The sequence below is a fragment of the Buteo buteo genome, chromosome 9 (assembly GCF_964188355.1).
Source record: "Buteo buteo chromosome 9, bButBut1.hap1.1, whole genome shotgun sequence".
Taxonomy (NCBI): Eukaryota; Metazoa; Chordata; class Aves; order Accipitriformes; family Accipitridae; genus Buteo; species Buteo buteo.
Genome location: NC_134179.1, coordinates 12,771,293 through 13,015,219, shown reverse-complemented (window position 1 = coordinate 13,015,219; position 243,927 = coordinate 12,771,293). Strand labels below are relative to the sequence as shown.

The 243,927-nt window shown below is 42.9% G+C and overlaps 5 protein-coding genes and 2 long non-coding RNA genes across 17 annotated transcripts in view; 3 read left to right on the top strand and 4 right to left on the bottom strand.

Annotated features, from left to right (window-relative positions):
* Nucleotides 1-978: 978 nt before the first annotated feature.
* Nucleotides 979-9,005, bottom strand: PEX13 (peroxisomal biogenesis factor 13). Its single transcript, XM_075035408.1, has 4 exons — nucleotides 8,866-9,005; nucleotides 6,009-6,706; nucleotides 5,480-5,605; nucleotides 979-4,937 (listed from the first exon to the last, which is right to left on the bottom strand). Exons 1-4 carry the CDS (start codon nucleotides 8,937-8,939, stop codon nucleotides 4,642-4,644), a joined length of 1,194 nt encoding a protein of 397 aa, XP_074891509.1. The 5' UTR covers nucleotides 8,940-9,005; the 3' UTR covers nucleotides 979-4,641.
* An 86-nt stretch (nucleotides 9,006-9,091) lies between these two features.
* Nucleotides 9,092-48,372, top strand: PUS10 (pseudouridine synthase 10). Of its 6 annotated transcripts, XR_012651587.1 has the most exons (19): nucleotides 9,092-9,212; nucleotides 10,836-10,972; nucleotides 13,102-13,368; nucleotides 15,024-15,110; nucleotides 21,557-21,591; nucleotides 23,440-23,551; nucleotides 25,251-25,312; nucleotides 27,917-27,962; nucleotides 30,023-30,087; nucleotides 31,164-31,249; nucleotides 34,137-34,262; nucleotides 36,008-36,064; nucleotides 37,001-37,077; nucleotides 37,170-37,225; nucleotides 37,351-37,468; nucleotides 38,643-38,785; nucleotides 39,436-39,535; nucleotides 41,230-41,436; nucleotides 48,253-48,372. XR_012651587.1 is itself a non-coding variant. In XM_075035403.1 (18 exons), exons 1-18 carry the CDS (start codon nucleotides 9,113-9,115, stop codon nucleotides 41,266-41,268), a joined length of 1,713 nt encoding a protein of 570 aa, XP_074891504.1. In that variant the 5' UTR covers nucleotides 9,092-9,112; the 3' UTR covers nucleotides 41,269-44,440. The 6 variants fall into 6 exon arrangements, 5 of the variants coding, with proteins under 5 accessions (XP_074891504.1, XP_074891507.1, XP_074891505.1 ...); XM_075035403.1 differs by lacking the exon at nucleotides 48,253-48,372 and having other exon boundaries at nucleotides 41,230-44,440; XM_075035404.1 differs by lacking the exons at nucleotides 9,092-9,212; nucleotides 48,253-48,372 and adding an exon at nucleotides 9,458-9,786 and having other exon boundaries at nucleotides 41,230-44,440.
* LOC142034341 (uncharacterized) lies at nucleotides 32,204-36,401 on the bottom strand. 2 transcript variants are annotated; one of them, XR_012651589.1, is made up of 4 exons: nucleotides 35,984-36,401; nucleotides 34,656-34,753; nucleotides 34,167-34,237; nucleotides 32,204-32,574 (listed from the first exon to the last, which is right to left on the bottom strand). It is a non-coding gene; the product is annotated as an uncharacterized LOC142034341 (long non-coding RNA). The 2 variants fall into 2 exon arrangements; XR_012651588.1 differs by lacking the exon at nucleotides 35,984-36,401 and having other exon boundaries at nucleotides 34,656-35,087.
* REL (REL proto-oncogene, NF-kB subunit) lies at nucleotides 45,353-89,017 on the bottom strand. 2 transcript variants are annotated; one of them, XM_075035400.1, is made up of 10 exons: nucleotides 88,850-89,017; nucleotides 72,378-72,520; nucleotides 68,867-69,015; nucleotides 64,423-64,514; nucleotides 52,812-52,952; nucleotides 48,785-48,889; nucleotides 48,237-48,449; nucleotides 47,819-47,887; nucleotides 47,636-47,710; nucleotides 45,353-46,994 (listed from the first exon to the last, which is right to left on the bottom strand). In XM_075035400.1, the coding sequence occupies exons 2-10, from the start codon at nucleotides 72,468-72,470 to the stop codon at nucleotides 46,204-46,206; spliced, it is 1,728 nt and encodes a 575-aa protein (XP_074891501.1). In that variant the 5' UTR covers nucleotides 72,471-72,520; nucleotides 88,850-89,017; the 3' UTR covers nucleotides 45,353-46,203. The 2 variants fall into 2 exon arrangements, with proteins under 2 accessions (XP_074891501.1, XP_074891500.1); XM_075035399.1 differs by lacking the exon at nucleotides 88,850-89,017 and adding an exon at nucleotides 77,920-78,157.
* Nucleotides 89,018-93,588: 4,571 nt separating this feature from the next.
* PAPOLG (poly(A) polymerase gamma) lies at nucleotides 93,589-116,695 on the bottom strand. Its single transcript, XM_075035397.1, has 23 exons — nucleotides 116,583-116,695; nucleotides 112,710-112,868; nucleotides 112,569-112,635; nucleotides 111,842-111,923; nucleotides 111,650-111,759; nucleotides 110,364-110,417; nucleotides 109,180-109,291; nucleotides 108,448-108,537; nucleotides 107,700-107,838; nucleotides 107,471-107,543; nucleotides 107,268-107,388; nucleotides 106,866-106,950; nucleotides 106,411-106,464; nucleotides 103,912-104,031; nucleotides 103,464-103,573; nucleotides 101,033-101,154; nucleotides 100,777-100,946; nucleotides 99,762-99,868; nucleotides 99,447-99,685; nucleotides 98,484-98,555; nucleotides 97,845-97,898; nucleotides 96,901-97,014; nucleotides 93,589-94,712 (listed from the first exon to the last, which is right to left on the bottom strand). Exons 1-22 carry the CDS (start codon nucleotides 116,597-116,599, stop codon nucleotides 96,916-96,918), a joined length of 2,256 nt encoding a protein of 751 aa, XP_074891498.1. The 5' UTR covers nucleotides 116,600-116,695; the 3' UTR covers nucleotides 93,589-94,712; nucleotides 96,901-96,915.
* Nucleotides 116,696-116,792: 97 nt separating this feature from the next.
* Nucleotides 116,793-176,226, top strand: LOC142034342 (uncharacterized). Of its 2 annotated transcripts, none has more exons than XR_012651590.1 (4): nucleotides 116,793-117,006; nucleotides 131,099-131,139; nucleotides 136,359-136,433; nucleotides 176,190-176,226. It is a non-coding gene; the product is annotated as an uncharacterized LOC142034342 (long non-coding RNA). The 2 variants fall into 2 exon arrangements; XR_012651591.1 differs by lacking the exon at nucleotides 176,190-176,226 and adding an exon at nucleotides 138,134-139,076.
* Nucleotides 176,227-198,432: 22,206 nt separating this feature from the next.
* The window catches only part of BCL11A (BCL11 transcription factor A), a 74,892-nt gene continuing 29,397 nt past the window's right edge, over nucleotides 198,433-243,927 (top strand). Inside the window, exons 1-2 of one of the 3 annotated variants that reach the window (XM_075035396.1) lie at nucleotides 198,433-198,881; nucleotides 204,660-204,989. In XM_075035396.1, the coding sequence (XP_074891497.1) occupies nucleotides 198,827-198,881; nucleotides 204,660-204,989 (385 nt within the window). In that variant the 5' untranslated portion in view covers nucleotides 198,433-198,826. The remainder of the gene's footprint in view (nucleotides 198,882-204,659; nucleotides 204,990-243,927) is intronic. The other 2 variants (XM_075035395.1, XM_075035394.1) reach the window with 2 other exon arrangements.

Genomic DNA, 243,927 nt, shown 5'->3' with positions numbered 1-243,927 from the left:
CTCTCAGTCCTGCTATTTCATCTGTTGTTGGTTTGTTCCCTACTGCATGTCTGCTACTGCATGAAATCTTCCCAAACATTTTAAAATTACTTCCCTTTCGAAGCCACCCATGCCGACTGTGAATCAGCCCAGATCCCCTTTTCCTACATGCAACATATAATAATCCCCCCCCCCCCCATCACATTCTTCTTTCTGACTGTATCATGCTGTGTAGCTTCTGTTCCTCCTTGGTATTTTGGCAAGAATCACCGAGATAATCATGGCCAGGCGGATATTAAATGTTTTCTTCCCAGAAACCCACCCCTAAACACTGGAGTAAAATAATGAGAACAGAGAATGCAAAAAAAGCACAGAAAAGTTGAGAAAAAGGATTACACCAATCTAGAAAAGTATATGAAATTTGAATTCTTTAAGTCAGTATGAAAGCTTCTTTTGGGTTTCACTTAAAGTAGAAAACACTCGTGATTTCATACTGTCCCACAGCAATCCATGGAACAAGCTAATGCTGCAGTATTACCATATTATTATGACATTAACTTATTACACTATGAATGGAAGATGATGGTATGTCAGAGAACTGGCAATATAGTGTTTTAATTAACCTCTGCTGTTAGGCAGAAGTTCAGTCCCTTCCTTTTTATTTTCTTAAGTAATAAAAAAATACCAATATCAGTATTTCAGAAAAAAAAAATCAGTATCTCAAATTTTACTCATTTGAGAGTCTACAGACTATGCTTGTTCAGTTACCAATAATTCAAAGGTAGTGGAACTAGCTTTTTGCATTTAAAGTATCTTCATTTCTAAAACCAAAAAACTGTAAAGATACCCTTTCACAGCATAAATGATCTATGTTGCTTGCTTGAGTCTTATAGTTTTATGACTATTGTGAAATTGGGAACTTTAGTATCTCAGAGTAGCATTAAAAACTGTAGATAAGAAAGACACAGGGGTGCCTCGCATTGACATCATGCCTATGGTACTAGTTAAAGCAGTTATACGAACACATTTATTTCAAGGAGACATTATCCAGCTGCTTGAAGGCTGTGTTTGGTAAAGCCCGCAGAATCCAAGAGACAGACATATCATCCCAAACCCACTTCAAATTGGTCTGCAGAAGAACTGGTCCCAAGACACAAGGCGTGTGGGGGGGGAGCATATCACCACCTGCAGACACACCCAATTACTACCTCCCACTACAGGCCAAAAATGTTTGCCAATCCCAACACATGGCCACAGCTGCAGGGATAAAACAAACTGGAAGGAGCTACTTAAAAACATGCGCTTTTGTGTTATCTATGTTTTGTAAAATAAGTACCGTTCCACTACTATTGCTGACAAAAGTTATTTCTACAATCGTGCATCAAGAGAATCACTGTTTTGGTTTCCGAGTTTGCACCTCTTCTGGAAAATTTTCACTGCAAACAGGCCAGGTTTATAAGAAACTGTATTTTCTTTGTAATTACCTCACTAGCAAATTTCACCAAGATCACCAAATAAGCTAAAACAATCTCGCTAGCTCAGACGCAGTCTAGTTCCACAGAAGGAAGAGTTTTTGAACCTGTGCAAAAGAAGCAGACAATTTTATTACGTTCTACTACACCAAGAGTATTTTAAATTTATTATTCAGAAACCTGAACAAAGCTTTCAATGTGTGCATGTTCACATACTGCTAGCACCCAGAGAACCAGCCAAAACTGGCATCTTTCATTAGTTCAGATAGTATTCAAGCATAAAATGGTTGGTATACTAAACAATATCAATAAGATTGAAGATTGAACTAAAGCCTTATATAAACAAATGTCATAAGTCTGTTACAGACTTGTAAGTCTGCTACAGGTATATAAGTCATTCCAAAGAGTAACATAAAGGTAACTTAGTACATACAGAACTTAAGAGTCAATTGCCTAATGCATAAGTTTAGCAATATTTCAACAGCATTTCTTTTCTGATCTCTTCTACATACTCCTGTTGTAGCCACACCTGCTCCTTTTAGCTTTCTCACCTTTCTAAAGTTATGCAAGTCTTGAGCAGCCTGTCAACCAGCCTCCCTTTTTCAATCAGCATTCATCTAGATGTTTTTTTCTGTAGCCTGACATATGGGCAGAAACATAGACAAGGAAATTGTAGGACTCACATTTTTTCCTGATGCTAGTTTGTGCCTTTAAAAAAAAAAAATCAAAATCTTAAAGCACAGTATATATTTTACTTCAATTAATTTTAATATCCTTCTGCAATCCATACAATTAATTGTGAGTTAAATAACTTCATTTCCTCAGAGCCTTCTTTTCCCATTAATCACAAGATTAAAAGGATCAAAATTCTTGTCAAGATTTAGCAGATACAGATATGACAGTTAGCGATTGGTAGACTAAGTCAAACTACTATAATGACAAGTCAGTTAAGTTATTAATAACCTAGCTTCCCACTAAAAGAATTGTTTTCAAAACAGTATGACCTGAAAGTGAAATTAAACTCATCTTTCCAAAAATTAGTAAGATCTAAAGATTTCAACAAACATCATGGTACTGTCTTCCCAACTTGTTCTGAGTAGGAAGACAGAAACCTACTTGAATGGATACTCTACAAAAACTTTGGGGTTTATTTCTTCATTTATTTAAAAGACCCTTCCTCTGGTTGAAATCTGTCACTGACACAAGAGAGGCTGACAGTCCATTAATTAGATCTCACAACAGTAAATTAATTCCCTCCAGGAATACACACTGTAAGCAGAACTGTACACTTGATACCCCCCTCTTTTTCCTCTCTATATTTTCTATTTCGGAATTTTTTGCTATTTTTATTTCAATAACAGATGTCATTTCCAAATATAGATAATTTTCTTCAATGCCCTGGTACACAGGGAAATGTCTCAGGAACGTGTTCCGTTTTAAACTTAGTAAACCTAGTTTCAAGTTTCTCATTTGCCCTTTAACTACAATCTCGTAAAAATAATGGTTCTTCGCACCATCTCCCAATACCTGACCGCAACCACTTAAATTCTTGCTCTAATTATCAACAACAGGCATTCAGAGATTACTTCAAAATCCAAGGTTCCAGCATAATATCCACCTTTTCAGCCACTCTACCTCAATAAAACTGTGCTCACATCAATTTTTCTTGTCAGAGTTCTGTTGTGGTGAACAGAATTCTAAGATCTCAAGGCCAGCAAATGCAACTGAAGTATAAATACTGAAAGCTCTGCTAACACATTACGGGTGTTGAAGATTTCTGTAGAAACAGTCAAACTGAAAACACTGGATCAATTAAGCAAAGGCACGTGGCCTACTTTTAGTAATACTTTTGAGTACCTTTAAAATAAAAAAGAAAAGCTATTTCAATGATTAGGACAAGCTTTAGTTATTTTATCCATTGCTCTAACCTTCAGAAGCTCAACATGTTATACATATGTACTACAAGGAAAAAAGTTTTAATTATCTTTGCTTCATTAAAAAAAAAAAAACCCAAACCAAACCAGCATTTCAATACAGAATTCTCAAACACCAACATGAAGAAAATACTAAATACTTTGAACAGTCTTAATGTTTTTATGGCTTTTTAGAAACCAGAGCCCTCTAATTTCATGGACAGATGCAAAATTTACCACCTGAAAGGCAGCATAAAGAGTTAACTCCAAGACCTTAGCTGAGACAATTAAGCAAGAAATGTTATTTTTTCTTTGCCACTGGATTAAACTTCCCCCAACCCAATGCTTTCCTACTGCACTAAAAGGCAGGATAGATATTTTGACATTCATATAAAACCAATAAAGAACAGAAATAAGTTGAGATGCAGATGGTAGTTGATAGACTATTGATAGGCAGTTAACAGGCTACAACACAAAATGGCTAGGAGTGATGCAAAGTTAGTTTACCACAGAAGGGAATAACAATAAGTGCGCTGGAAAGTGCCTGACTGCAGGACACCCTTTATTCTAATGGTCTTTCATTAAACAAAAAGAGAACCGGTTAGAACTACTGCTGAAGCCTCACTGCTCTTCCTTTGTAAACTGTATTTCTCCTCCCTTTCTCACAAGTCCCTTTTTCACAAGAGCTAAGGTCTTTATGACAGAAGCCCTACTTCTTACAAAAAGCAAACAACTTAGAACTTCTAATGATTCAATTGTGTTACCTAAACCCCTTGCAATTCCCTCTCTTTTCGGGGGGAAAAAATGGAGTATTACTATTTTATGGTCCTCAGCATCCAGTTTTGGAGGACATCTTACAGAAATCTGTCTTCCCTTTGCACATGTATTGAAGAGGCCTCTTGTCAAGCCAACATTCCAATGAAGGCTGGATGTTAACCTCCAGATTTCACCATCAGTTTGTCACCTTAAGAAGAATGGGCCATCAGTCCCCGTTTTTTTTTGTTTGTTTGTTTGCTTTGTTATAAATGTCTCAATTCTCCTTGTCTCAAGATATTAGAGTTGCTGCCAGGTTGTTGGGTAGAATCACTAATGTACAGCCTTAGGTGAGTCAAAAATAAATACTACAAATTTGAGCAATCATTTCTCCATCCCCTCACCAGTTGGTAGCAGCAATAACTGGTACAGACCCATCAGTGTTCCACTACAATACAGATTTTCAACAAATCCTAAGTTTTATCAATAAAGCACAGTTCAGTTGCTTTGTTGATGAAAGTGCATTAGAGTTCCTGTTTCTCTCCACTAACCACAGTGGAGTCAGATGCAACAGGAACTTTATTACTTCCAGCAAAAACAGAATCAAAAGCAGCTTCCTGGTCCTCTGAAGTCACAGTAGCAGTGGATCCTTTAACAGATGTGCTGGTAAAGGCTGGCCGTTGCTGTGTAATCCTTTCCAGGTCCGCTCTTTTCCTACCTCTTCTTTTGCCCAGGATTTTGATGTAATTAGCTGGCACAAGTCCTGTGGTTTGGCCATCATAACTAGCCAAAAGCCAACCACGGATTTTGGGTTGTTGTTCTGAAGAAGAAAAGGCAAACGCATCAAGTTACAAAACAATTTGAAATATATTGCAGTTGAGGCACAAATACACCAGAAGGTAGATGACACAACAGCTAATCACACAGAGATGATAACTCTGTGATGAAAGCCAAATACAAACTACTTCACAAGAGAAATGACTAGGATCTGCATTGGTGAGGTGAGCTGAAGAGTACTGTGAAGTGCAGATTGTTCTGAAATCGATGACACCACCGTACTGCAAATGCCTTACATATTTTCACAGTTGTGCAGCACATGTGAGGAAAAGGTAACCACAAGGGTAACCACAAAGCACTCCTCGAGTAAGTTTAGGTTGTGTCATATCTTAGGGAAATTGAACAAAACTACTCAATAAGTTTTATTACAATGCAAGTAATAACTTATGGGGGAAAAAAAAAAAAGAGCGTGGATGAGGAGTTTGGTTAAATAAGTGGTTTCTTTGTTTGTTTTCATTTTCAGACTCTAACAACATGACTTACTTCACATGCAATTAGAAAATAAAATACAAAACTAAAGTTTACCTTTGGGTGCTAACTTTAGCATGTCACCAGCACGGAAAGAAAGTTCTTCTTCTGAGAGAGCACTGAAATCATATTCTGCTCTTCCAACCACATGATCATCTTCTCCACTTGCCCATTTACTAGATACTGTTTCCAAAAAGACATTAGAAGTTTATCTGCTTTGAATGATAAAGTTTGGTGGGTTTTTTTAAAGAAAAATTAAGAAAACACGTTAACTTCCTTGCTAAAACTTTTCCAATAGAGAACTGACAGGAGTAACAAACAAAGCATAATTTGTTGAGTCAATCCAACCAATACCTTTCCCCCCGCCCAGCTGCCACATCTAATAGAAAAGAACCATGAAACTGCATCATAGCTCAACAACAGGCTACTTAAACAGACCGTTACTTATGTCATGTGCCTAAAATTCAGCATTGTACCCCAGTATCTATTAACTTCTATTACTTTAGTATAAGATTAATTGCTATACACGTGATAACAAAAGGAATAGCATATGCTGCACTTCTCTTGTGCTACAGATCATCTTTACCTGTTTCTTCGTCACTGTACGTAGAAAGCAGTTTCCAAATCAGATAGGGACCTCCCATTATAACAGCAAAGAACAAGAAAATGGGCCAGGATTTTGCGGAGTTAGCCACCTTGTCTTCAAGGCCAGCGCGAGCCACTGTCCCCTCACTTTCAGCCCACAAATCCTCATTCTCGGAGCTCTTCCGCAGACCCAGCAATCGTTGTAGACGTTGGTAGAGATATCTTATAGTTCTCACTAAGGCAAAAGCTGAAAACACCTTTGTGAAGTGCACTTTGAGGCGGGAGAAGTGATTGGCTACATCCAACACAGCTCTGAAACTGTTGTACACGGCTGAAAAGGTAGCATCCATCATCATGCTGACTGAGGCAAAGGCATGCACAATACTTTCAATGGACTGAAATGCACCTCTGCTGCTCTCTTCAGCCTGCTGAACAAACCTGCTGGGAGGAATATCATCTGCACGAAAGCGGTTATAACCCAAGCCACCATATCCGTAACTGTAAGGACTATAGTTTCCATAAAAAGATGTTCCATATGAACCATAGCCTGGTGAAAAAGAACTACTATATGCTGGCCTGAAAGTGCTCAGACTACTGCTTCCCGTTTGCTGTGATGGTCTTGGCAAAATAGGTGGAGGTATCCGTGCAACTATGGGCTGTCCAGGCCTGGTCAGCAGGCTGTCAACCAAATCAGCAGACCTAAACAAATTCAGACAAGAAAGATCAGTACTCAAAATAAGTTCATATATTTTCATTTCTTGGCTAACTATCTAAATACAACAGTGTGTAGCCAAACACTTGGTACATTGCACAACATTTGTGGGAGGTAAAAATTCTAGTTAGGAAATACAGGTCTTTCGGGGGGGGGGGGGGGGGGGAGAATCATGATGAAATATTCAATGTAAATGTGGAACCGCAGCATGTCTGAAATAGGCTGAAAGTTCTTCCCTATGTACATGTATTTTATTGACTAAGAAAGCATGAAATGCTACATCTAGATCCAAACCTGATGCTATAACACCAAGGTCATTTTTCTGCACACAAAAGCTTCTCATATGCACTACCAAGAATATTTATGAACTTTTCAACCTAAAAGCTTTATTTCCAATACTTGTTCTCAGATCTTCAATACAATGAGCCAATGATACAGCAGGAAGGAAGTTTGAGAGCTCTTTTGAACCCACCCCTAGAGAAAAGGGTGGCGTGACCTAATTGAGAATCCAAGTAATTATACAACAACATATGCAAGGGCTTTAGGTCCCCCAATTTCCCCCTCTACCCAAACTATCTCATTACCTTTATGTAGCCTGTCAAGGGATTGAATCTATTACTGTTAACTGTTGGCAGAAAAAGGTATTATGAGTCAATTATTTGTTTTTAAATTAGTAAACTTTTATCCCTTTGTATGACCATAAGTTTAAGTAATTTTATCTATGCCCCCTTTGTAATAAGACTCTGCAAGTACTACGCTGGTGTTTGAATTCTGTCAAGCAGCTGTCCAACTTTTGCTGTTTCATTAAAAAGCTAATCACATATTATCATCCTAAAAGTAAAACATTTTTGTCATTTCCATGTTTACTGCCTCATCCCATGACTTGCCACTTATTTAGTCCATTAAATTCACAGAAAAAAAAACCCAGATGAAAAGTCAAGTTTGAATTGCTATGGAGCTGCTTCCTTCTACAATGCTTTCTGTGTGAAGCATGCTTGCTGTACTTTTTCTGTAGAAGGTAGGGTACAAACTTCCTCTCAGCAAACCTTAGAGGCTTCCACAGCAAGGAATAAGATTTATATCTTTACACTGTTTATTTTTTCCTTTATAGACTTTAACTCTCTTAGCAGTTAAAAACAGAAGCAAAAATCAATTATTACAGAAAACAGAGGTACTGTAACTTACTAAGTCACACTACAGTCCCCTCCCCAACAGTCAACTTAAGCCACCTCACTTTAAAGCTGCTTGAAGCAATTTAAAATGAGCTAGATAACCCCACCAAGAAAAATTAACATCAAATTTCTTGCTCAGCAAGCTTCAGCTTCCAGTGAAAGCAGCGAAGTTTCTGTTTAGTCTTGGGCTAACCTTTTGCCCAGTTCCAGCTCCCTCTAATTGCAGTCGCTAGCACCAAATAAAAAACAAGACTGATCTTCAACCACTAAGCTCTCCTTGATTTCTGATAAAAAGGAAGGCGTTTACAAACACATTCTGTACAACATCCTTCTCCCTGAGCAGGTTGGCTTTTCTGGAAAAGCTTAGACTCCCGGCTTAACACACTTGAGACAGACGTACACATGCATCTTTTCCAGTTCCTGGGGACGACCCACAGCTTCTCTATGCCCACAGAGGCGCGCACACTTAGAGAGCTATATAACCCCCAGGAACGGACACCCGCGCTCTGTCCACTCGTGGCAACACGTACAGCTTTACCTTCACCGAGTTAAACGCGCAGCTTTCTACAGACACAAGTAGGGTTTGAGACCAGTACCCTTCAGGAGCCTCTCACTCCCTCTCCCCACCGAGAAGGGGGAATCCACCAGAGACCCCTCGCTCGCTCGCTCGCGCGCCCGCCGGCCCACCCGCCCGGCACACAACCCCTCCACAAAGCAGGGCAAGCGACCCCAAACCACCCCAGCAGGGAACCCCACCCCTGGGCCACCCAAACCGACAAACCCCCTCAAGCTCTGCTCAGCCGCCAGCTCGCGGAGGCACAGCCCGGCTGGGCCCGACCTTTGAGCTCGCCTCAGGGGAGAAGGCCAAGGCGGGAGAGGCGCAGCCGCCCTGAGGGGGCGAACGCCCAAGCCCGCCACAGGCAGGAGAAACCCGGGGTCGGGGTGGGCGCGGGCGCGCGCACGCACGCACTCACTGGAAGGCCGGCGCCACGGTGCCCGCCAGCCGCCGGTTCTCCCAGGGCTTGGGAGGCGGCGGCTGCGACGCCATCTCCGCCTCGCTGCGGGCCCCGCTCTGCCCCCGGCCCAGCGCGGCCCGGCCCGGCCCGGCCCGCCGCGTTCCTCCGCCTGCCCGCCCGCCCGCCCCGGCAGACATGATACGGGAGCGCCGAGCTATTCACCAGCCGCCGTTCGGCCAGGGCTTCCCGCCGCGCCGGCCCATCGATGCGCTCTGCCTCGCCGCTGCGCGAGTCTGTGCCTGCTCCGCTGGCCGCCCGGGAAGGGGGGAGGGCGAGGCCCCGCGTGGACCGAGGGGCGCAGCGAGGTGATCGTTTCTCCCCGGGGAGCGGGGCGGAGCGGGGCGGGGGGCGGGCGGGAGCGAGCGAGCGAGCGAGCCCGGAGCTTATCTGCGGCGCCTCCGGCCTCCTGGGGGAGGGCGGCCCTGTGCTCAGCGGTCCCCGTTCCCCCGCCCCGTTCAGCCCGCGCGAGGCGCCTCAGGGGCGGGGGGAGGGGAGCTGTAACGGCTCTAGCGGCCGGGGGGCGCGCGCTGGCGTGTGGGGGTGGGTTACGGGGCTCCCTCCTCTCCCCGAGACCTGAGGTGTCGGGCCGGGAGCGGGGGTGCTTGAGCTTCCCGTTGCGCGGCCGTGGCGCCGGTCAGGGCTGGCCTCGTCGCCATCGCGGGCGGGCGGGGGCTGCGGTGTGGCGTGTGCCTTACGTCCCGCGTGTCGGCGGGGGAAGCGGCTCCGTGGGGACCGGTGCGCAGATCGTGGCTGGCGTGGAGAACGCCGATATATCCTGCCTCTACACCGCTTCTCGCAATATAAAAAGTCGCGGGACATCAAATGCTGCCCTGCAGGAGCTAAGCCCAAAACAGGATCAGGTGGTCTGTCTGTCAGTAGGTATTGCGGAGTTCCTTGCCAGAGGATGTAGAGGCGAAAGAATTTCAAAGAGACGCTGGAGAAAGATTGGAGGAAAGATCTGTTAAGGTTTACCAACAGGCAAACTGCAGTAGGTCAAAGGAACCCCCCAAACCAGAAATAACGGGGCAGAGAGCACTTGGCAGAGGTACAGAGGCCCTGCACACACATATGTTTTCCTGGGGCATCTGTTTATCCCCGGTTTGGGTGACAGTAGACTGACTGAACCTTTGATCTGAACAACTGTGGTTATTCTTATGTGCCTCCTAAACTTTTCTAGACAGCCAGTAAGGGTGAGCACCTCACTGGTAATCTCTCTTTTGCAATATTTTTCTAAAAAATGCTGAGAGTTCTATCCTGTTATTAAATTTCAGCCAAAGAAATTAGTCTTTTCTAAAGTTCTGGGCAGAGAGAATGATGGGAAACCAAATTAGCCATAATCTTTTAGGAAAAAAAGCATTTTGAGATCTCTCACAAAAATGGAAGTCCTATATTTGGGATGGGAAGTAAGAAATCTTAAAAAATTGAAGGGGCTGATGGAGAGAAAAGGCTTCCTTTGCCTTTAGGGCTTTTTATGACAAAAGGGAATGGCATCCGTTGTTTGGAGCTTTTTTTTTCCTGTGATTTTAACACATTGTTTCTTTAGTTGCTGCAATTTTACAAGGAATTTCCATTTTACATTTGGTTTAATATCTTAGCTCCACCCTCCTTCTCCATTCAGTAAAGAATAACGTGTCACGTAATACACTTTATTGAAGATAAAGCTGGGCAGAAGCTCAGCATACCTTTGTCAGAACTCTCAACTTCAGGTTTTTCTACGAAGTACAGAAGCTTTTCCCTGAGTCAGTGATCTTTTTGGGTTTGTCTTCCAGTTCTGTTGTGCCTTTGATTTAAGACAAACATGTATCCTCAACTTTTTCTAGAAGACAAAAAACCAACTAGTGATTCTAAATATGGTGCAGTTATGTGAGTCCTTTTATTGCTGAATTGTGTTTATTCTAAGCTTTTTTCTTTTCTTTTTTAAATTTTAGAATTATCCAGCATGTCTTCATTAACAGAAAAGGACAGACCAATTGTTCAGCTGTTACTGAACACTGGTACTTGCCCACGGTGTATTTTGAGGTTCTGCTGTGTGGGATCACAGACACTTTATAGGCATCCGTACAAGGTTTGTTCTTTGTATTCCTAATTAGAATGTGTGAACATATGAATGCAGTGTTCTTTGCACTACCCTGGAGGAGAAGGTTGCTGCATTCTTGGGCTCTTTGCCTGAGAGGAAAACTGTCGTGTTTTAACCCCAGCTGGCAACTAAGTACCACACAGCTGCTCGCTCACTCCCCATCCCGCAGTGGGACGGGGGTGAGAATTTTTAAAAAAAAAAAAAAGTAAAACTCGTGGGTTGAGATAAAGGCGGTTTAATAGGACAGAAAAGGAAGGGAAAATGATAGTAATAATAATAGAATATACAAAGCAAGTGATGCATAATACAATTGCTCACCACCTGCTGACCGATACCCAGCCGATCCCCAAGCCACAGTGTCCCCCGGCCAGCTCCCCCCAGTTTATATACTGAGCATGACGTCACATGGTATGGAATATCCCTTTGGCTTGTTTGGATCGGCTGCCCTGGCTGTGTCCCTTCCAGACTTCTTGTGCCCCTCCAGCCTGCTTGCTGGCTGGGCATGAGAAGCTGAAAAATCCTTGACTTAGTCTAAACACTACTGAGCAACAACTGAAAACATCAGTGTGTTATCAACATTCTTCTCATACTGAACCCAAAACATAGCACTATACCAGCTGCTAGGAAGAAAATTAACTCTATCCCAGCTGAAACCAGGACAAAAACGCTTTGCAAAATGAGTTATGAAAAATTACTGCTGCTACACTGCAATTTTGAGAAATTATAAGAATCATACAATAACAATTGTTGTGGGTTAAATGTTAAGTTTGACTGTGAAAGTTGCTATGTATTCCCTGAAAACACCAGAAAACAGGGCATGTTAGCTTCTGCACAGCATGGCTCTATCACTTTTGAAGCACAGCAGCTATGACTATTCCCTCTGTTGTTTTTCCTTTAATGTAATAAGTAGTAAAGGGGCTGTGGGCAGTGCAGCTGATGCAGAGGAGGAACCATCTATGCTCCAAACTTTTTTGCCTCATACTTCCTTCTTCATTCAGTAGAATTGGTAGGGGGACGTAACTGAAGAATTGCGGAGCACAGGTTAAAGATAAATCTTCCTTTTTCAATCAGTCAAACAGTGTTATTAGGCGTCCTTTTTAGCTGACCTTAGTGCTGAAATTGAGTCTTTCTCAAATTTTTCCTAGCTGTGCACAATCATTCTTGCCTTTGTTCTTCTGTTTGATACTCCTCAACTTGGTTTTGGCTATTTGCTCCTCCTCCATATTTGTTCTTTGAGACCTCTCTCATTGTGTAGGCCAAATAAACATCTCTGTTTACCTGGTCTCATCCCTTGTCTTTATGCTTGCATCTTCTGGTGTCTGCTTTGATTTTTTCACCTTCATTTAAGTTTAGGCTCTCCAGAATTCATTTTTAACATCTTTCTTTTTTATCCTTTTCCATTTTCCATCATTTGAGAAGTGTTCATTCTGTATGACATTTTTTATTCTTCTGCATCTCTACGTAGTTTTCCTCTGAGTTGCAACAACACAGTAACTGCTTAGTTACTGAAGACCTTTTAATAAATTTTTCTTTTGGAACTATGTCTTGCCTCTACCTCTCATCCTTCCTAAAATTCAGAGACATGCAGGTAATTCTCTCTCCTTACCAGCACATCCTTTAATTTTTTGTAGGCTTTGCTCTTTATATGAAGTTCTTCCTCTGTATATTTAATTTCACTCTCACCTGTATCTGCTTTCATTTTCTTCTCATACTATACTAGCCAACTCTCTTCCTAGTCATCTGGGCTAATGGAGTTGGAGGGATTAAATGCTAACATAATGACAAACAAAAAGGCAATAAACATCTGTTTTCATTGAATAGTGATAGGGCCAAAGATAAATGCATTTCTGCAAGTCAGATCTGTAAAATGTTTTCACTCTTCTTGGATGATAAACAAGTCTGTTCAGCAAAATTCAATTTCCCTGGATAATGTTTTGAGAGAAATACAGCTTGGAGCTTTTTAATTGTGTAGAAATTCCAAGTTATTAATTACATACGCTAAAGCTAAACTGGAATGGTTAGTACTACCTTTTAGAATTGTGTTTATAAGTGCTTGTTACGGCATTGGAGAAAAGAGAAAAAAACCAACAACAGTATAATTCCTCTGCTTGTGTTAGGATTTGATGAAGGATTTAAAAGAATTTTTGAAAAAAAGGCAAGAAAAAGAAGATACAGTTTGTTTTGACGTAGTTGATCCACCTTGTAAGAGAATCAGACTTGAACACACAGAAGAAGGGCCTGATGATGTGAACCACAATGGAGGACTCCAGCAGATTCCTTCTTTTAACAATGAAGATACTGCAGTGGAGAACTTGGCTGTGAAGGTTTGCAACGTGTGTTTGGGAGTTCTTCAGGAGTTCTGCGAGGTTGACTTTGTTAAAAAGGTAAATAAATACCTGTTCTTAGTCTTTCTGTGTACTTTTTCTGGAGCTTTTGTGTGTTGGGACCTACAGTATAGAGCTGGCAATTAAAAACACCATGCAGTTAAAGAATTGAGAGAAAGACACTGGAAAACAACCGGAAACATTTACCTATTTTGAATATTTGAAATGTAGGTGGCGCCATTCAGCTTCGTACTGCTCACGGACAGTGTCTGTGTACCTCCTGTGCAGCTAGGACAGAAAACTTGTCGGTGTGACCATATTTTACCCAGGCCTTGTCATAGTGTAGCTTTTTTTAAAAAATAGCAATGCAGGTGCAATGGAATGACTGCAGGAATGCAGGCACACATTTTCCTAAGAAAAGGACTTAACAGATGCATGGTTACATGAATTTAGGAGATAACTTGAGGTTCAGCTGCTTAGATTACAAGGAAAACCTCACTCTAAATGGTGACCTCTCTTCACTTTTTTTGTGTGAAAGGCAGATGAGGAGACATCAACTGCTGTGCTCTTCAGCTTAACTACATGTTCCTAATATAGCATGAGTCTGTCTTTACAATGTACTACTATTTAGAAAGCCACAGAGGAACAAAATGTTTTGGTGATACAACAGATTGTAGATAATGGAGAAAATATGAGTTAGGAGAGAATATGGGCATAATGACTGTTGCAAACATCATCTCTGAGGAGTAAAATTGCTTATGTGACAAACTGAAAAAGGCTAGAAAAATCCCACTTGCATTTGAGATGTTTAATAGAGTTTTAATAGAAAAAATTTTGTTTAATAGTATGAATATATCTAAAAATGGGACTAAACAGAAAGCGTAGTATATAGTTTCTGTTGTTGCAGTGCATGGTGTTTCTTTTTTGTTTCCATTGGCAGAGTATATATACTTTTACTGAATCCACTTCTAAGACTTGTTTCGGAGTTACTCTCTTGAGTCGCAATGGCAAATCTGACAGCATTTGTTAAGGCACAACAAAACCTGATTATTTTATAAGGAAATTTCCTTATCTGAGATGTCGATTTCACCTTGAAGGCTCAGAATTTGTCTTTAACGCTCACTAAAATCACTCCCCTTTTGGATGACTTCTCCGTGTGTGTTTAAGCTTACTTCCAGTAGGGACATCTGGCCATCAGCTCTCGCTAGGCTACTTCAAAATGTTTGATGTGTGTTTGGGTTTTTACTGTATTTCCAGTGATAAACATGATTTTTTACAATGAAGAGTGAGTATGAATTAATACTGTGGATACCTGTTTGTTCCTGTCTTATCCAGGGATCTTAAACATTTTTATTGGCATAGAATTGTATCACTGCCAGGAAGAAAGACATTCTGAGTCAGCTGTTCTAGCCTTTGGTCACTGTGGTGTAATTCATTGCACTAAGATATGCAATTGGTCTTAGCCTTAAAACAATGAGTTTGGTTGTTTCATAGCAATAAGTGTACAGTTTATTTGTAACTTTTTTTTTAACAGAACAAAAAAGCTTGTATTTCAATAAGATATTAGGGATTACTCTGGTTTGTATGTTTGGCATCTATCTGAATGTGTATTAACATGGATTTACAGTGATTATGCTAGAATAAAGAATATGGCAAAAGATTATCGACTCAGTTCCATTGCTGTGGTTTAACATTAAAAAATCTTTCTCTTACAGGTGTGCCAAAAGGTTAATTCCGCTGACTACCAGTTCACTAGTTTTGTATTTTCTATGTCGCTACCCCCACAGCTGTCTGTTAGGGAGGTAAGTGTTTACAGATATTTCTTCATAACTTAAATGCATATTAAAGAAAGTAACTGTGGAATGTACAAGCTGGAGGTGGTTTGATTTTTAATTGCTATTGTTTTAAAAAAACACAAACACATGCTAGAAGTGAAGTCTGCTCTCCCCTTCCTTTTTGGTGAGTATTATTTTAATTAATGAAGTGTCTGAGTCACTTCAGTTTTCAGTTAGCCCAGGAGTTACTTTACATCTGAAAATCTAAAAGGAGTTTCTTTAAACCCTCAGTGTATTGTTCCCTTTGGTACAGATGCCAGCTCTGCTTTGTGGATCTTCTCAGAGAAGGAACTGCACAGCTGGTGCCTTCCCTGAAATAAATGATAATTGGGAGTGCAGAATACAAATGAAGGAATTTGAAGATGAACTCTTTAACTGTTCAGAATTTTAAATGATGTGAAAATACGCATTTTAATAGTCACCTGTCTTGGGCATTGTTGAAAGTCTATAGATTTGTAAAACTATGGTTTATAGCAGTTGTAAAACTACTGATTTTTATGGCAATTTTAATCAAACTTAAATTGTTTACATTTCAGACATTTAATTACAGAGGATAGTGATAATATGGAGGAGTGTATAACCCTGGTAATATTTTTTTTTAATTGAGGGAGAATACTAAGTGTAGTATAACTTGATCAGTAAAGCAACAATTTTTGCTTACTTGTGAGGTGTTTTACTGTGTTCCCCTGCTTTCTGATATAAAGCGATGCAAAAATACTATTCTGAAGGGCAATGTGTAAATCTTTACAATAGCTGCCTGCTGTGGTAAGATGTAGTAGAAGCTTCAGTGAGCATGGCAGAAAGAAGTGGAGGTGGTCTTGGATTAATATATAAACCTGTGGTTAGGTCTATTCTCATCCCACGCAGTTTGATTGTTAAATAATCTACTACACTTTTAGTGTTGATTTTGTCCTGTTACTTCTGGCATCTCAGGCAAATGCCAGTGTAATAGCTGCATTGTGCTGACATATTCTACTTCTAAGACTTCTTGAACATAAGATTCTCTACTTCCCATCTGAAATTGAGCATAGTTGGTGTGTTTGCCTCAGCTGCCACTGTATCTGATAAAATAATACCAGAACAAATTGCTTTGTGCTTTCTGGCTGCATGAACTGCCCTTATTCCCATTTGATTTTATGGTCATCCAAAACATGAGATATGTCAAAAAAACACTTTCAGGCTAGGTGAGTATATGGATGCATGCTTGTGTGCCCATGATGCTCTGTAAAACTCCAAATGTAGGTCAGACTTACTCCAACTTTATGCCCGGTGTAAGCTTAGGTGTTTAAAAAAAGAAGAGCCTTTTTATTTTTAGGGTACTATTGATCAGGTCTTTTCCATTTTCAGTCTACCTTTGCTAGTCATTACTGAGACCTCCCTTACTCTATTCATTATAGCCTCAATGAGCGAAAAACAGTGATGCACAGAATCTTTCAGCTAGAGTCCCACCTGCACTTCCCAAGTTACCAGGTTCTTAATCAAGTTCTTAATACATTTCCATTATGCATCTTTAGCTTGACAGCTATAGTTTATCTAGCTTAAAAATAACCTCTTTTTTTTTTTTTTTTTTTTTTTTTTCCCCATAGCATAGCTATATAACGATGGAGGCGAGGAAAGAAGAATTTGATGCTGCTGTTCTTCCTCACCCTCCTTGTGGGTCTTTGCCAGAATGCCTCGGTAGAGGGTGTTGTTGCATTGCAGTTCTAGCTCACTGACATTCTTGCACTAATCTGAACAAGCAGGGCAAGTGTGTCTGCTTTTGAGGCAGCCTTGGCTGTAACTGGAAGCAAAAAATAATAGTTTGCTTTAGAGAGTTCCTCTTGCTGATTGAAATGTTGGTGGTACACTGAGACTGTGTGGACTGGGAAAACTGACTTGGCAAATGCAGTTGCTAGAAACCCAGATTTATTACTTTACAACAGCTTTGTCTTCTAAGTGCAATAAATTATTAGTGTGATAAAAAGGATGAGATGTAATTTTTAACCTGTCCATCTGCTTCATTCAAGGTATCTTGTTGCTATGTTCAAGCAAACAAACAATACTAAAGTGCTTGGTACAACCAAGGGAATACAAGTTGTGGTGTGGGTCCAGAAATGAATAGGTGGAGTGAGATGAGTGAGTAGGAAGCTCCAAAACCAGATTTGTTCTCCTTGGAAACAGTTTCAGTTTGTCTGGGAGCAGGTCTGCATTAGGAAGTTCCTGCTGTCCCTTCTATTCCATCCCTTCAGTCTTGCCAAATGCTAAACCAGCTGTTTGTGTAGCTGTGCTCTAACTGAAGTGGTGAAAATGGGTGATGGTGAAGAAAGAACCTCTTTAAAATCATGGGGGTTTATTTACCACCTATCCCTTTATCACTTCAGCAAATTGGTAAAAAACAGTTCCAGTTTTACAATTACAGAAAAGCAGAAAGTAATATAAAGTCAGAATATCTCAAATATCTCAAAATGCTTTGTGTTGAAAAGAGGTCTTTTGTTAAATTCTGCTTTTAAACCTTTGAACTGCACTGTACGAGAACATATGTAATTTTATCATAAAAGGACACCCCAAAGACAGCCTCCCTCCCATTGACCTTTTGTATGACACACAGATTTTCTGACTTCCTTTTAACAAAAAATCAGAAACTGCCTTTTAATATTACCTTCAACTAATTTAATTATGACAGTTGTCATCCTGCCAACTCTAAAACGTATGATAGGAGCTGAAGAAGAGTGGGACATAAAATTTACATTTGCATAGTATTTGTATCTGTAATGCAAAGAAGCTATCACCTCTTTGCACAAGAAGGATATTTGATTAAAATAAATCATAAATACAAGAGTCCCAAGTTTATGTCAGACAACTGTATTAGAATATGAAGTGAGTCATGCCCTTCAAAAGGGTGACTGTTAGCTATGTCTGTAGTCTCAGTTGTGATCCATCATCCTGGTACCTCCTACAAGGACATTGATGCAAATAGCATCTGTAGTCATTACTCCCTGTAGGACTGTGTATACCTCATCATGGAATTCCCCATCTTGAAGCCCTTTTCTAATGGTGTGGCTGGGATTGCACATGGTATTTCAACTGTTGCCACTGTGATCCCTCAGATAGCATTAGAATAATATCCTGCAGCTTGTAATCAATATAGTGCCTGAGCCAGTGTATTTCAGAAATATATTTGCTGTTAAGCATTGCCCTGCAGGCTTGAGATCTGTAATGAGCATTTTTCATTTTCAAACCACTTCAGAAACATAAAGTAATTATGAAGTAGAGGGATCTGATCCCCTGCTTCACATACAGCTGGGAGAGAGTGGAGCAGGGGAATGAAGGCATAGGAGTAGAGGAGTTTGGCTGGCTTGGTGGTTGAATGTGATTTGGAATTTGGGATCTTTTGGCTTCTGTGCTCACAGTACCCTACTCTATTGCTTCCTCTTAATTGAAGGGGAAAAGTAATTTCTTTAATTCTCTTTCAGTTTTGAAGTCAGGAGAGAGGAGATGAAATTTGACCCGGGGTCTCATTTTAGCATAGCTACTCACATGCGGTTTTCTCTATTTTGTAATCGTACCCCTATAAAACAGGGGAAAGGAGTGAGATTAGCCACCTGACTGAGTACCAAACCTACATGTGCTTTAAATCAAGGCATGTGAAATTTTTTAAATTGGCATTTGTCAAGTGCAGATTTCTAGACCCAGTTCTATGGTTGTCATATTCTCTAATTCAGAATTATGTTCAAGGAATTTCAGTTGGAAACTTTTTCTTTATGATTTTATCTGGGTTATTATGCAAACACGATTACAATATACTTCATGGTGTTTTGTGAAGCAGTCTTTTACTGTCTACTTATGCAGGATAATGAATCACAGTGAATTTGAGTAAACAGTATTCCATCAATACTATATTTATTTTGTTCAGTAGCATGCAGTTTTGTATATCATGTATCTAACAAAGTTTGTGTCCTCTCCCTTCAATATTTCTAGCATTGTTTTTAGGATTCCCTCATTCTTTTAGATGTACCAAAGGAAGGATAATAGACTTTTTTTTGATTGAGTTCCTCTATTAGCATGTAAAAGAGATCTATGGTGGGGTTCCTTTTGATATCAATGAAAAGATGATGTGATCTTGGGTCTGCTCCTTTTAAATTTGATACATGTTTTCAAACCTCCTTATTAGAATTATTTCCTTGACAATAGACAGTAATTCTTTCAACAGGGTTTGGGAGGGGGGGGATTCTTAAAGCACCATATATGAAGAGTGAAAGACAGGGAAGGGATTTAAAATTGTGAAGAATTTGAACCAGTGGAGTTCACTGATTTTGAGATACCAACTTTTCTGGACATTGTATATGTGTATATGGTTGTATGACAAGCGTATGGAGTCACCTTTCTCTGACAATTTCCTAGTAGTCTGTAGTCCACAGATTGAAAACGATTAATTCTGATATTTACATTGTAGTTGCTTCAAGCCAAACAACTTGATTTTTTGCAATTCATCTTCAGTGGGGATGGTGAGACTGGGTGTCCAGACTGTGTATTGACATTACAGGTTCTATTAAGGATACCAGTTAAGTGGTATCCTGCCAGTCTTAATGTTTGTTGTTGTTGTTGTAGAGGAAGAACTGAAAATGTTATTGTTGTTGCTTCGTTGTAGGAATTGGGGGGGTGGGGGTGGTGTTCTTATTAATTGCTTTTGTACTGATAGGCATTGGGTTGAAATGGAAACATTGTACGGTCGTCTGAATAACTGTGTCCAACATCACTTTTTTTTCCATTTAATTAAAGACCTAATAGAAAGGCCATTTGGGGTCACAGTTAAAATTCTGGTTAGTGGCAATGCACTTAATTTTAGTAAGGTATGTCTTCATTGTGGTGTGGAGAATGGCAGTCACTCTTGGCCCACGCAGAGGCAAAATTTAAAGACTAAAGTGCTGAACAATTACTACACTGAAGTAATAGATCATTTTGTAGAATCAATATGTCAGTACAAAGAAAAGTGAGTGAGACTGCAAAGAGACGCACCTCTAAAATATTTGGCTCTCTAGAGCAGAGTTTGGGAAAGAGATGCTTTTGGAAGCTTTGGGCATAAGCAATGTTGTTTGGAAGTCTTCAATTTCATGATAGTTTTAAAATTTGTTCAAGTCTGTTTGTGTTGCACTGATCCGATGGATGTTGCTCCTTTGTGCTTACTTTTGTATTTTTCTATTGTCCTTTCATACCACTGGTAATTTTAATTCTGCTTTTGACCTTTGTTATAAGCATTGTTAATTCTTCTACTGCTGATTTCCATTTGTTGGCTGGGACACCTAAGTGATAGGTCTTTCCTGGGCAGTGTCACATCTAAGGGGCCTGCTACATTATGTTTCTTTACTTATATAAGGGTGCTAGAGGAGAGGAGTACAGTTTGAGGAAGTATTTACAATGCACAGATTGAGGACAATCAAGCATTAGAGCAGGTTGTCCAAAGAGGTGGTGCAGTCTCCATTACTGGACATGTCAAGAACTCACTTGGATAGAGCCCTGAGCAACCTTGTCTGATTTCATAGCAGATCCTGCTATAAGGACAAGGTTGGATAGAGACCTCCTGAGGTCCCTGAATTATCCTGTGGTCACATATGGACAGAAGTGTATCAGGAGCTGCAGAAGGTGGTATTCACGGAGAATCTGCACAGAGCAACAGAGGGACAATTGGGAAATGAAAAAGGAGAATTCAAGGTTGAATCTGCCCATGGTTCTCAGATCACATCTTCCAGCCATTCCCATGTATGCTGTGTGATAACTGTTAGTGAACTCGAGCATTGGTACTAAAAGCTCCCTCTGATTTCTAGAATTATTCCTTCTGGTCCTCAGCTTTCTCACATTCAGTCCATGTCTCGTAAACTAAGTGGTGTGCTTTAAATAAGGGGGCAGTTCTCAGGGAAAAGGTTCGTGATTACCATAAGACCAAGTATGTCTTTTATGTCATGTTTTTTATAATGGATGGTAACTGAATTTGATTTTTTTTTTAATTTATGTGTTGAATCAGTTTTCATATACCATGCATTTAGACACTTTTTTTTTTATTTCTCTGTAGATAACTGCTAGTTGCACTTGACTTAGGCTGTCAGAGTCTTTTTCTAGTTATAGCATTAATAGCCAGTTTCAAAGTGTGTTTAATGCAGTCCAGTCTTTTTTTAAAGCCAGATAGGATTTGAGGTGAATTGCAAAGTGATGTCTTACAAATAAAAACAAACACCAATTCTATCTTTCTGCTTCTAAAGCAAAAGCTAAATTAAAATCCTAATGCTTCCTTTTTGTCCTGAGTTTTTAAAACATTTTTCCTTCTGCTAACAGTGTCTCAGATTGTTGGGAGTTTTGAGCCTTAATTTCACTTGCCCTTTTTTTTTTTTTTTTTTTTTTCTTTTTCTCTCTTCTTCCTGGGCATGGCTGGTGACCTATAGCGTGCTGCTTGGCTGCTGGTAAAACAGGAAATGGGGTGAGTAATTTCTTTTGGCAACCCTCATACCACCTCTATTAGAGAGTTCTCCAGATTTAGAGAAAGGAGAGATACTCTTACTATAACTTTTTTCCAGCATAGCAGAAATGAGAAACCACTTAATGCAGTGGACCTGCTGAGATGTTAAGAAAAAATTGTAACCAAGCAATTAAGGCTGTGTTTTTGAAGTCAAGACTGTTCCTTTCATATACTGCTAACAGTTGTGGAATATGTAGGCTCACTTCCTATGTCCTTGGCCAAGATTTTAACTTACTTTGTACCTTTAAAACTAAGCATAAGGAAATTCAGAATTGGGATGTGCTATAATTTTTTTTTTTATTATTATTATTTTTTATTGTCCATAGCTCTTGCTGTCTGTCTGACAAGAACTCTTTTATGTAGACCCCATTTGTCTCTAAATGTTGAGCAGGCCAGAAGTTGATTTTATAGTCCTGTCCAGTTGTCCACTTTACTTGATGCTTACAGAGGATAAGATGGCAGCTGTTTTTTGTGGGGGTTTGGTTTTTTTTTTTTTTGACCTGGTTTGACCTTTTTGGGGGTTTCTTATCTCTTTTGCCTCATGGTGTGATTATAGCTAGCACATGGTGTTTCAACTTGGAGGCTGTCTGTCCAACTGTACAGCTTTGAGTTAACTTAATGGTCCTGAGAGGTGCCATGATGCCATCTGTGAGCCAGAATCCTCTTGTACATGGCAGACATAATGAAATACAGACCTCTGCATTTTGCCACCATATCAGGTTTAGCTTACATTAATAGTAACTGAAAATTGTTAGTCAGATAATGGTGAAGATGGTGAAGAGTCAGTAGTGTAGCGAGAAAGATACTAGTGCTGTGGCTGCAAGTTAGTTTTGACTCTTCTTTTTTGTACCTCAGTGTTCTGAAATCAATTTAAATGCTTGATTCTTTGCTTTTTTAAACAAAGAATTTTTGTGCATCTGTCTTTCTCAGCTCTTCTCCAGGTAGGCTCTGGAAAGACTTTTGCAACTTTTGATCTACCATGAAGCTATGGCATGAGTTTCCTCAGTGCATGTTCTTTTACACAGGAAAAAAAAGAATCTATATTTAAATGTTAGTGAAAAAAAACCACTGGCAAATAGAAACAGGGCAAAACAAGATATTGCTTAGGGTGGAAGCTGTACAGGAGGCTCCTTAGCAAGTAGCACAGGTGCTGCCCTGCAGGATCCAGATACTCAGTTTACTTAAGCTGAACTATATGTTGATCTACTATCAGAAGGATCTTGCCTCCATCTGCTTGTACCTTCTGTCTTTCTTGCGTTAACGTAAGTGCTTATGCGACCACTGGGAGACCTGATCACCTCACTGAGGTGGCTGAAAAACAAAACTTATTTTTTGGTGGATTAGGGTTTGCTTTAAATGGGATCAATGGACTGGTATTACTTCCCATGCTGTATAGTGTCAGTGTGCAAGTGCTGGCAGGAATGCAAGGCCAGAGGCAGGGAGGGAGGAGGCAACATAGTCCTACCTGTGCTTGAGCTGACTGTAGCTCAAATACCTTTAGTTACTCCCTGCCAAACTCTTATGTGTTTATTGGGAAGCATCTTAATTGCAATCCTAGTCTAGCCTTAATGTTTCCTCAACACTTTGTTTGTTAATTCAATACAAAGATTCAGTGCTGTTATAGGAGGTCTTGGAACAGCCTTTCATTCTTTCATGCCATGGTCTGTATGCTTAGTACTTTTGTCCTTTTTTATTCATGCATTGCTTGTTTACCTGGCACTAGTTACTTAAGCTTGTCTTGAAATATTATATGTCATGTATCTATCTTTGACAGACCCCTGTACAAGTTATTATTTCTTTGTGATTCAGAAATCTGGGCCTTTCCTTGGCAAAGGATGACATTGTTCAGCTGAAAGAAGCTTATAAGTGGATTATTCATCCCCAGTTGTCAGAGGAATTGGGTGTTCCTGCTGATGGAAAGGTGTCGTATAAATAAGAAAAAGCTTTTTTTCTCTCTTTTTTTTTCCTTTTTTTATATGTATTTGTGTATACGTATATTTATACACTTATATGTATGAGGGGAAAAAAACATATATACTTTTTTTTCCCCTCATTAAGAGATAAACAAGTTGCACTGCTCTTATATTCGCTGTAGGGAGAAGCAGGGGGGAAGCTCTTTTAGCTGGAGATCTCCAAGTCTCAATACTGAGGGGTCCAATCTTCATTTTTGTACACATAGATCACTGCATCTCCTGAAACCATTGTAGTCTTTTGCTAAATCTCTTGCTCTTGGGCTGCCATCCTCCTTTTATCATTAAGACTTTTTTGGTTTTCTCATTTTCCAGGATCTCTGTTTTCCAGAGGGTAAGGAATGCTCACCCACACATTCCTTCTTTGCTCTCCTGTTACTGTCAACACTGTTACTGCTGCGTGAGATGAATTGTTCAGGTTGTTAGCATGTTAAATTCTATGGATAAAATATATTTCTGAAATATATAGAAAGAGGAAAGACTGGTCCTTGTTCACTTTAATGAATGCTAGAGATAGACATGTTTGAACCTGCAATACCTGTAAGTAGGCAATAGACATGTTTTTTCAAACCCTGTTTTCAACTTCCAGATTCTGACTAACATTCTTAAAATGTTTCTGAATTACATTGACTGAACATGAAATTCAGATGTTGCCAGACAAATTCAGAAACACCATCATCTTGAATGTAAAATTTCTGCAAACACAGCAAAAATTCCTGCTGAGGACAAGACAGTCTGCAGTTTTTACTTGTCATCAGCCGTAGGACTGACCCCAGGACTAGACTCACTTAGTCTTTACGTTGATTTGTCAGCTTCCATAATAATTACAGATTGTCTTTTCCCAGGAGTGCTAATCAAAAGCATGCCTTTTGTCTTAGTGAAGAAAGAAACACTCAGTTACCCTGAAGATGATCCAAGAAGAAACAAACTTCTTAGATACCAAGTTAGCAAAAGCTCTACAACACTTAGGCACTGAGCCACTCCAGACATCATTGTACCATAAAAGTTACTTGTCTAGTGCTTTTTATCTACAAGGCACTTGAATATTAGCCAATCTTTTCAATAGCCCTCTTGAGGTGTTCTGGTATCTGAATAACAGAAGTAATGAGTGTTGTTTGCCCAAGGCCAAAGAGGGAATTGGGGGTAGAACTGAGATTACACTAGAGTTTCTGGTCTAGCTGTCAATCCACTAGGACATGTTGCCTTTCTTTGCCCCAAGGCCATCCAGTCATTGCAAACGAAGCCCCTGACAAAATTTTACAGTGGTGACTACTACAGGGTTTTTATCTTTATTCCACGCTGTGTGCTGCTCTCCCAGAAGGTTTGTGAAGTTTAGTGACCGTAATAGGCTTTGAGCATACGCTGTCTCTGACTCAGTTCCCCCTGTGCAAAATGGGGCCGGTATCTATGATGTGTAGGTCACTCATGTTTTTGAAGTGCACTCAGATAATCTTTGGTTACTTCAGAAATGCAAATGCTATTATGGCACACATTTTAATGTCTTTAGATGATGTTGTAGAATAACTGGGTTACTTTCTCTTTTGTCTACTTCTTTACTGTTTTCCTAATACTACATTAAGGATGCTTGAGAATATCCTCCCTGTTTGTTTAAAGAACTATTACCTTCTTCTTCCTTTTTTTTTTAATTAGAGTTTGTTTGAAGTTAGCGTGGTCTTTGCTCACCCAGAAACAGACGAGGAGTGCCATTTCCTGTAAGTTTCTATATAAATAACAAAAGATCTTTATCTAAATATTGCGCAACATTGTTGGTTTGGATCTGCTACAGATGAGAATATGCAGTGTTTATAAACTAGAATGGGGCCTGCATCTAAACTTCCTTATATTCAGATATAGTTGCAGAGCTTAAAGTTACACCATCTCTGGTTAATTCTGTGCTTTAAACCCAATAAACAAAATTGTCCAGAATTTTTATTTGAACTGGATGGAGAACATTCAGATAAGTTGTTCAATTTCAGCCCTTTTCAAAGTCATTACCCTCTTCAATATAGCTGTATCATTTTAAAAAATGAATTCAAACCATATAGTTGCAGGTGGGGGAATCTTCTGAGGTCATGCCTCGGTTTTCCTGCTCATATAGGAGACATGGATGGGAGGGAAGACTTTTAAGTGAGTTAATCCAACTTTGCTGGTTGTTTAAACCAAAAAGAAGTTCCCTGGCCACTACACGTAGTTTTTGGCCTGGCCCAGTAGGGCATCTGCTATACATAAAGAAGCAAAATATTTCTGTGAATTTAGCTGCCATTTAATCTGATTTCTCAAAATCTAGCTGTAGTATATTCTGGATAATTAGGTTCACTCTTCCTGTTTGCTGATGCTTCCTGGAAAACTTCAGTTTCACTCAGTTTCATCACTTGTGCTCCTACTGCAAGTTAAATCTTAGCATAGAAAGAGGCTTGGCATAGACTTCGCTGTTGCATGGTGAATTAATCTCTTGAGACTAAAGATTTCCTTTGCAGTCTTTATATATTTCCCTGATTTTACCCCTTCTTGCAATTTGTGATCTTTGTTTGAATGCCGAATCTGCTACCTTCTTGGTTTTCAACAACTGCATCTTTCATTTGTCTTGGGGTGGGGGATGAGGGAACACATGCTAGGTGACAGACCAGGTATTAATAAGAACTGACTACCAGTGTTTGCTGAACATCTTTCCTTTCCAGCTTCTTCAAGACTGGGCAAAAGGGGGAGAAAGTAGTAGGGCCAAACTACAATTCTAAATAATGGTACCTGCAATCCTGTAAAAACGCAAGTGTTTCTGGATCCTGCACCCTTTTGTTCTTATTTATTTAATTTTACTTGATCAGTTCTTGTTTTCTGCAGTGCTCTTCCTTCCTCTGAAACCTCTCAGCTCTTATTTTAAGCTCATCCTTCCGTCTTTTTTGTGTCATTTCAAAAACTTTGATGTTGAGCATGTTATGGTACCAATGTCAGTGCTCCAAGTGGAATAGTTGTAGAAGTGAAAGCCGTAAAGAAGTTCCATTCCACATTCCAGCTACTCAGGTGTATTCCATGTGACCTGACAATATCCCTTTTTTTGCCTTCTCTTTGTAGCATAATTAAATAGCAATTAAGGTTTTAGACACTTTTCTGACAGCATATTACCTAGTTTAATTACATAGTAGTTTCTCAGGTGTCAAGGCATTCTGCATATGTGAATGGCTAGCTCTGGGCATATTCTGAGGCAATGGTTTGGTTTTGGTGTAAATACGGTAAATTTGGCAATTGGCCCAGCTTTAGTAATGACAGTCATGTTTTTTATGGAAGCCAGGTAGGACCTTGTCTCAACCTGGAGAAGTCCTCCAAGTATGCTTTTGGGTGGGATTTCCAAGTGTGGCATCTGCAATTTCTCATCTCTCAAGCTTATTCTTACACAATTATGTGTAGGTAGGTGTGCTAAAATGACCCTTGGTTTGGCGTGGAAGATTGAATTGGCTTTTGTTAGTTTATATATGGAGATTTATATTTAAAGGTAAGGTGATACTGAAATCTGGAAGAGGGAATTTATGATGCTTTGTGTCACAAACTGGCCAGGCAAGTTGCTTGTATAGAAACAGCAAGAGGTCAGACCTGCTTCCTTATAGTCTAAAGTAGTTAAAGAGGTGTTGAAAAGCACCAGCAAGAAATGATAAATTGTGTTGTAGGCTAGAAATCATTTCTAACTGCATACATAGAAATCCACTAATAGGAACAGCAACTTCCTCTGCAGTACTCAGAAAAAGTGTTTCACTGACTTGGCTTTCACTTTCGTGAAACGACCAATAGTTTCCTTTTGAAGAGGCAAAGCACAAATGGTATTGAACACCTGGGGTTACTTTTTCTGTAGTAAATTGAATTTTCCTATCCAGAAGCAGCGATTTGAATCTCTAGTTTGTAGTGTGCATTGTCTTAGAACAGCAAATATAGATTTCAAGATGTCAGCAAATCTTGCACAGAACTTAAACATTAATCATGACCTTTATTGAGAAGGATTAGAAAGGACTGAAAGCTAAACTTCCTGTGTGCTTTTCCATCCCATCTCAAAGCTGAGACACATTTGTGTTAATCAGAGCAAAAGAGGCTTACACACCTTAGTCCATAATTTCTCTCTAGCTCAAGCAATGCACACCTTCTGCCATTTGTGGTTCAGGGTAAACTTAATTTTAAAATCTGCTCTGTGCTAAGTTGTGGACGTGAGATACTGGACGTGTGAGATACCGGACATGCGAGATCCAAAGACCAAGTACATGCTATGTTTATAAGTCTTTCTGTTTATGTCTTTTTCTGTAAGAGTAGCAGCTAATTTTCATTTCTGTATTTAGAGCCACAGCCTGTCCAGACTGTTTCAAACCAGCGAAGAACAAACAGGTAGGATCTCATCATTGTTGTATTTCTTTTCTGACAATCAGAATTTCACAGCAGTAGGTACAATGAAGAACTTATCTGGGTATTCAGTCAGTGTTTAATGTCTGGTTTTCCTTCATCAAAATTCTCTTTAGTTTTGAATTGTCCAAAAATAAAGTTGTCTCCTTTATTCATTTAACATTTCTCTTCTTAGGAAGACTAAAAGCTTGGTGCTTTTCTTTAGGTCATTCGTTTTCCAGACTGTCTAAAGGATGTAATTTTAGGAATGTTCTTTGTAAATATCTCCCTTAAGATCTAGGAATTTGATTGTCATGCATTAAAAGTAGCATAAAAGATGATCCTCAAGCTCTCTGTGGGTGAAACAGTTCAGATAAGTCACATTGTGAAGATGAGACTCCGCAGCCAAAAGAGAAATGATCACACTGCAGTTCTCATGTCCTCTGATCTGAGTGAAAGACACGATACATGCAGGATGGTTTTATGCTGTCCATCTTGGAGGACGGGAGGAAAGAAAAGGGACCTTGCCACTTGTTGCAGACCCTGAGCAGGCACACGACTAAACTGGAAATTCAGCAGGTGACCAAGACAGTCAGGGGCCTGCAGCACATGCCCTAGGAGGAGAGGCTGAGGAACCTGGACTTCTTCAGCTTGGAGAAGAGAGGGCTTTTGGGAGGACCTAACTGAATCTCCCCCTCGTACCAACAGAGAGATTATTGAGAACAGGGAGCCAGGCTGTTCCTCACAGTGCATGGTGGAAGGATGAGAGACAGTGGAAATAAGTTGAAATGAGAGGTTTGGAATAGATAAGAGAAAAAACTTCTTAACATGAGGACAGTTGGACAGTGGAACAGGCTATGCAGGGAGGGTGTGCAGGCTCCATCCTTGGAGGATTTCAAGACCTGACTGGATAAAACTCTGGGCAATATTGTTTGATCTGATAGCTGACCATGCTTTGATTAGGAGGTTCATTTAGAGACCTTCTACTGTCCTCAGCCTTCCTAAAGTAGGACTCCACCTCACCTGTTGGAACACTTTGTTTCTCCTGTTCTAGGAACCTAAATTCTGTGTATTCTGCCTTAGCCTCACTTGAGTTATCAAAAGCAGCACCTGGCTATGCATGATAGCTGTGGCTCCTGCCTGTACTATTATTACTACTTTTACTATCAGTTCACCCTTGTGAACTGATGCAGCTTGGGAGTCTGAAGTTGCTTTCCTTCCACAGTTCAGGAACTGCCAAGCCCTACCATTCAGGGCCCGCCCTTCTGAGTAGGAATGAACTTTTGAACTTTATAAACAGATACCTACTCAACAGTCTTATTTTCAGAAGAACTAGCTGCCTGCTGTCACTGAGATAAAACCTGGGGCTTAGGTATACTTAACTCTTGAAAATGGGGAAGCTGGTTTAGGTTTCTCTTCATGGATTTAGGATTCAGTTTTTAATCTATTTTGCAAATTTGGACCTGAGCTCCCAAGCACTACTTTTTTTGTTCTTGCTTTTGCACACTTTTGTATATCATTTGAAATAAGATAGTTTCCAGAGATATGCTTAACATTTCTTTCAGCTAACCAAAGTACAGGCTTAGCAATTGGATATTCTAAGGAGTTGGAGTAGGTTTACTTGGAAGCATGACAGTAACTTTAGACCTGCTGAAAGTCAGTGGCACTTGTTATTTTTTTCTGTGTAAAAACAGAGTGAGGAAATGTATACTACTGTTTGTATGTGTCTTCTAGAAACAAAGGGGCAAATCTTGGTTCTACGACTAAATAACTGTTATGTTCCAATCTGTAAGTTGTATTAATTGTATTGCTTTCATGTTGTGAGTAAAGTTAAGTGAATAGATTTTGGCAAAATTACCTGTTGCTCTTTGTTGGCCTATTAAAGTTAGGGTTAAGATCACAGTGAGTTCTTGCTGATATAGAGTTGCTTTTAGCTATAAGAAAACACAAAACACAAGTAAAAAAACTATATTGTGGGAAGTGTACGATATGTATGTTTTAGGGTTTTTCTTCCTTAGGCATATCCTCTCTTAGTTCTTGACTCATTTTTCTATTTCACTGTGCAGTCTGTTTTCACTAGAATGGCAGTTATAAAAGCCCTAGAGAAGATAAAAGAAGAGGATTTTCTGAAGTAAGTATATACTGAAACTAGTTCTTAGTATTGTGCTTTTGTATAGAATTAGGATGGGGAGGAAAATATTAGGTGCATAAGTAGTGGTAAGGTGTCTATAAAAGAACTTTTAATTGTTTAAATTCTGCTAGTTTACTGGTTAAAATGTGTTCTGTTTTCTATTTTTCTGGTAATAGAAAGTCATTCCAAATCTTTTAATTAAGGGGTAATCTTAAAATGCTTGACTTAAGCCACAGAGCATAGAAAACTGGACATGACACAAATGATGCTCTTTTTTCCATTACTAAAAATGCTTCATTGGTTGATTATCTCAGGAGCAGCACAGAGGAGAAACTGTGGGTCACAGAGCTGCAGTTCTGCTCTGTGCTTTCAGCAGTACGTCACTGCAGATCTCAGGTCTGGCATGGGATTTAGAACAGTTAGAAGTGAAACCAGTTTGTTGTAGTTTTGCCAATCATTTACATTCAAAAATCTTTATGTACATCCCCAAAGCCACAGAAGAGATTTAGAAATCATGGAACTTCCTTCTGTATTTTGAACCTTAGACTTGTAAAAAGAAGCTTGCCTTTCAAAGAAAGACTTTTTCCCTTATTTCCAAAACGTTAGGAGTTGACTTTTAAGAAAACACCAAGTGCTGTAATATGGTAAAAATCACAGGCAGTGGGAAGACATCAACAGACACTTTCTCTGTAGTTCACTGTGCTTAATTGCACTAAGTCTTTGCAGCTCTTTTCTTTGATTCCTAGCAAAGATTTAGTGATCCTGGAGATAGTTTTCATGCAGTATTTAGTTTCATTATTGCTATAGCTGTAGTACAGTACATCTTATTAGCACACTTTGGAGTGTTATACCTCGATAATATTTGATGACAGATTGACAAAAGAATTTGCAATGTGGTGTTCTTGGTTTGCTTAATGTTTATCAATTTCTTGGTGTTCCAGCTTTTGTGAATACTGAGTTTATGCTGTAGCTGTGTTTTGTGTAACTGAAGTCGTCATCTTTCATGCCATTATTGCTATGGTAATGCTCCATCATGTTCCGGTATTACTAGCATTTTTTAATCTTTTTTTATACAGGCATTTTCCATGTCCCCCAAGTTCACCAAAGAACCTCTGTGTTGCTCTGGAAATTCAGTGCAATAATGGTGCAGTTTTTGTGGCTGGTAAAGTGATCCATTTATTTGCTGCTGTGTTGTCTTAAACATAACTTTATAATACTGCCACGAGACCAAGAAGATTCTTGCTATGTTGATTCCTGTAATTAAGTATATATAAAAGGAGCAAAGAAACAAATCTAGCTCTATCCAAGAGTGGACTTGTTTGAAAGGGGAAGAAATCATACTTGCCTTTGCTGAAGACATGATTTTGTCAAAACTTAGAAATTACAGATCAACATGCTAAAATCAAAACTGTTTGCCTGCTCTTACATTGTGAATTTAAACTTGGAGATAGTGTGTGGTGGAATATGGTTGAAAAGAAGTGGGAGCTGCAGACAGTGGTATCAGGGCCAAGGTAGGGTTCCCATGGTAGGAGCTGCAGGAGGGGAGCATGTCACTTTGGCTGCTCCCAGTGTGTGCCCACCTCCCTTCTGGATATTTAGGAAGATCCTGCTTTTCCTTGCCATTGTTTTTCTTTTGCTTTGAGAGATGGAAGAGTTTTGTCTTCTAAAGACAGCACAGGGTGATGTGAAGACTTAAAATAACTTTCTTTGTGCCTCTGCTCGTTAAGGGGGCTTATCCAGAAGCAGTTTATGAAACAAAGAATTTTGCGCTGTTGTCAAAGCTTGCTCCCTCCTTCAGAAAGCCTTTATCCCTGCAAATCTTGCAGTTGTAATATGTCCCCTCATAATAAGCACATGGTTTGGGAAAGGCACTTCCCCACTAAAGAAGCTCCTGGCAGTGCTGTTCGCTTGCTTGGATTTTGATTTGGATTCAGAGGTTTTCACTGTCTGGATTTATCTGCATATTATTCCACCCAAAACTGCCAATCTTAATGGGATTAATAAAGGTTAAATTTTGGAAAGCTTAGCTCTTTCCAGTTACCCCCCTCCAAACCAAGATAGCATCTGAAATAAGTGAGTGAGACAGGTAATGCAACAACACTTGGTGTCCCTGAGTTGAGACGATTCAACTTTTTTATCACCTGCCTGCAAGAGTATCTGCCCTTCTCACAGTCCTGTGTATAAACAACCGTTTATCTAAACGTATGCAAACAGATTATTAAAAAAACCCCAAACCTGCAATTTAAATCCAGCATACTGTGTTTAAAAGGATGGTACAAATCCTGAATAAAGGAAAATGTAAAATGAAAAGAAAAATGCAAAAGTGAATGTTGATGTTTTATACATACGTGTTTCTTATTTTTGATTACTGATTAGACAGTTAGATATACATTTTCATGAATCCAAGATATCCAGTGTCTTTTAGCCTTTTCCAAACATGCTGTTCTATTTTAGATTGTTTTGTTGGATGGTTTTATCAGAATTCATCTGTATGGAGAGAGAGAAAGAGACAGAGGGTTGGCTTTCTGCATGTGATTTAATACTGGTTTTGTGATTTATAGTTTATAGCTTTCTTCAACCAAAAAAAAAAAGAAAAAACCCAAAACAAAAAACCCCAGGCAGTATGTTGTCTTTCATTTTTTAAGAATTAAATCCAGAATAGAATTTATTGAATACAGTGCAGTTATTTTGCTACTATTAAATGAGACGGGATCTTAATTTGGAAGCACAGTTTCAGAGTTGGTATTGCCCTCCTGACCTTGTCTTTGGTGTTTAGTGATCAATTCCCCCCCAACTTTTTTTTAAGGGTTCAGGAGAAGCTGTCAAACTGAGAAACACCTTCTGTTTTTTTTAACCCACTCTTGTTCAGATCAAAAGCTAAAACTATTAGAATGGGGAGTTGAGAGAAAAAAATATTATTTTCCTTTTTCCATTTTGTGGAAAGAGAATTTAGCAGTGTGAAGCTGCCTTCTGAATGATTAGTCATAGAACTTTCATTATTTGCCCCAGTGAAACAGTATTAGTCAGTTTCCCCATTTGTTTGTGTCGGTTTTTCTGCAGATCAAAATGTAAGAAGGAAACATTGTTAGAAATAGGAAAATATGATACTGAAAACCAAAAACATTGAGATGACAGAGGCACAGTATAATATGCATAGCTACTTTGAACTCTTTTTATTTTCTATATGCAAGGTTTCAGATTTAAACTTGTTTGTGCAGGGGGTTACTCATTGTTCTTTATGAATAAGTTCCTTGTTTTATGCATATTTTCACTTCTTATAAAGCCTGTGAATAAGAAAGCTCTTTTTGGTCATCCATGTCAGACTTGTTCTTTGGTTGTAGCAGTCCTTGTGTCACGGGAGATGGCATGCTAGTGTGACATAACAGACTATGACTGGAATCAGTCAGCGGATGGCAATCTCTTTACATGGCAACTTTTGAGGGTTCTTGAAATTCATACTAGTTTATTGAGACGTTTTGCTTGCGTGGTTTTCCTTGTAATGAGCTAAAGCATTTTAGTTTGGGTTTCTTTTGTTAAACATTCAGACAATGGTAGAACTTGGATTGAAACCTGAACTACTTGATAGAGGAGAGTGTGGGAACTTCTTTACTTGGGACACATAAGCATTCGTGGACAGGCATATGTATTGCACTAGTTTGGTGTATGGGAGGCTGGTTCAAGAGTGTGCTCTGATTACAAAAAAAAATTTCCCATTCAGAATTAAGTTGTCTCAGGCTGGGCACTTGAACCTCTGGGTTTTATTCCCAGTTGCATCAGGCTATATACAGTTTTGTTTCTATGCTTATACCTGAAGGTATGACTGCAGCAATAGGCTCTCCAAGTCTACATTTAAGCTGGCTATCTTGGATACTGAAACTCTTGTAGATGCAGTAGCACGCGTTTCATACTGTTGCCGTAAAACAAGTTTAAGCCTGTAAATTTCTTTTCACAAGACTCCAATGAAGGTTAAATGTGTTGTGCTGTGCAATACTGGAGCTTTTTGTCCATTGCTTTAGAATGATTACAGGTAACATAGTTGTTTTTTACAGGAAGATACAACAAATATTCAAGGAATTTACCTCAGACTCCTTGGATTATTGATGGGGAGCGGAAGCTGGAATCTTCAGTGGAAGAACTGATTTCAGGGCATCTAATGGCAGAATTCAAAGCAGATAGTAAGTATCAAGGAGATCTTTTACCATATATATTTTTCATCGTTACTAGAATATTTTTTCTTAGTAGCTACCCACTTAATACAAGAGTGTAATGGAAGAAAAACTGTTTCTTTATCCCTGTCTTATCCTTCCAAGTCAAAGCTTGTAAACTTTTTTAGCTGTGATCTGTGAGTAATTAGATGACTGTTTTGTTTTATGCAGTGTCTTTTATCGTACTAAAATATCTTCTCAGTTGATCTGATTATGCAAATATTATGGTTTTATGTGGTAGTATTTTTGCCTAGCCATACTTCTTAACGGTTGGTAATGTATAAAATGACTTGTAACGAGAAGGTTTTTGCCATCAGCGTTCTATAATATCTGCCTAACCTCTGACGCCTTCATGTTTCTTACCTTGATTAACTTATTTTCTTCAGTGCATAAAGTTCCACAAGCTAAATGCTTATCCATGGATTATCCAGATGAAATAATCACTGCCCATCATTTGTCATCTACTAGACATGGAATTAGAGACAAAGCAAGGAAAAATTGCATTAAATATTAGTTTGGACAAAACAGCTACTTTCCCCTCCTCTCCTTCCTCCTCCCAGTGGATATGTTGGTCTGAACACTAGGAATATCCTCAAACCATGTCTTTAGGCCAGGTACGATGTAACAGCTGATTTCCGCTTGCAGAATTACCACAGGTGGCTACCAAAAGTGCATGTGCAGTAATGTTGAGAAGAGATATAAACAAATAGAAAGACCATTGCCAGTAGGTCAAGGGAGGTGATCCTTGCCTTTTACTCAGCACTGGGGAGACATATCTGGAGTACTGGGTCCAGCTCTGGGCTCCCTAGTACAAGAAAGATGTGGACATACCGAAGCAAGTCCAGGAAAGGGCTGTGAGGATGATTAAGGGTCTGGAGCATTCCCAAGTAAGAAAATTCTGGTAGTGTGACCAACATACACCTTCATGACCATGGAGGAATTTTCTCACACTTATGTGGTTGCCATAATATGACCAGAGAAATGAGAGATAATAAAAACTGAGGAAATCTTTATGCACTCTGTATGTTCCCTGTGGAGGAAAAAATTTTGAAACCATCAGTTTTTCTGAGACCCTTTGGAATAGAGCTGCAAAGTTACCTGTAGTGCAGGGTTTGGTCCCCCATTCTTCCTTCAGGCAAAGCTTAAAGGTGGGAGGGGTATGATGAAGGAAACTAAATACCCAACAGTATATTTTTGTAGCTTGAACAGTGAAAAAAACCAAATACACAGAGGTTACTTTTCAGTTTGGACATGAATTTTCTTCCTTTTTTGTCCAGATGTGTGTGACTAGCAGAAATTTCTCTGATTTCTTTGGAAACCATTGGGTGTGTTTAGGATAAAATGTTGTGTTTTGGAGGAAGACAGCTCACTTTGCTTTTATTCATAAACTTGAACTATCTGGATAAGAAATGAACAAAATTAATTAGTAAGTGGAATTCCTTCAGGATGGTACTGCTTTTTTTGGACGTTTTCAGGGTTATAGCAGTGTCAATCAGGCCAACAAGTGCTCTTCAAGAAACTTGTGAATCTGATGCAATAAACAATAACTATCCCAGATTTATTCAAATACAGTGCAGGCTTCATTTTATAAAGATAGCTCTTTGAAGTAGATTTGCAAGCAAGTTTAGAAAGAAAATATTTCACCTTTTAAAATCTGTAGAGAGTATTAAACATGTCAAATAAAATCTCACCTGCCTTGTTCAAATCTGTTGTAGGCTTTAATTTTTCTTCCTCTGGAAGAGAAGATGTGGATGTGAGAACACTAGGCAATGGTAAGGCTTGGAACATCCCTTGTGAAACACCGAAACAAAAAAAATGGTTAACCAAAGCTACCCTAATAGATCTTGCTGAATGTTAAGTGCACAAGTGTGTAACTAGGCACACTTCAAAATTTTATCTCAGAAACATTTTAGAATTTATGTATTTATTCCCAAAGACCGAACATTTTCATAAAACCAACTGAAAGAGGAGCCCTTTTTCAGTGTCCTTGGGTGCACAGGTGCATGGAAAAACATAATTTGTTAGGAGTATTTTATTTTATTCACTTCCTATTTTTAAGCCATTTATGTCAGACTGATTCCTATATTGTCTTCTGTTGGGTCCTTCTCCTTTGCCTCACTGTCACTGGGGAGCGGGGAAGCCTTGTTTTCTTTTTGAATTTGGGCCCTTCATAAAGGTCAGTTGCTTTCCAATATGCTGAAGCTACTATAGCCAAAGGAGAAGAGGAAAGAAAAAGTAAAAATTAACAATGATGTGTTTCAGTTGCCATCTGATTTGTAGCGTAGTTCTTGGCATTGCTTATACTGGGGATCATCGCTGGCCCTGAGCACAGAAAGTGCAGCTATTGCAACAGATGTTTAGCTGAGGGAGCGGGATTTAACATCATCTTGCACCTGGGCATTGCTGTAGGTGACAGAAAATAAGCTAATTAACTTTTTTCCTTATTTTATTTTTTAATTAGCACAGACTTGTACAAGATGTCTTCTGGGAAGTTGTAATTTGCACTTATTGCTGATACTGGGGTTTAGTAGCCAAAAAAAGTCCCTTGTTTCTTTCCTTCCATCTGATGCTACATCCCTAAACCCGCAAGTCCTATCCCTGTTTGCATAACAGCAGACAATCTTCACACCTTCCAACCTTACTGCATAAATTCAAATGTTAATTTAGAACAACATGTTTTTATGTTTTATGACTGTGCATGTTGCCAGGAAGGCCCTTTGCAATTGAGCTTGTGAATCCTCGTAGAATACATTTTACTGCTGAGGAAATGAAGGGACTTCAGCAGGTAAATCATTTGCACCTCATGGAACTCATAAAGCATGTGTTTCTTCTCTAACTGAGCAGTTTTACTAACTGATTCTTTCTTAAATATCACAGACAATTAATAACTCCTCAGACAAAATACAGGTTCGAGATTTACAGCTTGTCACCAGGTCAGTATTTATCATCGCTGGCAAGGGATTTCAAAGTGATGCTTTGGGAGTTTTGCAAGCATTCTTGCTCACAGCATTACATAATTATGCTTTTGTTATGTGAGTAATTAATTTCTTTTGTTTAGAGAGGCAATTGGTCGTATGAAGGAAGGTGAAGAGGAAAAGACAAAGACCTATAGTGCCTTAATATGGACAGATAAAGCAATACAGAAAGAAGATATTGCATTTCTAGATGATATCAAGGTATCTGTAGCTCTTTTTGCTAATTTGTATAGTACCTGTCCTGGTGCCGTAGGGGAGAGTTTATATACATGCAGCCATGGACATATCTCTTTCTCTGTGGTTGGTTTTTTTTTGATGAGGGTTCCTCTTGCTATAGGGACTTTCATACCTCCCTTCCCCCTTTTCACCCTTCCTTACTTCCTCATTGTCATGCTAGCAGTATAGCTGGCTGTTAGCCAAGACAACAAATTCTTGGTTGTAACGTCAACCTTCCAGTAGACCAAATAATAAAAAGTAGTGAATGGGAGAGGAGGAAATCTGGCACCTGCACCCCTTTATTTACTTTAGCTAGTGTTTTGTGTAAGTGAAAGGAATGGAGAAGGTCTTCTGTTCTGCAAGCTCTAAAGCCATTCTTCCACAGCTGCAGCAATTAGGATTTTGAAATGTCTGTGAAAAATAACGCAAAGGGCCTTACGAAGTGCTCAACGTAAGAAGCACGCTGTGTTAATGAGAACTTTCTCCAAATGTTGGTCAAGGAGATACTGCTGATGGAGAAGTGTGTTCAGTTTTTGTTGTGTTGTACTATTTCCTATGGGCCTCGGCCAGGAAAACATTCTCAGAGCGAGTGCTTGAGCTATTACAGTTCAGGGAGACAACTGTTGTGAAGCTTTTTTTTAGCATGCCCACTCCCTGAAAAGTTGCCTTCCAAACTGCTGCATCTCATTTGGGAAAGGGTGTGGGGAATGAACTTTTAAAAAGACTGTTGCGAGATCTAATCTCACTTTGGGGTTTTTTCCCTCACTTTTATTTCTAGGGGGTTGGCTGTAGTTTAGACAAAGCATTTTGTGGGTGGGATTATTTTTTTCTTGGTTTTGATTGCCCTGAGGCTTTTAGCGAGCCTCTCAATCCTGGAGTCATTCCAGCAAAGGACTATGGAGAATTCAAGGTTATTCCTCTGTATTTGTGATTCCATTAGTTTGTATTGATATGAGGCCTTTTCATTTAGCCTTTAAGGTGGTTGTCCTTTTTTCCTTTGATAAACATGGAAAAAATTAGTCTTGCCTCAAGAAGATTACTCAACTACCATAATACAATATAAAAAAGATGTGATTGTTAACAATACATATGACTCTTACAATATGTGCAGTATGTTGCACATTTCCTTCCTCATTTATTTTGTTATCTCTTGTAACAGGAATTAAAACTTGACCAGAAGACACCTCTCCGGGTTCTTCACAGAAGGCCTCTAGCTGTAAGATGTCGGATTATTCACACCATGAAATCTGAGTACCTAGACGAGCATCATTTTCGCCTGCATCTGAAGACCCAAGCAGGAACGTATCCTTAGATGCCATTACACAATGCATTTATGAAACAGCTTGCTGATTAGAGTAATTTGGGTAATGGGAAGTTCCCTGCTTTTATTGCTGGGGTGTTTCTAAATCCCTGCTCTTCAGCAGTCATATGTTGCTGCATAATGTTTGCTTTGATGTCAGAATTTTACATTCAGGCTTTCATTCAAAAATGCTACGTGTGTGTGTGTATTTTTGTGATGACCACTCTGATAGTTTTAAAGTATGTGATAGCTATAAAAATGTACTGGTTAAAGATACACTTAAGCCTTTTCTAATTTAACTGAAAACTTTTCACCTTGGAAAATAAGTTTTTCCATGATAATTAATGCACTGCAATGCATACTGTAGATTGCTGCTACTTACAAGTTAACAGTTTTGTCATAAAGTTACCACTCACTTTGGAATAAAACAGGAAATACAAGTCAATAGTACATTTTTTGGCATTGGAGTCAGAAGCCAAAAATTAAGAAGTCTTTTAAAGATGGATATAGGCTTAACACGATGTTCAGTGCAAAATGGCTTAAGAGTAGAAAAAGGACACTATTTTTGCTTTGAGATTTTTCACCATACTCTTTTCTTTTCCTTTTGATGACTTTGCAGTAAAATGCACATTTCCTTAGCCAGTATTTCTAGCTACATTAAAGAATTTGTGCATGGAGACTTTGGAAGAACAAAGCCCAATATTGGCTCTCTACTGAACAGAACTGCTGACATTCTGGAGTTGGATGTAGAAGTAAGTTGTTTGCTATTTATCTTGCCTGGAAATTAGTAATGTAGTTGTATTTGTGAGATCCTTTCAGTGGAATTGCTCTAACTGAATCAACATTCCTTAACACAGCTAATAGAAAAATTGATGTTAATGCAAAAATAGTGGTTTGTACCATGCTGGCACATGTGACAGGCTTCCTCTGCTGAATTCATGTTGGGGAGGGATGGGAGGACATGCCATGAATTGATGACACTTATTATTAGCACCCAGTGGAACAGAGCTTAGCAATGTTACATGTACCACATCACTTCTTTTCAAAACTGGGTTGGATGAAAAATCGGAGAGATTTGACTTCCTCTTTCAATGCTGGTTCAAACATAGCAAGAAATTGTATCTGTTCACTTGCTGGAGTCAGATGAAAAAACAAAATTTATTTTGGTTAAAAGAATGTATGTAGAGATATGGATTTAATATTTAACCTAGTGGTTTGGCAAGGTTTATTTAAAACATGGGTTTTCATTTCAAGTAGCCAATGATTAGCATGCTTGTTCTCGTGTATTTCTGGAAAGCTGCCCACGTGTTACATTTTGCAGAACAGCCTCACAGTTTTTTGCGTTATCTTTTGTAGGATAATACAGAAAGACAGCTGCAGAGGGCACTTCAGTTACTTCTGAAAACAGGAACACCTGACTTGGGGCTCAGGCTGATAAGCATCACTCTTACGGATAGGTGTCACTAGTTATTGGACATAACTATGAAAGATGCCATGGGACTTGAAAATGATTAGTCATCTTGCTAATAATGCATTTAAGCTCAGCCTAAGAGCCTAATCCTTTGACAAAGTTGTAGATTAGGCAAGGAGTAGGTATGATTAATGTAGGCAGTCTTGAAGCCAAGGTGTTTAACGTGCTGTGTGGCAATCCCTGTGTTGTGATTGCAAATGGTGATACTACGGTAGTGTAGGGTGTGCTGCTTTTGGAAGAGGGTGAGCAACAAGTTTACGCCCAAAGGGAATCGGAGATGGCCTCAGGGAGGCTGGGGAAGAAAGACGTAATCCAAGTTGTAGTAATTACAACGTTTGCTTCTGATAAAGTGCCAGGCACGTTCTGTCCCTTTTGACTAACAGTCAGGATTACTGTTAATGATGTTGCCTAGATAATTCATGTGCATAATGCTTGACAGCTTATTCTTTTAGTCTAGTTTTCCTTACTCAGGAGGCAGATATGGGTACAGGTGATGGTTTTCTACTTGATCCTTGCCTGCACTGCCCAATACCTGAATATTTCTGTGGCATCAAGCAACAGGTTATTTGTTTTCACATCGTAACAGCCCATCTGTAGGATGGGTAGAAGATGGAGATGGTTCACGTTTCTAATTAACAGTTCTGGACTCTATAAATACAACCCAACATCAAATGATGCTGGGAAGTAGTAGTACGAGGAGTTGTGATTCTGCTTATGAAGAAAGCCCAGCTCCCAGAAAGCTCTCTCCAGATACACATGGAGCCACTAGAACAAGGTGGCTGTTTCATGTCACTGTCTCCTGCTTGTCTTGTCCTTGTTCTTAGTGTCCTTTATTTACTGTTTCTTTTCACTGTTAGCCTATAGCTGACAAGCAGAGAGTTCTGATACCAAGTCTCTTTATATATGTAAAATACCCACTCTGCTGATTTTGCCTCCCCCCCCCCCACCTCCTCCTGCTCTTCTGGTCTCTTCTAGTCTGTTGATGTTGACTGGCCTCCAACCCTGGATAATTAACTTTTCAAGCTGGGACAAGGAAGAAGCAGCAACTCTGTCAGCAGCTGGTCACTGAACACTGTACAGTATTACAGCTTGGTTGCAAACTATTTCTGTTGAACATTTGGATCATGTTGATCTGCCAAAGGATGCTGTTACTTTAAATCAACTTTAAACACTCTGGAACAGGTAGTGTTCATTTAATCTCTAGCCTTATTTTAATTTCTTCTGTGCATGAAAAGATTTTGGTAAGCTAGTGTATTGATAAAAAGTCTTTTTTAAAAAAACAATTAAGAAAAAGATAAATGGTATAACATGTGCAAATGGTGTACTGAGCAAGTGCATCAAATATGCCTTCTGCAGTAGTTTTAAAATGTTTTAATTAAAAATAACCCTCCCTTAAGCTAGGTTTTTTTAACTCTCTTTATATTGAATGCTGCAGCTTTCATGTCTGGATGCAGGTAGCACTGAGTTACCTGAAAACCCAGTCCTAACTTTTTTTCTGAGCATTATTCATGCAGGAGTATTTCCCAAAAGTCAGGGAGACTCTGAAACCAGTAGGATAGTGCCTGGAACGACGCAGCACTCCACTCTCCGCTGACTGCTTTTTGGTCAGTGTCAGTTTTAGAGATGGACAAATTTATCTCCCAGACAAAGTACTTCTCAAAGGGAAAAACAGCTTTCAGAGAAAAACTTTGCACTTAAACCCAAGTTTTTCTCATTTAAAAACATCAGTGATGTTTCCTAGAAACAAGTTGAGGTACTTGAGGCCTCAACAGCTCTCTGGCCTGGTTACAGTCCTCTTCAGGCATAGGACTTCCCCAGTTGAGTCACCATGTACAAAAAGATTGGGAACTCCTGGCAGTGATGCATGATGGAACTCTAAAGAAAAATAGGAATACCAAGAACCTCAAAGTGCAGGCAAATATAAAAACGTACTGAAGAATCTTGGTATAGAGAGACCAAGACAGAGATAAAGAGCTTTGGTTTAGTAGCATAATACATTTTTTTCTAGTGCCTAGCCTTGGATGGATGCCTGGAAGAATTGAACATTGCCTAGACACTTGCCTAGAATAGGGAAGACTAGAGTTTTTCTCTGCTTATGTGATTTTTAAATCTTTCATACAAAGCACCACCTACATCTTCAGGAAAAGCCACTTCTATGCCTGTATCCTGTTAATCCATTAGGAAGATGCTTGTGCTTACCTGAAGTACAGAAGACTGTTAAACTATCAACAAGAAATTATGGTTTGGAATTGAAGGGCTCCTCATTAATTAACATTTGAGAAGTAAAGAGGGTAATATTTGCTGAGACAAACCACTGTCTGGGGACAGGCACGATTACTGGGATGTCTTACCTTCAATTCAGTGGTGCCAGAACCTCATAATAGGAGAGCTGTATGATAACTTCAGCTGAAGGTTCAAAAAGGCATTAATAAATACATTTTCAAGGAGGTCTTAGAAACTGATGTTGAAAAAATAGTCTAAATATTATACACTCTGCCTGTGCTGGGCTGTCAAAACTTGTGTCTCATCATTTGTTTTCCTAATCCACTGTAGCATAAGTATGGTAGTAGTTCAGAAGCTCCTGTTTTTCTAACAAACACAAAAATAATAGGAACATGAGTCAGACAGCACTGTTTTTTTGTTTTTCATTTAAAGCTGTTATGAGCAACAGGTTCCAGGAGTAGTTGTCTCAGATAGATAATAAGCTGTACCCAGAAAGGAAGTATTGTGAATGATGGAAAACTTAAGAAACTGAATTCAGAAAACAAACAAAAGAGAATATCAGTCTCATATCTATGTGATTTCTTGAAACTCAAAGTGAGCTAAAATATGATTTATAAATTCCATAAACTACAGGGGGAAAAAAATGTAAACAAGACTGCACTATGGGCACAACAGACATGAGAAGAGCTGTTCCAAGGGGGAAACAGAGCTCACAAGGCAGAAGCTGGAAGGGCTTCTGCTCCTGCTGTAGTGCAAGGACACTCGAGGCACTGCCAGCCGCAGCTCTTTCTGCACTGTGCTGTACGTTAGCATGGTGACAGTGGAGAACATGTTAAGAATCAAAGTGCAGATAAACAAGGCTATAAAGATTACACTAAATGTGTGGAGTCTAATCTCTTCTCCATGCAATGTAGAGAGGTCTGCCAAAAATTCCCAAACAGCTTACTTTTATGATAAATGTGAAGTACCCAAGTAAGGGGATAAAAAAGCTGATGATGCAAGTATCTCTACAGCTCTTTACACAGTTATTGTTCAGTGATCATGTGAAAATATGAAAATGAGAGATGTAATCTCGTTTTTTTGAACTTTGTTTAAAGTCTGCAATTTCTAATACAAAGTAAACACTTTGAACTATCATAATCTGTGATGAATATTGCAGCAATAATATTAACGTACTTTGGCCTTCATCTTATTTTTAAAAGTAAAACGCCTACTTGTGAGTACTCAGATAGGATATTTTGTGAGAATTAAGATTTAATCTTGTTCATTAGGCATGTGTGAAAGAGGGAGGCATTTTCTAGCACATTACGTGAAAAATACTAAAAAATGAGGCCCGGTGTTCTTAGCACCATCCTTCTCTGCACTGGAAGGACTCAAAACAAAGCCGTTGTGTTTCTCCAAACAACTGGTCACCTATAATGCGCCCCCCCCCCGCCACCGCATTTTTTGCATCAGCTTAGCTGACCCTGGAGAAAGCTGTACCAGTAGCACAGCTCTAGCTGAGCATGAAAGCATCTGTCCGCTCTGCCTAACAGGTCAACTGCTTTGCCACAAAAAATTGCTGCGTGCAGATGAACCCTTACTGCACACATTGCGTTAGGTTTAGTAGTAGCCAACAGTAACTGTGAACAGAAAATACTCAAAAAAGCCCCAAGATAAGCGACCCATAACCTACCTTCTCCCATTTCTCTGGCTTTCCTGTGGTGAGGGATGTCATGAATCTGAGAGGGTTGCAGAAGCTGAGTACTTAGTATAACCAGTTTTTTAATTACCAAACCAACTTGTTTACAAAGGAAAACAGAACTTTGAAAATATTTAATTATACAGTAAAAACAAATTGTACTATAAAGAGCTTTCTATGAAGTGAGTAAAATGTTTACATTTAATATACTTAAAATTGAGAACTTCAAAAAAAAACCCAAAACACATTTCAAGCTTTCTTTGTATTTCTTTGGTCTTTCTATTACTTAAGACTGCAGAGGAGCTATGCAAAAGTGAGGAGAAACTGCTTTAAATGTGGTGAGTCAATTCCTTGCATTGTATACCTGGAGCCAGGGGAAGCAGTTTTCCAAACTTCATATATTCTACACATTGTCTAAGGAGCGTATTCTGTCAAACCTGTGTAATTGGTGTAATGCATTACAGCAGCAGCACCTTATTGCTTTGAATGCAATGAATTACTGCAGTTAAGGAGTCATTCCTTTCCTATAAACCACGGTGGCTTTTTGGAGTTCCTTTTTGCTTCGTGTACAACTATACGTCTGAAGTGGCTTTTTTGATTTGGGGTTGTGTTTTTTGTTTTTTATGTATCAGCGTGCTTTTTTTATTGCTTCTTTCCATGGTGCAGTTTTATGTTACTGAACAGTAACAATTAGAATCCTAAGCCTTATCTGCCATACAAAACAGCTGTATAACTTAAGAAATACTCATATATTTCTTGCTGTGTTGCTTCTTAAAAAATAATAATAATAATAAAATAGCAAAGCCCTATAATGCAGAGTAGAGTGTCTTACTTAGCCAGTTACATCCACGCGAGTTGTCACTGAACATCTCGCAACCCAGGCTAAGAATGAAGACTGGGAATCAAGTGGAAGGGAGGAAGTTCTGGTTTCTGATACAGAGTATAGAGGAGTGTTTTTAATTAGTACTGACTGAAATGGCCTTAAGTTGTTAATAGAGTGCATCTAGATGAGGCTGCACTAAGACTGCCTCTGGCTTTGCCCCAGAGCTTTCTTGTGAGGGGGTGGTGGGGAGGCAGGATCTGAGCCGCCTTTTAAGCAGTCACTTGCATAGCAGGAAACTGCCAGGATACCTGAGGAAAGAATAGGTAGGTGCTTCGGCTCAACATATTTCTGCAGTTCAAAATAACGTACACATCACAGCTACACACACACACACACACACACAAAAACTTTCAGAGAAATAACAGTGTGCTCCATTCCTAAAGCAACAGGGGTTTGTCATTTAAAATAGTGCACTTTGGATGAAGTGCAGAGAAGTCCTTACTTTCTGTTCATTCTTTTGTGCAGTGATTCATTTACAACAGAGCTGGACTATTTAAAAACTCAAACCTTCCGGTCTTTTAAAATATATCTAACAATGACATAGTCATTAAAAAAATTTTAGAGTAAATTTGCCTTCAAAGCAAATGGAGTGTGGTGAAAATGTGAAAAATCAATGCATGATCTGCTTTAGGATAAGAGTTATTTTATGCGAAAGAGGGTAAGAAACCTAAACCTTTCAAGTAAGTTGAGTAAAACTTTAACATTGTTAGGTGAGTCTGAACTAGAGTGCCCACGTGCAGGTTTTTTTCCTAATTTCTGTCCTATCAAAATTTAAATTTAATTTCCATTGCAAAACCGGTTATTTTTCAAACGATTTTAACCCTGCGAAGTATTTGACATTTTAACTCTTCTGAAGATGCCAGCTTTTACAGTCCCCAAAGGTAAGAAAGATTTAAGTGTTAACAGTTCCCTTTTCCAACAGCGTAAAAATATGCATACAAGGTACTTTTAAGGTACAGAACCCCAAACCCTACTCCCACCTCTCTTCTTTATGGGCATCAGTCTTTGGGCTGTAATAGATAACCTCAAGTTATATCATGAAACCTGCATAGTAACATTCTGAAAGAAAAAGCAGGGATTCCAGAAGGGTAAGTTACTCTTCTTCACACAGCTAGCCATCTGAAAAGGTCTACGTACCTGCTTCCAGCCCGACACTGCTGGCTCAATGGTTATAGCTTTGTAATATGTTATCAAATTGGAAAGACTGATAAAGCTCATCAGTGTGGACACCATCGGTGTCATAGTACTGGTTATCTGCAATGCTATTCTGATGGTTTGGGATTGGGTTGGTGGATAGTCTCGATTCGCTTAAAACTTCTTGGTCTATAAAACTGTAAACTGCTGGATCAGCTAAGTTAGACTGCGAATTAAAAGGCGTACTGCCCGGGGCTGCTACAGGCGGGCAAGCTGGAGGCACCTGATGGAGCTGCTGCCTGTGATTGCTTGCATTTAACACTGGGTTATACTTTTCGAAGTTTATACTAGTGCAGTTCATGTCGTCGGTCTCCATGTTGACGATGCTGGCTGTGGAGACGCTGGCGGGGTGAGCCTGGTGCACGACGCTGTTACTAGAAACACTCTGCATGTCTGCAGTTGACACTGCCACTGCTCCCATCCCATTTGTGCTGCCGAAATTCCGGTAGAAGCCTGAATCCTTCTCGTCAGGCCAGTTCAGGGAGTTGTCGTGGAAAGCTGGGAGAGAGCTGCTGCCCTGAGCAGCAGGCTGAGGCACATCTGCCGCAAAGCTGTTCTGTGGGTGTGCATTGAGCAGGCTGCCGGCTGAAGAGGGGGTGCCGTACAGCTGCTGCCAGCACGAGGAGAGCGTGTCTTGCTTCCCTGGCCCCACCTGCGCAGGCGGATGGGGAATCTGGTTGCAGACAGGGTAGATCTGACTAGTGTTGGCCAGGGTTCCTAGCCCCGGCATCATCATTGCAGACGAAAACATGTTTGGTTCTATGGAAAGGAAAGACGTAACTGCATTTTAATGCCATTTTTTGTATTTTTTAAAATCACAAACGGTAAAAAGCAAAGCAAAACCAGTGCTGTCTTAGTGAGATTGTATGTGCATTTGCACTTTCACACTTAACTGCTCTCCAGGGTGGACCCCAGATTTCTGGACAGCAGCAAGACAGCTATCCACCTCACCCCTCTATGGCAAATGCTGAAGGTGACAGCTACATTTAAGTAAAGAACTGATAGTTTTAGTTTGTATAGTCAAAAGTACCAGTATCTTACAGGAAGAAACCTTCAAGGGAATATTAGAATTTCAAGCAAAGAGGAGGGAAGAGGGAAGGCCAGCAACTGAGTGGATGTTTGAAGGGCTGCGTATCTGAACACACAGAAGATCCGTAGTTATCTAACTTAAGGCTGAAAGCTAGCAATGCTTCAAGGTGAAGAAGGTGTAGCCCCCCTCTGTGCAAAGCGGAAGTTGCAGCAGGGCTGAGGCTTTGAGAAGAATCTGGAGGAGGGAAAGTAAGGGACAGGTACTACTGCTGCCTTGGGAACTTCAGTGCCCCCCTGAAAAAGCTCCAGCCCTTCCCCGCAGCAGTCGGACACCATTTCAAACCACTGTTGGATTGCAAGCAAAAACCAACCTTTCTTGATGAGCTTCCCTTCAGGAGTGACAGTGGGGAACGGAGCTACTTTGGGCCTCTCTGTCGCATTTGACCCTGCGATGGAAGAAAGCATGAGCCTACACTACATGTTTGCTTTTATATAAAATAGCTCCATCCAAATTAAGTTCACTCCAACAAGAGAAAGACAAATATTTTCCTTACCACAGTCCTGTATGAGCTTTTGCCAAGCCAACGTTGACCTTTGCCTTTTTGCTTTGTTGCCATATGGGTCTACAGAGAAAGGAGTGGAAGGGAAAAGCGTTACGTTTCTCTTTGATATAATTAGTAAAGGAACTTTCTAAAACGTACAGTAGTGGCACCTGATTGTAGTCAAGATATATTTAAAGAAAAATACTTAAGACATGATTGCACTAACAAACCAAGACAGTGTTATTAACCATGATTCTTGATATTTTCATTGAAAGAGGGACCAAATTGACCATTGTTACTTTTAAAAACCAAAGATCTACTTTGTAGAAGTAGTGTTTTAGAATTTTTACTAATTAAGCTACTGTTTATTATTAACATGAGTTCTGCACTGATAGTGGCTTTTCAGAAACTCGGGTAATTGGAAACATACCCTTTTCATCTGGTAGGTATCTGAAATCCATAGGTTCACTGACTTCCTGGTCTGAAGGTCTTCGCAGCTGCATCTTCACTGTGACGGGCTCGGTGATGTCTTTGAGAAACGGTGGCGTTCTGAACACAATTGCAACTTGACGATGAACGTCAGCTTGTGAGAAGGAACCTTTGGCCTCCCAGTTGTCCAAGACAAATCTGACTTCTATATCATCTAATCCATTAGAAACAGAAGATGCTTGTTAAGCTGAAGAAGAAAACTGCAAACTTGCAGCAGAAGGAAGGGAGAAGAGGAACAAAGAAAGGAGTCTGACTCAGAATTCAGATGAAAAGTAAATGGCTCAACTTTAAAGGCACTGAGTATCTTTCAGAGGTGCTGAGAGCCCTTGAACCTGAAAGCTGTTCTGCCCAGCTATAAAACCAGACCACTTACACGGCAGTCAGTGTGGTGAAGGGCTTCAGTTCCCCAGCTAGAAAGTGGTAGTGTCAGCCACTTAGAACAAAGGCAGGGGAAGGAGAAAAAAAAATAAAAACCCTAGTCAAGATTACCTTTCTGAACTTTGTCACACAGTAGAAATATTTCATCTCCTCCTTTTACACTTCCACAGTTCTTGTTCACACGACAAATTCTTAATTCTGCTGTGTTGGGAGCTCCTGGAAACAAACGGGCAAATTTGATGATAAAGAATTACTGTAACTTTGTTGCTATTGAAGGTGAGGTGCTGGGAGTTAAGGCATATGAAGGGAAGGCAACAGCTGGAGGAGTGTGACACCCCAAAATCCACACAAAACAACTTGCTCCATACAGGAAATTCAGAAGCAGGGCTTGATGTTCCATGATCCTACAGCTCTTGGCCGCTCATCTCCAGTGCAGCTGTGCCACTCACTCCCTAACTATTCTAGAGCAGTCTCAAAATACTTCCCCGAATGACGTGATTGTGCTCAGCCCTGCTGCCCTTCAAGCTGTAGAATTCAGAGCAGTTCTCTGAGTGACTGATTAGCTGTTACAGTCATACTTCTCTGGAAAAAGCTGGGCTAGCAAGTTAAGAAAATTCCCCTCTCTGAGTATCTGGTTGTAGTTTTATTCAGAGACATACTTGGCCATCAAGCCTCTCCTCTGGTACCCTCTCTAGGTGTTTGAGAACAGGTCTAGGAGCCTAACTTTTAAAGCAAGTTTCATCCAAAACCACTCAAATTTCAACTCCAGACTGTGGCTGTAACATGGACAAGTGCTCATGATAGTTGTGGATGGAGAGCTGCCCCATGCACAGTCTCTGGTAGCGTCGTATGTCACAATAAATTAACCACCACCCAACTTTGCACGCCACATCCAAACAGCCTGATGGCGAAGGGGGACTCATGCGGGATGGAGACAAGCAGTGCCTGACAGTGTCTGGCCCCGTTCAGTAGCAGCAGCTTTCCAGCAGGGTAAATATGGACAGAGGACTACTGCAAGAAAGAACAGCCTCCTCGGAGCTTCCTGGGCTATGTTACAGTTTCTTTAAAAGGGCACTAATGTCACAATATAGTAATTCAGAGGTAACAAAGAACTAACAAAAAAAAAAAGCCAGAATGGAAGAACTCTCTCTAGAATTTCAAGTTCCCCCCCTGTGCCTATATGTTGTGTTGATACTTTTAAGTGTGCCCATACCAATTTTATGACCCTGTCTTCACTTAACATACAAAGTAACTGATGATCATTTCTCTGCTACTGGCTGTGACCATATTCATAGTATACTGCCCTTTCTTCCACCCCTCCAGTCAACAGAACAAAACTAGGCCGTGCCATGATGTTTTCGTCTTGTTACATCAAGACATAAGACGCCAAGACATCAACTCCAAACGTATTCACCTGGGAGGATCCGGCTGGTGCTGCTTTGCGACCCAGAAACCGATCCTCCTACCACCACGGCAACATGAGGCACCACCATGGGCTCCCTGTTCCAGGCACAGCGATGAAATACAAAGTCAAAGCTCATGGCGTCATCCTCAAAAAAAAAAAATCTACTTCGGACTCTCAGTTTGAGTCAATTCTTGCCTGATCTTTCACGGTACTCTACAGGTATGCTGTAGCACAACACAGACTACACTTAAAACAGAGCTCTTGGTAACCTCAGACCAGATCCCAATTACGTAGTTACTATCTGCAGCTATTACTATTATTATTAGGAGAAGTGGGTGCTACAGCCTCATTTACTACATGACACATGCCACTTCATTTGCTGAATGAATCAGAAACTGTGAAAGGAGGGGAAACAAAACAAACCCAGAAATGGCACACAATCATATGATTGACAGCGTCATTGTGCGTTTTTCACAGTAAGGGTAAATTGAGAATTGCAAGAAGCAGCCTAATTTTACCTTTGTTTCACTTCTGTATGCTTGAATACCACTTGATGTCCTTTTAACAGGTTTTTGGGAAGGTCACCTAAGCTAGAGGTTGTTGTCTTTTATTTTAAGGGGAGTTTAGACAGGAGGATAAAGGAAAGAAACACAAATGCACGCAGATGTGGATGTACCACTCTCCGCTGTCAGCCCCGGTGCTGGGCAGGAACACAGAGTTCAGCGCCAGCCTCAGAGAGAGATATTCTGTGGCCTCTGTCACGCCATGCCACTTCCCATCTCTCTTCCCCTGTTCACGCCCTCGCCTTCCCATCGCCGTGACTCCTGCCCAATTCCTGTTCCTTGCTCCCCAAAAGCACGTCCCTGGTAACAAATCCCTAGAAAAACGAGTTTCTCCCCAAAACCCACATCATTTGAACAAGGGCAGAACAACATGTCCTCCCTAACCTCATTTCTCAGAATCGGTAAGCTGCTTTATCTGACTTTTCCCAAGAGTTTTCAGCGTGGTAAGATACGCAGCTTGGGAAATTTCTGTTCAAAACCAGTTAACATTAACGTTGTAAGCAACTGAAAATAGAAGCTGCCTGTAATACTGAATTTTATAAATTTGCAGTCTCTGCTAATGTGATTGCCTCCATATTATGTTCATATTATTATTATGTATCTCTACTATCCAAAGCAGGTGGAGACTACAAAGTATTAGAAAGTGAAGAAAATACTACATTTAAAGTATGCAAGCTGATTCTCAGAAAAGCTCTGGTCTGAACAGATCTGCGAAAGCTTGAACTCTAACTACCTAGGAATTCCAAGCCCATTGTACCATACAATTTTATATTTCATCTAAAGTTATAACCTGACCTTACCCAGTTCTGTATAACAGAGCAGGTTTAAAAAGGCTAACATTTTAAAAAGAAATTCAGATCTGAAACTGCTGTTCCAGACAAGAGCAGCATAATTTTTATGATTTGTGGTTGCAGTTATGCGCTTTTATTTACACCGCTGCTACGTTACACGGAGGATTTTAGATACCTATAGTGTATCAGCAGCTGCCCACATACACCCACACTAAAAAACCAAGCTTCCCCCACCACACAGCCATCTGTCATTTCAGCAGCTTAGCAAAGACTGACGTCAATCAACGTAGACGAGTAATCATGATTTGGCACATTTCTAAATGGCATCTGAGACATCGCTGCAAATCTTGTACATCAATTTTATCTCAACCCTAATTACTTTAGTACTACAAGGGTTCTCAATAACACAATGCACACAGTTCCAACTTCTAGATAATTCTAGAAGAGACTCTAAAAATACCAAAACCACCTGGGTTCATGTTAAACATTTTCATAATGGCAATGCCCGCATCAACACAATTTTAACATCGACTTGATAAAATGCAGACCTTATTTTATTCAGCAGTTTCTGCTAAACTAGTGTCCCTTGACCTTAAATAGTTAGCATGGAAGTACTTTCACTGCAGAAATAAAAGCCACTGCCAAAAAGTTTCCAGTTATTAGAAGCTCTTCTGCTAGTCTTCTCCAGGAGTAAAGTCCAACACATGTTGAGGGCTAAAATCCTCAACTGCAGTGACCTGCCAAAGCCACACAGAAGTCCAGGTTTGTGGAAAGAAGAAGGGGTGTTTCATGTACGTCTGCACCCTCCCAGAGCATGATCAAACATTCTCCCGCTACCTACCCATACACTGAAAATAACAACCAACCGGGATACAAAAGGGATATATAAAAGCATTAAGACAGTTTCCCACTGGGATAAGTCTCCCTCTCGAGACCTGTTCCAGAGCTCTCGCAAGGCAAAGGCAAGACTCCTCATGGGTACAAACAGGCTTTAGAGGACATCCCTGGAAAACAGATCAGTCTTACAGCAGCCATCCATCTCACTACTATTTAATCGCTTGGCACGTCAGGAGCAGGCCTTTCCTTGCAGTCATTACTGTGATATGTGAACAAGGGCTGAGAAAGCATCCATGCACGAGCCCGTGGGTGCAACAGACAATTCTTACTCTGGTGGGCCAACACTTCACCCTGGGATCATGTTCCGAGCATTTGCTCACTGACTTGCCATGTGTTAGACATGCATCATCTAGCAGTCCCAAGCCACAGAAGTGACCCAGAAGACTGGTGCAGACCTCAGAAACTCGCCTGGCATTTTTCTTCCCAAGCAAAAGAGAAAAGGAAAAAAAAAAATACACACATTTGACTGGGTTGGTACTTACTGTTGTCATAGATCGGGTTGGAAATCAAGGGAGGAAGAGCTAATGTGTAGTTGCCGTGTTCGTCGGGAAGGAAAGCTTGGAAGCAGAGGCGGACGACGTTGAGATCATACTCATCGATGTTGTGCAGCTGTTCTTCAGGCACTGAACAGCAGAAGGAAAGAGAAGACTAAGGATTAGTCATCAAAATCAGCAGTAATTCTTTAACAAACTGGGGATGAACGTCCACCGGTAGAAGAGATGGTGTTGCCAAGGCAGACGAAACGTGCCTGTAGTCCGTGCTAGCTTTACAGGGGCTGCATGAATAATTCCTTGTACACAACAAATGATACAGAAGCCTTGCAATGCTTTCCCTTCATCAAATAAGGCTAAACTGTCCTAATTCTCCAGTTGCTTCTTGTGTCTGGTTTCCTCACCTTGCCTTCCAGACCAGTTTCATGTATCTGTAGTTTAAAAGTCACTCCTTGGATGTGTATCTCTTTTTTGCACATGATAAAAATCTATAAAATGAATGCCGCTGCTGAAGAGAAATACTTCAGTACAGAGAAGTCCTAGGACCTAGCTGAAGATTTTTCTGCAACAGTGAGAGACTTCTCCTACACAGTATTATCATTGTTTTCCTCTAGAAACCGAGACAGAAAAATAATCAGAAGGCAGTTCTTTGGCAAGAATGAAGCCGAAACAACACAAACCATCAACATCTGTGTCACTTCTGTACCTTTAAGAATAGTGATTAGTGGTGTCATTATGATATAACTTTGTGATACAACAAGCAAACCCTTGCTGGAAAAGGTCTGATTCCTTACATACTCCTCCCAGTGTAAAACATGGTAATGCATAACTCAAGCTCAGCATTTCAGTGTTGTTCACTCTTTCAGTTGCTTTAATTTCAAGACATAGGACCTGGGATGTCATCACTGAACATTTCATGTACTCCTAGCTTAATGGGCAATGCTGGGAAAAGCAGCCCTCTCTGAATTCGACGCTTTCCTTTAAGGTCTGACACAAAACGATTAAGCTGACATTCAATGCTAGCAAAATAAGAAACTGATTTAATTTCACTTAAGTAGAAGTACTGATAATTAAAATCATTTAAAGTGGCCCTCTTTTCCAAAATCGTTCAAAGCAGCAGTTCAGCATAGCTAGATACTAGATACTCCTTGCAATTACTTAAAGTGAACATGTGCCAAGTCAACAGATCACCACCTCTCCAGTTCACTCCTTCCCCTGCCCTTTCAAAGGCCTCTTGCAAGAATAAAAGATTCACCGTGCCTGCGATAGGAAGTCTGGGGATCACACTGTACTGATTAGATTGCAATGCTCTGACCTTTAACATTTATCACTGGGTTGGTCTCCACCCTGCCATGAGTGGGATCTGACAATGCCCACTTGAATGATTTCTTCCTTTTACCTTTTGATAGTGTGAAATAATAATTGCACTGAGCTCAGAATACTTTCCACTGGCATTTTTAGTCTTTCTTGTGCTCTGAATTATCTCCGTTTTTCCTGGTCTCTACTATAAAATGAAATCAAGTCACCTTTCCCTTTTACAAGCCCATGATCTGCAATATTTCAAGACAAATACGCTAGTGAGTACAAAACTAAGCAGCAACTACATGTGTGACTTCAGAAATGGTGGAGCCCAGGGGAGTTCTGCCCGCGTACGCTTTGCAGGTTGGTGGCTGACTGTATTACCAGGTATGCAGAGCAGAGTTTTATGATTTAATGCACTTCATTAGTCGACCTGCTAACTTAATAAACCAGGATCTTTAGAAAACAGGTTTGGAACAGACAGCTGTTCAGCCTAACTCAGGTTTGGCAGACTCCGCAGCCCAACTGCCTCTTAATACAGCCTGATTTAGGGAATAAAAAAAAAAAAGTGCCTTCTCTAGATTGCAGAAGGGATAATCGGGAGTGCAATGCTACTTTGCTCCCAGCAGCTCAGGTGAGTCTAATCCATGCTCTGACATCACGGCCAGCAGGCAATTAGCTCCTGAGGATGCTCTGGCATCAAGGCTTATGTTCCTGTGTTGTATTAGGCACTGGTGACCACATGGATCCAGCCAGAGAGCCCAAGTGGCAGTCAAATTTCAAACTTAAAAATTAAATTGAGCATAGAGATGCAACACCTTTGTCTAAGTCAACTCCCTGTAGATAGAAGCCAAGCACAAAATCTGGATCTGGCTTTTGATTCTGAATCAAAAGCAAGGACTCTGTGGTTGTGCAGTCAAGTCTCTCACAGGTTAAAGCAGCACCAGTCCCGTGCCACGTTTTCCACAGGTGTGGCAGCCTCTTCCTCAGAAACAAATAACAGCAGACTTAAAGCTTAAAAGAACTCTGTCAAGTGCAAAAATATGCTAGATATGGAGAAAATCAGTAATGCTAATGTTCAAATTGCCTAATTTTCTATACTACAAACTTTCTCAAATTCCCAATAAATCTGTTTAACCACCTGATATAGGAAAGGTGTGGCGTGCCAATAACTGCAAGAAACAGAATTACTGTATACAGCTCATTGTATTACAGCAAAAAACACTGCTCCTAATTTGCATTTTCTTATAAATGATTTAATACAATTTAAAAAATCTGTAGTTTGAAAGAGGAAGTGCTCAGTCAAGACTGATTCCTCTTGGGCTATTTTTAACCAGATGAGAAGAACATAACAGCAAAAAAGGAGAACAAGGCAGCTGCAACTCCATCCTGTGATGACATGCTTAAAAAAAAATATATAGAAGCTAGATTCCATGTTCATATAAAGAAGTGCATAGCTTTCATCAATTTCAAAACGTATTTCATTCCCTCCTAAAAGACAATCATCCAAACAAAATAAAATGTTATTTTTAACAAACATCTAATTTTGCTCCCTCTGAAGTCGATTTGAGAGTAGCCACTAACTTGAACGGATGCTGGTTTACACCTTAAGAATATTAAAAACAAACAAAACCGAGGCAGACAAACACACTGACTAATGCCTGGAGTATGGCCATACAGAGGATGGTCGTGTCGTTCCGTGTTATTTCACTGACTTCTTTACAGAAGGAAAACAGACAGGGTTAAACCTGACAAACCTGAAGTTATTAAAGTTAAGAAATGCTGTAGAAGATTTTGGGAACAGAAAGGACTGGAGAAGAAGAGTAGCCACTCCATCAACCTCTGCAAGCTCCACACAAGCAGCTCTACTGAAACCAGTGACATTACACACATGAAGTAAAAAAAAGTCGCATGATGTAGCGTGTTGGGAGCAGATATGGTAAAAAAGGCTCAAACACAACACATGAATAAAAGGAAGAAGTACTCTGGTTTTGGCAAGAGTTCAACTTCCTCCTCTGACTCCTTGCTGTGTGGTACCACACCTTACTGTCTTCATATGAATCCGACCGAAAGAACTGGAATCCAACCAACAATCTAGGTATGTTCCTGCAACGGCCCAATCTAATAAAAAGCTAGCCTTAACCTGGCATAAATTTATTTTCCGTAGTTATCTATGCCAACAGGAGTATATGAAGGAATGTTTGTAAGCACAGCTCTTTTACAAGGGGAAGGAGGGCTTTCAGAAGTAACACTTAGCGACTTAAACACATAGAAATTAAAATAAAACTAAAGAAGAATTAAAATGTCAAGGTAAATATGGGGCATGATGCCAAAAAATCCATAAAAATACCACCAGCACCATGGTAAAAGAAAACTAACCCCACTCACCAAGATTCTGGCAATAGGATTTCAAAAGCAATATCTAGAGTTACCGTCAAACCTGGGGAGTACTAGCTGTCCAACCTGAACAGGGCTACAATAACTAGTAAATCCTTTCTTTATAAACCTGTTTACAACTCTACTGAAAGAAATGCTGATTCCCCATCTTAAAAAATAATTACCTTTGCAATAGTTCTCTAATCCATTATCCACTAACACGGGAAGAGACTGATACAGTTGCAGTGCGGGCAGAAAAACACCCCATGCAAGCTAAAATCATGAACCCCTTCCAACCTGAGCTGGCTAATCTGAGCAGCTCCCGCGACACAGGCATCAGGTTTGGGTTGTCCCTGTCTCCAACATTTAGGTCACTAAAGTCTAAAGATGCCCCGCTGGGTTTCTAATGAATGAGAGAACTTCTGGGATTTGCTTCTATAAGACAAAATTGGAGACTTTCTGGGTCCAACCCACCAACATGCAAGTCCAAGTTTGGGCACAAAATTAAAGATGCTGATTAATATCAGGCCTCCTGTTTGTTCCTGTTTATTAACTTATAATGTTTTTTACTATTTTAACAGTCTCCAACATCCAGAAAGGCCAATAAAATACCATTTATCTGATGAAATTACTGGGGGATTAAGGGCTCTGATGTCTACGCATAAGGTGATGCTACAGAGAAAGTGAAAGTTTATTCTGAACACTGAAGAGAAATGATGAAGTGTTTGGGTTTTTGACTGATAATGCAACACCTGATTAAATAGCAGATTCCTCACATACCACCCTCCACCCAACTTCTAGACTAATGATGTCAGAAACTTCTGGAGTGGGTGGAGTCGGAGGTAATATAGCATCTAAACTTAACCTGCATGGAAACTTCCAGGGCAAATGATGTGGTGTGACACATTCAGAGAAGGCTACGCTGAGAATACCCGTTTACCCCATAAAGGGACATCTTGTGACCTTCGTTTCTCCATGAGGGGCTGCAGGGCTACATGAGCCACGCTAGATCTCAAAGAAAATGACCTCCCGCAAACAAAAATGCTTCACCAAGGAGACCGCTCAGGAACACACATCGTTAATAATCACGATGAGCTGTATGCTGCCTTTTCTCTTACGCAGATGATGGTTTTTTAATTTAGGGATACACTGGGAGTTCAGTTTCATTTAAGTGATGACACAGAGGTGGTTTGCCTCAAGCATTTTGCTCCTGGAGTACAAAGATACCTGCCTTAGCCCTGATACCCACTGATCAGTTTAACTCGGTCTGTACCAGAGGTTTTGCTGTAAAAGGCTGGCTCTGCCCATCCTTCACTTCCAGCACTACTCTTAGGCTGGGCCTAGCTCTCACGTGCTGAATCAGATCAAGGAACTGGTCTGGGTGAAGCTAATTTGCCAGAAGAAGAGGAAAAGGCTTGTTTTTGGTCAGTCGGTTCCCAGGACCACTAGCCTTGGCACAAGGGAAAGGGTGGAAGCAGACAGATGCAGCGAAAGGACCGACTGCCTCTTCCAGTGCTGGTGCTGATTTGGTTCAACCAGTCAGAGAAACTGGGTGCAAGTCCCTGGTCCCTCTCAGTGCCCGGGAGGTACACTTCCAATTCTGTATACTCCCCTCAGCCTACGTCCGCACCGCAGCCCCAGCTGTGAGTGTGTAGCTATACGGCAGCTAGCCTTCGGAAAGGCTACAGCAGACAAGTAATGCAGCACACACTGAACGGCCCAAGTATCTGACCGGTGCCTCCTGTAGCTGAACTCTACGCAGCTAAAAAGGACCTCACCAGCTAGTTTAATGCTACATTTGCTGTTTCTAAGTGAACTACAATCACAAAGGAAAGAGCACATGTCCTGGTGTCCTATTTGTCCCTTGCTGTCAAAAGCAGGATATTGTGCTCTCTTTGTACCTGGGCTTCAGCAACTGAACGCACAGTACCGGATGACAGGCCAGGCTGTTCAGCTACACATCCAGAGGCATAAATACCATTTACTGCTGGGAGGGAGAAGCTGAGAATAAGGGGAGAGAAGGACCATGGCAGCACCATGTTTTGTCTCCCGATAGACCCATGCCTTCTTTATACCTCTGTGATCCATGAAAAGGTAAGTTTCAATCAATTCTGCAGAAAAAAAGAAACCTTTGCATGAACCTATAAACAGAACATGCATCAGCAACACTCAGTAATTTTAAAAAAGCAAAAACTCAAGGGGGTTGATTCATGCAAAAAGACTGTAAAATTCAGATGCTAACCTACAGTCAACAAATGCCCAAACTACTACGGTTACATTTCCCTGGTTTACGGAAGAAAGAAATGCAGGGAAGGTGAATGGCCTGGCCTCATACAAAAGCCAAGGGAAGAACTGGGAATACAAATTAAAACTTTCGAAACTCAGTCCTTGTTTTATCTAGACAATGTTTCTCTGAATGAGTTCTTTTCCTGTTTAGAGTTCAATCTGAGAAAGGTAAAATTGGAACTGATTTAAGCAAATACATCCATCAGACTCTGTACATTTCTAACACATTTTTTAGCAGTTTCTGTTTATAGCATAAAAAAAAAGAAGTCAGCTTTTTTTGTGTCTCTACTCAGTAATCTTCCTTTTCGTTTTTAAACAATTTGAAAAGGGGCTGTCCTTTAGGTTAATACACACATTTCAGCATAAACAGCAAGAATCATTTACACGAGGAACGAAAGAACAAAGAGCTTTCCAAAGGCAAAAGCTAAAGTCGTGTTAGGACGTTTAGCTTTCCTCAAGTGGATTTGCTCTGTGCCTATTAAAAAGATGCAAACTCTCACTTACCAAGACTTTCAGCCTGAGAATTTAGTTGGGGGGTTACACGTTTCTTTTAATTTAAGGACAGAAGTTGAAAGCTTCTTGTGACATCCAAGGCACTCACTACAGAGGACTCTGACGCTTTCCACTTTCAAACCATTCCCAACTCCTGAATTCTCGCCGAGAGCCTTCTTTTGGTTCCTAATACTTTGCTTATTTGCTCATGTAATCCATGGCCCTACAAGCCCCCCCCCCCCCCCCGAAAAGCAGGCACTCCCCTGCAGCAAGGGGGCTGGAATGGGGGGGGGGGGGGATCCCGAACTCGGCCGACAGGGGCAAGTGGCGTGGGAGAAGAGGGGGTCTTACGAGCACGGTCGTGCAGGGGCTGGCAAGGGAAGCTGCGGAGAGGGTGACGGCGCGCGTGGGCAGGAAGCGAGCGTGACTGGTGTGGGGACGAGCCCGGGCGCATGGCGGAGGCGTGCGGGGGGGGCCGGGGAGGTGTCGTGGAGACTGTGACGAGCGCGAAGCCAACGCGGGGTCAGCTGCTCGCGGGCAGAAAGGGGAAACGGCAAAGGAAAGACTGCGGAGGCAAACGGAGCCGAGCTAGTAGTGGGGTGCAGGGGAGAACCTAAAAATTAATTAAATGCTTATTAGCAAGAGCAATTACAAAGGAACAGGAACCTTAAGTGTATGTCAAGCTCCAGGGAAAGCCTATTTATACCCTATTGATCAACTGCCTGAAACGGGACGATGCTCTGGGTTTCTCACTCTAAGACAAGTCTAAGGTTTTCATGCTGTCATCCCTTTGGCTAGAAAAAGGTTAGTCCTCTGTAATACTGTGCCAAGTACAGTTTTCTCCTAAATTTAAAGAACGCACTGAGGGCTTTTTCTCATCGATAATTAACTTGAGCTGTTATTAACTCAATTGTTGTCTCTATGTCAAGTCACACCCACCCACAAAAGCTCTTAACTGAAGACTGGCTCTTCTTTTAATTTGAGTTGGCTGTACATCAGACAGTACATGGGAAGACAAGGATATGGCACAACTCAACAGCTACTAAAAGAAAATAAACACCCTAGAAAGCAGACGTGGACCAGCTCCACTGGAGGAGTAACTCTACTCCTTCGATGCTGTGCTATTTATATCATCATCATGCCAAGGAGTCCTACTTACACGTTAGGCTGCCACTGCGCACCATTCCCCTGACGAGCTCAGGGATAAGAGACGAGACAGATTTCTAGAACTGTTTAGCTTATTAAAGGACAAAAATATATGGGATGTACCTTGTGAACACAACAGATCATGAACACATCTGGTGACGGTGTGGAAACAGTGATTCTCTCTCTCGGCTAACGCAAGAGGAGCAACCTGAGTGCAAGTTGTCTGACTTGAATCCAAGTGAATGCACACAATTTGTACAGCCTGTACTGAACTTAACAAGGTGTCCTGGTTTCAGCTGGGATAGAGTTAATTTTCTTCCTAGTAGCTGGTACAGTGCTGTGTTTTGGATTTAGTAGAGGAATAATGTTGATAACACATGGATGTTTTAGTTGTTGCTAGGTAGTGCTTATCCTAAGTCAAGGACTTTTCAGTTTCCCATGCTCTGCCAGCGAGGACATACACAAGAAGCTGGGAGGTGACATAGCCAGGACAGCTGACACAAACTAGCAAAGGGATATTCCATAGCAGAGAAGGTCATGCTCAGTATATAAACTGGGAAGCGTTGGCCAGGTGGGGCCAATCACTACTCAGGGACTGGCTGGGCATCGGTCAGTGGGGGGTGAGCAATTGCAGCGTGCATCACTTATCTTTCTTGGGTTTTATTTCTCTCTCTTTTTGTGTTCTTCCTTTTCATTAAAATTATCATTATTATATTTTATTTCAGTTATTAAACTTATCTCAACCCATGAGTTTTACCATCCCACCCACTCCAATTCTCCTCCCTATCCCACCAAGAAGGGAGAGGAGTGAGTGAGCAGCTATGTGGCGCTTAGCTGCTGGCCGGGGTTAAACCACAACACAAGGGATAAATGCTGCCAGCTAATAGTAATAGTGGAGAACGTATAGTGAAACAGCCTTACAGGTACACTTGCAGAATGACTCAGATGCAGACAGCTCCAGCTAGGCACATGGCATGGTCTGCAAACACCAACTTCTAATCATTCAGGAGTTCAGAGGCAGACGGCAGTTGCTCCAACAGTACAGGCAAGAGTGCTGGAGAAAACGATCTTAAAACCCATACATCTTGACCAAGCAACTTCCTACTGTTGCCAATTATGACCCTTATTCAGCATGTGTCCATACCATATGCTGGAAGGCATGGAGGAGGGATGACACCACCACAGAATTTGTGTTAGTGCTCAACTCTCCCTTTGCCATCCCAGTTGTCTGTGGCACCTGGGCTTCACTGGACGATGATGCTCCCTTTACACAAGGAAGTCTAGAATGCAATTTTGTGGACCCACGCCTTGCTATTACTTCATTCCTTACTGACAAGACAAGTAATACACATGCTGGCAAGCTGGAGGCATTTTGCATCTGTTAATAGGGTCAATACTGAACCTCTGCCCTGAAAGGAGACGCAGGACAGGGACTGTTTCACTGTTCCCAAAGGTGGGAAAGAAAAAGAAAAACCAACCAACTCACAAACACCCTGAAGGCTAGTTTTCAGCTCCATTAAGTTTCTTTTATGACGTTCACACAAGAAATGAGTAACACTAACTTGCGACCTGCTTAGAGGATGCACCTCACCCCAAACCATCCTAAATAGAAAAGTCTGACACCTTTCTGAAGACACATAAAGCACAATGCAGGATGGATACAATACAGCCTGTGCAATCTTGGAGAATGTAGCGATACTCTTCTGACCTTGAAAAACAAACTAAATCCATACATAAAACTTTCAATCTTATCAAGCAGCGAACATTGCAGTGACTGCTTCTAACAAAACCCTGTTTTGATCAACTAAGTACACATATAAAAATATTTCTGTCACTAATCCCGTTTTATTAGGCCTTGGTCCTATGCCTTTCTGGGCTCTACTTAGCATGGGACTGCCCTGGAGCAGCTGGAGGCCATTCTCAAGCGGCTCTGCTTTGTGCTGACACGTTAACAAGTGCCGAAAGGCAATTACGCAGGCTGGGGATTGCCAGCGGCCCCTTCTCAGCACAAGCCCTGCCGAGAGCAGGGTGCTGCCCTGCGCGTCACCCACGCAAGGCTCTCCCGGGCTGCCAGGGCAGGGCGGTGGTCTCCTCTGCTGCTGGACTGGTGGAAAGCAGCCCAGGATCTGCCCTGATGCTACCAAGCGCAACCTGCTGTAATTGCCCAAAAATGATTAGTGAATTTGGAGTTACGTGCCAACCACTAAAAATCTGCTGTCAAATGATTTTTGTTAAAACGTTTCTTCACTACTATGCTCAGCAGCACTAGGAACAGAGCTATGTGGTTGCTAAAGTTTCTTTGTTGAAATAGACGTACAAAAAGGCATTTTATCACGTTCTTTTACTGCACGACATCAAAAGAAAACATCAACTCGTTTTTTATTTATGGAGTAAAAGAAAGCCAAGAGGGCTGAACAGAAGCATTCCCCTTTTTTGTTTGAAATCAAGGCAGAGCTGGCTGAGTCAAGGTAACATAATTAAAACACTTAAACTGTTTAAACTGTGCTGATGGACTAAAATGCAAAACCAGATGCTATTGCATGCATACATTATCAAAACCAGGATAATTGTTTAGATGGGCCATTAGGACCATCAGTCTGACTCCAAATGGCTGTTCTAAAATTAAGAAAGATATTACAGAATGAGAAATGTTTTAGATAAGTTCAACATGCTTCTTTTTTTTCCTAATTCAGGGACATGTACTTTAAAGCTAGCCAGAAATCTAGCTCTCGACTCTCTAAGAAGGGTCTTACCTGACTTTAGCAAGGCTTCTGTGGGTATTAAAAAAAAAAAAAAAAGTATTTGGAAAATATCCAAGCTCTTGCCACACTTAAGCAAATACATGACTACATTCATAATGCTTAGCTAACAGATTGGGCGTATTTATGCTTTTCATCTAATTCCCTCCCAGTTGTGCCTGCATGCTGCAAGTGTTGGTCCCTACAATTTGCTGTGTGTTCCCCACTCCCTCTGTGTGTTGAACTTTGCAATTATGTGGCTGTGAGATTAATTGCTTTAGCAAGTTGATCTGAGAGGAAAACACTTTTTTTTTTTTTTTTTTGAAAGTTAGTTTTCCGTTGGAGCAACTTGCTGAGTCCGTTCACCGTGTAGCCACGCGGCCTCTGTATCTGGTGTGAGGAAAGTAGTAGGAGTGTGTGACCAGGGATGGAGGGAAGAGCAGAATGACTCTTTCTGAGAGCAACCCACAGATCTGCTGTCATGTAAAACTGCAGCCTGTGTGTAGGCCCTTACAGGTGTGGTTCCGTAGCAGCACAACTTGCCTTGGACTTGACTAAGACCAATACTGCGGTGGACTTCTTGAGTGCCTGTACCAGCTCCCGTGCTGTAAAATCAAGCGAGGGGCAGCAGGAACAGGCTGCCCAGGGAAGGGGTTGAGTCCCCATCCCTGGAGGTCTTTAAAAGACACGTAGATGTGGCACTTAGGGAGATGGTTTAGTGGGAGACTTGGCAGCGTCAGGTTAACAGTTGGACTCGATGACCTTAAAGGTCTTTTCCAACCTAAATGATTCTATGATTCAAGGAGTCCATCAGCTCCCTGAACTGGCTGGCCGAGGGGTCACAAACACCAGTGTTGCAACAAGAGACGAGACGGGCTGGTGGCAAGCTAGACTTAAATTGGTTTAAGTTGTTGCAGAGTTACACTAATTCAGTCTTTCATCCTCATAGCTGCCAGAACTGGGGAATCCAATTCCCAAGGTACTTGTCAAAGTTTCCAGGGAAGGTTTCTGCTGCTATCCCATTGCTTCTGTCCAAGCAGCAACTCACATTGCTGCTGGTGATAAAAAAAAAAAAATAAAAAAAAATAAAAGGGGCAACTATCCAAGTAGATTCGTCATGTGATGAGAGTGAGGAAAGACTAGGAGGGACACAGAAGGGGAAGAGTGTTTCTCAAAAAAAGAAAATAAAGCTCCACCACAAAAGCAAAGGCAGGGCAAACAAAACCCTACCACCCTGCAAAATGAACCAGCTGAGTTCTACTCACCATTGAAAGGGTTAATCTTCTTCGAGATTCGTAAAGAAATTGATTCCTTCAGGTCTTTCTTCTTCACACACTGAATGCCCAAATTCTGGAAACTGAAGCACATGTGGCAGGATTTCAGCAATTAATAAAATCTTCAGTGTAGAATATTAAATAAATTATTTGATGTTGGTGTGATAACATACAGTTTAAGAAATGAAAAAAAAAGAGCTTATTTTGAGAAGGATGAAAAGAAGGGATGCATTTTTTTCTAAAATAAGAGCAGAAACAGAGATGAAAAATACTGAAATGAAACTCTAAAGAATTTCTATTCTTTATTAACAATAGCTATTTCTATATTAAAAATTGTTACTCCTCAGTAAACCTACAGTAATTAAATAGTTAAATACTCAATCTCAGGTAACTTAAAGTGACAATTATTTTTGTTATCAATAAACCTGCTGATTCGCATTAGTTAAGGGTTTGCTCTCCTGCTTTTATCAGGGAATGTAAATTTCAAACACTTTTTTAAAGTTTTTTTTTTGAAACAAGTCTAAACAGGTTTTTAAATCTCACACAGTTATGGAAAAGTTCTGAAGAGCTGCAGCTCTTCCTTATTTGCATAAAAGTGCAGGTCACCCTGATGCAGGAGGTGGGGGGAGTCCCAAGCGAGCTGACTCTTTCCCACATGGAAAAACCATGACATCATCAAAGCTGAGTGGATGTAAAGCAGGAAGTAAAAAAAATAAAAAAAAAAAAATCCGTGTTTCATGATGTTACACTAAGCTCAGAAGAGAGGTCATGCCAGCAGGCATCCTTCTCCAGAAGTACCAGCTATTTCCCCTTCCTTTGAAACTCCAAACGTTCTGTGCCTTAGCTATGCCTAAAAAACCACCTTAATGCACCTAAAGATACTCCTTGTTCCCGCCAACGCGCTTAAGAACAGTTCTACATTTCCCTGCTCCGAACAAGACTATCCTAGCAAAATGTTAAGTTTCATTTCCTTAAGCTCCCTTGCCCGTGCCCAATACGCTCTGTTCAGAGGTTCCCAAATCCTCTGCCATCTGGTCTACTTCCAGAACCTTTATTCACTGGAGAAATGCATACGCTTCCTTTTGAACCTGAACTTGATACAGTGACCTACAAGAAAATACAAGGTACTAGCATCTCATAATTCAATAAAGCACACTGGCTACATAACGTGGCTACTGACATTCAAGATTTGCGCCGCACCTTGATGAGCAATCCTATTTCTATCTTGTCTTGTAGGTAGTACTTTTTTTAGGGCTTGGTCACAGCACATATTAATTTCCGCCCCCCCCTGCCGAACACCCACTGTATTCTGCAGATTCAGTCTGAAGCACGCTTCAAGTCCACGAACATGCCTGGTTCCGTATTACAGCCACCTGGCAGTCCCAGGCGCTCCAGCCATCCACTGTAAGTTACCAAGCAAGTACCTGTGTAGAACTGGCCTTGAACAAAAGCTTTATCCAGCTGTGCAAGGACTGACAGCCATTACTCTGCACCTTTCAACCACTATGAACAAAGTCTCTCATGGACAGAAACTAGGCTTTTAAGTGCCCTGTAATTCTCAGATTATAAACATTTTCTTAAACATGTGCTGTCACAGTGAAAGTGTCGACTTAACTATCACTAAACAGAAGGCCAGATCAGAGGAGAAACTGTTGAGAACCCCAGCAAGGCTGTGGGGTTTCACATCAACGCTAGCTGACAGGAAGCAAGCAAGATAACGAGAAAAGAGAGGGAGAAGTAGGAAGAGAGAAGAAAAAAAAAAAAAAGAAAAACACTTTTAAAAACTATGATATCATCCATGTAGAGAGATAGCAAACTAGGAAGTAAAAATCTGAGTATAGAGGCAGTCACACAGGCTCCAACATTCATACTTTTGCCTTCATGTTTTGGCCAGGGAGGGCCCTGATCAAGTTTAGGCAGCAGTACAAAGATCATTATACCACAGGCAGAACAAAACACTTTGTTCAACTGGGACTACATGGGGAACTTTAAATAAGCAGAAAGCGAAGTAATTACTCAGACCAGCCCAAAATCTGGGATTAATAATTCCACTTCTGCAGAAAAAAAAAAAGTAAAATTGGATTTTTGCTCCATTTGGGATGCTTAGCAAGAGTAAACAGCCAGAACCACTACCAAGAGAGGACCTCTCCTGCTCACTAGTATTGCATGATGCTTTTCTCTAACATGGACTCGAAGAGAAGAATGTGAAGACTGAATCACTAGCCACAAAAAGGAAAATTACTTTAAACATCCAGATCCAATTATGGATCATACTGTTCTTTCATCTTAAACCACCCAATGATTGGGGGGAAAAAAAAAAAAAGAAAAAAAAAAAAGTGTACCGATGCTGGAAACATTTCAAAGAGAATGTTTCGAGCCTCCTCCCATCACGATCTCCCATGTCAAGCTCAACTGAAGCTTACAGTTTCGTATTATTGGTAAAGTGAAAGTAGCCCACTTACTATTTTGTTAAAAACTGAGAGGCTTATAACCTAACGATATTGAGAAGAATTGACAGATACAGCAAACAATCACAAGTGCCTTAAGTGAAATGCATTATGTCAAAGAACAGGATTTGATGCACACATATAATGGAGATGAAATCAAAATTTGCAAATAAATATTTGCAGAGCATCACAATGCTTTTTGGCATTGCATCCTGTAATGGCCTCTCCACAAGCCTGCCGTGTGCTTACACGCTTAACCTTGTACAGCAAAACGCCAAGAGGAAAAACAATCATCAGTGTCTTCCTGCAGCCAGTGAACGTAATACATAACCAGAAAAGGTGTTAAGCAATCAGGCTTTTTTTTGCTTCGGATCAGAAGGCAGAGAGCTGAGAGCAGGAAGTAGGACGGGCTGGAACAGCAGACATCCTTTGACCTTAGGTGCGGAAGCTTCATTTGAGAAGACAAAGGGGAAGCTGGTGAATGGATGGTCAGAGGAAGGTGCAAGGTCCCTTAACAGTTTAAGGTATTTGCAGCTGCCTTTTAGACAAGGTGAAGAGGAACTCCATTTGCAGGAAGGCCGACGAGGATGAGGTTACAACAATCAAGATGGAAGGCAAGTGCCTGAAGGGACAGCCCTACCTTTCCAGAGAGGTATAACAGTGGCGGAAAAGTTATACAAATTACATTTACTAATCCTTTTCTACCATTTGCCAATTAGGACAGCATTGTGAACAGAGCTAAAAAAAAAAAAATTTAATAAATTTGTTAGCATCTCTAACAGCAAAAGGCAGTACAGTCAACATGCTATGTGCCACCTGAATATGCTGCACCACATTCATGATCACTTGAGCCTGGGCTGTATGTTGAAGAAGCATCTTCACTATTACAACTGTGTATTTCACCATCAGGCAATCATCATCTTCAAACAGACTGCGTCTTCAGTTCTCTCCTTTAATAGTGTTCTACTGACTAAACCCACGTAAACGTGGAGTAATTTCACTAACATCAACAGAATCCCACCAGCCTGAAAGCAGTGTGTAAGAGCTACTTATACACTGAAATATTTACCTTATTTTCTTCCCAGCTCAGTTATGTTTACCCCAAAGCAATAGCCTACTTCCAAATTTACTACATTGCAAACTGTCAACCACAAACAGCTTACCAATTCGAAATTCCCCTCTCCGGCAATCATCACTCAACATTTGTTGCAGTTTACTCTGCTTTTACTTTATTATGTAAGACTTGGTGAACTTACAGGAAATGCCATCAAATACAACTGTATTTTAGATATTCTTAATATCTCTCTGAACAGCACTGAGAAACACATCACGCACACAGCCTGAACTTTCCTTACTGCATGCACAAGTAGATCCTTCCCCGGCATGCTTGCTCTACAGAGCTGGGCCTGAGCAGAATCTGTATTTTTACTCAACACCCCCCCCCAACCCAAACAAACAGCAACAACAGTGACAGCTACCAACACGTTTCTAGACATGTCACAACCATTATCTTCTAAATGACATGATACTCAGCCAGTACAAACTTTCTCCACCAGTTTCCAGAAAGTCCAAATAGAATTCCCATGGAAGACGTGAACTTCCCTAATCACCGTGAAGTACTAATTCTAATGATGTTGTTACGCATTCCATTACTCATCATTTTCACATCCAGGAGAGAGAGTCATGCTCAAGAGTAAGAAGTGTTACTGAACAAGTGGGAAAAAGGAAAAGGAGACAGACTTTGGGAGAACAAATGAAGGAGAGAAAAGGGTGATAGGAAAAGAATAAGACCAAAGATAAGTGTGTGCAGTATTGAAAAAGGAGGAAATACTTCAAAGAGAAGTTGTCCTCTCTCTGAGATGGATTGGTAAACTTCAGCAAACACAGCATACTAATTGCTCTTTTAATCACTAGCCAGAGTTTTAAAACATAAGATTAGAAAATCACTTGCATAATGAATCAAACACCCAAGCAACACCATTACTCACGACAGGACTCGCCGTTCTGGCCCAAACTCTGCTTCATAGTAGCCATCTCTGCAGTCTTTTCCCACCAGATCATGAGGATGTGGCTTGTAGGGTTCATTCTTTGTTACCAATGTAGTTCTTATTTTGACTTTTCCAAAATAGTTCAGAATCTACAAAAAATGTGAGATATTTTCTAGATGTTAGATATCAGGGCTAGTGAAGTCCCCACATGTAACAGAAAATACATTTTATCCTAAAATACTCTATGGGAGAAACACCACAGCTAAGAAAATGGCATTATTGCTTCGTAAAAGCCAGGACTATTCAGGAGTTTTGTTCGTTCCATTTCAGTTCCATTCATTTTACACCAAAACGCCAACTTTTTGGCAAAATATCTGAAAAGTGAAAATTTTTTGCAAAAGCATATCTCATCTATTTCACAAAGTAAACCAACATACTTCACCTGCTAGTTTTGCCAGAGCAGCTGGTTATTTGTAATGATAAAAGTTTGCTAGTGCCAGTATTTGACATTCAATCCATTCAGTTCTCTTAAACTACCCTACTGCAAGAATGGGAAGGAAGTCTGTAAGGCTCTAAAGAATCTTTGGGGTTTTTTTTCTTTCCCTCTTTTGTTTTGGTGGTTTTGTTTTTTGGGTGTTTTTGAGGGTGGAGATCTATTGCTTCACCATCTTACCAGGGCTTTTTATACGAGTTGAATTCATCCCTGTGCAAAAGACCAGAGGTAATACAGAAGCTTAGACCTAAACCAGCTTGTAATGCTTTAAGACTAAACGTAACAGGACATACTTCATTACCATACCTAGCCTTACAATGAAAGACGCAAAATTCTATGTAGGTGACCACATACAAATGCTTATTGAAGGACAGGTCCAGCTCCAAAGATCTGAGGAAAAAACTCCTAAAGCTTCAGGGATAAAGATACTACCTGTGCATGGAACACCAAGTAGTAAAAGAGGATCTTAACAGATACAGCACGACATAATCCCCTATGAAGTCTAATTATTTTTTTTTATTTTTTTTTAATTAATTCTCCGATGAATATTCAATCTTACATTCAGGAAGGGGGGCACCAAATTCTCAAGCTCCTACTAGAGCCTTCACAGCAGTCATCAGCCTAATTCAGCACACATTTCTCAGGTGCATAAAAGTCTTCCCTTATGCTGACAGCTACCAGTGAAGTCACCCAGGGTTGTGTGGGTGAGTGTACAAAAAAAAAAAAAAAAAAAAAAAGCGCCAACCCCCAAAAACCCAAACAAAAAACGGTTTGGCCTAAATTGTTTGAAGCATAACAACTTGAAAGCAAATACAAGGCTCGCTCAGGCACCCATTTGTGTGGAGGCGAGCTCTCCTCCTCCACTTCCCCTGCCCTATAACTAACTGTTCCTCTCCTCCTGCAGCCCTTTCTTTCCTCCTCCTGAGACCCCAAGGATCCATCATATATCCTTTTTGGCCAACACCTCAGACCTTTGACTTGACCTGTACTCTTCTAGCTTCCATCATCTGTTAGCTTCATCAGTCTCCAGTTTGGCTCCTTTCTTGGCCTTCATACAAGCAACTGTTACTTTTTACTCTTAAAATAAAAATGCCACCACTCCTTCACCTTCTTCAACTATTACATCATTTCTCCCTCATTTCACACCCAGTCCCTTGAACTTGAAGCCTGATGTAGCCTGTTCCGATTCTCCAGTTCCTCCTTGATGTTCTTCATCATAACCACACCACGAAATTTAATGTCTTCCTGGGCTCTCTGTTCTCATCCTCATTGATGTTTCCATCTCTAGAGGGGACTCCCCTAGCAGCTAATCAGCACTAAAGCCTCCTATGGGCTTCAGGGAGGCAGGAATTCACCTAGAAATCACCTGCTATCAGTAACAATCAGCTCTGTCATCAACAGTCACCTTTAAAAAAGAACAAACTTTGCCAGGATTGCACGGTCACCTACCCATGTCCCATCTTCCCTTTGGGTTCTGGCTGGCCTTCATGGGCAGCACAGTCCTGGCTAAGAGGAATCGAGGGCTTATACTGCCTGTTCAACTTGTGCCCTGACACAGCCTTAGGCTGAGAGGCTGTGAAAGTATTTACTTTTGCCAACTGCCTACGTAGTCCCTCGTTCAATTGGTAGAGCGCTGGGGGGGGGGGAGAAGAAAAAAAAAAGTCTGGCAAGATTTCCATTTCCTGCATTCCTTAACCAAATCTGACACTGTGATAGTCAAGGGCTGAACCTTCTTTGCTTTTTCCCTTAGTAATTCTGGCTTCATAGCTAGGCCAGCTTCCACAGTTGCTTTAGGTAGTAGAGGCTCACTCTGCTGCCCAACACGTGACTACCAATACTACCTTTCTCAGACTCTCCCTCTTCTTAAAGAGCTTTTATGCCTCAGCCTAACACATCTCATATTTTTCAGATTTCATGTCCTCTGTATCTGTTCTTTTTCTGCTGTGATTCCAGAGACTCCATCTTCAGCTGTACTTTTTTTTTTTTTAATACTTGCACACACTGCAAACACAGATACACAGCTTCTGTTCGTGGGCACTGTAGTGTACTTCAAGATAGCAAGTGCGCTTAACTTCCCATTTGTATTTGAGCTTTCTCTTCTAATCTCATCTCTGAAAGTTTTTTCCAAATTGAAAGAGTTCAAGGAAACATTAGCAACTAAACTTCAAATAGGAGACCAGAAATTCTTCTCCCTTACCCTACATGTCTAGGGTCTCTGACATATTCCTTTGTCCCACATATGAAAGCTACTGCCAAAGTGCTTCCATCCATTCCACCTCTACTGTCTGTATCTTTGTCCCTGCTTTGATCGTACCTGCTAAGGCTACTCTGAATCCTTTCATTCTGGATTTCCCAACCTATCCATAACGCAACCACCCAACTCGTCTTCATTGCAGGTGCTCTGACCACATAATTCCCCTTTCTCAGCTCATTTTTAAATTCTGTATCCCCTTCTGACTTCACATACTTCATGGTAGTTTCTTTTGCAGAGCCTAATCACCAAATCACTGGCTGCAAGTCACTTTCTTACTTTGCTCGGTTGTACAAAGTGCCTTCTTTCATGTTGCGCCCAGCAGCTTTTCAAAGCCTTTTCAAATTTTGTACATAAACTCCTTCAAAGCTCTCCCAAAATTGATACTGCAGTCCAAATAGTAAAAACAAACCCCAAGTCACATAGCTATGAAACCAGAACAAACGTGTGTACAGAAAAAGTTAATAACGAATGGTTCCCTGATAATGCGTAACTTCACCGAGTTCCCTCTCTACCAGTGCTTTGTTAACTACCTCTATGCCCTCGTCTCCTCCTCTTGTAAATTTGAAACAAAATCTTTTAATGGCTAGGAGCAAAGAACTCTTTTTCCACTCTGTTGCAACTACATCTGTATGCCAAAGACAGAATAACAGAACATGAAAAGAAAAGTATTTTATTTACTGCACCAAGTTCAACACATAGCTAATGTGCTAACACCGCAGTGTTAATCTGGGCAATGGTAATTCATGGATAAAAGCGGTATTTACCTGTATGGAAGGGAACGTCTTATTGTTTTCAGTACTGTGTTCTCCTGGAATGCTGCCTGCTGATCTTCCCTCACATTTGTATCTGAAACGCATGCCCCTTTGCCTGGGTTGTTCAAATATTTCAATGTAGGGCTCAGGGCCACCTTAAAAACAAAACATTTTCAACGTTAGTACACAGTAGAACTTAACAAGCAGCAGAAGATATAAGAATTAGAAAATTTAGACTCTTTGGATTGATATTACCATCTTCTTTTTATGTACATGCACACATTGAAGGTGGAGGGTGAAGGGAGAGAACAGATTTTAAATGAAGCCTCAGGTGTCAATGCCATCTAAGTAATTCGCAAACCACATCCTCCCCTCCTGTCTCACCTAGAACTTTGCTTCTTTCAGCTATTGGAGGGTATGTGTCTGATGAAAGAGGATTTTATACAGCAGAAAACAAATCATTATTTTGCAGGAATGGCTGATGTTTTTAATTTTAATATGCTTTTAGGAACGGTTGTCCTCTCAAAGCACAGGTACTGTCAGTACTATGTTCACTTAAATGTCCTCTGAAAGTGAAGATGTTTCCTCAGAATTGATTGATTTGGTTCCTCTTACAGTGAAGCAGAAACTATGCAAATTATGCAAAAAAACCCCACCAAAAACAACCCTACTGGGTTGAATACCATCACCATGGGCTCAGAAAATACCTGATTGCTGGTATTGAATTCCATATCTTGAGTTGCCCACCTCCCACAAGGCCAGCTTCTAGTTGCAGTATCTCCCCAGACAAAGAAACCTCAGTAAAAGCTATTGGGCAGTTGTCAAAAAGAGGTTTTCAGGAAACACAAGTGATAGACAAGAACAAGAGACTGCAGAATTCTTAAATGGGGGAGTTAGAAAGACATTAACTTAGCAAGAGTGTAAGTACTTTTCAAATTATGTTTTATTGCCAGACAGTAACAAGCTATTTAATATATCTCACTGAGAACATCAAACAGGATAGTCAATCAAACAGTGACAACAGTGGGATGGCATGTGAAAAACAAATAACAAGAGGGTAAGTAAATATTGTAGAAGTTGAATCATCATGGTGCTGCACGATCAGAAGAACGTAGCTTATGGAAATGTCTACTGAGCTCTCTGTCATCTTTATATAATAGCATCCTACTCAAGCAAGGTTGAGCATCACAAACAAACATGACAGGCAACATCCTGTGGCACAGCACTGAAAAAAAGTGCTTGGACTTCAACATAATAAGCAAAATAGTCATTAAATATATTGAAAGTGCTAAAAGAGTAAAAGATCCCCAACTTCCTTTTGCCCAAGGTCTATACAGCCTATGAGTCCATAGCGTATGAGTTTTGGCAAAGAGGTGGATTCCAGTTTTAACTCCATAATAAAAGCTTCTCTTTTGTTGCACCTACAACGATTTTGGTATACCTGCCAACACAAAGCTTGAACTTTATGCCTGGGATTTGTTGATTGCAAAACATTTCCAGTGCTGCAGCAGTTCATACTCAAAGTAGGAAAATATTATAACCTAAAAGATAAAGTCATTAAGAGAAGTAGAGAAGGGATGGAAAGAACTACATTTCCAAGATGTGCATTCAGGTCAGACCAAGGTGACATTTCAACTGTAACACACATACAGACAGCTGTGGAATGGCAGTACGCAAAAGCAGCTCTTATGCTGGAATTGTCTTCAACAACACCTGTGCCTTTTCAAAACCTGAATGCCTTTTAAAAGGCACAATGCATTTCAGCTCCAGGCTGTATTTGGTGCCAAACATTTGAGAACTACGGTTTAGGACTCTCTATATTCCCTTCTAACAATTTATCAAAATGCAATATCTAAACTGATCACCTCCCATCAAGTAGATTTTAAATAATTTTCTGAAAATAGACCGTAAGCTGTCACATTAAATACACATTAGCCACTACTCTAGGTCCAGTTACTTACAAGGATGGTCCCTTTTCTAGATACTTCCCAGGTGTCACCTAACCCTCCTTTAGGTAAGTTTTGCATATCTTCTCTTTCCAGAAAATAAGCAAGTCCAGCAAAGGGGAGTGGGGGCGGGGGGGCAGGCATTGATAACAAAAAAAGCCTAGCAATGATATAAAGCTGTTTTCAAAGAGAGCGCAGAAGTCTGAGCTTCTCACAAAACCAAGATCACAACACCAGTGTATGGCTATTTAACTTTCACACTTAAGTTTACTTATACTATTGTATTTATCAGCACAGTCCAGCAGACCAGACAACAGAGGATTTCTGCCAGCAGTGAGGAGCGACTGCTGCATGTCAGTCAGCCTCCCATTTCCATCATGCCACCGAGGAGAGAAAAGAATCTCACCTTCCCGTTCCTACGTAATACACTATGCCGCAAATACAGGCACATATCCATATAGTAAATTAAAAATCTATTTTAGAAGTTATAATGACAAAATTGCAGCAAAGTGCCTACTAATCATCTTACTTTGGAGATGCACATGCTTACATAGCTGCTAACCAGACGCACAGTACACCCACATACATTACGTATTTGTCAAAACTAGCTAGAGCCTTGCTCTTCGAAACTACTACACAACACAATCACTTCAAGTCTTTAACTCTCTCTGCTTTAACCAATAATTTCCCTTCATGCTCTACTAAAACTTGCTTAAAAGGGCTTTTTTCTCACCTATTAAGAGCACTTTATTTTAAAACTCTGGGCTCAGTGATCTTTACAGGGCTGTGGTTGAAACAAATGTCATTGAAGGCAAACCCACTGCTTAACAGCAGGTGTGTTTGTGGGAAAGTAAAGCTCAGTGACGCAGTAGCCTCCAGAGATTAAACATTAAACTTCATTTTATCTTGGTTCTTTCTCACTCTATTTAAGAATCATGTTATCATCTCTACAATGACTACGGGTGTCATCACATTTTGTGTAGAGAGAAAACACATAAAAGTGTTTGTGCAAACTAAAGGTATTATCAACACTCTGCAGCAAAGTGGAGGTCTGTTCAGTGTTCCCCGTTTCTGTAAATCAGCAATGTGCTTGTGAAGTAGCATGGCTTAACTATTTCACAATCTACTCTCGCACAGAGAGGCCTGTTAGTTCCCACACAGTTGCTAAAGACCTGCCCTCTTCGGGTCTTGCTGTGTTTGTCAAACAAACAAGAGCTATGTCAAAAAACAAACTCTCTTTTGCTAATTCTGGAAGAGAAACACACAGCTACTCATATTACCTACCTACCCACAACTACTTGGAAAACCATTTGAAATGGAAGAAAAGCAAAAATCTAGCTGATCCTTCATCTAAGTGGTTAAGAGTTTAACTTGCATTTGTAGTTAATTATAATTGCCTATACACAAGCTAGCAATAGAAACATTATGCTACATATTACAACCTGCCTCTTGTTCTTTTTGTTATAAAATTGTTTATTCCCCCCCATACCCTGAATACTGCACTCAATAATTTAAAAGAGAATATAGGAGAACAAGCATCCCAATTACATACGCAAGGAAAAAAAGATAAAAGCAGTAACAGCTCCAGGAGTTCAGCCAGCTTATACTCATTCAAGAACTGAAGGTTGGTTTATTCTCATCTGTTTTGCGCAATACAAAAAGGAACAAAAGGACAATCCCAAAAACTCAAAACAACATTTCCATCAGACCTCTCCACGAGGAGAAACCAGGGCTGGTTTAAAGTTTAACGTGGCCTGTGCCATGAGGGAGGAAGCATTGACATGCTGCCACCAAGCAAAGCAACAAGGGGATCAAGGGTTCATACGTTTCGTCGCCTCCCTTTGCTCAAAGGCTCTGGAAGGACTACACAATTTGTCATTTTCTCACAGAACTAGGAGCGCCCTGTGAACAGACTCTCCAGCAACATCTGCATGTGAAAGCAAAGCAGCTGCGGGTCTTTGTGGAAGATGTGAAAGTATCACCCGAAACCCTGTGATCCAAGGTGACTGCAGCAAGACGCCCAGGGGAGGAGTGTTGCCCTTCAACTTTGATGTCACTGCTCTGTACAGATCACTGCTGACCCTACGTCCTCCACAGCAATAGCCGTTTCTGAAAAGCAAGAGCAGACAATCTATACGCTTATAGCCTTCTCCAACACCTCAGGCAAAAAGAGACGATGGCAGAAGAGTTGTTATATAGCACATTCTAGCTCAGTCTAAAATAACTGAAAGTGTAAATTCTTGTTTTAGAAAGCTGTAGTCTACCTAGGACTCCATAAACTGTACAGATTCTAACAGAGAAACATAACTGCTCGCGAACTTCCTCTTCACTGTTGTGTTACATTATGTTACAGAACAGCAACCAAAAGAGAAGAAAAAAAACCAAAAAACACAACTACAAAAGCTAACTAGTACCAGGAAGTTATGAACTTCCCCTACTGAAAAATTCCTTATCTGGTTCCTAATTACACTGAAAATATATGAAGACATGAAGAAAGAAAGAAAGAAAGAAAGAAGTGCTATCTCCTGCTTCAGTTTTGCCACTCTAAAATATAAGGTAACATTTAAAAGATGCCTCCCTACAAATCCACTTGTTTTCTCTCTCTGTTGATAGTTAGCACACCTACATATTTAGCAGGAGTGAAAGTTCATACTTTGTTAAGTGGTAACAGAACACACACAGCTGCATTTTGAGGCTGGAAAACATCTTTCTCTAGAAATGCTATTCTAATTAATACTGCCAAGTATAAGTTTTTGGTGTTTTTTTAAGTCTTAAGAAAGATACCAAAGAGACACAAACTGAGAAGATGACAAGTTCAGTTTCATTTAGCCTAAAAAAACTTAATTGTGCTTTTCGTTGTAATTAGTCAATGCACGATCCCTTATCTACGTTACTTCGTGTTTATGCCATCTCTGTTTCTTATTCATTTCCATTCTCATAGGCAAGTTCCTATGTGAACAGATCCTGTGGACCGTCACAGAGTCTTTGGCCTATCGACGCCTCTAGCCCAGATAGGAGACCCACGTTCTTATTTAACACCTAAACGTTTTAGCAGCACAATTTTAAGATTGAGAAGATCCATTCAGAAACCAAACAGCCTTATAAAACCTCGTCGCAACTAATGCGAACAACCCCGTGATTTGTCTTCGCTAACTTTTTCCACGAGCCCACTTCACGAGCTACACGGCCGTGGATTTCACAGTGAAGGCAGACGCAGGGGTGACGGGGTGAGCCTGCTGTCCCCCCTTTTTGCGCTGTCCCCCACCTACCTCCGCCCGCCTGCGGGCTTCAGTCGGGGTGGGGGACAGCGGAAGGGGAGAAACACAGCACCCCTCACGGCATAAAAATAAGAACCAGCCGACGCTTCGCATTTCCCCTAAACCAGCCATCGCTTTTTTTGAGATAACGAAAGCGAACGAAGCGGGGAGGAAGGGCGCCGGGGGGGGGGGGGGTCGGTTCGGCTTGGGCAGCCCGCATCGCGCCGGGGCCGTGGGAACGGCCCCGCTTCTCCCGGTGCCCCGCGGGGCCGCTGCCCCCGGTACCGCACACACGCCACCACCGCTACCCCCCCCCCCGGCCGCCGCGTTAGGCCCCGTCCCGCCGCTCACCGGCCATGCTGACAGCTCCGCGCAGCCGCTCCGGCCCACCCACTGCCGCCGCGGTGGGGCTCCCCGCCCGGGCCCCGCACACCTCGGAGGGACGGACGGACGGACGCTGGCTCGGAGAGACGGGCCGGGCCCGAGTCCCTCCCGCCCTGGCTGGCTGCGCCGCCGCGCCCCGCAGGCCGCCCTTTTCAGGGGGAATTTCCCGGCGGGCGGGCGGACGTGCGCGTTGCTGCCGCCGCCCCCCGCCCCGGCTCCGGCTCCCGCCCCCGCCCGGCCCCGCCCGCCCGTCGGGCCGGCGAGGAGAGAAGCGGAGCGGAGCGCAGCGGCGGGGGGGGGGGGGGGCCGAGACCCCTCACCCCCGCCCCGGGGAGGAGGAGTGGAAGCGTCGGGGGCGGGCGGAGGACGCGGTCCCGCTGCGGGGAGAAGCCGCCCCCGCCTCAGCGAGAGGGAGCCGGTCCTCCGGCCCCTTCCCTTCCCTTCGCGGCAGGCAGAAGTAAAAGGAACAAAAAGCTAAATGCCCTTTGCTGGAGTCCCCCAACTCCAGGGCACAGCAGAGGTACTTAGAGCGGTTCGGCTAGCCCCTACCCCCCCACCCTCCGCTTTTTCGGCGCCTCGAGGGCACCTGCCTTCGCAGCATCCCTATATCACGGACACCCCGCTTTGCCTCGCCGTAAGCCTCCAGAGACCAAGCTCTCGTGTTACCCGTGTTTTTCCCAGCGGCATGGGGCCTGGCGGTCACACAAAACTGTGCGTACTAGGGCTAGACCCCTACTGAAGGCAAGGAAAAACGGAGCGGCAACGAGCTGACGGGGGCACAATGGTCAATTTAAAATCGACCTAACCTTCAGAGCTTTCCGGATCTAAACCTGAAATACGTCTCACAGCTCGGCCCTGACGCAGCTAGATCAAGTGAAGGAGATGAATGCTGGATCCCAAATTTGGATCAGGTCAGGGGGTCAGTAACAAACAAGCAAATCTAGGGGATTAAAGACACCTGTAAAGAGAGGAGCACAAAGGAACACCGAGCCCACGCCTCACTGTGGTACAAGACTGCATTTAGTTAGCAACAAGCTTTAATTCCCCCCCCCCCCCCCCTTAAATCTTTAGTCTGGGAATGCAGTACACCATCACACATGAAAATGCAGTTAAGTGAATTAGCATTCTTGAAAAGGAAACATTAATAAAATAACAAGAAAAGCCTCAAAGAGCACTCAAGCAAGGTATGTAACTGGTAGTTTTTTACTTTTCTTTTTCTCCCTATCCTTTTTTAAAGCAAAGGTTATTGGGAGGGATAGAAATGAACTACAGCAGAAAATGCTGTTCTGTAATCTGCAAATCCGTACACTAACCCAGGTAGTTAAGCAAAGAGACTGCCCTATGCTTGTTATTATTCCCACTCTGTAGACAATCTCAACAGGACTTTCTTTTATAACCTTCATTTTGCCCAACTATCAGCCTATTTCCTATAAACGGAAGTTATCTTTCTCCATCCCCCAAGCAAAACTTTCCTTGTTTAAGATTCACAGTTCGTTATACGGTAGGATTGTTACACCCCCCTGTCAAATTTATAACTGAAATTAGAATAGAAGAATCCTAGCGGGCACACAGGATAATCAAAATGTCTGCGACATTAGCTTTAGAAGATAAACGTGAAGAACAGCTACATTATTATATTTAGATATTATGCTGAAATAATTTTATGGTTGTGGGTCAGTTTCTTGCCAGAAGAACCTGATTTCTCATTTTCTTTCCCACAAAAAACCCAAGAAAGGTACAAACCAGCAGTGCCCTAAAACCATGAGAAATTAGGACTAGATCTTCATGTCTTTGGGGATGTCTTGGATTCCATATGACTGATGATGTAAAATAAAGCAGGAAAGTGGTTCTAATATTCTAAATCAAACTTAGACTTTACCTAGACAAACACACATAACCCCAGAGCACACACCAACAAAAAGACCTCAAACAAAACATTCTTCAAGGTGGTAGCTGGGGGTTGAGGTGAGGGTAGATGTTCTCCTCTTGCGTTTTTGGCAATGGGGTTAGAAGATGCCAGTGGGATGGCATGTTAACACGGAGGGTGCTCAGACCTCAGCATCTCACTGCTTGTGCTGCTCTATGGTAAAAGCAGCAGCAAATAGGAAAACACACAACCCAGATTTCTCTCTGGTAAGTACCTGCATCCAGACACATTTAGCTCATGAACATCTAACATTAGAAGCTACTTCATTTTTTTTTTTTTTTTTAATTGATCACCTGGCTGTGGCACAACAGTTTCAGGCAGCCTTCATTCACAAGGTTGAAGAGCCAGATAAATGCTCCCAATTTGAGGGCATCCACATCCCTGCAGGTCACAGGAGTGATCCAGACAGGATTTTAAAAGGGAAAAGGGTGCTACTCCTCTCATCTAGCTGAAGCCAGGAAAGCCCTGGGAGGTTATTACCCAGGAGCTGGAGCGTAGATGTGAGTTTTGGGTTTGGATGTAAAGCAAGCTATCAGTACAGGCACATGAAGCAACTAAACACTTTTCCTTTCTTATCTTCAGGCTGGTTTGCAAAATCTCAGGTAATAAACTGTGGCCTTTCAGGAAGAATAAATTTAGGTGCTTCCCTAAATACAGTTTGTATCTCTGGTTCCCACCTACTTCTTTAGCCCATGATGCTACTGAATAGACACAGACCAAAGCACCTGGGAAACTCTGTGGCTCAAAACAGAAGTGTCTACTCATTTCTTCAGAAAGAAAATGTTATTGTAGGGTATACAGTCTAAACTGATGTGAAAATAAGGGCAATATTCCAGGCAATACGAATACCATGTTATGAGTAAAACATCAATAAACATTCCCTATTTTTCCCCATCTCTTTTGAACTCTAACTCTTAGGACTTGCAGGAACAGGCTACTCGAAGATAATCCTTAAGACTGCATGTTAGAAATTGAGGTAGTATCTCACATACACTCCAGTCTCTACGGTACAAACTGCTTCTGGATATTATTTTTAAGAAAAAGATGATTAGATTGCACTTCTTATAGCATCCCCAAAACTTTATCCCCACCCATTCCCTAAAATGAAAACAACCTATAATAAAATTAGAGGAAAACCAACCATATGAGGTGTTTCACTGTATAAGATCTATACGCTCCTATCACCTGAATACGTAGAGACTAGATCTGGCTCAGGAAGTCCTTGAACAAAGTTACTGGAGGAAGGACAGTATGAGTGGAGACATTTTCTTGGCAGTTATTCTCTCTCCAGGAGTAGCCCTAAGCTGATGCCTAGGGAAAAGCACAACAGCGGGACAAAATGATCTTTTAGTCTAAGCCCAACGTGGCTGTTTCATAATACGTTCATGTTCATAAACTAGGGGAAAGTTCTACAGAAACCAAGAAGCCTTCCCAAATAAAAGGCAAAAACCTAAGCAAATTAAAGAGGCCTTACTCAAAATCATGCAAGTATATAGATAGATCCCTCTGTTCCTGTGACTACCCTGTATGCAATTTTGTTCTGCTGCGATCTGAATCTATGGCACAGGGATTATCCCGTGAGAGCAATGGGAACCAGAGAATTGTAGTATAGCACTGGTAATTACAGAAACCTGGTCAGCAACTGACATGAAGCATAAGAACATGTCATAACTTTGGGCATATGCAGATCTTTGCAAAAAGCAGGACGGAATTCCCCTCCTTTAGCATTGCATAACAAAAGCCAGGTGCATCACTATTATTTTTGTCAGCTGACTTTGGCTATAGCCTGAGGCGAGATACCAGAATTCTCAGATCAGTTTGATCCACTGCTTCACTTCCTGTCTTCCAGTTAAAGCAAGTGTTTTAAGATCCCATTTTTCTCCACTTACCAAGTCCAAAGACAAGTTCTCCCTCATGCTCTTCACTGGCTGCTGCACTAGCACGGTTAACACCTAGGTTGCTGTAAGGAATTAAGCTTCCTGTTGTGGCAGGGAATGTCATGGGGCAAGTAAGAGGAGAAAAGGGTAAGGGGCAGGTGGGAGGATGGCAGGGCAGGCGAACCACCACCAAAACTTCCTGCAGCAAAGGATTGAGTGTTTGACATGATATTTGTCAAGCCTAGGATGATGGCTCCTTAGTGGTGCTTAGCACAGGCATTGCCCAATAAAGTCTGCTGAAGCCTGCTGTGATACAAAAGCAGCATAGGCAAACTGTTAAGTCTTTATTACCTGTTCCCAGCTATCTGGCTTAGATCAAAGACAAACTGCTTGTCACTGGACTGCTTAAGCTGCCAAGCAGGCACTAAGGTACTTTTAGAATACGGCTCTCCTAATAAGGTACATCATACTAGCAATAAAAATAATAATAAAATCATTCACTTCTTTTGTTACAGAATAAAGTCAAGTCCTGTTTTCTCATCCACTGTATCTCAAGCCTCACATACGCCCATGATTAGTGATTTCCAATCCTCTATGCCTTAAGAAACCTTTTGTTGTTTGAAGTATGTTTTTTAATCTCAAAGGGCTCTTATTTAAACACTGTCAGGTCTTTTGATGGCTAAAGCTTTTGTGGTTATTAGTCCCGAGGAAGGTTCCAATGCAGAAGCCATTCCAAGAAAAGTCATGGCTTCCAGATTAACGATAAACTCAAAGGTTGTTCAAGCCACTCCGCTGGAAACGGTCCTATATCATGCTTTGAGTTTGACATAGAACAATGCTACTGTGCCTCCTCTCAAAACAGGGTGGAGAAAGGAAATGCTAATAGAGAAAGGTTGGTCTTGTGGATAAGGCACAAGGCAACGATTCAGGGGACTGGAATCTGGCTCTTGGCAAGTCAGCCTTTCTACTCTTAGGCAGGTCATTTAATTCTCTGACCCTGAATTTCCCCAACAGAAATCAAAGATACTTCCTTGCTCTGACACTTCTACCTTATTCCCTCATGATGCAACTTCTTCAGGGGGTGAGCTGCTCATTATGCGCACGTGCCAAGCACAATCAAATGATAGTAGCTCCATGAACACTTTAGACTGTGGTGCTGTCAGAAAAAGGCAGCCTCCCCTCTTTCTCTCCTTACCTTTGGGCAACGCACTCATGTGCATTCTCATGCTGTTGCAAGCACTCCTTTGGCCATACGGGAGCTTGCTTAAAAGTAACCTGGGGGAAACAAAAAGACTGTTTTTCTGCTGGTTCAGTTTTTACTGAGCCAGTTCCATGTACAATCACAGAAATGACTGTGCTAGCAGCAAGGAACGTGGTGGCACCAAGGCCAGAACTAGTTTCTGGAAGACAGATCTGGGCAGAGGTGCCAGCTTCCTGACAGTGCTATCTTCATGGAACTGTAGCATAACACTGTATTTTTAGCTTGAGAAATTGATAAATCTGAAAATTCTAATTCACAGTCCTTCCTTCCCAGAGATAGTTTTCAGAGCAGAACTTCTCAGGCACCTTCTCCCCCAGCCCTCTCAAGTGTTTCCTATTCCTTTCTCCTCACCCCAGTGCTACAACCACTTACCACAGTTTGGGATTTGCTATGTTATTTTAATAGAGAAAAATCTTTTGCATTTGTTGGCAGGCAAAGAAAAAAAATTGAGGAGTCTCTTCTTTTTCCACTGTGCTACGTAAAAGCCTCATATTACAATGAAGCTGATCTAGTGACCTGTGAAATGGACAAACTGCAAACTTTGTTATGCCAAATCAAAATTCATCTAATGCAGTAGTGCTCTAGTGAGAGGACTTAGGGAAGAGATGAGCACAGGCTGAGCATAAGGAGCTAAATCAGCAGAAAACAACCTTTTTCTGCCCAGAATTGTTTTTTTTTTTCAAATAGATTAGCTTTACAAGTCAGACCACTGTTGCTAGTACAAAGAAAAGCAATAGAATTGCTCTAGCTGCTAGTATAAGGAAAAACAATAGAATTGCTCTAGCTGCAGCAGCCACAAAAAAAACCATAGGGAGGCAGAAGGAAGGATGGGATCATCCCTTTGGCAACAGCAGGCTGTTAGAGTACCTTAGTTGTAACATGAAAACAACATACTGAAAAAAATAGGCAATGTATGCTCATATTACTTGTCCTGCTCCCCAAAACCCCAGCACATACCCGCCAGCCATTATGCACTAGATCTACCTACAAAGGATAACAATTGCTCATCCAGGTTTTTCTTACAAGACTTCCCTTTTTCCTCAGGGTTCGCAAGGAGTTTAGGCTACTTAACATCACCTTGAGCTTCAAGAGTCTCTGAAGACCTTATCTGCAGCCAATAATAAAGAGATAAAAAGGCACATTGTTTCAGTACAGCCCCACCAGATATATGTCCTTTTAATTTGAAGTCTTACATCTTATTTTTAAATCTCTAGCCCAATGGCTTATGTAGTTCTGACTTGTACAGTTAAAGGATTACACCCAAGAATTGCAGAAAGTGACACCACTCTTCAGGCTGAACATAAATACATAACAACTTCTCGGACCAGCTTATGCATAAAGTCCTCCTACGTATGCAAAGCATATCTACAATTTGTAAATTGGCCAGCTACTCATCTTATCTGGACCGGCATTAGCCCTTTTTACAAATTGCCTGGGGCTTTGTGTCATACTGCCACCTCACCATGCAAAGTTTTATTGTCAATAGCTGTGAGTAAGCCACAACCAACACTGCTGCTTGGCCCCACTTGAACAGTTAGTCTCCATGGTGTCTGTTTGGACTTCGGTTGTGCATATACATCCAATTTACAGGTATGCTGCAATAAAATAATTTAGATTTACTAACAGAGCCAACATTCTAGCAAGGCTACAGTTATTAGTCTGAGCTTTCTTAATTACAAGAAATTACATGCTTTCTCATACAGAACAGTGATGGGTTTTGCAATTTCATAGCCTTGTTCATTTGGCAGTCACTGCATGACTTGTGAATTTTGCTTTTAGGACATTTGGGGAAAGTTTGACATCCTTTTTGTAATCAATGTAGTGGTTAACCTCTCAGATAACAATACATTTGATAAATATTCATTCTTCTACACAGCAATTCCACTTATGAATTTTAATATTGCTGAAAATAGATAAAATCCAAACAACATCCTCCAGGTTTTCAGTCTGAAATACTGTGCCTTAGGTATAGTAAATGTGTCAACCACCATGAGACTCAGAACATTTTCAGATGCCTGCAAAAAGTACTTTCCTCTATGTGAGTAAAGAACATACATATCAATCTTCTGACTTCTATTTTTGATTAAAAGGAACAATAAGCCAGGATGAATAATAATTTTAAGACATCTGTGAAAAAATACTCATCGAGAGAAAGGAACTGAATGGATTCTTTGCCCTGTGCAGCAGAAAAAAAAAAGACCTTGACACATAGCCTGTTGAACAGAAACAAAACAGACATGAAGGGGGAATTGCCACCACAAGCTTCTTCTGGCAAGTAAATGCAGGAACCAGAGGAAGGAGAAGGCCTAACCCAAGAAAGATGACAGAAACAAGCCAGTGCCAAGAAGGATTAATTAGAACAAGGCCTAGAGTTGGCTAGAAGGGCAATGTCACATATGAAGTTGAGTATAAAGAAAAGTTTTTAATGGAAAGGTTCTTTAAGAGGCAGATGTAGAAAAGACGAATGATATATAGTAAAGCCGCCGATATCCTAGCTTCACTTCTGATTAGTCTCCAACAAGATCTGGGGTGCAAGCCAAGTCAGCAGTGCTGAAAGTCAACCTGTTGAATTATCTGTTTCACAAAGGCTGAGATAGGTAACTGCTAGCCAAAATTTTCCATTGCACTAGCCCCATCAATAGAAGATAAGCATTACAGGCTCTGATATCAAAAGAGTAGGAATTAAGGGGGGGACACACGACGATGGGACGGGAAGGCGGGATTTGGAATAAAGTGTCTGATTGCTGATCTACTGGCCTTCCTCCTGGCCATGACAATAGCTTGTCCTTTAAGGGCCTTGATGCTATGCCCCCAGTGATGATGAGTAATACAGTTGGGCTTACTGGCGTCTTCATAAAATGCCCCCTCGTGGTCACTACAATGATTTCCTGAAAGGGCATGCAAACTATTGCCTTCCCGGTAAGTCTCACTAGATCTGCCTCTAACTGTTTGTCATCTTGTGTGGCTTCATGCTTCTTCCAGTGCAAGAGGGTAAAGAATCTCATGCACAAAGCAGAGACCTTTAGTCTCTGTGGTATCTTGAGCTCTCATCTCCAAGAAAAGTAGCCAAAGATAGCTGACTGCCTTTTCCAGGAGTTTCCATTAAAAGGAAACCTGCATAAATAATGATCTGCATAACAGAAAATAAACTGAGACCAAAGTTCCCACTTGAATTTGCAAAGTACTTCTATGAATCCAAATAATCATTTGCTTAAAAAAAAAATCAGACAAAAAAGCCAAATCTATAGGTCTACTTAAAGAAGTTTGTTACTTTTAAAAAATTAACACAGCTGTTTCGGGTTTTGGTACCACCTTCTCTTACCCTGTAAGAGCAAAAACCAGTGAGTAAACCAATTCAGATTTATTACCATGTCAAAGCTTAGGAGATACTAGAGACTCATAGTTGTTCAGTGAGCTACCAAATCTGTTTCCAATGGCACAGATGCTGCATAGTCCAGTAAGAAGTGAATACTGTAGCTGGCTGATTCCAGGAGACTGAAACATGGTAATGGCAGAGAGACTTGCCTGAAGTACAACTAACTACTACACTTAATTAATACTCATTATGGTCCACACCCACCTATAAACAGTCTGAAGAGAGACTGTTGCAATTCAGAAATTGGTGCTGAGACCTGATTCTTTTCCGGATACCTTTACTGCTGCAAGTCTTTCAAACTTATCTGGCCTACCAAGTGAGACTGTAGGTCCCAGGATGAAGGTCTTGCTGCAAGAAAAGCTTTAATTCCAGCTTGCTTTACAGATAGTGATCAGCTTACTGACAGATGCTGTCTTGTAAATTGGTGGTGCTACCCTGTTTCACCGTCTTCACCTGTTCTCTTACTCTATTTTTAGACTGCTAGGGCTTTGGGGCAATTTGGGGGGATTTATCATCCTGCCTCCACAGCATAACAGGGTAGTCTAAGACTACAGTCCCATGGTCAATCTAATCTCTTACATGCTTAGGCAACTATATGTGAAACTATCTACATATTGTTACATAGTGTCTCTACTTCACAACAAGCATATATTGTGTTTACTCTATCTACACTTAGCAACCAGCACTACAGGCCAGGAACTGTTCTTTTGTTTCATATGATTCATCCAGTAGTACACTGATTTCTTTTCTGGGTCCCCAAGCTCTGTTATGCTACTGCTACTAATTCTTTTTCCCCAACAGTGGGCAACGTCAATGCTCTCAGGGTGAAAAAAGCCCATTAAGAAGTAAACCTGAAGTAATTACAAAGTTCCTTCAAAAGTCCATGTAATTTAGTTGCTGGATTTTTTTAAGACTAGAATTTATATTCCTTTTATATATCTTAGTTACACATGGTATTGTTTCTGCTTACTGAATATGCATCTTTAAGCTTCAGTGTCAACATAAATACTGTTACAGCTACACAGTTATAGGAATATTTGCAGAAGCAAAAGGGCTATGACCTACGTCGCAAAAAACTCTGTTGCGGCAGGTGACCCAGTTACTACAGACTTGGTCAGTTTAGAACTTCACACTTGCAACACAGTTAAAAACCTTATTTGCAAAATAGCACTACTGTAACTGGTCAAGTGGAAACCATGTGACCCGACATGTTTTTAATTGTAATGTAGACAGAACTTTTCATTTACATAGCCTAGGACTAACATATACTTCTGTTCTGATGCCAGAGGACACCAGAAACATAGGAAGTGAAAAAAGAAAGAAGGCCGCTTGGATAATTTACTCAGACAATTACTGTCTCATCATTACTATCCCTGCTTGGAAGAATGTTTACTAGTGCCCCTAGAAGAAGAATGGAAAAATAAAATTAAATATATAGCTGAATGGAACCACAGAATAAATTATATTTAGCATAGCAATTACAGTTTCTCCCAGACTATATGTATCATGAACAACCTATATTTGTGTGGTCAACAACCCTACCTCATAAACATCCCTGTAATTAATTTGAAAGAACAAAAACCAGGGGTAAATAAATGTAGTGTTATTTTTGCTTCCTTTAACAGAGTGTTTGGCTCCTTAGCTATAAACAGACAGTTGATTCACCACAACTGATGAAGCAGGAGTCTCCAGCCAGGGAAGGAGGACTCAAGTGTCCCAGGGATGAAGGTGGTGGCAAGAACCTCCTAAAGTGATTAAAAAAACCCCCAAAACCCAAACCCAAAGAAACTGATTATGGTTTATGAAAACAATAAGCAGCAAAGTAGCTACTGCTTAACAGACTAAAGTTTTTTTTTCCCCTCCCCTTAATAGCGACCATAGCCACTCTATTCTCTAGCAATCCTGTCCACTTCTCTTTCTTTTGCAACATCCTCCCCTTTATAAGCCTCTAACCCACAATTCTTTCAACTTTTGCAAAAGATACTGGCTGTCTTCCAACCCAGAACTTTCTAATGCAGTGTGCATAGCAGTGTTTTATGAACAGAAGTTTGGTATCTTCATAAATTCCTGTTCTGGCTCACTAAGATGGAGGGGAGCCAGAATTCTCTGTGGCTCCCTTTACAAGAGTGTCTCCATCTTTGCTCACAATACACTCAAGCAGAAGAGACTGATCAACAGCTTTTCAAGAAATCTAGGAAGATTCACACTCCTAAAGCTGGAGAGAAGGGGTATGTCAACTTCCCTCAACTGAGTGTTTCTTCCACTTTTGTTTGAGGAGCTGTAAGCAACTCATTAAGCAATAGCACATTCTTAGGCCCTGGAAGCATGCTCATTGTGCTTGTTCACTGCACTGAACAAGCTTTGATTACAGAAATAAGTTTATTAAATTTGGGGACCTGCAATAATACATTCATAGCAATACAGTACAGTTAAGAGTCAAAAACCCAATCACGCACCTCTCTTACAGGCAAAGCTTCCACTTGGGTTGACTGGAATTTTGTCTGAGTGATAAAAATACGCAGCCCTGTAAACAAAACGTTCATTTAAGTATTGTAAGGGAGATGGCTACCAGCAACTTGCTGTAAACTCTACCATTCATTCAAAAAGATACAATATACCAGTTCATATATATATATATATATATATATATATATATATATATATATATATATATATAACATTCATAATTCAACTCACCCGACTCAGTAGCTACAACCCTTTCTTAAATAAAAGGATTTGGCTTCTACCAAAGCCAAGGGTAATTTTTGACAGTGAATCGAAAGGGGGATAACTTTGGGCCTAAAATGCACGATAATAAAAAAAGTCTGATGTCATGGCTGTGAGTTGGAGGCAAACCCATGGCAACACCAAGGTCCTGTGCTGCTCAGTCTTGCAGTATTTAACACACATCTTAGAGATTCATGTTTCACTGAGCAACAGACCCTCTCCAATTCATGCAGTTCAACATTATTGTGTGATACCTAAGGCCTTTGTGGCTTTAATGCATGACCTTAAGCATGAAGCCTCCTATGCTGAAATGGTATCACAGGATATCCATTTTTTCATAACAGTTGACATGATACTTCTGCAAAGATTGACTCAGTCAAGAGCTACATTCATCTTTCACATAGAAACTCCAGTTAGATGCTGCAGCAACTGTTCAGCAGCAGAAAAAGGCACGTCTAGCAGAGTGTCTAAGCAAGAATCTCAGTGAAGACTATGTAAAAACCCACCTACAATTTTGGACAGTTAGAACTCCAGTATTTTTTCCTTTTCCTTTTTTTTTTTTTTTAAGGACGTACACTTCACATCCATTCATTTTCTGTAGAAACTAGTAGTAACTCCTTAGAAACTATGTCACTTTTTTTTTTTTTTAAACAATTCTACTGTCAGGAATTATTTGCATTCCTCCTTACCAACCTCACCCACCCCCACAACATTAAGATATAAGAACTTACCCATCAGCACTCAGTAAGATGTTAATCGGATCTGATAGTCCTATGGCACTGCATGTTGTGCTAAAATTCTTAGCATGACTTTTTTGTGGAGAACCAAAAATAAGCAAGAAACAAATTTGTGATTATTTTTTTCTGCTTAAGAAGGTAATCAAGGTCTGAAAGGAAAAGTTGTTTTTGCAAGCTTATAAAAAAGTAACAAGAACAGTGGGCTATCACATATATAACAGCTCAAAAATCAGCAGCTGGTTTCAGTTATAGTCTGGAGATAGGTACAACAGTCCTTAGCTGGATACAGTAACTGTTCTGTACTTGGAATCCCCACTGCAAGCATGGCTAGCATGACTCTAAAGAAAAAGGGTCGAACAACACAATCTCACACATTCAGGCAATTTGGCTTCGGTATCTGGTATTAGCCACAAAATTTCTGTCTGACCCTTCATAAGTCATCAATCTCTATGCCTTAGATTCCTCATCTGTTAAAGCAGATATTTTAAAAAACTTCTCGGAAATATTGTAAAGAATTATTAAGTGTTGAAAAAATTTGACACTGTGTCAGGGAAAGCCTTGAAAAAAGTGCACAGTAGTACCAAAACTTAATACAAATAAGGACCTTTTGGTGGACATCCTGATTCATCCTCTGTCCAGTTATTTCAGATAAGAAGTTATGTTAAACATTGGTGTTAGTGGCAACCATTACTTAACAAATACAAGATCATCCCATGTTTCTGAACAAAAGCTCTTCTTACTAAGTAGCTGAAAAACAAAACCATCTAAGCTAAAGGAATAGTGACAGAGACCCAAGTTCACATACAAGCAGGAGCTGATGAAATAACGCAGTCTCACTTAGGAGTCACTAAGAACCTGTGGTTAGTTTCTACAGCAAAGCCTTAAACTTTTCTAAGTAGTTGCTTGCTTTTATTTGACATTTTTAGACCTTCGCACAAGGACAAAAAAAAGTGCAGCAGGGTTTCCCCAGTGACATCACAGCCACTGAAATCAGGGATGACCTTTAAGGCTGAACACACATAAGATTTGAGTCTGAACATACGAACCTCTATTTGAGCTCCATAGTTGGGCTTCTGGCCAATCCATCTCAGCTTGCTTGTTACTGAAAGGTGAACTGGAAACAACTTTAAGTAAGCATGGTCTGGAGAAATTTGAGATATTACCTTTACTGAATTTTCCCCGCTTGAAGTCACAACATGTAAGAATAGGAGAGAAAACAAACACACTGTTGATTACTTATTTCTGTAAGAGGAATATAATTTGGTAAACGGATCTAGAATTTTACAAGCATGTGCCAAACATTTACCCTGAATTACAGAAGAACAAACATCTTTGTACTTACACAACTTAGCATTTGGTGTAACCCAGTGATTTATATAGTAGGGGAACAGAAACAGGGGATTCCCTTGCCTTCTCATTGCTTGTACTTAGGTGTTTGTAACATAGTCATTTTCCTCAAAATAGTGTATTTTTGTCCTGTTTGATTTTCTTAACTAAATCACTGCAAACAATCACTGTACAGAAAACACTGTATCCATGATCTTCCTGTTGTTCATGATTTAACAGATTGGAATTATTTTTTTTTTTGTAAATGCATTGAACAAAACCTGCACTGGGTTGCTTTATAGACTCTACCAACAGCTGTTCTCCTACATAGCAGAAAAGGTACAGCCTTGGTAAAGACCTGTAAAAACACTCAAAATGAGTGGGGAAAATTAACATATGCTATACCATCTAGACAAAAACAGAAGTAAATGTAATGACCAGCTACAAATCTTGCAAGAAATACTTAGACTTCTGGTTTCATATATACTGTTCAGAAGCAGGACCAAGTTTCAGTTTCCTGACAATCTAATGCCTGCCTCATTTGGAAGAGCAGAAAATATATAACTTAAATTAGCTATTACTTCTTCAGCTTAGTAATTAGAAATCTCTGTTGTATTGCTCACAATGACAGGTTTACGCCCTTCTGCTCAAGTAGTAGAAAAAGCTGTATGTAATAAGACGTAAATTCAATATCAAAGAAATGAGAGGAAAAACAGTCCAACAAAAATCGCAACAAACATGCTAAAGCAATGCTGAAGGCATACAGCCAAGCACTTCTACGTCAAATGATTCACAAAACCTCGGGTTTTCTTCTTTGTGTACATGCACTTAGAAATAGCGTTTATGATAACTTTCTGTTCTTGCCAAGTGAGCGCACAGGAAAAACGGAGCGGAATTAAAACTGCAGGGACAAAATAAATTATAGCATTTTCTAGCTTTAGTTAATGCTGTAGCAAGTAGGTACTATGTTTTATTTTTGTCATATTACCATCATCACACTTCATTGGTTATGGCTAGTCAACACTTCCTATTTTAAGGCCGCATTTTCAGTTACTCCAAGTTTGCCAAAAACTTTTCTTTGGCGTAAGATTACATATAGTGGGACTCCAGCTGATTTTTAGGAAAAACAGAACAGAAATGACTCAGTCATTTCTAAGAATGATCATGAGGAACATATGCAGCTTTAACTATATTCAAAGAATTTTTAAAACTTTTATTAAGAAAGTCTTAGCTTCTTCACATTTCAGAAACAGGGGCATTAAATTTAGCACAGAGGCTGTGCTGGTGTCTCTATTGGACTTCCTGCTCTTCCTTCAAAAACACACATATATCTGGGCATGTGTTGAACCTTTGAAAAGATTGAACTTACACATGCTTGCCAGACTTACTTATTAGCCAAAATTTTCAGCTTTCTCTCCATTGCATATACTGCAGAGAGTGACCTGGATGGTGCCCACAGCAGGCAGCTGATTGCCAGGCTGCCACACACTAAAACCGAAACAGGGTAGGTTATTTCTCCTCTGGTTTCAGGACTCATGGGATTTTCACTCCATCAGCACAGAATAAAGTACCACCCAGGTCAAATGCAGAGGAAGCAAAGATGGATTTGAGTGAGAAAGGAAGACAGGCAAGAGTCTGATATCAGATGAAATGACAAGAGATGAGGTATGAATAAGAAAAAGGTTGAGTGAAGAGAGCAGGATGATTCAGACAGGGTCTTCCCAGCAAAGAGGAACTGCCCAAGGACAAGCAGTCCCAGTTTGATTTTCTCGAATTCTGTCAATTTCTTGAACACCAGACAGCTGAGAGCTCAACAGGCTGTATCTTCTGAAACAAGACAAGAATCAGCCTCCAGGCTACTGTTTTTCTATGATGGCCCCAGAAAAATACACAAGGTCCAGCAGCCTGGAGCCCCGAGCCCTTGGGCCACGCTCAGAGCTTGGTAACCCCAGGGTCAGATGACGGCTGAAGGAACAGCCACAGGGCAGGGGAGTCCATGCTAACCAGCACGCTAGGATGCTGCAAGCAGTGTTCAACAGCCCACCCCTCTCCTCTGGGCTGGAAAATACCTCACTGTACTCTGCTTAATCCAACCTGGCCCAGCAGGACTCGAGGAAAGGCAGAGCAGCAGCGGAGCTAGCCAGGAAGCAGGGGGCTGCGGCCGGTCCCCCCAACCCCTCCAGGCCGGCGATCAGGGCTAGCAGGCAGCGCAGGGCTGCAGCCACGTTTCCCTGCCGCTCGCCCTCTGAGCCCTGCCGCGGTGCAGTCCCACGCCAGCAGTCACAGCACACGCAGCTCTCGGCCCCCAGCCCGCCCCCGCCACGGGCCCTACGGCAGGAAACCCTCCCCAGCATGGGAAGCCTGGGCCACAGCTCCCCTTCACCCCGCCGGCTCTCCCCGCTGGGGAAAGGGCACGCAGCCCCCACAGCCACGCTGCCGTGGGCGGGTGGAGGGACAAGGCTGCAGCCTGCTGGGGTGGTCCTGGGGGAGAGGAAGGTGCCCGTTGTCAGGGGAGCAGGTTACTGCTCAGACCGAGGTGCCTCCTGAAGCCATTTGATTTCCTTTGGGGACAGGGCACAGAGCGCTTCCAGCCCAGGGTAGTGATTAGTCCCTCAGCTGCACACAGATACACAGCATGCTGCAACCGCAGCTTTTCATTTACTGGAATAATGCACAGGACCAGACTCTTTGTAAGAAGTGTGATGAGGTAATTACAAAAATACAGCTAGGAGTTTTCACTTGTGTTTTTTGGCTAAACAGATTATGTCACTAAGTATTACATAAAGGCAGTATTAATAAGCCTCTTCCCTCCTGAAGTCAAAGTCAAGATTAACCATTTCAAGATACTTTTTTTTTTTGCCCTTCGCTTTTTACTCATTAAAACAAGAAGTATTCTATTACCTTCTCTCTTAGTTTCTACAGGGACATCCACTGGAACAGCAGAAGTGGAGGTGACTTCACATTAACCATTCCTTTGCTTATACCCAACAAGTAAAACTGCAGGAGACATTAATTCCTACAATGGAATTTCTTGCTCCAAGTGACTAACCATGCACAATTTCAATTCAGAGCTGCTCCTCTTTAAGGATATTGATCATGCATCCCTCACCCCTTCCATCTGGACCTCCAAGCCACACACACAGCAACCAGCTAAGAAAGCAGATAGAAAACAGCAAAGTTTGCAGGAAGTCTCCTATCAAAGAGCCTCCCTCACTGAGTCTTTATGCATGAGTAAGTTTCCTTTCAAATCACCTGAACAGAGGACTTGCTCCATAAACAAAGGAAAACATTTAAGTTGAATTGTTGCAGTTCGAACTTTATTCAAAACAGCTGTAATCTAATCTGCATAGTCCTGGGGCAGTATCGAACTTCTGCAATATCCAGGGAAATTCCAGAACATTGATGTCACTCTGCACTGGGCCAAGCGTTGAGTCAGGGTATGTTAAAATAAAGCATGTAATCTCACCTATGCTGGATCAAGTCTGAGAAACTAGTAACCTAACTTCTTCCTAAACTTCTTCTTTACACCCTAAAAGAAGGAGGGGGGGGGGGAAGTAAAAGCAATTAGAATATAACTGCAAAGCAAGAATAAAAAAAATAAATCCATGTAAAGGCATATACTTTGATATCAATTAGCTAGGTTAGTTTGAGACTAGTTGCATAAATGCACATGCTGACCTAGAGGTTAAGGGCAAAACAGCCTTTAACAGTCTTGGAATACTCAGGTGGAAGAATTTGTTTAAAAGCATGGTAATATTACAGGGTTGTAGACTATTACAAAGCACTTTTCACATTTGCTTTGCTGTTTATCTTATCACCTACTTCAGCTTTATTTCCTTCAAATTCATGATGGAATTTTATTTACACAGGTGCTGAAGCTGTATACATACTGTAACTAGTACACAGAATTGACAATATTTAAATACCATGGTTTTAATACAGGTCACAAAACCAAGGTAACCATTTTATAAACTCAAGGTGTAGCTCTGCTAAAAGCCACTTAAGTAACATGCATTCTGTTCCTTAATTTTAACCTGTGAGTAAACCTAAGCCTTGCAGCCTAAGTTTTGGGGTGTTTGGAGTGGAGAAGGAAGAATAAGACCTCTCAAGCCTACTAAGACAAATTTTCTAAGAGATAAATTGCACTTAAAGCAAACTGGAAACCAGAGGTAATAAGGAAAAAAAGTAAGTATATTGTCATAGTCACACTTTCTCCACAAATTTGGAATACTAGCAGTAGGGGGAACGCTAGAGAAAGACCTTACAAGATAGCTACATGCCTCTTCAGTGTTGTCACTAGGGTTTTTAGGTGGATGCTTAAGATGATCAGAGCTCAGAATTCCTGTTTAAGCCAAGAAACTATTTTTAAAAGAATTCAGGGGTATCTGTTGTCTGCATAGCAAACTGGGACTTAACTGTCAGCACAGTTTGCAAACTGCACTATTCAGAAGGTGTTAATTCACAACCTGGAAATACTAGAAGCAGGAAAGCAGTGTTCCTAGTCTCTTCAAATTTACTGTACCATGACATTATCATTTTGTAGAACACATTTTCTGTGGCACTGCCCCCCTGCCTTAGATTTGGTTTAGTTGTTTGGGGTTTTTTTAAGCAGATCCCATGTGCATTAAAAAAAAGACTGAAGATTTTAAATTTCTCTTTGGAAGACAGTATTTTACAGTACATACAAAAATACTCTGGAAAAACATACAACTTCATTTACAAAACCACCAAGTTATGAAGAAATTACAATAGAGATATAGCATAACGTTTGTTTCATATGACCAGTATTTCTCCCCACCCCTCAAAAAACCCTAATGCACTTAACTGGGTAAGCAGTGTTATCAGTTTACAGAACCAGACCTTCAGACTACTACAAGTTTTCATGTAACCATTTAGAACAGCTTTCAGGGTTTATCTGAAACCACTTTCTGCATGCCAGTTGCTTTCAAGACTGTACCTTGCAGGTGGGTAGCAGTGTCACAACAGCCTTGGCTATTGCAATGGTTAAGTACATCTTCAGCTGTGTGTTCTGAGTTTAGCTTTACTACCCAGTGACAACAAAAAAAAACCCCTCAAGTCTCATGCTGGAGCAGTCTTAAGACAAAAATCAGATACAATGGCATGGGACATGTCTATCATCTCCATACCTTGGTAGCATCCTCTGCTGCATTTTCTTCAATACTTAAATTATTTACGGGCCTCCATGGGAGACAATACTTGTGTAGTGTGTGGCTGTGTTAGGCAGTGGAAAGCTACTAGCTGAGGAAGCTGAGCACAATTGTGATAGATGCACAGGAGTGTATGTGCCAAATGGGAAAACAATTTAAGATAAGAACAGTATATGCACATGAACTAGGAAAACACAAATGAATACAAGCACATTCATACACACTTGAAACCACAATGTGGCTGTAGTGACTAATTAACCTGTTTACATGCATTCTGAATCCAAGTCACAGGGCAGGTTGTTTTTTGTGGCTTTTTCAAAAGCTGTTTCAGCTAGTGACAGTTAAGACTTTTAAAAAGACTAATAAAGATAACTGTTACAAGAATATGCAAAGAACAGTTCAAAAGGAAGCAAGCATCAAACAATATCATAAAATAAGGCCACGATTTTAACTGGCCAATTGCAGTATGCAAGAGTAACCTTCCATACTTTGTTAGTAACAATACATGTTGATAATATGGACCACTAAACAAGCGATTATCATCTTTACCTGAAGAGATACTGGTTACCCATTAAGGGTAAGTTTGATGGATCTTTTAATAATACGAATACTATTTGTTGGAACAGGAGATGAAGAATCTGGTAGTTCTTTGCTGGAAAGCCTCTACAACACACAAAAAGATGCCACAAAAAGAAAAAAGGAAAGTTTAAATTCATCAATTCAGAAGTAGCAGCAGATAAACCCTTTCCTAGCTGAATATAACAACATTCTTTAAGTACTAAAATAGCATAGCCCAAACCCAAATATTTGCAGAGAAGGACTTTTTTTCACCACACCCCTTGTTTAGTTACCACCAGTTTACAGAGGAAGAGTATTTTCCCCTCTGCACACTTCTTTCCTGGCATCAATTGAGATAATTATATTCCTGAGGGTGGGAAATAAGTTGCAAATTGCTTGACAGCATAATAGAGGAAGCTACCATTCTTCTCAGATCCATGGATCAGGAAAACAGTGTCTCTACTGTGCAGATTACTTCCAGTCTTATAACCCTCAATTTCACAACATTTTACATGAGACAGAAGAGTTAAAGCCACTTAATACACTTCAGAGCTTCCAAGTCTTATCACAGAAATCTGTATACAAGTATTTAAGACAGTAAGAGTTCAGATCACCTTATGGAAGATCTGCAAGGAGTACAGATCTTTTTGCTTAATAAGAAAAAAGCAGATCAGGAAACAAACTGTGTCAGCCTGAGTGCATGGAAACATGGTTTTTCCAGTTTAATAACTTGGAAACTTTGGCCTCGCTTTTGTGAATAAACCTGGAAGGTCATTGTTTAGCTATTCAATTTGGTGGAAGCATGATAGGCAAAAGCTTACCAACTACTTAGAATCACCAGGTTCACAGGGATTAACAGTACATAAGTCTTGGCACATAAAATAAAAATTCTAGTTTTGCTTTACCTATGAACACAAAGGCACAATAAGAAATACCTGTGATCTTGAGTTGATAACTGGAATCAGCATGGGTTTTCCTCCAAAGACACCCTAAAAAAGCCAGAAGGGATTTATTAGGCAGTATTGTCAAATTCATGACTGGAGAGACAGCAAGGTCTAGCAGCTAGATATTTTGAAAATACATACGTGCATTGACAACCTCCAACTCTTTTTTTTTAAGCCCTATAAGCACACATAACAGTGTTTCAGGTATTTCAACCTTCACTCTACCAACAAGACCACATCTTGTTTTAAGGGTGTGCCCTCAAGAGTTTATGCTTCAGTAGCAAGCTACACTAAATATAAAGCTCTTTATCCTCCCTTTGAGAGGCCAAATGCTTTAGTCTTTATAGTAGTTTCAGTTTATATCAGTGAATTGAGTGGTTAAAAAAAATAATAATTATTTCAAGCATGGAAAGAAACTAGATACTACCAAATCATCCAGTAGTAACATTTAAAAGACAGGTCATACAGATGTAACATTTGGGAAATGAAGATTGAAATAAGTTAAACTAAAGAGCATGTTTTTGTTTACATCAGTAAACATGTAGAATATTTATGTGAGGTAGTCTAGGCACTAGAACAGTCCATTCAACATTTCAGTTAGTTCACTGAGTAAAACCCCTTCAAAATTACATTGCCTGTAGATCTGCTGCTGACATCTTCTGGATTGCCATCATCTTTGAATGCTGAATCCTGGCCAGTTAACTAGAAGAACAGAAAACAGACTCAAAATAATTGCTATACTAAAATTACCTTCATATTTGAGTACAGCTTCCAGTCAACACATTAAATCTATTAGTGGCCATTCTTAAAACAACATATAGACAAGATTACCATTACCACACAGGAATCTCAAGCCTCACAAAAAGTCTTACTACCCAAACCTTGAAATCTGTACTTGAAATATTCAATCGTAGATAACAGTTCTGCAAGTTGATTCTTTACAAGTGTCAAAATTGAGGTTTTTTTCTAGTTGTTCTTTGCCTCTGCCTCAAATCAGAGGTCAAGCCACAAGAACAGCTATTTAAGGAGATTTATATATAGCAATAAAACAAATCAAGCATTAATCTAAAAATTCCACAAAAACAAGATTTAAGAAGCAACTCCACACTGTCATTTCAGCAGTGGACAACCTATTAAGTAGGCTGCTGATTTCTAAAGTAGCAAAACTATCAATAGGCATTCAAAAATCATCTGCCAGAACAAGGTTAGCTCATACTTTTACATGTGTAAGATTTATATCCTCTTCATTTTGAGATAATTTTTTTCTGAATTAAGAACTGCTTCCAAATAAGCCAATTCATTCACCAATTGGTCAGTGCCGTAATATACAAGTACAGTAGTATTTAGAGACCCTGCCACCAGACCAGAAACAGTCACTAGTGCCAGATCGTGGGGAAAAAAAAAGTTTAATAGCTATACAGTATATTCAAGAATTTCTCACATCTAAATCCTAGTAAAACTATCATTATGCTTAAATATAGATTCCTGAATCCATTGGGGATGTATATATGCATTTCTCAGTTATGTCATTCATTGTACATCAATAATTAATTCTACTTCAAACCCTCCATGGCCTAGCCCCTCCTTCCTTACCTTTTCTCTGTCTACTGGTTTTTTGGGGCATTCTTCTGATGTAAGTGAATGAGGTCCTTTAGTGGTCACTGAATAAGGTCGTTTAGGTGCAGCAGTCTTAGGATCTGTAATTGGAGTCCCACTTAATTCATGCTGTCCTTGGACAAAACATGCTCTGAGCTGAGAAATTGTGTTATGTCCTGGAATGTTGCAACCAGCTGGAGGTCCCAATGTTCTTATTGCAATTGTAGCCTCCATTTCTGCAGGAGACACCAAGCTTTTAGAGTTCAGCTATGAAATTAAAGACTGCATTCCACCCACTACTTCAATACATACTTGAATCGATAACAGGAATGGGGAGTCCCTTAGACACTGATGACACAGCTACACAAGGTATCTTCTCTCTATTGTTAACACCATTAGATTTCCGATACACAGCATTTCTGTAAAAGTCAGATGCTAGAGTTATAAAATGCTAGTTTGTAAAATACTATACATTTCATTTCCAGAAAGTCCATGCAAGACAAATGTCTATCTTCTTAGCTCATTGTCACAGCTCTACTAAACAACAAACTCACTGGCAATCTAGCACGAGATGTTAATTTTGCTGAACTTCAGATTGCAAATTCAAACTTAAGCATTGTCTTTAGTGAATCTCTATGTACTTGTACTGTTTTCCAGCTTAGAAAAAGCAGTACAGAGTGCTGGATACAATGAATGTATTTGCTCTACCCATACATGCATCCAGTTGTTTTTTTTTATGCTACTCCTACAGTACCAAACAGTCTGAACACAGCAAGCATTATGCATTTGGTAGTATTGGGCTATTAGTCTCAAGATTACATATTCCCTCTGTGCTGAAGTAGCTTATAAACAAACACACTTCCCAGCAAGTGACAGACACTTTTACTGCTGAAGTTCTCATACTGCTGCACTAAGTCAGCAGCAGCTCTAGTGTTTCTGTGATCAAGATCAGCACTTCATTAGAACATAATACTCTTTGGCATTAACCATACTTTTTGTTAGAAGTTACGTACATATAAAATACTCCTGATTCAAGTTACACACTAACCTAAGGGGATCTATATTTAAGACCAAATAATTTCTCTGGTATCAAGTTCTTATTTCTTCCTATCTGTTCATGTACATTAAATGAATTTTTTTTCAAGGATTTCTTTAACCTGTCTCCCCCCATGTACCCAAAGGAGATGCCAGCTTTGTTCCTAAAGCCATTAGAGCCCTCCACATACTTATGAACAATACAGATTCAAGCAAGAAATCCTAGACCTCATTCACATTGTGAGTCACTTAAAAAGCAGCTTCTTCACAGTTTTAAGGTTATGGTGCTAACCTTTCTATCTCTGCTGTACAAGTGTCCAATTTAGAAATCTTATTTAATGAAGAGGAATTATACGGTGTTCTGGAGTCCATGTCTCTGGAACTGTCCAAACAGCTTCCATCTGAAGAAGTCCTTTTGCACTGAAGCCCACTAGCATTTTGACTAATACCTGGCATGCTTTGCTGAAACATCAACAACAACAAAAATTAAGTCTTCAAGTAATTAAAGCAAAAAAAATATTGCCAGAAGAGCCAAATTTTTATTATACCTTCTTTCTTTTCTGTAAGGTTTCTGCAGGCAAAAAATAGTGGAGATGCTTTCTCTTCACATGAGCTGCCTCAATCTTCATACCTTCCTTCAGCACATTGAGATTGCTAGCCTGCCTGTAAACTAACATGAAATTTAGTGCTGTAGCTTATTGGGAATGTTTGCATTAGGTATTTGTCAAAGTTACATATGGTGTCTTTAAAAACAGCAAGCCTTTAAGTCCATCCAGCCCAAACAAAGAACAAGAAGTTGTCTCAAGATGAACATGACTTAAGATGCCCATTTCACATCCAGTACAGACCAGATACATAACAGCTCAAAGTTCAAATATGTATTTATGTGCTTAGTTACAGCTGTGGTTTACTAATCATGCAGCTCACATCTGAGCTGATTTTAACTTGAAGGAGATAATACTCCTTAACCATTAGTTTTCTGGTTGAAAATAGATCTAGAGAACTTTCTGAATCAACCCAATTGTGCACAGCTGATGACAGACCAGACACCTGACTCAAGATTCAGACTAATTTTTTTATTTGATATTTAAAGTGGTGATTGTGGGGGTTTTTTTCATAACAGTTCTGTAACATCATATAACTTTTCAGTAATTTAGGTGTTAAAACTATCTGTCCAAGACAGACTGGATTTTAGGGACAACTGACTTGTCAGAACCACTACAATTTAAACCAACTTTTCTAAACTGCCTGCAAACAACCTTTTACACAACTTAAAAGTGCTATACTAGCAGAGCAGTTGTTACAGAATTAAGTCACATTTAGATAAGTTTAACAAGCCTATAATGAGCATAACTGGAAAGTTGGCTTGCTAACATACAGAGTGGGAATCAAAATAAGGACATGCAACAAAACCAAAAGGTTTATAAGTCCTTCTACAGCAGACCTAGAAGTGAAATAAAAGCACAAATATGAACGTTCACACCAATATGAACAGTTGCTTCAAAGTAAATTCAATGATGTTTTTATGTAAAAGTGAGATAAAGCTCATTTAACAAAAGCCTTCCGAACAGTGAGCCTTATACTCTTGAGCCCATCAACTTGAAGTTAATCTTTGCCCTCTAAACATATTCTCTCAGAGTCAAGGCACGTGATAAAAGCTTTCTTGTGCATAACTACTGGTCACTCCTACGTTTGCCAAAGGATATCACACCTCTCAAGAAATACCTTTTCTGTTCAATCTCTCTGGATTCAAACCCTATATCTGAAACATACTATAGGCTGTGCTTCACTAAACTAAGAGCATAGTTATGCTAATAAAGTTTGTGCATAGAAATACAAGTTTTACTATTAGTTCGAGCCTCTTAGTAGTAGATAAACCTTGTTGAAGTAATTTATATTTGCCACAACATTGAAACACAGTGCCACTGGACGCAATATACAAGACAAGCATCAGTTCAGATAACAGTGCAAGCCTGCAGAAGTCACCCCACCTGACTTAAAACTCAGACAAGAGTTTTGATGCCTTTTTTCTGTGCTTTTCTCATATCCCAAAGCATGAGCTAAAAAGAAGGTCAAGTTTTACTGCATGTACTCATATTGTCTGAGCAACACAACACCCAGCTCAGACAGGTACCACAGATAAACTCTTCATCAGTGCAAACAAACATTTAAAGGAGTCCACTGTTTAGAACTTTTTGTCCAAACACACTTGTAACTTCAGAAGAGTAACCCAATTTCCCTTCTTCATTATGATAGCTAGGCATGAGCCTGACAGCACACATGCACTTCTGAAATGCACAAGAGCAGTCAGCTTGGGAAGAAGTAAACAGATTGTGGAAAAGACCTATACTTTCAAACAACTGCTCACCCCCAAGCCCCTTTATTCTAGCATTATCTAACGACACTTGCAATATTACTTTATTTCTACATCTATCAAAAATATTAATGGAAGATGAACACAAAGCTTTACATGCAAGACTGCATGTAATTACAATGTGACAACTCACTGACTTTCAAAGTTCTGGGATGATATTATACACAAACTGTTATTTTGGAAAAGTACTGTCAACAGGCATTAACAACTTACTTTAGAGCCTGATACAGTTAATTCTCACTTCCGAAGTTCAGCAACTGACAACTGTTTTTGACAAGTGTAGCTACACCCAGTAAATGGACATCTCCTGGCTTCACATCTGACTGTCCACTTCATGAACACACCTTTGCACGTGTTTACTATGATCTGCAGAACTGTTATTTCACGTATGGTATATGACTGTAGTGCACACTTTTGTTTCAAGATGGACTTAATTTGCCAAAGTGTCAAAATAGTATGTTTTTAAAGCTAATCTTCTATATGTCGTGTTCTATAGAAACATCTAATAGCTAATACCAGAAGGAAGAACAATTCACTATGTGAAGCAACTTGCACTAGAATAAAAAAATGAAACCTTACAAGACTAGAGCAAAATATAGGCTTACCTGTATCTGTGAATGACTGTATAACACAGGTTAAATCAATGTTAACACTTTCTGCATTTTCCACTTTCCTAAATACGATTCCAAGAAACCACATTGACACATATCCACTCCTAAAAAGACAGATTCACAAGTCTATCATTTATGCACAGATGCCATTTATTTGGATGCTAGTATCTACTTTCAAGAAGGGATTAAGTGAAACAGTTTAGTTGTACGCAGCAGTTAAAGATTAGAGTCAGCCCCTACTTAAGTTCTCCAACAACTCCTTCCTGAAGTTCTCCGTTCTTTAAAAAGATCTTACATGCTCAGAACTTTGCCCGTCAGACCACGTACCTACAGAACAGTAGGTATGTAACTGAAGATCTCCCACAGATAAGCTGAGGTGAATGAATATAGACAAGGTACAATACACTGGCCAAGCTGTAGTTCAGAAAGTAATGAAACTCACTGTTTACAAAGTTCTCGGTTGCCAGGGAAAGACTGTGGCTTTACATGTGCAATAGTTATAAATTCATTCCTCTCCAAGTTTCCAACCAGCACACGAATTTTAGATTCAACAAGGCCAATCCTAGTAAGAACAAAATACATTTACTCATTTTTAACTGTATCCAGCACAGTAGTTATATGCTTTTTTATAATACAATGGTAATACAAGTGCTAAACAATCAGTAAGTAGTAAGTTTCATTCAGCTGAGCAGATACTGGATATTTATATCACACACACACACTGTAGTTTGAGATGTTTCCAGTGACATTGAGCTTTAAAGTTTCCAAAAGACAGAGGTAAATAAGCTTAACTTGAACTCTTAACAGGTCAGATACAACACTTCAACATATAACCTATAATGAAAATATCAACAAGAAGCAGATTCCCAGCACCTCTGGCTGCATTTTGAAGTGCAGCAAAACTCCTTTTTACCCCAAAGATCAAGAAGAACAGTTTAGAAAAGGCTCAAGCACAACTGTTCATTTACACCTGAGTAAAGATGCAATTCTTCCTGCAGATTGATCTGTGAAAAGATTTTACCTTTTCCCAGCCAAACTGAAAAATACAGTTCCTCTAATAAACAAATTATCTAGTCAACACAGTATCATCAGAAACTTACCCAAGAAATGAATCATGACCACAAAAGCTTTTCATTTAAATGAAGTACTGGCATTTTACCCTTTTACCTAAAACACTGCTAACTTTGAAGGCAGTCAGAAATCTGTACGTTCTTCAAAAGTATCTTATATTGACGAACAACAGAGATGTGCTATCTATTCCCAAATCCATTCAAGAGTTGGTGAACTAAACTTGTTCTTATAGGAGACAAACTGAAGCAAGTTTATCTTCTGCTTTTAATTTTCCCAGATGCAAAACTAAGCTCCATTTGCTGCCATCTGTCACTGCAAAAACATCAGCTTTTATGGGAGCCAGAACTTTCCTCATCTTTATTGTGATGACACAATAAGCTTTGTTCACTTAGAGCCAAATAGTTTTTAATGTGAAATGTTTTTAAGCCCTCTGCCCATAACTCCTTGTTGTATACCTAACTGACTGACATCAAGCTGTAGCTGATATGATTTCTAAGGGAACATATTAAAGAGTTCAGGTAAAAGGTATTACCTATTAGAGCTATTTTTAAGCATTAAATAAGATGGCTTTTAGAGATAGCACAAGAATTAAATTATTTGCCTTAAAGCACAAGCCAAACTGAAGTATAACCAAGGTGCCCTCAGAACAGGGGTCTGTTACACAGAGCTATTTTGCTTGCTTACTTGAGCAAAGCAGGCAAAGCACTAACTTCTTAAGAACACACACATTACAGTACCTTAATTCCTCACCATTTCCCCTTATTTCAAGATTCACAGTTAGTCAGCCTATCCACATAGGTTAAACAAGTTACTATTGGCATATCTCCCTTGAGACAGTGACAAATACCATGTCATAAGCAGTCATTTCCTCTAACTACAATTGAAGTGGTTCTCACATTACATTTCACAAATTACATCAGCACTCTCCCAATTTACCTATCCACTACCAAGCATGCTGAAATGATCATTTTCAGCACTAAACATAAGATGCCTGAGCACACTACTAGCTTAAAAAACTTAGTAAATAGTATTTATCAGCATTCAGATGCTCTGTGCAGACTATCAGGTTTCACCCAGACTAAACAGCCTCATTTCACTTCACTGGAGAAAAGCAGGGTCTGGAATAGGCTGACTACATAACCAGAGCCACTTAGCATTGAGTGCAATCTAGTCCTAAATGAAATATTACATCCAGAAAAAAAGTTAGGAAACCAAGTTATCTAAGGCTCTAGAACAGTCATCTTCAAAGTGGGGAGGTGGTGTGTGCGTGTGTGGGTGTCCATCCGTCCATCCCAGGGTATAGGAAGAAAATATTAGAACTTCAGTAATGTGTATGTAACTTGTAAATAAGTAGATATATACTGCAAGTATGTGTTCAAAAATTATATTTTTTTGCTGATAGGAGTGTACAATCAAAAAAGTTTGGAGACCACTGCTCTATAAGTCAGTAAGAGATCTAGCTCTCCAGTGTTCACTATACATCTGATGACACCAAGTAATCCCTGTTTACTTGTCTCTGTAACAAGGAACATCCTCACTGAAGTAGTGTTGGGTAAGTAGTCTCCTTAGACTCCTTGCATCTGCTTCTCCAGATGACACAAAGCATCTGACCTTCAGGCATATGCATGCTAGTCCTCTTTGTTCCTTCTCATCATGACTTGAATCTTTAGGTTAACTTCTTAAACAGCAAGATTTTTGTTAACTTTCCTTCACAAGAAAGCTTTTAGTTTTGCTACTTAACTTGGTACTGTATTCCATGCCTAGTTGCACAGTTTAATACTTTATTTTTGTTAACTGTATTAACAAATGAAGTGCAACCCTGAATTGAGTTTCAATTATGTATTGAACCCACATTCAAAGCAAGACTTACCACTCTAAGTGATGCTCTTCAGTAGAGGCACTAGCAGTCAGCACAATATAATGTCTAGAAGAAAAATTAACATCTTAGCTCAGGACTTCATATTCCTTCAAGTGAGACCAAAACTGCCTTAAATGTATAGAATATGACTCCCAGAACAGACAGATTATATCCTGTATTCAGCACAGTATTAACTGAAGAAAAACCGATCACATCCTTTAGAATTGTGTTCTGCCACATAAGTATCATAGTTGATTTTTTTTTTTTAACAAAAACAGTGTCAGTGTCTTAACACATACAGTTTTTCTATCTTTCCTACACTTATCCTTACCAAAATTCATACGAGTACCTCCAGTTTCTGAAAAACAAACATTAATGCCATCTTCTATTTAGACTGCAAACCAAAACTCACTATGCTAACCAGTTAGTAAATAATTTCAAGTTCAGATAACAGATTTCATACATACTTGTATTTCTGGAAGAAGTTCAGTGGTTCAAAGAGCTTTGACCAGTCTGATTTTCCTTGGAGAATCTCATTTGTAACTGCAAGACCTACAATTAAGGTTGAAAATCTTATTACCATTTTGTTTTTAAGACTAGCGGAGCATGATATAAACTTTATAAGATAAAGGTTTTGAACAGTAATTGACAGATCAAAAAGCAGGAATTTCCTTGACAAAATGCAGGTCTACTACAACAATACATTGGAAAACTGGTGCCTTATCGTCTGCAACAAGTATACTTCCCAGGGAACTATTCTACCTAAAAGGGCAGAACACCTTACAGAATATAACCAATTCAGACAATGTGGTTTCATATAGCAAGAATTATACTTTTTAATCACTTAATAAGCATGGAAAGAACTTTACCATGTTTGAACTCCTCTACCATTACCGCTCGCGTTGATGTAGATACATTGTACGTAGAGTTCTGCTGTGGATAGGCTGGGGTGATGATAGGCATTACATGATATCTGTCTGATGGGTTCACCTATGATGTTAAAACAACCTTGCTTAGCACCAGCTTAGGTTAGAAGAAAGTTTAAAGGCTTTTGAATTCAATGTCTACATACCCTAGGGTCCCATACTGGTAAGTTAAGATTGCTCTCTTCAGGTTGTTTCAGCAATACAGGATTTGGCCATTCCCTATACAAGAAAAGCCAGTAACTAACTGTCCATTTAAAACCCTGCCATGTAATTCAGGGTAGGATTGAATGTTGTTGGTGTAAATCTTATATGAAAAACTACCTCAAAAAGTGTTACTACTTTATGCAAATTAAAATAGTCATAAATAGCTCTTACCATTTTGAAAAAACCAAGAAAAACTTGTTAACAAGAGTAGAAGCCAAAGCATTTGGATAGAGTTGACATGTTCTTGCTACTAGCATGGCCCAGGAAACCCCACCAAGAAATCCCAGCATGTTGGAGTAAATGCCACGTCCTACAATAGATACATTGTCATTAGCCTGTAGTCTTTCAATACCCAAGTATATTCCTTCAAATTTACAGCACCAACTTCTCAATCTATAGAATACCTAGTACACTTCAGCCTCAAAGTCAGTTATTTTTGCAGTGCAATGATCCTTACAGTGATAAGAGAAAGAATCATTACCACACCACTTCCCAAAACACTGCTGCTCTGAAATTTGCCTACATGGCTACAGCTACCGCTTCACTCCAATTTCCCTTATGAAAAAGGTTCTGCCATTCTTCTAGCACTTGCTCTAGTCACACGTGCAAACAGTATTTTCTTCTTCCTTATGTATCAAGCTTTTATACTTAACTTGGCATTTTTATCATTTGTAGTCAGGTTCCTGATAAGCAACGCAGCACCTTGTCTTGTAGGCACTCCCCACTCTACCTCCATTAAAAAACCACACACACAGAATCTACCACACGGACAGTCCTTGAGTCTAAACTAAAAACCATTTTTAAACTAAAAACTTATTTAAACAGCTATCCAAAGCTGAAGTACTTCTAATGGTATTATTTTTTTCAGCATGAGGTGCCTCTGAAAAGTTTAAAGATCACAAACAATCACATTACTCACGTTTTGCCCACAGTTTAATTGCACGGAGCGTGAGCCGGAAGTTCTCTTTATTTGGCACTAGATGTAGTATTTCATCAGTAACTCTGCAGCCTGTAAGAAAAAAAGTTGAAGTACAGAAGTTCCTAGTAACAGGTACAAGACAGTTTTATGCTATACTGGATCAATAGCTTACAGTTTATCCTTCAAGTCCACAAAAACAAGTTTGGATTACTTGCTTCGTATTACCTTAAAAATTATAGATTACACATAACATTCAGTATCACTTCAGGTAACTGGTGCCCTCAACAGCTTTTTCATAGTTTAGACTACAGCCAACAATTTTCAGTAAGGTCTTTCTATGGGATTCTGAAAGCCAGCTTGCTTTCAACAGCCAGGAACAATTAAACCAGTCAGTGTTAAACAGTGAGCAAGTTAGGCTTCAGGTATTTTAAATTTTTTTTTTTTTTAATGAACTACCACATTCTTCTCTATCAAGTGCTCTACCTATTCATCTGAAGCAGTTTCTGTGGCAAACTAGAACAATGCACACACCCTGATCAAAGAAACATGAAACACAAGTCTACCTAAACACACAACTTGAAACACCTAAATTTAAGCCCACTCACCACCTCCTCAGATCTCAAGTATACAAGTATACAGTCTGCATGTTGTACAGAAACTTGGGTTGTATAATGTGTATTCTATACAAATTTTAGTAACATTTTCTTTTTAAAGATGTGTAAATATGCTTACCATTTAAGCTCCGTATACATCTTATATCCAGGCTTCTGAGACGCGAGTCATCTCTGAGATCAAGATTGTCAGAAACAGTTTGCATAGACAGTCTTGCAAACACAAGATCAATCTTAAGAGGAAAAAAGTGCCAACCGTTAGAATGCCACACAGTTTGCAAACAGCACCCTAGTGGGGAACAGTTAGTCAAGTCTAAAGAGAGTGGTTAACATTTGTATTTAGAGTTATGTGACTATACATACATCTCCCAAGAGATTCATTTGCCAGAAGATTCAGTAAAATTCCTAGAAGTCCCATTTTTATTTACAAAACTCTAATTGCATCACCCCTTTCTTTTTAAGCTAGGGAAAGGAAGAGGGGTTTTTTAAGTTGAAAAGCTTACTCTAAACTTAGAGTTTGAATTGAAAGAGAACTTAAAATTAATCATAGAATTAAGACAGAAGTTCAATCACCTCAACTATACTTCAGCAAAGGAGAGAGCATTTTCCTTATGCAGTAAGCCCTTTTGTCCCTGAGGTATCTGGTTTTTAGTACAGTCTGAGGCAAGAAAATTATTCCGTGAATGTCTGTACCAGATAAAGGCCGCAAAAAGGTCATTGAATAAATGTCTTCATGATAGTGATACCAATCAGTAACTTGCTTAGCTACTACAGCATGCAGGTCTTTATTCACTGTATAAGATGTATTCAAGATACCAGGATTCCTGCAGCTGACAAACCTAGGCAGGAGTCAAATGAGTACTTTTACTTGGCATTTTCCAGATTGTTTGTCCCATGACCACTTCATTTTTGAGTTGCAGCAAAACATTTAGTCTGCTCACATGATTCATACAGTGAATTACACTATACACATCCCTCTGTAGAAAGCCAGCTTGTCAGAGCTAAAAAGAATTAGGAAGGACATTGCCTCTGCTCCCACTCTGCACAATGCTAGAGATAAATGCTATTCAAGCAGGCTACCCTGGTCTACAGCACAGGTTTAGAAAAAGATGTCCCTGATGCACCCATGCCTGCCAGGCTTCCTAGGGGCTTATTTTCCTACAAGCTCCCATTCTACTGCAATGTCTTCTCCTGGGATAGGTTGTGGTCAAAAATAGCACAGTCACAGGTCCCTGGAAAAGTTATCCTATTCCAAAGCAAGAAAAAAAATTTACTCACTTAAAAAAAAAAAAAAGAAATGCTTACCTCAATGCCATCAAATTCAAACTTGACAACTGGTACATATGCATCTTCAACTGCCTGTAAAGAAGGGGATAGCTGCATAAGAAAACACGTTTTGCTACTTTAATGTTTTTCCTAAACTATGATAAAATACAGAATTTACATTGCTAAACTACTCAGTATAAAGACTGAGTTGCTGCCGAACAAAAAAAATTTGTTAATAAGCTGCAAGCAGTATAGCACTAATACAGTACTAATACTAGCTTTAAGAAGTTATTTAGCCAAGACATTCAGAAGCTGATCATGTGTTGTAATGAACAAACAGTGCACAATGAGCCATCAGTATCAGAGGTTGTAAGGTACTTACCTTGGTGGTGAGGAAGAAAAGTAAGAGATGTCTGTAGCTATCTTACTACTGGTTAACATCCAGAGAAATCTAGATAATTCTGTCCATGTTTGACAGTGTGCACTAGCCTCCTGTATTTTTATTTTCTATCATGCCTGAGATGCTATCAGCTACCTTACGGGACAGTTTTCAATTTTGTAGACCACTTGTTAGAACTGTGCCACAGCCCACTGAGTCTGTTTTCAGGTGAGAGTCATCTAAACAAACACTCGCTAGCTATGCATATGAAGTCTTTCAAAATGTCTGCACAAGGAAGGCTAGGCTGAGAGAAACACTTCTCAGGAGTCCTGTTTTACACGCAAGGTATGCAACATATGCACCTGAGGGTGATTTTACAAGGCAGTTTTGTATGTTCGTAGCACAGCTATTAACTTTATGTAAAACTGACTGTGCATCTCTTCTGCAAAGTCTCAGGCTGAGTAGCTGGAGAAGAATATGACCAGAAAAAAATAAATTAGAAGTCCTAAAGTACATCCAGAGGAACACCACAGCAAAGGTACTGACAGAAACCTTTCCACATCGCATTCAACTTCCTTAGTTTTTAGGCTGCCCCTTCCTCTTCCTGCATACAATTACCTTATTTCCAAGCCCCTTACTACATCTAAGTTTAAAGCAAGGCTCCTAGGGACAACCTTGCTTTTCGATACAGCCGACTCATTCCCAAACCATGGGTAGGGGAGAAATGTTACACGAAGATTCTTGTGTGATGTGCAGTCATTGAGGAAAAGAACCAAAAGCTTGACTTCAACATTTTCATGCTGCGTAAACAGTATTTTAGAAGGTGCTCAGCAACAATTCCCTTTTTAATTTTGGTTTGCAAGACATTCACTACCAATATGAGTCTTTAACATGAATATTCTTATTGTAGGAGTTGTACAATCTATCAAGGAGAGAGCTTACTCACTCTTAGATTTTTTATTCCCTCCTGATGTTTTAGTTTTTCAAAGAACGACTGAAAGAAATCCGATCTTTCTACATGTCTAGGAGCAACACAAACAGCATCTATGTCAGCACCTGCAAAGAGATTCCATTTCTTCTGTTATTGTTGGAAGACACTTTCAAACATTAGAACTATGACCAGACAACAGAAGTTTACCTTTAGTGTGTACTCCAAGCCTGTAAGAACCAAATGTAAATATTTTGCCACCAACATTTGCTACTGCTGAAGGGGGAAGATTCTGTGGGTAGAAGAGAGAGTTTTCTGTAGAATAGAAGATAAACTTGCACATAGGTCAATGTGTAACTAGCAGATAAGTTACTTAGAAAGACTACAATAGCCTCCATAAACAATGTCTTCTCAGTCCTGTATGAGTTGTTAGTCTAATAGACTGACACTGTTTTCCTGAAGTGAGTGCTTGCAAATCACACACACAAAATGAGTAATATAGCAGTCCTCTCATTAATTTAAACAAATTAAGACCTATTACCAGTCTTCCCTGCAGCAGAGGCACATAAATTAACATAATCGAAGAGCCATACCAAAGTGTAATAATTTCAAACTAGATTGAGTGCTGTAGGCTGTTTGGGGCAAGATTACTGCCCATTTACCATCTATCTCACCCCACAATAGGTTGTTTCAGCTTTGTTAACTGCTACAAGTCAACTGATGGAGCCACTTCACAAATTCATTCAGTGCCCCAGACTTGAAGATCTTGATCTGAAGTACCTTTCATACACTATTTCAATGGCAGTTACTACAGCTCTCCTTGATACTTAAGAAAAAAGTTAAAAATTGAACTTTGTCATAAATCCTAGTAGTATCGCCTTTAAAAGAAATAAAAAGGCTTCAGCTCTCTTGATAAGAGCATATCAGAAATCCTTACCTTGCTCTCACCAAGTTCTGAAATCCATTCTCTGACCAAGTTATTCAGTTTACCAAGAACAACCAGCCTGTAAAGAAAACTCGTGTTAAATTTGCCCTAAAAAAATCCAGGAGATTAAGAAATTCTACAGTCTTGCTATACCTGTGGTTCAGTTCTTCCTCATCTTCAAATACCCCAAATGGTTTCATCGCTTCAACCAGCTTCTGCGTATGAACGCAATCTATATCCTTAGGAGGAGCCAAGCTAATTGGAGAAGTAATTCCATAGTGCTTTTGAGGGTCATTCTGCAGCCTAGGAGTACTGTGGGAGAAAATAAAATACTGAAGACTCCACAAAAGAAAATAAAAACCCACCTTACTGGAAAACACCCTTCCACTTACAGGTTTCCAAATCAACTTCCACTCTTTTGCCCAGCATTAATATAAATGAGGAAAAAAAGATCTTGCTTATGATTTTTAGAAAACTTGACCTAACTTAGAAGTCACAACCACTTTTTTAAAAAATGTTTGTGGATATAAGAAAAGATCCAAGCTGCTACCATCTTAATACAGCTTATTTGCATTGCGCTAGACAGTTAGAACTGATCACCAGGAAATTAAAAGGTTTGAAATCCCCTAAAGGTGACACTACATACAGCGGAAGTTTTGGACACATTTCAGTTTCATACCAGTTTTGATTTAAGGATATTCCCATCAGCTTCCTGCTAACATTAAACAAGACAATTTAACATTGGCTTCTTTTAGTTAAATGTATTTGCTGTGCTTCTACTGATTCTGAAAGGACATGATAGTTGGTTGTAGAGGAAGGGCATGTAACGAAGTGGTCTGTTAAACAGAGTTGTTGCACTAAATTAAGTATTACCCTGTTTTTGTTTATGGAGGAGTATGAATGAAAACATCAATCAATCTGCAGCTAATGTTGTTAGGAAAGCCTTGTGCTCTTAACACAGTGTTCAGTTTTTATAGTTCAGAGGCTTAGCTGTACATGCATCTAAATCCAAGAGATGCATGTCAGCATGTAGAGCAGCACAACTTAAGCTCTGTTTGTCGAAGGTGCTCAAATCTGGTTTAGCTAGCTCACTGCCCAGTGCAGCGACTGAATTAAGCGCTCAAGCTATCTGTAAAAGTTTCCGTTTATTTCACTAAAAGATCAAACTTATATACGTTTCAACAAAGATCTAGAAAGAACTAACGGCATACAGCCAATATTACTAACACAGGAGTGCATATCTGGCTCAGCTGGGATGTTTGCCAGTCCTTAGAACAGTTAAAGATAAAAACATTCCATACACATACTCGTGACTGCCTTCAGCCACATCTTCCCAGGCATACACAAGGCCATCCTCCAACCTGACCTTGTAAAACCAGTTCTTCAAAGGCTTGGCAAACATGCAGCACAACAAATTCTAACGGTTCACTCTTGAAAACAAATGCCAGGTGTTCCAAGCTGCTCCCACACCCAGTTAGGCTGAGCAGGACACCAGGCACCCGGGTTTGGACACCCACAAGGTTACTGCCCCTGGAACTCCAGTCACAGCAAGGCATCATTTTCACCTCCAACCCTCCACTTGCCCTTCGTGTTTAGACTTACTTGCAGTCAGAAGCAGCACAAGACTGACATGGCAGGACAACATTAAATTAGAAGCAGCATTAGCTTTTTTTTGTTTTTTTTTTACACCATAGAACCCTTGCTTTAGAAAGGGAAAAATGGAGAAAGAAACCCCTACTTCGCATGACCAGCTGAAACCACGAGAGAGAAAGGAGTGGGACAGAAGGCAAGAACTGTACTTGATGGATCAAGGGTCTCTACAGAAACACTAGTAGCAAAAGGGGGAGACACATTAAAAAGTCTCTACAACTCATCATGCTTGTCAGAGTCCATATCCAGACCCTAAGGCTAAAGGGATTAATTATGCCATTATTCCAACCAGATATTTTCCTACTTCACATACAGACAACTTCAAGTATTAGCTGGGTTAGTCAAGAGATGCTTATAACTATTTAAGATATCCGACCCATTTGGGCTGAAATGGGATTAGGAAATGCTCAAAGGACAGCTTCAATACTTGATTTAAAAAAGACAGCTTATTACAACTCCTTATTTCTAATTGTTGCCTTTACTCTTCCATTGAGGGAAGATGGATTTCTCTCAGGGTAGCTTTATCCAATTACAGACACAGCTTTTAGTCATCTAGTGGGTTCCCCCCACCCCCCTTCTCTATGAGCTCATTTTTCAAACTTTTTTCTATGTGTTTTCCAAAAAGCTGGGGAGGGGTATTAGGACTATAGTCCTATCAACTAGTCTCCCCAGTCAAAATGGCTGTTTACTTACAAGTGTAACTAGGCCTTGACCTAATTTGCCTTGCCTTGTTTATAGGCATTGTCAACTTCCACTTCACAAGTAAAAATATTCATAATGAATATTTTCCTTCTTATGATATCATTTTCATAACAAATACAGAAGGAAAGCCTATGATTAATTGCTGTGCATTACATCTAAATTAAAACACCTACAGCAGCAGCTTCCTACATGTTTTACATATTACTTGCATTGTACAACTTGCACTTCAGAAAGTTCGCACAACACAAGAATGGGTTTTAGACTTTGCTAGCGTTCAAGATCTTTCCAGTGTACAGAAGGCCACCATCTGCCTTTCATTGTCCCATTCTTCCTGCAGAGATTATAATTAGAGATTGACATAAAGGACAATATCAATTACCTATATCAGATATTATTAAGAGCAAATTCTTTTAGTCAATAGTAGATATTTTTCAGTTGCTTGCATGTATTACTGAAACTTTGATCTCACAACTTAAAAGTTGAGGAAAATGGCATTTTGAAAGTCTTATTGAGAGAGTAGATTATGCCCAATAGGATTTGTTCCCCTTTTGGAATAATAAAAAAAAAATTAAAAAATCTTAATTATCTTTCTTAACTGTACCAGACTGCCAGACATATACAAAGAAGAGATCTTAAGAGAGAAAGCAGCATACATGGAATACTACCTATTCATCCATCAGCCTTCTGTTTAAACGAGAAGCCTGCGGCAGTTTAATATTTTGCCAACTCTTGCTATGATTTGTCCACCACAGTGCACAGCTCCAGCATATTTCCGTTCCAATAGATTCTAATTTTATACAAGAAGTTGAACGGACTTGTTGCAGGTTTTGTCACTTATTTATAGCTTCACAAAGCTGCTGTCCTTTTCTCCTGCACGCTCTGAGAGACAACGAATAAGTTTACACTGTTACAGTTCAGGGAGTTGCCTTCAGCCATCAGGGCGGTGTGTGAGCCTTCACTATGAATGCGTTTCTCTGACTCATGAGGTCGGCTTGCCTCCAGCCAGGCAGAAATTTATCACTCCAGTTTCTTCCACCCTCACCACCTGGGAGGAGGAATGACTGGAAATGGGCTAAAAATTGGTAGCAGAAATCAGCTAAGAACTGATAGCGGAAACCAAACCAAACCCCCAAAACCCCAAAGCAACCAAACCCAACCAACGAAGAAACGCCCCCAAATCCCGTGACCTTCACTGAAGTAACACCAGTTACCCCTCCCATTCCTACCGCACATACCCACACTAAGAAAAAAAAAAGCCTGCAGACACCTGCTGGCAAGTTAAAGCACCTTGCTCCTGACGCCAGCATTCAGGGAAAGCCACTTTTTTTTCCCGCCCGGGAGCCGGGTCGGCAGCCCGAGAGCAGCGGCCGGCCGAGCCGTTTCTAGGTTACGGTGGCAACACAACGCCGAGACCGGCACCGAGAATCTTACCCTACAAAAACCAGGGGCTCCGACCACCGGCGCTGAGCCCCGCAGAGCCTCTAACCCCCGCCTCCACACAGAAAAGGTTTATCGTTTATTTTCAGGAAAAGTTTTCCCCGACGGGAGGCAGGTTCCTCCCAAGCCCCGCTCCGGGACCCGCAGCCTCTCGCCCCGCCAGGGGCCCCTCAGAGGGCTGCGGCGGGAAACAGCCCCTCAGGGAGACGCGAGGGAAGGAGGGGGCCGCCGCCTCACCCGCACATCTCCTTCATGGCGCACCCAACTCGGCGCACTGCCCAACCCGTAGCTGCCGCCCAACGCCTGCCGCCCCTTCTAGCCGGCGCGCCGCCACCGCCTCCTTCCCGACGGCCACTGCGGCGCCCAGCCAATGGGGCGGGAGGAGGGCACCCGACGGGGTGGGGCTTGGCGGGGAGGCCAGGGCCTCGTCGGCCCGGCCGCCCGTCGCCCCCTGGCGGCTGTTGGCGGCGCGCGGCTGAGGCGGTTCCACCACCCCCCGCCCCTCTCCTCACCGGGGACCGACCGGCCCGCGCTCCCGTGACAGGCGGGGGACAGGGTCGGTCACGACACGGGCTGAGTACCGGGCGCGGATATTCCCCCTGGCCCAGACCGGGAAGTGCACAAGCTGCTCTTCTCCTCGCAGGAGGGAGGAGGTGGGCAGGTGAGGCAGGGACGCCGCGGTGGCTGCCGGCTGAGGAGGCGGCGGAGCGGAGGGGGATCCCCCTGAGGGGAGGCTGTGCGTGGAGGGGGCGGCTGCCTCCCGCTGCCGGCCGGGGGAGGAGCGGGGCGGGGGGAGCGTATCTTACCTTCAGGAGGTCGCGAAGACGCGTCTCGACATTTCTGCTGCCCGCCGTTCCGCTCGGAAGCTGCGGGAAGCTCTCCTCGGTCGGCCGCTGCCCTGCCGGGACCTTTGCGGGGGGGGGGTAAGGCGCTAGCAGACCCCTGCAGCGGGGACAGCCGAGCTGCCCCCGGGGAGGGACCGGCGCGCCGCGCGGAAGGGGGTCCCACCGCCACACCTTTCCCTCTTAAAGCTCAGGGACGTTCCCATTCCCACGGCACCTCCCTGACATCCCCTTTCAGAGAGAGGAGAGGTAAAAAGGCAGAAATCGCTCTTGGGTCGGTTTATTCTCATCCGGTAAGTGCTGCAGAGCAAGCTAAGTGCCGCTTGACTGAAGCCGGTATCGGGAGGATTTAACACGCATTGTTATGAGTACTCACCATAACTTATTGCCATATATCATTTTTGGCCGACACAGTCTATTACAAGCTGGGTATTAAAGCAACCAAAATACCCTGAAGCTGTTCTGCACCGTGGCATTTAGACGACAATTCCCCACTCACATTCGAGCCTGCAAAGAGTTGAAAGTAATGTTTTTGTAAAGTTGAATAAACCTTTGGGAAAAAAGTTTGCTTCCCAACTGCCTTGATGTCTTGCCGTGTCAGAGCCTTTCTCTGAGATGAGCACATACATCAGTTCTCTACTTTTCTGGGTTGTCTCTGCTGCAAGATAAAACGTATTTTACTTCAACAAGATACTTCGAAGAAACACAAACTCAACATTTATCCTGAAGTTTCAACAAACTAACAAAACAAACATTTGGTGTTCTGACACAAAGGTACTTTTAGCAGGACAGCCTTATCTACCCTATTAAAGTAACGTCATGCTATGGAGAGTTAAAAATGACTTTATTTATTGAATATTTTCATGGCAGTGCTTGTGTTAACATTTCAAAGTCTTTGAAAATCAGATGCTTCTGCAAGAAGTTGCACTAGTAAAGTAAAAAAAAGTTTTCAAGCAAATTTCTTGAGAGTTTTTTTTAAACCTCTGGTCATGCCCTTTTTATTCTTGAAGCTTATCATGGTTTTCTTTAACATTTTATCATCCTCACAACACTACTGTGGTCCGAGAATCAGGAAAGCTGTTGTTTGTGCACTGGTTCCTATTCTTTTCTCTCAGGTTGATACCACTTATTTCATGTGAGGAAAACACCTGCCTTTATTTTTTCTGACTTTAGATGGCTAATTAGCCAATGGGTTTTTTTTAAACTGTTTCTGCTGCGTGCTTTAGTATCGCAGTCAGATGTGATGGAAGGTTTTTACTGGAGAGGTGATACCTTTCTTCAAATCACCTGCAACATTTAGGAAAAAATTACAAGGTCTTGAAGCATAGTAGTTTTTCCTCAGGTACAATTCTAATGTTAAATGGAAATTAAGAGTTAACTTGATGGCTTCAAGCATGTAAACTATTAAAGTGAAAAGGCAGTGGGGGCCTGAGAAACACAAGATGTTAGTGATGGTTTAAGTGAGATGGTCAGATTATGCGTTCTTATAGCGGTTAGAGCTCAAATAAAGAAATAATTTACTTTTTCTGGAAAAGTGATGCTTATGAAGTGCTATGAGAGTAATAGTTCAATAGCATTACTGTTATTTTGCTCAAGTTCATGAATTTTAGTTTCTAATATTTTCTTTTGAAGTTACTTCAAGGGTAGAACTGAGGAGATTCACTAGGTTAGCTACTCTGAATAATTTTTTTTTTAATAGAAAACAAGGTTCTCTTGTTGTTAGCTATTTATGTAAAATTCTTTCTAATATGTAACTGTTCCATTCTACCTATAGAGTTTCCACAATATTATTTGTAGCAGTGGCTAAAAGATACTAGGTATTAGAATACATAGAATTTGGGGAGAGTTTGTTTCCAGGTAGTGCTTTCCTCTGCTGCGTGCATTATATTAACTTTAAAATACTTGTGTAGTGCCTAGGTTATAGAAATGTCTGATAACCAATTAAATATTGTTAGTTGGGGCTCTTTTTTTGGTGTGTTTATGTGTTATCCAGATAGCATGTTGGAAAAAGTGAAATCTATTTTCTTAAAGTGATACGGGGGGGGTGGTGGTGTTTTGGGGTTGTTTGTTTTGTTTTTTAAATTGTTGGTATGTTCTAAAGGAGTAAATGTTCTCTGTAGCATAAACAAGGTGATATCTGAGTACTTTTAGTCTGTTAGAGGGTATTACTGATTTTACAGAGGTGTGCTTTATAAATATAAATAAATAGGCTGTGTGTTTTTGTATGTTATGGGCTGTATATCTTATGTTTTAATTTTATCTGTAAAGTTAATGGTAGTATTGATGTGTTTTAGAAACCACTTCTGGGAGACCAGGTGTTTGACAGACTTCTAAAATTCAATTGCCTAATGCTGATTCCTGGCTAAAGGAAGCTGTCTATGTCCTCACTGTAGATCTTGCTGTTGTTTGTTACCCCTTTTCCACCCTGGTCTGTTCAGCTGCTGCCCTTGAATTCCGTAGGGTATATTTGCTTGTAAATGCCTGTCTCTTTTCAGTAGAAGGTGGCAGTCTTGCCCTTGTTTCCCCTTACAAACTGTTCTTGTCTATTCAAAGTGGGCTAACTCACTTTTTGCTCAGTGCACAATTCTTGTAAGTCGTTTAGGCTAATTTTTACATTTAAGTATTTGTTGTGTCAATTTTTGGCTAGATAAGTCAGTTCAAGTGTCTGATCCTGTAGCTACATGGTCAGAAATATTGACCTCAGGGAAGGAGAAAGAACATACTGTGAGGAGAGAGGAAGATGAGGTGGTTTCTTTCAATATCCCCAAGCTAAATCCTGTACACGATACACGTAAGATCCTTCTCACTTACTTAAACTATCCTCTCATAGAGTAGTTTCATGGCAATTTAAACTGGTCTAACCCAGGCTGATGTGATTTTTCTTCTCTCCCCCAAAGAGTCTGTGCTGAATTGGTGTTGAGCTAGATCTGCTTCCTGACTTGTCAGAGTATGTGTAGGCTCCTGAACACTACTGTTGATGCAAGGGAGAAGCCGACCCACAAACATAGGTGTGGAAGTGGAGAGGTGGGATGGTAGCAGTCTGGATTTAGATTGGTTTGCAGTGTACCCAAAGACTTGCATCCTTTTCCAGTGTGTCAGTTGATTTAAGAAAAGTTATAATGTCTCTCTACAATTCCTCTGCTTTCATTCTCCTTCTGCAATTCTGTGCACTGTGAAATGTATACAGCTAGGTGTGCCTATCTGCCTGTTGTATTTGTACTTGTACACAAGCACACCTGTAAATGCATAGAAGAATGTGAATTCTCGTGAAGTGCTTAGCATTCCTATATTAGCAAGATAGCTTGGGGGGGGGGGTGTTCTTATGGGGGAGAATACAACTATTAGCTTTATAGGATCAACTCTTATCCATAGAGGGATGCACGTTAATATTGCCACAGTCAAATATTTTCATGATGCATGTGTCACAAGCTGAAATCTCCGCATCTTAGGGGTATGCGGAAGATTATATGCTCAGATCTGTGCTTTAACACATGAACCATATATCTGCTGACCTTCTGGCGCTGTTGCTTGTCTATGTTTGTTTGGAAATAGTTCTTTTACTAAGTGGGTTATTTCTGAGGGGCTGATATTTATGAGGGAATGTGTAGCTGGAGTCATATGACAATGGTAACGATAAGCAATGTGCCTATGTGAATGGAAAAGGTGTGATATTTTACTGTTGTTTTCTTTGTTTTGTAGCTTTCTCAGATGAATTATGTGTTGCAATCCATAAAAAAGACATCTTTGTCCAGAAAGATTTTTATTGTATTTTATTTGGAAAAGTGTTTCATGACTCTTTTATTACAGTTTAGTGTTCTAACATTTTAATGATTAAAGAAGAGTGAAACTTTAAACAGATTTATTTGAAGGCAGTTTTGGAGGAACTTTAGGTATATGCATGAAAAGAAATGTACCAACTACTGCACCCGAACCTTTCTGCTTCAACATAGAAAATCTGACTGAAAGGTGAAACTTCTACAGAGAAAATATTTGTGTGATATTAAAATACTATCTGCAGAACAGAGAAAAATTTATCAGAAGAAGATTTTATTCAGACTTTGGATTTTTCTTACAAATGTGGAGGATCTTATCTGTGTAATGTACCTTATTTCACTAGAGAAAGATTTTTGTCACAATAATTTGTATATGTACATTTAGGCTCTGATGAATATCAGCTAAAAATAACATGAAATTCAATTCTGGAAAGCTGCATTTTGTAATAAATGTTCTCAAGATTTACTAATCTATCACATTATGTGGGAAGATATATGGTAAGAGATAACAGTGAACAGTAGAAGATGGGGTTGCTGAAGACACATTTTGGATAGATTTAAACAAGTGGCGGCTGAAGGTTTTTTAGTTGTTTGTTGTGTTTTTGTTTTTTTCCTTTATTTTTGAATTTCATCAATTTACTTAAGGGACATAATTCTACGAAATGTTGATACTGGTAACCTAACAAGCTACTCAGAAATGTAAATGTGTAAACCATTCGTATTTTAAGTCAGTCCTAACTGTTGCCACTGAGATGCTAGCCTTGCCTTGGAGGGCATGACTTTGGGACTGTGTTAATACACTGCTCTATGTCTTTCTAGGCTGGCTTGCTGCTAATGGCTGTTAGCTCCTCACACTGAGTTATAGTGGATTTCTAGTTTAACTACAGTCACTTGGTAGGATTTCAATTTGCCACTGTATGTTGAACCAGCAAAACTGTACCCTGCTTTCCCAGGGAAGTCTTGAATGCTTGTGCCTCTTGATGTGAAATTAGTTACAGCTCTTCACCTGCTCAACAACAAAAGACTATACATAAACTTGCACTGGCTTGTAGGGCAGGTGCAATGTCATCAGGAGATGGACGGGTCACTCCCTTGTTTCACTTCAAATTGAAGCTAAGATTAATCATGGTGTTACCAGCTTCTAGAACAGATTAGTTAATGGGAACTAACTGTGAGCTCACTGAAGCAGTACTAATCTTGCTGCTTGCAATGAAGTGTCTGTCTTTGATCAGCTCATTCTTTCTCAGCGGGCCAAAAAATAGCCACAGGATACGAGTGCTTAGTTTACAATCATGTTAATTTTGCTTTAGGTTTGTCTTTAGCTGTTGGAGATTAATGAATCAAAATGGTGTTTAAATTTACAACCAGTTCTCCTCTAATCACTTGGCAGTATTATTTCTAGCTGTTTTCTACTCTGTCTGAGCCAATCATCTACAGGACTCTGCTCTTCTGCCATGTGATAGTGGGGTGCAGCCTTAAATGTCTAGGAACTAGCAAGGTGATGGCAGAGGGTGTTGAGGATTTTTTTTGCTTTTCCGACTGTTTCCTGTGCTGTGTATCTGTTGCAACTGTGTCCAAATCCACCATTTGCCTTTCTTCTTCACTTGTTTTTGCCCATACAACAATCTTCTCTGACCTTAGAAGAAGAGCCCCTTTTGATTTCACCAGCATGCATCGGACATAGCAACTGTATGATGGGGATATTCATATATGTGGAAGTGCAGACAGGACTTTTGATGCTTGACAGCTAAGCACAAGCAAAGGGTCTGCTTAACAAGGTCTACATATCCTAGCATTTGGATAAGCAGCTGTCATGTGCAATCATAGGTTTTTTCAGTTTCTTGGGGTTTCACTGTAAGGGGAAAACTAAGGTGGTGAGTTTGAGTGTCCTTCTGAAGTGTTTGCATGTCCTATAGACAACCTAGGTGTTTTGGTTCTGTAAAGATTTGATTTGAACTCTGGTACCCTCCAAAGGTATTATGCACATAAAATTCTTTGCTATCACTCTTTACCTTTAAAGTGTTTCCTTTCAGGGAGGAAAGCTGAGTGGGAAGTGTGCTTGTTCTAGAGAAATAATCTTAAATTACGAGAACAGTGATCTCTGCTAGCAAACACCTGAAGAAGGGAAAAAAAATCTTATGTAGTAGTTGTTGGTTCAGAAAGTCTCTTGGCTCAGAAACAGTTGCCAGGCAGGTGTTGCCCAAATTTAATGGGATATCCCTCTTGCAGTTTTTCTTTTCTTTTTTTTTTCCTTTACCATACTATCTTCATTTTACAGGTAATATTTATTTTATAGGAGTGCTGAAGAGGTGTAACTACTTAATGTTTTTTTAAAAAAATGTTTTCTCTGACCTGAATGGAAGTTTCTACAGATGAATGTGCTGTATTTTTATTTATGAATAGCTTTACATAGAGAGCAGAAACACTTATTTTTTCTTTTGATAGAGGAAGCGAACAAACCTGTTTAATCTCTGCATTGTTCTTTACTTTTGTTTTGGGTGGGGACCCAAGTCCATGGGCAGCTGATGTTGTGTAGCACTGGTATTTATTCTAGTTCCATTATAGTTTGAACGTGGCTGTGAGACTGTTTCTGGGCATTAAAGCCTGATGCTAATACCCCTGATGCACTACCTCTTATCATGTTGAGGAGTCGTCTTTGTCATGAATTCATTAGTTTCATGCAGAGATCGTATATAATTCTGATTGCTGCTTGCAGGGAAACTTTAAAGAGAGGAATGGATACCGATAATTACTGAAACACCTCAATTCTGTGTGAGAATTGGGAGAAATTTTCATATCCATTAACCTTGTAGTAAAACCTTGCTGAAGTTTCTTTTTCTCACCTTTTTACGTGATAGCATTATGCTTGACTTGATGCAGAAACTTAGCATCTGTCCTGTTTTCAAAAAACAGTCAATTTGATTGTAAACTTGAGTCTTCATCTAGCTGTTCTCCTGTGCTTGAGGAGGCAGAGGTTCACTTCTGTGGCTGGAGAAAACTGGCAAAACTCTAGGGAGGTTGTGTAGGTGTGTGTCTCTTTAACCAGGCCTTAATATGGCCCATTGTTTGAAGGGAAAAAACCAATATAAGCAAATAATAAATAATTCTGCTCTAATGTAAAGCATAAGTAAATCATATTGATCCTTTCAATAATTGCCCCCTTGGCACCAATGTGGATTGACAGTGCATCCAAATGTGTATAATCTTTGGGTGGAGTTGTGCTCTTGTGGAGACCCACTGTCTCATGGTGTTTACCAAGGAAAATGCTTTTTATTCTGCTGCTGTTTGTTCACAGTATCTATTTTCCCATAGTGTGTGTGTTCCCATATTCCTTATACTGAAATGGGGAGGGAGAAAACGAAAGGTAAAGACAATCTCCTGGTCTTCTCGGTATGCTTGCTTCCATTCTGGGCTTCCCATTTGATATGTGTATATTTGTGGTATTTTTCCTGGGTAATTATGAAGGGGCAACTCACAGGGGTTACATGAACCATGCATGTTACAGAATGATGAAGGGAATGAGAGCTTTGAAAAACATAGTGTGACATAAAGACTGTTTTGGCATTTCTACTGTATTTATGCCTCCAAATTAGAGGAAAAAAACCTAAGGCCTACTACCATGTTCTCCTGAAGTAAAAATATAATTTAGAGTAGTTGGAGAGGAACTGGGCAAGAGGAGTACAGGCATAGCTACAGCTCATCTTCTTTTAGAGGGTTTTGTGGTTTTGTCACCTGTACGCAGCCTGGTGCATTGTTCACAGGGCTTCTTCATTGTAGTTGATAAAATAAACTGTTGTGGTGAGTTGACCCTGTCTGGATGCCAGGGTCCCATGAAAGCTGCTCTATCACACCCCTTCCTCAGCTGGACAAAGAGGAGGGGGGAAAGCTTGTGGGTCAAGATAGGGACAAGGAAAGTTCATTCACCAACTACCATCACTGGCAAAACAGACTTCACTTGGGGGGAGGGGATGATTAATTTATTACCAGTGAAATCAGAATGGGTTTTATTTATCATTATCCTAATCTTAAAAACACCTTCCTCCCTCCCCTCCTTTCTTGTTGGGCTTAACTTTACTCCCGATTTCCTCTACCTCCTCCCCCTCAGAGGTGCAGGGGAATGGGGGTTGTGGTCAGTTCATCACATATTGTTTCTGCTGCTCCTTGCTCCTCAGAGGGAGGACGACTCCGCTCTTCCCCAGCTCAGTGTGGGTCCCCTGCAGGTCACAAGTCCTGCCAGCATAGCTGCTCTAGTGTGGGCTCATGTCTCCACAGGGCCACAGGTCCGGCCAGGAGTCTGCTCCAGTGTGGGCTTCCCACGGGATCACAGCCTCCTTTGGACACCCACCTGCTCCAGTGTGGGGTCCTCCATGGGCTGCAGGGCAACAGCCTGCCTCATCATGGTCTTCCACCGCGGGCTGCAGGGGAATCTCTGCTCCAGTGCCTAGAGCACCTCCTTCCCCTCCTTCTTCATATTCTCTCACATATTCTCACTCCTCTCTCTGGCTGTAGTTGTGCAGCTTTTTTTACCCCCTTCGTAAATCTGTTATCCCAGAGGCGCTACCATCATCACTGATGGGCCTGGCCTTGGCCAGCAGTGGGTCCATCTTGGAGCCAGCTGGCATTGGCCCTATCAGCCATAGGGGAAGCTTCTAGCAGCCTCTGACAAAAGCCACCCCTGTATCCTGCCCTGGCTACCAAAACCTTGCCATGCAAACCCAATACAATGTTTCTGTCTGAACAGTTGTCTAGTGGTGTGCAAGGTAAGCATGGAAGTAATGCTGACTTTCTCAAACAAGTCTTTTTAAATTCTAACTGAAAAAGAAGAGAAGATGAAGCGAAGGAGAATGACATGTAATGGGCTGAAAAATTTGAAAAAGATAAGAGGAGCATGACAGAACAAAGTTATTACAATTATGTAGTCTAGGTGAGTATCCTTTAGGACTTCTTGCATATCTGTGTTTGTACATGTGGATATGTATATCCTATCACTTTTGCCTTGATGACTGGCAAACAAAAGTATGGGACAGAATCAACACCACATATGAATATGAAAGTGCTTCCAATTATGTTAAAATTTTTCTAACACATCTGTTACATATTCTCTCAGCTATAGGTAAAAACTGAGTGAGAGAATAGAAAGCGAGAGCAAGAGACTGACAAAAATGAACAGTGGAAAAGATGAGTTTAATGTTCGTGACAATTCCTTGTAAATAAGGCAGTTCCAGGGCTGCCTTCAGGAATATAGTGCCTGGGATTGGTGTTCTAGTGTGTGTGGGGAAACTCTGAACCATTTTGAGCTCCTGAATACAGGGTTCATTCTTGGGTATATCAAGTCTGCTAAGTGCAAAGGGTTTCCAGGTGGTATAAATATAACCTATTCGTGTTTTAAGTTTTCTTTATGTTGTAAGAAAAGAAGAAAATGGCAATTGTGCAAATAAGCCCACAGCCTATGCGAGCTTGCAAATTCTTACTGTATATCTAGCTGTCACATTTATGTCTTTATTGTACTTCCAGCCACTTGGTTCCTCTTAAATAATGTATATTTGGGTTTTTTTTCTATTAACAAATTTCATTTTAGTCTGAAAGATTTTCCTTTTATTACATTGCTGCAAACAGCAAGCAAGAGGGAGGTGTTCACAGGGAAGATTGCTGTGAAGATTTCCGATGTACTGTGTTATTGTTTTCTGATATTATTGAAAATTGATTCAGTAGGAATTTGTTGCCAGATAAGTTTTCCATCTTTGAAGCACTCTGTTTTCCCTGAGGAGCTCTTACTTAACTGATGATAACTAGATATGGTGACCCCTTTTTGGGATGGCTCATCCCATTCTTCAAAGAGAAGTCTCTAGGTGTTCTTTGCTATTTTGTACAGGAATGTTTAATTATTTCAGATGAAACAATACTTATTATTTCAGAGGAAACAATACTTATTTGTGCAAGGTTGCTTTTGATTATGCTCTCATTTGCCAAACTTCAGGAATATTTCACCCAAGTGTGAAAAAAACCATACTTTAATGCTTAGCTTTACATGATTTGCTGTATCACCAGTGCGAACAACCAGCACTTACAGAGATTAAGGAGTTACACAGCTAAAATCATACACATATTTATATTGATAAATTGATATTGAATTTATATTGATAAATAAAATAATTCTGGTCACATCAACATGGCCATGAAAATAGTGTGCCATTTTAACATAGCTGAAAACTGGGGGGGGGGTGGGGAATGTTCATTTACAACTGTTGGGGGGAAGTGGAGGGAATAAATGTGGTCTTCATGTGCCTGTAAATTTGCCAGGCAGTCCATGTATGTGTAAGCATCCTTTTTGTTAAACTACTGGTTCCTTCCCTTGGTGGATGACTAGCAGGTTCTTAATGTTTCTGGGGATTGTTGTGTAATGCATGTGAATAATAACACCAAATATACTCCACAGTCTGGGTAAATACAATTTGTTGCAATGATCCTAGAAAGCAATGGGTACTGTTAAGCTGAACTTTTTGTTCATGAATCACCTTCTTAACACTCGAGTTAGGTTTTGGTGATTGGCATACTGTATCTGTGTCACTTCAGTGTGATGCTGCTGAAATGAATGATTCTTGTATGAACTTTAGGCTCCAGAGGCTTATGCAGGTGTTTTTAGTGGGCATAAGATATTTCTACATGTGCCATACCGTATGAAGCAGCCTCTGCTGTGACTCTCTATGTTCTCTAACCTGACTTCTTTTGCATGTGGTCCTCCTGGCTATGCCATGTAGCTTCCAGGTCACCTGCCTGAGGAGCACTGTAAGAGAAGAACTCAGGGCTGAGAGCTTCTAGCAACAAAACTACAGTGATCTTACTGCTCTGAAAATTGTCCTCAATGTGGTATCCACACCAGTGAGACAGTATCTATGAATTGTCTGGTTTTGCTTTAGGATTTCTTTCAATGCCCGCAATTTCTTCAGGCAAAAAACAGGAAGTAAAACTAATTTTTTTGAGGCATAAATAATATGATTGGGCATTTAGATGTTTGTGGTGTGTGTTCTCCACCCTTAGTTAGTCATGGCTGTGGGAAGAACCCACTTGCCAAATACTTGATTCATAACTATGCTGTGCAAATCTTGTTATCGTGTAATAGTGTGAGGTAGAATATAAATTCTGAGTGCAGGTCTCTCCTAAAGGCTGGATGTAAAGTGATAACATAGACACAGATCTGGAACTGTTACCCTGTAGCTCAGCAGCTTGGTGTTTATTTTTACTCATGTAGAAGGCTTCTGTATTTTTCACTAAGCAAGAGACCAATGTGTAGACTTTTCTGGGACTGTAACTTTACAGATTGATTATTTTTTTAAACTAAATGTGAATTTGTTCCATTTCTCTGTTCATGAACCCCATCAATGAAGTGCATAGCAAGATAAAAGTATTAATTACCTTCAACTACTTTGAGAATAAATAGGTTTTCATATTGTCAGTTTCATACTGTAATTAACAGCATTACGGAGTGCCTGCCAATGTGAAGTGCAGAACTTGAAAAAGATTAGAAAAGAAACCTCGGTGCTGTTCAGCCTTTACCTCCAGCCCTGCAGCTTTCCAAAAAGTATACAGTAGACTTTCATTCTAGTGAATATTTCTTGGCTGGCAACAGATAAAGCCTTCAGTTTCCTGGGAGAGGACAGAGCATAGAAAATTCTGGTTGCATATTCACTAGTGAAATCCATTTAATGCTACTAGAAGATCTTGAGAATTTTTAAAATAATGATAAGGAGAATCTAATTTCAGTGAAGCAGAGTTCATCCTTGATAAAGGGATTTTCAGAAACCAGTTCATTGTAACTATAGAAACACCTGAATTTTCTAATCTTTGATGGAGAATGAGAACAGACTTTTCCGAGTTCTTGGTAAATCCCAGAGCTGATAGTGAATGCTAAACACATTGAATGTAGTAGGAAAGAGGCTCTTTGGAACTTGCTTCCAGTAAAACATTCTCTAAATCAGAGTAATATCCTCACTAAGCTGCTTAATAATGAAAACAGTGGTCAGAGGAGTGTAGCAGTGAATGTCCTTGGAGGTAGGAGTAAAAAAAGGCTGAAGCAATGTAAATTAATTTTCTGAATCTTTCAGAAAGTATTACCTCTGCTCACAGCCCTCTTTTAGGAAAGTGGAAACAAAACCAAGTGTACTTCTTTTGCACTTAGAAAAGAAGAGAACAAAACTTCTGGTAACACTAAACAGGAGTGGAAACAATACAGACTGCTATGTAGGCAATCAAAAATCTGGATAATACAGGGAAGATGAAAGGCTGCTTTAAAACTATAGCTTTACTGTAAAAGACAAGTGTTGGGTGAAAGTCACTAAGTGAGCACCCTACTTAAATTTGAACAGGATTTGATATGGAGCCAAGTTCAGACTGAAGTGGTATGCACTGAACCTGAACTAATACCTCATATTCTGCTAGAAAACTTGTTGCTTCTCCTTTAGGTTTTGTCAAATGGGAAGGAAAAGCAAAAAAAATGGACTGATGGGAAAGATTTCCTTGAAGGTGCTTTTTGGTTTTGACATAAGGGGATCTTTGGTTATCTTGGAACACTCCTGCCTGTAGGTAACATGTAATGTGCTTCGGAATGTTTGTGAAGGAATTTAGACTGCAAAACGCAGTTTAAAAATGCCAATGTGAGCTAAGTCAAATCACACTAAAGTAAATAATGAGTCATAAAGCACAACAAGGTGTTCAGTGCGATGGTTCACAAATAGTATATTCAATGCTCTGCTTAACAAAACACTTAGTTTCCTATTCTTCTTGTTGCTAATTTTGTAGATCTTGTCACTGAAAAGTGATGAGCTAGATTCTCAGCTAGTGAAAATCTGCATATGTAATCAAACTTGCATAGTTTAATTGCAGCCATCTCAAGTACCTCTATAGCACTGTGAAGACTGATTTTTAAATGAGTAAGGCCTCTGCCAGTAGTGAATGCCACTAATGCAATGCATGAAAACTTAGTTTGCAAGCAATATTTCTTGAAGGATGAGTCCTCCCTCCACTACATTATGGAAAAGGGTGGACTATATTGTGAATGTAGTCTCTTAAAATTTCTCAGGGAGCTGCATGGGTAGTTAGACACACAATGACTCTTTTATTTAAGACAATTTAGCTTTAATAGGAGGTTTGTGGCTAAATGCCCATGCAGCTCTTTGAAAATATGGTAGCTGGATTGCAACAAGCTATAGTGACCCTAATAAGCACTTTAAACCCAGTAACTCAGTGCTGTTAGAGAAAACTTATCTGATGGTCCAAAACCTGAAATCAGAAATCGGTCAAACGATTTCTCACTCTCTCATGCAGAAAGAATCTTTCTTTCATGAGAGAAAGACTCATCTTTTTCTGGAGTATACAGCAGGATTTTGTGATGTTCTTTCTTTGACAGCTGTAAGTTAACTTTGTGCATGTGTCGTTTTTTTAAACTTCTTTATTTGGTCAGGTAAAAAGTTTTCTCCCAGGTTTGACTTGAGATTTTTCCCCGAACTGTAATTTCAATTGTCATTCCATACTGCTTGCTTAACATATGTGCATTTTCAGCTGAATAAGATTTTGCAGTTGTAAAACTGTTGTTAATTAAATCCCAGTGTGATTAAATACCATAAGCACCTTTGCTTCTCAGAGAAGGCAGCTACAATTTCAGATAATACTTAGTTATTATGTAGGGTGGCTTCTTCATAAGTATCAAGAAGAGTATACTCATCTCCATTTTCCAGGATCACATGGGTGGCTGGACTTTCCTCTTGGTTGAGCTAGAGAAGCAGAATCCAGGAATATGGACTAGGATTCAAACCCCAGCACCTATAAGACAGTGCTAATTGTCAGTTTGAGCGTGAGAGATTGAGAGTGGCATTGCTCTCTGCAGGTGACTCACCTAACAGATATCTCTCTAAGCTTGTCAGTCACTCAGGCAGTCCCTGAGGTCAGGAGAGACAGATCCTGTGGTGCAAGCCTGTGCAGCTGTTCTGCTTCTAGTTCTGCTGTCTGAGATGTGGGCAAGAATAACCATAAACTGGTATGGACTAGTGCCTTCTACCATGTTACTTTTCTCTCTCTTGGAAATACCTTACTTGATACATTCTGTGATTTCATTTGTAGGCTTTGTTTCCCTTTTGTTTTTCAGGCTGACATAATCGCCCTCTGGAAGATCTGGAAAATATACAAGTAAGTTTTTAGTCTTTGGGTTTTTTTTTCTCTTCCTCCTCTGAGTCATGTTCTGGAAGGCCATGTCATTCAGCAGTGTCTGTCTAGAGAGCTCACAAAGACTATCTTCCTAACACAGGACATTAAATTTCTTGACATCAGGTGGTGAATTTTTCAGAATTCCTGAAAAATTTCAAGGTATGTTTCAGCTTTCACTGCAGATTAACCTGAAGCAAAAGTGCATGCGAACAGTCTTTGCAGCAGTACAAAAGCCTCAGAATTTGAGTGGGAATCTAGAAAAATATGTATTTTGGCTTTTTTTTCATTAGAACTTGTAGAACTAGAGGCAGAAGAGTGGCAGGGTCTAATTTTATTTGACCTTAATATCATGTTTTGGCCAGCATCTGCAGTTACATGATAGCAGGTGATCTGGATTTATGTTGTACTTTCAGCAGGGTAAGCAAGCAAAGAGCTTGCACAGATTAACCTGAGTAGACAACTGCATATCTTTCCATCCACATGTAAGATTATTTTATTTTTTACACAGTGTGTAGTTCTTGTCTGAAACTTTCTTGTGGCAGATGGTCTTCTCTCAAAGTGCTGTTTTTCTGGGGTAGGGATGTCTCCATGGTCTTTTAAAAAGAATAATGACCAGAGGATGCAATCTTTGCTTACTGGGGAACTGAATATAATACTTGCCATCCAGAGTGTTGATTTTTCTAGGGAAAAATACAACCTACTACTCCCTCTCCTGGCCTCATAGGGGAAATATATGGAATTGTCAAAAGGGGGCATTCTTGCTTTTTCAGACAAATGAAAAGTAAGTCATAACTGTTATAGTTAGACCTGTCATTTAGGTAGAGCAGAAGTTGCTCAAGTTGACAAAGTCTTCAGCCAAAGCAAATATAACAGATGGAATATTAAATATCAAAAGTGATTTGCAGACTAATTTAATCTCTTATTTTGTGGACAGAGGTTTTATCTATCTCACCTAAGGTTTACCCGAAGCTTTTATTAATTGATGAAAATGCCCACTGCAATGTTATACACATTCTCTCTGTGTATAAAAATATATAACCCCCTAGTTGTCAGTTAAATCTCATCTAGAACAATTCTCAATATATCCATGAAAATATGTATGTGACAAAGTCCTGCCAGTCTGATATAAGGATTTATTTCAACCAATTTTGCACTTTCTGGCCTATGTAGAGGTGCCAAGTAATAGTTGGGCAAACTGTGCATTCTTATTAAAATCTCTCAAAAGGACAAACCCTTATGTATAGCCAATCTAGATGTACCTCTGAAAATTGAGAAAATACTGATGCCCTGGGTTGTTCTTTCTCATTGAAACAAGAGCAAATCCAGGACTGACTGTGCAAATAGAGAAAGATGTTGGCTTTAAGCTTCTATGTTAAAAGATGTCGACAAAGTTGTTCACTTCTGAGTTTGCCTGAGCACTTGTGGATTAAAACTATTAACAAACAGGTTCAAACCAGTGCTGATAATTCCTGTTTATAACCATATTTTACTCTGCTTCTCACAGGTATTTGTAATATTTTTATTTGCTCTATTGAAGAAAATACTTGTTATGGTCCTTAGGATTAGGTAAAGTCTTCCTATACACAGTAATGAATATGCTTTACCATTAATATTCTGGATTGACTAGGGGCAAGCAAACATGAACTGCATTAAAAAAACCCCACATCTGAAGTTATATAGTTTTTCTCTTGCCTAAAGACTCATTTCTTTCTCTTTGGAATTCAGTTTATCTAGCTAATGCAAATAAAAAATATGACTTCTATCTGCCCTAAGATTATAGAACATTTTAGTTATGTTCTAAAAAGATGCTGTTTTTTCAGCCAAGATTCTGTTTTTTACACCCCAACATCTGAGTGTAGTGCAGTGTTAGGGTTGGGATAAAGATGTTTCTCATGCTAGAAGGTATAATCACAAGACACCAGCACAACAAACAGGTTAAGGGGTCATACTACTTTTGAAGTATGTAACTTTAGAGCATCTATAGAGATGGCCATAAAATAGTTTAGTTCTAAAAGAAACAAAAAAATGTCAATGATCTTTCTGCACTACCAATCACATCCTGTTGTCATTTATACTTGAGGAGAGTGGGTGCAAGGCACTACCAGATACTACTTACTCAACAAATTTATAAGTAATCACTAAGCTGCAGAGAAATAGACAGTGTTTACACTGACAAATTTCTCATGGTAATGGAAGAAAAGCATTGGCCTGAAGCACTTGCTTCTGAGCTCCTCACATCTCTACTTAGCCAGGGTGGGAGGTTAATTTGGAGTTAAATATTTGCATCAAATACTCAAGCTTGTTATGCTTTAAATTGCTAGTGTAGACATATTCTTATAGAGACTTGGGTTGGGGTATTTGAGAAAGATTAAGTCGAAATGAAAAGGAGGAACAGAACAAAGGACCATAGAAAAGCAGCTGTAAGTATAAGGAAGAAATATACTAAGTAAAATCTGTACTCATTGTCAACTCAAAATAAAATGGGAGTGGATAAAAGAATTGCAATTAACCCACTGAGCAAAACAATGGCAAAAGGAGAAAAGAAGTTTAAAAGGTGGACAGAAAACAGAGGCAAGATGGTCAGTCTGCTCCTTTCGTTAAATTACCGAGTATATGTTCGCTGGGATTCTGCCTGCAAATGTATTCTTCCCTTACATGTAGTGTGACTATTTTTAGGATTGCTGACTGGGGCAGCAGGGGGGAATTCTTCCATTTAGCAGCTGTTTTGTACTCCTTTACACCCAATGGTGCTCCTTAGAGTTGACTACAGCAGGATTTAAATATAAAGATTGCCATTTTGGTTTGGGACAGATTATGCCCAAGTGTGTGCTTTGAGTGTGGTTTTACTCCACTGCAAGCTAGAATGTCTCCTAAGATAAATGATAATTTATTACTATGACTTTTTATTAGGAATCTATTATTAGTGGCCATTTGGAAAACAAAATGCTGTAGTAGAAATATGGTTGTATTTAGAATATGTTTACTGGTATGTTTGTGCAGATGAGGGAGTGTAAGATATTTAGCTGTAAAAAAACCAAACCAAACAAAAAAACAAAAACAACAAACCAACCAAACAAAACCCACACTAAAACAAACAAAAAAACCTATAAATTATCTTCACACATCATGAAATAGAAATCAGGTAATGGATTACTTACAGACTTCCCCAAAATCATGTTTGTACGTGAACAAATGAAGGTATCCTCAAACAATAGCCTTGCTATTGCACAGCAATTGTTCGTTCCTGGTCGTCTTCCTTAATATTGTAACTTGCCCATCACACGTTAGACATATGTGACTAGTTTTGGGTTTGATTCTGCAAGGTGCTGAGTGCTTTTGCCTTGATCCTGTAGTGCATTTAAGGATGTGTGCAAGAAATGAGTAGGCTCCAGTGGGATGACTTGTGTACTTGGTATGAAGCATGTAACCTGGTCCTTGGGCAAGTCAGGCTCCAGATGACTTTGCCACTCAGAGACATAGGCCTAGAGGTGAACCTTGCTGCAGTCTCAAGCTTGTTGTCGAAGTTAATCAAGAATTATTTATTTACGGCATTGTATCATGCTGCAGTTTCACAAATCTTAATATGTTTTTTCCAGAAGGTCTGTCCTATCTCTTTGTGCTCCAGTTTTAAGTGTTTTCTGTTTCGCTGGAAACCAGTGAAGCTTTTGGCTGCTCTTTGAACAGTTCCCTTTTTACTGATGATTCTGTGCTGAAGATGATAGTGAGTTTGAAACAGTACAGCTGCTTCTGTAATTGCTTTACTGAGCTGTAGCTTGGCATCTCTGAGATGGTTTTGATTGCTGAATTTACTGTTGGCTTTAAAGTTCCTGGAAATATGTAGCTTATGCATAGACATGCTGTGGCCCAGAGAACTGAGCAGTTGAGTTATTTCAGCTTCAGGTATGGGAAGAATAGGAGACTTGCGCACAGTGTTTATGTAGATTCTTGTGCTTGCCACTGCCCTATGGTCAGACCTAATTCCAAGATGTAAAGGAAGAGGGAAGGAACTTGCTGTGACTGTAGGGAGGTATTGATCAGGCCATAAGCTAAGAGGGTAAAGTGCCATACGAACAGCTAGGAATAATCCTTTGTGGGACAGCATGAAGTAAGCTCTACATCCTGGAGCTCTGCTATCAATGATAAATTCAAGCCAAGTTATTTTGGTAAGACTTCAATTACACAGTGAAAGATCTATATTGTTCCAAACACTGCTCAAAGAGCTGGGGAAGATAAAAACCACCTGAACAACCTGGTGATGAGGAAACTGAAAAGTATCTAAAATCTCTGCTAGTTCACAGCACTAGAGAGAATATAATGGCAACCAGATGTTGCATAAACCCAGGAATCTAACTCTTGAGGGGAACAAACTTAGATTGACAAGAATTAAGATAAGTAATCCAAGGACATGCTATTGCACCAGGCTGATCCAGTAAAATGCTTCAACTGGGGGCCAAGCTTGCCCAGCTCCTGTTTAACCAAACGGATTTGTGAGAACTCAGTGTTTCACATTACTGGTCCTTTAGCTGACTTCATAGTGAAGTTGTCAGGATGACAATTGTTTCTGGTTTATGTCAACACCATGCTCTGGCTAATCCAGGTGAGGAACACACTTATGATTCCTCTAATATTAATGAATTCTGTGTCTGTCCAGTTTTAGAGGAAACTGGGTACACAGCACTCTTGCTAACATTCTTCTGTTTTAACTCAAGCCAGCAATGATCTGCTTTAGGCTCTTTTCAGCTCATGATAATTTTGAGGTCCCAAAAGAAGTTTCAGATGCCTGGTTCTTGCTTGTATTAATACCTCTTTGGACAATACAAGGGATAAATTTTCTCAGCAGTGTAATGGACTCTAGTTTAAGTAAGAATTGGCATGAGAGGTTTTGATCCTAAATTTGAACTTGATTCTGTATAGAGTTCAAATTTGGTGTCAAAACTATCAAGATTTGCATGTTGATTTGGCTGTGAATTTCCACATGGGCTGCTGGACATGCTTCAGTTGAAACCATACTCCTGTAGACCTTGGTTTCATTTAAAGGGGAGGAAAAACCCAAAATCCTTGACAGGGAAAGCTAAGGAGCTCTGAAACCAGTCTTTGAGCTTGTACCTGCGATGAATGTAGTGCAAAACTTTATTAGGACAAAACTTTATTAGGGGAATTGAGAGCAATTAAGCTGATCTGTTCTTGAAACTCCCCCACAGAAACTACTCATCTGATATGACACAGAAGATGAAATAAGCCAAAATTTCCTGGTCAAGCGTCTACTTATCTCACAGGTAAGAGCAAAACTCCAAGGGGTTCTCGGCATCTGGGAAAATGCAGACCAAGTTCTGGAACTCTTGGCTTGGCTTTGGCTTCAAGTATTAGTGCAAATATTGCATCAAGTAAGAAACTAAGCAGGGAAATGCTTTTGGAGTTAGAATGGTGGGTGGCAAGAAAAGGTAAGCCAGAGCAGAATGATAAATAATGTGTTAGTCTCTGAAAGGAGAAGTGTCGTCTTATTTCTGACACACTGTCAAGAAGATGTTTTACTGATTTGACTTTCTGTGTTGAAGAACACACAACAGTTACTTAGTAAGTGTTTTTATAGGGAATCTCACCCATGTTACAATAAACTGAGCTCAAAGATAACATATCTTTTATGCTTTTACGCTTTTTGGATGATAACTGTGAAAAATTACCTAGTGAAGGTGAGCAAGCTGTACCTGTGGCCATTTTCTCATGACCTCTGAGTGATAAAGTTTACTATCTTGGATCATGATGCGTTGTCAAATGACACGTTTGCCTGTCTGGCCAACAAAAAGTAATTGAGGAGTGTTATAGTTTTACAATCCATGTTTCATCAAATTTGTAGCTTTTTGAGCTGTTAGACCTGAACAAAATAGGTCAACATTGACAGAATAGGTTGGCTCTCATTTTTCTTCAGTTTTTGACTACTCTGTGTGTGCCTTGTGCCTAAAAGCATCATATAGGAAGCACGTAGTTTTCTGGAGGTATTGCTGTTATAATTTCACTTATAGCTTGAGTTAGGATTTTTGGTCTTATGGTAGAGTATTATTTTTTGTGGTTGCTGTTCTAGAATCTGTATCTTGAATCCCAGATCTGCATGAATTAAAACAAGTAATTTGATAGACTACTGTAAGTGGGGAATTAGGAAATCCCTACCATCTGGAATTGCTTAATAGTGGAAGCTTTGCTGACCTTAGGTTAGCTGTCCACAAGACACTTATTTTCGTAGGTATGGGGCCAAGATATGTAGCTGCAAAATTGATTCTCTTGCTCTGTTTCTTACCCCCTTCCCTTTAGTAGTAGTTTCATCTGCTGCACCTGTGTTGTCCTGAAATATGTAACTGGGGACCCCCCCCCCCAAACAACAACAACAAAACCTGCAACCAAAAAACCCCAAACAAATGTGTGTGGTTTTTTTTAAAATACTCTTTTAAGCTTTGGGGCAGCAGTATCTGTATAAATAGATCCCTATGGCTGAGTTTCCCTGAAGCTGTTCAATACCTGCTGATTCTGTGACTAGCTTGGTGATTTTTAGAGAGCTTCATCCTCGGATTCCCTCATCTGCATGAAATGTCTTATATTGCTACTTTGAATTGGTATAAGTCTAATAATAAATGCGTAGCAAATTATAAAATCGAAGACAGGCTGGTTTATAGCCATTATGCTTTTCCAGGCAAGCTATGTCTAGGAAGAGGAAAGATTAAAGAAAAAAGGCTGCTTTGGCTACAGAAGGGGACTTATTTATACTTCTGTAGGGAAAGAGACTTAACAGTGGTACCAAAGACAAAAGATAAGCATGTTACTTGGAAAAGGCTTTGTACGTGGTACTGTACTATCTAGTATAGTGTGCAGGCTGCTCTGTTTTGAATTACACTCTGACCTTAGGTTTTGGGGGCTAACAGAATTGCAGGTGAGGAGGGAGAGGTTAGATTTTTACTTAGTGAACTGCCACTTCTCTGTGCTTTAGGATATTCTCACAGATCTCGGAAGTACGTTCTTCAGGAAGTCTACTTCAGAGTCCGTCCTTCATATGCTGCATTGGAACTGGATAAGCGTATTTACTCTTTCAAGCCCTGTTTGCCTTTTATAGTGTACAGAAGCTACCATTAAGAAACAGTCTGTGATAACATTCTGGTGGGGAAAGGAAAGCTAATTATTCAGAACTTTCTGTAAAAAGATGAGATTTCTCAACTTTTTCAGAAGTTTGGCTTCTACAGATGGACTTCTTATAGAAGTCTTGTATGGTGTTCTTCACTAGAAAAAGATATTAGGGAACTTTTTAGATGCATTCATTTCTTGCTGACTGGAAAACAAAGGCTTACATTAGTTAAAAGCTTTGATACCTACCTGTTGGTTGTCTGTTTCAGGCAATCAACTTGGTAAATAGACTTCACTGTAACCCCAGAACACCTCAAGCACTGAAAATCCTACACTTCCATGTACTGGAGAAAACAGAGATCTGTATTTGTGCTATGGCAGTAAGATATTTCATGATCACATACAAATGGGGGAAAAAGCTTTCATTTGAGATGCTGGATGAACTGAAAGACCTCAGGATGAAAATGTGTTTTTAAAGTTAGATGTAGTGTAACTGTGGTAGCATAGCTAGAGAAGACTGGTGTTCAGTATGCATAAAACAGTAGAAAAGGTGTTAAATGAGCTGGAAAAATTAGGAATGATGGAACTAGTGTGGGGACCAAATGCTTCTCCTTTGCATGAAGTGCCTGAACTCATTGGTACAGACTCTCTGTAAATATGTTAAGGGCAAATGAAGCAATTACAGTATCATAGGAATTATTGACCAAGATTCCAAAGTAAATGAAGTGCTTAAATATTTGCAAGAAACGAAAATATTTTTATATTAGCACTGGTCTTCAGCAGAGCACATACTAGGCTGAAGCAACTTTGTAAAGGAAAACATTTGTGAGAAAAATATGTAATGGACAAAGTATAAGCTTATACCTTGTGCTTGAACGTTTTGATGTGAAATAAAGGAAACCTAGACTTTTTGAAAAAATGTTTTGTTTTATTGTATTAGGAAAGGACTTTTTTCTGCTTATGTTTGGTATTAGGAAAAAGTTTTTACAGGATACTAAGGTACACTTTTTTCCAGCCTGCAGTTGTTATGGATTTTCTTAAATTAAAAAAAAAACCAAAACAAACCTCAATGGAATAACAAAAAAAAAATCCCAATTTGAAGCAACTCTGAGGGATTTGCTAGCATATTATTTTGCCCTGAGGCAGGATCAATTTTACCTGTTATTCAAGACAGAAGTTTGTCTTGCTTACCTTTAAAAACCATTATGATAAAGACTAAGTCTTCCTGCTTTCATCTGTTCACGTGTTTGACTCTCCTTACCTGATACGTAGGAATCTAAGTCTGTTATTTCTTGTCTTCTCTGTGTTGAACAACTAGCCAATCTTTGCAGCAGCCTTTAACATAGTGGAAGACTGTTAGTATCTCCTCAAATGGGCTTTGTTTCAAAAAACAGTTTTGCTAAAGGCAGTCAGATATAGCACAAATAGAAAAATATTATGTAGGAAACACAAAGATGATACTCAGAGCCAAACCCAACTGTGAGTGTAGAAACACTCACCCTGTTTGCTTCTTGAATTTTTCCTTCTTGATTCAGGAGTATTTCCTTCTAAATATCCCCTTAAAGGACAAGAATGATTTTGTGGCTTTGCAGCACTGCTGCTATTATTAATGGGTACAGCTCCCTCCACTATGTGTGTGTGGTTTTTCAAAGTTTGTAGCAAGTGTGCTGTGGTCTGCATTGGATATGTGTATTTCACTTCCACATTACAGAGGGGAGGGACTAGACAAGTTGTTTCATGTACTGCTGTGTCAAATAGCCTGAGAGACACCTAGCCTCCCATAAGACTTTGCACATTTGAATCTCATCTATCAAAGGGAAGTCTGATATTTTCTAGGATGCCACAATTTGTGGAAATGAATGAGCTTAATTAAGCTCATGGGAAGCTCTCACAAATGGCTAGAGATAAATATCAAATGGGGTCAATACACTGTCATGAGACTTTTGGCTTGTTACTGGATGTTCCCATCCCTTTGGGATGGCCTAGAGGGCAAGGACTTCTGAGAAGATTGGGGTCGGCCATGATTAAAGCTATATTTAGAAACTTTTTTAATTGCATAGACTTCAGGCACATTAGAGCTGGCTGACTTTTTTTTTATGGAACAGTTTTCTGTTAGAAAATGCAGTTTAGTGGAAATCAGAATGTTTCACGGGACTATGTCAATCTGACTGCAGCTTTTGACAGGAAGAGAAAATTAACTCAGTTTTTCAGTGTTTCAGTAATATGAGAATGTGTCATTTGGACAACGTATGCCTTATTGAACTATTTGACATTTCATGTTGAAACTCAAAGCAGAATGATAGTAATCATACTATTCTACCAAGATATGCATTCAAGAATATAATATTAAGTATTTATCTACTACACACAGAAATTATTTGACAATAATTCATATTAAAATGGAACATGTGGGTAACCACAAAATTTTCCCCAAATGCCACTTTCATAGAATGTTATTTGTGTTTTTTATTCTAGTTTGGAACAAAAGAAAAATTAAAAATGCTGGAATTTCTTGGAAAATAGAAGTTCTCAGTTGAGGGATGCTGGGCAGAATAAAAACCAAATTCTGATATAAATCAAATCTGTCAGTGGAAAAGGTATTGGTTGGTCCTGTGAGTCTGGAAAGAAAGTAGTGGGCCCAGATTTTGCTACAGGCTACATAGAAACGGTGTAAAGTACCTACTGAACACAAAAAGTGACCAACCTGGTAGAAGTCAGAGGGCTGGGAAAAAACACTGTAGGAACAAGGAGGTTATATGAAATGACTTGGAAACTCAGCCTCAGGGATAACTAGGCCAACTGTTCCTGATGGATGGCTGGAAATTGGGAGCAGGCACTGAGACATGAGGAAATAACCATGGGCAAAAGCAATATAATGGTCCTGGATGTACCCTGACATTTTCTGAATGTAGATAAATCCCACCAAGAAATTCCTCTTGAGTAAACTTAATTCCTGTACCTACAACTTGCCTGATAGCATCCCTTGCCAAGGGGCACTGAGAAATGTCATTGGGGTGATGGGATCAGCTCCTCAATTTATTGTTGCAACTTGCCAGCTACTAAGGTGGGTTGACTGGCAGCACGTATTTATTTGCACTTCTTCAATGAGGAGAGAAGGGTGTTTGCTACGTATCAATTTTGAGTTCACTTTAAATGGTAGGTGAACTACTAAAGACTAAAAACCAAAGGACTAGTTAATGATTATAGTGCTAGAAACACAGTTAGAAAAGGAAAGTGTAAAAACCTGACACAAGATCTGAGAGTGTCTTGCATTAGTTTCTTGTTTTAGCTTGTACTTGGGATTTCCCCCAAGGTATTTGTTACAAACAGCTAAGGATCTGCTTGCTAGTGCTGTTTCTTGATAAGAATTCCATGTCTAGGTTTGATTCCTGGTTGGATTGGGTGGCTGCTTTTGAATTTGCACAGCATGTTATAGGTTTGGACATTCGTGCTCTTGCTTCTAGCTGTTTGGTGTAAGGGAGGGTGCTAATGTGGTACACCCAGGCTGGTTTGGAATTGGATCACACTACATCTGTGCAGGCTAAGTGCAAGGAAGGCCCTGCAGAGTAGGTGTTTCTGCCTTTATTCTTCAAGAAAATCAGCTGCATTGCAGTTACAAATTTTGTTTAAAATTTTGTAAGCTACCTATCAGAAGAGGTATTTTTAGTGTTATGGCTTCTTTATGTGTTTCCCTTTCTTGGCAGCATGATTGTGTTGCATTCATGGCTTGAGCATTTTCAGGTGACCTGCCAACACTGACTAATGGCATCAAGTATAGTTTGGGGCTCCAGAATCCCAACACAGTTCTCCAATCTCTAGATCATAGTACATAGTAGTGGCTACAGAAGTAATAGCACAGAAATAAAATATACTTGTATAACAAACTTAGTTTGCTTATTCACAACTCTCACAGCTTTTTGCTTTTGTGCAAATGGTAATGTGTTCTGGTGATTTTCTTGTTTTCTGAAACGTGCAGGAAGTGCAAACAGAATCTACTCTTGCAGCACACTCCCTGATAACTAGTAAGCACCAATCATACACATAACTGTCAGCAGTGGCAGACTGCAAACTCTGGTATTTCTGTTTGTGAATCTACCTCTCAAACCATGATCCCGCTTCCCAGAGCAGTTCCAGGTTAGTAACCTTGCTTCTACTGCTACATCTGGGAGAGTGACAGAGCTTCAGCCAATGTTTCCTATTCCTGCCTTGGTAATTATGAGTTCTTCATGCATCTCGCTGAAAAGCAGAACCATACTCTGGACCCACAAGTTAAAATTCTGAACTGGTACTGTTGATGGAGGAATAATTGTCTTTTGCACTACATGGGCACACAGGAGGTTTTTTCTTGCTACATTTTTTCATATAAAAAATACATAGGAAAATGATGTAATACAACTTAATATATGCTACTGTGTCCCATCTTGGGGGATGAATATGTCATTCCATATGCTGTAGCTAAATATAAATGAACTGTTATTAATGATTGCCATAATGTTTTCTAGCAGTTAGCTGGCTGTGATTCTAGGAATTTTTTTCCACTGTGTTTTGAAGGGTTAGGTTATTTAAACTTACTATCAAATAGAATCAGATCAAAGTGAGCTAATTTTTCTTAAACACTAATCATTTTAAGGCTATTGAACTAAATATAGAGGCAGTTCATTAAATCATTAAAACAGCCTGCAATAATGCTCACAAAGTCATTATAGTGCTATTCCCCAGCCAGAGAGGTGGTGTTGCCTTAAGCACAGTTTAATCAAATTAGATGGTGGGCTATGTCCTGGGGTTTCTCCTATTGATATTCATTAAAAATACATGATTTATCACTAATCTCTGTAAGGTATATCCTACTCCTCCAAATGAATTTTGTAAATGTCAGGGGGAAGAAAACAGAATAGTTTATTGTTATAAGAATTTAAGTGTGGTGTGATCACATTTACATTTGTATACTATGTAATTTAGTGATAGATAATAATTTTAATGTGCCTTTAAAATTTTTGTCCTTAGTTAAAAAGTTAACAAAAATGGAAAACCCTCAGGAGTAGCCACTTTATATTTTAGTACTGTATAGGCATATGAATTAACTTTAGAATTAATTATTTTGTAGATCATCATACAGTTTGCTCTTATAGATTGTCTGTAAAAGTTCACTGTTGAATTTCATGTAATCCTTTTGGTACAATTTTCGACTTTTTATTTGAAACGCTTTAGTGTTGTAACTCCCCTCTCCTTCTCCCTTCGCTCTTTTGATTTCTTTTAAGTATTTTCTTGTTTTAAATTGGGACCAAACATTAATGAGAAGACCACACACAAACATTCCTCTCTGTGCTGTCACCACTACTCCTTTTTTTAGTGATAATTTCTTCATTTATGTAATGCTTTAGTCCAGTAACACCCTACAAATGGGGTAGATTATGTCACCTAACACCTAAACATGCAGCTGATTAATGGTGCTGAGTGAGGCTCTACCACATTTCAGACCAGGAAGAAACACATTTCTGATTACAGTGGTAATTTGGAAACAGTACAATCTAATTACTCAAGCTGGAATTTGCCTGACTTATCTTGACTCTTAAGTGCTCTGTAAATTTCCATTGTTTTGGCATTGTTGTCACTTATGAATCTTTGATAGTGCTTGGAACCTCAGTTGAACATCCCCAGTGATACCTTTGCTGTTCTGAGAATTTCTTGGTATTCTGTTGGGTCACTTCTGTTGCAGGAAAGAACTACCTACTGAACTTAGTTGTGGCTGCCTGCAGTGCTTATCCAGGGCCAGAGTTCACTGGGGTCAGTTTAAAAAAAGAAAAAAGCTATAAGATTTCTGGGGGATGCGGATCAAGTTCTCAGTGTCCTGAAAATCTTCTGTCAAAGCTCAGCGTTCAACCAGTGCTGCTTAGCTTATGGGCTTTGCTGTGCAGACACAGATTAGTAGGAAACTATTTACTTGATTGTTGGGTATTAATCATATTACCACAGAACTGCCACTTCATTGAGACTTGAATATAAAATGTAATAGTTTTGTTGTAATTCCTGCGGTGGTGGTGTAATTTCCAAGATGTTCGTGTAACAGCACTTGCACTAAGAACTTCAGATGTGGTTTTAAAACACTGTCCCACTTGCATTTGTCAGATGTGCCAAAAGCTATTGTCAATTACAATGAGGTAAATGTGAACAGATTGCTGTCACTGGCTCCACTGTTGATTTACACTGGCATGTCTGAAAGAAGAGCTTATTTCTATACTTTTTAGAAATTGAAAACATTCTTCAAGGCAAATAATTACTCTGCTGGACACTTGAATACAGGTAGCTTTGGTTTTATTGGGCTGTAGCTAAATGTAACTGTGATGCCAGACCAGTTGAAGCCTCTCTAAGTTGGTGCTGTTGAACTTCCACCCTGCCTCCCTTAGGCTGGCACAGGAGCTTGCCTCATGCTAATACAAGTAGGTTCAAGAACATAAACCTGCAGAAAAGCTTTCATGTTGGCAGCTGAACTCTTTAAGATGTCTAACTGTAGGATTTGACAAATGCCAGTTCTAGGTGCAAGGAAGAGGACAGGTGTGTACAACATGGTGAGGAGAAAGGTAGGCCAAGAGCAATGCTAGCTGAGGGGTGCCAGAAAGGTCACAGAGCTGTAGTCTGAGTTAAAGAACAGTAGTGTTTTTGCTCATGATCTTATTTCCAACCATGTGTGGGGTTTTTTATTGGTTTTGGTTTTTTCATACTGAAGCACTGGTTTTTGGAACAGTGAGGTTCCTGAAAATCAGAGCTGTTCCAAACTTTCTAGCCCTGCTGGTGTTGTGAAGGAAAGCTTGAAAATGTCCTGAACACAAGGAAGCTCCATTGACTAAGGCTTCACACAAGTTCAAAAGGTACAGTTCAGGTAGAAAAGATATCTTCTTTTCTTAACTGGCTGCTAATGTTGTGCTTTTTAAATGAACCCCCTGATATTTTTGAAATGCGAGTTGTGATTTTTCTTTTTTATATGTCCTGGGTTGGCTAAAGTGGACTAGAGGAAGCAACCACAGAGGCAGCTGAATGGCACAAAAGATTTGTATCACTGTAGGCCCTGCTGCTGCAGGGTGCAGCATGTGTGTGAGCAGCTCTGGCTGCACGCAACCCCAGTGGAGCTTTAGTGTAGGTCTGGCAATCAGCCCACAAGCCTTAATCCTGCAAATATACATCACACGCTTCATTTTATACTCGTGAGAAGCCCAGCCTAAATGAAATCCTATTAAATTGTGGGTCTAGAGCTAATTAAACATCTGCCTTTCAGTGATTTTTTTTTTTTTATTAGTGAGATTACATATATTGTATAGGTAAGTACACATCTGTAGGATTGGTTCTAATTGATTATTTCTTTTTAAAGACAATAGATGAAGCATTTGTGTTCTATTTTCCTATAACAGATCAGCATAATAAAGTGCTGATGAAAGACACCATCTAATTTACCTAGTTTTACTTCTGTTTCAAAACTTTTCAAAGCAAAGTGCAAGGAACAATAGGGCAGCTGGCTATTATGCATAGGCTCTTCAGCTCCAAGCCTTTAAGGTGAGATGTGAACAAGACTATGCCTTAATTATTGGCAACAACTAGCTTTGCTTTTCAAAGTAATAAATGGGGGTCCTTACAAAGTCTCTTCTTAAGTAGCTAAATGCATAATCCACCTGGGATATTGTTTTAAAATTCATTTCATCTTCAGTAATTTGATCAGAGAAAGAGTTGTATTGGTCATTTCTCTTGTGTAAGAACTGTGTCGCACCTAGGGGCAAGGAACATTTATTTTCATGATTAATACCTGTGAGTTTCATGGCCTAATGAGAAAGCCCTAGATGTATTTGAAATGAAATTGCCATTTTTTTTTCCCACCCTTCATTCAACTCAGGTAAACACTTTGACTACTATCCTTCTCCATTTGGGTGCAAAGATCCTGTATTACCCATTGACACACTGGCAATAGTATTTATTTGTGTATGTAGTTGCAATATTAAGGTATGTGAGTTCTGAAACAAGTAATTTTAGGTGGACACCTGTATGCATTTGTGTAACTTATTACAATCCTCAAAGATGAATAGCCCCAGAATTGTGAGAATGAAAGTTAATGAAATATTTTGCCCTACTTTCCCTGGCACCCATCTAACCTGACCAAGAAATCTAAGGCTAGGTTTTGCATTGCTATAGTAAGTCTATCAGTCTCTTCACTGCAACCTCCTGTTTGTTGAAGTTTGGTCTGAAATGTGTATGTACCTAAAAACAAATGGAGAAAAAAAACCACCTTGGAAATGGTGCAGGTAGTCATATTTCTCATGTAACACCTTGGCTTGAAAGTATTGTGAGTGGATTTTAAATGTCCTAGTCTTCCCCCTGCCCCAGTGTAAAAAGGCAGCATTAGTGTACTTTATAATCTCTCACTGCAGTGTCTTCTTGCCTTTCTCTCATGTTGACTCCTACCTCGCATACTATACTTGTCTGCATTAAATTGAAGATCCTTGGGGTGAAGGGCATGCTTAATTCCCAAAACCCCTTATACCCTTATGGCTTTGCATAAATATTAAAATAAAACATACCAGCAAATAAAGCATGAATTTTATATTTATTTTACATCCCCTCTCCTGTTCCTGCAAAGTCATTCACTGAAAGTGCAACTTGTTGGGTGAGACACAAAAAAGTGAATGGAGTGCATTGGGGTGGGGAAGGAGGACATGGACCCCTCATTAGGATAACTAGGAAAAGGCTGAAGGGTGGTTTCAGCTGTTGTTAGAGCTACCAGTATCATTAAATATTTATCTTATGGTGCCCAGAAGCCCAAGTGGCTAGCCAGAACTCCACTGTGTTAGGAAATTAAAGAATACGGAACAATACGATGTCTGATGCCTTGATGAACTGGCAGCCTAAGCAGTGCTGCTATGTAATGTACCATGTAGTTGGGTTTTGATTTTTTTGTTGTTGTTGTTTGGCTTTGTATTGATATGCTTTCATATAATGCATTTGTGTTTCTCTCTTAGCCTCCGCAGTGGTGAATGTCGTCTTTAAAAATAAGAAGTGATTGTGCTTGTTCAGTAGGAATGCCCTGAGGAAGGCTTTAAAGAGATAGCACTGGCCCACCTCATTCAACTCACAAAGATGTGTTAGAGTAATAATCTGCTTGTGACATAGTAAAGTCCAGCTGCTTAGCTGTTTCTGTGCACATCAGAACATGTAGGAACACAGCTCTGCAGAGAGCAAGAGCCAGTTCAAAAACTAAGGGTCAGAATACTGGTGAGCAGCCTTGGATGGGACTATATGGCATGGTTCAGTGCATTGAAGAAAGAGTTGAGCTAACTTTGAGTAACTACTGTAGCCATCGGAAGACAATCTGTGTTAGTTCCTCAGTTGATAGGCACTCGGTGAGGAGCAGGCTGTGACAATGCAGCTGTATTTTCACCTCAGATAGTGGCATCTTGCTTGGCAGTATACATCTTTTGTCTGGACTGAAGTTAGTTGGGTCCTGTTCGTGGCAAGTGCCATTAACTTTAAGATGCTGAGCCTCATTAAAAAAAACAAGTGTTATATTAAAACATAACTGAGCTAAATCACACCAGTGCAAGCTACATTATGAGATATAGCATATCTATTGTGGATGTTTATCAGCAGAGCTGTCTTGGCATAGCTATGCCACTACAAAAAACAATACTGGTGGAGACAGTGCCTCTTGTTTTCATCTGAGATGCTGCTGTTACAATTCGTTTGAAGGCTTAATTTTTCCCTGTGCAGAAGAGGATGCACTTTAAAGACTGTGGTTGTTTATACTTACTGTGTCCTAAAAGAAGGATAGAGCAGCAGAGAGAAGCAGAAGCTTTATTTTACCAGAGAAGAGGAAGTAGTAATCTTGGGAGGGCCTCTGAGGACTTTTGCCATGAGGTCAAGACCTGAGACTGGAAGGTTAGGGTAGGGTGGAGTTCCCCTCTTGTCTCAGCCTATGAAACCTGCTTCTTGTGACCTATCACGTAAGCATGGTCTGCTAGTCACTTCTTCCCCCCAAAGCTTCTGCAAATAGAATAAAACGTTTCATTCATGGTGGTGCAAGAAGTATAAGTATTTAACAAACTTATGCTTGTGATGGGTTGACCCTGGCTGAATGCCAGGTGCCCACCAAAGCTGTTCTATCACTCCCCCCTCCTCAGCTGGACAGGGGAGAGAAAAATATAACAAAGAGCTTGCGGGTCGAGATAAGGACAGGAGAGATCATTCACCAATTACTGTCACAGGCAAAACAGACTCAGCTTGGGGAAAATTAACTCAATTTATTACAAATCAACCAGAGTAAGGTAACGAGAAAGAAAACCAAATCTCAGAACACCTTCCCTCCACCCCTCCCTTCTTCCCGGGCACAACTTCACTCCCGGATTTCTCTACCAAACCCCCCCAGTGGCACAGGGGGACAGGGATGGGGTTTATGGTCATCACACGTTATTTTCTGCCGCCTCATCCTCCTCAGGGGGAGGGCTCATCACACTCTTCCCCTGCTCCAGCGTGGGGTCCCACCCACGGGAGGCAGTCCTCCATGAACTTCTCCAATGTGGGTCCTTCCCACGGGCTGCAGTTCTTCATGAACTGCTCCAGCATGGGTCCTTTCCACGGTGTGCAGTCCTTCAGGAGCACACTGCTCCAGCGTGGGTCCCCCACGGGGTCACAAGTCCTGCCAGAAAACCTGCTCCATGGGCTCCTCTCTCCACAGATCCGCAGGTCCTGCCAGGAGCCTGCTCCAGCGCAGGGTTCCCACGGGGTCACAGCCTCCTTCGGGAACCCACCTGCTCCAGCGTGGGGTCCTCCACGGGCTGCAGGTGGAGATCTGCTCCACTGTGGACCTCCCTGGACTGCAGGGGGACAGCCTGCCTCACCACGGTCTTCACCACGGGCTGCAGGGGAATCTCTGCTCCGGCGCCTGGAGCATCTCCTCCCCCTCCTTCTTCACTGACCTTGGTGTCCGCAGGGTAGTTTCTCTTACATGTTCTCACTCCTCTCTCCGGTGGCTGTTTCTCACTCTCCCCACTTTTTTTTTATTTCCCCTTCTTAAAAATGTTATCACAGAGGCATTACCGCTATCGCTGATTGGCTCGGCCTTGGCTGGTGGCAGGTCTGTCTTAGAGCCGGCTGGTATGGGCTCTCTCGAACACAGGGGAAGCTTCCAGCAGCTTCTTACAGAAGCCACCCCTGTAACCCCCCCCCCCCCCCCCCAAAAACCTTGCCACACAAAACCAATACAATACTTCAGTTAACAACTTGTGTGGTAGATTTACCATCCACCCCCCAAAATAAAGACTGGTGTTTCCACTAATTACATTATGGTTATTTTCCAACAGGATAAACTAGCTCCTTCTGAGCTCCAGGCTGTCACAGCTAGTCTGTTATCTATGCCTGAATTCAATACTTTAAAGCTTACTTTAATATTTCTTTCACAAGTACTACCTGTCTGAAGGCTCCTAGACATAACCATAGACACATACAATTTCAGTAGAGTGCCTGGCTTCTAGGCAAGTATGAATCACTTCCTTTCTGTTGTACTTATCTGAGATAAAAAGTAAACATGCTTACAGAACTTTCTTATCATATTTCCATAAGAGTCGTAATATGACATGCATGTGCACACATCTGAATGCACAACCATATAAAGTGACCTCAACTTTTATTGGTAAATTGGATATTTCCCTATGGGTTTGATATTGTCCTGACTTCATTCTCCAGAAGATTTTGAAAGAGTGTCCAGATATTCGTGAGCTTGTTAGCTCATGGTTTGTTTTTTTTGTTCCACTAATTCAGCTGGAGCAAGTATTTTATTACTTTCCACATTCATGTGTGCATCTGACATGTATGGTGTGTAGGAACATATTTGCCATTTCAGTGAGAAAGATGCAACCATAGCCATGCTATGTGAATGAGACATTATCTGTTCAAAGCACTACTTAAGAGTGAATGATTTGGCAAAGGAATAGTTTTATTGTAAGTGGTGTCTCATTTTAGTTCTGGTTGCTATCTTGTCAGACTAGGTAGGTTTTGGCTGTTGCACATTTTTGTCTCCCCCCCCAATCCATGTTCTTTCTACCACTAGTCTTTGGGAGAGCAGTACTGGGACTGATGTGCATCTAGAGGAGAAATTTGCACCAGGCTGGTCTCAATGCCTTCCCAGATGTTCCTCAGTTTGGAATGACTTGCCTATCATTGCAGTTCATAACTTACCAATTTGGCTTGACCTTTTGATGCATGTGGGGTATAGTGATGCTGTGGTGGAGCTGAATTCTCTTCCTCGTAACTGAAAATTTATTTTCTGAAGCTACATGGTTTGGAACACCATATGTACAGAAACATTTTTTTTTTGTGGTGACTATTGTGGCACTGAAAGACTACCTGTCTATTTCTCAGAAGTCAGAGTAGTCACTTACAATAATGATGACATTTAAATACTATGGGGTCAGTAGTTCCATTCCTGTTTTACTTCATGGTCTCTTAGGAGTCTGGTCTATGTTGACAGCTACTTTTGGTGCTTTGCTTGCACTTCCTCATGTGTTACTCATCATGACGTTGATATCATTTGACATGCTTGGCCAGCACACAGCATCTGCTACTTTCCACGCTCAGGCCTCTACTCCAGAACAGTAGAAAGAAAAGGATTCCTCCTTTTTAATGACCTGTGCCTCATGATTTGACTGCCTTATATATGACTTCATGCCTGCTCAATTCACACAGTATGTACACTGTTCCTGGGAAGCATGTTCTGAGCTACTGTCTTTGAGTAGAAAGATGGATACAAACACTTGTAAAACATTTGGTCCTGTAGGGTTTGATCTCATATTCTTTCCATCCCAGCCTTGAGAATAGCATACAAAGCATCCTCAACCTATTACTGTCTCACTTCTATTTTCTGTATTTGTTTGAAGATTTTGTTTAGGTACTGTATCTTCATGCTGCCACACTGCTGTCAGAAGCAAAGTATGGTCCTCTTACTAATTTATTTTATTGCTTGTATTTTAAAACTATAGCATATTAATTTTTGTATTACATGGTGAAAGTATTTTGGGTGCCTATTTCCACTTAATTGAATGTAATGGGGATGGAAAAAGAAGTGCTTTTTTATTGAACTGGAGTTGAGTTGTACTGACCTGCCATGACTGTGCACATGAGCCCTGGCTCGAGCCCACGTTGTAAGCTTCTAGAAGTGTAGTTTTGTGACTTCTGGCTCCTTCCACTCCTGGACTATAAGTAGCCAAACTTTCATGTTCAAGCATTGCTGCAGCAGTTGCCCATTCAATTTGGATGGATGCGTTTTCTGACATCAGTACTGTCCAGCTCTTGGGAATGAGAGCCTACATTCTGCTGCACTGAACACCTCCTTTTCATATGACAGCATCCTGAGGTTGGTGTCCTTGTTCACCAGCTCCTTAGGAAGGCTGTGCTGAATTAGCAGTGTCTGTGTTGCAGTTTTGTCTACTGTTCAGACAAACCCATAGTTTGTCTGCATCTGAAAGGCTCAAAAGAAATGGTGTCAACAAACACTAATAACCTCTGTCCACAGCTGCATTTTTTTAGCTGTGCTGTCTTCTGAGTTGCTTTTCAGGTTCAGCTCATACCTCCTGCAATAAAAGCAAGGATGGGCTGTGTGTAGTTTTGCAGCTGTTTCTGGTTTCAACTTGTTTAACTTTACCATGTTGGTGCTTTGTAGCAAACACCTGAAGATACAGCTGTGCTCTGCCACCTCTTCTGCCATGCTGTCTCCTGTGCCCATACACCAGAATATCATCAATTTTGATTCTGAATCTTGCAAGTCCTGTTGATCGCTTTTGCTGATTACATTAATATTCCTTTGTGGCAGGTTGGGTCCCAAAAAAGCATTCTTTGCCATCTGCATCTGCCCGCTGGTGTTCATCACACAGCGAGGTAACTGTTATTCTTCCACAATAACTTGTGCCTGTATCTGTCTTTGGCAATGAGTACTGAGACTACATTTGCTGCTGCCAAGTCAGGTAGTGTTTCTTGATGAACGCTTCTCAAAGGCTTTTCAAAATTTCTGTGTCTATGCAAAAGTGCAATTTACCTAGTTTTTCAATAGCCTCATGCTGCTTATCCAGCTTGTGGGTTCTGTGACTTTAGCAATGATGTCTTTTCTTCAGCATTCATTTTATTGCTCCCATTATTTTTCTCTAATGTGATGGGTACTTGGTGAAGCAGGTGCTGTATTGGCTAGATTGTTCTAGTTGTTTTCACATGTAATGTGCCTGGAAGACATCCAAGTATTTCAGAAACATCTTGGTAATATCGGACAGATGTCAGTCCTTTCTGAACTTGGGGCTTTTTTGAGTGGGGGGGTGTGTATGGCTGGTGACGTCTTCAAAGATGCTTATACTCCACTTACACTTGCAAAAACATGGCTGATCTGCTCCCTAAACATTTTAGGGACCCAAACTTTGACCTATACAGGCCCTTATCTCTGGTGGTCAAGGTGTTCACCTGAGGTACAGGGGATTGAAGTTTCTGTGTCTCCTCAAATTGAGCAGATCAGGAATCTGAATTTCCTAGGGGAGTACTCGGACCAGCAGGTAGCTGATTACTCCAAGGACTTTCCCTTACCTCTTGTTTCCTTGCATCAGGAAATTGTTCTGCTGAATTGGTCTGATGCTGGAAGGAAACTCTTGCTTTGATGCTATTGATGGCAGGGGACCATCTTTGTGTGGAGATAGACAAGATGCTGAAATGCCACCAATGCCTATACATTTCATGCCTGGCCAGTTTAGGAGGCTGGTTCTGGAGCCTTCCGTAAATTGTTTAGGTGTGCTTCTGTGCTTGTATCCAGGCAGCTGGATGTCTTTGGGCGTTGCAATGCTGAACATCACAAAATCAGAAGGCTTTGAAGAATCTATAAGAGGATAGACTTTTCCCAAGATGAGTGCTGCTGCATTTGTGACTTCACTTGTTTAGGTAGAACAGTGGCTTCTGTGCTATGAGTTTTTTAACCAGGTGTTCTTTCTCCTTTAGTCTAATCACAGATTGAATGGTATGGTCATTGTACTGCTGTGTCACTTCAGTTTTGCTTTTGTGGATGCAGTGTTGCTTTCTTCTTTTGCATAATGCTGAGGAAGTTCTTGTAGCCTAGTACTTTCACTGATGACCTACGAGCAATTTGGTGTTGCTTTCTTTTTGTGCACAGTTGCTTTGTCCTTGACTGCTATATTGTTTCAGGCTTTACAAATCACTTAACCTTGCTATTTTGCATCACACTAATATCACGTATGTCCGAAAGTTAAAAGCAATTGTTTTAGGAGTATTAGGAAAGTTGCAAGGCATCCAAAAGTAGGAAAAGCCAGAGACAAAACTGCTTGGAGAACATTAATTCAGCCTTCTTGATCATAACAAGAATGATGTGAGTTTTAATGAAAAGGTTACATGTTTTGGATCCTCCTTGCCATTGTACCCACCTGATTCCTTCCTGAAGGTAGGTAAAAATACATACAATGATAATTTTGTAAAAATATAAACACTTTAATTTTTCTGTACTGTTACTACAGGTTGCCTAACGTAAGAGAGTAATTCTGTGGTAAATTCAAGATATTAGCCTGTTTTCAGGGCAGCATTAATTGGCCTTAATCATGTGAAAGGATGTAAGAACCTAAAGCTTTGAAACCATGCTTTGCTTCCACAGCTCATGAATAAAAGAGAAATCTGATGGTAGGGGTAGAATAACATGTGGTCGTGTAATTAAAGACTGTTGCAGAATGCCCCAAAGGGCTGAACTCAAGGAATTACTGGTAATCTTCATCTTAAGCTTTTTTAACCTTTTAAAGCTTAAAGTTGGCAAACAAAAAGGTTCAACTCATGTAGGTTTTGTTGAATAATTTCCCATGTTTTGAAGACAACAGAAGACATACTCTTTAGATCTGCTGTATGGATATTTGCCATTTGCATTAATGGAAAAATTGAGAGCTGCAGCAAATTGTCTGACAGCCTCTGCTTGCAAGAGTATTTTAGATATTTTCTGGCAGTACAGATGAGGCTTAAAGGTATTGAAGTCCATTTCAAAATCCAGATGGAAAGTGTATGGGTACTCCAGTCCCCACTCAAAGAAAGGATGCTGACAAGAGGTGCAGGATGCAGTGATTGTTCCCTTTGTGAGAAGGGTGATTGGTATGTGTTGGCAGCCTCTTCCAGAACTGGGAAGACTTTGGTTCAAGTGTGTGCCTACCAGGTTTCTGGTGAGAGTATCATTTGCCAGTGGGAACACTGAGAAGAGCAGCTCTTTGTGGATTTTAATCTGCAGTTGGGATCTCAAGCCAATGGTTAAAAAAATGAAGACAATTGGTTTGCAACGTGAATTCAATTATGTTTCTTTAATCTAGATACAGCGGATTCAGTATGTCATATCAGTATGATAAAAAAGCGAAGTGAATTATCATGGGCCTTAAAACTATTGTTGGGGAAGGAAAAGATTTGTAGATGCTAGTTAACATACTTTGACAACTGTTTGCCAAAGCCATTCATTACATCTGCCTCTGCATTCGAAAGGGCACAATATTTCATTTTACATTTCCTTTCACAAATAGAAAATTAATTGCATAGACTTGCAGAAAGTGCAGATATAACTCATTATGTATTGTTAAGGCTGTCTGTGATAAATTTATCAAGCTTAGACAAAAAGTACTCTGAAATCACAATGGATCCATCTTAATTAACGTTCTTTAAGTGACAGGTACACCTGTTTGGAAATGGGAGGTAAAAGCAGACAAGTTTTCCAGAAGTGCAGTAATAGTAGTCTCTGGTTATAGAGGAGGCTGGGAAATATAAACTATACTTTGATTTGAGCCCTGTTACTACCTTTCAGAAATCAAACTCAAAGTCCTGTTTTGCAAATGAATTATTCCAGTGTATCTGTAAAAAAAGATACTGGGCTGTTCTGTCCACGAGATAATGGTTATCTCACTGTTGACTAGTGATGTAATCAAGCAGTTAATGGGTTCACCTTCACCCCATATAATACAGTTATGACATATTCTGTTTATAGAACTCAGCCATAAAACTATCTTATGATTGTTATCCATCCTTTGTCATATTTGCTGATACAGCTTATGTCTGCTGGTGCCATGCTGTGCACTGGAGTGGTACTGTGGAGACAGTCCTTAATGACAGTAGAAAGAAGAGGGTGAACAGAAAAGGTGACACAGTTTACAAAAAGAAACAGTAAACAGGAGGTCAGGGACACGTGGGCATGTTACTGCGATGTGCTGAGTTGCCTTGGCAAGAATATTCCACAAGACAGAAAGATAAGGAAGCAAATGTGAAGTACTGCAGTTGTGGATGCAGGCAGCTGGACTTGCTGATGGATGCCTGAGAACTGAAGAGAGTTTTCAACAGACTTGTATTTCATTCAGGTTTCCTCTGGATTCAGGTTGCATTGTGGCCATAGACTCCGTGGGGGAAGAGGGCTAATCAACTGGCAGCTGGAGGCTCTCAGGCTGAGGCCTTACATGGCTGCTTCCCCAGGACTGAACAAGGTCTGGGTGAAGTGAGAGCATCGTGAGCACTGGAGTGTCCATCACTGTCAACCTGCGGTAAACACTCCCCATAAAGACAAGCTTGATATGTATTTTAAGATCTACAGTTGTTAAATTGTGATTTAGTTGTTATATTGTCATCTGCAGTCTCAGCTGCTACTCGAGTGCTAGAAAAGGTTTCAGAGACTGCTTTTAGAGCTACTTGTTACAGGCCTCACTTTCAGCTGTTAGGTGATAAACAGTTTTAAACCTCTGCTTTTCCCGTGTGCTTTTCAGATGCCATCCTCTGACCTACATTTCACCCCTTCCTGTACTCTTTTCTCCCACCTCTCTGAATTTTTGGAGTGCTGAGATCAAGTCTTTATTTTTTGCCAGTATTTTTTAGGTTTAAATTCTAACAGAAAAGAGAACTCAGTTTAATGCAGTTTCTTTCTATTTTTCTTGATGTGTTTGCCAAGCAACTCAATTATACTTTCAAAGAAAAGCAACCTGCAAAAGTCGGTATCGGCCTATTTTCTTAGTTGGTTCAAATAGTTCCAGAGTTTCTTGAGTTTTTCTGCTAAGCTATGCAGATGTGAAACACTCCTCCCTTAGTCTGAGCATGTGCAGACCTCTCGGTGGTGGAGCATGATGGAATGTGTGATGCACAGTAACTCATTCTAGTCGCAGGTGTCATTAACAGCAAAACTATGTTACAGTTTTCACCAGATGAGTCTTAAATAGTTTAAACTTCAAAACCTAAATGTTTTTGTTTTGTTTTCCTGAAATGGCGTCTATCTTTGTTCCTCAGATTCTTATGGATTTAGTAATGCAGGGATCTTTCTAAATTAGCAAATTAAAAGTAATCTGGTGCAGAATACCTAGTTGTACTTTTTGTTTTGATCTGTAGGTTAATGTGTAAATGTAAAACTACCCTTCCTTCAGTCTACAGTGGCACTGCTACTGATGTCAGTGGAAGGAGTTCACAACAGACAACTTAGTGCACTCACTATTTTAGTGATAATCCTATTTCCTGTCTGTTTAGAGCCTCGTTACAGCCCTGTTCTGTAGGAAAATATGCCCTCTTTTAAGACTGCTGTATATGTCCCTTTCTTCTGTTTCTTTTCCTTTCTTTTCTTTCTCTTCCTGCAGTAGCTCCCAATCCTACTCTTTGCTATTCACCACTATCCCATTTTATCCGCTATAATGCTCTCAGCAGAACAGTTGATGCTGACCTCTTATGTGCCATTGTTATGCTTTGGTACTAACATCCCAAGGTAGGTGAGAGGGTTTTCATTTCTTGGTTGTTATTTGAGATTCTAACTTGGGTAGGTTTCTTTGCCTTGGTTAAAACTCTGGGCATGAACTGAAAGTTCTCTTTTTACAGTCAAACAACAAAAAAAAAGTTCAGACACGGTAGAATGGGGATATGCTGTTCAGGCTCAGAAAATAAACCAAGTAGGAAGAATGGAGCTCCTGGCTTTGAATTTAGCACATCAGTGGTGTGTGGGCTCAGATTTCTGATGTATCAGCCTTATTATTCTCCTGCACTTTTCGGTAGTGGTCATGTTACTGCTCTTTTGATCTTATTGATAGAAGAGCTGGAGGGTTTAGTCACATGTGACTTTGACCTCTGCTACTGTTGTTCCTAGATTAGATTAGAGATTAGGTTTGTCATCTTCCTTTTTCTTCCATGCTTCTCCCCCTGGCTCCACATATTGGAGTCTACTGACTTGCCAACCTTTCTGAGATCAATTTCAAATCTATGTCATTCAGCAAAAGACAAATCTGTGGCTGATTCTGTGCTGTCTGAGCAGTTGCTTCCTTTCAGTCAACAGTTACTCAGAATTTTCTGGGATATACATCCCTGTCTATTCCAAAATGCTCAACCTTTTCCCTTTCAGCCACTTAGTGGAAGGTGAATGGAAGAAGGAAATGTGTGAGATTTGTCACAAAATGGAGTGGTTTGGATGGCTTAAAGAAACACTTCCAATGGTATTAGTAAAAGAAAAATTAATTTATATAAAAGTATGACTTCACAGAATTCAATGGCAAGGTTCACTATTACTTAATACATGGATGAAATGCACACAGGAAAACTAAGTTAGAATCAGACTAGAACTAGGTATACAGAGACTGAAAACACAATAGGGTAAAGAAATATACAGAGAAAAATTGAGTTAGAATTGATTTCTCATTATTTCTACAGAGATTGGGAATGTAAAAAGGTAAAGGACACCCTCCCTTTGAGTCACAATGTTCAGAGAAGACTCCCTTGCTTTCTAAACTCCTGTCAGAGTCTAGGTGCAGCTGGATCAACTCGTAGTCCCAGACTTGGTCAATGGTTTATATCTAAAGGGATTGTGAGTATAATAGCAGCCTGAAATTCGTTCACAGCTGAGTAAAGTTCATGACAGTAATTTAAGTATAGATTTGAAAAGCAATAACTTGTAATATACTTGCTATAGAATATTCAGGTTAGTATGCACACATGCACAAAGAGATATACATATAAGCAAGTAAAAGACGTATACCTGTTAAAAATTCCCCTCAAGTTCAGTGAAAATATTCATGTCAAGTGCTTTGGCATGTTTCTCAATGGGTGAAGGGTCGAGTCTCAAGGAGTGGAGAATATCAGCCCAAGTCTTGTTGGCTTCTGGTGACAGACCTCTGATCTTTGTAAACAGAAAAGTTTGTGAGCTCTAAGAGGTGTCCTACTTGGAGGGAGATGCTGGTCACAGCCTGCTGTGGTCCAGGAGACCTCAAAGGGTCTCACTTGGTACTGCTGTTTATAGGTTCAGGAGATGGTTGGCTTTAGTCATCAGCAAATTACTGGGATTCCAGCTGTGCTGGTACCATTTCATGTGGGTTACAATTCAGATAAGGAAGGCTCCAAGGCTGTCAGGGAATGACTTAAGATTCAGATATAGGATGCTCCAAGGTTGTCAGGGGAGGACTGGGATGTCTCAAGGTTGTTATGAGAACTAGTTATCTCTACTCTTGTCCCCCACCTCTGCTGGGCAGGAGAAGTCCTTGAGATGGTCAGCATGACTCCCCATCTTAGCTGTGTGAGATTTCCTGGTATGGTTAAGGGACGCTTAATCTCCTGACTTGTTACACTCAGTATAAGGCCTAGCAAGACTTCCCAAGTTTGTAGATTAGCCCAGAGAGGGGGAAGAAATGCACCAACACAGAGATCCATGAGGAGCTGAATAGTTTTGTCAGATGCTAATGAGCTGCTTCCCCATACTAGATTTCTAAATCGGTTTCCCAAATCTTTGGCTTAAACCTTTGCTTAAACCCAAGAAACAAGTTTTCTGTGTCAGTTACACTATGATAAATTGGAATACCCATTTCTGGTGTCCAGCTTTCAAAACCTTGATTCTTCATAAACAATATTTAGAAAACAGAAGAATGACCTGCTTGAGTAATATATATGTCTCTGGCTTTTGTTGCTGGCATTTGTAGATGAAAAATACAAGTTTGGGATCTTGGGTACTACATGCTAGGATACAAGGCTGTTTATTTATAGGATTGGTATGTATCATACAACAAGGTGAGCTCGCACAAGCCATGATTCAGCATAGTACATGAAACATCTAGATAACCTTAAGCAATGAACTGATGTCAATTAGATCCTTATCAGAGTTACACTAGTCAACTTAAGGAGTAGAAGTAACAGCTTGTAACTCCTGTGACATAGATTTCACAAACCGAATAATTCCTAATTTATATTATGCAGAATTTTAAGAAGTAGAACAGTGCACAGGTAGTCTCTGGTTTCTTCTCTGTGGATTAAATACTTGATACAGTGAGCCTTTAATGACTAGCCCATATCCCACAGAAGTTTAAGCGAAACTATAAAAGATTCAAAGAAATTGTGAATGCCAATTAAGTACTTACAGCATAAAACAGGTCAGTTGCTCAAGTAAGTTAGTTAACTCGCCTCTAAGATGTTATCTTAGGCTGGTGTGCATGTATAAATGTGTTAGATGACATAGAAGTTTAAGTTTAAACTTAGTGTGATTTTTTTTTTCCTTTTATCCGAATAATTTAACAGATATAAAGCCTTATGTGGAGATAGAAACGCTGGTGCAAAAGCATCCTGTTTCCACGTTGCCCATCCTTGTTCCTTCATAGGAATATATCTGAAAGGGATTCAGGTCCCTCAGCAATGCAAAGCCACGGCGAGGTGCCCTCTCCTGGTTCCCTCTATGCCGCCCAAAGGCAACACTGCCCCCAGCTGCTGAGCTCTGCAGGAGGCCCCGGGCAGCCCTCTCCCATCCGCTTCAAGCAAAAGTAGCGAGTCTAGCTTAACCAGTTCAAACAGCTGGCTTGAATTTACCCGGCTGATTTTGCCTGACCTGGATTACAAAGTGAACATCTGATCTCTTCTCTTGGCAGAAGAGTGGATGGGGAGGAAGAGTTCACAGCAGCGCTGTCCTCAGATTGTGAAGAATTTGTCTGTCAGTGGCCTTGTTTTCTTCACAGGGTCTTTTGTGATACAATTAAAGCACTACCTGTTTTGTGTGGACATGGCTGAACATAGAGAAATAGATTTGCATCAGTCATAGCCACATCTGTAAGGAGAAAGATATTTCTGTGCTGGACAGCTGTACTGTTAAAAAAAAGTGAGAGCTCACTTCCTCTCACTCCAAAGTTAACCCTTCCTTCCCACCCCCACAACTCTCTGGTTCAAGCTGTTTTTCAGTAGATTATCTGCAAAGTGCCTACATGAATCTCTTTCCCTTCTGTGGTTAGCTTTAAACTTTACAAATAGCATTGAGAAACAAGCCATCATAGAAGAAGTAGAAGGGGCTCAATAATTTCTTTCAAATGTCCTGGTATGTTCCAAATCAGCTTGATACAAGATATATGGAGGTGGCCACCAGGCTATGTTGTTCCTGCTGTGAGGGAGGAGACAAGACTTCTCAAAACCTTTTCCCTTCTGAAGACAGCAAGAGTGTGCAAGAAGCTTCTAGTCTTGGAAATTACCAGACCACCATGACCTGCTTCCTTCTAGAGATGACCAGAATGAAGGGGGAGATTGGTGAAGATTTACTTACCCCAAAGGACAGAGCAAGCTCCTGCTGTTTCACAATCCATCATGATTTACCCATCCATGTTTGCTTTCTTCTGTTTCACAGAATGGATGTATTTCACACTGAACTGTATTCTGAACTGAGTTCAAAGCAGCTACATTCAATGGGATTTATTATTTGTAAAAACTATTTTCAATTCCACAGCTAAAGCTCTGAATGTCAGAAAGTTACTTCTCTTTTGTTTTGGAAAGACTACCTCTTTTTCTTCCGGCGGGAAACAAAAGCTTATGGTACAGAACATGTTTCTTGGAACCTCAACTCTATAAATAACTCTTCTGTAGAGCACCTAAAATGCATCAAAATAGCAGGTCTAATACGAGCCATGGAGGAAGCTTACGCAGAGCTACTTACTAATTTGACATTTGAGTCAATGCACAGTGTGCTTCTTCACAATATATCCATGGAGAAGCTGCACACTTGTAAGTGCAGCGTGACTGCACATTCTTAACATTGCTGTGTTTGCAGCAGAACTGGGGTTGTGTATCTGAACCTGGGTTCAGAGAGGAGTTTTAATCTTTCTAGGTATGTACCTCCACTGAAGTTATAGCAAAAGGTGGAATAAGACACAGTATTAGTATGCTGGAATGAGAAACAACAAATAATTAAGATGTATCTATATCGGTATACAGCAGCCACCAGGATAAAGGAAGTTGTGTTCTAGTTGGTGCATGCAGCAGCATCCTGTTGTGGAGAGAAGTGGTGGCCACACTTCTCTGCCTTTTGGGCTAGCTGCCTTCAGGTATTTTCTATCAGACTCCATCTTCAAAATGCTTCTTGTCTTCCAGCCTCCTCTGAAGTCTCCTTTGTTTTCAGGTTAGTTATTCTTCACAAAGTTCTCCAAATTTCAGGAAAAAAACAGGGCAATCCACTGGAACTGAGGAAAGCTGAAGTCATGACTTCGCAATCTATTTTTGAAAAACTAACTTTAAGGATTCATTCATTCCTACTTCATGTGTCTGGAACTCAGTCTAGAAGGCATAAGAAACACACAAGCAATGGAGAAAAGGTTGTACTCTGAAGAAGTACATTTTTTCTTTTTCCTCTTTAGAAATAGTTGCTGTAACTGAATTTTTCAAAATCACTTGTGCTATTGTGGGGTCACCTCAGATGTTTTTGGTGGTGTCCAGATGTATTTTTCTTTAAAAGCTTAATTTTTCAGAAGATAGATGCTTAGCACAGGGTGGTTTTTTTCTTAGCTCAGAAAAATGAGATGTTCTAAATCACTTATCACTGTGTTCAGTGGCTCTTTTTGTTTTACCTGCTGTTTATAAACTTTGTATAATATGGACTGATTGTACCTAACTAGTCAATAACATCTTCATTATTAGCTTCATTAACAGTTTTTCATGGATGTTACAAAAGCAATGAGTCCTGTGTTATGCTGTGGAGGAAGAACAGGACCTTACAGATCAGTTTATGGAGGGGGCAAAGGTGAGAGAGGACCCTCCAGGCATGTGGCTGTTTGTGTGTGATGCTGATAATGGCTTAGTAGCAGAACTGAGGGTGCTGGTGCTGTATGGTAAGAGACAAGGATGAATAAGTGAGGAGGGGAAACTGGAAGCTCGGAACAAGGCATTTGAAGATGATGTGATGAAACCGTGGGGGATTTTAGAGGAATTCAAAGTGTAGAGTAAAATGACTAGGGCAAAAGGCAAGGAACATTACCTTTGTAATCTGTGTGGGGTGGAAAGGACCAAGAAGAGCCTGAAAGGATAAGGTGAGCAGAAAGAAGGGTTATTGTGACATGCTGCCTGGAAATAGGTGATGAATGTTTTATTCTCTGAAATTCATTACCTCAGAAGAGCCTAAAAGGATGGGAGTCATTTGACTAAATGTGGACACCTGCTTTGTAGGTATTGATACCTCCGCTTATTATCTAAATTCCCTGTTTAGTAAATGGGGGGGGTGGGTGGGGTGTTACTTCTAGAGCATGCTATGTTTTCTCTTCAATTAGGTTGAGTTACATTTCCAAGAGTTGGGTTTTTTGTTTTTCCCCATGGTCTCTAAAGGGGATCTAGACAGTAGGTCAGAGGTGGGTGGGCTACTTATATATATGTATGTATGTATGTATACACCCACACCCATAAACATGTGTGTAAGTGTATATATACACTTATATGAATATCTGAAGTGTGGTGAGATGAAGGGCCCAAGCCCTCAATCCTACCTGTGAAAAGAAGGCAGTATGAGTCCTGTGCTAATGTGTGCTCTAGCACCTTTGCACCCTGGCTGCAACTCAAAATGTCAGTATAGGCAGAGAGTACTTGTGCCCTGTCTGTCAATAGCACTGAATGGCATAAACCCAAAAGACTGAGTGTACAGAGTAATGTCTTTTGGGGCTTACCAGCCACTGTCATAAATGGATTGGGTTTCTGAGGGCAGGGCCTTTACAAAACTCTGTGATAGCTCTGCAGTTTTTAAAGTTTATTTTCATTCTGCAGGTTCTGTTAGACACAAAAGGTCCTGTAAATTGCTGGTCAATTTATAGTACCAGGTTTTGTTTGGCAGTTCTTAAATGTAAGCTGATTTCTTCTGAAAATAGGGTAACAAAACAAAGTTTATCTAGCACTTTTAAACAGATGGCTACTCAGACCCAAATTTCACTAGAAGCTTGCAGTGTACCTGAAAATTAGAAAGCAAGTGTCTCCAGTTGATAAAACTGAAACCAGAGGAACACAACACTGTGGTGACTGTAATAGTATGACTGTATTGTGTAATAACTATAATAGTGACAGTATCTGAAAGTGTAACCTTTAATTACTCTGCCTGTTTCTCCAAACTCTTTAGAAAGGAAAAATAACGCCTATTTCACACATGTTGTGAAAATTAAATTTCTTAACAGACAAGAGCATAGGAATGTCTCTACAATGTCAAACCAAACTCCCTTCTAACCCAGTATTTTTGTCTCCAAGGGTGATGAATAGCAGATGTACAAGCGAGAAAAGATAAAATGTGGTAAGCAGAGAGTGATGCTGTCTGGATTATAATTTCCTACTTTCAGCAGTCCGCATATTAGGAATTTTCTAAGTCTGAGTTTGCTTCCAAAGCATCTTGTGTAATAGCGCAGAATGGTACTTTCCCTTATTAATGCACTTATTTGCTTTAAGATTGCTTCTGTCCTCTGGCATCTAGGTCTTCCTATTCAGTTTGGTGTTACATGCAGTGCATTACTGTTGACTTAGGAGCCTAGCACCCATTTTCAAAAGTGATTTAAGAAACCAGGTCTTTTGAGAGTCACTGGCTAGTTTTGATAATGGGAATTGAGTTCTGCAGCAATTTGAGAAAAATGTTGCCAGAATCTGTGCAGGGTTTTGGAAATTAATGTAGTGAATCAATTTGAGCACTGTTCTGTGTTTGAAAAAAAGACAGTAGAAATGGGATATGTTTAACTTGGAGTTATCCAGGATTCAAGTAAAGTATTTGACATGTGACACTGGAGAGAACTGAAGTAAGATGGGTGAGTAACTTCTCACCTTTCTTAATGCAGGAAGTGTTTGTAAGTGCCACCTTGCAGAGCTTGTGCGTCAATTTGCAACAAATCTTTGACCTGGTAAAAAGAGTCCTCCTATCTCCAGGAGAGCAGCAATGACATGGAGGAAGGGGGTCACAATCAGATGAAAGAAATGCCATAACTGACTGGTTTGTGATATTGGAACCCCCTGATTCCAAAGGAAAAAAAGCACAGGCAATAAGGATACATAAGCAGCACGCACATCTCACATGAGCCATGTTACTACTAACTTTTGGCTTGGACAGTATCCCAACTGCTGATCAAACTGACTTATCTGCCCTGACTAGAAGCCTTTTTTTTTTTATTTTTTTCCTCCACTGAGGACAACCAATAGACAATCTTGGTGATTATATGTGGTGGGTTGACCCTGGCTGGATGTCAGGTGCCCACCAGAGCTGCTCTATCATTCCCTGCCAGGAACCTGCTCCAGCATGGGCTTCCTGTGGGATCACAGCTTCCTTTGGGCATCTGTCTGCTCTGGCATGGGGTCCTCCACAGGCTGCAGGTGGATATCTGCTCCACTGTGGACCTCCATGGGCTGCAGGGGCACAGCCTGCCTCACCATGGTCTTCCCCATGGGCTGCAGGGGAATCTCTGCTCTGGCGCCTGGAGCACCTCCTTCCCCTCCTTCTGCACTGACCTTGGTGCCTGCAGAGTTGTTTGTCTCACATGTTCTCACTCCTCTCTCTCTGGCTGCAGTTTCCATTCTGCAGCAACTTTTTTTTTTTTTTTCCCCCTGTAAATATGTTATCACAGAGGCGCTAGCACTATTGCTGATTGGCTTGGCCTTGGCCAGCAGCGGGTCCATCTTGGAGCCGGCTGGCTTTGGATCTGTCAGACATAGGGGAATCTTCCAGTAGCTTCTCACAGAAGCCACCCCTGTAGCCCCCCAGCCTCCACCACCAAAACCTTGCCATGCAAACCCAATACAGTATAACAGATATCAGAGGGTCTCTCCAACAACTTGTCCTGAGCATACTTTTTCTGTATGGTTTTTTTTTTTAATTGTCATTGCCACAGGTAGTAGATATCTGTGAAATGCTTATGTTTGGAGTACTCTAGTACCCCTTTTAGATGAGGTGTAAGCAAATGGAAACCTGTATCCTCCATGGCTGGTGCACAAGAGCATAGTACCATAAAAGATTTATATATCAGCCAATATATGTGCTGTGCCTCTGTTAATAGGTAGAAATGTTAGTTTCTTTAACTTTTGTAGGTGGTTCTTGTTGAAGGGTTGTTGGCGGGGGGTGGGGGGGAATTCCTACTGTTTCCCTTTTTGTACTGACTTCTCTCCTAGTACTTGCAAAAAGTAGCACTGAAATCTGTCCAGGTCCCTCAACTTCTCCCAAGGGGGAGTTGTGGAGAAAGGTGAAAGTATCTACCACAAATACATAATTTTCTTTTCACTTCATTGTTCCCTCTCCATCTGACTTGGCAGGTGTCCTGAGAGGAAATGGTGTGCAAATCGATCCTGAGGCAATCAATGACACGGCAGCTGGCCAGAGATGAACACCAATGCGTTGATCGCCTCCAAATCAATTCACACGCTGCTCTCGCTCGGGTTACCTGCCATTTCAGAAGGGAGGGATGGGGAAGTGAGAAGAAAATTGCACAAAAAGTATTCTGGGACCTTTCTAAATAGGCCACTTACTTGCAACCCTTCCTTTCTTTTATATGTGTTTATACTAGATATAAGTATGTGATAAGGTTACAATGCAATACCTTGTTTGACGACTTAGACACTGCTCAAAAGGAGCAGAGCAGGGGCCTGGAGAATGACTGGCAAATTATGTGGAAGAGCTGGAGTGTTCCTGCATCTTCACTGTTTTCCACCTTGCATGTTATGTATTTAAACAAGTCAAGCATTGCTGTTTGGATGTGTGCAAGCTTAAATAATCATGCAGGGCACTGTGCCACAGGGAACTGTGGCTCCTAATTTCTGAACACTCCTCAAGGTGAACAGTTTTTGTTTTGCTTTAATAAGCCAGAAGTTGTGCATGTCTAAAGTGCCTTTTGTACAAAGATCTCAATTTACTTGGCAAACTTCCATGCATTAAGTCTCCCTGCTTTGCTGTCAAGGAGTGAGGTATTGTTATCTCCATTAAGAGCTAGTGAGCCAGGAATAAACGCCTGGTCTCTCAGTCTCTTAGTATTGCTACTGCTTCCTTCCCCCTCCCTCCCCCCCTTTCTTCAGATGGATAGTAGCCCTTAATTTAGAGTGTAGATTTTGGGGGCCAGAGATGCTTCTGGCCCCAACAGAACAGGAAGAGCACCTCATCCCCATGCCAACATGAGGACCTCTCCCTTTTCTTCCTCTGCAAGTGGCTGGCTGTGACCCAATTCAGTGCCATCCTTAGGGATTCTCTTGTATATGCCACAGTTGCCATGGTCCCTAGGAAAGCAGTCAGCAAATAATTTAAGGGTAGGACCACCCAGCAGCCCCTTCTCCCCACCTGTCACTGACATGATTGTGCCTTTTGCCAGGGTCTTCTGCGTGGGAGCACAGATACATATGCACAAAGGATAATCTAGTCGGGAACCCTATCCTAGGCCAGGGTAGCCATGAATTGGGTCCTTTTGGCTTCATACATGGTACATGTCAATTGGGAAGGAAAAAAATAAATGCAGTTAGCTGAGTGAATTGCTCAAACCAATGGCAGATCTGTGAAAAGACCTAAATATCATATGCTCCAGCTCATGCTTTTTGCTTCTTACAATAACACCAGTGCTGTATGATTAAATATATTCAAAGACTGTCACTGTGTAGGGCGCTCTGTGTGTTCTCATACAGTTTAGGGTACCACAAGGCCTTACATGGCATAGGAGCTGCACTCCTCTTACAGCGTAAGGTAGTAACAGCATGGTCAGAACAGGTACAGCCATGTCAATAAGGAAGAACTAGCATTCACTTGTTTTGTTTATTACCCATTAATTTTAAGGAACGCTTATGTGCTTGTCTATTTTCAGTAGTCCAGTTGCAGCTAATCATAACACGAAGTAAACATCCGCCGCTGCCTTTGGAACACATTGTATCGCAAGCAATTTGTGGCAAAAGTTTGTCGTTTTGCTTAGCACCTGATGTGATGAGGCCTTATTTCTAACTGGGGAACAAGAGTTCAAAGGTTGCCTGTCACACGTCCTCTCCTGCGCTGAGATAAAGCTGGCAGGTGGAGTCAGGCAGGTGACCGTATGGCAGGGCCTGAATAGTGAGCTGTTGCCAGTTGCAAAGTATTCTCTGAGTGCAACAGGGGTGGTCCAGGAAGAATTAAGTATCTAAAGCAGCATAAGTACAGTCTTTCTTGCTGTTGTCCTAGAGAATGGCATATTCTGTTGCTTTACGGAAGTTCTAAGAGAACGCAAGATAATCTGTTGTCTGTAATCCAGAGTTATGGGGGCTTATTTGGTTTTGGGTTTTTTTTGTTTGTTTTTTTTTAAATTATATTTGGTCGTCTTCCATATACCCATTAAGTTTTAAATCTGTAAACAGGGCATGTATCTAAGGCAGCTATTGCTTTGAATTGATAGGCTGCACCAGAAACAGACCATCTTCACAAACATTCCATGGATAACTTCAAAGTTAGTGGCTATCAAAGAAATTTGCAAGAGTCCAAATACTGTAGTTTCACAATGCATAGGAGCAGTGCCTGGACTGTGGTGTTGAAGGTAAGGAGTAGGAGTATGCTAATGGAATGCTTTACTCATCTGGTACTTGTGATGATGCATTTCATCTGTAACAGACATCTCTCAATCCCAGATGGATGGATCTCACCTACTCAGCATGGATACTAGGTGGATGTGCAAAGGATTAGTGATGGGCTGTTTAGTTTTCAAAGCCATCCATAATTTTTGTGTGTGTGTGTGTGTGTGTGTTGGCTTTCATGAGACAATCCTGTCTACCATGATTATGTCTCAGCACGGGGCTGGCTGGCAGCATCTGGAGAAGGCTACCATGGTGATGCTTTGAGTTATATGCCAACTTAGTGTTCACTATAGGTATGGAAAGTATACGATAGCTATATATGGCTTACAGGTTCTTCCACCCCTTGGAGCACTCATGTAATAGCCCCTTTGGAGCTGGAGTTGCAAAGAGGTTGGAGAGGGATCATTGTTTTACTAGGCTGGGAGTCTGGAGATGCTACTGACCATGGAAAACTAGGATGGGTGGCATTACCAAAGAATTCTCACAATTACCTAGTTAATGGTACTCTTGTTTAACGTGCCAATATGCTTCTCCAGTTGCTTTGTTTGTGTGATAGGGAAACAAAGACATCTTTAACATCTTGAGAATGGTTCTTGAGTACTCTCCTGTTATGAGACTCAGGTACATCTGGCTTTCATCCAGACAATTCAGGCTCTAGGGTATGTGTCCATGTTGAAGTGTAACCTGAACACATCATCACTCTGAGCTGCCCAGCTCTGGTCTCTCAGAAAAGCCTCTGGGGCTTTACTGAGCAAGCCTAGTGTTGTCTGGAGTTGGGCCAAGGTCAGAGCAAGTTGAAATCTTGTCTTCTGGCCCCCTCTGACTTTCACGGGCTTGAGCTACTTTCCTGGGGTCTGAACACTGGAACTGAGGAACAGGTCACCTGGCAATAGAGCGATTTACTGTAATCCCAGCAGTTGCAGACTGCTATGGGACACGCGTCGGAACTGCGGGACTCCCATAGATGCTGAATCAGAGCTACGGAGGTGCTGTCATGGCAGGGAAAAAGCACCATCATTTAGGCAAAATGGGCACAGTATTTTTCCAGTAGAGATACTGATGGGTCTTTTTTATCCTATATTGACTTTGTGAGACATAACTCTTTAGAATAATCTAAAATAGCTGAAGTTTCTCTTGAACTTGAGCCCTTTGGTTATGGCTTTTGTTGGGCTCAGAAGGTCTGTTTTGGTATATTTTTCCGTCTCTAGGGTGTAGGGATAGAACATAATAAGACCTATTGATTGCTACCTTCTGATTACACCCTTAAAAACATTCCTGTGTTTGGCTGTTGCTTGGAAGTAAAAACCCAGATTAGGACTATTTTCTTGTTTTGGAGAACAGGATCTGTTTCTTCCCTCTTGAATGTGTTTCTGCTGCTGTCCCACTAACACACTTGGCTCTGACCCAGAAAGGTGGCTGTATTCTTTTGTACTTCTTCTGTGGCCTGATGGAGCCTTTCTTCCTGCAGGCCTTTAGTGAATGGCTGGGGGAGGCAGGCAGGGAAGAAAGGAAAGGAGAATGGAGGAGGGGGGAGCCTGATAAACTTAGAATGTTCAAGTTCTGACTTTGGCCTCTAATTTCTCCAGCTGGGAGCTGGTCCTTGAACCCTCATAGGGGACCTCTGTAGCTCCTAGATTCTCTCATTATTTCCCCCCCTGGGCCTCTTGGCTTAAATTGCCACATTTCATTCTTCTCGCTCAATCTGAGCACTGACACAGAATGGAAATGCAATGCCACCTGACCCGGCTGACCGATAATGGCTGGAAAATTGTATATTCATGCCCATAATCAGACTTGAGAGGCAAGGAAATAAAACTTAACCTGCCACAATCCCAATTATTTCTCAGTCTAGTAATCTTATAACCTGGCATGGGGAGGGTACACTGATAACTTCAATAGTCTTGCACAACACATGCAGTGTCTCCTGTGTGCTGACGTGCAAGGACTGTCAGGATAAATGTGCGTGGCTTAGGAATTGTGTCGCGCGGGCTCTATTGCAGGCCCCCTTGATGAGTGTTTCCAAGGTCATCTTCCTTGGAGGCAGATTCTCAGCAAGATGTGCATCTCAGGTGTGCTGCGTTGGGGATGGAGGGTTGGCTTTGGGTGCTTCTTCCCAGTAGTGTTGAGCTATGAACCACAGCAAGGTTACAGCTGCGGGCCCGAGAAACCTGTTCGATCTACTAGCGTTTGCTTCGAGGGGGTGTTTGAAGCTGAACCTAGGGTGAGAAATGTCCCAGGGCTCCCTGAGCCCAGCTGTGGGCTCATGTGTGCACCATGAGATATACCCAGATTCTGCGCGAGTTCCTCTGGGAAAGGACAGGGTGCACTGGAGGGGGAAGAAACAGCGTGTAACGGAGTAGCGTCGATACAGCCTCCCAGTTCTGCTACATTCCTACAAGAGCAAAAAAGGTGGTGCTGGAAGAACTTTTCCTTTGTAGCAGGATTTATGGCTTGTTCAGCTCGGGATGACTTTAGCTTGCCCCTCTGTTTTCTGCCACTCTCTGACCAGCGTCATCCACCGGAGAGGAAAATTCCTCAAGGGTAAGAGCACTAGTTAAGCGTCCACTGCTCAGGCTGGGGATTTGCTCGATCCAGATGTAGGTCAGTCTCCCAACTTTATTCTGTGCCCAAGCGGGACCCCGGAGTCCTGAGGACAGGCGTGGGGGTTACCATGCGGCGAGGAGCTTACGCGGCGGCGGGCCAGGCTGCAGCGGGCTGGCTGCGAGGCACGCTGGGCAGGGTCCCCCCGAGCCCCGGCCGAGGCCGCCTTTCCCCCCCTCCTCCGCGCAGGAGGCGCCGGGGCCGGGGCCGGGGCCGGGGCCGGAGCGGGGCCGGCGGTGCCGCGCTCCGGCCTCACGGGGGCGCCGCCTGCCCGCGGACGCGGCGGCTGCGCCGGGACAAAAGGCCGCGCTGCTGCCGGCCGCCCGGCACCGCCCCGGGCTGGGGCCCGGCGGGGGGCTGGGGAGGGGGCGCCGGGGGCAAGAAGGGGCCCGGGGAGCAGGGCGGGGGGCGGCTCTCGCCGGGGAGAATAGCAGGCGGCGGCGGAGGCTCGCCGGTGATTCGCGCGCGGTGTTTGCAGCTCGTTTGCAGCATTATTGAACCTTCACGCCGGAGGAAAACCCCGAGAGGGACGGAATTTTTTCAAGAGCACATGAGCGTGATGCTTTTGGGCAGGGTCCCGTCAGTTGCTTTGCCAGGCCGGAGTGGGCCGGGGCGGGAAATCGTTGTGCTTTCGTTCCCCTCTTTGATCCCAGTCGGTATGTAAAAGAATTGCAATTACACTTAGGCAGCACCTTTTACCCCACAGCGTCCAAATTCAAATACAAACCTGAAGATCAGCTCCTTCCTTTCTCTCCCCCCACCCCCCTTTTTTTTTTCTCTTAAGGTCCTGCAAAAAGTTATCGAGCGGACGCTCTGGCTTTTCCCTGGTCCTCCCTTTGCGATCTCCCTTTTGTTGGTTGTATGGGCTGAAGTCCCCTGGGTGGCAGCCCGAGCTACTCATTCATCATCATAACAACCGTTTAGTGTAAAATTAACAACAACTTAACTACTACAGCAATAAACATGGTCCTGCATTACCACAGATTGATGAGGATTACTTAGTTACAATCAGCTGGGGCACAGACAGGAGAGGAGAAAGGCTGCCAAATCAACAGCTTTCCCAAAGTTTAAAAGTTAACCTTCTCCCTTTAGTGTGGCTGATGCTCGGGGGCTTGTTGTGGCTGAGTTGGGAAGAGGAAAATGGAGGGAGGGGGAATTTCCTCCCCCTCCCCGGAAAGTTGGTACTTAGTATTTGCTTTGTGGGAAGAAGAGGACAAAGTCTATTTCTTAGAGTGTGTATCTGTTCACACACCTGATTTCTTCAGCTTGCATCTTGAAAAAGGTCTGATTGGTTGATTGTCTAAATATATTTTGCCTTTAATTCCTTCGCTGTTTAAATTCGCAGTTTAACCTTCTAAAATGCATCAGCGGACCCCTAAACGAGCTGACAATCGATCCCAAAACAACAATGCATGAGAAAGAGAGTGGCTCTCGGGCAAATCGGTCCGGACTCCGACGAATACAATATGTTTGGTTTCTGGCTCTCATTTCCCATGTAAACTCTGAAACGCTCATCACAAGAAACAAAGGACAAGGGGGAAATAGTTAAGTACACCTAGAGCTGCATCCAAACAAAAGAAGAAAAAGCCTAAACAAACCCAAGGTTTTCTATTTCTCCCTGAGCCAAGTAATCCCTTTGATTACATCTAATACCTGCCAAAACCCAGATGGTATGCCCACCCATCTCACAGTGTGATAATGCCACATTGTGAAATCTACCCATTAATATTAATTGTCAGCTAGAGAATCTGTCTGAACTACTAAAGCTCGAGGTTGTCTTGAGAAAGCAGGGCATGCTTTAGCAGGGATTTTAAGATAATTCTTATTCTTTCATTCTCTATCTCACATACGTAGAATGTTAAACAACACCCCTAGAATGCGCTTCCAATTTCTGGCTCTCAGAAATCTGGTCTTAAACCACTGTGTACTTGGGGTCTCCACCTGCTGACCAAAATATTACCTTAAATTGCTGTGGGTGTGCAGGGTCCACATAGGTACACTGTACTGCACTGACTGAATCCTGACTCCCTGCTCAAGACAGATGTGCCCTACCATGCACGTGTGACTTTTCTTCTTTCTTTCCACCACTTTCCAAATACCCTCTCAATAATGGACTTGGTAATCCATGAGAATTACTAGAGAAGTCTTTTGGAAACTTTTTTTTTTCAATTTATTATACACATTGCAAACTCAGTGGTTGAAGACAGTGGGAAAGGAGAGAGAAAAAGAGCGTAGAAAAAAGTGATAATGTAGCAATGGAGCTGCCCTCGAATTTTGAGGAACTACAGCTGGGGTTGAGATAAAAAGGTCTCTGTATCTTCTGAAAAGAAAGGAGTGTGAGTGAGAAGGAGGTAGAATGAATACGTATCACCATACATCATGTTAGCTCTTGCCGGCTCATTTCAAGCCCTGTTTTCAGAATAATAGTAGTCGTTATTTGTCACAATGCCTGGCTCTTGTCATTCATCTGTAGGCCTCAAAACCAGTTTTAGACTGATTGTGGTTCTGCTGACATGCAAAAAAGTAACCATAGGATCCTGCTGTGGCCCAGACACAGCCCCACAGAGGCAGGTTCTGGTCTTGGACAGCACTGAAGTGTCTGTGAAAGCAGTGATAAATTTTGATGTATGCTGTTCTCAAAATGGCAGCAGCTCACGGCCTGTAACTAGATATCACAGATTTTACCTGGATGAGGTGTGAGCTCTAAATGTTGGACCTGAAGACATAAACATTTGTGTTTCAACCCATAGTCAAGCAGCTTTGTTACCAATCTCTAGTGTAGATGCTATGCATACTAGTGGCTCGATGTAAGCTGGCAGTTCTAGGATAGAGTGAAATACCTATGCAAACAAGACTGTGGCAAAGCTACCCAGGCCTGGAAATTCAGGTTCCAAAGTCTGCTATTCCATCCTTCCCTCATTCCTTTGCATCTGGCTATTCTGCAGCAATTTAGGTAATAAGGCTCTTTGAAATGGGAACAGTCAGACATATAAATATATGACTATGTAAATCAAATTTGTATTATCAGAGGTTCATATCAGTATAGGTGTGCACAAGGATGTCTGTCTGTCTTTGCCATTTTTCTTCCCACCAAAAACTTTTGTGGCTCATTTGTCTCCTTGCAGTGGGGCCTGGGTCTCTTGGGACCCTACCAGAAGAGCTTTTTGGTAATTTTTTGAAAGTTGCAGCTCCTTGGAAAGGTACAAACTGCACTTACCCGACACCACTCAGAAAACACGTTGGCATGGGCTTCATAGAATGCCTGAAAATCTGCATTGCTTTCCCAAGAAGCTGCCACCACCCCCACCACCAGCTCTTATGTCACGAACAGCCAGCCTGGGCCTGCTCTGTGTTACTTTCGCATCCTCTCTCTGGTATCAGCTGAGTGACACCAGGAAGAAAGAGATGCGAAATAAAAAGTGGAACAAAGGACCCCTTTCCTGCCCCTGCTGAAGTCGATGGCAACAGTCCTGCTGACTTCAGCAACACTAATGTTGTTAAGAATAGGTCTATACTAAATTCACTCTTGTGTCTGCAGCTGATGTAGACTTATCTTGACTTACAACGTGTGTGCACATGCACGGTGAGGGGAAACGTACAGTTTTTGGCAATTGAAAGTTTAATCAAAAGGCCACTTTTCCCATCTGTTATTTTTGGGCCTAGCCTCCCGAGGGTCAGCTTGATGACATTTCATGCTGCTTCTAATCAATTTTATACTAGGAAGCAGTGTGAGAGCTGACTACCAGAGAGCTGGAGTGGCATGGAGCTCAGCACTGGGAACAGAGCTGGAAAAATATGTTGGGGATTTTGGGGCATAAACAAATGTTTCCTAATCTGGACTGCAACTCTGTCAGGCATGTACCGACAAGTAAATGTCGATTGGAGCCGAAAACCAGCAGGTTCTACTACAGTGTAACCTGTAAATCCACATCTTGACAGGCATGTTGTGGTACGCAGAGCTATAGTCTCCGGGAAAAAAGGTAACACAGGAATCAGATCACGGAATCAAACAGTGTGATTATCACTGCTTTTTTGCTTTGTATAGCCAAAGGAAGTAGGTAGTAGTTTGTACTCGTTATTTCCTATATGACTGTTTAGATCAGACTTGAGCTTGCAGCCCTGGAGGATTAAATGATTTTGAAGTCACAGGCTTTTTTCCCCAGCCTGTTTCTCCCCCATATCCTTTCCATCCTGTGATTATCTCTTCCATGGCTGGGCAAACACAGAGGTATGTACTCGCTCCCGGGGGGTCTGTTCCTTCCTCCACACACCTTGTGGAGAACTACATGGGAACCACATGTAAGAGGAGGAAGAACTAAGAGTAGTGGGGTCAGAGCTGGAGCAAGACTCCTCAGCGGTGCTGGCAAGACTGAATTGTGCTGCCTCAGCTGTGAGATCTTGGGACCAGGCTTGGTGACCTTGGAGCTGTCGGAGGTTAGAAAGTGGGGAAAGACTGCTGCTGTCAGAAGGGAGCTGCTCGTCCAACCTGGGCTGCAGCAGCCACCCCAAGCACTCACTCTGTGGCAGCAACAGCAGCAGTAACCTTGGCTTTGGGGGCCTTGACAGACCCTGACTGGTTGCTGTTGTAATCAGCTGCTGGTCCTGTCCCTTGAAATACAGGAATCTGTATTCATCTGGAAGACCCTTAAAATATCAGGAAAAATCTACAGGAAACATGGCTGAGCTTGGTGCTCATGCTCTGCAGTGTGCTTTTGGCAACGTGAAACTTCTGTTTATGGGGATTTCTAGCACATTTACAGGCAGAAAATGCAAACAGCACAGCTCCATGGGCTGCACAGACCTGTGCTTTTCAAGTAGATTATCCCTACATGGTTCTTGGTAGAACCTGTAGGCTTGTAAGCTAGAGAAGCCCCATTAAAGTAACAACACAGAGTTTCCATTACATGCAGTTGTGACTTTTCCTATGTCCAGGGCTGGTGCTTTGACCAATACTTGTCACTTTCTGAGGACAGGTTTCTCTCAGCACAGGCGAAACTATTAGGTACACTTACTGCCTGTATTGGCAGTGAGGGATCTGCAGGATGCCGAGTGGATGACTTGATCCCAAAGCTTGTTTCTGGGGTAAGGAACAAGCTTCCTGAAGAGTTGATGGTGGGCAGTTTGGGATGGAGCATGCCATGTTGCATCTATTTTGAAAATAAACTGTTTAATCTGATGGGGAGAGGTAAAATATTAATTTTTATTTTAGCATATAAATGCTACTTTTAACAGTGTGTCTGAGAAGTATTATCATTGTAGCCCACCCTGGAGGGCAGCTCTTTAGCAATGCAAATAGCAGAGTTCTGATGGTTTGGACTTTTCTCAGTTTAAGAAATTACTGATCTGTCTGCTCCTCTTGCAGAGCGAAGCTGGGAGAAAGCATCGTGTTCCAGCATTTCAACTGCCTCAGTGCCAAGTATTAGACCAAACATAACCTTCATCAGCAGTTTAATCTAATGGTGTGGTTCTGTAGCTGATTTAAATCAGTACTGTACTCATTTGCTCTCTTTTCCACCCTGCAGCTGTGCTCTCTTGTTGTGCGCTGCTTCTGGTGCTCACCTCTCCCTTCACTGGCTTGATACAGCTTGCTACACCAGCAGAAAACTGTCTCAGCAAAAGGTAGCAAATATTTTTTTTGTTGGCTTAGAGAGCCGAATGAGGTCAGCAAGGTGGTAGTGCCAAACCTGGGATGGAAGCATCTGTGGACAGGTGTGATTCCACAAGATGGGTCAGCCACCCTAGTAGCTCACCGCTGCTGGGAAAAGTGTTCCCAGAAGTGGTGTGATGGCGGACTTAGCCTGCCTGTGGAGTCACAGCTTTCTATATGGAGATTCCCAGAGGATTCCCTGTTGTGGGCCTTGGTGGCTGGCCCAAGATTACAAAGACAGACGGTGGCAGAGCCAAAATCCCAAACTATCTGCAGAGGAACAAAATCTCATTTGTTTCTGTAGTTTAAATCAAAGTTTTATTCCGATTAAGAGAAGCCAAAAAGGAACCCAATGCACCTTAGAATAAAGGTGCTTGGAAAGCAACATCCTGGACTAAGATCTTTTTTTCCAGGCACCTTTTGTTCGGGTTAAGGTACAACAGTAAACCACAAAATGCAGCCTTTTAGCCGGTGGGAAGGGATGCAGTTCCCCTGAACTTCCACTGGGCTCCTCTGCTGTTACAGTCAACAGAAGTGCCAATTAAACGCTTCCTAGTCTGACGGAGCTAGTTTCCAGTTGAGATCCCAGCCTGTAGACTCGGTATTGTTTCTGTCCAGAGGTCTGTATTACCAAAACTGACAGGTGTCACGGGGGTTACTCTGTTCTTAGTACTATTTTGAATTTTAAAAAATCCTGAAATATTAAAAATCTCTGAGAAGAAAAGGTGCTTCTAAGATACTGGAAATCCTGTTATGTGGCACCGTTCTGTTTTCCAGGCTGTCCAGATGATAGGTTATGGATGATATTGAAGCTCAGAATTATACAATTACTATTGTGTTAGACTTATACAATGAATACAGTGGCCTCCAGTTCAAGCAGGTTTCTTTTCCTATTCATGTTTATTTTATGCCTAAGTGAAACAAGACCTTACTTTTATATATTCTCTCTATATAAATATTTCTCTATTTTTTCAAGTGTTCATGAAAAATTTGACAAGATGTCCACCAAGGTCACAAATGCAAGCCTAAATAGCTGCAATTTAACATCAGTAGTTAGCAAACAAGATACCCTCGAGGTAAGGAAGCTGATAAAAAGAGGGCAGCGATGTATTAAAGATGTATTATTTGGGGGTCTGTGGATATAATTTAGGCTTCACAACAAGGTCAGACTGATTTAATTCTCTCTGCAAAGGTCAGTCCGAGGCCTGGCTGTACTAACCTCTGTGCTCTCCATCTGTCTGTGCTCCAAGCCAGACACTTTCAATAGGTGATTGTGTGTTCATGACTGGATACAAACACATTGAAATTACCTCCAGGTCTAGGCCTCCAAACGTGTTTACTTGGAGTCACTGCTGACCCTGGAGTAGCTGGTACCTATGGAACTTTACACTTGGCTGCTGCTTTGAAGTGTTGCGAAGAACATCTGATATTGGCGATTTCCTAATGTTGCAACTACTGATGAGTATTTAGCTTCATAAATGCGTCACTGTAGTGTCATAAACTCTTTATGCAGGTTTATTCTATGACCCTTGAAACGTGACTTTTTTTTTTCAGCACTGGCAAAAGTATAATAAAGTAAAAGAAAAAAAAAACCTTACAGTATTCACTTTCTCCAAAATGAGGAAAAATGAAGAAGCCGGTGTTTGTGGACATCTTTATTTGATAGTCCAGGTCTTTTAAAAATCTTCCTCCATAAGCAGGGAATTCTTTAAAAATAATTGACAGGACAAAATAAATATGCAATGTGCTGGTATCTGTTAGTCATTTTCTTGCTGCTTTTTTCACTTCATGCTAAACATTTCTGAATTCTCTTTTCATTTTAAGTAGGAAATGGGTTTATTAATCTGAATGCAACAACTAGAGAAAATGAGGCCAGTGAACGCTTTGAGCTTTCAATAAATATTTAGCTCACTGAAATAGTCACACACGGTAAATAGCACTTGCTTTCATGAAAAAAGACCTGTAAGTTTAGTGGAAGATACACTTAATTTTAAAAACAGATCTAATTTTTACCTGTATGATTTGTACTAGAAGGAGGTTATGATTTGATATTGCTTTCATTTTAGGTGGAGGTTAGAAAGGTAAAATTATATAAAATGGCATGAAATAATTAAATGTACTATGCTGAAAACCAAAACAAAACCAAAAAAGGTTCTACATAGTGCTCTTTCTCTCTGAGGTACTGTAAATCTTCCTTAGGTACAATGCTTATATACACCTGGTTTCAGTAATTATTTTACATTCATACAATAAACAGACAGTTTCAAAAGTAAAAAAGGGGGATCTTTTTTGAACCAATAAAATACAAATCAAGGAATTCAGAGCTTAGGATGCAACTCTCCACAGGGCATCTTGTCCTGGGTTGTCTTGAGCCTGCCTTCTGTGAAGTCACCTAAAAAGAGAGAAATGCAAGAACAAGAATACAGGTAACAACAAAGTAATTTTAAGTCATATTTTCAGATTTCTGCTTGTGTTCCTCAGTTTAAATAATACCCCTGTAAACAAATTCTGATCTTAAATGATAAAGACTCTTTTTTTTCCAGGTGTCTTATGAAATCAGCTATTGTTCTTGTGCATGATGTGTGCTGAGGAATCGGCGATAGTATTTGGTTCTTGAGGTTGTTTTAGTGGCCCTGCTTTTTAAAATTAGATGAAGGCAGGGAGAGAATCTGTGCAGAGATCACAAAAAGATTTAGGAAAGTAGTACAGTGTAGAACCCTATTTTTAAAAAACATTTGATGCCTGACCCCACACCCCCATGTACACATGTGTGAGTGCACACACCCCCATGCACACACTTCCATTTACTTTATAAGAGACCGCAATGATGGCCAGGTCACCTTTTCACTAGGTTCGAGGGTTGCTGGAACACCTTTTGGCAAGTGTGATGGTGTGCTTGGATTAGCCACGGGAATCGCTGGGGAGTGACACAAGAGGTCACCCTGCTGCGAGATGAACACATAGCCTCTGCAGGGTCCTGTCTCCCCCTGGTCGAAGGAGCTGGTATGTGAACTTGGGTTCTTTTCACTGAGTGGGTATTTTTAGAGTAATTACTATTTGTGGTATTGTTGTCTAGCTACAGGAGTTTTAAGGTATTCATTACACCACCTGTTTGCTTTAAAATACTTTGTGGGTGAGCTTTTATTGCTCAGGAATGGCGCCAGATGGACAGTACTGAGGACCAAAGTCCTCACACTATCTATAGAACAGGTATGGCACAAGCAGTGGCACATTAAGTTTTTCACCTCTATCTCCCTCTGCCACCAGCCTGATCTCAGCAAGGACAAGCTCAGGAGAAAGAGGGCACCCCACAGTCTGTGCCTCTTCAGAGAAACCAACAATGGGGCCACCTGCTGAGGTGGTGGATTTGGAGACAGGTCCATGGTGATTTTCCCAGAGGCTACTTGGGATTGGGCTCTTGGCAACTGCTTAAAGCATCCGCTTTCCTAGAAGCTGAGGCAATTTTTGGAGCAGTTGCTGTCTATTGCATGAATTCACGCCAAACAGGCTTTACAAATGTTTCTGACTCCAGCACCTAGAGCTGTAATATACCTTTTTGAATTGGTTCTATCCCTTCAGTTAGGGGAGGGGCACACTTTCCAGCAGTGACTGAGCGCAGGTGAGGAGCTGGCAATGTCCATCCTTGTGTCAATACTGTAAGACTTTCACACAGAACAAAATAACCTGTTGTGCTTGGTTCCTTAATGACAGTCCCTGCGCTTTGTTTGCGTCTCACTTAGAGTGGCAACCTGCTTATCAGATGTCTATTGTGGACTGCTTTGTAACACAGAGGCACTGTTGTACCACTTTCCATCCCAAAGCCTGGCTGGCTTCTTGCCTTCCTGAATAACCAAGCCCAGGAGAGGCTGAAAAAGCCACCAGCCCTGTCAGCTCTCAGGAGATGTGCTCATCTACCTGGCTGACACCGTTTTCCAGAAAGCCTTAGTAGGGTCTAGGGCTTAGGCTTAGAATGGTAACACTGATAAACCCTTAATACGACAATATTGGCAACTTCCGCTGTGGGGTGGTGTTCTGCTGTGGCAACTTCTGAACTGGGGAAGGACCACTCGACCTACAGTGCTGCTTCTCATGCTTTGCTTACGTTCTGCACATTTGAAAACAAAAAGAAAAACTGGGAGTCTCATAAAAACATACGTTTTTCTCAGCGTAGCATGGAGTTCTGAGTTGGCCTCACGCTGCACTCTTAGGGGCCATAGGAATTTAAGGGTTCAGGCTTGCCTTGTCTCAGAGCACGCATTTTGGCCTTTGAAACAGAAAAATCTTATGCCACAAAAATGGGCAGCTACTTTTTGATCATGTACTTGTAGCATTTTTTCATGTGCGAGACATGACATGCTCTGTCAAGCCACTGTATTCAAACTTCCCCTAATATATTTCATTTTTATTAGTGACAAAGGACAGGTGATTTGAATCTTAATAGTACAGGGTGATCTGTATGTGAGGTGTAGAACACCTAGGCGTGCGCTATGATACAGCTATTGCAGTGAGCTCACATGCTTTGCATATAAATCTTGAGGCGGTTTGCTGTGCCCAGCCCTACTAGGGGCATTGGTGGAAATTAAAATGTGAGGGGTGCAGGCCACTTTTATGCCATTGTATTTCCCTTTCCTATTGTTAAGTTTTCAATTCCCCTCTTCCCTTACTGCGTATTTATACTTCTGCCAAGTTCCAAGGGAGCAGAAAAGCTGCTCCTTGTATTGTTATTATTTTTAAGCAGTGCTTTTGAGAAGTCAGTCTTTCAGGGAGCAGAAAGCATCAGGCATTAGGCAGATGAACACAATTTCTGCATTGCAGAATTACCGTCTAACACGTGCTTGTCCTGTGGGATGGAACTGTAAAAATTCACAGCTCTCCTGTCGTGCTCCTTGCAAAACTCGCTCCAAGTCGAGATCTTCCAGTTCATGTCCTCCACGTGCCTGAACCTGGCCATTTGGTTTGAATGGCTCCCTGCACTCCAGAAATGCTCTCCCGTCTGATCCATTGCTGGTAGGAGCAGTGTGCGGGGGGCAGGTTGGCTGAACTGCTGTTAGGCGAGAAACGGAACAAACAGGTTAAAAAAAGTCTGGGTTCCCAGGTGCATAAAGCTGAAGGACAGCAATGAAATAACTCTAGCTAAGTAGAAAAAAAAAAAAAAAAGTTATTTTGTTCTTTCTGTTGTACTGTTTGCCTAGTGAGCTGAGTCTCGGGGAGCAGCAGCTGCCAGTATGGATGGTTTCCCCAAGCGCTTGCAGGGAGCCCTGCTCCCAGCGTAGATCAGAGCGGGCACTGCCCTGCTGTGGGGCCTTTCTCCTGGGGCGGGCAGAGGCCTCCCTGCACTCTGAGCTGATTTCAGAGCCTTGCCCCCACAGCACTCGAGGAGGTCACCGAGTTTGCAGGCACTGGAGGAATGTGCTTTCGGCATTGGCAAAGCTCCATACGAAAGGAAGCAGTCCCATTCGGTTCCTTGGTTATTCTCTGGAAAAAGAGGGCAGGGAGAAGACAGAGATGAACTTCTTTGCGATGGACACTAGTGATGCAAAGTGCTACATAAAAGCTGGGTGACATAAACCCTTCCCTCTTTTCCTCCCATGCAGAGAACCAGAGCAAGTGGTATACACTGCTTTAGCCATATTTTTACATCCCAAGGCACACACAGATCTCAGGCTAGCTCTCTGTCAGGGACAGTTTCCAGAGTATCATGTGGGAAGCAGGATCAAACTTTTAATCCCTGAAATTAAAAAGGACATCTTAATTAATAGGGGAAAAAAATACCTTGGGCCATTTGCAGATAATTAAAAAACCCAGCGTTTAACAGTGTGGACAAAGTCCTGACCCGAAGCATGATGAACTATACCAATGGCTTTCGTACAGCTAGAAGTTTATAGTGTTCTGGAGTGTTGTTTATGTTACTATAAAAAAAGGTGAGAAAATATATTCAGTTACTTTCTGTTTCCCCCCATTGAGCAGATGGCAATTCATAGCTCAAATTGTTTTTTAAGCTATTTCACATTTTACTAATAAGTACAACGTGCTTTTCAACAACAAACCATGCTTAGGCACTTCTGCAGAGGTTACATGATTGCTCAGGTAGCTCAGAAAGCAAAGAGTTTATGAATTGTGTTGCGTTATAAGGGCGAATGTTTTCTGGTTACCTCTCACGTGGTGGAAAACACTAGCTAAAAACTCTCTTACTTCTTGTTTCAAATTATTTCTAATTTTGGAGGCCACAAATAACACAGTGTCCTTTAATCGCCTAGATTTGAGATTGTTTCCATTGACTATGTTCCTGGTAGAACAAACCATGCTTTTTAAGGAGCTGAGTATTCTTTGTATTTTAAGTCTATAATAATATGTGTAGATGGCCACTGGGGAAAGCGAAGAAATATTCAGCAGTTCTATTTTGGGAAGTTTTGGTGCTTTAGAATGAAAACTGTTAATGCTGCACGCATTGGAAAATTCTCACCATGGCATCCGTGGTTTTATCAAAACCTGTTAAATTATATGAGTGCAGAAATAAGGAAGAAGTGGTTTTTATTATTAATTTACACTCATTTTTAGCTGGCATGTGGTGGCAGGTCCTCCAAACAAACCCGAGACACAGATTAGAGCTGAAAGTTTTGGAAATGTTCTAAATCTTTGTAGCGATGCAGAAAGGAAGCATAATATTAAACTGACAAATTGAATATATCAATTTTTTCAATGTAATTCACAGTTTCTTCCTATTATTTTTTACTACCCGTGGAGATAAAGCAAAACAAATTCCTCAAAACAGAGAGAAATATATTTCCAGATACATTCCTTAATGGGAAAAGGTATCTCTCTTATACATATGTACTGTCAAGTATCTATCCATTCCTTTTCTACGCCGCGTCTACAGCCAGAAGTGTTGGCTATGCAAATATTGCAGAACCGATTCTTAACATATGTGCTGCGTGCCTAGCTATAGATACCCAGGAAACTCTATATAATAATTAAAGCCTGCATATATTAGCTGTAATTATAATTTTACATAATCTGTTATATAATCTTAAGGCTGCTATGCAATGAAAAAACGTGCTTTTGTCAGAATTCCTAGGAAGAAAAATAAAATTGTTGCTTGTAAAGGTAAGTAAGTGTCCTGGCAATGGAGGAGCACGCAACGCTGTTAAAGCACGGAGCCTATCTCGACGATAAAGCCACGCTGGCTGTTATTAAAAATGTAACCCGCACCCCAGGAGCGAACAGGGATGGATACCTCGGCGGCGTTACTTCTGCTCCAGCTCCCTGCTCCGGCGGGCGGGAGGGAGGGAGCGCGGGGGCGGGGGGGGGGAACCGGTTTGCCCCCGGGCGCAGGTGGGCTGGGGCCGCCTCGCCTCGCCTCTCCGGCCCCGCAGCCCGGCGGGGGCTGGCTCCGTGAACACCCCCCGGATTACAAAATCATCATGTCGGTAGCGGGCAGCCGAGCGCCGCAGGTCGGCGGCCGCCGGCCCGGCAGGGCTGGCGGCGGAGGGGGGCCCCGCCGCTCCCCTCCCGCCACCCCCCCGGCAGGCAAAGCCTGGCGGCCTCCGCCGACAGGCGAAGTTGGCGGGGAGCCCGGCGGCTCCTCCGAGGGGGCCGCGGCGCAGCGCCCCGGGCAGCCGGGCAAAGCTGCCGCCGGTGGGGCGGAGGGGGCGCGGGGGAGCGGGGAGCCGAGCGCCAGCGCGGGGAAGGGGAGAAGAAAATGAAGCAGAACTAGGAAGATGACAAAGTGGCGAGCGCCGATTTATCGCAGCAGCCTCTCCTCGTTTCCAGCTAGCGCAACGCGCCCGAGCGGCCCCGGCTCCGGCCCCGGCTCCGGCCCCGGCCCCCGCCCGGTGCGGAGCGGAGCGGGGCGCGGGGTGGGCTCGGGCCGGCTGGAGCCGCTGCCGGGGCCGGCGGGGCTCGGGTGGGCTGCGAGCCCTGAGCTCAAGCCCGCCCGGCGCCTGCCTTCGGCGGTACGAAAGCGGGGGCTAAACCAACAGCGGCATCAAAACATTCCCTGCCGGGGCCGGGGCTGGGGCTGCTGCCACCGCCGAAAAGGGGCAGGGGGCGAGCCCGCCGTAAAAAAACCCAAACCCACCCAAGCACGCAAGGAAAACAACCGCGTGAGTTGCAAATAAATAAATAAACCGCAAAGTAAATCGGACGAAATCGCCGAGCGTTCGTTCGCAATAAACAGCAAGCTTTATAATTTCCAGGTGTTGGGGAAAGCCGTTGTTTTATAGTTTATAAATCCCTGCTGGGGTGAGGGAGGGGGAGAATCTTTGGAGGTGAATGAAATATCAAATCACGAGGCTTTATGTAGATTTATGATTGCATAAGAGGCTCGATCATTTCCATATATTGAAATGTGCTGTCCTTTCCGCGACTGCCCAGCCCTTGGAGGGAGAGAGACGCTCGATTCCGCCTTGATCAATGCTGACTGTGAAGCAAGGAGGAGGAGAAGGGGGGGACCAGGCTGGCACCAGATGGAGCAGGGTCTAGGGAAAGGTCAAGGTTAGCTCAGGCTGCTATTGAATCGGTTGCAGCCTCACAGATAGATCTCTGCCTCGGAGGCACCCACTGGGGCTTCTCAGAATCAAATCTAATAGAAAAGGCAGTCACAGAATGAAATCACTTCATCTGAATGCTAAAATTGTTATTAGGCTACATTAGAGAGATACCGGGCACGTGATTACCAAAAAAGGAAGCATGCCTAGCAGTTTGCGACTGAAATAAAAGCTGTGAATATGTTGATACCATCGGCAATGTGCAAGGATAATAGATAACAGGAGAGAGGGGCAGGGAGAGATATGTGTGTGTAACGAACAGATTAACATATTGATGCGTACGTATGTATCTGTATAAAATTATTTGTATACGTATACGCGTCTGCGTGGGGGTATATTTGTATGTACGCAGATTGCAGTACTTGACTCCTTATGAGTCCTGCAGCAGCCGTGGTCCTCAGCGCTCTGAGGACGTTTGTCAATTGATTTGGACAGCAGTTACGGACCAAAAAGTGGGAGCCGACTTGCAGGAGAAGTTTGTTGGTGGGTCCTCGCAGGACTCTGCCTGCAGCCCCCCTTGACTAGCGTTGCGGTGGTGTGCTGTCACTTGGATTTTTGGATTTAAGTCCTCGTGGAGGCACAGGGCTCCGGCATTGTTCAAGGCCGCTCTCTTTCTTTCTCGTCTCGGGCAAAACTCTGCAAGGAAATGTTATTAGGCGCGTACACGTGTGCGCACACCCCACACGCTGGACACAGGAGCGTGATGCAAGCGCACACATACGTGTTTGGAGCAGTGATGCTGTCAGCTGGCTTTCGGAGATCAAAGTGAGCTCTTCGCAGTTACCATCTCCTCCACATTACTGATTCTTTAACCTACAGCACAGCCGTATCTTAAAGAAGGATTTAGTCTTGTAAAATAAATGCCGGCTACACTAGATTAAACATGATGACTGCACTCTAAGGGTTAATAAATTTAGAATTAACAGATCATCCCAGCTTGATACAGCTACTATAGATGATTTAATATGCAGCCTAAGCAGGTTGACAGTCAGCTCACAGATGCAGATAAGATCAAACAGTCTCTTGATTCAATAGATTGAATGGTTGTACTGAGTGTCTGGAAGGTGAGTGACAGTATGTATATGGCAGGGGTTCTGGTAAAGAAGGGCTTCGATTCCCCACTGCTGTGCACTGCACTGGTTTTCCTTTTCTAGCAGTCAACCTTTTCCAGCAATCAAACCTGGAGTTAACATGAAAAAAACCCATCTCAAATATAGTTCAGGAGAGTTATTTGAAGTTTTCAGTAATGAAAAGCTCCGCGCTTTAACAGTAATCACCATAACTATTGCTAGTCTGCACTTCAGGTTCCTTCTCTGCAGACAAGGCCATTGCCACCCACTCCGTCCCACAGGGAGTCTCATCTGTCCACAGCCTCTGTCTCTTTGTCCACACCAGTCCCCTTCCCTGGCAGACCTAAATCCACAGAAAGAAGATATTTTGAAGGCAGGATGGTGACACCTCGCCCACGTCAGCCCCTGGGGTTTGGTGAGTGCGACCTTGCCCTAACATGATCTGCCGACCAGAGGCTTCAGCTGTAGGAAACCTCGGTGGGTGCGGCATGACGAAGACAATTCCCCCGCTTGCTTTCTCAGCTCTCTTGCTTTTCTGGCTTAAAAGTTAATGCCTGTAGTAACTCTTCTGTGGTTTATGTTTTCCTTCTTGCTCTCCTGTCCTATTTAAACAGGCATGTAAAACCGTCCTCGTGGAGGCTGGTGAGCGATGAGATGACAGAGTGGTCTCTAACAATTTTTATTATTTGATCAAGAGTAAAAGCTCCACCTGAACCATTAGATTTTACCATATGAATACATTTCCAGGCAATTTTAAAAATGCATATTATGTATTCAATCGACCGTCACAGGTCTGAATTGTATCTTATTGTGTTATATGGGGCCACCACCACCATACTGATAGGAATATTTGCGTTAAAGTTACTGCACATCCGAATGCTTATAAATTAGCTGTATTGTTTACTTTGGTGGGTTTTTGTAGATGTCCAAATGATCAGACCATGGCTTTGACGAATGCCTCGCAACACGTTGGTGTAATGAGCAACGCTGCTTTGAATTTACCAGCAGAGCAAACCTGGAATCCCCACAAGATCGCTGTTTCTCCTTGTGATTTTTAAAACGGTCTCTCTCATATACTTTTGCAAACGTTTACCTATGAATTACACTTTTGTTTTAATTTGGAAACCAGTGGTTCCTTTTAATCCCTTAAATGCCGAGTTAGAAAAGAGAGGGCCTCGGCATGTGTTTCAGACTACAGCTCCATACGCGAGCATCCCCAGATTTTCCCGGGTAGGTAAAAAATTCCCGACGCGGCGGGGGATGAGCCAGTCCTTTCCCCACCCCACGCCGCGGAGCACCTCTCAGGTGAGCTGACGGAGGCACGAAAATCTTGCCCGTGTGATGAGAGAGAGGCGGCATCGAACTGCCAGCGCTCCTCCGGGCGAACGAAGAGGACTCGCGTCCCCCGCGCGAAAGAAAGACAGAAGCGGAGAAGCCCCCAGCGGCGCGCACACACACGCAGACACACACAAAAAGGCCCCGCGAGCGAGCGTGAGCGCCGGCACGAGTTCGGGAATCCGTGGGAATCAAAGGAGCCCTCTCCGTGCCGCCGTGCCCTCTGCCGAGCCCCGCGCCGGGGGCCCCGCCGAGGCTGAGCCGCGGAGGGGGGCGGCGGCGCGGGGCCGGGGGGGCCGGGGCGGGGGGCGGCTCGGCCGCGGAAGGGGCGCGGAGGGGCGGCCGGGCCCCGCGGATCCCCCCCGCGGCGGCGATGCCGCTTCCCAAGGCGGAACCAGCGAAACCAGTTAACTGGCAGCAATTTGCATATTTATGGTGCCTCCTGCCGTTCTCCGTGATTGCTTTACAGGCAGGAAAGGTAACAGAAAAATATATAACCCCCTCTAAAAAAAATGGCAAAAAGGCTCATACGTGCACAGGGGCTCTGATAGAAGAGTAAGCCTTGCAAAGCCCGTGGCAGGAAATTTGTTTACCAAACAGTTTTTTGTCTTAGGATTTGAAGGCAGTTGTCGTTTTCGGGTTTTTTTTTTTTAAGTTCCAAGGCTGAGGATGTGAGGTCCGTGCTTTGTGCAAACTACTAGAGACAAGCCCTGATCATTTCAGGCAAAAATAATTAGCCTCGTCATATTCACTGAATGTATACATCTAAGGAGGAGGCAATCCTTGGAGAATGGGAAAAGCATTCAATAGACACTTTAAAAGTATAGTGTCATGGTACATATATTTTTTAGTCCCACTCATAAGCAATGTACAAATGTGCAGTAAGGCTTTGAATATAAAAGCTAATTAGGTCTCAACAGAGAATAGTTTCATTTTTATTGGCTCTGAGTACAACGGCTGTCTTAGATACACCTCGGCTCCGAGACACTTTTGGCCTTCCTCGTAGGAACTGCTGTGGCTGTGTCCCCATGCATCCCTCTGCGTTCAGACATCTTCAGTTCTGGGTAGCATGACCTGCCAGGGTGCCAGGAGGTCTGTAGCTCACCTCAACCCCGTGCTGAGGAGCCCTTCAGAGCTGCTCAGGAGGTGGGGATTGCAGTGGATCCACGTCGCTCCAGCCACATCTGGACCAAACTTCTCCCTGCTGCCGGTGGGGAATAGCACTTCAAGACTGGTGCTATGATATGGCCTGCATTTACCCTGCGTAAATCTATAGCGCCTATCACCGCAATGTCGGAGGGTGCTGTGTTTCAGCTTAGATAGTCTATGGATCTCTCTCCACGTGTTTACACCTATTTTTCTCTCCCTCGGCACTCAGATGCTGTGAAACTTAATACGATAGGGCAAATTAAAGTCTAAATTGTGAATACATTAATTTCAGTATGGTAATATCAAACATTGTACATATTCCCGATTTCTGTATTTAATTTCCCTTGCCTTTTTTTTTTTTTTTTTTTTAATGCTGGGGAATAGTTGTTTACTGAACAATAGCATTAGTACAATAACTCCCCCCAACCCCAGCATTCATACTTAATGCGCATCAGCTTTCTATGTAATACTATACAATATACTTGCATGTTATTTTAATTGAATGAAATCTTATTCATACTGGTGGTAGAAGGCATTCTTTTCACTGCAGTCAGAATTCATACTGTACTGTAAAAATTATATGTGCTGACAATAACAAATGGTGGCAAAACTATCCAAACTGCTCAGAGAAGTGGGCTCTTATCACAGGTTATTCACCATCACTCCTGCCACCCCTCAGCACTGCATCTTTCCGGGCAGCTTTGGGCTATATAATAATACATTCTTCTGACTACAGAAAGTTGCATTAAAATATTATTGTAAGCATTCTCACAATTAAGCTGAAATTTTGCATGGAATAAATATGGCAAAGAAGAAAATCCACAGTAAAGCTGTCCTTATTTTTAAATGCTGAAACAGATCTCTGCTATCTCAACAATCAATTCTTTTTCATCTGGATCCTCACACAAACTATGTCATGTTCTGCAAAGCATGTGCATTTCTTCTTTGCTAAAGCTAAAAGCTAAGCCTAAATGTCACCTGAAATAGTAATATAAAACAAATATAGAGAATGATGATTGTGTATGTTAAATTTCAGTTCAATGCATTCTAAGTGAATAAAAGTTGAAGCTCTAAAAAGCAATGTAATAGAAGTTATTTACAAAAGATGTTAAGGCGCCAATCTAACAGCATGCTTGAGTACATGCTTACTTTAAGCATGTAAGTACAGCTGATGTGCCCAAAGATAAATATGTGCTTAAGAATTTTGCAGTACCCGAGGCCAAGTAGATTCCTCTGGTAAGGGATATATCGAGCAGCATTAGAGGAGGAAAATCCTTTTTTATTGCACTGTCTTTCTCTATTGTCCCTCACGCCAAGCATGCTAGGAAGGAGAAGGGACTGTGTTCAGCAGCATACAAGAAAACAGCTAAATCTTTCCTCATCCTGTGTAGCAAAACTAATTTCTCAATGGAAATAACTTCTTTTTGATTGCTGATATTGGGTTTCTCAGATTAGTGAATTACTTTGGTTATTCTATTTTTTTTTAATTGATGTGAGGTATAATTGGATTTATTCTTCAAGACAAAATGTTTGCAATTCCTCCTTTTCCCGCCTGCCACATCCAGAGTGGGGCTTTCAAGATTTCCTCACAGGGAGAGTTTGAGCCCCTTGGATCTTATCTTGCACAGAAGTGTAAAAAGCTTCTCCTTATGACCCTGAGATCTTGTTCATGAACTACTGCTGTGCTAAAAGATCAGCAGCTGCCCCACGTTTTATTCGGTCAGGATCAGACCAAGTCTGTCCAGCTCTCCTGCTCTTCTCCACTGATGAACAGATACTTTGGAGATGAAATGTGACTGTGTACCGTTGTTGGACACACTGCTAGTTTAAACTTCGCATTACACGCTGTTTGTTCCCCGTTCGAACCTCACCAAGTTTGCCCCTGCAGGGCTGGGAGCCTGGCTTAGCCTTTCCTATCCGTGCAGCTTGCTCATCACTTCCGAGTTCAGCTGCCTCTGTGCTGGTGGGTGCTATCTCCCCATGGCCTGAATTGGCTGTAATTCTTTACCTTGTGCTACCTGGGCATCTTCCCAAACTTAGCAGCTAAAGTCAGAAAACGAAGCAAAAAAGATGTTCATGTCAGTGACCTGTCTTCCTACTGCTCTGTCCTGGTTTCGGCTGGGATAGAGTTGACTGTCTTCCTAGTAGCTGGTACAGTGCTATGTTTTGAGTTCAGTATGCAAAGAATGTTGATAACACACCGATGTTTTCAGTTGTTGCTAAGTAATGTCTAGTCTAAAGTCAAGGATTTTTCAGCTTCTCATGCCCAGCCAGCAAGGAAGCTGGAGGGGCACAAGAAGTTAAGACAGGACACAGCCAGGACAGCTGACCCAAACTGGCCAAAGGGATATTCCGTACCAGGTGACGTCACATCCAGTATATAAACTGGGGGTGGGGGATCGCCGCTTGGGGATTAACTGGGCATCGATCGGTGGGTGGTAAGCAATTACACCGTGCATCGTTTGTATATTCCAATCCTTTTATTATTACTGCTGTCATTTTATTAGTGTTATCATTATCATTATTAGTTTCTTCTTTTCTGTTCTATTAAACCGTTCTTATCTCAACCCACGAGTTCTACTTCTTTTCCCGACTTTCTCTCCCATCCCACTGGGTGGCGGGGGAAGTGAGTGAGCAGCTGCGTGGTGCTCAGTTGCTGGCTGGGGTTAAACCTCAACATGGTCATAGGCTTGAAGATAGTGACCTGCTTAGGTATATTACTTGGGATCTCAGCAGTGACTCCAGAAGACCAGCTTCTCTGTGCTTGTGCCGTCATCAGTTTCTGTGAACACAAATAGAGTAGCCCTATTGAATGGGGGATTTGGATGTGTGGAATGTCTTGCTGAGGAGAGTCTGGCTTCTCCTAGTGCTTTGTTTCAGAAAGACCTGCACAGAATAAACCTGCAGTGAGAGAGCCTGATGCTGTAGCCGGGCTTGGTCAAAACTCTTCCTGAAACCGATGGAGATGCTGCTCATGAGCTCAGCAGCAAGGTGCAGCAAGGTGTCCCTGCTCTGTAACCGTTCAGTGAGGTGGGCATGGAAACTTTGTGGGGTCTGCCTCTATGAGAGCAATCTGTTTCTTCATGGCCTGTGGCTCATATTTCTGGCCCTGGGCTTGTCATTGTTTACTGTTAAGGTCAAGGAAAATTCCAAGACCCCACCTTAACCAACTGTGCATGCTCCAGCTTAATGCGATTCCAGGTGGTAAAAACCATCACTGATAAACAGAAGTTTAAAACTAGTGAAAAGTGTTATGAGGAGCAATTCTCAGTAAAATCCTTTGTAACACAAAGTGATACTTAACCTTATGCTCCATGTTGAAAATCAAACGGCTCGTCCCTTTCAAAGTGCCATCATTATGGCTGTTCTGATGCCAACGCACACATGGGACTCAATTCCACACAGTTTTGGGGGAAGAAAAAGCCCAAGAAGATGAAAAGATTCTGAGAAACTGTTAGCAAAGATAACAATGACCAACACTCTGCCAGGTGTTTTCCTGTCCCTAGCTATCCTCGCTGCATTTATGGTAATCGAGTTGACCTATACACTCTACTGTAACGTGCCAGAGCAGTGTTTTGGGTTGTGGGTTCAGTGAGCGCCTTTCCTTCTCCGCATGATGGTTGCTATAAAGGGGCCTGAGAGACGTGCAACTGGCAGCATATCGCGATGGAGCCGATGTACAAAGCAGACACATTTTATGAGCTTTAGCTCCCTCCTGTTTGAGGCATTTATGTTCTCTTTATCTTACATGTTTAGGAGACTCTTTTGAGACAGATTTAAGTGACATTTCTTGTTCACGGTCTCTTATCGGTGTATGGGTACACATTGATGGGGAAATGTGGCATGTATACCCCATGAACTCTTCTGCGTAGCTGTAGCTTTAACTTGGGTACCTATATATATGCTGCTCAGTATGGAGCTTCAGAAGAGCTAGAAGTACCAAAATCATACCCTAGATGTCAGTAAAAGAAAAAAACATTAAAACCGATTAAAAATCGTTTTATAAAGGTCTGTGAATCAAGCAATGGGTTAGCCAATTATTCATAAGATAATTCCCTATATGGACTGACAGTTTGAGTCCCAAGTTTCAGCTCAATCAAATTTACACAGCCCAAGTTATAACCTCTTCAAGATGGGGATTGTAACAGGAGCGCTGACAGACCTTAACTACTGTGCCTCTTTGTAACGAAAGCTCAACTATTTCACTCGTGCGGTGGCTGCTGGTGCTGCTATAATTAAGACTGTATAGATTTGCATTATAGGTCAAGTTCTGGGAGGTTTTACATGCACGTAGTTTAAATCATGTTGGCTTGAAACCTAGGATAGAAACTGTCAGGGGCATGTTACAGGTTTACTTATAAAAAGATATGTAACTATTAAACACAAAAAATGACAAATAGCCAAGTAAGTACTAGAGCAGTACAAACTAAAACTAGTTTGGCTGAAATCAAACATTTGATTAAAAATGAGATTTTACGGGCATTTATTAGTGCCTTCCTCCGCCTGCCCATGCACAAGCAAAACTGTTTGTATGCTTCAAAGGAGGGGTTTTGCCATTTGAAAGTCTGTTTCCTGAGCGCTTTGTGCCATTTGTTTTATAGTCATCCCCAGAAAGTCCAGTCAAGGTTCAGGGCTCCATCGTGCTGGATGCTGTTCAAGCAGAGGCAGGCTGAAATCCCAGACCTTGCTGAAACCCATGGAAAAAGTCTCCCCAAGTTCAGGGTTTTATGCTGGGTCCTGCCTAGGGCAAGCTGATAATGAAATCTTTCTGTCACCTGGCGCTCAGATGTTTGTGATCCTGCATGGACTCGCTGCTGTGCGCGCTAGTAAGTTCTTGCAGAATTGGAGTTTATTTTGAGCCTTTATTAAAAAGGGAAGAAAAAAAAAGAGAAAAAAAAAGCAGCGTGCCCAAGTTTCTCATGCGGGAATACTAATGCACGTACTATTTCTAGAACGTGCAAGTCCTCTGCTCATTCACGGGGAGTCAGCCTGGTATGATAAGAGTTCCACCCACGTTGCCTCCGCCTGATTGAGACTATCAATACGGTGTCGGAAAGCACCCTGTGCGATCTGCCGTTATATAATGCAGCCCAGACTCCAGAGAACTGGCAGAATTTTGGAATTTGTATTTGGTCCTAATGTTCTGTACCGAGTTGGCAAGTGAGATTCCTGCTCTGAATGAATGACAGTTGGAGCTTTGAAGCAGGAACATTTGCCCACCAAAGTTGCCGAACTCACCCACTGCCAAGTCTGTCACTAAATTAGCAGATAGGCAGGGGCAGCGGTACGTGGTATGAACTGTCATGCTCCTTTGCACCTTCAGGTCCCAATCCTGTGCAGGAGGACCACGTGCCTGCCTGCGAGATGAGGAAGGCCACACTTCTCAATTTTAGGCAGTTTTATGTCCCTTTTTGCAGCAACCTCTAAGCAACTCACAAGCTTGAATGGAGGGAGGATCACACCATTTTTCAGAGAGCGAGCAGAGGCATGAGAAGAGGGACAAATCAATACATTTTGGTAGATTTAAACGTTAAACTAATTTTTACAGTGTAAATGTTATCAGCTGGGCACTCTGCCCTGCTGCTGCGGGTTACTACCCCTGGCCTGGGATGGCAGAGTGGGTTGGGTGCCCACCTCTGCTTAGCTGGTGTCTCAGGGCTCTGGTTCGCATGGGACAGACAGATTGAGGTGGGACAGCCACTCAGCTAACGAGGCAGACCCTTCTGCGAGGCTGGTCTCCCCTCGTAGGCGGCCTGAAAACGACGACAGCCCCGGTTTCAGTGCGTACCTCGGAGTTTGCCCGCACGTGGTGGAGATACGGGGCCACATTTCCTCCAGCTGACTTTGCTCTGGGACTGGGAGTCAGTAGCCAAAGAGCAGCGGATAAGATGGCTGGGGGTGGCAGCAGCTCAAACCGCTGCAGCAGGACTGCGGGGCATCCTCCTCTGTGGCTTGGGCAAAGAAAGGTTGCGGAGGAGAAGGCGACACGCAAGTTTGCGTGAACCCTCAGAGCCTCACCGTTGGGTCATCTTCAGTGCTGGCCTTATTTTCACCTGCCCTTCTAACCTCCCAGCATTTCTAGGTGTTAGCAATCAGTACGTGAGCACTTCTGTTTTTACCTGCCACGTTCACTAGGTTCATTAGTGTAACTGAGCGGAGTGACACGGCTGTGTAATAGGCGCAGACGAGGCTGAAGACGCGCCGTGTGTGGGAGAGGTGCTGCGGCGGCGTAGAGGGGGCGATGCTGGGGGAGCCGGGCCTGGGGTGCAGTGGGGCAACGGCGGGGCGCATTGCCCTCGCCCCCCCGGCTCTCCTGAAGTGCCCTCGCCCCCCGCTGCGCCCCGGGCTGTGCTTCCTGGCCCTGCCTTTGCCACCGGCGCCGGGGCGAGCTCGGAGGCCGCTCACCCCCCCCCCCTCCCCCGCTCCCCGCCCCCCGGACAAGCCGGGGACGGTCCCCGTGGGGCTGACCCCGCCATCGCCAGCCTCTCTCCGGCAGCGCCGGGGGCCATCCACCCCCCCCCCCGCAGCTTTCCCCAGGGTGTCCGGGCCGAGGCGGGCACCCGGCCGCTGGGGGGGGACGACCGGCGTTCAGCCCGGCGAGGCTCGGGGGCGGCGGGGCGCGGAGCTCCCCCCCCGCCCAGCGCGGAGCGGAGCGGGCACCTCGGGGCCGGCTGCAACGGGGCAGCCTTTCTGGGGCTAACGGGTCTCGGGGAGGGGGGCGATTAGCCCGGTCGTGCGGCCCGAGGTGGCCCCGTAAGCCTCCCCATCGCGAAGGCAGCGCCCCGGCGCTGGGGCTGAGGCTGTAGCAAACTCCCTCGCAAGAGCTGTTTGTTGACCACATTCACGTTCAGAGCCCTGAAGCTAAAAGCACTTTACACCATAAAATAAAAGCACTGTCTTTTTTTCTAAAAGGTTACGTCTGGAGGCCACGCTGCTCATACTTCATACAGAAAACTACTGAAAGGGCTATGAAATCCTCTATGATTTACACTCCCTCTCAGTGCATTAGGATATAGATCTACTCGACTCTAAAAATACTGTGGAGTTTCTAACCGACGTGAATATATGTGCATTATTTCAGAAAGTCTGTTAGAAAACTTGTCAACACATTATAAAGCATAAACCAGGACTTGGCCATTAAATACAGAGATCAGAGACAGAATATATACTGCAGGAAGTACCGAGAAAAGTCCCTCCATTCAAAAAAGGTCTATTAGCTAAAAGTTTACACACAATATACACCAAAGGGTTTAGAGAGAGCCCGTGGACCGTAATTACAAGGCATAAATGGAATCAGTAAGGGCTTTACGGTCCCCAGCGCAGTTAACTGGGCTGCCAGAAAATAATTTTAATATTGTCATAATTTATTACCCACCGAAAGCCACATCAAGGATTGTAAATATAGTTACTTTGTGTCCACGACTGCTCGTTAAACAGCCTCGTTCCCTTCCCCTAAAAATACAATAAAATACAAACCCACCTGCATTATTAATCTGCGGTTATGCCGTGTTAAAAATGTCTTCTGACTCCTTTTCTTTCTTGAGGTTTGTTATCTCCCTCCAATCACATGACAATGCGAAGCACTGGGGGGGGGACGACGACGACGATGGGGGGGGGGAGCACAGCACTATTGCAATCAAATGCCAATATTAATAATTGTCCAGCCAGGATGAAATATTGTTTTTAAGGCAGCGAGTTTCCATTTAATTCGAGGCATTTTACGGTGCTGGAATTAAGGGCATGCTAATGGTAGGAACATCCTCACTGCCATTCATGAAAGCATCTGTAAAATTAGCTCCTGACTGTAGGTTTTAAGATGCGGTCTGGGAAGTCACCTCTGGAATCTCAAACACGGTATGATAATAAAGCAGATTTAGTTGTAACTAAGTGCTTAATTTGCTATGATTTTTTAAAGAAAATCAATGAAACGCTGCCTGTTATTTATTGGGAATAACCACAGATAGGTATTCTGATGCAGGTTGGCTTCAGAGAGCGCGCAACTGCGTAATGAATTGTAATTCAGAGGACTGTTAACTGTGAACCACAGAACCTTTCAGGGGTAATAAAGTCATTACTTTTTACATTGCAGCCACCTTGAAAAGCTTTATACGTGCTATTAGGTATAAATCAAATCCCATATATATATATCTCCCCGGTACACAGACACACACATGCCAGTTTATATACGTTTCGCACAGGAACGTATGTACGCCTGGGTACGGCAGCCAACCCCGAAAGGCGGCTTGACCCAGGAGCAGTTGGCTATTGTCACCTGCGGCGGGGTCCCCCCGGAAAATCACGCAGGACACGCATTTGCTCCCCCCCCTCCCGCCCCAGCAGCCTCGGGGGACACCCCCAGGTGCGGAGGTGACCGGCACAGCCCGGCTCGCCCGTGCCTATGTGTGAAGGAGGGGAGCGGCGGGGCTGACCGGCGGCGGGAGGAGGCGGCGGGCGGAGCCGGGGGCGGGGGGTGTGTGTGTGTGGCGGCGGGGGGGGGAAGCTGCTGGCGGGAAGCTGAAACCGTCCCACGCCGGAGCGACTCGCCCCAGCCTCTGACAGCTCCGCCGGCGGAGCGGCCGGGCTCGTCTCGCCAACAGGTCCCCGCCGGCCGCCCGCCGAGCCGCGGCCCCCGCCCGCCCCCTCGGTTCCCTGGGCGGCGTCCGGGCGATCGCAGCTCGGCGCGTTAAAATCTTTCCTTACGGCGGCGGGCAGCTCCTCGTCCCCCCCTTGCCTTCTCCCGTCCGGCTCGCTCTCTCCTCCCGCCGGGCCGCCCGGCGCCCGGTCTCTCCGCCGCCGTCCCGGGCACGGTTATCCCCCTCGCACTCCTTTGGCAGCCGCACTTTGCTCCAAACGCCCGTTCGCCTCCGGAGCTTATTTCTACTGCAACCTGATCCCTCCCCGTGCCGGCAGCGTCTGCGTCTCTCCCCGTGTTTTCGGCGAAGTTGCAGCCGCCGCTGCCGCATCCTCCCAACTCCAGCCACTTCTCGGTGCCCCCCGCCGCCTCGGCTCCCTCCCGCCCGCCCTCCCCCGGTGCCAGCCCGGTGCCCGCGCCGCCCCGCCGCCGGCAGCCCCGCGTTTCGCTTTCGTTAAGAGATTGTCGCTGCGGGCAGGGCTCGGAGCGCCGCCGGGGGAGGGGGGCCTCGGGCTGGCGGGCGAGAGAAGCCCGCGGGGGAAGCTGCGAGGTCCCGCCGCCCCCCCCCTTCCCCCCTCCCCGCCCCACCGCCCCGCTCCTGCGGCTTCTCCTCCCGTGCTTGCCGCTTCCTCGCTCGCGAAACTCCGCTCGCTTGTCTCCCGGCCCGCCCCGGGGCAAGGAGCCCGGCTCGGCGGCGGGGCAAGGCCCGCCGCTCCCCGCCGAAGTTTCCCGCGGGCCGCGGCCCGGGCCGAGCCCCCGCCGCCCCCCAGCTCCCCGCGGGGCCGCCGCCGCCGCCGTCCCCCGGGGACGGGCCGCAGCTCCCGGGAGGAGGGGACTCGGCGGCTTCGGGGGGGAAGAGGGGGGCCGAGTGGGGAAGCCGGGAGCCGGATGGCCCCCCCCTGCTTTTTGGGTGGTCTCCGGTCGTACCTGGCCTCCCCCAGCTCTCCCACCTCCTCGGCACATCCCGAGGCTAGCCTGCCCCGCAGCCCTCTCTGCCCGTCTTTTGCTTCATTGATGTATTTGCTTTTCCAGCGGGGGTGTGCGTGCGTGTGCTGCCGCTGCCTGCCTGCCTGCTCGCGTCTCCCTCTCCCTTTCCTCCCTTCTTTCTCCGCCCGTGCGTGTTCCAGTTCCCCCCCTCGCCCCTCTCCCGGCTCCCCTCCCGCGGCCGCTCCTCCGCGGCCACTTGCGGGTCCGGCCGCCGCCCCCTCCGCCCCCGGCCCCCCGGCTCCATTCGGCAGCGTGCGCCGGGCGGCCGGTGCACCCCCTCCCGCCGCGCCCCCTCCCCTCTCCCCCCTGCGATCACTGTCCATTGGCTTGTCCTGCTCTCTTTTTCATGTCCAGCCCCTGATGAGTGTCCATTGGTGTTGCCTTCGCCTTCCCTCCTCCCCTCTCCCCGGCTTGCCCTGCCCATGTTTTGTATGTCTCTGTCCATCCAGGCTCCTGACGTTCAAGTTCGCAGGGACGTCACGTCCGCACTTGAACTTGCAGCTCAGGGGGGCTTTTGCCATTTTTTTCATCTCTCTCTCTCCTTCTCTCTCTCCCTCTCTCTCCCTCTCCCTCTCTCTCTCTTTTTTTTTCCCCTTGCACAAAAAAAAAAAAAAAGCCATGACTGCTATCCCACAATTCATCTTCCCTGCGCCATCTTTGTATTATTTCTAATTTATTTTGGATGTCAAAAGACATTGATGAAGATATTTTCTCTGGAGTCTCCTTCCTCTCTAACCCGTCTCTCCCGATGTGAACCGAGCGACTCACAAGCCACCGAAGCCACCAACCCACCATGTCGCGCCGCAAGCAAGGCAAACCCCAGCACTTAAGCAAACGGGAATTTTCACGTAAGTAACCCGGAGAGCAATTTATTTAATTTCCCCTTCACGGATTTAATTTTTAATTTGAGCAAGAGCGGGGGGGGGGGGGAAGAAAAAATAAAAGTGAGAGCGAGTGAGCGGGTCGGGGAGAAAATGAACTGAACGCCGGCTCGGGATTATCAGCATTCCGGTTAATTTCTCCCTCTCTAATTTAATCACCTTGATCACTTTTCTCCTCTTTCTCTCTTTGCCCCTCGCCCGCCAGCGCGCACTCCCTCTGCCCCCGCTCCGCTCCCTTCTCCCCACTCCTCTCGCCTCCCGCTTTGCCCGCTCTTTGGCGGCAAGAGCGGCGCCTCTCGCCCCGGCACCGGGAGAGGCGGCGAGCCGCCCCGTGCGGGCTAGGTGCGGGGCTGCCGGCGGCAGAACCGCCCGAAAGTGTAAAGAAATTCCGGCGGGAGCGGCGGGCTGGACGCCGGACACCTTGGCCGGCCGGGCGGGAGCTGCGGGCGAGCGGAGCGGGGAGAAAGTCCGGCGGCCGGAGCCCCTCCGCTGCCGGCGGGCTCGCCCCTTCGCCTCGCCCGCCCCGCGGCACCCTCTCGGGGCGGGGGGGGGGGAGAGCCGAGCCGAGCCGAGCCGGGCCGCCTCCCTTTTGTTTCCGCCGCGGGGTGCGGGCTGGCCGTCCCGCCGCCCCCCGCTCCCCGCCGCCCCGGGCCGGCGCCGTGCGGGGCTCCGCCGCCCCGACCTCGCCCCGCGCCCGCCCCGCCGCCGCTCCGGCTCGGGCTGGGGCGGGGGGCGGCACCGGGCGGGCGAGGGAGCCGAGGCGAGCCGCGCCGCGCCGCGCCGGGAGGGATTCCCTCCTCGCCCTCGCTTCGCGTTCTCCCGCTCGCTTACTATTTTTTGGAAGATTTTCAAAAAAAAAAGTGGAAGTGGATTTTGATTGGGAAAAATCTCGTGTCTGAATGTTTACAAGCACCGCGTGTGCGGGGAGCCTCCTGCCAACAAACACAGGCGAGAGCGAGCCCGGGCTGAGCACACACACACACACGCACGCACACACACACACACACATGCACACGCACACACACGCTCGCACACACTCGCACCCTCACACCCGCGAACGGCCCTTTCTCGCCGCCGCATTTCAACCCTAAACCAAATCCGCTCACCCCGGGAGAGAAAAAACAAACCCCCAGCCCCACCACACCGTTCGCAACAAAAACTCTCCGACTCCCTCCCTCCAGCCGCCACCACACACACCAGGGCTAGATGCAAGATAAGCGGGAGCGCTCTTTGCACAACAAAAGGCAACTCGAGCTGGAAAGGTTTGGGGCGAGGGGGGTGGGAAGGAAGGGAGGAAAAAAAAAAGCTCCTTTTCCTCGGGGTGAGCTGGGGGGAAAGGGGAAATGCTGCATGCTTCTCCTAGCTCGTTGTTTCCCCCCTTCTTTTTCTTTCTTTCTTTCTTTCTTTCCTTCTTTCTTTCTCTTTCTTTCTTTTCTTTCCTTCTCTCTCCCCCGTTAGTCCCGGCGGGTTTTGTTCCCTCCCAGGGATGGCAGAAAACCCAGGGCGATTTCTCCCTGCCAACGATCCCCGGCTCCCTTTTCTCTTCGCAAAAAAACTTTACGCTGCCATTTCTCTCCCCCCACGGCTGCACAGACATTTCCAGCCAGGTTCGCACATGGAGCCCCTGAGCGAAACGCTGGCTCTTCGCAGGCAGCCGCTCCGCTGCGGGCAGGGCCGGCCCGGGGAGCTCTGCCCTGCCCAAAGTTTTCCCTAAAACCCGGGGGCTCGGTCCCTCGGCCCCCCACCCCCCGTCGTTTTCTCCCTCTTTCCCCGCCACTTCTCGGGGCTTTTTTTTTTTCTTCTTTGAATTGCCCGGCGCTGCCTTGGGGTACGGCTTGTAACATCAAGGGCACGCTTATGGGGGGTGCGACCCCCCTCCCGAAATGGGGTGCGGGGGGGGTGTGTCCTTTCCCCGCCCCGGGATGCCCGGGTGGCCCCGGGAGTGGGGTGTGGGGAAGGGGGATCCGGGCGAGGGGGGGTGGCGGGCTCCGACTCCCCCGCGGGGGCAGCGGAGGCGGGCGGGATCCCCGCGGCTCCTTTTCGCCGAGATACCCGCGGGCCGGCGCGGAGTTTCCGCGCGTGTGGGGCGGGAGCGGCGGCTGGGACGGACCCGGGGGGCTCCCTCCGGCGAGAGAGGGGAAAAGGGGGGGTGGGTGGGCCGGGAAATGCGGGGGGGGGGGTGGTGGTGGTGGAGGTGGAAAGAGAGGCCGAGCTGGGGGAGCGGAGAGCCGGGGGGATGCCGTGCCGGAGCCGGGGCCGGCGGAGGCGGCGGGCGGGCTGCCTGCCTGCCCGTTTCGGTCGCTAGGAGGCACAGCGAGATCAAACAACCGGGCAGCCCCGCGAACTTGAACCTGGCCGGCTCCTCCGCTGCCTCCCGGCCGGCGGGAGGGGGAGGGCGCCCAGCTCCCTCCCCTCAATCTCCCCCCCCCCCCCCCCTTCTTCTTTGTTCTTAATTTTGCGCGGAGTTTGCTTGCTCCGGGAGACGGCGGGTGATGCTCGTCTTCCTCCTCCCCGGGGTTTCCCTCCCCCCCCTCCGCCCCCCCCCAATGTGTTGGCCGTTCCCACTGTACCCCAAGTCCGCCGCCCCCCCCTCCCCCCCTTCCTTGCACCGCACGATCCCGGGACACAAACTTGGGATTAAACAGCCCCTCTCCATCCTTCCCACGGTACGGTGCGGGGAAATGCCCCGGCAGCGCGGATGCGCTGCCGGGGCATTTCCCCGCACCGTGCCGTGGCATTCCCCCCCCCCCTCCCCCGCACCCCCCTCCCCCCCAGTCACCCCCGGTACCTCCTTTCTCCCGACACTCCAAAATCCATCCCGGTTTTGCCGGAGAGACGGTGCGCTTGTTTTGGTGTCTGGGAACAAGGGGGGAGTAGGAGGGTGATGGGGGGAAGCTGAAAAGACATGTTGGTGGAAGGGCAATTTGCATGAAAAATAGGGACGGATGATGAGGGACCCAGGCAGGGAATTTTGATTGCCCCAGAATTAAAAGACGCATCCTGCAAATCAGTGGCAAGACCAGGTGAATTGGCGTTTTCTTTGTGAACCCGGTATTTCGTGTTTTGTTTTAAAAGTAGCAGTAATAATAAGAACGTATTTTTGCTGGCTCTGCCTCCGTCAGGAGCCAAATGTTTTGCAGTGAACACGGTGCCAGCCGTATTTCATACATTAGTATATAATTCTTGTTAATTAGCAATAATTTACGTTAAGAGCATAGAAAATGTTGAGGTTACAGGTTTTATATCTGTACATTTGATCATCTTGTTATTTTCAAGAACTTTGCCTCCTATAAAATTAATTAGGTGAAATGTGGAGGTGTAATCAGCAACCTCTGAATTACCACTTCATTTCCTGGTTTTGATTGTAAATCAGCCCAGTCGGTACAGACTTTAGCAAAGTCTATTTTTGTTTAGCGCTACTTTCAACTGTCTGGTGTGGAAGCAGCGGGTTACCTTCCCCTGCTAAATAATACTGACAGCGTCAGAAAGAAATCAGGCCGCGGGAAAACATTATAATTGAGTAATGATTATGCAGAGCTCCTCGCTAAGCCAGTTGTAAGGGGAATACGGGTTATTTTGTGTCTTTTGCTGCGGAGAGTTGGTGAGGTAGAAGTTAGATTTGCAAAATACCTTTGTCTGCGGCGTGCAGCGAGCTACTGGTGGAATTAGTCCTGCAATAATTTACTCCCTCGGTCCGAACGCAAGGAAGGGCTGGGGAGAAAAACGCCATGCCCGGCAATCCCGCAGAAACACCCTGCTCCTCGCCCGGCTTCCCGAGGAGTGTGAAACGCACGCTGTGTGTCTTGTCTTGTCGGTCTGGAAGTTTAGAAGAAAACCCCAGCGATTAAGACATTGTTTTTATTAATATGAATGTAACCTTCATATTCCTGTGGTTGACCTTACGTTAAATTAGAAGTAGTACTAGAGGCAAGAAATGATGGACTGGATCCCGGTGTCCTAGTTGGAGCTGAGGTACGGCGAGGTAGTGTGCTCTTTCAATATTATTTTACGCAGCACAACTGGGAGCTACTCCAGATCTTCCTCCTCAATATTCAGCCTAGGTAGGGTTGAAATAAATTTAACCTGAGTTCACTGGATTTTTGCACTTTATCAAACTCAGTTCCAATATCGTGCAGTCAAATTAAAATCTATTTTTTGATTCTCTGTGGCTTTAAGTTCATTAAATGTGAAATTGGCAGCCAGCTAAAGAAGGTCAGGCTGATTAACTGTTTAGGAGTTGTATTCTGTCTCCCTTGCGTTACCTGGCAGTGTTTTGAGGTGCGTTGTATTTGTAGTACCCTCTCCTCTTGCTCGCTGCTGTTAGCGTGCGTGTTGTATTGCGCAGACAGAGGAATACCAACACGCTGCTGGTATTTATTTTAGTTTTTTTTTTCCTCGTGAAGGGCAATAGTGATGGAGACTGCACAGAGATTGCCAAGGTATTTCTTTGCAAACTTAACACACACACACACACACAAAAAAAAAGCCAACAGAAAAGAGCTGCGTCTGCCTCGTTAGAGCATCCACTGACAATTCTGTGAGCAGAAATAGCCTCATAATGAAGCTTTTTGGAGCTCATTCAGAAAATTTGTCAACTTGGACAACGTTAGGCAAGGTATTTTGAGTTTAAAGAAGGCACTTCTCACTGTTGCAAGGAAACAGTGGCAGTCGCTTGGCCATGCTGGTTTTTAGATGCTGAGGGCCACCAGTCCTAACACGTTGGAGATAATTTAGGCATTCCTTTATTCCAGGATACAAAAGGAAAAATGACTAATTGCCTTGTTTCCTTAAGTACTAAAAAATATCCCATCTAGCTAATATCTCTGGGTGGACTCGGTCGTGAATTTGGTATTTATTTGAATCCTGAGGAGTAGCTGAAAAGTGAGAGGTGCCTCCCCCCACCCTGCAGGCATTGCTGCTGCACTTGCTTTTTATAATTTCGGTTTCTGCCATTTATTTATTTATTTGTCTCGTCCCCTCCCTCCCCCATGAATAACTCCCGGCTTTTGAATTTTTAAATTGGAAGCCGCAAACGGGCTGATAGGGATAGCAACACAAGTACATACGTATACGTATGCACGTGCGTTATAAGGGCTATATGTGCCCTGTGTGTTGGTGCCTGGGTGTGTGTGGCCACGCGGTCTGGCTCTCCCTCTCTTTTCTTTTGCGCACACACACACACGCTACCTGCACGGCCTCTATATGTTGCAACACCTTTTGTCTGCACCCGCATAGTTCAGGCTTCTGAATTTTAGAAAGTAGGTCTGGCTGGTGGAAAATACACACCCATGTGTGTGTGAGAGAGTGTGCAGTGCTTTTAGCCTTGAATTCATATACATAAATAATACGTCTGGCAAGAAAACACCGTATTCGCTTCTCTTCGTAGTACCACAAGAGTTTTGCAGTGGATTCTTTTCAGCCTGTTCATTTAATTTTAGCACCGACTCGTTCAATCGAGTCAGAAATTTGTCCTCACGTAGGAACACAGAGACAGTTGCAGTGCTTGCTCTCCGAGTTCTGCATGCTACAGCTGCTTCTGCAAAATCTCTTCCCTGTAACTGATGAATTCATCTCCTCGCTGCTGTGCGAATAGCCGTGTTGCATGGGTTTAGCTGGGGGGGAGCAGGCGGACGTTGTGAGCAGGGTGTAATATTCATGAAGAGGGGGCTCGGCGCGTTCCTCCCCCCGCGCCCGGTGCCTTTCCCGAGAGCTCTAATGATTCTCCTTTTGTTTCTCAAACTGCAGCCGAACCTCTTGAAGCCATTCTCACTGATGACGAACCTGAACATGGCACATTGGGAGCTCCGGAAGGGGACCACGACCTCCTCACTTGTGGCCAGTGTCAGATGAACTTCCCGTTGGGGGACATTCTTATTTTTATTGAGCACAAACGGAAACAATGCAATGGCAGTCTCTGCTTAGAGAAGGCTGTGGATAAGCCACCTTCACCCTCACCAAGTGAGCTGAAAAAAGCATCCAATCCTGTGGAGGTTGGCATCCAGGTTACGCCAGAGGATGACGATTGTTTATCAACGTCATCTAGAGGAATTTGCCCTAAACAGGAACATATAGCAGGTAAATTAAAGCAAGGAGAAGTGTTTGCGAGTTTATTTCCGTTTCAGTTGCAACGTAGTAGCATGTTCGCAGTTGTAAACTGCCGTGTCTGGCTCTCTGTTCTGCTCGCCGTGACGGCCGACGTGTTAAATACCCTGCCTCTGGTTAGCGGTGAGCGCACGACCGGTATTTCCTAGTGCCTGCGCAGAGGCAGGATCAACAGGCACGTGCCGTGCCAGCCGGTATTTCTGATGGTATTGTTTGAGGCTGCTCTCGTGATTTGCCTGCATTGTAGTCACCGTCTCCCGGTGTCTCGCCTGCCGTAGCGCTGCAGGAGGAGATTTCAGAGCCTGCCGCGCGATAAAGCGAGGAGCTTTTGAGTCTTTGGCAAAGTCAGGGGTGAAAGAGTTAACCGAGCATCAGCCAGCCTTGGTTCCATATTGGCTGTCAGCGTATGGACTGTAATTAAACACAGCCCCATGGCAAAGTGACACCACCGACCTTGACTTTAAGATGCCATTTTCGACTGGCCAGGCCAGAGTAGAGAGGGCAGTTGCTGAAGCGCACAGACATGCTTATTCGAAAAGTTTAAGGGCATGTTGGAAATTTCAAAAGGTTGGTTTGACAGGAAAGGCCGCTCTCTGCAGCCTGCCTCCTCAGCCAAATGATAAATGCTTCGCTGTGCTCTCTCTTGTCTCTGATGTGGTTTTGACAGATGTATCTTGATTTTGTTTGTGGTTTACACAGCCACATGTCAGCCGTACAAATGTCCAAGGCAGAGTTCTGTTTTGTACAACGAACAATATGAAATGTAATTTTTTAAAAAAAGGGTAAATAATTCCATTTCTTAGAATAATATATATATATATATATTTATTTAAAACCAGAAAGCCATTCACCGTGGAGATATTTTCACAAATGAGGTTAAAAAAATAAGAGTGTACTATGTGAAAGAAAATCCCAGAGCCCTGGGAGTATAGCAAGGCACGCTCTGCTTTTAAAATCCTGCTAGTAAACAAAAGTACTACCCATTTGCAGCGAGCGTTGCAAATCACTTCAAACCGCGCCAATAGTACCGGTCGAAAAAAGGCGAGACCACAGCGTATCAATGCCAACAAATGCCTGAACCGGTTTCAAACCCCCCCTCCCAGCGATGTTTGGGATGTGGCACTGCTGGTACCTCTCTTCGGGGAGCCCACAGGACCGCTCGGGGTTGTCAGAGGCGCAGTACATCATCACATGATGTGCTGGAGCTTGTCTTGGGCTTGCTTTGGCCACAAAGTTAAACCATAATAGGGCAGTAGGCACCGGGAGGTTCAGCGCGATACTCCCACAGCCTCCCTGGCCTCCAAACCGGCTGGCAAATCACGCTGGAGAGCTGGAGTTTTGAAGGTTTTGCGGTGGCAGCAAATATGTGTCGGTGCGTGCGTGTCTGTCTGCGCACGTGTATGTATGCAAAGCCATGTGCGTACACACGCATACGTCATGTGAATGAGTATATGCTATTTCTGCAGAGTAATAGGTATCACTTGGAATACGTGTATGTATGTATGTTTAAGAAGCAACAGAGGCTCAGCCACTGCTACGCTACATTTTGAATGAGACTTAAAAACCCTGGTAATTCTGCATATTGCAGTTCCCAGTGACGGATGTTAAAGGTGTTTTTTTTTTTTTTCCCCAGAGTGGTAAAGGGCAGTGCCCATTTCCATGTGCTGCCTGCAATCTGACGGAAAACGAGCAGAAGCGTAGGGCATGATTAATGAAGCGGGAGCCTGGCGGAAGGGATTTGTAGTCTTCCGAGCTCTGGAGCCATACTAAATCACCAAATATGGAGGAGCGGCGGTATGATGTAACGCTGTATTTACGTACGGCGCCGCTCTGTTGAAAAGACAAAACACAGTGTCTGTCAAGCAAGAATTAAACCTGCTCTCCTTGCTGTGGTCCCAAATAGGTCCCTCGGCTGGCGGGACGGCCGCGCCAGGGAGTTCTGCGTGAGGGGAAACTCCTCAGCTGAGGGTTTTGCTCTGGCACTCGTTCGGCACGGGAGACGTGGCGAGCCAAATCACGCTTACGCGTGGCGCGGGTGACGCGAAGCGAGCAGGATTTGGCCTCGCAGGACGTCACGGGGCCGTTAGTTCAGAAAAGGCTGTGGTTTTAACTGACTTTAAATGGTTCGGTGAGCGGAGGGCAATGGATAAGAAGTGCACATCAGCAGGGGCCTGATCCTGCTCGCTCTTACGTGTAGGGATCGCCTTTGCTCTGCAGGTGGGCCCGGCTGGGAGCGGGCTTGGTGCCGTGCAGGAGGGTCTGCGGTGCAAGCCACAAGTGCTGCTGTGAGTAGAGACCGAGCCGCAGTTGTCCTGAGTTTCCTGCGCGGTGGGGCCCAGCCGTGCCCGTGGACGGAAGGTCCAAGAGCGCCGGTCTTCTCCTGCGCCAGCCCGGCCGGGTCGGAGCCGAGAGGCGCTGGGGTCCCCTGGTTGCTCCCGGTGGTGGGAAATGCCGCCGGGCTGTGGGAGGGGGGGCAAGGAGCACCAGGAGTTACGGGGTCTCGCACCGTCCCTCCTCTTGGTGTTTTCATCTCCCCTCTCACTTGGACGAGTTTAGCTCCCTCGTATCATAAAGAAGCGTGGCAATAGCTGGAGCGACCCATCGCTTGTAGCCAGGAGTTCGTGGGGTCTGGCAGTAAAATTACCAGTGAGGGTCTTGGAGTGAGCTGTGGAGTTGAGGTTTCTGGAAGACCCCTGCAGTGAACCTCAGGCGCTTCCAATTCTGGTATTTTATATCTGATTTCTGTGCAAGAATGCAAAATGCAAAAAGATACGAGTGTGTAATTAAAAAAAGAAAAAAGGACAGAAGCTGCCTTTAGAAAAACATACAGGAGTTGAGGGAACCGATTGTTTCTGGTAAGGGACCAGAAAATACGTATTTAGTAGCAATGTAAAACTGTCCCCAATTAGTTGTTAGGTTGAAAGAGGTATTACGGGTTAGCACTGGATACAGAGGGTGCTATAGGTTAGCGCTGGGTGCAGTGTGTGCTCTGTCTGCAGTTTTGTAGTCAGTAAGTTGGTGTGTTACAGTGAAAGATCGTCTTAAGATAAGTAATGGTTAAGGGTCTGCTCATCTAAAGACAAGGAAGGAGGCAGCCAGTTATTCAGATGCAGGGAGAAATGATGTCTATTTTAACCGTCGATAGGCTGTTCTTTATCCTCACCGTTTTCCAGGAGACGGGGATGATTACAAGAGCTTCTATGTATGTGTGCAACCTGTGCAGTAGCTGTGAGATCCATATAGGTGCAGGCATGCGTACCTGTCTCTTCCGTGTGGGTGTCTGCCTGCGTGTAGCTTTGACTTGCTATAAAATTTTGAGTGATGCTGATCCAGCGCTATAGCTGAAATGTCATAAATTTAACTGAAAATTAATAGGATATGTTGTGTGGGTCCAATGAGGCAGCTTTCATCAATATGTATGTCAAAGCCTCACCACCAGATACCGGCAGCCCGTGATTTGCAGTGAGTGCTACGGCAGGGCTTTAGTTATCCGCTCTCATATTTTACAATAGGGGGAAATATTAACTGAAGTATCTAGAGATCAGTGAATGTAAAATTGCTGTTCACTTATTGAAAAGGCTGAAGAAATATTTATCGTCCGCTGGTGTCAGGTTTTAGCGGTTTGTTTGTTGAACGTATAAATCTGAGGGAATTAATGAAAGGTTGTTTTTTGGGTGAGGAAGGATCTTAAATGTTACTTGGATTCAGTTGGAGGAACACTTTGGAGTGCTGCTGCATATTCCCCTTTATAATGCCGAGTGTGCATCTGCAGATGCCGTATTTACTGTACAAAGAGGGGAGGAGGAGGGGAGGTCATTTTTACTGCTTGAATCCTTTATTCTCAAGCTGCTTGTGGCATTCAAATAAAATATGTGGAAAAATAACCTCTAAGAAAAACCTCTGTCTGCAGTAATCGGGGGAAGGTGGTCATAATTTGGTACTAAATTTTGGACCAAGTACATTTGATTATTACAGCTGTCATTACACCACAGAAATTTTCTGGGGCTGTTAATAGTAGTTGCTATCATAATTCTGTAGGTTGTAAATTGCGATTCCTTATTGTTTTGTTTTGTTCCGGAGACAAAAAATTATTGACGCCTGCATTGAATAGTTAGCATTGCATCTGGACAAAAAGATGAAAGCTTAAAAAAATGGGGGGTAAGGAATATGGAAATATTTTGAAGTCAAATTCTGTCTGCTTTCCCCATACAAAGAATCGGAGAGCACAGGCTGGGTAAAACAGTCGCAGGCGGGCAAAATAGTGAGGGTGCTACCCAAAGGCTCCCACTCCTGAGATTCGGAGCCCTGCGTACAAGCTGTATTTGTAAATAAGACAGAGAAAGGTTGTGAACCGGCAGCTTGGCTGTTTTGTCAAAGTACAATGTCAGAGAAACTCTTTCTAAGACAAATTGTAAATAGAAGTGTCACAATGATTGCATGATTGAGCTCCAGAAGTGTCTTGCAATTGTTGGCATTGTCAGAAGACTTTTGAAAGCTTAATTAAAGGCGGTGGCCTGTGCGGCTGTGAAATTTACTTGGGGGGGTGGGGGGGGAATGTAAAAAATGTAGGGGATCAAAAAGTTGCTCCAGTGCTCCTCGTGCAGGGATTCAGGGAAGAGTCAATAGTTTCTCAGCTTACCCCGTTGCCTTTTATAAATAACATTTTTTGAAGAAGCAAACACGTGACACCGATATCATCCTTTGTACGAGGTAAAGCTTGTGTTAGTTTTCCTATTCCCTGCTGTTACAGACAGTTAATGTAAAAATGGCTCTTTATTGGAAACACAAATACGAGTTCACTCGAAGCACAGAAGCAGGGTGGAAAGTTTTCCTCTGCCTCGGCATGATCCTTCCAGGGGAGCATCAGTGTCGTGGTGCCCTGAATCTTCCGGGTTTTTTGTTTCCTGCGAATTAGATCTTCTGGTTTCAAGGATGAGAAATATGTTTTGCATTCTTTCTCCTATTGTATGGGATATCTAGCTGTGGAGCTCACCATGGGCTGAAGCATCGCTGCATCCAAAATGCTTGCGGTTGAAGAGGCAGCCTGGCATGCATTAAACTTCGTATAGATCTGAAAAGGTGCACGTTAGCATCACGTGCTGAAAGCTTTGAAAATAATGCGCGTAATAAATGTGAGGCTCTGTGCAGCAAGTCCCAACAACAAATGCCAGGTGATGGAAACTGAGGCAGGGAGTAAATTAAACACCTTCTAATTAGCCCGGTGGGAGAAATAAAGACTTCCCTAAACATTCTTATAATTTGGTAATGCCTCTTTTACAGAGGAGGAGGCCTATTAGCATCACCCCGTTTTGTATATGCAACCCTCAGCCCACGAGCTCTTTCTTATTTCATTCAAATAATAAAGACAATTAAAGAGGCTTGCGAGGCAATGTCAGGCAATGGGAGTTCAGCCTCCAGTTGTTTGCCTGCACGCATCCTCATTACGGAAATTTTTTGGACAAAATTCCCTTCAAGCTTTGGTCTGTTTTTATATCCAATAGTACCAGCTTTGTGCAATAAAAGGCGTTTAGCATCAAGCTGGACATGGGTTGGCGCATTGCCACTTGGGTTTTTTTTGTTGTTGTTGTTTTTTGGGTTTTTTGTTTTGTTTTGTTTTTTTAAGCTGATCGCTGAGGATCTCTCGTTACCTTTCTGCTTGTTGTGATTTTGTTTGGGTCGTGGTGCTGCCAGCAATATCGCCAGTCCAAGGAGGTCGTCTTCTCAGCCTGGTAGGCGTCTGAACGCAGCTTCCATCCGGGAGGGCTCTATTTTATGTGTCAGCTTCTGGGATATTGCACGAGTTCATGAAATACACCGAGCTCACGTATTTTAATAGATTAAGATCTATATATATATTCATACTGGTAGCATGGCCCTAAAATTAACCATCGGTTGTTTCGTTTTTTTTTTTTTTTCCCCTGGGCTAACGAACATATTTTCTTTCACTTTGTACAAGCGCAGTAGCTCCAGCCTGCCTCCTGGTAACGTTGGGTGTAGCAGGTTTGGGCCCACAATGGTTATTACCAGGACATGGATCGCTGTGATTTATTACATACTTCTAAAAATAACGGGCACGTTAATGGACCCACAGACCACCTGAGTGGTTGGGATGATCTGTTTCCCATTTCATAATGTATTTCCATGAAACTCAGTTTGTTCTTTAGGACCCCCATCCTGGGTGTGCTTTGCCCCGCCGGACACGGACCGAACAAGCACTTGCACGCTTAAATGCTTGCAGGAGCGGGACCGGAGACTGCACACCCTCATGGACGGGCAGACCAAGCGCTCACATTATTCAAACCCTCGTGTGTTAATGCCAAACCCATTTTGAAGCCCATAAACATGCTCCCCGTCTTTCTAATCGGGTTTAGTATGCAACGCATCCTGCGCGGGGTTCAGCGAGTTTGTTTCCCAACCTTTATTGGCCAGCTGCACTCGCTGTGCATCTTTAAAATATTTTAGTGAGGTTTTTCGCTCTTCTTCTGCAAGGGCTGGTGATTTGGTGGCTGCTCCCCGGCTCATTCTTCATTCGGAGGTGGCATTGCCTCAGGTTGGCAAGGGAAAGGTTTGCGGTGTGGGGTGTGGTGAGGTCAGCCCCGATCCCAGCAGGGAATTTGTGTTCTTCATTTGCCTTTACAATCGGAGCACAGCTACTGTACCTTGGAGCAGCTCTCAGGTGTGAGCTCAGATGGGCGCATGTAAATGTCCTGTCAGATGCAACACAGGAATATTAATGTTTCCTCACCAGCACGCTATAATAAAGCTGTACACAGCCAGCTTAATATGCAGCCGGGCTGGGGAATTGTATAAAACTTCGATAGCCTAGTGTGAATGACAGCGGTGGAAAAAAATATTCAATGTGCCACAGTTTGCGTTCTTGTTTGCCTTTGATCTAAAGCAAAATGAAAACATCCACTTCTTTCCTTCCTCGTTTCGTATAGGTGTTCTTCCTCTGCAAAATTGGCTAGTAAGTAAGGAAAGAAAACGAAGTATGAGGCACTGTGGAATTATTTGAAGCACATTAACGCCAGGTCACTGGGGATGTAATTTTTCCAAGTATTAGCAAACATTTATTTTTAATACTTGGGATCGTTTGCTTTGCTTTTCATTCTTTTTTAGTATCTGGGTCTGGTTGAAACAAAGAAAAGAGAGTCACCACAAACAGGGGCTGGAGCCCCCTTTGCCCTCCGGGCTGCAGGCACAACCCAGGCTGTACATCCTCTTCACAGAGGTTTCATTTGCATCTTCTTCTGGGTTCAAATCTTCAGCTCCATCCAAAGGTGTCTGTTTTTCAGCGCAGCTACGTTAGAGGATTTTTAATAATGTGCTCATTTAACTGAATCAACAGCTGTCAGGAGCGGTTGTAGTAAATCCACAAAATGCACAAAGAAAAATACATACGTTTCCTGAAACAAAACACTTGAAACAAATTGGCTGCCAAAAAAAGCTGCTGAATTCTGGGTTTGCAGACAGTGCACCAAAGTGTTTCTTCTCTCTGCTCTCCCTGGAGACCTCTCCCCCCTTGCCTGCTGCAATTCTGCTGGAACTTTTTACCTGAACAGGTTGCTGCTAAAAAGCCCCACCACTTTCCGCTATTTTTGATGGGTATGGAGCTCAGCTCGAGCTTAGACTTTTGTGTTTCACACTAAACAGCTAAAACACCAAGACTGGAGCAAGAAGCAAAAACCAAATAACTGCATTACCGTCAAGGAAATGAGGCTTAATATCCCTGTGCAATAGCTGTCGAGGAGAAGCAGCGCGTCAGCTCTGCCCTTCCAGGTAGGCGTTGTCAGGGTGGTAGTGAGGTCTGAAGCAGGGTGCTGAATTCGCAGCGGAGCGGGTGCACTGGTGGAGGGAGACCTGGGGAGCTTTGGTCAGTCAAAACCAAGGGCTTTCTGCTTCCATCCTCCCCCTGCTTTGCATAAGTGCTGAACAATTACACCTACAATTTGATCTCAGCTTCAGATAGGAAAACCTCTGCCTAAATAAACAATGGAATTACTGCTGAACAATAAAGGCTTAAAAAAGAGCCCTGCCTTCAGTGGTGTTATTATTGTTGTGGATATTATTATTATTGTTATTATTATTATTGTTGTTATTACTGCTATTACTGCAACTATTACCTTTTAAAAATAAACACGCATTACAGTTCCTCTCTCCTTAGGAAGCAAGGAGTTTAATTTTGCATTCATTGCTTGCTTAATTGATTTAACAGACAGTGAAATATAAAATGCAAAAATAAAAATGTCGTCCCCGTCCCCCCCCAAATTCAGAGCAATTAATTTGTCACCCGGCGTTACTTTGCTACAGCATCACAGCTGTTTTTCTTCGGACATTGCATGAATCATCTGGGTTTCGTTGCATTTTAGCTGCTGAGTTTATTCTTTCTGGACTAGGAGAATATATCAGCAAAACTGTCTTGCTTCAGCCAGGGCATCTTAAGTGCGTGGAGCATTTACTGCGTGAGGGTGGCCAGGGGCTTTTCCCCGTGTTTTCTCTGTTATCGATGCTGATTTTCATGTTTAGGAAATAGTGGTTGTGCAAAGGGAATGAGTAGTTGGGGAGCCTTGTTCTCTTCGAGGAGGTAAAACACAGCGGGATGCATTTGGACAAAGAGAGTATTGCCTCCCGAAAGATTATTTAGAGGCTGTATTATTTTATAATAAACTATAAACTGTCCTGTGTTAAATTTCTGTTACGTTAGAAAAAATCAATAAGGAAAAATTAAATTCTGGTAAAGATACTCTTGGATCTTTGAAAACAACTGCTGTCCTTTTAACTAAAACATTTGAGGAGCTTCAAAGAGTATGTATTTCTTCTGATCTTAGAGCTGTGTGACTGGTAGCAGGGAAAAAAAAATCTTATTCTACATACAAGTGGATTGCTTAACAAGTCAGCACAGACACATACTTGTTTGTACAATAGAGATAAAAATTCCTGTATAAAAATAATTCAGTTGCTGACAGCAGGCATTGTGCTGGGGCTGCCTCTTTTGTGTTGGCCAGGGGTCAGGGACCACGGCTCCCACTTTCTGCTGGGGGGAGGCTGTCACGACCGCTCGCTGGAGCCTGGAAATAAGTTAATTGCTTTATTTTAAGGAATACTCGGAGCCCACACTCAGAGCGTGGTTTTTTACGTCCCTGTGCCGTCTCCAGAAGCAGCGAAAGCAGGGGAGGGGGGGAATCTCCTAATGGGGGAGATGGCTTGAAGGCAGTTGGGGAGACGTGGCCTTCAACAGCTTGGCAACCCGGTGGTAGTTTCTAAACTTTTGGTTTTAATCTAATTCTGATTTATGCTGTCACATCCCATATAGGCCCTCCCTGAACTCTTCTCGTGTGAAGCAATGTTGGTGTCGGGGGGAATCGGTTAAACCCGGGGACCGGTGGCCGATACAGATGTTTGCTGGTGCCGCCGTCGCACCGGGCCGGGTCCTAGTCTAAGAAATGTTAAAAAAGTGGGGCGTTGGCACGGCCCCGGGCATCCTCTTTTTTTGCTCCGCAGGGTTGCAGGTGAGATAAGCCATGAGACTGGGGAGGGCTGTGGAGGTGGGAACAGAAGTGATTTGAACGTTCTTCCATCCTTCAAAGCCGGAGAGGCAGGCGGCACAGCCTTCCTTCCCCAAACCTCCCCCCCCCCCCCCCCCCGGGGTCACCGGCAAAGCCGGGGCTCCCCTCCTCTGCACCCCTTGGGGTGCCGGCAGGATCAGGCCCCGACAGGGCCGGCCGGGTGCAGAGCCAAGTTTGGAGTGGCCGCCGGCGCTGAGCGGTCCCCCTGCAAACTCCTCTCCCTCTCCCTGTCTCTCTCTCTCGGTGGCAGCGGCTTCGCTCCCTGGGAGCAAAGCGACTTTCTCGGTGGCATGCTCCGGTGCGGAGATCTTTTCATCCCTCCTTTTCAAATGCAGCGAGTTCCTAAAATTAATGCTGCTGCACTTTGATGAAAATAATGTTTTTATAATACATTTGCTGTTTACACGGAAGATGTGACTTGAGGGGAAAAAGGCTTTTTTGGAGGGTGGCGGAAATCTTGTTAATCTGCTCTCGGAGAGCGGCACACAATACTGCCTATGAGCAAGTCTGTGCTGCTTTTGATAAATTACCATGTTTAGAGATAGGTTTGGCTCTTAAGGGCTTAGTTTTCTGAACAAAGTCCATAACAATGTTTTCTGCCTCTGTTTGTCTCCAGCCCCTTTGGCTTGACTCGGAGCCCTGTGTTTAGTTGAAGCTCGGTCTGGAAGATATAACAATTTTGCATTAAAAAAATAAGGAAATCACAGGAAGAAAAACCCTTTTGCTTTTTGGATGAATCTTACTGATAATTTGCTAAAGCTCATTTGAATTTTAAGCACTTCTTTAATCTTCAAAGGCTAAATTGCTTTATGAATATGCATGGTGTGGGCAGACTTTAGTTCATTACCTAGTTGTAAATTCTAATGACCATTAGGTCCTTGCAGTAATTGCGAATTGTTTTGCATTTTTGATTGGCCTATTAACATGTGCATTCGGCACACATCAGGCCAGCCTGTCAGGCTGCTGAAGGAGAAAAAAAAGGTGAAAATTGTTTTATAGCACCAAGATTCTTAGATTTTCAATCTTGGAAAATTGATGATGTAAAAAAATTAAAGCGGTGTTTTTTCTTCTCAAGATTGAAAGTTCACCAAGAGATTTGACATATTTAATTTACATGATGACTTTGCACTCCTTCATTAATGCAATTTGCATATGAAGCTGTTGTTAATCACTTTTGATCATGTTTTGTGTATTAGCTGCCTCAGTGGCTCTTCTCCCTCAGATGCTCCAGTAGAAAGCAGCAAAATGATGCATCTTCTTGCCAAGTTTCCTTTAGTGAATTGAGGAATTAGGAGTCTAACCTTGAGTAATTAAATATGTTCTATCAGTTCTCTTTTAATGTTAAGTACACTTGGTTGGAAGTGTAGAAGGAAATTGTTCCCATTTGGGGGAGACATTCCTTTAAAAAAAATTCTGTATGTATAGATCGAAAAGAATTATTTTCCATGATCCAGAGTTGCCTGGGCAGAAGGGCGAGGTGATGGCAGGGCAGGACACGGCCGCGCCTGGACCCTTCTTTGCAGGACCGGCCTAGAAGACGCGCACCCCGGGCCCGATCCTGTGCTGCGCAGGTGTGCAAAGCTGCTGTTGGCGTTGGGGTGGTCGTTCTGCGTTTGCGGGACGCTGGCGCCTGGGAGGGAGCGCCCCGTTCGTAGGAGCAGGTCATGCTGTCGGCGCTGCTCCTCTTCCAGTCAAGTCTTCCAGTTGCCTCATCGCAAGGAAGGGTCTTTTTCTCCTGCTTGCCCGGGCAAGGCGTTAATCGTCCAACCCTCGTTGCGAGCTGGGAGGGGAAACTGGGAGCAGCCTGGCTGGAAGCCTGCCCGGCTCTGGTAACCTGCCCGGGCGTCCGCGCCCGGCCACCGCCGGAGGCCGTCCGCCACCCCTCCTGCCCGCTTGGGGCTTTGCCCTTGGGTCCCTGGCTGGCTGGCCCCCGTGCCGGCAGCACCGCGGCTCTCGGCTGCGGGATCGGGCCCTCGCCTTTGCTTCATCCCATTCAGTTGTCCGTCTGTGGTAATTGATGCTAAGCTTTGGTTTGAGAGTTATCACCGGGTAGGAAGATGAATCGGAAGGGTGAAACGGATACCCTGATTAAAGGGACTGCTTAATGAAAGAAAATAAACGGAGAGGGAAAATGACCATTCTGGAAGGAACAGAAGTATAATTTTAACCTCGGAGGAGACCTAGTGCTGCCCTTCCACGACTTCCACCCATACCACGCTAAAAGCATGGTTCAGTTCAAAGTTGTTAATATTCAGCTGGGAAACAGTATCCAGAACACAAATAAATTATTAAGTGCATGAACTTTTTCGGCAGTAAGATGAACTGATGGGGTCCATCTGTGAGAGCCAGGGGCTTTTTATTTGTGTGTGTCGAACGATTCTGCCCTCTCCGACTTCATAGCCTTTGGTCCCTGGCCAACTGCATGCATAATTGATTCCACACGCGCTATCATTTTCTTGATGTAATTGCTTTAGAAAGATATGATGAAATCTAATGGATAATTTACTATATGAAAATGACAAAAAAGTAAATGTTCGTGTTTTGTGCCGGGCGCGGGGTGGAGAGCGCCCAGGTTCCCTACTACATGGTGAAGGAAAATCCGCTTGTACCATCTCCCACGGGCAAAGTTGGGGGTGAATTGCCAGAGGAGTTCAGAGCAAACTCTCCGTACTTAATCGGAGTTTTACAACACAGGTGAAAGCGAAACACTCGCATTGTTTGGAAACCTTGTTTATTTTTTCTTGAGCGATGCCATATTTGCTTTTCTAATTGCCAGAATGCGGACTCAGAAAAAAAAGTTCTCTGCACAAGGCAAGGGGTAGTATTTTTAGAAATAAATGCGTCCTGGACTTGCTGCCCTGTGCTACAGATAGTACTCACATGGGTGCCTTGCCTGGCAAAAAGGCGTTCTATTCTAGCTGCTTAAATAATGCACCAGATAAAATTCAATGCATCGGTTTGGCTGGATGTATTTTTAGATAGTTCAGAAGTGTATAAATACCAAATCCACATATAATTCCATACGCATCCAAAGGAAAAAATTCCACTTCAAAATTTGACATTACATTGGTCTTTAAGAAATGATTTGTTAATCTCATTTCCTTTCCCCCTCCGCCTCCCAGTCCTGGAATATTGTGTATTCCTTTCAGTAGCTTTTTTTAAATAGCCATTTGAGGTAACGTATAGACACAAAAACATTTTCTCATTTGCTTCCTCTCCCTCCCCGCCCCCCCCCCCCCCCCATGCTGTTTTCAATGTACTAAAAGAGGAAAAAATATCCAAGGCAAACCCACATAACTGTAGCAAACTGTTTCTGAGCAAGTCATAATAATGAACAACACATGATCTGAAATGTGATCAGCAAACATATACTTATGCCAAGGAATTTTTGCCATTCACATACCAAGGTTCTGTAAATCAGTAAACCGCGGCGGAGGAGCCCCCGGCACAGCGAGGGGAGGAGCAGGAGCAGGAGCAGGATGGGCTGCCCCAGCAGAACTGTCTTGTTGACGGAGCAGGGAATGGGAACAAGTTTTCTCTCTTCCACCTTCCTGTTCTCCCCTCTCTGTCCGTGCACCGAAATATAAAACCAATGAGCAGACCTTAAAAGAGGGAAAGTGCAGTCTGAGATATCTTCAGATGCAAAAGCAGTCAAATAAGTAGCAAAGGAATGAAATTTCATTGCAACATGTTTTATGGGATTCTTTTTTTCCTCCCCCCATCTTACACAGAACCAAAATGTAAATTACTTTCTGGTCCTAATTGGATTTAATTATTTCTTTAGGAGAGGATGGGTGGGAGGGGGTGGGAATGGCACACAGCTGTCCTGACAAAACAAAGGAGCCAGAAAAACCTCACTTTCCCCCATGTTGGCTAATAAGCGGTGCAGAGAATCTTAGTGCTGGCAAGCAAATGGAGCACTGTGTAGACCTGGGGAAGGGGTAGGAGCTGTCTGCAGCCGGGAGCATTAAGGAAAAGCCGTGCTAGCTGTTAGGAAGTGCACCTTAAATGGCGATTTGTGGTTTCCTCTTAATTTCTGTAACTACCCTGTTTTTTAGAGGACCCAGCCAGGCCCTTCCCTTGACGTAAATCACCTTTCCCGGATGGCTTGGCCCCACAGCGAGACCCAACCTCAATATTGGGCTGCGAATCCCGCTATCGCTGCTCATCTGGGAAGCACCAGCCTCTCCCAGGCTCTGACGGGAGGGACAGGGAGTGGATTTGGGTCCCCGGCACGCGGCGGCGTGTTCCCTGTGCGATCAGGGTCTCCCCACCGGCAAGGGAGCTGGCTGTGTCCCCCGGCCGGGGTCTGGGTGCTTGGGTGACGGCAGCGAGGTCCGGGCGAGCTGATGCTTCTCTGTAGGTTGATGGCACGTTGCACCCGTGGATCTCAAAGCGCTTTACAAGCTTTAACGAATGTGACCACTAACATGATTTATAGTGTGATTCATTATTGGTATTGGAGGGACTGTATTCTTATTTTGTCATTTGCTGTTAAAATTAATACACTCCATGCTGGCTATAAAAGTGTATTTGCATTTAATTGCAAGTCAGAATGAATTAGTGGATATGATTTAAACCCAAACTCACTCCTTAAAAAGAAGTCTTCAGTGGGGAAGGACAAATGCAGCTCCGTGCTGGATTTCTTTGGTGGACGTAGGGATGGAGGCAGGAGTTGGGGAGAGGAGGGGGCAGGCGGGGGCTCAGCTCTTTTTTTTTTTTTCTTTAATTCTTGAGGTTGCTTTCAGCGAGAAATGCCTTTGCCAGGAGGGGCTTAGGCAAAGTGGTCAAGCACATCTGCTCCTGGGAAGGTAGGGAAGAAAAGAGGTTACTGGTAATAGGGCAGCAGCACAAAGGGAAAATTGTACACTGGAAGCATTAGTCTCCTCCGCGGTGGTGTGGCCAGACTGGTTTAGCAGACAGGATGATAGATTGCTTTGTCAAGGGTCCCAGGGTGTGCCCTGAACTTGAAGCACTTTGTTTATCTTGAATAGAAAGGGAAAAGCACAGACATAATCGATGTCTAGTTTTTTAGGAGGGAGGAAGAGGTAGAGGGGTGTGTGGGGGGGTGGTGGTGAGGGGGGAGGCCCTGGCTGTGGCTCTCCATTAACAGATGAACTTGGCTGAGGTCCAGAGTTTGATGAGAGAGTGTCACAGCCCCGGAGCCGGCTGGCCTTTTCAATAATTTTCTTTTTTTTTTTTTTTTTTTGTACCTGCTGACTGTACATCAAATGCTCCCAGGTCTTTTGGCTAAAGGCAAGAAGAGAGAGAGTGGGGGGAAAAAAGACACAGCTCCATTTTTTCCCTCTGAACCAGTTGAGACCAGTCCCTTGGCCACGCACGCAGGTTCTATCATCTTTCCTGGCTCGCTGTTGGGAAAAAAGAGTTGTCGCCGTGCCAGTAACCTGAGGGCCCAGGACAAAAAAAAAAAAGGGGGGGGGGGTTGGTGTTCTGAGAGGCAAATTAAACTCCGAGAGTGTGTGAGAGCAGGAGGGGTGTGCGTGTGTTTGGGAGATTTCAGAAACGGCAGGAGTTAAATTCAGGGGTAAAAAGCATCTGTAAGGCAATCCCTGCCTGGCTGGGGAGGGCAAACCCAGGGGACAGATAGAGTGCAGGTCCGCAGCCTGTGAACGAGAGCACCTTTACACGGTGGCCCTCCCCCGTTTAAAGAACTTTACAAGAAAATAATCAATTGACCCCCCTAGTGCAGACCTGCACTTGGTGTGAAGGTGGCTGCGCTTCCAGCCTTTACACAGCCGTCACGAAATTTTGCTGGGCTGTGCACAGCGTTAAGGTGCTTTCTTGTAACGCCGGGGTGGTGGGAGCAATGACAAACTGGGATCTTTACTGGGTTACCATTGTTTTTTCTTAAAGTTACTTGCTTTGCAAGAGGTGAATTTGGCAGGGGTGTAGTACGTGGGGCTGTGGCGGATGCTATCTGGGAACTCGCAGTGTGAGCACTGGGTTGGAGCTTCCCAAGGGCACCTGGCTGGGGGCGTAGGTGGCCCCAGCACGCCTATGACTTGGCAACATGGTCTGAATTCAGGGTTGGTTTGGGTGTTTTGTTTATTGGGGTGGGGTTTTTTTTTTTTTTTGGTTGTTTTGTGGAGGGATTGTTTTGGTTGGGGTTTTTTTGGTTGGTTGTTTTTTTTTTTTTTTTTGTTTCCGATTATGCTGTCTGTTTCTGACAGTTGTTCAGCTACTTACCAGTCTTGGCAGGAGGCTGAGCCTGTAACATCCTGACATTTTTGCTTTTTAACAGGCCAGTCTCATCGTGCTGGAACAACCAGCAACTTAACTGCGTTTCACTCTAGCTGATTTGAATAACGTGTACTCTGGTCAAACAAGAAACTCCTCAAAGGAAGATCTTGGCGCCTTGTTTTCCATCCCGCTGACACCAGGTGGATTTCAAAATGCGCAGAAAGGGCATAGCTGGGAAAACACAGGCTTCCCCCTGCTGCAAAGGGCAGCATTTTTAGAGACACAGAGGGTAGATAGGAGTGGGTCACCTGCGTATCCTGTGCCCTTTTGATGGGCTGCCAGCATCATGCCTTGCTGGGAATTAGGAGGTTTGCTTGGCGCTTGCGGCTCTTATCTCACACGGCCGTCCCTGCTGGAAAGGGGGGAAGGGAGGGCATGGCCTTCGCGGGGCATCCAGGTCTGTGAGTCCTTGGTTTTGAGGAGGCTGGGATTTTCAAATTGTGGCATTTTGAAAATCCTAGCCTTGTTTCCTCTCCTTCCTCTTCACATTTTTAGCTAGCAGCCGATGATGTGTGGCGCACTGAGCTCTGCTCCGTGGGAGGAAAGTACAAAGGCTGGGAAGAGGCTGTGGGATACAGCTCCATGGTGTTGGGTGCCAGGGCTCTGGGTCTGGAAGGAAACTGGTTCTTCCCTTGCTCTCCACGTTGTGTGTCAAACCGTAACTGGTTTGATTGTGAACTTCCCAGCGACTTGGCACCCCTGTATTTTTTCCCAGGCGTTTGCCTACGCAGGTGCGCAGCTCCCCTGTGTAATGCCTGCGCAGGACTCCCTGTTATCTGCTGATCGTGGTGTTTACCTCTACGGCATCCATTACGTGAGGACCTGAGTGCCTTGGAGATGTTAATGAGTACACCCTCGCAGTACGGGGCGAGATGGGCAACTGCCGTTTTACAGCATGGCACAGGTGGGGTGACTCGCCCCAGGTAAGGCAGGAGAGCTGCGGCAGAGCAGGGACGAGAGCCTGGTGCCATCCCCGCTGTACTGCCCTTCCTCCCTGCTGGTGGCCAGGCAAAGTTGGGAAGGAAAGAATAGTCATGGTCGCATCTTCAAACCAACCTGCGTTTTGCCAAGACCTTTCTGTCTGAGAGGGGTCCACCCCACCCCGTTGGCCGCTTCACCTCTTGCCCCATTTTTGAGCTCTGCGGAGATGCAGGCACTTGGTCGAGGGGCCGGGTGCTTGGCTGCGGCCGTGCAACACCCTGTCCCTTGGGGGAAATTCATCCTGTAGGTCTTCAGGGAGGTCGCGGGCTCTGTGGGGGCTCCCCGCATTTGGGTAAACGGCATCGGTAGCGAAGGTAGGTTGTATGTCCAAGAGACAAGGCAGTGACCTTTGGGTCAAGTACCTGTGTCTGGAGAGCCCACGATAAATATTGTACAGTGGGAACAATAGGGCTGTAACAGAGCTGCGACCGAAAAGGCTACGGCCGAGCAGCCGGCTGGCTAAGAGGCTGCCGGGGGAGCGGTGTAGTATTTCTACTTCAAACTGATTGAAACGTCGACTAAAAATCAATGTTGTTGACTAGCGATAATTTACAGTTTTCTCGGTGCTAAGTAGCTGCGCGCGTAAGGATGCGCTTGCCGCGCCGGGATGAGCGCCGAGCGGTCCGGGTGCGGCGCTGAATCAGATGCATTATAGGTCAGCCCTTTATTTGTTTCATCACGACTTTTACACAGTTGTCATGTAATTTATGGCTGCTTTCACGTTGTCAAACATTTTCATTGCGGCTTCTTCTTAACGCACTCCTGACACAAACACGGCTGCTTTAAAGACACTGTATTGTTTCATAATCTGAGAGGAGGACTATAAAACATCAAATTACACTATCTTCAGGCTAATCTAAATGCACTACAGATTGAAATCAGAGCTCATTTGTCCCTGATGCAAATTATTAAGTTCTAATTATAAATATCCATTTAATTACCCCATACATTTTTATTCTGCAGACCTTCTCAGCAATTCTGTCTGAGATACAGTAGATGTATAGGAGAAAATCTGCAGTAATTAATGTGCATTTCCTAAATAATAAAGAACAAACACGAGCCACTTTGTTCATGGATGACATATCCACGCACACATTTTTAGCTATCTGTGTCACGGCATCAGACGCTGAATGCTAACTCAAAAATAAATGGCAAAGACAAAAATTAAAAGTTTGGGGGTTTATTATGTGTCCCCCGCCCCCATGGTTGTGGAAAGAGTTCGGTCCTTCAGTGCCTTGTGCCTTCCCCGTGTGAGGGACAAAGGTAGCTCAAGTGAGCACGGTGTCCTGTTCCCGGCCCCCGTCTCGTGGAGGTGCTGGTCCTGAAGCCACCTCATACTGGAAGCCCCACAAACCCAGACGCATCTCAGAGTAAAACAAACCGAGGGAGCCGCATCCTGCCATGGCAGCCTCTTCAACTTTTTGGGGGGTTTCATGCCCAACAGCAGCCGAGCAGGTTACAAAAGCCCTCCTTGAGCAGCGGTAGAGGATGCTTGCGGTCCCCTCCCTGCTTCTGCGCTTGTGCAAAACCTGAGGGCAGGGGCAGGCGTGGAGGAGAGTGTCTGCTGGGGCAGATCCTGCTCGGAGTTACCTCGGGCGTAAATCCCGAGTGGCTCCCCTGCAGCCAGGAGAGTCACTTGGTAGGCACAGCGGTGTAAAGGAGCTTGGGATCAACCCGTTATGGTTATTTATGTCCAGGCTAAGAGAGAGCCTCATCTAACAGCCACTGAAGTCTAGGAAAAAACTCAGAGAACGCAGCAGGCATCGACTCGAGCCCCGATGCAAGTGAAGTCTGTCAAAAATTGCCAGAGCAGCATGTGTGCGGGTGCATGTACCCATATACATATATGGGGTAAAAATCTGACTGCACGGCAGTTAATGTGAGCATTACCACAGGCTTCGTTGCACTCTGTATTTATACCCATATTTGCATCTGCTTTCTGGGTGGTAGAGTAGGCTTTCCGGAGAGGATACTTGTATGGTATCAGTGATTATAAACAAAAATTAGCTTTGAATTTTCTCAGACATATATTCCGCTAAAGCTCCATTCAGTTTCGTTGGTTAAGAAGATGAGGGGCTGCAGCAGTGTTCTCAATTCCCAAGTAACTTTGCCCTTACTTATTGTCATGGTTTAACCCCAGCCAGCAGCTACGCACCACGTAGCCGCTCACCCACTTCCCCCCCCACCCAGTGGGGTGGAGGAGAGAATCGGGGGGGGGGAGAAAAAAGGTAAAACTTGTGGGTTGAGATAACAACAGTTTAATAGAACAGAAAGGAAGAAACTAATAATGCTGATAGTAACAATAATAAAATGACAATAATAATAAAAGGATTGGAATATACAAAACAAGTGATGTGAAATGCAATTGCTCACCACTCACCAATTGATGTCCAGTTAGTTCCCAAGCAGCGATACCCCCAGGCCAACTCCCCCCAGTTCATATACTGGGCATGACGTCACATGGTATGGAATACCCCTTTGGCTACTTTGGGTCAGCTGCCCTGGCTGTGTCCTGTCTCAACTTCTTGTGCCCCTCCAGCCTTCTCGCTGGCTGGGCACGAGAAGCTGAAAAATCCTTGACTTTAGTCTAAACACTACTGAGCAACAACTGAAAACATCAGTGTGTTATCAACATTCTTCTCATACTGAATCCAAGACATAACACTATACCAGCTACTAGAAATAAAATTAACTATATCCCAGCCGAAACCAGGACGCTTATTATAATCACTTTATCTCAAACATTGTCTTAGAGTTACAGGGCACTAGGAAGAAAATTATAAAACCGTAAAAAGTGCTGATAGGAGCCTAAGGACCTTTGTATAAAGAAACCAAACAAAATCCAAGCCTGATTTCCTAAATAGAAGAATAATTATTTTGGCTTTTCTAACAGCAATATCTTTTTTGGAAAGATCAGACTGTCTTTTGGTTTTTCTTTTCCTTTTTTTTTTTTTTTCCCTGAATCACAATTACTGTACTGCTTTGAAACATGGTTTTTATTGTGATTCCTCTGTAGCGGTCACCATACAGATAATACTGTTTGAGATTTTGCATTTTGTCATATCTGTTATGCAGAAACTTAAACTACAGCCTAATCTAGCAGTTGAATGGTGAGCAAGGCATGCTGCAGGCTTGTGAGTGCTTTAATTCCTGCACAATCTGCTTTTACCTGAGCAGCTGAGTGTGTCTCTCTGCTCATGTAGTTATTGTCTGGAGTAGAAAGTAAACTACGTATCCCATCACCCATACTAGCATTTCATAGCTCAGTAGTCTTTATCTATTATTACTATTACTATTATTATATCCTACAAATGCATCGGTCATTGTATTGCTAATGTATGGTAGGGTGCCCTGGCTAGGACAGGCTTGGATCGCTAATGGGGTCACTCGTGTCAGGGTGTGATGTATAGATTATGTTTACTGTGGCATGTTTTGTTTGTGAGTGAGGCTGTGGGAGTGGGGCAGATGATGAATGAAGATACTCCATGGTTTCACGCTCGTCCCTGTGGCCGCAAGTCTCCAATACAATAAAGAGCATCTTGTGATGGAGAGGTATTTATGTGCCTGTAGTGGATATAAAGCTTTAGGTCTGTGGCTGAACTTGGGGGTGTGATAGTCCACCGCTTTGATATTTTTGGTTAAAGCTCTTACGTGACCCAGATAAATGCTTGGAATTTGTTCTGAAAACCTTGGAAGTGTGTGAACCATCCAGTTAAATAATTTGTCTGGCTTTTCCATCTTTGGGCCTCCACGTGTCAGCTGGGTGATCTTCATTGCTAAAACACAAACAGCCAAATAGGTGTGCACGCGTGTGCTGTCGAGGACCACAGCGATAAATGCCTTCAGAGGCCTTCCTTACCCTCCGAGATGCAAGTAAAACATTAATTCTCTTAAAAATCAAGGTTGCCTTAGTGCCTTCATGCCTCGATTGGGCAAGCGGGCTGCAGAGGTGGGACTCACGGGCATGGTAAGGACGGCGTTCACCCTCCGGGCGGCTGGCTTGTCACTGTGGCAGAAGTACGCTCGGAGCTTCTCGCTGATCTGTCCCATGGGTCCCACTTTCCCTTTCCCCCCATGCATCTGCTTAAATGGACAACTGTGATCTGTACGCAGGTTCTTCTTACTTATTTTATCTCCTGAAAGAGACGGAGTCCGACAAGCTTTTACGCACCGAGTCTATAGAGAAAACAGCCAGGCAATTTTTGTTTCAATCTAGGCGTCTCTCCGGAGCGCTAGTTCCAGAGACTGATCAATAGGTTTTATTGTAAACCTCACTGTCTCTAAAAGCACCGTGACCTTATCCCATCTAAAAATAGCGTTTGCTCTTGCTGCCTGCAGAACCTTGACCTGTGAAAACCCATTTGGAGCATAACTGACACGTGCAGTCAGCTGTGCATCCAAGACCTTTGCGTGCCCTAGGAGAAAGCTCCCGCGCTCCTTGTAGCACTTGTTGGGAGGAAGGAGAGAGGGAGGGGTGTGGGAGTAGATGAGGTGCCCTACTCCCTGGGGAATCCCGAGATGGATGAAGGCTGGTCTTCCCCAGGTCCTGAGCAAGCGCCGTTCTGGCTGTGGGCGGCACGGGCAGCGGGAAGGAGCACCTCTGAGCAACCAGATCCTTCTTTTGGGAAAAGCTGCGCATGCAAGTCCAAATGCACACTCACACCAGTGCCATGTGCCAAGAGCATCCCTTCCATGAGACGTGGCTTTGCTGTTTCTACTGGGAGAGGTGCTGAGCTCTGGCGGCTTTGGGAAGCGCCGCTTTGGAAAACATGGTCTCCTTTTCTTCTAAACTGCTCTTCTTAAGACTGGACAAGGGAAGGTCACCTAAGTTAAAACCAGTTCCTTGCTGGTGGTCGGTGGGTGCATTTTATTCATTAAGGCGGTTCCCAAAGCCAGAGTGAGGGAGGAGAGCTCAGTGTGGATTTTGGTGACCTAGTGATGCACCGGATGGGGCTTGAAGTAGCCACCAGGTACTTACTGCCTACGGCAACAAGAGAAGAGCCCTCTTGCACATGTGTATCCTCCACCAGAAAGGGCTTACTTGGTGTTTTCCATGCAAATGAAGAGATGTGGGAGAAGAGGAGCCTGGGGACCCTGCCGCCCGTCCTTCCCCGCCACGGCCGGGCTGCCCGGCAAGGGTTAACCGGCCTCCCCCTTGAGCAAGGTCTGGTGCCGAGCCTCTGGGAGATGAAAAGGGAAGCGAGCTATGATTGCAGAGCTGTAAAAGGTGGCATTTTGTTCTCCTGCTAACAAAAGCCAGGACTATTGTTGCCTCCGAGCTTGAAAGAGAGGTCACCGGTGGTATTAGTGCAGCTAATCACATAAGAGGCCGGGTGGGCTCGGCGCGCAGCGTCTGCTGCTGGCGGGGCTGAGACCGGCCACCCCGGCCTGTTCCCAGGCACAGGTTCCTCTTTGGTTACACAAAATGTCCGCTCCCGCTCTCCTAATGCATAGGCTATTATTAGCTGGTGTCACTCAGTTATCTGAGAGTGGTGCTTTTAGCTGCCATCTAAGTGCCTGACACTTGGGTTTACAGCAGATTAAATTAAATTTTAGGCTGGTTTGGCTTTACTGGGTGTAGACAAAAGGAGCAGCTGCTGTGGAAATGTAATCTGGCACTGGTGAGGATGGGGAGCCCTAGCTGGTCTTCCCGTCCGCCCGGGCTTGGAGGGTCTCAACATGTGGGTGACTGTTTTGGGAGCGGGTACCTAAACCACCATCCCTTGGAGAGCGGGCACCAGCTCAATGCCAGGTCATGTCCCCACCAGCCGAAGCATGCTGAGATGGAGAGCATTTAGATGCGCCCCGCTGGCAAACGCACGCACCAAACTGGCGCTTATCTTTAGAGTGTCTGTCCAAATGCTGTAGTGCAAAGCCCATGATAAATATTACTTATTGATGGGTCTGTTGGTGCAATCTATTCCTTAGGCTGCTGGGCACATTTTTGTCCTATTTATTTTTGGCTAAAAAGCAGCAGGCCTACAAGAAGATTCTGCACAAGTTTATTCTGCCCTAAAGGCGGATCAGGTCAAGGCCAGGTCCAGAAATTTGTGAGTGATGTGACCGCCTGAAGCACCAACTGTCGCTGCGGGTGGGTGGCACGAGGGGTGGTCATCCCGAGTGGAGGTGTGGGGGAAAGGAGTTCAAAAGCGGGGTCTGCGTCAGAGACTGGGTTCCTCTGGGCCAGGTAAGGGTGGAAAAAAGAGCTGGTAGGAGACCTCTCCCTGACATCTGCTGCTCGAAGGGCATTCTTAGACATCGAATCTAATATTGCCTCCATCTTTAAAGTTAGATTGATAGGGATCAAAGACACCTCGCAAGATCAAGATGTGGCTGGCCCTGCTCCAAAACTGCTTTCTCAATAACCTTCCTCAAGAAGGGAAGGGTAGCAGCAGACCAGTAGTTGGCAAGGCTGTTCATGTCAAGAGATATTTTTCTCTTTAGCAGGATGACGCTGTTCCAGGGCGGCTGGCGCCTTGCCCTCCTGAAGTGAGGCATCAGACCAGTCATCGCCCCAAAAACCTGAGGCGGTGGGCTTCGCGGGGCAGGAGAGCAAGGTTCAGCCCAGAGCTGGTGGGAGCAGCCGCTCCGCACGTTGCGTTGAGTCAAGCTGGGTGGAACTAGCAGGAAAAAGCAGATGTTACAAAAGGTAATTGCCGGATTAAAACGCAGTCCCCCTCTTGAATTTATTGGCATCTTTTCTTAGGGCTTTGGGTTCAACGACTGGCATAAGCAAACGTCATTTTCCCTGTATATCTTGGTATTGGCTGGTGTGCAGCTCCGGCAGGCTGGCCTGCTTCCCCTTGAATCTTGCACCCCGTCTCTCACTGTCCTTCCCATTTAATTGTCTCCCAGTGTGGGAGAGTGTCTCCAGCTGTGGTTTGTGTGCAGGGTGCATTTCAGGGGAGCATGCACAGGTGCTATATGGGCATCTCTACACTTATGGAAGGAGGTATGGTCTTGGAGGCTCTGGAACCAGGGTTTTCATGGGCAGAGGGCAAAGTGGAAACACCTCTTCAGTTTCTCTGCCTTTGGGTTTGAGCCGGACAGCCCTGATTGATTATCACATTAAAATTTGCCACCTTTCAATATGAGGTCAGGGTGGTAGTGGGAGGAGGGATGGAGCTGTGATGTAGGTGCTGTGCAAGCCTTGGCACAGGAGGCTGTTTGCCCATTGCAGCCCCTGGCAAGTTGAAGACCTCCTTGAGCAGCCCGCAGGGATGAGCAGTGAGTCTGGCCAGGTTTTGGTCCTGGCACTTTCCCTCATTCCCTGGGAGACTTTGGGAGAGTCACAAATAATTTGCCTCGGTGTGGTGTGTGTTTAGTTGCAGGGGTAGGATTTGGTCTCTTAATTTCAGCACATGGTAGTGTGTTCATCTGAAAAATGAGAACCTTTTTTGGGCAGGTAATATAATTGCTGGAAAGTGTGATGGGGTGAATTTAGGTACAGCTTCGGCTGGCAAAAAAAAGAAGAGAAATTCAGAAAACTTTTGGTCACTGAACTAAAATCTAATAATCTTCTATTTAATTTCAGTGCAGTTTTCCCCTCTGAATTTTCTGTTTGGAAACCAAATGGAAAATCTGTTTTTTCTCCTGCACTAATTAGGATATGGACCTCCTATAAAGGGGCCTGGGTTTAAATTATTAATGACTGCACAATGGTTTGACAGCCTCCATTGAAAAATAATTATCTGCTCGTCTTGTCTTATTTAGAGTTTTGTTTAGTGTTGTGACAAGATCGATTGCCCTGTGCAGGTCCGAGGTTTTGTATGGATTTCTGGGCACATCTATAGGTATGCCTCACCTACATGTTTTGCCAATAGGAGTTTTGCAACAAGTGGATAATGTGTTTTAATTATCCCGACTGACCAACAGTAGCATTGCTTTGAAATGTATATTGTTGGTATGGAAAGCCCTCCTTGCCTGTGGTATTTTGTGAGTCTGGGAGTTAGGAGGAGGATTTTACTGAGTGCTGACCATGCTGCTCTCCATCTTGATGGGGATGTCAAATGCGTTTGCCAAGGAGCTGTGTTGGCCTGGCTTCGGGGAGGGCGGTGGGTGCTGCTCTTTCTAAGAAGCTCTTGGTAACCCAGTTTTTGATTCCATAACTCTCAAATTTGCATTAGTCATTGGGGCTACGGTATGTAAATAACCCAGTCAAATTCGAATCGTGTTTGCATAATTCACACCTCATGTTTGATGGGGGAAATAGCAAAGTGTTTCCTTAAATTAACAAAAACCTGTAATTATTTTCTTCTACATGTTGAAATTGGAGAGAAAGGCATCTTCTTGAATTTTATTCTTTGTATAATTTGTTTTTGCTGTTGTTTCAGAATAATTTAGTAATGTATTAGTTAGGAACTGGCAGCATCTGCTAATTTTCAGAGCTATCACGATGATGGTAACATAAAAACTTGAGGTCAGAAGTGGGGCCAACACCTTATTTGCAAGCATTCACATTTATTTTGTTGCTAACGCTGCTCTGCTAGCAGAGGAATATGGTGTTCAGCATAATAAAAGTATGAAAATTTGGCCCTAAGCAATCATTTCTGCTGCGTTGGGGTCAGGTTGCAGAGCCTTTACTCATCCTGGTAAGTATTTATTAACCTTTGGAGAACAATGGCTGTAATGAGATTACCTGGGTAAGTGCTTATCCTCTCAGGAGCAAGTTGCGGAGCCTGGACCCACTTGTATTTTAGGAGAGATAAGGAGGGTTCTTTGCTCTGCAGATTGCGTTCCTTCCTGTGCTGGCTAAGGGGAAGGTGCCCATTAGGGCTGGAGGGCAGCGCCACGGACCCTAGCCCGGGCTGGCCGGGAGTTAACACCTTTTGAAGCAGTGGTTTGGCTGTGTGTTGTCTTTCCCGGCTTAGCCACGCTGACAAAGGGAAAAGGCGGGGGGGGGGGGGGAGTCAGTGTTTGAGTGACGTGAACAAACTAATTGACTATCAGTATCAAGAATTACTGCACAACCATGCAGGGGACAAGTCAGAACATACCTTGACAAAACCCTGCAACAAAGGGTTGCTCAAACACACCCTTGAGTCTAGGGAGCTGTAAATTGAGCTTCAATTCCAATGAAATACTTTTAGGCGTTGTGTACGTTTTTGTATCTACTCGTAGTGATTGAGTGCCACACAGGAGGTGACTGAAGTCTCCAGAAAGAAGCAGCAAGCACCACGCTCTGCCGAGTACCGAGATCAGCAGTTTGTATCGGCCTGTGGCAAAGTGGCTTTAGTCTTCACAAATCACACGGGATTTTTCTGATTCCCACCTCATTTTCCCATCCAGCTGTATGTACTTTTCTGAAAATTTGGGGAGGTGAAACAGCTCCTCGATCATCTTTTACTCGCTGTTTTTCTCACAAGGGAGAAACAAAGAGGGCGACCTTATACCCTGCCATGTGAGTGCAATGATCTTTCTATGAGCTGCTCCACACCCATTTCTTCCTACAGGTTAGAGACACATTTTTGGCACTGGACACAGTAAGCGTTCCAACATGTTTTGAATCTGCAGCTCTCACATCTTTTAAGGTCTGGTGTTGTGGCTCTGGTTGCATGCACGTATTTCAAGGTACCCGAGTAGCGCAAAATGCAAAGTGTGGGTAAAATGCAGTGACAAGGATTTAATCTGTTGGTGGGAGTTTGGTGTTTGTTCTGCCTGTCCTTCAGTGACGCTTTCTATGTCCTTAGCTTTTTCCTTGCAACACTAGATGCCTCTTCTGGATTTCTAGGTGTCTAGTGAAAGGCTAGTGATAGCACCCTGCGATACTTCTTGCATTTATTCCTAAATGCTGAAAGCCGTCAACTGCATTTGCTAGGCATGCAAAGTGAAATGCCTTTGGTCGTTCACTTTCTAACCAGCATGTGCCTAAATGATGAAACATGCTGCCAAAATCCACTGAACCCTTTCTCTTGACTTGGGTTTTGGATCAGGCTCCAAATTCTGATTTCATTCCTTCCCCATTTGCCTGAGATGTGGAGTGTGCCAATTTATTTTTTCCCACTCTTCACTGGATGGCATTGCCACAGCCTGAATTCAACCAGCCTCTTGATTTCTCAGATGCTTTCTCTTATGGGCAGAGCTGTAGGGGCAAATGCCCAGGGGGGGACCTCCCGGGTCGCTGGGTACAGGCTGCGGCCGGTGCACGATGCCTTTGACATCTGGAGATGCTGAGATAGCTACATCTCGCCTTGCTTTGTGTTTTACTCAAATACGCTGAGACAAGAACAGTACCCGTGGTGGAGCGGTGGGTGGGGAGCAGGGAGGAGGAGATGGATGATCCCTCTCTTGTTCTGGGAAGATTCAGCGGTTGCCCTTGGTCCTTTCATCTCCGTGGGGCTGTGTAAGGGTTAAAGCATTTTAGACATTTCCCAAAGTGTCAGCATTCGGAGCACCATTAGGAAGAGACTAGATGAATGACCAAAACGTAGGGGCAAAATAAATTAGGCAGTTCAGAAGCTGCAAACAAGTAATTTGCAGGGAATAACGAAAGCTTGCGGTTGTGAGACAGTCCCTTCTCCAGGCCATTGCAGCAATGTTTATAAACTGGGTAACAAAACAGGAGCCCTTATTAGGCCCGTGTGACATTAATGGTGCATTTAGCTACAAAGTGTAGCACTGGCTGCTATAAAATCAGACGGATGCTCGAACTACACTGCAGCTCTCTTGGAGATGACAGCAAGGCTGCACGTTTGGGACTTGGTCAAACCCTCCTCAGGTATCGCGTTACCCATTCTGCAGAGAGGAGCTATTCGGCTCTGTAGGTTCAAGCCATGTCTTTTCCCATTTGTGGCTCTCTCTAGTTCTGCCTCCTGAGGCATCGCTCCATCCTCCTCTCCCTGCCTTACGTCCCCTGCCCTCCACTCCCTCTGGGATAGCGGCTGTGGTACCCAGCACATCCCCTTCGAGCGCCAGTGCCTCCCATCCCCTATGCACAGGCTGCCCATAACCTCGTCTGTAAGGTCCCTGGCCATACCAAAACCCTGCCAGTTATCTGCTTCATCCATCGCACGCAGGGAAACCTAACTGGCTGGTGTAGGTGCTCGTAAGTGAACGGTATTATATTACCCCACATAAATGTCACATTAATGGAGCATTATAACCAAAAGATGCTCGTAGATCACTCTAAACCATTTTAGGCATCTGTTACGCTTCCATCACCTGCTCTTCACCCATTCGTTTGTGTTTGGGATGGGAAGGATGCTGTCGGGAGAGCCTGGAGAGGACCTGGGGGGAGGCGAGAGCAGGCTGGCACGATGGAGCAGCCCACGTCCTTGCCGGGAGCTCCGCTGGGGTGAAGCCCAGCTCCACCAGCCCGTGCTGGCCGTGCTGGAAGAGGCGTAGCAGTGGGGCGCTGGGAGGGCGCGCCGCGGCTTGGCTTCGAAAGGGTGTTGATAGAAAGCGCTGACTTATCTGAGTTGGCTCAATGCCTTCTGAAAGTCCAGTGTAGGCAAGGGGGGAGCCCGAGCGTTGGCACAGCCGAAAGCCCACGGTGCCTCGTCTGCGACGGCTTTCTAGATCACACCATGTAACACAGCCCAACAAAGGGCCTTTAAATCCTAGTCAAGAAGACAGACAATAGAAGGTCAGAGTTTAAAAGAGAAAGTGTGCCTCAGACTGATGTAATTCCCCTTCTCCCCCCTTTTCTTAGTGTGAATCCTTTGATATTTGAGCAGGGAAATCCTCTTTATCGGGAAACTCCACCTCCTCTTATCTCATACTCCCTCGAAAATGCTATCTGCTCTCCTGCCTCCCGACCCGGTTTGCTGTGGAAGCCTCCCCGCGTGGGCATTCTGCCCTCCCATCCCTCTCGCCTGGTGGGCGCAGCAGGACTCGGGGCTTGACGCGGGGAGTCACTGTAAATAAACACCCGCCGGCTAATGACTCCTGTGGGGACCCGTGCTCGCCCGTCACAACCGGGAGCATGGGTGGCTTGCCGTGAGAGGCTGAACCTCCAGCTGACATCGTTGAGATGCCCCAGCCATTCATAGCAGTAGCCAGGCTTGGATCAATGTGGGAGGAACCTTAGAAATATGGGCGTTTATTTTCCCAATCAGGCCCCCCTGTTCAGCCCGCGTTTAGGTGGATTGGAGCAGCATCCTCCTTGGAGCTGGAGGAGCCCGCAGCTGCAAGCAAAGAGGCAAAAGCCTGTTTGCAGACGAAGCGTAGCGGTGCTGGAGCTTTGCAGAGGATGGAGGACTGCAGTGTGCTGGGCAGGAGTGACCCCATGGGAGGAAAAACCCATCAGATACTGGCCTGCCTTCCCCCACGTCTCTACCTGTGCTGGAAAGCCTTCGTCGCCTACTTTGCCATTCACCACCACTGTGGCATGCAGCACTGCTTGGACGGATGGGGTCTGCAGATAGGCAACCTCAAGGTGTCTTGACGCTGCCCTCACAGCAGTGGCAATCAAATGACAAGGCATAGGTGGTGAAGCCTGCCCATGTTTACGTTTCAGCCCAGCAAATAAAGGCCTCCCTCACGTACTTGTACTGTAGAGCAATGTTTTTCATAAAAAATATAAAACTAGCCGTGTTGGGTCAGACCAGAGGTCTGCCCAAACCAGTGTCCTCTTTGTGGCCTGGCCAGAGTGGGAGCCCTCGGAAGGAGCAGAAGACATAAAGCAGGCAGGGAATTACCCATCCCCTGCTGTGCTCTCTTGTCTTTCCTCTCCAGCGTTGCAGGTTGGACTGAAGCATCCCCAACTCTCCCTTGAGGTTATGCCCGTCCCCTCTGGTTACTTGCATATATTTTGCCTGAACTGGGACTGGGGAGGTTGCATTATGTTGATGATTGCATCAGGTAAGTCGTGGTTCTTAACCTCCGTGCAATGGGCTCCAGTAAGACTTGTTAGCAGTCTGAATTTGTTATAATAAACAATTGCAAAGCTGGGGACAGGAAGCGTCCCTGTGCGTACGCTCAAAGCCTCTGGGTATCTCCATGGAGCTGCGACAGCTCTGGAGACCAAAGAACTTCTGTTCTTCTGCTCCATGGAAAATCAGATCACGGCTCTGACCTGTGCTGTTGGTAGTCACAGAGGACCAGGCTCTTCCACATGAGCAGGTTTTCACCTGGTGTAACTCAGTGGATGTAAGTAGGAGTATTCTCAATGTACGCTTACTTAAGACAGTGCAGAGATGTGCCCAAAGCGTTTCTGAGTGGAAGATGTCAGGCAGTGGGTACCCGTGCAGATGTCTTCCTAGAGCCAGTGACCGCCGAGGTGATGATACTTGATGAGTTCTGTTCTTTGTGTGTCCAGAAGAACCAGTGAATGATCTGTAGTCACACCTAAGGCAACCGTTGGGGTGTAAATCAGATGGGACCAGCCTGGCCAATTTGCACCAGTGGATGCTGTAGCCCTGAAGACTCATCCCTGAAGTCAGATGGGAACAGCCACGTGATTTTTCTTCTTAAGCCATTAAAAGTGACTTTTCCATATGTTGGATTTTGGCATTCACATTGCTCTCTCCTCTCCCATCGGCCCTCAAACACATGGGGCTTGGGCAAGAATTCATGGTACTTTTCAGTAACATCTTACTACCTTCCCAGGCTACTTCTATGCTCCTGCACTTCCCACTTCTTATAGCCCCAAAAAGAGCTTGGCTGCGAGAGGACTGTGTCTCTGAAATGGTGCAGAGTGGAAGGAAATGGTGTCATTAATCGTGCAGTTTATGTAGATTGTAATTCTTGCAGCCTTCAGTTCCAACCCAGATCAGCGTTCCCTTAGCTTAAAATAACAAAAAGGGAACTGTCAGAATCGGAGCAAAAGTCTTAGTATGATGAAACATGTTAACGGGTAGCCATTAGCACTTTATATCTGCATGAATAGTGTCTTTAAGTGTTTTATTGGTAACAGAGCAAGGAGGATGGGCAGAATGGCATTCGTTTTCAAACTGGCACGTTGCTTTAATTGCATTCTTTTTATTGTCATCAGTTGTCAGGGAGGATGTGTTCTCGGTCAGGGTGAGCTCCAGGCTGGGGGGTGGCCTTGGGACAAGGCTGGGTTTCAAGTACCAGCTATTTGCCAGAGAAAGAGGAAAGAAGGAGATAAGTCTGGACAGGACCTGTTATTACTCTTTGCTGTTACAATGTGTGTGAGATACTGGACTCCGAAAGAAGTGTGAGGGATAGCTGTGGTGTGGAGCAAAAACCTGAGTGTAACATCCAGGGAGGTGCTGGTCAGTCCAGGTGGGTGAGATGTTCCTGCTGCCAAATCATAGAAAAGGCACAACACTGAGCTCAGCTCCTGGTTGCACCAATGCTTTGCTGGTTGCTGTTTGATCATCGACGGTCATTCCCGAGCGGCAGCATCCAACAGTTGCTTGAGGGAATGGTAGACATTTATTTGCAGAACTAAAACAAAAAAGAAAAAAATAGGAAAAAAACCAAGGCAGCGGGCTGGGGGGGAGCGGTGCAGACCGGCAAGTATTTGCACCAGAAGTTGAGGAAAATCTTTTTGGGGTTGTTGAAAGTGTTGAGGATTGTGGAGGAGAGGCCATTGCAGCTCCCCACCAAGCAATGGCATGTGCCAGCTCCGGCGGCTGGAAGTGACTCCTGCACAGCTTAAGCTGCGTGGTCTTCCTGAATAACCCCGGGACCGGGCACAGCCCTGCCCGTCTCTATTTCCACCCTCTTTTCCCATCCCACTGGGACTTCTCCCATCGCGTGGAGCTCTCTGGCATCCCACTTCTGCTGACATGGAGGTCCTCAGGAAGAAAAAAAAAAAAGATGCATGCTGTCGCCAGCTCCTATGGACCTTTCCTGTTGCATCCCTCGATAAACGTGCCTTGTGGATGTTTTGTTTGTGTCTCAGCAACTGGCAGCCCTTCTCGTTCGTGGAAATGTCAGACCCTGCCTTGTTATTGACTGCGCGGCTGGGTCTACGTGTCTCGCTACTGGCAAGGAGCTGCCCTGGGGCGAAGCCTTTCTTCCACCCCCCTCTCTCTGCCTGTGTTTGAGCTGTGCGTTGGTGAACACGAGCTGTCTCCTATTTTTTATTTATACAAGGATTTTGGGGGTAGACAGACCACTGGCAGTCGGTGTTTTAGGTTGGTTGTCTGTGATGAAGAAGCGCTTAGCAGTTGCTCAACTACTTTTGTTGGTGATTTTGGGTTTCTTGTGAGGTTTTGCTTGCGTGTGCACCTGCAGGCATGGGTCCTGCTGTGGGGAGGGACGTTGGTGCCTCCTGTGTAGCCTGAAAGCCTTGAAAATCTCTGCCCCGGGTGCAAAATGTGCCTTTTGTGCATCAACTTTTCATCCTTCCTTCCTTTCTGCCTTACTTCCCAGAGAAAATATAACAGCGCTGGAAGGCGTAGCATGGTGCCTTGTTCTTTTCTTTCGGGAGCGCTAGATTAATGGCAAAAACATGGCCTGGACGCTGCTCTACAGTCTTCAAAAAATCTGTTTGTTTTTTCCCCTCCGCTCTGGTGTGGCTGGCGTGAGGACGGTTCCCACCTTTCTGCCATATGTTTTTGGATGACTGAATTCATGCAAGACGGTAGTGGGGTTTGCACCTGGGCAGCCGAGAGCCACAGGTGGCTGCCTCTGTGGGACCCACACTGCCCTCACTCCCAAAGCCAGGCCACAAGCTAAAATGATATTTTCCACCCCCTAGACCTTACAAGGCTTTTAACCATATGCACTTCAGTAGGTTTTAACTTTTTTGTCTCGAATCTAAGCAGCTTTAATCAACATAAATGCTTGCAGTGGGTGTAGGTTGTTGCATTTAATAAAGGGTGAGCTTTTTTCTTCACCCTTTTCTTTCTTCTCTTCTTTCTTTTCATACCTTATTTTGCATTCTGCCACGCTCGATGAGTGTTTAATCCCTGCCCTTCTGTCTGTTGAGATATTATGTTTTTTTAATAGTGCTTGTTTATGACTAAGGTCAAAGACAGTATTTCAGAACAAAAATTAGAGTTAGTTCATAATTGAGTACATATGTATGTTACTGTTTATTTTTATAGTTTGCTAATTTATTTTTAAACAGCTCGGTTGAGCCAACATGTTTATAGGTCTGTTTATCACATGTCTTGCCAGTCGGAGTGCTAAAAGACACATGCTTTTCAATAGCACAGATCCGAAGTTAAATTAGATAATACCGCCAGGTAGCAATTTAATTACATTAATTGAATGTTTAGGTTGAAATGTAGTTTTGCAAAGGCTATAATGGAATACATTTATAAGTGTCTGCATATAAATCTTGGCATTTAAAATGTTATTTGAGCCTGCCGGCGGGGAAATGAAACTCCGTCGAGTGCTTTTGAGGGAGAAATGGGGTACTTTGCTACCAGTACTGAAGCGCCTGTGCTGGCAGTCGCTTTAGGTTTGGGCACCATCCTGGCTTTTGGTACAAACATCTGCGGATGCCCCTTCCTGCGGCAGGAGCTCACGGGGAGTTACCTGGCTGGGCGGTTGCGTGGCCTGATCCGGTGCGCTGGGGTCGGAAAAACAACGGCCCGTGTGAGTCCCGATGGAGGGGCATGAGCCAGCGCTTTGCAGGAGGGCCGAGAGTCATACGTTAGCCAAGGCGGAGAAAACGTTTGTCCAGCTGAAACCAAGCCCTCTCGGTCGTGCGCCGAGCGATTTCCCAAGCTTGCCAGCTGTCGTACCGGATTGTACCCGCGGGCTCTGGCCGTGGGCTGCCTTCCCTGGCTGGGGAGCTGCAAAACAGCCTTTGAAAGCCAGCTTGGAGGAAGCACCGCTGAAGAACAGAAGCTGTGAATGAATGACGCTCTCCAGCCCGGATGGGGATTTAATCCTCAGTGTAAACATTTTCAAATAATGTATTGTCAGGAGGGGGAGAAAGGAGATTCCTCAGTTTGACAGTGCCCAAGAATAGCAGGCTTGGTTAGGAAAGGATGGGAGAAACTGCTGTGGTGCTGTTTGGTTTCGCTTACACCGGTGGCTTCTGCATGCACCCGTTTCCAAGCAAAATATTAACATCCCCGTGTTTCTAGTGGGAGTAGGGCTGGGCTCTTTGCAGTTGCCTTTTAGGATCCGGCGAGCTGAACAGGTCTGGTTTCAAAATAAAAAAATAATTTAAATAAAAGGAGCAGGAGGTCATAGGTTGATTTTTATAGGGGCTCAGGGATAGATAAAGGGTAACAAGAAGAAAGTCACAGCTTATACAACATTCTTGTGCCATGATGGGCAATCTCCTTTTGGGTGCCTGCATGCTGGAAGGGATGGAGGAGGAAGAGGGGGGATATGCAAGACCTAACCACCCAGACAGTGGGAAGCATTCAGAAATAAGCTGGTGGCGAGCAGGCCCCTGCCATTTCTCAGGCTCTTGTATTGCAAACAAGCCAGGAAAAACACATCGGGCTCAGCACTGGGGTGTTTCCATCTGTTTAGTGCATATACTTGTGTGTGGGGACTTGGAGCCTCTCCGGGGTGCTTATCTGGGTTGGGATGGTCAACTGAGGTGTGGGTTTTTTCCCCAAATCACACCTTTGCTGGGTAGTGATCTCTCCAAATACTCATCCCCAGACAAGGTATGGCTGAGGCAGGGTCCTGCGAGCAGCAGGAATAACTGTGCAGGTCCAGGTCACCACAGACCTTCTCTGAATGACCCAAGGCTTTAGCAGATGGCTGAGGAGTAGTCGTGTTCTTCTACCTAGTCTTACTCATTGCTTTCTCCCGCATGTAGCTTTTCCACTCAGGCTTTGCTTGGACCCAGGTTTCATCCTGTGGCCTTTTGTACACTTGGGATTAGCTCCCAGACACTGTCTTTAGGAGCTCTACCCCGGTCTCGCTGTGCTCTGATGGCCCGAGCCAAATGTCCCCACCAAACTCATCCAAGACTGCCTGCAGGATCTGTCACTGCTTTGGGCTCCTGCGCCTACAGTGGGGCTCGGAGCACGTCTGGCATGCTCTGGGGTGAAGCCTTCCGCTTAGTTTCCCTTGCAAAGTACCTGATAAAAATGCACACAAACTCTGTGCTGCACTGAACCCAAACACGGCCAATGAGGCCAACCGGGGCATCTCCTCCAGATGAAAATCCTCATGTAGATACAGTTAGTGGTGCTCCTGTGCTAATGCAAAGCACCCGCACAGATGAAAGGAGGGGATTTTTCTGGTTGTGGAGACTAGGTGAAGTTTCCTGATCCAGGCAACAGATTTCCATGCCTGTGCGAGAGGTTTTTGTGAGTGTGGCTTCACTAATGGCTGGAATTGAGGCGAGATGCTAGTACAGACAGAGCCTGGAGGAGCAGAAGGGGACACCATGGTCCATGCTTGCACAAACCAGAGGAATTTGTAGGTAAAGAGGTGTGTGTGAGGAGTCCATAGGAGCATTGGCACAGTTCCCGGTGACTGGCCTCAGCATTCGGGCAGTGGGTGCCTGCTTCTTCCTCAAGCTCTGACAGTTTTTGCCTCATCATCTGTACTACGGCTCTTGTTTCCCCCCGGTCTTGAAGGGCTGACACGTGCTGCCAGCCCCATGCCAAAGGACAAGTAATGTTCAAACGTGGGTTCTGAAGTCGAGGTGCCACCAGTGAACCTGGCATTTGGGGCGGTCGGGGGTGGCGTTTCCGGAAAGTCAGACTTTCTAGAAAGCCCCCAGGATGGAAGAACCCAAAAGCTACAGTTTTTTCTCCATCTTTCAGATTAAAGGGGGGGTCCCTGTGCGTCCTGATGGACCTCTGTGGTGGGGCCCGGCCTCATGGGCCAGCTTCTGCCAAAGAAACACAGCACAAAGTGATTACTGGACATGCTTTGAAGCACGTACAAAAATATTTAACTCCGTTAATAGCATTTGCTTTCTTTTCCTCTTGCTTTCCCCCCCAGTCTATACAGTGCCGGTTCTTTGAGGGCCTGATTTGCATGCGAACGTGGGGTGGCCGTTTGTCCCCTTGTTTGGTAACTTGTGACTAACTGTCTTAAAAAGCTCTTTTCAGTGGGGTTTTCCCATCCCCTCTCTTTTTAGCTGAAAATAAGTGACTGATTTTTTTTTTTTTGTCTTACAAAAGCTCACCTCTGGCTCGAGACCAACCAGGGAGAGTTTCTGCTGCAAATTAAAAATAGTCCAAAACCAGAGGGTTTCAATGAAAGTCTCAATGTAAAACTGAAGTTACAGCAGCCACCACCAGGTGATTACCATAATGCCGAGTGCTTATTGCTCGGCTCAAGGTTTCCAAACGCTTGGGAACAATTCCAGCTTGTTTGGGCTTGGGAACAAAAGCTCTCTGAGATGCTGCAGCCAGGGTGGAAGGGATCCAGGGAGCGGCGGGAAGCAGAGCAGCACTGTCCCCGCGCTGAAGACTTGTTCTAATGGCTGAAGCTAACAGAGCATCCCATAGTGTTGTGGTAGGAATGTTTGCAGGCTGAGCTCAAAATGCTTATTTAAAAATGATCAGTCAGTCACAGCCTAAAAGCTGTCTTGCTTACTTATTTTAGGAAGGAGACTGAGAAGTAGGACTGCTGTATTAAGGATGCTGAATCGGTATCTGCTTTAGGATCAGATTGCAGTCTTTTTACGTTGGAGGGCATCTTCCTTCACCCCCAGTTCTGCTGGCATCCCTGCAAACAAAACCATCGCCATTGACAAAGTTGGTGTCATAGAGAACGGCTGCATACACCCTTCTTGGGGTTTGCAGAGGTTTATGCAGCCCTAAGGCATGAGACTTGAACATGGGAGCAGATAAACATGCTCTGCCGATCATCTTCTGCTCTTCATTTCGTTTGCACTGGGATCTGTGTTTGCAAAGATCTTTTTTTTCCCTGAGTCTTTGAGGGTAGCCCACTTAAAGGACTCATGGAGCTGTATTTTCTGTACAGTAATGAGGCAGCGTAACATACCAGTCATGGGAAATCTGATAGACTTGGGAGACCCTAGGAGGGTAGAAAATTACTTAATTTACTTTGTGTGCAATAGTCTTAATTTTCAACTATTTGAACAACTGATTGCTGGGGCAATCATCAGATCTTCAGAGTTAAGATGTTTCCTGCTGGAACGGAGCATTAGCTAAATCAGCGATGGCTGGGGATGGCAAAACGGAGCAATTGCGCACGTCCATCTGAGGGTAAAGAGAAGATTAAAATGAAATCCTTGAACCTGAGCTGCAGTGCTTTTTCTTTTCCGGGAGGGGTGAGGCAGGTGAAGCTTACCTGGTCTGGCAGTTAATTACCTGGGTGGGGAGCTGGAGCTGTGTAGCTCCGGCAGTGGCTCCAGCGGTGGCTCCAGGAGGCAGGAGCTGGGTCCGGTTTCCTTCTGAGCGGGTGAGAAGCCCTCTGCTCGGTCGTTCCCCTGGTGTTTGCTCATTGTGAGTAAAAGCTATAAAATCTAGCGGTGGCATTATGTTATGTCTTGGGTTCTTTCTTTGCAAGTTAGTAATAATCCTATGTGTCTTTGACCCATTTCACGGAGACAGAAGGCAGGATTCTGCTGCCCTTTTTTTCGTGAGCAGCTGGCTGAAGCGAATGGACCTCGAGGAAAGGGATTAGAAACTGGTCCTTCGTTAGGGTTAGGCGTTGCAGCCCTTGTGCTGTGGGCGAGTCCCTCCTTGAATGAGTTTCCCATTGATTTGGATGAGAGATGCCCTGCGTAGGTACCTACTCATCAGGAAACTGGCAGTTAAGCTCATGGGGATGAAAATAGCAGCAGCATAAGTGCAGAGCGAGGCACCCACTCACACAAGGAAGGTGATGGGACCTGCTTTATTCATCAAGATTGAGCTTGTACTGGAGGAAGAATGACAGAGGACTTTTCATTATGAAAACTGTGTATGCTGCTGGAAAAAAAAAAAAGTATTTGTAATTGTTTAGAAAAGAAAATGGGTATGAATATTAAGAGACCTTCTCCTGCCTTTCCGTGCCAGCGGAAGATGAAAAATTCAGTGTGAAAGTATTTTCTTATTAAAAAAAACCCCAAACGTGGACTATAAAATGCAATACTAGTTTCTGAAGGCTGAGAGCTGCATGGGTGAGAATGTTTAATTACAGTGGCAAAGTACAAACATTTCTTAGTGAGCATTCAATGTGTTAATAATAGTTACTTAATTCCTTGGGTAAAACATGCATCCTGCTCGTGTTCTTTTAGTGGGTTGGGTATCCGATCCCACTTTTTATTTTATTTTGCTGACAGCCGCCCAGCAAGTAGGGAGGGTAGAGGATGGAGACTATTTATATAAACAGAGGCTTTATGTTTCCCTACGTAGATGGTTACTCTGGGGTTGCACGGTTTTGGTTAGCAGACTTCTGCATACGGAGGCGAGGACTTGAAGCAGATCAGCTGATTCAGGGGGACCGAGTATCTGACTGCTACAGCGATAAGTGTCTGTACAAATATTTATACAATCCTGGTAGTCTTTTGAATTGCATTATTACAACACAAAAAGCTGTCAGATTTCCAGGGTTTCCGAGGCGTACTTCTTACAGCTTGCATACATTTTGCCAGCGGATGAGAGCGAGCTCTGCTCATGCTCAGAGCTGGCTGGACCCGCGCCATCGCCCAGCCGGGAGCAGGGTAGGTGCTGAGCCCATGCAGCACCCAGCCCGAGCTGATAAGCCCTGCGGTGAGCCTGGCTATATTAGTTCAGGCTTAGCACTGAATTTATGCAATCATGCGGCACAGGCCTGACTCAGAGCAGTTGTGGAAGGAGATTGTGGGCTGAACGAGCTCAGGGCCACCTGTGAAGGGTGGTGGAGAGGTACCCCCTTGCCTTTGAGAGCCACGTCTTAGTGCCAGGGTGCAGATTCCCACCTTATCCTGGCATGCTGCTCCTCCCCTGGGTCGCTCGCAGAGGGTCTGACCTCAAGTCTGCAGCTCATTGTGGGAGGCTTCAACATCGCATCAGGCCCCATGTAGGAAAGTGACAGTTGTCACCCAAAAGGAAAGATTGGGAGACTGTGGTGGCTTACGTGCAGGTGGGGTGCAGAGCCAGATGTAAATGGATTTGGGCTAGGCGTAGAAGAGAAGTCATCTTGTGCCTTTTCTGCTGGAAGTTAGTCCTAATATCTGCATAGGTAGGTAGCCCGGCATTGCCAGCGTGTGTGGTTTAGTGGCGATTCTCACTGCAACTGTGTTTTTTCTTAAAGCTTTCTTGGAGCCATGAGATTACGGGATCCTACTGGTGCTCTAGGATGAAACTTGAAAAAGGGACTTC

Bases quoted from the DNA above. Each gene is read 5' to 3' on its own strand.
- PEX13 (XM_075035408.1), bottom strand. From the start codon at position 8,939: ATGGCGTCGCAGCCGCCGCCTCCCAAGCCCTGGGAGAACCGGCGGCTG. The intron at 6,707-8,865 runs GTGAGTGCGTGC...GAATTTGTTTAG, and splicing joins ACCGTGGCGCCGGCCTTCCA to GTCTGCTGATTTGGTTGACA. The intron at 4,938-5,479 runs GTAAACTTTAGT...TTTCTTCTTCAG, and splicing joins GCTAAAGTTAGCACCCAAAG to AACAACAACCCAAAATCCGT.
- PUS10 (XM_075035403.1), top strand. From the start codon at position 9,113: ATGCGCTCTGCCTCGCCGCTGCGCGAGTCTGTGCCTGCTCCGCTGGCC. The intron at 9,213-10,835 runs GTGATCGTTTCT...TTTAAATTTTAG, and splicing joins GGACCGAGGGGCGCAGCGAG to AATTATCCAGCATGTCTTCA. The intron at 38,786-39,435 runs GTATCCTTAGAT...CAGTATTTCTAG, and splicing joins CTGAAGACCCAAGCAGGAAC to CTACATTAAAGAATTTGTGC.
- REL (XM_075035399.1), bottom strand. The intron at 64,515-68,866 runs GTGAGTAATGGT...CATGTGCTTCAG, and splicing joins CCAGAACGGCGAGTCCTGTC to TTTCCAGAATTTGGGCATTC. The intron at 48,890-52,811 runs GTAAGTACCAAC...GTTTGTTTCCAG, and splicing joins CAACCCGATCTATGACAACA to GAGCTCCCAACACAGCAGAA.
- PAPOLG (XM_075035397.1), bottom strand. The intron at 109,292-110,363 runs GTAAGCATTTCT...TTTCCTCTTAAG, and splicing joins TTGAATTTGATGGCATTGAG to ATTGATCTTGTGTTTGCAAG. The intron at 107,544-107,699 runs GTAAGAGCTATT...TTTCTTGTATAG, and splicing joins TTCTTGGTTTTTTCAAAATG to GGAATGGCCAAATCCTGTAT.